Source organism: Salmo salar, chromosome ssa18, assembly GCF_905237065.1.
Source record: "Salmo salar chromosome ssa18, Ssal_v3.1, whole genome shotgun sequence".
NCBI lineage: Eukaryota > Metazoa > Chordata > Actinopteri > Salmoniformes > Salmonidae > Salmo > Salmo salar.
The window spans coordinates 25,531,097-25,819,009 of record NC_059459.1 but is presented as its reverse complement, the minus strand read 5'-3'; the positions used below and the strand labels follow the sequence as shown (position 1 = coordinate 25,819,009).

The 287,913-nt window shown below is 42.8% G+C and overlaps 6 protein-coding genes across 19 annotated transcripts in view; 3 read left to right on the top strand and 3 right to left on the bottom strand.

Annotated features, from left to right (window-relative positions):
- The window catches only part of LOC106577115 (girdin), a 105,327-nt gene extending 74,934 nt beyond the window's left edge, over positions 1–30,393 (bottom strand). For 3 of the 7 annotated variants that reach the window (XR_006760348.1, XM_045700961.1, XM_045700965.1), the window contains exons 1-3: positions 29,572–30,391; positions 29,341–29,441; positions 5,341–5,449 (exon numbers count right to left, since the gene is read on the bottom strand). Coding sequence is in view for 6 of the 7 variants with exons in the window: in XM_045700961.1 (XP_045556917.1) it covers positions 5,341–5,449; positions 29,341–29,441; positions 29,572–29,634 (273 nt within the window). In the remaining variant the exon portion in view is untranslated. Of the gene's footprint in view, positions 1–5,340; positions 5,450–29,340; positions 29,442–29,571 lie in introns of all 7 variants that reach the window. The other 4 variants (XM_045700963.1, XM_045700962.1, XM_045700967.1 and 1 more) reach the window with 4 other exon arrangements.
- A 23,382-nt stretch (positions 30,394–53,775) lies between these two features.
- LOC106577119 (polyribonucleotide nucleotidyltransferase 1, mitochondrial) lies at positions 53,776–67,875 on the top strand. Of its 2 annotated transcripts, none has more exons than XM_014154865.2 (28): positions 53,776–53,995; positions 54,263–54,323; positions 54,417–54,491; positions 54,703–54,808; positions 54,928–54,977; positions 55,090–55,153; positions 55,243–55,290; positions 55,379–55,492; positions 55,586–55,772; positions 55,856–55,907; positions 55,994–56,051; positions 56,358–56,454; positions 56,530–56,632; positions 56,794–56,864; positions 56,981–57,017; positions 57,124–57,190; positions 57,295–57,384; positions 57,512–57,565; positions 57,643–57,752; positions 57,885–57,956; positions 58,044–58,107; positions 58,207–58,290; positions 58,373–58,456; positions 66,532–66,638; positions 66,810–66,865; positions 67,021–67,099; positions 67,339–67,386; positions 67,469–67,875. In XM_014154865.2, the coding sequence occupies exons 1-28, from the start codon at positions 53,877–53,879 to the stop codon at positions 67,622–67,624; spliced, it is 2,313 nt and encodes a 770-aa protein (XP_014010340.2). In that variant the 5' UTR covers positions 53,776–53,876; the 3' UTR covers positions 67,625–67,875. The 2 variants fall into 2 exon arrangements, with proteins under 2 accessions (XP_014010340.2, XP_045556916.1); XM_045700960.1 differs by having other exon boundaries at positions 53,794–53,999.
- A 256-nt stretch (positions 67,876–68,131) lies between these two features.
- LOC106577120 (serine/threonine-protein phosphatase 4 regulatory subunit 3) lies at positions 68,132–83,614 on the top strand. Of its 4 annotated transcripts, XM_014154867.2 has the most exons (17): positions 68,132–68,221; positions 68,456–68,603; positions 69,526–69,581; positions 69,789–69,887; positions 70,336–70,959; positions 78,012–78,089; positions 78,192–78,308; positions 79,007–79,123; positions 79,387–79,518; positions 79,658–79,760; positions 80,089–80,130; positions 80,217–80,375; positions 80,652–80,821; positions 80,901–81,040; positions 81,288–81,436; positions 81,523–81,713; positions 81,885–83,614. In XM_014154867.2, exons 2-17 carry the CDS (start codon positions 68,462–68,464, stop codon positions 81,981–81,983), a joined length of 2,418 nt encoding a protein of 805 aa, XP_014010342.1. In that variant the 5' UTR covers positions 68,132–68,221; positions 68,456–68,461; the 3' UTR covers positions 81,984–83,614. The 4 variants fall into 4 exon arrangements, with proteins under 4 accessions (XP_014010342.1, XP_045556914.1, XP_014010343.1 ...); XM_045700958.1 differs by having other exon boundaries at positions 68,145–68,603; positions 81,288–81,435; positions 81,602–81,751; XM_014154868.2 differs by having other exon boundaries at positions 68,145–68,603; positions 81,523–81,751.
- A 289-nt stretch (positions 83,615–83,903) lies between these two features.
- On the bottom strand, positions 83,904–121,485 carry cfap36 (cilia and flagella associated protein 36). The gene is made up of 10 exons (XM_014154871.2): positions 121,138–121,485; positions 101,205–101,269; positions 100,855–100,956; positions 98,560–98,674; positions 98,168–98,255; positions 87,631–87,775; positions 86,857–86,962; positions 85,269–85,426; positions 84,837–84,992; positions 83,904–84,176 (listed from the first exon to the last, which is right to left on the bottom strand). Exons 1-10 carry the CDS (start codon positions 121,238–121,240, stop codon positions 84,093–84,095), a joined length of 1,122 nt encoding a protein of 373 aa, XP_014010346.1. The 5' UTR covers positions 121,241–121,485; the 3' UTR covers positions 83,904–84,092.
- Positions 121,486–125,039: 3,554 nt separating this feature from the next.
- On the bottom strand, positions 125,040–178,966 carry LOC106577123 (inactive phospholipase D5). 2 transcript variants are annotated; one of them, XM_014154873.2, is made up of 10 exons: positions 178,627–178,966; positions 156,176–156,312; positions 136,677–136,869; positions 134,339–134,447; positions 133,143–133,267; positions 131,632–131,829; positions 130,368–130,504; positions 129,855–130,020; positions 126,921–127,011; positions 125,040–126,714 (listed from the first exon to the last, which is right to left on the bottom strand). In XM_014154873.2, exons 1-10 carry the CDS (start codon positions 178,630–178,632, stop codon positions 126,440–126,442), a joined length of 1,437 nt encoding a protein of 478 aa, XP_014010348.1. In that variant the 5' UTR covers positions 178,633–178,966; the 3' UTR covers positions 125,040–126,439. The 2 variants fall into 2 exon arrangements, with proteins under 2 accessions (XP_014010348.1, XP_045556913.1); XM_045700957.1 differs by having other exon boundaries at positions 129,963–130,020.
- Positions 178,967–204,428: 25,462 nt separating this feature from the next.
- Positions 204,429–287,913, top strand: part of LOC106577124 (attractin-like protein 1) — a 355,235-nt gene continuing 271,750 nt past the window's right edge. For 2 of the 3 annotated variants that reach the window (XM_014154875.2, XM_014154874.2), the window contains exons 1-10: positions 204,429–205,649; positions 256,861–256,944; positions 257,181–257,294; positions 259,680–259,808; positions 262,239–262,447; positions 264,782–264,956; positions 267,018–267,105; positions 272,282–272,537; positions 273,982–274,165; positions 279,042–279,196. In XM_014154875.2, the coding sequence (XP_014010350.1) occupies positions 205,408–205,649; positions 256,861–256,944; positions 257,181–257,294; positions 259,680–259,808; positions 262,239–262,447; positions 264,782–264,956; positions 267,018–267,105; positions 272,282–272,537; positions 273,982–274,165; positions 279,042–279,196 (1,636 nt within the window). In that variant the 5' untranslated portion in view covers positions 204,429–205,407. The remainder of the gene's footprint in view (positions 205,650–256,860; positions 256,945–257,180; positions 257,295–259,679; positions 259,809–262,238; positions 262,448–264,781; positions 264,957–267,017; positions 267,106–272,281; positions 272,538–273,981; positions 274,166–279,041; positions 279,197–287,913) is intronic. The other variant, XM_014154877.2, reaches the window with a different exon arrangement.

The window sequence follows — 287,913 nt, the reverse complement described above, 5'->3', positions numbered from 1 at the left end:
TGAAATAGAGTTAACGAGATAGATCTCCAAAGCCCCTTCTGGCCCACCACAGACTTGATGAATCACCAGGCAGCACTCAGAGAACTGGTGAGGATCACAGCTTCACAGTGGAATTCAGTGGACTGGTGAGGATCACAGCTTCACAGTGGAATTCAGTGGACTGGTGAGGATCACAGCTTCACAGTGGAATTCAGTGAACTGGTGAGGATCACAGCTTCACAGTGGAATTCAGTGGACTGGTGAGGATCACAGCTTCACAGTGGAATTCAGTGAACTGGTGAGGATCACAGCTTCACAGTGGAATTCAGTGGACTGGTGAGGATCACAGCTTCACAGTGGAATTCAGTGGACTAGTGAGGATCACAGCTTCACAGTGGAATTCAGTGGACTAGTGAGGATCACAGCTTCACAGTGGAATTCAGTGGACTAGTGAGGATCACAGCTTCACAGTGAAATTCAGTGAACTGGTGAGGATCACAGCTTCACAGTCAAATTCAGTGGACTGGTGAGGATCACAGCTTCACAGTGAAATTCAGTGGACTGGTGAGGATCACAGCTTCACAGTGAAATTCAGTGGACTGGTGAGGATCACAGCTTCACAGTGAAATTCAGTGGACTGGTGAGGATCACAGCTTCACAGTGGAATTCAGTGAACTGGTGAGGATCACAGCTTCACAGTGGAATTCAGTGAACTGGTGAGGATCAAAGCTTCACAGTGGAATTCAGTGGACTGGTGAGGATCACAGCTTCACAGTGAAATTCAGTGAACTGGTGAGGATCACAGCTTCACAGTGAAATTCAGTGGACTGGTGAGGATCACAGCTTCACAGTGAAATTCAGTGGACTGATGAGGATCACAGCTTCACAGTGAAATTCAGTAGACTGGTGAGGATCACAGCTTCACAGTGAAATTCAGTGAACTGGTGAGGATCACAGCTTCATAGTGAAATTCAGTGGACTGGTGAGGATCACAGCTTCACAGTGGAATTCAGTAGACTGGTGAGGATCACAGCTTCACAGTGGAATTCAGTGGACTGTGAAGTACCTGTGAGCGATGCATCCACCAATGATTACCTCATGCCCTGAGCCCAATGACCAAAGCCTAGCTGAAGAAGGTATGATGTACAGCTGAGTGATGAAGATCCTGAAAGAACATGACAAAGAATGAATAGCCTACTTCATAAATAAAAAGTTATGCAATTTTAAAGTGAATATCTCATGCACTGTTAGCATAATACTACAAAGTCATACCTAGGAAAGCTCCGCCAACTTGGCTCTAATCAATCATTCCTTCAGACAGAAACAACTGGTGAGTATTGCTTCTTCCTACAAAACACCACCACAATACAGCATCGCACTGTAGTAACACCCTCTCCATGCCAACAACAGAACCCCCAATAGGCTATTACCTTCCTATTTCATCGAGTGACTAGCGCCTACACATATTTAAGCAGCAGTGTGTCTAGACAGTCTATAAGTGCAATAGCAGAAACCTTGGGACACATGGTATATACATGAGAGAGCTGACACTGTAAAAAATATATGAAGGGGAGAGGTAGTCCCAGAGGAGTGGAGGTCTCTAGCCTGACGCCAGAAGACTTTGAGATGAGTCAGCACGATCAGTAACTCAATAATGTTCCTCCTACCCTGATATTAAAGAGTGAAGCTACACTGCAGAAGCTTGACAGACAAAGCAATACCAAACTACACACACACACTAGTACATCACCACCATATCTGCTCTGCTTCCATGTGCTCACTATAGATGCTTGCGGTTAACTCCCTTAAATAGAAACTAGAGAATTGATAACATTTCTAACATGTCCATCTGGAATGTGTGAGATTCAAATGGATAAATGAAAAAGCAGGAACAGGAACTGGCACCACAGCAAAGAAAACCAAACCCATTTTTCAATGTGTCAATAACCAAGCGTCCTTTTCTAGACTTTGAACAGCCACAGAGGATGTGGGTGGTGAATAATTGGGACCTGGTATGTTAATATATAGTGTTCCCTTTATTTTTTTGAGCAGTATATATATATATATATATATATATATATATATATATATATATATATAATATGAAAATGTAAGCACTCACTATTGTAAGTCGCTCTGGATAAGAGTGTCTGCTAAATGTAAATAATTTGGTGGGTGCTTATTTTGGCCTAATATTATTTGCATATCCTAACTCCCCCTGAGACACCCTCGGAGAATGGGGTCATGGCCAGGGTCTGACATTATCAACGGCGACCCTGGAGCAATTAGGGATAAGTTCCTTGCTCAAGGGCACAGACAGATTTTTCACCTTGTCGGCTCTGGAATTCGATCTAGCAGCCTTTCAGTTACCGACCCAACGCTCTAACCGCTAGGCTACCTGCCACCCATCCACTAGCCTGGCTTAGAGTCAACCAGGCCCACCAGTCATACAGGTTGATAACTAGCAGCACTGAAGAACCAGGATGAACCTTAGCCAGGGCAGAGATAACAACTTAAGGCTGGATAGTAGGTCATCCAGAGCCTAGGAATAAGAAGTATGTGCTGAAGGTGGCTTCAAGTCAGGACCTCACTAAGATCTCAAGGGGTCTGTTGACCGGCAATTGACCTTTGATCTGAGAGAATGTCTTTGCACTCTGTTTCTAAAAACATTATCCAAGATCGTAAGACTGAGCTGTTCTTGTTTCAGTGGAGCAATTACTGGTGTTCCCTAATCAGCTAAAAAAGTGACAACAGAAAAAGAAAAGCAGAGTGTTTGCTGACAGCTGGATCACTCTGATCTACTAGTCAAGAACTGTTGTCATTCACACTAAAGGCCATCCATCCAATCTCAACCCGTGATGAGAGTGAATGAGGTAGTAATCAAGTGGATCTCAAACTGACAAGGCTCTGCTCATGTCTACTCCAACACCAAAACAACGCCACAAGAATCATTGTTGTCCACACAAAGGGAAAATGCCAAGGCGTTTCCAGTTAACTGGGTTGATTGTGGGTGCTAAAGCCTCTCAACTCCCATTGAGAGACTTGCTAGAAAAGGGCAGGAGGAACAGTGGGGGCTTCTAATGGACACTGGGCTGAATATATATATAATGATTCATGAGGTTAACACAAAGGCAGGGAGGGCCAGGAAAAGCCTGATGACACCCACCCTAGAAGCACAACACCTTCATTGTTTCGTTGTGCTTGAGGCTACTGCTTCCAGCCTGCCATGGCCACTCGGAGAGTTGATGTTCTTAACGTTTTAGTAATTTATCAGATACTCTTATCCAGAGTGACTTACAGTAGTGAGTGCATACATTTTTGTACTGGTCCCCCGTGGGAACCGAACCCACAACCCTGGCGTTGCAAGTGCTGTGCTCTACACAAGACCACAAGCAGCTACTAAGGGTCTTAAGGCTCTTGGCTCTGTGACAGATCATTTTGAAAGACATTTTGAGAGGGCCTAGCAGGGCTTTCTCAAGGCTAATGACCTGTCGATAAACAATGGCCCTGTTTCAATGAGATGTTCAAGGGATGTTTATATTGGACGTTCCAAGGTAATGGACATTCTTTCTACCCAAGTAGGACTGTTAACCAAGCTTTGACCAGAGCCTCGGCCATCATCCTACTCTTCAATATGGTATTTAGCAAATATTTGTCTTACCTTTTAACTCTGGACTGGTGGATGTGAGCTCGTAAGTAAGCATTTCACTGTAAAGTCTAAACCTGTTGTGTTTGGCGCCTGTGAGCAATAACATTTGATTTGATGATGAGCATTGGGCTTATTGAAGTGAGACTGCGTAGTAAGCGTTTCACTGTTAGTTCACACATGTCCTTTACGAAGCATGTGATGAATAAAATTAGATTGTATTTCAGTTGCTAGTATGAGACTTGCTGAGCTGTAGATGATTATAGGAAGACCAATGACGGAGACTTAGTCGTGGGAAATCCTCTCTTCACTGAGACTGTGATGCTTGATAACTCCCACACCTTCAACTCCAAGCATTCCAGCAGTTTATGTTGTGCATGCTGGATCTCGTACTACCTGATCATCATTCAGAGTGCCAAGACACACTGAGACGACCAATTATCTCTTCCAGCAGCAACGCCTTCAGCAGAAACACCAAATTATCATGGCTGAAATTCTTTGTTGCCCTCTATGTGAAGTACTAAGTGTGTTCCCTCTTTACTGCGAGGTTGGCAAAAAGTTGCGGGACAGATGTGCTGACTGCTAGATAAGCTTTCCATGCTAGAGGTATCACTACAGACCCTGGTTCGATTCCAGGCTGTATCACAACCGGCTGTGATTAGGAGACCCACAGGGCGGCGCACAATTGGCCCAACGTCGTCCGGGTTAGGGTTTGGCCGGGGTAGGCCATCATTGTAAATAAGAATTTGTTCTTAACTGACTTGCCTCTCACTCAACATCAACAAAACAAAGGAGATGATCGTGGACTTCAGGAAACAGCATAGGGTGCACCCTCCTATCCATATCAACGGGACAGCAGTGGAGAAGGTGGAAAGTTTGAAGTTTCTTGGCGTAAAAATGTTAAATAAAAAATACATGTAGGATATTAAGACCAAAGCCCCTCCCCTCTGCAATCATGGCGTATACCAGATCTTGTCAGCAGGAAGCCCCCCCTTCCTTCTGTCCATCAGATTAATTGGAAGTCTCTCATTACTTGAGCAGAATGGAAATGATTAACTCTGCTCTGAGATTACTCTCACATGCAAGAACATGATATGATCTAATGCAGCAAAAACCTCAGCTGAGCAGCAAAACAGATACACTACAGGTAGACAGCTTTTAAAGCTACTATAGTGGGGAAGTAACTCCTACTTTTGTGTCCATTTTAATACTGTTCGGAGCCTTCACAAAACTGAAGCCAAAATACATCCCGGCTCTTCATTAGTGAAAGCGCGAGACCCACATCAGTGTGTTTAGTTTCAGCTCTAAACCTTTGACTGTCTGCATGCAGCTCCCGCCCATTTATAGAATCCTCTGTGACATCTGGATGGAGGTCCCCGTCCCACATCACACCAACCACAGACATCTTCAAATATGTGTGTTTATACTTATTTTCCAATGTGTGTGTGTATGTGTTTATAGGGTAGTTTAAATTTAAGTGTGTGTGTGTGTGTGTGTGTGTGTGTGTGTGTGTGTGTGTGTGCGTACGTACGTACGTACAAGGCAGTCTCCACTGAAACTTGTCTTGCTGACAAACCTCAGAGACAAATACGTCATTGATCCCAAATAGCTAGGAGGCACATGGCTTAAAGAGCTCAGCACAACGAACCAGACCTCAGCACCAGATGCACTCTATCATTTTTCCATTAGGGCTTCAGGGTTCACTGTACACTCACCTGGTAATAGGACTTGATCTGTCGGATCAGGATGGAGAGGTTTTGTATGCGCAGTGTTGAGTCATTGTTCACTTTCTTGTTGGTTCTTTGAACAGTGGCTTTAGGATTTCTATGGAGAAGAAACAGATGAGAATAACAGCAGAGATTAGACAAATCCATTTGGAACTGTAAACTGTCTGTCTGTCAGTCAGTCAGTCAAATGCTGCATTAGCAATACCGTGATAAGTCAGTAACCAGGTTTCCATCCAACCTTTTTACGCAAGTATACTGAACAAAAATCGAAAATGCAACAAGCAACAATTTCAAAGATTCTACTGAGTTACAGTTAATATAAGGAAATCAGTCAATTAAAATAAATTCATTAGGTCCTAATCTATGGATTTCACATGACTGGGAATACAGATATCCATCTGTTGGTCACAAATACCTTATAAGGAAGGTAGGGGCGTGGATCAGAAAACCAGTTAGTATCTGGTGTGACCACCATTTGCCACATCTCCTTCATACACGTCAATCCAGAGCATCCCAAACATGCCCAATGGGTGACATGTACAGTGAGTATTCAGGCCATAGAAGAACTGGGACATTTTCAGTTTCCAGGAATTGTGTACAGATCCTTGCGACATGTGGCCATTCATTATCATGCTGAAATATGAGGTGATGGTCGTGGATGAATTGCACGGTAATGGGCCTCAGGATCTCGTCACGCTATCTCTGTGCATTCAAATTGCCATCGATAAAATGCAATTGTGTTTCTTGTCCGTAGCTTATGCCTGCCCATAACATAACCGCACTGCCACCATTGGGCACTCTGTTCACAACATTGACATCAGCAAACCGCTCGCCCACACAACGCCATACACGTGGTCTGCAGTTGTGAAGCCGGTTAGACGTACTGCCAAATTCTCTAAAATGACGTTGGAGGCGGCTTATGGTAGAGAAATGAACATTACACTCTCTGGCAACAGCTCTGGTGGAAATTTCTGCAGTCAGCATGCCAATTGCATGCTCCCTCAAAACTTGAGACATCTGTAGCATTGTGTTGTGTGACAAAACTGCACATTTTAGAGTATCCTTTTGTCCCCAGCACAAGGTGCACCTGTGTAATGATAATGCTGTTTAATCAGTTTCTTAATATGCCACACCTGTCAGGCGGATGGATTATCTTGGCAAAGGAGAAATGCTCACTAACAGGGATGTAAACAAATTTGTGTAGAACTTTACAGAGAAAAAGCTTTTTGTGCATATGGAACATTTCTGGGATTTTTTATTTCAGCTCATGAAATATGGGACCAACATTTACATGTTGCGTTTATATTTTTTGTTCAGTGTACATGTCGGATAAAAAAAATTTCATGACAGGCCTGATGGAAACGGAACATTTTTCGGTAAAATTTACAAATGTTGACAATGTGGGATCATTATGTGTCGGTAAAATTAATTGTGCAATTAACTTTTTTTTTATGGCTTTTATGAGTAAATATTGATATAATAACCATTTTATCGAAGTAAACTTGGAGTCACGCGATGATGTGTGGTCCTCCCACTACGACTCAGTTTATTGGGCTCCAGATTAAATACATTATGATGAACTTCACATGGTGGGAAAAGTGCAAGGTGATGAGCTTGATGCTCCTTTCCAATAACCATTGAGGGTCTTATTCTGGTTACATGATAAATCGATGCTTGGCTTCCGTTTAAACAAAAAAAATCTCACTCTTTTGTCCACAATAATTTCATCATGTAGGCCTTACATGCGCTTTAGCCAGCTAGACCGCACGTACAAATACCAGAGTGGGCACAGTTGCTATATAATGCAAACATTTTTTTACCACAAACTGTATTTTTATGTGCACTACGTCATCACACAAGTCAGTTTAATGGAAACATCTCTGTTGGGAAAATGTGCATATGGTTTATATGCAGATTTGAGAATGTTCGCATGACAATCTGTTGCCAATTGGATGGTGTTTGAACATATAGCGTATAGCCGGCACAGGTTGTACCGGAACGATGACACACCTCGCACGGCGAGTGCAAGGAGCTGGCACAGGACGTACTGGGCTGTGAAGGCGTACTGGAGACTTGGTGCGTAGAGCCGGCACAAATTGTAACGGAACGATGACACACTTTGCACGGCGAGTGCGGGGAGCTGGCACAGGACGCACTGGACTGGGGACACGCACTTCAGGGCGAGTGCGTGTTTGAACATTGACATTTCTCATGGTTAGGTTGAGGACCCCAGTACTGATAGAGCTAGGTCTTAACTATGTTGTTCGTCTGTGACAGTTTGCCACAAAAACAACTTAACTTATTACTTTGAGTCAAGTGCGAGACTGTAAGGGTCCTGTGTGTAGCTGGTGTAGAGAGTCAGGCGCAGGACAGCAGATATGAGTAGAACAACACCAGGTCTGTAAGGGTCCTGTGTGTAGCTGGTATAGAGAGTCAGGCGCAGGACAGCAGATATGAGTAGAACAACACCAGGTCTGTAAGGGTCCTGTGTGTAGCTGGTGTAGAGAGTCAGGCGCAGGACAGCAGATATGAGTAGAACAACACCAGGTCTGTAAGGGTCCTGTGTGTAGCTGGTGTAGAGAGTCAGGCGCAGGACAGCAGATATGAGTAGAACAACACCAGGTCTGTAAGGTTCCTGTGTGTAGCTGGTGTAGAGAGTCAGGTGCAGGACAGCAGATATGAGTAGAACAACACCAGGTCTGTAAGGGTCCTGTGTGTAGCTGGTGTAGAGAGTCAGGCGCAGGACAGCAGATATGAGTAGAACAACACCAGGTCTGTAAGGGTCCTGTGTGTAGCTGGTGTAGAGAGTCAGGCGCAGGACAGCAGATATGAGTAGAACAACACCAGGTCTGTAATGGTCCTGTGTGTAGCTGGTGTAGAGAGTCAGGCGCAGGACAGCAGAAATGAGTAGAACAACACCAGGTCTGTAAGGGTCCTGTGTGTAGCTGGTGTAGAGAGTCAGGCGCAGGACAGCAGATATGAGTAGAACAACACCAGGTCTGTAAGGGTCCTGTGTGTAGCTGGTGTAGAGAGTCAGGTGCAGGACAGCAGATATGAGTAGAACAACACCAGGTCTGTAAGGGTCCTGTGTGTAGCTGGTGTAGAGAGTCAGGCGCAGGACAGCAGAAATGAGTAGAACAACACCAGGTCTGTAAGGGTCCTGTGTGTAGCTGGTGTAGAGAGTCAGGCGCAGGACAGCAGATATGAGTAGAACAACACCAGGTCTGTAAGGGTCCTGTGTGTAGCTGGTGTAGAGAGTCAGGCGCAGGACAGCAGATATGAGTAGAACAACACCAGGTCGTAAGGGTCCTGTGTGTAGCTGGTGTAGAGAGTCAGGCGCAGGACAGCAGATATGAGTAGAACAACACCAGGTCGTAAGGGTCCTGTGTGTAGCCGGTGTAGAGAGTCAGGCGCAGGACAGCAGATATGAGTAATCAACGTACTTTACTCAAAAAGACAAATTTACAAAGTAACATCGCGAGCCCACAAAGACGGACCAAATTACAATAAACAATCACTCAAACACAACATGGGGAACAGAGGGTTAAATAATAAACAAGTAATTGGTTGAGTGAAGCCAGGTGTGTAAGACAAAGACAGAACAAATGGAAAATGAAAAGTGGATCGGCGGTGGCTAGAAAGCCGGCGACGTCGACCGCCCGAACAGGGAGAGGGACCGACTTCGGCGGAAGTCGTGACAGAGACTCAGAGGGAGACAGCGTTCTAGTTCAGTCAAGGAGCACTATTGGGATGTGTTACCCTAAGGGCTAGCAGTGTGACTGCTGATGTTATCAGGAGTGTCAACCTGTGTTAACAACAGACGTTCCAAACACACTGGCACGTTTCACACCCACAATAAGATACTGATCTTTCATAGTGAATAACTCAACTCAGCTTCATCATAATTAGGGTATCAAAATCCCTCGAGAGTGAAGTTAACAGTAACACCTTTACCTAGTTGGTTTCCAATTTACTAAGCTTTCACATGGGTATGGTTCTGATACTGTCCTCAATGCACATGGCCAAAAAAAACTAAAAAACACACACTTCAGGACAGTCGGTTTTTTCCTTGTGTGAGGAATGCATTACATTTCAACAATCTGCCTTAAAGGGTAGAAAGCATGAGTTCTTACTCACCAAAGTAAGTGTGGTCAAAGACTTAGTAATTTAGTTGTTGTCACAATCTGCTTAGCTATAGCTACAAACATAGTTATGTTTTAGCGTTTATACATATTTATTAACTTATTTCCGGATATCTTGTAAACTACCCACAATGCACTATTTCTCAATGTCATATGGAGAACCGGTGCTACCTAGCTAGTTCCAGCTGGCTAACGTTAGCTACTAGCCATGCTAGCATGCAATTACATTCCAAACCAAGGGTTGGCACTAGTGAGCTACTATGCACATCCACAAAGAAGAAACCACATAAATGAATGCGAAAAAATATATCTCCTCTTCTCCTGTACATTTGGTATTGGTAGTCAAGTGATCGTTGTAGTAGTTTTCCGTCATCATTCGTAGCTAGTGCAGTAATACCCACAAGGACAGGGTTATGACTCATTTGTGGCCAAAAAACGAGAAGCTAGCTTTGAAGTGGGACCGGTTGGTCTGGTTGGAGCAAGTAGACTGGTGTAAGGGAACCGTGTGCACGTCTACTGTATGCGTGCTTATTTCACCCCGGAGGACTTTGATGGCTTAGTATAACCAGTGGAAGGCAGGATTCGGAATGTGTCACGAACGTCGTTGGAAGCATACTCGGACCAAAGTGCAGCGTGATCTGGGTTCCACATGTTTATTAAATGAAACTCTCTAAAAAAACAATAAGAATAAACGAACACGTGAAGCTACGGAGTGCTCACAGGCAACTACACATAAACAAGATCCCACAAAACACAGTGGGGAAATGGCTGCCTAAATATGATCTCCAAATCAGAGACAACGCTAAACAGCTGCCTCTGATTGGGAACCATACCAGGCCAACAAAGAAATCCACACACAAGATTACCCACCCTAGTCACACCCCGACCTAACCAAAATAGAGAATAAAAAGGCTCTCTATGGTCAGCGCGTGACAGTACCCCCCCCCCCCCCAAAGGTGCGGACTCCGGCCGCAAAACCTGACTCAATAGGGGAGGGTCCGGATGGGCATCTAGCGTCGGTGGCGGCTCCGGTGTGGGGCGAAGTACCCACTCCGCTCGCGGATCCGCCAGCATCGGTGGCGCCTCTGGTGTGGGACTTTGCCCCTGCCCAGACCCCGGGTCCGGCCATGGAGCCGGGTAGAACGCCGTGCCCGGACTGGGCCTCGGCGCAGAGGGCCCCGGCCATGGAGCTGGGTTGAACGCTGCACCCGGACTGGGCACCGGCGCCGAGGAAGGCTCCAGCAATGGAGCTGAGTTGGCCGCTGTGCCTGGACTGGACATAGGCGCAGAGGAAGGCTCCTGCCATGGAGCAGGACTGGACGCCATGCCTGGACTGGGCACCTGCGCAGAGGAAGGCTCCGGCCTAGGAGCTGGACTGGACACCGTGCCTGTACTGGGCATCGGCGCAGAGGAAGGCTCTGGCCTTGGAGCTGGACTGGACGCCGTGCCTGGACTGGGCACCTGCGCAGAGGAAGGCTCCGGCCTAGGAGCTGGACTGGACACCGTGCCTGTACTGGGCATCGGCGCAGAGGAAGGCTCTGGCCTTGGAGCTGGACTGGACGCCGTGCCTGGACTGGGCACCGGCACAGAGGGAGGCTCCTGCCATGGTGCAGGACTGGGTTCCGGCCTGTGGACCGTCGTAGGAGGTTCCGGACTGTGGACCGTCATAGGAGGTTCCGGACTGGGGACCGTCGCCGGAAGCCTGGTGCGTGGAGCTGGCACAGGTGGCAACGGACTGGTGACACGCACTTCAGGGCGAGTGCGAGGAGCAGGCACAGGACGTACCGGACTGTGAAGGCGCACTGGAGGCCTAGTGCGTGGGGCCGGTACAGGTGGCACCGGACTGGTGACACGCACTTCAGGGCGAGTGCGAGGAGCTGGCACAGGAGGTACTGGGCTGTGGAGGCGCACTGGAGAACTGGTGCGTATAGCCGGCACAGGTTGTACCGGAACGATGACACACCTCGCACGGCGAGTGCGAGGAGCTGGCACAGGACGTACTGGGCTGTGAAGGCGTACTGGAGACTTGGTGCGTAGAGCCGGCACAAATTGTAACGGAACAATGACACACTTTGCACGGCGAGTGCGGGGAGCTGGCACAGGACGCACTGGACTGGGGACACGCACTTCAGGGCGAGTGCGAGGAGGACACACAGGACGTACCGGACTGGGGAGGAGCACTGGAGGCCTGATGCGTGGGACCGGCACAAGTTGCACCGGACTGGTGACACGCTCCTCCAAAGGCCTGCGTTGCCACATACTCCTAGCCAACTCCATTCTCCGGTATCCCACCTCGCACTGTTCCATCGACTCCCAGGTGGGCTCTGGTACTCTCCTTGGGTCGACCGACCACCTCTCTATCTCCTCCCAGGTTGTCACTGGCTCACTCCCCGGCTCACTCCCCGCCCCGACCACCCCGTGTGCCCCCCCCCCAAAAAAAAAATTGGGGCTGTCTTTTGGGTTTTCAATGTGGCCGCGAACCCCGGTGTCGTCGCTGTCCTCCCTTCTCTCCTTGCGTCTGCCGCCAAGGAAGGCTTTCGTCTCCTGCCAAGATTTCCTCCCAAGTCCAGGATGTCTTCTCCTCCTTGGTCTCCTCCCAAGCCCAGGATACCCTCTCCTCCTGGACACGCTGCTTGGTCCTGTAGTGGTGGGATCTTCTGTCACGAACGTCGTTGGAAGCATACTCGGACCAAAGCGCAGCGTGATCTGGGTTCCACATGTTTATTAAACGAAACTCTAAAAAAAAACAATAAAGAATAAACGAACACGTGAAGCTATGGAGTGCTCACAGGCAACTACACATAAACAAGATCCCACAAAACACAGTGGGGAAATGGCTGCCTAAATATGATCCCCAATCAGAGACAATGCTAAACAGCTGCCTCTGATTGGGAACCATACCAGGCCAACAAAGAAATACACACACTAGATTACCCACCCTAGTCACACCCCGACCCAACCAAAATAGAGAATAAAAAGGCTCTCTATGGTCAGGGCGTGACAGAATGAGACTAGGTGATATGCCAAGCGTGAATGTGAAGCCTTTCTATCGACCTACCGGCACATTGCATGTGTCAGCAGTGATGGATATAAACCGAGTAAATTCAATGTGGATTTACCTCACTATATCGCTACTGGATTAACCGACTCTCCCTCGGCCGGTGAAATGGCCTCTCCCTCTGAAGGCCTCTCCTTTGCTCTTCTTTGGTAGCTAACTCAGCCGTCAATCGGTAAGTCTCTGCTCTCTCTACTTGTTGTTGTGTTCTGTGGGTTCCTGCCTGTGCTAGACTAGTTGTTCTCTGGCTTACTACTTAGCTATGTTGAACGTGGTGGTGCGCTAGCTAGGCTAGTTAGCTGGCTAGGCTAGCTAAAATAACAAATTTTAGCTGGCTGGCTTACTGGTTAAGATAACTGCCTATACCGGTAACATTATCTGATAACTGGTTAGATGGCATTATGTATTTCCAAAACACTGGTTTACTATAATGTGCCTGTTCGCTAGGTGTTGATAGCAACTGGCTGACTCACGCAGTGCTAATGTAATGTTAGCAGGCTAGCAGGGCTAACGTTAGCAGGCTGGTTGGTTAGCAACCTTGAAAGCAGATTTGTAACAAATTCATAAAGTATTTGCTTGTAAATTGGCTGAAAATGACACTGAAACCAGTAGTCATGTTAAACGTTATATGTTTGATGTTATTTTTGTTGGGTTTAAATTCTAGGGAATAGGCTGGCTTGCCAGGTCTTCCATAAAACATTTTCTGACATGGCTTTGGTATTGTTCGGAATTCAGATTTTATGTAATAACTTGAAAAATAGCAGTGTAACTTCGCATTGGGACTTTTGATGCATATACTAATGCAAATCCATACGTTACATGTGGTAACATTTATGCTACCTACCCTTTAAATAAATCAACAGCTTAGTAATCAATCATGCATTCTAAATAATTTTGTGACATTGTTTTTAAAACTACTAGATAACACAATTTGAGGTATTCATTGTGTAGCTACACTATATATACACACAAAAGTATGTGGAAACTATTTCAAATGAGTGAATTTGGCCATTTCAGCCACAACTGTTGCTGACAGGTGTATAACATCGAGCACACAGCCATGCACTCTCCATAGACAAACATTAGCAGTAGAATGGCCTTACTGAAGAGCTCAGTGGCTTTCAACGTGGCACCGTCATAGGATGCCACCTTTCCAACAAGTCAGTTTGTGAAATTTCTGCCCTGCTAGAGCTGTCCCAGTCAACTCTCAAGTGCTGTTATTGTGAAGTAAAAACGTCTAGAAGCAACAACGGCTCAGCCACAAAGTGATAGGCAACATCAGCTCACAGAACAGAACCGCCGAGTGCTGAAGCTCGTAGCACGTAAAAATTGTCTGTCCTCAGTTGCAACACTCACTATCGAGTTCCAAACTGCCTCTGGAAGCAACGTCAGCACAATAACTGTTTGTCGGGAGCTCCATGAAATTGGTATCCATGGCTGAGCAGCCTCACACAAGCCTAAGATCATCATGTGCAATGCCAAGTGTTGGCTAGAGTGGTGTAAAGCTCGCCGCCATTGGACTCTATGACTGTGGAAACGCGTTCTCTGGAGTGATGAATCACGCTTCACCATCTGGCAGTCCAACGAACAAATCTGGGTTTGGCGGATGCCAGGAGTTCGCTACCTGCCCCAATGCATAGTGCCAACTGTAAAGTTTGGTGGAGGAGGAATAATGGTCTGGGGCTTTTTTTCATGGTTTCATGGTTCGGGCTAGGCCCCTTAGTTCCAGTGAAGAGAAATCTTAACGCTAGGGTTGCAAAGGGTCGTAAACTTTCTGGGAAATTTCTGGAAATTTTCCATGGGAAGTTAAGCCCGGGAATTTTGGGAATTCTGCTTAAATTCATCAAAAAAGTTAGCTTATAATAGTGAACCTTTTTGTGGGATACACATAAGGCAATTCTAGGTCTTGTGGCATATTTTGGTTAAACTATCCCCAATTCAATAGAATTTCAACCCTCTGCATGCATAGTGCATTCTTCCATCACATGTGCAGTGCACTCTTCCATCACATGTACAGCTGATTCTCAAGATCTTGCACACTATTGAGATGCTATTGAGCCCACACTACTACACTGTCTGAGCCAAGGACTACATGCTTTCTGGTCAGTTTTGATCACAATACAGGGTGGGGTGAATATATTTTATGACATAAATGGTTTGTTGTTAACTAGTAAATAGTAGCCTACAGCAAAGTGTGTTTAAATCATTTCTAACTTGTTAACAATTTCTGCTAGTAGGTTTTTGCTACCATGTGGGTTTTAGCTTGCTTGAGCCTGCTAACTGAAGAGTGTTAATTAATCTGTTTCCATACATGTTTCATTTTAAAACATTTGTCTTACAAAGGAGTTGTTTAATCTAACCGCTTAACTATTTATATGTAAATTTTTTAACTCATTTTTTTCTAATCTTTACAGGAAAATGCCACGGGCACTATCTGATGTGTGGAGACATTTCACTGCAGCTAATGTAGAAGGAAAAGCTGTGTACATTTGCAAATACTGTGCCAAATCATATGTGAAGAATGCAACAAAGATGCAGAATCATCTGGCCAAGTGCATAAAGTTCCCTCAGCGCTCACAACAAGCAACCTCTGACACCTTATCGATAGCAACAGCTCACGGTCCTCCTGGAATCAGAAGATTTTTTGACTCAATGGAGGAACGTTGACAGAGAAATGCTGATGAATGTCTTGCAAGAGTTGTGTATGCAACTGGTTCACCTCTGATGCTCACAGGCGACGTGTATTGGAAGTAGAGGTCGACCGATTAATCGGCATGGCTGATTAATTAGGGCCAATTTCAAGTTTTCATAACAATCGGTAATTGGCATTTTTGGATGCCGATTATGGCCAATTACATTGCAATACACGAGGAGACTGCGTGGCAGGCTGATCACCTGTTACGCGAGTGCAGCAAGGAGCCAAGATAAGCTAGCATTAAACTTATCTTATAAAAAACAATCAATCTTAACATAATCACTAGTTAACAACACATGGTTGATGATATTACTAGTTTAACTAGCTTGTCCTGCATTGCATATAATCAATGCGGTGCCTGTTAATTTATCATCGAATCACAGCCTACTTCGCCAAACGGGTGATGATTTAACAAGCGCATTTGCGAAAAAAGCACAATTGTTGCACCAATGTACCTAACCATAAACATCAATGCCTTTCTTAAAATCAATACACAAGTATATTTTTTTAAACCTGCATATTTAGTTAAAATAAATTAATGTTAGCAGGCAATATTAACTAGGGAAATTGTGTCACTTCTCTTGCATTCTAAGCAAGCAGAGTCAGGGTATATGCAGCAGTTTGGGCCGCCTGGCTCGTTGCAAACTGTGTGAAGACCATTTCTTCCTAACAAAGACCTTCATTAATTTTCCAGAATTTTACATAATTATGACATAACATTGAAGGTTGTGCAATGTAACAGCAATATTTAGACTTAGGGTTGCCACCCGTTCGATAAAATATGGAACGGTTCCATATTTCACTGAAAGAATAAACGTTTTGTTTTCAAAATGATCGTTTCCGGATTTGACCATATTAATGACCTAAGGCTCATATTTCTGTATGTTTCTTATATTATAATTAAGTCTATCATTTGATATTTGATAGAGCAGTCTGACTGAGTGGTGGTAGGCAGCAGCAAGCTTGTGCTGCCATCCTGTTAGAAGGTAACAGATAATTTTATTACAGTGGTTAAAATGGATTTTCATTGTGTTCCATGGCGTTATTCACCCCCTAGTGGAGCATTCTGGAATTTCTATTTATTTTATTTTTTTATTTCACCTTTATTTATCCAGGTAGGCTAGTTGAGAACAAGTTCTCATTTACAACTGCGACCTGGCCAAGATAAAGCAAAGCAGTGTGACACAGACAACAACACAGAGTTACACATGGGGTAAACAATAAACAAGCCAATAACACAATAAACAAGTCAATGACACAGTAGAAAAAAAAGAAAGTCTATATACAGTGTGTGCAAAAGGCCTGAGGAGGTAGACAACAAATAGGCCATAGGAGCGAATAATTACAATTTAGCAGATTAACACTGGAATGATAAATGAGCACATGATGATGTGGAAGTAGAAATATTGGTGTGCAAAAGAGCAGAAAAGCAAATAAAATAAAAACAGTATGGGGATGAGGTAGGTAGATTGGGTGGGCAATTTACAGATGGACTATGTACAGCTGCAGGAATCGGCCAGCAGCTCAGGTAGCTGATGTTTAAAGTTGGTGAGGGAAATAAAAGTCTCCAACTTCAGCGATTTTTTTGTTGCCAAATGAGGTGTTGGCTTTGGGGATGATCAGTGAGGTATACCTGCTGGAACGTGTGCTACGGGTGGGTGTTGTTATCGTGACCAGTGAACTGAGATAAGGTGGAGTTTTACCTAGCATAGACTTATAGATGACCTGGAGCCAGTGGGTCTGGCGACGAATATGTAGCGAGGGCCAGCCGACTAGAGCATACAGGTCGCAGTGGTGGGTGGTATAAGGTGATTTGCTGTAACGTGACACTTCCTACGGCTCCCATAGGCTCTCAGAGCCCGGGAAAAAGCTGAATGATATCGAGGCAGCCCCAGGCTGAAACACATTATCGCGTTTGGATAGTGGCTGGTCAGAGTACTCTGAGTCTCAGGCTCGTGCACGAGGGCACGAGATGTTTTTATTTTCTCTCTCTTTGTACGTATACACGCTTTCCCGGTCGGAATATTATCGCTTTTTTATGAGAAAAATGGCATAAAAATTGATTTTAAACAGCGGTTGACATGCTTCGAAGTACGGTAATGGAATATTTAGAATTTTTTCGCACGAAATGCGCCATGCTCGTCACCCTTATTTACCCTTTCGGATAGTGTCTTGAACGCACGAACAAAACGCCGCTATTTGGATATAACAATGGATTATTTGGGACCAAACCAACATTTGTTATTGAAGTAGGCTTCCCTGTAGCTCAGTTGGTAGAGCATTTTGTTTACAATGCCAGCATGGTGTGTGCAACGCCAGGGTTGTGGGTTCGATTCCCACAGGGGGCCAGTACAAAAAATAAATAAATAAATAAAATGAAATGTATGCATTCACTACTGTAAGTTGCTCTGGATAAGAGCGTCTACTAAATGACTAAAATGTAAATTTGGTAACAAAACGGATGGCACTGTGATAGACTGCATCCAGTTTGCTGAGTAGAGTAATGGAAGCTATTTTGTAGATGACATCGCCAAAGTCGAGGATCGGTAGGATAGTCAGTTTTACTAGGGTAAGTTTGGCGGCGTGAGTGAAGGAGGCTTTGTTGCGAAATAGAAAGCCGACTCTAGATTTGATTTTGGATTGGAGATGTTTAATATGAGTCTGGAAGGAGAGTTTACAATCTAACCAGAAAACTCGGTATTTATAGTTGTCCCCATATTCTAGGTCGGAACCGTCCAGGGTGGTGATGCTAGTCGGGCAGGCAGGTGCGGGCAGCGAACGGTTGAAAAGCATGCATTTGGTTTTACTAGCGTTTAAGAGCAGTTGGAGGCCACGGAAGGAGTGTTGTATGGCATTGAAGCTCGTTTGGAGGTTTGTTAGCACAGTGTCCAAGGAAGGGCCAGAAGTATACAGAATTATGTCGTCTGCGTAGAGGTGGATCAGGGAATCGCCCACAGCAAGAGCGACATCATTGATATATACAGAGAAAAGAGTCGGCCCGAGAATTGAACCCTGTGGTACCCCCATAGAGACTGCCAGATGTCCGGACAACATGCCCTCCGATTTGACACTCACACTTAGAAAGACTGTACGCAAACAGGAAGTAGAGAATTCGTTCTGCACACATAGCAGCAGCTAAAAACAACGCTACGGTGCAGGTCTTTCAGTGTAGCTATTTCATGTCACGCTTCAGCCTCGGAAAATATTTGTTTGTAAGTTCGATTCAAGCATTTAGCTAGTGATGATAATCTTGTTATTGATAGAATTGCTTACATATCAATGTTGGTTGGTTGTATTTACTCACACAAATTGCAATGCCTTTCATGTATGCCGTCAGCTGTATTACTTTGCTTGTGCGTCATGTAAACGAATTGTAAAACATACAATACTGAAATTCTGTTACTGTTTCTGGTGTAATATGCTTTGTTATTCTACAGAGATGGTTGTACATTGGAGTAATGAAAGGAGTTAGCCAATTACTATATGAGTAACAATTAGCTATATAGTTTGGCGTCGTGCCAGATGCATGGTACCTTGGCACGTGGTTTGTATTTTCATGCAACCTCAACTTGAAAGGTATAATGTACAGCTACAGTATGTCGATGTGAATTACATACTAAAATATATTCTTTTCTGTATTTTGCAGTTTCACAACATAAAGGTTTTCAATATATTCATTCAAGAAAAGTCACGCCTTGGGAGTTTTATTGAAGACTTTTTGAAGATTTTTTGAAGATAGTTGTTAGCTATCTGTCTAGTTTTGCATGGGAACGCAATTCAAGGGCAGAATAAAGCTCGTAAACATTCATTCAAACAGCACTTTCCAACGATTGCCAGCAGCTCTTTGCAATGCTTGAAGCACAGCGCTGTTTATGACTTCAAGCCTATCAACTCCCGAGATTAGGCTGGCAATACTATAGTGCCTATAAGAACATCCAATGGTCAAAGGTATATGAAATACAAATGGTACAGAGAGAAATAGTCCTATAATTCCTATAATAACTACAACCTAAAACTTCTTAACTGGGAATATTGAAGACTCATGTTAACCTGTTAGGGCTGGGGGGCAGTATTGACACGGCCGGATAAAAAACGTACCCGATTTAATCTGGTTACTACTCCTGCCCAGTAACTATAATATGCATATAATTATTGGCTTTGGATAGAAAACACCCTAAAGTTTCTAAAACTGTTTGAATGGTGTCTGTGAGTATAACAGAACTCATATGGCAGGCAAAAACCTGAGAAGATTCTGAACAGGAAGTGGCCTGTCTGACAAGTTGTTGTTCGTCTTGGCTCTTTTTATTGAAGACTGAGGATCTTTGCTGTAACGTGACACTTCCTACGGCTCCCATAGGCTCTCAGAGCCCGGGAAAAAGCTGAATGATATCGAGGCAGCCCCAGGCTGAAACACATTATCGCGTTTGGATAGTGGCTTGTCAGAGTACTCTGAGACTCAGGCTCATGCACGAGGGCACGAGATGTTTTTATTTTCTCTCTCTTTGTACGTATACACGCTTTCCCGGTCGGAATATTATCGCTTTTTTACGAGAAAAATGGCATAAAAATTGATTTTAAACAGCGGTTGACATGCTTCGAAGTACGGTAATGGAATATTTAGAATTTTTTTGTCACGAAATGCGCCATGCTCGTCACCCTTATTTACCCTTTCGGATAGTGTCTTGAACGCACTAACAAAACGCCGCTATTTGGATATAACAATGGATTATTTGGGACCAAACCAACATTTGTTACTGAAGTAGAAGTCCTGGGAGTGCATTCTGACGAAGAACAGCAAAGGTAATAACATTTTTCTTATAGTAAATCTGACTTTGGTGAGTGCTAAACTTGCTGGGTGTCTAAATAGCTAGCCCTGTGATGCCGGGCTATCTACTTAGAATATTGCAAAATGTGCTTTCACCGAAAAGCTATTTTAAAATTGGACATATCGAGTGCATAGAGGAGTTCTGTATCTATAATTCTTAAAATAATTGTTATGTTTTTTGTGAACGTTTATCGTGAGTAATTTAGTAAATTCACCGGCAGTCTTCGGTCGGAATGCTAGTCACATGCTAGTCACATGCTAATGTAAAAAGCTGGTTTTTGATATAAATATGAACTTGATTGAACAAAACATGCATGTATTGTATAACATAATGTCCTAGGGTTGTCATCTGATGAAGATCATCAATGGTTAGTGCTGCATTTAGCTGTGGTTTGGGTTTATGTGACATTATATGCTAGCTTGAAAAATGGGTGTCTGATTATTTCTGGCTGGGTACTCTGCTGACATAATCTAATGTTTTGCTTTCGTTGTAAAGCCTTTTTGAAATCGGACAGTGTGGTTAGATTAACGAGAGTCTTGTCTTTAAAATGGTGTAAAATAGTCATATGTTTGAAAAATTGAAGTTTTTGCATTTTTGAGGTATTTGAATATCGCGCCACGGGATTACACTGGCTGTTGAGTAGGTGGGACGCAAGCGTCCCACCTAGCCCATAGAGGTTAAAAGGAACCACCAGATTTCATATGTTCTCATGTTCTGAGCAAGGAACTTAAATGTTAGCTTTTTTACATGGCACATATTGCACTTTTACTTTCTTCTCCAACACTGTGTTTTTGCATTATTTAAACCAAATTGAACATGTTTCATTATTTATGAGACTAAATTGATTTTATTGCTTTATTATATTAAGTTAAAATAAAAGTGTTCATTCAGTATTGTTGTAATGGTCATTATTACAAATATATATATACAAATCGGCCAATTAATCAGTATCGTATTTTTTTGGTCCTCCAATAATCGGTATCGGCGGTGAAAAATCATCGGTCAACTTCTAATTGGAAGAGATTTCTGAATGTTCTTTGTCCAGCATACACCCCTCCAACCAGACATGCTTTATCTACTCTTTTTCTGGATGCAGAGTTCAACAGAGTTCAAGTGAAGGTCAAGCAAATCATAGAGAAAGCAGACTGTATTGCAATCATTTCTGATGGGTGGTCGAATGTTCGTGGGCAAGGAATAATTAACTACATCATCTCCACCCCTCAACCAGTATTCTACAAGAGCACAGACACAAGGGACAACAGACACACTGGTCTCTACATTGCAGATGAGCTGAAGGCAGTCATCAATGATCTTTGATCACAGGAGGTATTTGCACTGGTGACAGACAATGCTGTGAAGATGAAGGCTGCTTGGTCTGTGGAGGAGTCCTACCCTTACATCACACCCATTGGCTGTGCTGCTTATGCATTGAATCTGCTCCTCAAGGACATCATGGCACTGAAAACAATAGATACTCTACAAGAGAGCCAAGGAAATGGTTAGGTATGTGAAGGGTCATCAAGTTATAGCAGCAATCTACCTCACCAAGCAAAGTGAGAAGAATAAGAGCACCACATTGAAGCTGCCCAGCAACACCCGTTGGGGTGGTGTTGTCATCATGTTTGACAGTCTCCTGGAGGGGAAGGAGTCTCTCCAAGAAATGGCCATATCACAGTCTGCCGATATGGACAGCTTCATCAAGAGGGTCTTCCTGGATGATGTATTTTGGGAGAGAGTGGTAAGCAGCCTGAAACTACTGAAACCTATAGCAGTAGCCATTGCACAGATTGAGGGAGACAATGCCATCCTGTCTGATGTTCAGACTCTGCTTGCAGATGTAAGAGAAGAAATCCTTACTGCCCTGCCCACTTCACTGTTGCTCCAAGCAGAGAAAACTGCAGTTCTGAAATACATCAAAAAGCATGAAGACTTCTGCCTGAAGCCCATACACGCCACAGCGTACATGTTGGACCCCAAGTATGCTGGCAAGAGCATCCTGTCTGGTGCAGAGATCAACAAGGCCTATGGTCTCATCACTACTGTGTCTCGCCACCTTGGCCTGGATGAGGGCAAGGTTCTTGGCAGTCTGGTGAAGTACACCTCTAAGCAAGGGCTTTGGGATGTAGATGCAATATGGCAGTCATGCCAACATATCTCATCAGCCAGCTGGTGGAAAGGACTTTGTGGATCTGAGGCTCTTTCCCCTGTTGCCTCCATCATCCTCCAAATCCCACCAACATCAGCCGCCTCAGAGCGCAATTGGTCCTTGTTTGGGAACACACACACCAAAGCACACAACAGGCTGACCAATACAAGGGTTGAAAAATTGGTGGCCATCAAAGGCTTTTTGAGCCTGACAACGAGCCATCCTCAACAAGGTTGGAAAGTGACAGTGAAGATGAGGCCTCAGAGTCTGATGTTCAAGAGGTGGACATTGAGGATGTCCATGGAGAAGACATGGAGCCTGAGAGCAAGACAACCAAAGCTTTAGTTTCTAGACTATCATTTTACAGATGTATGCTGAAAATGTTTTCAGGAGATGCGATGGATCATTGGGGATCATTCAACATTCCCTTTCTTTTGTTGTTCAGGGAAAACATCCCATGTGAAGAGTCAACTAATTAAAGTTAAATTCGTAACTAAATTGTTTTTTTTTTACATTTCTATTGGAAGGATTTAATCATTTTTAATTGTCTACTTATGATAAGGTAAAATGTTTATGTTTCTGTCTCCATATGTTATGGTAAATATATCCAATGCAAAAAACATCTACATTTAAATGGTATTAATATTAATTTGCATATATTTCCGTAAATTCCCATATATTCCCGTTAATTCCGACAGAAAGTTTCCACCTCTGAATATTCCCCAAAATGTGCAACCCTACTTAACACTACAGCATACAATGACATTCTAGACGATTCTGTGCTTCCAACTTTGTGCCAACAGTTTAGGGAAGGCCCTTTCCTGTTTCAGCATGACAAAGCCCCCGTGCACAAAGCGAGGTCCATATAGAAATGGTTTGTCAAGTTTGGTGTGGAAGAACTTGACTGCCCTGAACAAAGCCCTGACCTCAACCCCATCAAACACCTATGGGAAGAATTGGAACACCGACTGCGAGCCAGGCCTAATCGCCCAACATCAGTGCCCGACCTCACTAACGCTCGTGTGGCTGAATGGAAGCAAGTCCCCGCAGCAATGTTCCAACATCTAGTGGAAAGCCTTCCCAGAAGAGTGGAGGCTGTTATAGCAGCAAAGGTGTGACCAACTCCATATTAATGCCCATGATTTGGGAATGAGATGTTCGACGAGCAGGTGTACCTGAAATTCAATAAAGTGGTATTGAATTGAACGATTGAACACTAACAAGACATAAGCATAGAAATATACTGTAACCTCATCTTTCTTCACAGACCATATGACCTAACAAACCATCACAGTTGACCCAATTTCTGAGTCTCTCCTTTACTGCCTGTCAGTTCAGACCTGTGCTTTGATGATCATCAACCAAAGGTTTTGGACCAACATGGTTTACGAGCTGAGAGATTCAGACATGCAGGCCTCCTTCACAGGTCAGATGTCTCTGGATACTCTCCTCTGACCTCCTTTCTCACTGAAGCCCATCTGATGGTGCGACCATGCAGCGCTGCACTGTTCTACTGGTCTGGAGATCTTAAAGCTTTGCTGATAAAGACTATGCATGTCCCAATGTTGGAGGACGGCAACATTACTCTTTATGACAAAATCTGTCATTAGTCGCATGGCCATTTAACCCTTAATGGCATGGTCATTAAATCTATAGTAAACAGGGTTGTGTGTATACATGCGTGTGTGTTTGTGTGCATGTATGCGATCCAAACTTTTTGCATTGATGTCTAACACAACCTCATGTGTATATGGTTGATTTCAAATGAAGCTTGACACAATTTCTTCCCTCACCATTAACTCTGTTCTAGATAATTCCACGAAAGACCACTCTACTCAGTATGGGATAAAACGGCCTTTAAATGAGTCTCAGTCATAATACCCATGATGGAAAAAAGAGGCCCATTGCCAAGCAACTGCAAAATGTAATAAACGAGTTTCCAGCGTCTTCCTAAAATCCCGTGTTGATAAGGATAAGCAGTAGGCCTAGACAAAAAATGAAAGGCCCAATTCATGAGACCAGGGAGCTATCATTGAACTATGAACTCAGCTAAATAAAAAATGACAACAATGATGATTTTTAATGAAAGCCACCATCCCTGAGAACTGACTTGTCTATACAGCGGATGTGTTGAGGCCTTTTGATCAGCTGTGCTCCCACACACACTGCCGCCTCAGACTTGCAAATCAGAAAGACAGGGTCCTCTTTAACAGTGCTCTGAATGGCACTGGCCACGTGACCCTGCCGCTCATTCAGAGCCCTCTAGAGGAACCCTGTGGGGGGTCGTCTTAACCCCTTAATTAAATAGCATGGCGGGAGCTGTAATCCTGTCAGGCCGAGCTCTGTCTGCACAGAGAGGAAGCTGGGGAATGAGGATGCTAATTTAGTAACTCACATCTCTCTACATCACAGGGCCAGAAACACACAGCCAATTCAATGTGCCATGAAAACACAATCCCAATCCTGCCACGGCTTAGTTTTTTTTGGCTGAGGCCCCCCCACCCCCTCATTGGACAACATCACCCCCAGTGTTACTGGCTGCAGGCGCCTGAATAGGGCCCTTTGTGAGGTCGACAAAATCCAAATACTGTACCACACTGATTAAATAGGCGTTGAAAAACGGAGAGTCAAAGCACAAGTCAATAGTCAATGCAGAGCACAATACGGCCCGGGGGGGTCCGGCGTGTGCTGCGCTGGGGAGTAACCTACTTCTGACATGCTGCATCAGAGGGTAGAGCAAGGAACGGCTGCCCAGTGGGCCTCTCAGTCCAAACTAGGGTTGGGCGGTAGCCAGATTTTCATACCGTTACTGTACCATACCGGGGTATACCTTATTACAAGAAGTTCACACAAGGGGCGCTATTTCAACAACAAAAAATACACACCATTTAGGGAGCAGGGATCTTGACACAGGGGGGATTGCATGTCTCTTTTGTAACCAATAAACTTGATCTTGACATCTAGCCAGCTAGCAGGTTAGGAAACCAAATGCTTGGCTGGAGCCCTGAGCTGGGTATCATTTATTTGACACATCTTAGATTTCTTATAGTTATACTTAACTTATAGTTAAGCAGTGGCTTAGCCCCCAACAACAGTATTGAAAATGACTGAAAGGTTGCAAGTTCAAATCCCCGAGCTGACAAGGTACAAATCTGTTGTTCTGAACAAGGCAGTTAACCCACTGTTCTGAGGCCGTCATTGAAACTAAGAATTTGTTCTTAACTGACTTGCCCAGTTAAATAAAGGTAAATAAAATAAAAAAGGAGGAGTGATGGCTAACTAGTGGAATTCCCAGAGACTAATGTGGATGATGACTTTAGAACGAAGTCTCACTGTGGTTAGTGTGGTGGGACTGTGTTCAGCACCGGTATCATGGCCACCTACTGAAATAGACTCTCTACAGGAGAGCACATACATGGTATATAATCCAGGGAGAGGGAACAGCAGCAGTAGGTACTGTAGCTTGGCCTTATTTTTAAACGCTCTAATGGATAGTTTGTTCTCTATGGAGCTTTGTGTCATTGCTGTACATTTCCATTGGGCCTTTCCTATTCCTGTGAGTCTCTGCATGGCCTGGTTAAAGCAAAAGCCTTTCAAGATCACAACAGCTGTTTCCTGCATGTATGACTCACATGGCTTTTTACAGCTCAACATCCTCAATAGTCTAGTGACATCAGACATGTCCACTGTTTTGGTGACCCTTCAAAGACAGAACAAACAGCTCTGTTGTGTTCACACCAACCATAGGTAAAGAGATAGGGAGATATGTCTCAGTTCAGGCACATAGATGGTAAGTAGTCTAGGAAGAGAGGGAGATCTGTGGCAAATAACAGCCAAGCAAAATGGTGGAGGATGCAGCATCTTCTGTCTGACTGGATGGCTGTCTGTCTATCTATCTATCTGGCTGGCTGTATATCTGGCTGGCTGTCAGTAACCTACGACTGAAGCATTTGATCTCGAAGGATAAAGAACCCAGCTGTGGGGAATTCAGCAAATACACACCAGCCATCCAGCAAGAATACAAATGATACCCCTTCTACCGATGCAGGGGAGAGAACAAAAGCAGGAGGCGTGCTGCTCAGTGAAAACACAGGGAGAGAGCGTGCAGAGAGGCGTGTTGTGTCTGGTTCAGCAGTGTGCAGAGAGGTGGTGGTGCTGACGCTGTTTCATCTTATAACCCGTTTTTCCAGGTGAAACAAACCCCGTCGGGGTGTGAATTGGGGGGCTGCTGGAGATTTTAATCCTATCTGGATTAAGATAATGAAACTGTTGTCGTTCAACAGATATCTTATCGATCTCATCTTCCTCGAAACTGTGTTAAGTGGCCATGTCGGCTTGGGAGTGGGCCGCGCCGGTCAGTGCTTAACACCTGACGGAGGTGTTAAGAGAGGGGCTCAGGAACACAGGTAGGGTGGTTTCCTTACAAATGCTGCATGGCTTCAGGTGGAATTCACGTGTGTGTGTATGTCACACATGCTCAATAGTCTCATTGATCTTAGCTTCATGGACTTTGAGGTGATTGCATATGAACACTGAAATGGGAGATATTAATGCTAACAATATCACTTCCAGAATGAGGGGGATGTAGTATGGCCTTGATACATAAATCTAGCTTCAATGCTTCTAGCTCGGAATTGGCCACAATTTGACCTTGAGGTCAACCTTTGCAGACACTATGAACATGCAGCCAGTCACCTTATTCCAAATGTTGACCTAAACCATTGTAATTTATTATGCATGTACAACCAGAATTATTTTTTACCACTGTAATGAGAAGAGGGAAATGACCGTTTTCTGTCCAGTCTGTGCTCCTCCCAAACAGGTCGCTGAAGGGTGGTCTAATTGGCTGGGCAGTAGTGACTGAGGGGCAGAACAGAGACACCAGGCCATCTGTGCCTCCAACTAGCCGTTAGATTATCCAGCCGGGCTTCCTGGACAACTGACGTCTGCCTGCCTCCCTGTCAACAGCTTGCAGAGAGAGCTATTACAAAATAACATACTACTACATACAGCTGCTTAAATCATTTGGAGACCCAATCTGTGTACAGTACGTGATGAATCACACACATACATTATTCAACATGCTTCAAATGGTAGTCAGGCAAACTCAGAATTTGGACAACAAGGTCTAGAACTTGTTTTATGTTAATTTCATGCAGTACATGATGCATCCTCTACTAGAAAGATGTGCAAAGCTAAAAGTCTTCACAGCCCTGTGATAGAAGGATGATTGCTATATGCCTTGTAGAAGTGTATTTTTAAATGGATAGTTTTAATCCTCTCTCGATAATGGCTGCTCATGGAAAAGACTGAGCCCCTTTACGAGGCTATATTGATCCCAGGCAGGACGATATCAAGTATGCCTACCATTACGCCCACAATAACAGCACTCTGCAGGAGTTTCAACACAGACACAGGCAGTGAGAGAGTTGGCTTGTTTGGCGAAGCCATTAGCTTTGCAAACTTCTGGGCGGTTAATAATGCTCCCTGCTCCACATGTGTTCCGAATCCGGCATCATTGCAGACAACATCACATTTGGTAGCTATGACCTGTTGAACAGGCTGAAGCCATATGAGCTGAACCAAATCAACCAGTAGCCTGGTTAACATTAACTTCATCTACTCTCACAACAACTCTATTGTTGGACCACTGTAAGCCCTGCATTTTGATATGAGCCAATCAAATAAATCACAGAACATGCGGGACTAAAATAAGTTAATCCAGCAAAAGGTAAATGTTTACCAGTAAAAGATGATATTTAAAAGAGCCAATGTAAGATGAAACTGCTGTAACTAAACATGTAGCCTTCATAAACTGAGACAAAGACCTGATTCACAACAGCTTCTGACAACGTGCCCTCTGTGTGAGAGTCTTGCTGGGCAGACTAGTGCCAACAGCTGCCCAAAAATGTACTACACACACACACACACAAAGCTAAGATGAAGTGACTGGCCTGCCCCAACATCCTGCCGACCAACAAGCACAGCTGAACTACAGTTCATTAAAAATGAAGTGTTCTTGAGCTGAGAATCAACAATTCCAAATATGAGGCTTCGACTTGTTATATTGGCAATTGTAAACTAGCCCTACTAGTATGACGACTGGGGTAATGGAAATGAATACAGCACCAAATTTGCTGAAACAGACCCGAGTAGGGTTTGCAAGGTCATTGGCAACCCAGTAAGACTAGAGAGCCTAGGACAGTGTTGCCAAGGCAGCATGAGGCCAGATAGTAGTAGGCCTACCTGGAAACTGTGAGATAATTGGCACAGTAGAGCTTAGATCTGTTAATAGAATGCATGATAAGTAACAAGTTTACAGTGAGCAAGGAGAGAGTGCTCGACAATAACACAAAGGAAATTCATGTGATGTTTGCCTTCTGATTTTGAAGTCAAAGGGTGATAATGTCCATAATAATAAATAACTGTCAGATGAGGCACTGGTTAATTGGATTAGGGGTGTCATTGTTATTCTACTGGTATAGGATTAATACGCCAAAATTGACACTGTATCATGCACACCTAGCCCAGACAAAAGCATGGGTGGAAACCGCCTTCTTATTTATCGTGTGTGTCTGTGATCATGGCAGAGATTGACGGATTCCTCATTTTGAATCCTCCTCAAGGGGTCGTGGGTGATTGAGGCAGAATAGACGCCCTCCGTACAGTTCTAGCAGGGAAGAAGAGCACGCACCAGGGAGTCTTCCAGTAGGCTGCAGATGACACTTCACGTTCTGACATTTTTTGTGACTGACCGCTCGAGTGGAAGATAAACTGCTGCCGACTCGAGCCATCGATACAGAACTCGAGGTGGTGGAACTGACTGCATAAAAATACCTACAATTCACACTGATTTCATTCTGATTACACCTCATCCTTGCATCGTTGGATGACATATTTCACTAATGAAATGTGTCATTCTAAGGAATTAATAAAAACATTGTTTGAATTTAAGTCCTGAATTTGTATCAATAATCATTTGTGTGTGCATGGGTGTTTGCGTCCACTGTAACCTACAGTGCAGGGCGAACGTTGACCAATGGATCAGAGAAGCATGCGTGGCCATTCATTCATTGATTCATGTGAAGAGAGTACCCATAAAAGACAAATACACTACTACTTACATCTCAAGCATGATCTCGTTTAAATAAATGCCATCCACTAATTCAATGTATTCCGATAGTTTGGTGCCATCGTTTCCAGATGAATGCCCAGCCGCCTTAACCTGAAAAATAGGACAATACGCCAAATCTGTCAGCAAAACCAAATCACTTTTTAACTTAGCATTTATTTTGGATACCCATCTTAATTAGGTGACTCAAATTCCCTGAGAATAGTTAATTAGGGTGCCTTACCCAGGCGACCAAAGGCGTGAGCAGAAATTGCTCCAGCAACGGCGTAAAAACCTCGCTTCCCATTTCCTTGTGGTGGACAGCGACAATTCCAGAGAATATGAATTAAATTGTGTTTCTCCTTGTCGGGGAATTTTCTCAACGTCGCCTTTCACCCCTCTGAACACGACCTTAATTTAGACGCCGTTCATGTGCTTGATTTAATTAAACATACACTCATTTCGCCGATGAAGAACACATGTCCATAGACGTCTGGTTTTGCTGAAAAATGTAATTAATCCACAATTCTCGGACCAGCAGCTACCTTAGATTGTCTTGCTACTTGCTTACTAAAGGACAAGGAATTCATCAAAAAAACATTAAACCATTGAATCCCATCTAGTCTGTGCCTGTAAAGGCAGCTGACCTATCTACAACTAAATAATGTGCTAAACTAAGACATTAGACCTGTACTGGTCGGCTAATAATATAGAAAATGGTCCATGAAACAAAAATCTAACGTTGAAGGATGACGAAGCACAGAGCTATAAACATTAACTGGTTTCCTCCAATGGACGTCGAGTTAGAATATTTTGTAAAAAAAAAATATTATATATATATGCTTTTCCCATCACGTTCCTTTTAGTCTTGAAGGTTGCATTTTTCCCCGCATAAAGCCAACGATTGTTCCAATTCTATATATGGCAGAGATGTCTTTCTCCTATCACTTAGTCACTTGGCTGGAAAAGGGGAATAACGGCTGTATAACCTACTCCTGGGTGATCTGAGTCTACTGATGGAGCTCCGCTCTAGACGAAGTATCGCCCCCCTTGACTCCGTTTCCATTCCAGCCTCCTCGTTCACCCGTAGAGGACGTGTCTTCTTCCGCCAAAATCAAATGCGCTCAAGAAAATAGGGCGCAAGCACATTGTCAGATAGAACAATGAGCTAGTTAGTTCTTTGACGTTGTCATGGACATTTCCCCATCCACATGAAATGCACTATGTTGTATGTAGACATAGAGACTAGGTTATCAGGGCATAACCTCAAATGTATTATGTTAGGTTGATTCACATTTTATGTGTCAGCTTTGTCAGTGATTATAGGGAAAGTGAGTGTGTCACTAGGCCTATGCATTGTGTGCAGCCTATGTAGGTTATGGGTTGTACTCATATAATAAATGATCTCAAACAAGACTAGAAAAAGAATTAGCGTTAACACATAAAGACCAATAAGAATGTCCAGACAAGGAATGAAAGTAAAAAGAAATAGCTGCCAAGCAGTGACTGATTATTCATTGAACTGACAATGGTTGAAGGCATTTCAGTGACACCTTGTGGATATCATTCAAAATGTGTACAATGAGGAGGATAAATCTAAGGTTTGTTCCCATACATAACCTGCAACATGTAAGACTACATGCAATTCCCGCTGCAACTTCAAAAACAAAATCTAGGGACAGCACAGCAGCACACCATATGCAACTTCATGAACATATTCAATCTCTCCCTATCCCAGTCTGCTGTCCCCACTTGCTTCAATATGTCCACCATTGTTCCTGTACCCAAGAAAGCAAAGATAACTGAACTAAATGACTATTGCCCCGTAGCACTCACTTCAGTCATCATGAAGTGCTTTGAGAGGCTAGTTAAGGATCATATCACTTCTACCTTACCTGACACCCTAGACCCAATTCAATTTGCTTACCGCCCCAATAGATCCATAGACGATGCAATCGCCATCGCACTGCTCTATCCCATCTGGACAAGAGGAATACCTATGTAAGAATGCTGTTCATTGACTATAGGTCAGCTTTCAACACCATAGTACCTTCCAAACTCATCATTAAGCTCGGGGCCCTGGGTCTGAATCCCGCCCTGTGCAACTGGGTCCTGGACTTCATGACGGGCCGCCCCCAGGTGGTGAAGGTAGGAACCAACACCTCCACTTCGCTGATCCTCAACACATGGGGCCCTACAAGGGTGCGTGCTCAGCCCCCTGCTGTACTCCCTGTTCACCCATGACTGCGTGGCCACGCACGCCTCCAACTCAATCATCAAGTTTACAGACGACACAACAGTAGTAGGCCTGATCACCAACAATGACGAGACAGCCTACAGGGAGGAGGTGAGCCCCCTGGCGGAGTGGTGCCAGGAAAATAACCTCTCTCTCAACATCAACAAAATGAAGGAGATGATCGTGGACTTCAGTAAAGAGCTGCAAAATCTGGATCCCTACAAATCAGCTGGGCTAGACAATCTGGACCCTATCTTTCTAAAATTATCAGCTGAAATTGTTGCAACCCCTATTACTAGCCTGTTCAACCTCTCATTCGTATCGTCTGAGCTCCCCAAAGATTGGAAAGCTGCCGCGGTCATCCCCCTCTTCAAAGGGGGAGACACTCTAGACCCAAACTGTTATAGACCTATATCCATCCTGCCCTCCCTTTCTAAAATTTTTGAAAGCCAAGATAACAAACAAATCACCAACCTTTTTGATTCCCACTGTACCTTCTCCACTATGCAATCAGGTTTCCAAGCTGGTCATGGGTGCACCTCAGCCACGCTCAAGGTCCTAAACGATATCATAACCGCCATCGATAAAAGACAGTACTGTGCAGCCGTCTTCATCGACCTGGCCAAGGCTTTCGACTCTGTCAATCACCGCATTCTTATCGGCAGACTCAATAGCCTTGGTTTCTCAAATGACTGCCTCGCCTGTTTCACCAACTACTTCTCAGAGTTCAGTGTGTCAAATCGGAGGGCCTGTTGTCCAGACCTCTGGCAGTCTCTATGGGGGTGCCAAAGGGTTCAATTCTCTGGCCGACTCGTTTCTCTGTATACATCAATGATGTCGCTCTACTGCTGGTGATTCTCTGATCCACCTCTACGCAGACCGCAGATGACACCATTCTGTATACATCTGGCCCTTCTTTGGACACTGTGTTAACAAACCTCCAAACGAGCTTCAATGCCATACAACACTCCTTCCGTGGCCTCCAACTGCTTTTAAATGCTAGTAAAACTAAATGCATGCTCTTCAACCGATTGCTGCCCGCACCTGCCCGCCCGCCTAGCATCACTACTCTGAATATGTGGACAACTACAAATACCTAGGTGTCTGGTTAGACTGTAAACTCTCCTTCCAGATTCACATTAAGCATCTCCAATCCAAAATTAAATCTTGAATCGGCTTCCTACTTCACAACAAAGCATCCTTCACTCATGGTGCCAAACATACCCTCGTAAAACTGACTATCCTACCGATCCTTGACTTCGGCAATGTCATTTACAAAATAGCCTCCAACACTCTACTCAGCAAACTGGATGCTGTTACAGTGCCATCCATTTTGTCACCAAAGCCCCATATACTACTCACCACTACGACCTGTATGCTCTCGTTAGCTGGCCCTCACTACATATTCGTCGCCAAACCCACTGACTCCATGTCATCTATAAGTCTTTGCTAGGTAAAGCCCCACCTTATGTCAGCTAACTGGTCACCATAGCAACACCCACCTGTAGCACGCGCTCCAGCAGGTATATTTCACTGGTCATCCCCAAAGCCAACACTTCCTTTGGCCACCTTTCCTTCCAGTTCTCTGCTGCCAATGACTGGAATGAATTGCAAAAATCACTGAAGCTGGAGTCTTATATCTCCCTCACTAACTTTAAGCATCAGCTGTCAGAGCAGCTTACCGATTACTGTACCTGTACACAGCCAATCTGTAAATAGCACACCTAACTACCTCATCCCCATATTGTTATTTATCCTTTTGCTCTTTTGCACCCCAGTATCTCTACTTGCACATCATCATCTGCACATCTATCACTCCAGTGTTAATGCTTGTCACGCCCTGACCTGAGAGAGCCTTTTTATGTCTCTATTTAGGTTTGGTCAGGGTGTGATTTGGGTGGGCATTCTATGTCCTTTTTTCTATGTTTTTGTATTTCTTTGTTTTGGCCTGGTATGGCTCTCAATCAGGGACAACTGTACATCGTTGTCATTGATTGGGAGTCATACTTAGGCAGCATGTTTTCCTTTGGGGTTTTGTGGGTAGTTGTTTTCTGTCTTGTGTGTGTTCACCTGGCAGAACTGTTGGCTTTCGTTTTCTTGTTTGTTTTAAAGTGTTTCATTAAATATAATTATGACCACTTACCACGCTGCATCTTGGTCCCCTCTTCCAGACGATCGTTACAATGCTAAATTGTAATTATTTCGCCTCTATGGCCTATTTATTGCCTTATCTCCCTACTCTTCTACATTTGCACACACTGTACATAGATTTTTCTATTGTGTTATTGACTGTACGTTTGTTCATGTGTAACTCTGTGTTGTTGTTCTTGTCGCACTGGTTTGCTTTATCTTGGCCAGGTCGCAGTTGTAAATGAGAACTTGTTCTCACCTGGCCTACCTGGTTAAATAAAGGTGAAATAAAAAAAACTACAAAAATAGGGACCGCAGTGGAGAAGGTGAAAAGCTATAAGTTCCTCAGTGTACACATCACTGACAATCTGAAATGGTCCACCCACACAGACAGTGTGGGGAAGAAAGCACAACAGCGCCTCTTCAACCTCAGGAGGCTGAGGAAATTCAGCTTGGCCCCTAAGACCCTCACAAACTTTTACAGATGTATAATTGAGAGAATCCTGTCGGGCTGTATCACTGCCTTGTATGGCAACTGCACCCCCATAACTGCAGGGCTCTCTAGAGGGTGGTGCGGTCTGCCCAACGCATCACTGGGGGTACACAGCCTGCCCTCCAGGACACCTACAGCACCCGATGTCACAGGAAGGCCAATAAGATCATCAAGGACATCAACCACCCGAGCCACAGCCTGTTCAAACCCGCTATCATCCAGAGGCGAGGTAAGTCCAGGTGCATCAAAGCTAGGACCGGGAGACTGAAAAACAGCTTCTATCTCAAGGCCATCAGACTGTTAAATAGCCATCATTAGCCGGTTACCACCCAGTTACTCAACCTTGCACTTTAGAGGCTACTGCATATGTAAAGGGTGTGTACTGGCGGCAGAGAAGTCAGGCGCAGGAGAGCAAAAACTGTGTTCCAACGGAGCAGTTTAATAATAAATACCACCGTAAAATAGAACAAACAAACAATGGGTAACAAAACCCGTCACACACCAGCATACATGCACAAGCACTTACAATAAACAATTCCGGACAAGGACATGGGGGGAACAGAGGGTTAAATACACAACATGTAATGATGGAATTGAAACCAGGTGTGTGGGAAGACAAAACAAATGGAAAATGAAAAGTAGATCGATGATGGCTAGAAGACCGGCGACGCCGACCGCCAAAACGCCGCCCGAACAAGGAGAGGCATCGACTTCGGCGGAAGTCTTGACAGTACCCCCCCCTTGACACTCGGCTCCAGCAGCGCGCCAACACCGGCCTCGGGGATGACCCGGAGGGCGAGGCGCAGGGCGATCCGGATGGAGACGGTGGAACTCCCGCAGCAGTGAAGGGTCCAACACATCCTCCACCGGAACCCAGCATCTCTCCTCCGGACCATACCCCTCCCAGTCCACGAGGTACTGAAGGCCCCTCGCATGATGCCTCGAATCCAGTATGAAACGAATGGAGCGGGCCAGCCACCACCGGCCTGAGGAGAAACATATGGAACGAGGGGTTAATACAGTAATCGGGGGGAAGCTGTAACCTGTAACTCACCTCGTTCAGTCTCCTCAGGACTTTAAATGGCCCCACAAACCGCGGACCCAGCTTCCGGCAGGGCAGGCGGAGGGGCAGGTTTCGGGTCGAGAGCCAGACCTGGTCCCCCGGTGCGAACACCGGGGCCTCACTGCAGTGACGGTCTGCGCCAATTTTCTGGCGCAGCACGGTGCGCTGAAGGTGAACATGGGCGGCGTCCCATGTTTCCTCCGCGTGCCGGAACCAGTCGTCCACCGCAGGAGCCTCAGTCTGACTCTGATGCCAAGGAGCCAGAACTGGCTGATACCCCAATACACACTGGAAGGGGGAAAGGTTAGTGGAGGAGTGGCGGAGCGAGTTCTGGGCCATCTCTGCCCAGGGCACGAACGCTGCCCACTCCCCCGGCCGGTCCTGGCAATAGGACCTCAGAAACCTACCCACATCCTGGTTAACTCTCTCCACATGCCCGTTACTCTCGGGGTGAAAACCCGAGGTAAGGCGGATCGAGACCCCCAGACGTTCCATGAACGCCCTCCAGACCCTCGAAGTGAACTGGGGACCCCGATCAGACACTATATCCTCAGGCACCCCATAGTGCCGGAAGACGTGCGTAAACAAGGCATCCGCAGTCTGTAGGGCCATAGGGAGACCGGGCAGAGGAAGGAGACGGCAGGACTTAGAGAAACGATCCACAACAACCAGGATCATAGCGTTTCCCTGTGATGGTGGAAGATCGGTCAGGAAATCGATCGCAATCATGGTTAGATTAAGACACTGTGAGATATGGGTCAGAGCTGGTATGAGATATCGCGCACCGGCTCTGCAGTGTCTTATAGCTGATTTATGGTTGATCAGGCAATGCTTGATCTGGCAATGCGGTCCGGAGGCTCAATACGGAGGGTGTGACACAATTTCGGAGCCTCCGGAGGCTTGCGGAGGCCAAATTGAGCCCCGCACGGCAATGCCGAGCACCTCCCAAATTTTGTAACAATGCTGAGGGCTCCGTATAACTTCCTTCACAACAGCTCTGCTCAACAGCTCTGCTCCGTGAAGCGCAAGATGTATGAATGCCCTGACTTCTGCAGAGGCCGTATTGCCTTAAATACTGTACGGCCAATGCAGACCCCGGATTGACCATTCAGAGTCTTTTAATCTAACCATGATTGTGTTCTGACCACAGTGCAGCTCAGTGTAAACAAGCGTAACGGTAGGGTAGGAATCTGCTGGCTACCCATCAACCATCATGACCAATTGACCAGATTTCAGTTGCACTTGGGGGAAACTACCATGCCAGTGTGCCTGAGATAGACATGGTCTGCCTTGAAACAATGAATAAAACTGATAGCAACACAGTCAAAATAAAATAGCTACATTCTAATCAGATAGTCTTTAATTATATATCTATATGTCATTGGCCAAAAACATAGAATACCATTTGTGCCTTGCCAGTGCACATATCATTCATTCTCAAACACACGCAACCCTTTCATTAACCTATTTGGAATGCACTGATTTGTAGGCCCCGGAAATTGATATTGGATTTTTATTTACATTGTTATCAACCTGTAATTACAAACCTAATAGTATGAACTGTGTCTGCAGTTAGGAGGCATACTTTGAGTCCAGCCCAAAGTCATTAGCCTCAAGAGATAAGCCTCAATCAACCTAACTGATTAATTAGTCTGTCTGAATAAATCAAGAGAGGGCAATGCCACCAAAAAGGCAATTTAAACACAATCAATGACATGGAAATGGTTACGTCTGATGGCTTAGCTAAAATAAATGTATAGAAGCACACCCCTTTCCCTGAAATAATTACTTGAGGTAATTCATCAGTCTGCTGGGATAACAAAGGAGAGCTTCTGAACTCATTTGAATAACTGTCACGGTGACTTCCTGTGAACACTATCTCGTTCCCCTGGATGTAGGCCTATGTTTATGCTTAAAAAGAGGACGTTGGGTAGATATTCTATGTGTTCTCTGGTTTGGGCAGGACTTTGGACTAAGACGGATGTTGTCATACCATTTTTGTAGGAGGGGATTCCGATTCAAATATGCAGCAGGCCAACCCACAGGCCAGACTGAACACATAGATTCTGAAACACTTACAGCTAATTCATACTCATTAAGTCCTCATGACTCATGTAATACACACCTACCACAATCTGAATACAATTAGGTTTTTATGTGGAATTAGTCATGGAGGTTCTTAGCGGAGCTCCATCTTTGTGTTTTTTAAAGGGAGAGCAATGTGTGTTTAGCATAGACATTTGTTTTGAAAATGGGATTGTTCTCATCTCTTTTATTCATCCGTTATTCATCATGTTTATGTGGTGTGTCACAGAGCAGACTAATTCATTATTGGTGTTGCAGCGGTGTTGGTGCAGTCATAGAGCGACAGAAGCATTCCTTATGCAGCTTAAACACAGGGAGGGAAAACAACTCAACAAATTCTTTCAACTTGGCTGGCAACTTTCTTAAAAACGCAGACCGCCCCTTTGGCTAAGAAAACTTAAACTCCAATGCCAGTGTACTCAAACAGAGCTGCAGCAGAGGTGCATGGAAAATATTCACATTCGAAATCTTGTTAATTTAGCCTAAAGCAAAGATTCCACTGACCAAGCAATGCCGCAATTCCAAAACGCCACGTTTTCTCTGAACACCATAGGCCTTTCAACAGCAGAGAGGGAGAGGCATTTATCCAGGACTCCCTGACCTTGTGTCTCCCTTACTGAAACTACAGGCCTCTCCCTCTCTTTTCTCAGTTTTTTCTTTTATTCTGTTTTTTCTCTTTCTCTCTCTCTCTTTTTCTCCAGAAGGAATGACTGTTGTTTCCTGTTAGTTATTTATGCTTCACCACAAACCTTTTAGACTCTTTAGCCAATATGGGAACGTGTACTGAAATGCATCACTATAAATGTTACTCTAACACAATGTCAAATGATTGACATATGCTTTCGGAATGACTGGCCTATTTAGAACATCCTGTGGGGCTAATATAGGAAATCAAACCTAATGCATCAAATCCCTCTTCTGGTGATATAAAGCCCCTGTGGCAAAGGTCAGCCTGATTACAACAAAAATACCAATACATTCCCTGCTGCTTTCCAACAAGACTACAGTATCAACAGCCCAATGTCAAAATAAATATGTCATGTTAGAGTTTCCTAAGAACTTTCAATGATACCTACTGCTCTGGTACACTGCCATGCACTTCAAGCCTCAGTAATCAAAATGACTGACTGTGCCCAGGAGCTAATGTCTTTTTGACAGGTGAGAAATGAGCAGGACCAAGGATAATCACCACCACACGTTGTCTGGTAAACTGGGGCAGGGATGAAATTATGTAGAAAATGAAATCTAATTCCATTATCGCTCAGCAAAATTGATATTGTACCCTTTGAATCTCAAGCTATTGTAGACAGGCTATGGCCAATGTAAAAGCATTTTTATACGTCATATTTTATTCTATCACCTCAATATATTCTAAATATTTGTGCCTCAGACTTCCTGTTGTAAACATATTTGCACAGTATTTTCACAGCCTGGTCTAATGTGTAATCCCTAAAACGCAGTAATGATTTCCTGTCAAACCCCCTTAAACCCAAATTTTCACTCCACTGGTGAAAATCTCATTGGAGTTACCAAAAATGAATCACTGTGGTATTATACAGCCTTTCGTCAATGCCTAGCTCCACCACAGTATGAGCACTAGCAATGGGTTCTCTCTCTTCAACCACCGGAGTCCTTGAGTGACCTACCCCCATGCAGATTTGGGGGAGTAGTCTAGGCTACAGAAGAGCATTCTACACTACACAAATGCTTTCCCAATGCTTGAGCATGCCTTTCCCAGCACAACTATGATTTGATTTCAGATATGAGGAAAGACACTTTCCAGTCCCTATAGACTGTTCATTGTGAGTTGTGATACAAAAGGTCATAGTAAAGAAGGTTCAATATCAAATAGATGTTAAATAGATTACCGGTCAATTAATAAAATATTTATTTACTTGTATTCTGGTCAAAGCACACACATAATTTAGAATTGCATTTCCAAGACTATCTGCTTTAAGAAACAAACCATGAAACAATTATTATCTAAGTGCAATCTGATGGCAACATTCAGTGATTGGTCCATAAGACACTAATGGTCCTTGCCTCTGGATACTGTAAGGACAGGAGATCTCAACCTGTCCAAATCCATAGCAACTGGATAAACCTAATAGAATCTCTGGGGGGAAAAAACTGCACTAATCTGTTGCCATACCAACCACAGCCTGCCACCCAATCCTCAGCATGGCTGCTCACACTAATCTCCTTTTTATTATACGCAGGATGCCCTCCTGAGGTACAGCAAGGGGATCTTTTTGACACATGAGGCATAGCGTGTTACAGTGTGAAATCTGAACCCCCCCCCAAAAATAAAACAAACTACACCAAATGTCCAGTAGCAAGCAGTAATAGTCTAGATAGAAGATATCCATATCTACTGAATTAGTCCCCCAAAGAAGGGAATAATTAAATTGTGTATAGTATATCAACAATTGTATATTTTTTCGTCAATTAGATTTTTTTCAACAATTATTAATTTTACCGATGTATACGTACTTCAAATTTCTAAATTGAAAGAAAAATCTGGGGCCCGTAGTTTTTCCTGATCTGGTAACCAAACCAGCTAAAAATCTGGACCTTAAATGTTATTAATCTGTTGTAAAAAGGTTTAATATGGGCTATGATGGGATCAGAATTTTTCTTATCAGGTCACATGGTTTAAAAAAACTCCTGGATGAAACCCCTGTCAAACTGCAACAACCTTGTACTTGTTCATATGAATTATATGTTAAAGAAGAACGATACACAGACACAGAGAAAGAAACACTCACAGGGCTGAGCTTGCTTCATGCAGGTTTGCATTGTGTAGGCTTGCCCTATGCAACTGTCGGCCGAATAAACCATTTACTCACAGTCTATGTCAGCTATTGTGTTTATTGACTAATTCCAGTTAATAATTTTGGATTTAAAAAGTCTAGCCTTGTCAACCCAAATTTGAATATAAATGAAATTTGATCCCATTCACATTTTATCACAAACAAATAGGCTATAAACACACAACATTACCGGTTAATTTACCCTTGCCAGTGGGACAGGGCACATAGTAGGTTCGACTATGCAGCTGCTGTAGTTAGTAGCCTACAGTCGATCAGACAGAAAAATAGTATTGTTTCCATGCAATACAGCATCCCAGCAAACAGACGTTCCCATTAGGTCCCTTAAGGGTTTTGGCACAACGTTATTGCACTGACGTTCTGAGAAAGTTGCGTGATGGTCCAAGAGAACGTTTTCTGGGGGATCTTTGTCAAGTTCCCTGTAAGTTCCCAGGACATCACTGAGAACCATGTCAGGACCTTTTTAGGAGGTTTTCTAGATTTTAACTTTACAAGTCCTTAGGACATTGCATGAGGGTCGCAAGGGAGCATTCTCTGGGGGACCTTTTTATAGTTCCCGGTTTGTCCCGTTTTTAGGACATTCTTGGAATGTTGTGTCACAGTCCCATGGAGGTTTTGTCTAGTTTCCAGTTCGTCCTGGGGACGTCCCTGAGGATGTTTTTAGGACATTCTTAGGACCTTGTGTCATGGTCCCCTGAAGGTCCCCTGAACGATCTAGGGACGTTGTGTCATGGTCTCCTGGAGTTTTTTTCTAGTTCCCGGTTTGTCCTGGGGATGTCCCAGAGGAAGTTTTTAGGACGTGTCATGGTCCCCTGGAGGATCAAATCAAATCAAATTGTATTTGTCACATTTGGGTAGAAGCTGCTAAGGATCATTTTGGTCCTAGACTTGGTGCTCCAGCACCACTGCCGTGCGGTAGCAGAGACATCAGTCTATGTCTGGGTGCCTAGAGTCTTTGACAATTGTTTGGACCTTCCTCTGACAGCACCTAGTAAATAGGTCCTGGATGTCAGGAAACTTGGCCCCAGTGATGTACTGGGCCGTACGCACTACCCTCTGTAGCGCCTTATGTTCAGTTGTCATAAGTTGTGATGCAACAGGTTAGGATGCTCTCGATGGTGCAACTGTAGAACTTTTTGAGGATCTGGGGACCCATGTCAAATAGTTTCAGTCTCCTGAGGGGGAAAAGGTGTTTTCGTGCCCTTTTCACAACTCTCTTGGTGTGTTTGGACCATGAAAACTTCAAACTCTCGGCCTGCTCCACTTCAGCCCCATCGATGTTAATGAAGGCCTGTTCAGACCTCGTTTTCCTAGAGTCCACGATCAGATCCTTTGTCTTGCCCACTTTGAGGGAGAGGTTGTTGTCCTGGCACCACACTGCCAGGTCTCTGACCTCCTCCCTATAGGCTGTCTCATCGTTGTCGGTGATCAGGCCTACCCCTTTTGTGTCGTCAGCAAACTTAATGATGGTGTTGGATTAGTGCTTGGCCACGCAGTCGTGGGTGAACAGGGAGTACAGGAGAGGACTAAGCACGCACCCCTGAGGAGCCCCAGTGTTGAGAATCAGCGTGGCAGATGTGTTGTTGCCTACCCTTACCACCTGGGGGCGGCCCGTCAGGAAGTCCAGATCCAGTTGCAGGGGGAGGTGTTTAGTCCCTCGGTCCTTAGCTTAGTCTTGAGCTTTGTGGGTACTATGGTTTTAAAAGCTGAGCTGTAGTGAATGAATAGCATTATCACATAGGTGTTCCTTTTGTCCATGTGGGGCAGTGTGGAGTGCGATTAATATTGCGTCATCTGTGGATCTGTTGGAGCGGTATGCGAATTGGAGTTTGGTTTCCGACATGATGGTGTTGATGTGAGCCATGACCAGCCTTCAAAGCACTTCATGGCTACCAACGTGAGTGCTACGGGGTGGTAATCATTTAGGCAGGTTGCCTTCGCTTTCTTGGGCACAGGGACTATGGTGGTTTGTTTGAAACATGTTGGTATTAGAGACTCGGTCAGGAAGAGGTTGAAAATGTCAGTGAAGACACTTGCCAGTTGCTTTGAGTACACATCCTGGTAATCCGTCTGGCCCCGCGGCTTTGTGAATGTTGACCTGTTTAAAGGTCTTGCTCACATTGGCTACAGAGAACGTGATCACACAGTCGTCCGGAACAGCTGGTGCTCTCATGCATGCTTCAGTGTTGCTTGCCTCAAAGCGAGCATAAAAGGCATTCAGCTCGTGTGGTAGGCTTGCGTCACTGAGCAGCTCGCAGCTGGGTTTCCCTTTGTAGTCCGGAATAGCTTTCAAGCCCTGCCACATCAGACAAGGGTCGGTGTAGTAGGATTCAATCTTAGTCCTGTATTGATGCTTTGCCTGTTTGATGGTTCGTCTGAGGACATAGCAGCATTTCTAATAAGAGTGTGGATTAGTGTCCCGCTCCTTGAAAGTGGCAGCTTTACGTTAACTCGGTATTGCCTGTAATCCATGGTTGCCGGTTGGGATACAGTTCAAGTCAGAAGTTTACATACACTTAGGTTGGAGTCATTAAAACTAATTTTTCAACCACTCCACAAATTTCTTGTTAACAAACTATAGTTTTGGCAAGTCGGTTAGGACATCTACTTTGTGAATGACACAAGTAATTCTTCCAAAAATTGTTCACAGACAGATTATTTCACTTATAACTCACTGTATCATAATTACAGCGGGTCAGAAGTTTAAATACATTAAATTGCCTGTGTCTTTAAACAGCTTGGAAAATTCCAGAAAACGATGCCATGGCTTTAGAAGCTTCTGATAGGCTAATTGACATAATTTGAGTCAATTGGAGGTGTACCTGTGGATGTATTTGAAGGCCTACCTTCAAACTCTGTGCCTCTTTGCTTGACATCATGGGAAAATCAAAGGAATCAGCCAAGACCTCAGAAAATAAATTGTAGACCTCCACAAGTCTGGTTAATCCCTGGGAGCAATTTCCAAACGCCTGAAGGTACCACGTTCATCTGTACAAACAATAGTATGCAAGTATAAACACCATGGGACCACGCAGCCGTCACATCGCTCAGGAAGGAGACGCGCTCTGTCTCCTAGAGATGAACGTACTTTGGTGTGAAAAGTGCAAATCAATCCCAGAACAACAGCAAAGGACCTTGTGAAGATGCTGGAGGAAACAGGTACAAAAGTATCTATATCCACAGTAAAAAGAGTCCTTTATCGACATAACCTGAAAGGCCGCTCAGCAGGGGTGTCACGCCCTGACCAGGTGAACTCGGGTATTTTGGTCAGGGTGTGTCATGTTGGGTATTTTTCCTTGGTTTGTTTTCTATGTTTGCGTTATAGCCTTTGTTAGCTCTATGTGGGTTATTTCTATGTTGGGTTCTGTCGATTCCCAATCAGAGACAGCTGTCGCTAGTTGTCTCTGATTGGGATCACATTTAAGTTCCTTTTTCCCCCACGCTGTTTGTGGGGTGTTGTCTCTTTGTTTTGAGCAGTTAACGTATCGGCATTTTTTTGGTTTTGTGTACGTGTTTATTTCAGTGTTAAGAATAAACATGTGTTCGCTCCCAGCTGCGCTTTGGTCCTCTTCCTCATCACCCGACGACGAACGTTACAGAACACCCCACCAAACAAGGACCAAGCAGCGGGAGGATAAGGAGCGCGAGAGATGGGCTCGCGAGGGGAAGGAGTTCTGGACCTGGGAGGAGATCATGTCGGGGAAAGGACCCTGGCGAAAGGATTCCCAGGTCGAGGAGGTAATGCCAGCCGGTGGACGGAGTCGCAGGCGGCGGTCGAGGAGGCCCGGAAGACACCCCCAAGAATTTTTTTGGGGGGGCTAATGGGGTGGTCCGGAAGGGCAGAGGAAGAGCCCAGACCACTGCTCTCGTGGGGGATGACGGCGGAGGAGGAGACGGAGATGAGGCGGTTGATTGAGGACCTGCTGAGGGAAGATCTGGAGGAGGAGCCATGGGATGAGGAGTTGCGCGCTGTGTTGCCAGTGCGCCCGCACAGCCCGGTGCGTCCGGTGGACATGCCCAGCACATGCCGTGCTAGGATGGGCATCCAGCAAGGACGAGTGGCTAAACCGGCTCCACGCTTCAGTTCACCAGTGCGTGTTCACAGTCCTGTCTGGCCCGTTCCTGTTCCCCGCACCAAGCCCACGGTGCGTGTCCACAGTCCTGTCCGGCCCGTCCCTGCTCCCCGCACCAAGCCCACGGTGCGTGTCCACAGTCCGGCCCGGCCCGTCCCTGCTCCCCGCACCAAGTCAGTGGTGCGTGTCCACAGTCCTGTCCGGCCTGTCCCTGCTCCCCGCACCAAGCCCACGGTGCATGTCCACAGTCCTGTCCGGCCCGTCCCTGCTCCCCGCACCAAGTCAGTGGTGCGTGTCCCCAGTCCGGCCCGGCCCGTCCCTGCTCCCCGCACCAGGTCAGTGGTGCGTGTCCACAGTCCTGTCCGGCCCGTTCCTGTTCCCCGCACCAAGCCCACGGTGCGTGTCCACAGTCCTGTCCGGCCCGTTCCTGTTCCCCGCACCAAGCCCACGGTGCATGTCCACAGTCCTGTCCGGCCCATTCCTGTTCCCCGCACCAAGCCCACGGTGCGTGTCCACAGTCCTGTCTGGCCCGTCCCTGCTCCCCGCACCAAGCCCACGGTGCGTGTCCACAGTCCTGTCTGGCCCGTCCCTGCTCCCCGCACCAAGTCAGTGGTGCGTGTCCCCAGTCCGGCCCGGCCCGTTCCTGCTCCCCGCACCAAGCCAGTGGTGCGTGTTCCCAGTCCGGCCCGGCCCGTTCCTGCTGCCCGCACCAAGCCAGTGGTGCGTGTTCCCAGTCCGGCACGGCCCGTGTCCGGTCCACCGGTGCCCAATCCTGTTCCGGTCGACGGCTCCGCTCCGGAGCCTGAGCATGCCGCTCCACAGTGGTCCAGTCCGGGCCAGAGGGGTAGGGCTAAGGTGGAGGCGGGGGAAAGAACACGCCCGGGGCCAGAGCCTCCACCGAGGGTGAGGCGCCCACCCGGGTCCCCCCCCTAATAGACTTAAGTTTGGTGCGCCGGGAGTACGCACCGTTGGGGGGGGACTGTCACGCCCTGACCAGGTGAACTCGGGTATTTTGGTCAGGGTGTGTCATGTTGGGTATTTTTCCTTGGTTTGTTTTCTATGTTTGCGTTATAGCCTTTGTTAGCTCTATGTGGGTTATTTCTATGTTGGGTTCTGTCGATTCCCAATCAGAGACAGCTGTCGCTAGTTGTCTCTGATTGGGATCACATTTAAGTTCCTTTTTCCCCCACGCTGTTTGTGGGGTGTTGTCTCTTTGTTTTGAGCAGTTAACGTATCGGCATTTTTTTGGTTTTGTGTACGTGTTTATTTCAGTGTTAAGAATAAACATGTGTTCGCTCCCAGCTGCGCTTTGGTCCTCTTCCTCATCACCCGACGACGAACGTTACAAGGGGAGAAGCCATTGCTACAAAACCGCAATAAAAAAGCCAGACTACAATTTGCAACTGCACATGGGGACAAAGATCGTTTTTGGAGAAATGTTCTCTGGTCTGATAGAACTGTTTGGCCATAATGACCATCATTATGTTTGGAGGAAAAAGGGGGAAGCTTGCAAGCCGAAGAACACCATCCCAACCATGAAGCACGGGGGTGGCAGCATCATGTTGTGGGGGTGCTTTGCTACAGGAGGGACTGGTGCACTTCACAAAATAGATGGCATCATGAGGTAGGACAATTATGTGGATATATTGAAGCAACATCAAGATATCAGTCAGGAAGTTAAAGCTTGGTCGCAAATGGGTCTTCCAAATTGACAATGACCCCAAGAATATTCCAAAGTTGTGGCAAAATGGCTTAAGGAAAACAAAGTCAAGGTGTTGGAATGGGCATCACAAAGCCCTGACCTCAATCCTATAGAAAATTTGTGGGCGGAACTGAAAAAGTGTGTGCGAGCAAGGAGGCCTACAAACCTAACTCAGTTACACCAGCTCTGTCAGGAGAAATGGGCCAAAATTCACCCAACTTATTGTGGGAAGGTTGTGGAAGGCTACCTGAAACGTTTGACCCAAGTTAAACAATTTAAAAGCAATGCTACCAAATACTAATTGAGTGTATGTAAACTTCTGACCCACTGGGAATGTGATGAAAGAAATAAAAGCTGAAATAAATAATTCTCTCTACTATTATTCTGACATTTCACATTCTTAAAATAAGGTGCTGATCCTAACTGACCTAAGACAGGGAATTTTTACTAGGATTAATTGTCAGGAATTGTGAAAAACTGAGTTTAAATGTATTTGGCTAAGGTGTATTTAAACTTCCGACTTCAACTGTATGTAATTACGGTCACTGTGGGGACGACGTTGTTAATGCACTTATTGATGAAGCCGGTGACTGAGGTCGTATACTCCTCAATACCATTGGATGAATCCCAGAACAATGAATCCCGGAACAAAGACAAAGAGCTGTGACTGGATAACTTGTTCACCAATCAGGGATTTGATGCCAAGGGGTGGTGTGTAATGAAACAAGTGTGCCTTTTGGGGGGGAGGGGGGGGACTGACGCTTCCTTGAGACCGTAAGGTGACGTCCCCGGGACAAACCGGGAACTAGAGAAAAAACTCCTGGGGACCATGACACAACGTTCCAAGAACGTTCAAGGGACCATCATAACGGAGGAAAGTGTAGCCTTCAGCTTAGAGTGTTGTACCCGGGCCCGCGCCATCTGCAATTACCTTGAATCGGATTGGTCAAGACATGCACAGAGCCTGCAGCAGCACTCCAATGTGAAGGACAGAGAAATTGTTTGCGAGTTGACAAATCATGAGGCAAATAACTTTTTTAATTATGCACTTTGCCCTTCTCTCTTTGCATCAATGTATTATATTAAACTAAATCAAAAGTGGTGTGGCGGTGTCACACCAGATTGAAAAGTGCTGGGGCAAATGCCGCCTCACCACACGTTTTCTGGCTGCCCTGCCATAGTTAATACTTGGTGGAAGCCACAGGAGGTTGGTGGCACCTTAATTGGGGAGAACGGGCTTGTGTTAATGACTGGAGCGGAATATGTGGAATTGTATAAAATACATGATTTCGAGGTGTTTGATGCCAGTACATTTGCGACGTTATTATGAGTCGTTCTCCCCTAAGCAGCCTCCTGTGGTGGAAGCACCATTGGCAGTCATTACAGGTGTGAATCATTTTTAATAAGATGATTATTGTGGTGGCAGCATCATGTTATGGGTATGCTTGTTAACGGCAGGGGCTGGGGAGTTTGTTAGGATCAAAATAAATATAAAAGGAGAAACAGTTAAAAAGTTAGAGGAAAACCTGCCACAATCTTCTGAAAACCTAACTCTGTGATAGCTTTATTTTTCAGCAGAACAATTACAAGAATTCTAATGCCTTTTTACAAGAGGTGTTGAGTGTTCCTGAATGGTCTAGTAGTCACAGTCCTGACCTAAATCTTCTTGAAAATCAGTGACAAGCATTGAATATTGTCATCCATCAATGATCCCCAAACAAATTTTGACCCCAAAAAACATGGATATGTTGCCCAAAGAGTAGAGGTTGACCGATTATGATTTTTCAACGCCGATACCGATTATTGGAGGACCAAAAAAAGCCGATACCAATTAATTGGCTGATTTTTTATTTATTTTATTTGTAATAATGACAATTACAACAATACTGAATTAACACTTATTTTAACTTAAAATAATACATCAATAAAATCAATTTAGCCTCAAATAAATAATGAAACATGTTCAATTTGGTTTAAATAATGCAAAAACAAAGTGTTGGAGAAGAAAGTAAAAGTGCAATATGTGCCATGTAAGAAAGCTAACGTTTAAGTTCCTTGCTCAGAACATAAGAAAGCTGGTGGTTCCTTTTAACATGAGTCTTCAATATTCCCAGGTAAGCTGTTTTAGGTTGTAGTTATTATAGGAATTATAGGACTATTTCTCTCTATACGATTTGTATTTCATATACCTTTGACTATTGGATGTTCTTATAGGCACTTTAGTATTGCCAGTGTAACAGTATAGCTTCCGTCTCTCTCCTCGCTCCTACCTGGGCTCGAACCAGGAACACATCGACAACAGCCACCCTCGAAGCAGCGTTACCCATGTAGAGCAAGGGAAAAAACTACTCCAAGTCTCAGAGCGAGTGACGTTTGAAACGCTATTAGCGCACACCCGCTAACTAGCTAGCCATTTCATATTGGTTACACCAGCCTATTCTTGGGAGTTGACAGGCTTGAAGTCATAAACAGCGCAATGCATTGCGAAGGGTTGCTGGCGAAGGGCTGTTTGAATGAACGCTTACGAGCCTGCTGCTGTCTACCACCGCTCAGTCAGACTGCTCTATCAAATCATAGACTTAATTATAACATAATAACACACAGAAATACGAGCCTTAGGTCATTAATATGGTCGAATCCGGAAAATATCATCTCGAAAACAAAGCGTTTTTCCTGTCAGTGAAATACGGAACCGTTACGTATTTTATCTAACGGGTGGCATCCCTAAGTCTAAATATTCCTGTTACATTGCACAACCTTCAATGTTATGTCATAATTACGTAAAATTCTGGCAAATTAGTTCGCAACGAGCCAGGCGGCCCAAACTGTTGCATATACCCTGACTCTGCGTGCAATGAACGCAAAATGACACAATTTCACCTGGTTAATATTGCCTGCTAACCTGGATATCTTTTAGCTAAATATGCAGGTTTAAAAATATATACTTCTGTGTATTGATTTTAAGAAAGGCATTGATGTTTATGGTTAGGTACAGTTGTGCAACGATTGTGCTTTTTTCGCAAATGCGCTTTTGTTAAATCATTCCCCGTTTGGCAAAGTCGGCTGTCTTTGTTAGGAAGAAATAGTCTTCACAGTTCGCAATGAGCCAGGCGGCCCAAACTGCTGCATATACCCTGACTCTGTTTGCAAGAGAAGTGACACATTTTCCCTAGTTAAAAGAAATTCATGTTAGCAGGCAATATTAACTAAATATGTAGGTTTAAAAATATATACTTGTGTATTGATTTTAAGAAAGACATTGATGTTTATGGTTGGAGCAACGTGTACCTAAGTGATTATATGCAACGCAGGACAGGCTAGATAAACTAGTAATATCATCAACCATGTGTAGTTAACTAGTGATTATGATTGATTGATTGTTTTTTATAAGATAAGTTTAATGCTAGCTAGCAACTTACCTTGGCTTCTTACTGCATTCGCGTAACAGGCAGGCTCCGCGTGGAGTGCAATGTAAAGCAGGTGGTTAGAGCGTTGGACTAGTTAACCGAAAGGTTGCAAAATTGAATCCCCGAGCTGACAAGGTAAAAATCTGTCGTTCTGCCAAAGAACAAGGCAGTTAACTCACCGTTCCTAGGCCGTCATTGAAAATAAGAATGTGTTCTTAACTGACTTGGCCTAGTTAAATAAAGGTAAAAAAATAAAATTAAAATTAAAATCGGCCAAATCGGCGTCCAAAAATACCAATTTCCGATTGTTATGAAAACTTGAAATCGGCCCTAATTAATCGGCCATTCCGATTAATCGGTCGACCTCTACCTAAGAGTTGTGCAAAGTTAGTAGAATCTTATTCAAAATTATTCACAACTGTAATGACCACCATGAAGGTCATTATCATATAATTTGTTTATATAAAAATAATATTATTGATATTAGAAATTTGAATTATTGATGGACCCTCACCACCATTCACCACTGACAGTAAATAAATAATAATGATCTGTTGAATACTGCAAAAAAGTGGTTGTCTAATTTTATTTTAAATCCAGGGAATTAAAATAGGTTTTCAAAGTGCAATAAAAAACAGACTGGTCACTCTACATAACCTTAGAACAAAATAGGGTATAGCCTAAATGCCTGGGTTGTATAACTGACTAATAACGGACTATAAAGCAGGTAAATATACAGTGTAAGGGACAACCATTATTTCCTGATGTAGAAGCTAATAGTACTGTGTTGACCAAAAAAACATACTCTTATCTTACAAGTCCTTCAACATATACTCACATTGTGATTTAGGCTACTACAGTACAATTACAGCATGGCTGGCAAGCCTAACATTGTACTACCACAGACTTCTGGTTTATCATACCTCATTATCCCTGTGTGCTTCCCAATGATATATAATTTCTTCTGCAGTGTGCACTCGTTTACTACTTCCCCAAAATGTAAAAGCATTGGATTGGTGGAGGCATGGGCTAGTGGGAGTTTCCACAATATTTCTTATACCAGTCATTTCCTTTCAAACCGGTGAAGGGAGTGCACACTTTGGGAGGAAGAAGAGATCATTGGGACATGACCCGGTGGGTATCGTGTTAATTGTGAGAACATGCGCCCTCTTGTGTTCACATTTTTAAACAGCACAGTACCAGAGATGGTTTATAATAATGTAGGCTATGTACCACTCAACAATCCACATTAAAGGGTACTATCTATCAATAGCTAGGTTTCCATCCAATTTGTGACAGATTTTCATGTGAATATGCTAAAATTATATGCGAATTTCCCCACCAGGAGATGTTTCCATCAAACTTATTTTTTTTGCGGATAAAGGCGCTGTGCGTGATGACGTTGTGCACATAACAATTACGTTTACTGTTAAATTCTCATGTACCGAATTACATTTGTGTTAAATGGGTTTCTATCGCATTTTCAACTCTACTGGTGGGTTTGTCACAAAAACTGTGCTATATAGTGCGGAGAAAAAAAATGTATTAAATGAAATGTATGCATTCACTAGTGTAAGTCGCTCTGGATAAGAGCGTCTGCTAAAATGGCTAAAATGTATATAGCCAATGAGCCCACATGCGCTCTAACAAACAGCTCGCAGATACAGTGCGTGTAGGATTTAGAACGTTATTAGTTGTATTGGTCAAATGGCAGCCAAGCATTAATCATCGTGTCACCAGAATAACACCTTCGATATTTATTGAAAAGGAGCATCCAGCTCATCACCTTGCACATTCACCAGCCTGTGAAGTTCATGCTATTTCATCTGTACCTAATAAACTGTATGCTTTCTCGAGTCTTAGTGTGACTCCAAGTTGACTTCAATATTTTATTTAACTAGGCAAATCAGTTAAGAACAAATTATTATTTACAATGACGGCCAACCAAGCGGCCTCCTGCGGGGACGGGGGCTGCGATTAAAAGTAAAAATATATAGGACAAAACACACATCATGACAAGAGAGACCTAAAGACAACAACACAGCATGGTTACAACAACATAGTAGCAGCACAAAACATGGTACAAACAATATTGGGCACAGACAACAGTACAAAGGCAATAAGGTAGAAACAACATTACATCATGCGAAGCTGCCACAAATGTCAGTAAGTGTCCATGATATGATAGTTATTCTATACATATTTGCGCATAAGGGCGTTTCCACCGCCATTTCTCACAATTTTACCGACACAAAAAGATCCTACCATGTCGAACGAACAAATTATCTGTCGGCATTTCATGCTTCAGATAATTAATGAGCATTGTTCACACTTGCAAGTTGAAGTGGCGGAAATCCTATTATTTTGCATATCCGATTCAATTATATTTTTATTGCATTCTGAACAACAAAGCACATTAAATCAGGTATTTCAAGCCACATTTCAAACCACATTCGTGGGTGGTTTTAAGTATACAAATCTGATTCGGGGCCATGTCCATACATTTGGGCACTTGTAACTTGCTGTTTGAACAGTCAGTATTCCAAAACGGATTTGATTATTAAGGCTTGCAGTGTGAACAAGGCTTAAATGGGTTGGAGCTGTAAAATGCTTGCGCCTCAACGCCTTCTTCGATGTTTAACGGCTGGCGGCATGCAATAAATGTTGCGTTACCGCCCCCTACTAGAATGGAGTATAACTCCCTTATACTTTGCTTTGAAAAGTTTTATTTTTTAAATACAACAAATACCCTCATATCTAACGCTACACTCACAAACATTTTTAAATAAATACCATACTCCACTATATAAATCTATTTAGTCCTACTTCAGGCCAACAGCCTCTTCTGATGTTAAGTCTCGCACACCCAAATACCTCTCTGAAGCTGCCACAACCTCTATTTTCTGCGACTTAAGTTCCATCCCTGCAGTACAGTTGATAACCATTGCTATAAATGGCAAAAATCCAATCTTGCTGAAACATATATCACTTGTTGGTTTATCCCTCTGTATTGGGTAATCACACCACCCTCAGGATCCCTCCCCCTTGACCCATCTTCCTCTACTTTCTTCACTGCCTCAGCATATCACAACTTCTGCTCTACTCTAACCCTGGAAACCTCAACCTGCCTCTCTCGCACGGGACATTTCTGATCCCCAGCCCCATGGGCACCTCTACAATTAACACATACCACTACTTTGCCCAATGCTACACATTCCTGTCTCTCATGCCCTTCTGCACACCTAGGAACCTCCCTCCTTCCTACTGCTGCCACATGCCCATTAGCTTCACACCTGTAACAACGTAATGTATTCGGCACAAAAGCCTGTACAGGATAACTTATATATCCTACCATCACTTTGTCAGGCAAAGACTCAACATCAAGACTCAAAAGAACAGACAATGACTCTTCTGTTTCACCACTCACTCCACCCTGTCCGCGTCACACCAAATGACGAGCATCGCAAACACCGGGAATCTTCCCCTTCAGTTGGTCAACTTTCACATTTACCGCTACCCTTGTAAATCACTCCTTTCAATGGCGCCCTTTTCTTGAGAGCAAAACAATTCACATCTCTTACCCCCATTCGTTTAACAAGGAGCACCTGCTCCCTCTGTCCAGCAGAAACGCAAACAATTATCACAAGACCACTTCTGGTTACCCTCAACGATTCCACAGCACCTGACTCTTTTCACCCACCCTGAAACCACAAATGGATCAGCCAAAAGACAAGGGTCCACTTTTTCCAAAAACTTCACTCCTACTGTCAGACTCATCTTTATCCTGACCCTCAGTGCAAGCCCCAGGGTCCGAGTTCACCATACCTACCACCGCCGATACTTCGCCCTCATTCACTTCCATTTCTCGTCCTGTCTTCAACTCACTGTGCTTGCACTTTCTACCATTCTTTAACAAACCATCTCACTTTTTTTCTGCCATTTTTAACCGACTCAAGCTCACCCTCCTCCCTCTCTTTCTTAGACCTCCTCTGCCTCTCTTTTTCCCCTCCATTCCTCCTTCATATTCCAAGTTTGGCTCTCCTTATGATAATACTGCACTTCTCCTGACATACATCTTGTTCTTGTCTTCTCAAGGGACGCCATTTAACCGGCTGTCACAATCTCCGTACAATCAGCACGAACCCCTCGGGATGTAGCGCTCAACAGTGCATCCCACTTGTAAATCAGCTGCTTCATCATGATGTTCTTCTTCATCAATAGCAACCGCGACGCTTTTCCATTTCAAACAAGCGCGCCCTTTCTCTCGGATTCGCTTGCTCAGACCCTATGACCCCCGGTCATGCGTTCTATCGGCAAATCACAGATTGTCCTCCCAGTTGCAACGCCTTGTTTTGGAGATGCACAAATAATGTCCAATCAGATATGGTGGAACGTCTTTTGTCCAATCACAGGACACTATTTATTTGTGACGTACTTCCGTGCATGTGATGAACTGTCATGGCAGTAAAATTGTGTAAAGGCTTCATGTTCAATTGAAAAATCTATCTCATGGTAGCTTGTACTTGAATATGAAACATTTACTGAGGCTTGGGCCCACGCTGGCCAGACTAAATGTGCGGTTGTGCCACCAAAGTGTCTGGAACAGCCATGGAACGATACAAAAAGTGGGTGTGAACTTGGGTGAGAAGTAAGTATACGTCTGACTTAGCTAGCTAGCTAGCTACTAACATAACGTTACACAGTCACAGCCGGTCAAGCCTGTGGGCCAAGGCTTCAAGTTCATTATTCAACGCAGTGGTGTGCATAGTCTGAGTCAGATATATTTGTAAGACGGAATATGCAAAGAATATTTGTCCGAGTCCTCCTAAATCTGCGTTGCAGTTATGAGTGGTTAATTGACTCCCATCAATTCACTCTAACTTAAGATGTGTTCTGATTTTCCCTCTTTTGGAAGAAAACTTGAGATCTCAACAGGGAAACTTGCCAGATTTGCAGATGGGTCGGTTGTTGTGCAGGTATAAATCGTAAACATTTTTTGAGAGTTTGTAAGTGAATATGCACAAGATGCTCAGACCAGTTACTCAGATGAATTCCACCTCTTTTTCCAGCTTGGGGATACAACAGTGATGGTGACAGCTGTCAGCAAAACGAAACCGTCCCCCTCCCAATTTATGCCACTAGTGGTAAGTAATACTTAATTTTTATTGTAAGTGGGGTCATATCATTTTTTTCAATGCACTTCAAACATAATTAAAAGCTGCTTTTTGTCTTCCTTGTGGGATGGTTCATTGTGTGTGATAATCTCTTTAGTGTAGTAAGCTATAACATAGTGGTTTTAGGTCCCTTAGAGTGATTCAGGTCCCTTGGCTAGAATGGTGTGTTTTTGATTGACAGGTGGACTACAGACAGAAAGCAGCTGCTGCTGGTAGAATCCCCACTAACCACTTGCGGCGGGAGTTGGGCACCACTGAAAATGAGATTCTGACTAGTAGGCTAATAGGTGAGAAGATGATTCTAACTCCTTTGCCTTAATAACTCTTACTCCAGTTCTATATTAGATTTAGTGCAATTACCTTTAGCAGACTTAACTGTATCTGTTTTTTTATTGTCTCACCTCAGACAGGGCAATCAGACCCCTTTTTCCTGCTGGTTATTTCTATGACACTCAGGTGAGTCAGTATTTGTAGTTATTGTTGTACTTATGTAGGTTCATTACGGATATGTTTACACTGTTATTACAAGCTATGCTCTTGATTTTAGTCCTGCGGTGTATATTTTCAGATCCTGTGTAACCTGTTGGCAGTTGATGGTGTTAATGATCCAGATGTACTGGCTATCAATGGAGGTGAGGAGAGATTGTTTCTACAAGGAAATCATTCACATGATCTTTGTTTGACATCCAGTGATAACATTAACTATTTAACTTCCCTACAGCCTCTGCTGCCCTTACCCTTTCTGACATTCCCTGGAATGGGCCCATTGGTTAGTATCTCATAGACCTTTGTCCTTTTGTTTTTCTTTGCCTGTATGTGGCTTTTACTATATGATCTGTGTTTCGTGGATGTTTTAGGTGCAGTGCGCATTGGCCTGGTGGATGGCGAGTTCCTGGTGAACCCAACACGAAAGCAAATGGCTTCCAGCACTATCAATCTGATAGTGGCTGGAGCACCTCTCAGCCAAGTGGGTTAGTACTGTAGTCCAGCTATATCACACATCCCTTTTTCCTACAGGATCCTCTCTACCACCCCGAAAAAATTTTACATATTTTTTGTCTTAGTGATGATCGAGGCATCTGCTGAGAATGTGTTGCAGCAGGACTTCTGTCATGCAGTCAAGGTTGGCGTGAAGCACACACAGCAGATCATATTGGCTATTCAGCAGATGGCCAGAGAAGCGAAAGTGACCAAGCGCACCCCTCCCAAAATATTTTCTGCGCCCGAGGAAATGATTGAGCACACACGACAGTAAGACATATTTCTTTCTGACTTGAAATTTCTAAAAAAAATAATAATTATGGTTACATGACAGCACACGGTTTTGCTTTCAGATTGGCCTCTGAAAAGGTCTATGCTGTTTTCACGGACTTCACTCATGACAAGGTAAGTATTTATGTCTGGGTGTTTTTGCTATTGTATTTTGGTGGTGCTTTTTCATTCAATAAAATCAGTAACTTATTGTGTTTCAGATTTCCAGAGATGACGCCATTAACAAAGTGCGACTAGAAACCGAGGAACAAATAAAAGGTATGTGTTATTGCTATATACAGATGTAGGATCTTAATTTGAGCCAGTTTGCTACAGCATGAAAATAATCCTGCAGAAACAGGAAATGTGAATTATAACTAATGGACATTTTTGTAGGGAAAGTGAGGTCCAATTTCAAAGTGGAAATTACAAACTTCAGAAGCATTTACTGAATTGCAGGAAAGTTGTCTTGCAACATGGTGACACAAATAAATGTTATGTTACGAGATGTTTGCAACATCCAAGGTCTTGTGTGTGTTCGTTTACTGTCTAACCGCCTACTTACAGTATGTCTGTTTTCTGTAGAGAAATATCCTCATGCAGAACCTTATGAGGTGATGGAATCCTTCAACATGGTGTCCAAAGAGGTCTTCCGTAATCTGGTTTTGAATGAATATAGGAGGTAAAAAATAATGCATGTCTCAGTAGTATTTAGAAAAGTGTCATTAATGTCATTAATAATGTCCTTGTTTTAAAGGTGTGATGGAAGAAACCTGACTTCATTAAGAAATATTTCCTGTGAGGCAGACATCTTTAAGCCCCTTCATGGGTCTGCACTTTTCCAGAGGGGACAGACACAGGTAGGGATCTGGCGTTATAAAGAAGTGCTCAGTGTAGGTGTGCTATTCATTTTGGGGACATTGGAAAGTTGAAGAGAGGAGAAATATATTTGCGGAGTCTGATTTGTTTTGGGTTGTTTTTCATTGTATCTAGCCTAGTTAGTAAAGCATTTTCTCTCTAGGTTCTGTGCTCTGTAACATTTGACTCCTTGGAGTCCAGTATTAAAACAGACATCATTACTACAGCATTAAGGTAAACTTATACATTATTAATTACAGTCCTCTTGAATGAAAGTTTCAAGCAAGTGTTAAATGTAATATGTGTGTATATATATAGGTTAGCTGAAACGAGTTGCTCTCTTTTAACAGTGGAGTCAAAGACAAGAATTTCATGCTTCACTATGAGGTGAGTATCACAATGTAAATAATAAGGATTCCAGTAGGATTTGCTTATTGGTTTGGTATTGAGGAACAAAATCTGCATGGGCTGAAATTAACTTTTTCTGTTTCAGTTTCCTCCTTACGCAACCAATGAGATTGGAAAGATGAGTGGAATGAACAGAAGAGAGCTTGGTCATGGTTAGTATATTGGTATGGATTAAAATATGCCCATGGGTAGTGTGTGGGTGGCATGCCTAAGTTCATGTGACTATTTCAATAATATTCTGTTTCCATGTTGACAGGGGCACTGGCGGAGAAGTCTTTGAGACCTGTCATCCCAAAAGACTTCCCTTTCACTATTAGAGTCACCTCTGAGGTTTTGGAGTCTAATGGTGAGTTCTGTGGATGACCTCCATTTTGCTTCTACATTTTTTTTTAGACCACTTCTTATTATAAGCTTAGTTGCCAAATCTTAGTCATTTCAATGATTGTATGATGAGCGCACTCTCGTTTTCTCAGGTTCCTCGTCGATGGCGTCAGCATGTGGAGGCAGTCTGGCTTTGATGGATGCTGGTACAATACTTAACGCTTTTACATTTTTGTTGATGATTCTTTCATTTACAGTGAAACATAGCACTTCTGTGTTCCAGGTGTGCCTATTACATCAGCTGTGGCAGGTGTAGCTATTGGACTCATCTCCAAGGCAAACCCAGAGAAGCCATCGGTAATCCAGGACTACCGAATACTGACTGATATTCTGGTACCCAATATTACTAGTATTTTTCTCACCATTCCTAAAGTGAACTACATTTTCTATGGAATACCACGTGTACTATAATCATAAGATCCCCTTTCTGTAGAACTGTTTTATTTGTGTTTTCTGTCACAACAGGGAATCGAGGATTACCTAGGAGACATGGACTTCAAACTGGCTGGAACAAATAAGGGTATCAATGCCTTACAGGTACTGTAGCTGAACATCCATTGGTTTCTCTCTGCTGTTGTATTTTGATGACTGTTTCTTTTTGCTATAAAGTATGCTTCTTCCTAGGCTGATGTGAAGATTCCAGGGTTACCTCTGAAACTTGTAATGGAGGCTATTCAACAAGCCACAGGTAACATGAAAGACATGCCCCATATCTAGCTATCTATTCATTCTCTAGAGAGATAAATATCGAAGTCACCACCCTCATTTCATTCTCATATCCTTACAGTTGCCAAGAGGGAGATTTTGGGCATCATGAACAATACCATTGCCAAGCCCAGGGCTAACAGAAAGGAGAATGGTCCGGTTGTCGGTAAGACTCTTGGTTGCTAGTCCTTTTTGATTCCCATTATTTATGTATTTTGCTTTCAAGGTATGTTTGGTGTCTGTTGTAGAAAATGTCAGAGTCCCAGTCTCCAGACGAGCACGCTTTGTTGGGCCAGGGGGCTATAACCTCCGCAGACTACAAGCTCAAACAGGTAACATTTACCCCCAACACATTAGCGCTCTTCATCGCTGCATAGTGTATGGCTGGGTTCCCTGTTCCAAAGTGGGTTTTTTAAATACATTTTTTTCTCCACCTTTTTATTTAACCATGTAGGCTAGTTGAGAACAAGTTCTCATTTACAACTGCGACCTGAACAAAATAAAGCAAAGCAGTGCGACACAAACAACAACACAGAGTTACACATGGAATAAACAAACATAGTCAATAACACAATAAAGTCTATATACAGTATGTGCAGATGAGGTAAGATAAGGGAGGTAAGGCAATAAATAGGCGAGCGAGCCTCCTCGCTCGCACACGCTTTTTCAGATCTGCCCACAAAGGATTGAGGTCAGGGCTTTGTGATGGCCACTCCAATACCTTGACTTTGTTGTCCTTAAGCCATTTGCTACAACTTTGGAAGTATGCTTGGGGTCATTGTCCATTTGGAAGACCCATTTGCGACCAAGCTTTAACTTCCTGACTCATGTACTGATGTTGCTTCAATATATCCACATAATTTTCCTTCCTTATGATGCCATCTATTTTGTGAAGTGCACCAGTCCCTCCTGCAGCAAAGCACCTCCACAACATGATGCTGCCACCCCTATGCTTCACGGTTGGGATGGTGTTCTTCGGCTTGCAAGCATCCCCCTTTTTCCTCCAAACATAACGATGGTCATTATGGCCAAGCAGTTCTATTTTTGTTTCATCAGACCAGAGGATATTTCTCCAAAAAGTATGATATTTGTCCCCATGTGCAGTTGCAATCCGTAGTCTGGCTTTTTTATGGCGGTTTTGGAGCAGTGGCTTCTTCCTTGCTGTGAGCGGCCTTTCAGGTTATGTCGATATAGGACTCACTTTACTGTGGATATAGATACTTTTGTACCTGTTTCCTCCAGCATCTTCACAAGGTCCTTTGCTGTTGTTCTGGGATTGATTTACACTTTTCGCGCCAAAGTACGTTCATCTCTAGGCGACAGAAAGCGTCTCCTTCTTGAGCGGTATGACAGCTGCGTGGTCCCATGGTGTTTATACTTGCGTACTATTGTTTGTACAGATGAACGTGGTACATTCAGATATTTGGAAATTGCTCCCAAGGATGAACCAGACTTGTGGTCTACAATTTTTTTTTCTGAGGTCTTGGCTGATTTCATTTGATTTTCCCATGATGTCAAGCAAAGAGGCACTGCGTTTGAAGGTAGGCCTTGAAATACATCCACAGGTACACTTCCAATTGACTCAAATGATGTCAATTAGCCTATCAGAAGCTTCTAAAGCCATGACATCATTTTCTGGAATTTTCCAAGCTGTTTAAAGGCACAGTCAACTTAGTGTATGTAAACTTCTGACCCACTGGAATTGTGATACAGTGAAATAATCTGTCTGTAAACAATTGTTGGAAAAATTACTTGTCATGCACAAAGTAGATGTCCTAACCGACTTGCCAAAACTACTATAGTTTAACAAGAAATTTGTGATGTGGTTGAAAAACGAGTTTTAATGACTCCAACCTGTGTATGTAAACTTCCGACTTCAACTGTGTGTGTATATATGCATGCATGCATGCATGCATACAATCTCACACACAGGGGTACCAGTCAAAAGTTGACATACCTACTCATTCAAGTGTGATTCTTTTATTTTTACTATTTTCTACATTGTAGAAGAATAGTGAAGACCTAAACTATGAAATAACACAAAAGTGTTAAACAAATCAAAATATATTTTAGATTCTTCAAAGTAGCAACCCTTTGCCTTGATGACAGCTTTGCACACTTTTGGCATTCTCTCAACCAGCTTCATGAGCTAGTCACCTGAAATGCATTTCAATTAACAGGTCTGCCTTTTTAAAAGTTAATTTGTGGAATTTCTTTCCTTAATGCGTTTGAGCCAATCAGTTGTGTTGGCGCCGAAGGAGATGGCTGCCATTTTACGATCCGTAACCCATTGTGTATGTTTTTTCGTGTTATTTGTAAGTTACTTTGTACGTAATGTTTCTTCCATCGTGTCTTATGACCGAAAAGAGCTTCTTGATATCTGGGCAGCGATTACTCACCCCGTACTGGAGGAATTCTTCAACGTGTCGAACAGGAAGGATTTACTTCGGACGACCGACAGGGCCCTCCTCCCCATCATTCGCCATCATTCGCAGGAAGAAAAGGAGATATCGTGGGCGACCGTCCGGGTGCCTTGTAAGGATCCGTCGCCGAGAGGGTAATCTACCTTTACCATCGGTCCTATTAGCCAATGTACAATCAATCAATAATAAAATGGATGAACTACGAGCACGTATATCCTACCAACGGGACATTAAAAACAGTAATAACTTATGTTTCACCGAGTCGTGGCTGAACAACGACATGATTAACATACAGCTGGCGGGTTTTAAGCTTTTTCGGCAGGATATGTATATTTGTAAACAACAGCTGGTGCGCAATCTAAGAAAGTATTGAGGTTTTGCTCGCCTGAGGTAGAGTTTCTCATGATAAGCTGTAGACCACACTATTTACCAAGAGATTTTACATCTATATTTTTCATAGCTGTCTATATACCACCGCAGACCGATGCTGGCACTAAGACCGCACTCAATGAGCTGTATACGGCCGTAAGCAAACGGGAAAACGCTCATCCAGGGGCAGCACTCCTTGTGGCCGGAGACTTTTTAATGCAGGGAAACTCATCTGTTCTACCTAATCTCTACCAGCATGTTAAATGTGTAACAAGAGGGAAAAAAACTCTAGACCACCTTTACTCCACACACAGACTCGTACAAAGCTCGCCCTCCATTTGGCATATCTGACCATAATTCTATCCTCCTGATTCCTGCTTACAAGCAAAGGTCAATAAGAAAGTGGTCAGATGAAGCAGATGCTAAGCTACAAGAACTGTTTTTCTAGCACAGACTGGAATATGTTCTGTGATTCTTCCGATGACATTGAGGAGTACACCACATTCAGTCACTGACTTCATCAATAAGTGCATCGACGACGTCGTCCCCACAGTGACTGTACGTACATACCCCAACCAGAATCCATGGATTACATGCAACATCTGCACTGAGCTAAAGGGTAGAGCTGCCGCTTTCAAGGAGCGGGACTCTAACCCAGAAGCTTATAAGAAATCCCGCTATGCCCTGAGACGAATCATCAAACAGGCAAAGCGTCAATACAGGGCTAAGATTGAATCGTACTACACCGGCTCTGACGCTCGTTGGATGTGGCAGGGCTTGCAAACTATTACAGACTACAAAGGGAAGCACAGCCGCGAGCTCCCTAATAACACAAACCTACCAGATGAGCTAAATTACTTCTATGCTCACTTTGAGGCAAGTAACACTGAAACATGCATGAGCGCACCAGATGTTCCGAATTACTGTGTGATGACGCTCTCCGTAGTAAGACCTTTAAACAGGTCAACATTCACAAAGCCGCAGGGCCAGATGGATTAGCAGGACGTGTACTCTGAGCATGCGCTGACCAACTGGCAAGTGTCTTCACTGACATTTTCAACCAGTCCCTGACTGAGTATGTAATACCAACATGTTTCAAGCAGACCACCATAGTCCATGTGCCCAAGAACACTAAGGTAACCTGCCTAAATGACTACCAACCCGTAGCCTTCACGTTTGTAGCCATGAAATGCCTTGAAAGGCTGGTCATGGCTCATATGAACACCATTATCCCAGAAACCCTAGACCCACTCCAATTTGCATACCGCCCTAACAGATCCAAAGATGACGCAATCTCTATTGCACTCAACATTGCCCTTTCCCACTCGGGCAAAAGGAACACCTATGTGAGAATGCTATTCATTCACTACAGCTCAGCGTTCAACACCAGGGTGCCCTCCAAGCTCATCACTAAGCTAAGGACCCTGGGACTAAACACCTCCCTCTGCAACTGGATCTTGGACTTCCTGACAGGCCGCCCCCAGGTGGTAAGGGTAGGGAACAACACATCTGCCACGCTGATCCTCAACACGGGGGCCCCTCAAGGGTGTTTCCTCAGTCCCCTCCTGTACTCCTTGTTCACTCATGACCGCATGGCCAGGCAAGACTCCAACACCATCATCAAGTTTGCAGATGACACAACAGTGGTAAGCCTGATCACCGACAACGGCGAGACAGCCTATAGGGAGGAGGTCAGAGACCTGGCCGTGTGGTGCCAGGACAACAACCTATCCCTCAACATGACCAAGACTAAGGAGATGATTGTGGACTACAGGAAAAAGAGGACCGAGCACGCCCCCATTCTCATCGACGGGGCTGTAGTGATACAGGTTGCGAGCTTCAAGTTCCTTGGTGTCCACATCACCAACAAACTATCATGGTCCAAACACACTAAGACAGTTGTGAAGAGGGCAAAACAAAGCCTATTCCAGGTCAGGAGACTGATCAGATTTGGCATGGGTCCTCAGATCCTCAAAAGGTTCTACAGCTGCACCATCGAGAGCATCACTTGTTGCATCACTGCTTGGTATGGCAACTGCTCAGCCTCTGACCACAAGGCACTACAGAGGGTAGTGCGTACAGCCCAGTACATCACTGAGGACAAGCTTCCTGCCATCCAGGACCTCTATACCAGGCGGTGTCAGAGGAAGGCCCTAAAAATTGTCTGACTCCAGCCACCCAGTCACTGTTATCTCTGCTACGGCAAGCGGTACGGGAGCGCCTAGTCTAGGTCCAAAAGGCTTCTTAACAGCTTCTACCCCCAAGCCGTAAGACTCCTGAACAGCTAATCAAAGGGCTACCCAGACCCCTCTTTTACGCTGCTGCTACTCTGTTTATAATCTATGCATGGTCACTTTAACTCTACCTACATGTACATATTACCTTGACTACCCGGTGCCCCCGCACATTGACTCTGTACCGATACCCCCTGTATATAGCCTCGTTTGTTAATTGACTGCTGCTGTTCACTTATTTGTTGCTTTTATTTTCAATTTTTCTTCCTAACTTGAGGCATTGTTGGTTAAGGGCTTTAAGTAAGCATTTCACTGTAAGGTCTACACCTGTTGTAATCGGCATATGTGACAAATAACATTTGATTTTGTTGTGACAAGGTAGGATTAGTATACAGAAGATAGCCCTATTTGGTAAAATACCAAGTCCATATTATGGCAAGAACAGCTCAAATTAGCAAAGAGAAACGACAGCCCATCATTACTTTAAGACATGAAGGTCAGTCAATCCGGAAAATGTCAAGAACTTTGAAAGTTTCTTCAAGTGCAGTCGCAAAAACCATCAAGCGCTATGATGTAACTGGCTATCATGCGGAACGCTACAGGAAAGGAAGACCCAGAGTTACCTCTGCTGGGGAGGATACATTCATTAGGCTTACCAGCCTCAAATTGCAGCCCAAATAAATGCTTCACAGAGTTCAAGTAACAGACACATCTCAACATCAACTGTTCAGAGGAGACTGTGTGAACCAGGTCTTCATGGTCGAATTGCTGCAAAGAAACCACTACTAAAGGACACATCTGTCCTTTGGTCTGATGAGTCCAAATTTGAGGTTTTTTGTTCCTACCGCCGTGTCTTTGTGACACAGAGTAGGTGAATGGATTATCTCTGCATGTGTGGTTACCACCGTGAAGCACAGAGGAGGAAGTGTTATAGTGTGGGGCTGCTTTGCTGGTGACACTGTCAGTGATTTATTTAAAATTCAAGCTACACTTAAACCAGCATGGGTAACACAGCATTCTGCAGTGATACGCCATCCCATCATCGTCCCACTAAGTGGAATCATTTGTTTTTCAACAGGACAATGACCCAACACACCTCCAGGCTGTGGTAGGGCTATTTGACCAAGGAGAGTGGTGGAGCGCTGCATCAGATGACCTGGCCTGCACAATCACCCGACGTCAAGCCCAATTAAGATGGTTTGGGATGAGTTGGACTGCAGAGTGAAGCAAAAACAGCCAAAAAGTGCTTAGCATATGTGGGAACTCCTTCAAGACAGTTGGAAAAGTATTCCAGGTGAAGCTGGTTGAGAGAATGTCAAGAGTGTGCAAAGCTGTCATTAAGGCAAAGGCTGGCAACTTTGAAGAGTCTCATTTTGATTTGTTTAACTTTTTTTTTTTTGGTTACTACATGATTCCATATGTGTTTTCATAGTTTTGATGTCTTCTCTATTATTCTACAATGTAGAAAATAGTCAACATAAAGAACCCGTGAATGTGTACGTGTTAACTTTTGACTGTTTGTGTGTTTTACATATATAAAAGAAACGTCCCCTTTTCAGGATCCTGTCTTTCAAAGATAATTCGTAAAAATCCCCAAAACTTCACAGATCTTAATTATAAAGGGTTTAAACACTGTTTCCCATGCTTGTTCAATGAACCATAAACAATTATTGCACCTGTGGAACGGTCGTTAAGACACTAACAGCTTACAGACGGTAGGCAATTAAAAATTTAGGACACTAAAGAGTCATTTCTACTGAATCTGAAAAACACCAAAAGAAAGATGCCCAGGGTCCCTGCTCATCTGCGAGACCGTGCCTTAAGCATGCTGCAAGGAGGCATGAGGACTGCCGATGTGGCCAGGGCAATAAGTTGCAATGTCCGTACTCTGAGACGCCTAAGACAGCGCTACAGGGAGACAGGATGGACAGCTGATCATCCTCGCAGTGGCAGACCACGTGTAACAACACCTGCACAGGATCAATACATCCGAACATCACACCTGTGGGATAGGTACAGGATGGCAACAACAACTGCCCGAGTTACACCAGGAACGCACAATCCCTCCATCAGTGCTCAGACTGTCTGCAATAGGCTGAGAGAGGCTGGACTGAGGGCTTGTAGGCCTGTTGTAAGTCAGGTCCTCACCAGACATGGGCACAAACCCACCGTTGCTGGACCAGACAGGACTGGCAAAAAGTGCTCTTCACTGATGAGTTGTGGTTTTGTCTCACCAGGCGTGATGGTCGGATTTGCGTTTATCGTCGAAGGAATGAGCGTTACACCGAGGCCTGTACTCTGGAGCGGGATCGATTTGGAGGTGGAGGGTCTGTCATGGTCTGGGGCAGTGTGTCACTGCATCATCGGACTGAGCTTGTTGTCATTGCAGGCAATCTCAACACTGTGCGTTACAGGGAAGACCTCCTCCTCCCTCATGTGGTACCCTTCCTGCAGGCTCATCCTGACGTGACCCTCCAGCATGACAATGCCACCAGCCATACTGCTCGTTCTGTGCGTGATTTCCTGCAAGGCAGGAATGTCAGTGTTCTGCCATGGCCAGCGACAAGCCTGGATCTCAATCCCATTGAGCACGTCTGGGAGCTGTTGGATTGGAGGGTGAGGGCTAGGGCCATTCCCCCCCAGAAATGTCCGGGAACCTGCAGGTGCCTTGGTGGAATAGTAGGGTGACATCTCACAGCAAGAACTGGCAAATCTGGTGTAGTCCATGAGGAGGAGATGCACTGCAGTACTTAATGCAGCTGGTGGCCACACCAGAAACTGACTGTTACTTTTGATTTTGACACCCCCTTTGTTCAGGGACACATTCCATGTCTGGAACTTGTTCAGTTTTTCTCAGTTGTTGAATCTTATGTTCATACAAATATTTGCACATGTTAAGTTTGCTGAAAATAAACGCAGTTGACAGTGAGAGGACGTTTCTTTTTTTTTGCTGAGATTGTTCAAAAGTTTGGGGTCACTTAGAAATGTCCTTGTTTTTGAAAGAAAAGCACATTTGTGTCCATTAAAATAACATAAAATTGATCATAAACAGTGTAGACATTGTTAATGTTGTAAATGAATGTGTGTATATATATATATATATATAATATATATATATATATATATATATATATATATATACACACACACACACAATTGTATACAAATGTAAGCAAGGTTTGAAATTATTGTTTTAGTCAAATGTTATGTCTGTTTGGACGACTTGTGGTCAATTTACTAATTATTTGCAATTATGTTCCGGCCCCCTGACCATCCACTCAAGAAAAAATCTGCCTGCTCCTGAATCTAGTTGATGATCCCTGGTGTATGGGGAAATGACAGGTTGTTGTGTGTGTGTGGTTGTTTTGTGTCATTGGATAGGTGTGACGATAAGCCAGGTGGATGAGGAGACCTTCTCTGTGTTTGCACCTACTCCTGGTGCCATGAATGAAGCCCAGGAGTTCATCACAGAAATCTGCAAAGATGACGTGAGTCCAACCTAGTCTAATTCTACTGTATTGCCTAATTTCTTACAATTCCTCATTTTTATTTACACCTCATTAAACATCATTGTACTATATCCTCCAAAAAGGCAGTACTTACCCACCTCATTACTGATATGTATCTGAGGATGTCTTTTTTTAAATATTTGTTTTCAGCAAGAGCAGCAGCTGGAGTTTGGTGCTGTTTACACTGCCACCATCATGGAAATAAGGTACACACTGCTGCGTTATTGGAGGCTGCCGTTTCATCTGTGATGCAGCTGCAGTCTAGTTTTTAAACATTTTGTTCCATTGATTTAAATATTGGATTGCTAAACAGGTAGCTAGCTTCATGACTTGCTGCACTTCTGTCTTCTTTCCTCCACAGGGACATTGGTGTCATGGTGAAGCTGTATCCCAATATGAGTGCTGTTCTGCTCCATAACTCTCAGCTGGACCACAAACGGGTAAGAGTCAAGTCCCAGAATACCATGCAGGGATTACAGGAACTTTAACATATATTATGTTTTACAGATGTTACCAGTTTGGAAAGGGCTGCATGTGTTGGCTTGTTTTCAGTTTTATTTACAATAAATTGTAATTTGTGTGATTTTTTATTTTTTTTTTTTTAAAGTAATCCATTAAACAATGTTTCAGCAAAAATTGTTGGCAGAGTGAAATAATTGTACACATTGAATTTGTCCAGATAAAACACCCAAGTGCTATTGGATTAGAGGTTGGACAACAGATTCAGGTATGTATTGCAGTCTTCTGACCTTCTTAATTTGCTTGACTTCTTGACTAATATTCTTTCTTTGATGGAACACTATCAACAGGTTAAATACTTTGGGCGAGACCCAACAGATGGAAGAATGAGGCTTTCAAGGAAGGTGTTACAATCTCCAGCAGCAACAGGTGTTAAGACACTGAGTGAGAAACAGAGCATCACCATGGGCACAGGGAATGGCCAAGCAACCAGCAACTCGTCTTGACTCCCCTTATCCTCCTAGACCCTGACCAACTGTCCAGTCTCCATCCACAGTCTCTACCCTGACTTCTCTGAACTACCATTTGTCATTTACTCACCAACATCCTCCAAGCACTGGTTGCTGTACTCTCATTCTCTGTTGGTTTCAGCAATGATATCAGCTTGGTGGCCATTGGATTTTGAGTTGTCAAATAACAATATGCTGTCAGTTTGTTTATCTATTTTATACAATGTGTAATAAATATGTAAACCAAACATTCCATTGTTTTACATTCACTTGACTTGAACCTGTGACTTGCTTATGCCATATTCCAATATTCTACATACTCATTGTTAGTGCTACAATATTTAGTTGGCTGTTTAAATTGAAATCAACAGCATTCTTTTTCCTATATTGAAAGCAAAGCAGAGAGTAACAGGTCTGTATCCCACCAATGCTGTAATAGTTTCGATATTAACGCCATAACACTGGTTTCCGTAGCCCCTCAGAGGAGACCCCGCGGCGGTAGCTGTTTGATTGACGTAAGGGAAGAAAAAGATCGGATTACAAGATGGCGGTCTGTGGACGATAGTGAAGAGGCCGTCGTAGTTGTTTTCAACGGTGAATTTTACAGTTCGATAGATATCCTGCTTTCTGCGGTTAAAAAAAAAATCAACCGCGTAATATGTTCATTAATTAGCACATTATTGTAAATCATACTCAGATGTATGTCTGGGACATGCGGGTAGAAACACGTTTGAAGCTCGGGGATAAGAACATAGCTAGGCAACTATTTTAAAGATAGTTCACCCTAACGTTAGTGTTGGCTTGCTAACGCGTTAGTTTTTCCTCAAGGTAACTATGTCGGATACTCGGCGGCGTGTGAAAGTATACACGCTGAATGAAGACCGACAGTGGGACGACAGGGGCACAGGACATGTCTCATCTACCTTTGTCGAACGACTGAAGGGAATATCATTATTAGTTCGGGCCGAATCCGACGGTGAGTTGCTAACTAGCATATCTTATTAGTAGACGATGGCTCGTCACGTTTGTTTTGTTAGTAGTTAGCCAGCTAGCTGGTAGCTAGCACAGGCCTCCCATTCAATAATTCCACATCGCTAGCTAGTTTGCGAACGATCACCTAACTAACCAACTAGTTAGCTAGATCAGTTGGCAATCTATTATTAGCTCACTAGCTACAAACGTAACTGCTGATGTCGACGTGTATGAGTTATTCTAGCCAACTACTGTAGCTAACTAAATCACTATATTGCTAATACTGTCTAATTAACGTTATGTAGCTTATGTTTTACGTTTACTTGTAACCGTATGGGCGATTGGACTTGAAGATAACTGATTTACGTTTAAATTACCGATGTAACGCTAGCATAACGTTAGCTAGCCAGTGCTTGCAATATAAATGTGGTTGAACTGACTTCCTTTGCAACTCTTTCCGTTTCAATACTTTTAAGGTTATATAATGAACATTGGTACATTAAAAGTAGTGTATCCAACTAGCTAGGTAACGAGATAGCCAGCCAACTAGCAACCAGGTCAAATAACTGTTGCACAGCTTGCTAGTTTAACGTTAGCTAGGTAACGTTACTAGTAAACTCACTTGGCTAACTCGGTAGTAAATAAAGGGATAGTTGTTGGCCAGCCCAAAACAAATTGTCAGCTAATTTATGGCATGTTGTCTTTGTTTACATGCAGTTTGTCAGTAAAAGTGTAGTGTTCATGTTTCAGCAGTATCGTCAGTTACAACAGCCATCTTGTTGTTGATATTGAAGGCTTATTTGACGAACATTCACACCATGTTAATGAATTATTCAGTTTATTATATAGTTGGGAGCATTTAGACAGCAAATAATTATTTCAGGTATGGTAGTGGTTAGCTAACTAAATGTCCTCATGTCTTTTAGGCTCACTTCTTCTGGAGTCTAAAATCAGCCCAAATACTGCATATCAAAAACAACAAGTAAGTATTCCGACTCTATCAGAGGCCTGCTGTGTATCTTCAGTGTACATTCAGTGTTTTATTTGTTCTGGGGAAGGTCCATTTATAAAGGTAGCCTATGTATCTAAATAATTGTGAATGTGTACAGTTGTGGTTAATTTGACAATGCAAATACTTGAAAATAGAATTGTCTGAACTTGATCATGAGAACTGTCTTTCCCCGCTCAGGATACCCTGATTGTGTGGTCTGAAGCAGAGAACTATGATCTGGCTCTGAGTTTTCAGGAAAAAGCTGGCTGTGATGAAATCTGGGAAAAGATTTGTCAGGTATTGTACGGTGTTTACTCTATATGGTTGTGTCAGTCCGTGTAAGGTTTATGAGTACTACTATGCTATTTATAGTCATTTTATGGCACCAGAAGCATACTTTTTAACTGCAGGAACAACATTTATAGAACATGTCACAACTGTTGGTGACACACACACAAGTAAAAACATGCCTTGTCTGGAGCAATTGATTGTACCATATTTGCTTGTTATTTGAAGCTCCAGCCCCCAATACTATGAATAACCATGTATGTGCATAGTAGGTCGCTGCTTCTTTAGAGGCCAGTAAACATACATTTCCTTTGTATGCCCATATAAGACTAAGCCAGTAGTATTTAATCATTTTAAATTATAGAATATCATGTTATAGAAGTTTGTCCTTTGCAATGGGGACTAGAGATCTTTTCTGTTGTTCTTACCTTTGGCCTGTGTCTAATTTCCACCCCAGGTGCAGGGGAAAGACCCTGCGCTGGAGATCACCCAGGACCCAATCGATGAGTCTGAGGAGGAGCGCTTCGAGGAGATGCCAGAGACCAGCCACCTGGTGGAGCTGCCTCCCTGCGAGCTGGCCCGGCTGGAGGAGATCGCTGACCTTGTGACTTCTGTTCTGTCCTCGCCCATCCGCCGGGAGAAACTGGCCCTGGCCCTTATGAGCGAAGGTTACATGAAGAAGCTGCTGCAGCTCTTCCAGGTGTGTGAAGACCTGGACAACCGGGAGGGCCTACATCATCTGTATGAGATTGTGCGCGGCGTGCTCTTTCTCAACAAGGCGGCTCTATTTGAGGTCATGTTCTCAGACGACTGCATCATGGACGTGGTGGGCTGCCTGGAGTACGACCCGGCGCTGGTGCAGCCCAAAAGGCACCGTGAGTTCCTCACCAAGACGGCCAAGTTCAAGGAGGTGATCCCCATCACGGACTCAGAGCTGCGGCAGAAGATCCACCAGACGTACCGTGTGCAGTATATCCAGGACATCATCCTTCCCACTCCTTCCGTCTTCGAGGAGAACTTCCTTTCCACCCTCACATCCTTCATTTTCTTCAACAAGGTGGAGATAGTCAGCATGCTGCAGGTGAGTCACTGCAAACCAACAGTGCCAAACAAGATTTTGCCATTCTTAACTACAAATGTAAGTATTTATTTATTTCACATTTTGCAGGATGAAATCTCGAGATGCACAACTCATTTGAGTGTCCAAAAAAAAACATACCTAGTAACAAGAATAAAATGGCAACTGTCTACTAATAAGTGAAATAATAATAATACAACATTTAAAAAAGTACACTAACAGCATAGGAACATTGTTGTACAACTACTACTGCTACAACTAATAAAAATACTGCAACAACTAATAAAATACTGCTACAACTACTAATACAACTAATAAACTAAGTACCTATAATATTTACAAATATCTTCACATGGTGATGTTTCTATTAGTGAAAAACACAAACGGTTTGTCCTTAACATTTGAAAAGGGGCTTTATATTCACTGATTTTAATGCCCTGTTTTCTATAGGTAAATTATTCCAATCAGTTGGGTCTTTGTATCTGAAAGATTTTACAACAACCATGATGTAGTGCGAGTCTTGTGAAGTTAGGTGTTCCTTATATACACAGTGCCAGTCAAAAGTTTGGACACACCTACTTATTCAAGGGTTTTTCTTTATTTTTACTATTTTCTACATTGTAGAATAAGTGAAGACATCAAAACTATGAAATAACACTTATGCAATCATGTAGTAACCAAAAAAAGTGTTAAACAAATCAAAACATTTTAGATTCTTCAAAGTAGCCACCCTTTGCCTTGATGACAGCTTTGCACACTCTTGGCATTTTCTCAACCAGCTTCATGAGGAATGCTTTTCCAACAGTCTTATAGGAGTTCCCACATGCTGACTACTTGTTGGTTGCTTTTCCTTCACTCTGCAGTCCAACTCATCCCAAACCATCTCAATTGGGTTGAGTTGGGTGATTGAGGAGGTAAGGTCATCTGAAGCAGCACTCCATCACCCTCCTCAGTCAAATAGCCCTACCACAGCCTGGATGTGTGTTAGGTCATTGTCCCGTTGAAAATAAGTTATAGTCCCACGAAGTGGAATCGTGATGGGATGGCATATCACTGCAGAATGCTGTGGTAGCCATGCTGGTTAAGTGTGCCTTGAATTCTCAATAAATCAGTGTCACTAGCAAAGCACCATCACACCACCACCTCCATGCTTCACGGTGGGAACCACACATGCAGAGATCATCCGTTCACCTACTCTGCGTCTCACAAAGACACGGCGTTTGGAACAAAATCTCAAATTTGGACTCATCAGACCAAGGACAGATTTCCACCGGTATAATGTCCATTGCTTGTGTTTGTTGGCCCAAGCAGGTCTCTTCTTCTTATTGGTGTCCTTTACTAGTGGTTTCTTTGCAGCAATTCGACAATGAAGGCCTGATTTCACGCAGTCTCCTCTGAACAGGGATGTTGATGTCTGTCTCTAGAACTCTGTGAAGCATCTATTTGGGCTGCCTTTTCTGAGGTTGGTAACTCCAATGAACTTATCCTCTGCAGCAGAGGTAACTCTGGGTCTTCCTTTTCTGTGGCGGTCCTCATGAGACCCAGTTTCATTATAGCGCTTGATTGTTTTTACGACTGCACTTGAAGAAACTTTTTTGCATTGACTGGCCTTCATGTCTTAAAGTAATGGACTTGGTATTTTACCAAATAGGCCTGTCTTCTGTATACCAGCCCTACCTTGTCACAACTGATAGGCTCAAACGCAGTAAGAAGGAAAGAAATTCCACAAATTTAACTTAACAAGGCACGTCTGTTAACCTCTCTGGGGTATGTGGGACGCTGCGGGACACACTTGCCAACAGCCAGTGAAATAGCAGGGCGCCAAATTCAAAACAAATCTCATAATTCAAATTTCTCAAACATACAACTATTATATCCCATTTTAAAGATACACTTCTCGTTAACCTCTTACATCTAGACATTCCGCTAGCGGAACACCTGCTCCAATATCCAATGATAGGCGTGGCGCGAATTACAAATTCCTCAAATACAAAAACTTCAATTTTTCAAGCATATGACTATTTTACAGCATTTTAAAGACAAGACTCTCCTTTATCTAACCACACTGTCCGATTTCAAAAAGGCTTTACAGCGAAAGCAAAACATTAGATTATGTCAGCAGAGTACCCAGCCAGAAATAATCAGACACCCATTTTTCAAGCTAGCATATAATGTCACAAAAAACAAAACCACAGCTAAATGCAGCACTAACCTTTTGATCTTCATCAGATGACAACCCTAGGACATTATGTTATACAATACATGCATGTTTTGTTCAATCAAGTTCATATTTATATCAAAAACCAGCTTTTTACATTAGCATGTGACGTTCAGAACTAGCATTCCCACCGAACACTTCCGGTGAATTTACTAAATTACTCACGATAAACGTTCACAAAAAAACATAATTATTTTAAGAATTATAGATACAGAACTCCTTTGTGCAATCGAGGTGTCCAATTTTAAAATAGCTTTTCGGTGAAAGCACATTTTGCAATATTCTGAGTACATAGCCCGGCATCACGGGCTAGCTATTTAGACACCCAGCAAGTTTAGCCTTCACCAAAGTCAGATTTACTATTAGAAAAGTTTGATTACCTTTGGTGTTCTTCGTCAGAATGCACTCCCAGGACTGCTACTTCAATAACAAATGTTGGTTTGGTTCAAAATAATCCATTGTTATATCCAAATAGCGGCGTTTTGTTCGTGCGTTCAAGACACTATCCGAAGTGTAAATAAGGGTCACGCGCATGACGCATTTCGTGACAAAAAATGTCTAAATATTCCATTACCGTACTTCGAAGCATGTCAACCGCTGTTTAAAATCAATTTTTATGCCATTTTTCTCGTAAAAAAGCGATAATATTCCGACCGGGAGCGGTGGTTTTCGTTCAAAGATAAAACATGGAGTCCACTCGTGCACGAGCCTGAGTCTCACAGTACTGTGACCACCCACTATCCAAACGCGCTACTTTTTTTCAGCCAGAGCCTGCAAAGCCACGATTCAGCTTTTTGCCGCCTTCTGAGAGCCGTAGGAAGTGTCACGTAACAGCAGAGATCCCCTGTAATGGATAGAGATAATCAAGAAGGCCAAGAAATTGTCACAGGGCACTTCCTGCATGGAATCTTCTCAGGTTTTGGCCTGCCAAATGAGTTCTGTTATACTCACAGACACCATTCAAACAGTTTTAGAAACTTTGGAGTGTTTTCTATCCAAAGCTAATAATTATATGCATATTCTAGTTTCTGGGCAGGAGTAATAATCAGATTAAATCGGGTACGTTTTTTATCCGGCCGTGAAAATACTGCCCCCTAGCCATAACAGGTTAATCCAACCACACTGTCCGATTTCAAAAAGGCTTTACGGCGAAAGCATAACATTAGATTATGTTAGGACAGCGCCTAGACAAGAAAAACCACCCAGCCATTTTCCAAGCAAGGAGAAGCGTCACAAAAACCAGAAATACAGCTAAAATTAAGCACTAATCTTTGATCTTCATCAGATGGCACTCATAGGACTTCATGTTACACAATACATGTATGTTTTGCTCGATACAGTTCATATTTATATCCAAAGATTTTACATTGGCGTGTAATGTTCAGAAATGTTTTGCCTCCCAAAACTTCCGGTGAATGAGCACATCAATTTACAGAAATACTCATCATAAACTTTGATTAAAGATAGAAGTGTTATGCACAGAATTATAGATACACTTCTCCTTAATGCAACCGCTGTCAGATTTCAAAAAAGGTTTACGGCGAAAGCAAATTTTGCAATAATCTGAGTACAGCGCTCAGATATCAAAACAAGCCATACAGATACCCGCCATTTTGGAGTCAACAGAAGTCACAAATAACATTAAATATTCACTTACCTTTGATCTTCATCGGAATGCCCTCCCCGGAATCCCAGTATAAATGTTCGTTTTGTACGATAAAGTTCCTCTATGTCCAAATACCTGCATTTAGTTTGCGCGTTCAGTCGAGTAATCCAAATCCACTGTGCTCGCGCAGTAAGTTCAGACGAAAAGTCAAAGTTATTACAGTTCGTAGAAACATGTCAAACGATGTATAGAATAAATCTTTAGGATGTTTTTATCATAAATCTTCCATAATATTCCAACCGGACGATTCCTCTGTCTTCAGAAATGAAAAGGAACACGCGTAACTCACGGGAGCGTGTGCGCGATTGAGCTCATGTAATTTTCTCAGTCATCTGACTCCATATACTCTTATTCTCTCCCCATTCACAGTAGAAGCATGAAACAACATTCTAAAGACTGTTGACATCTAGTGGAAGCCTTAGGAAGTGCAAAATGACCCCACAGACACTGTGTATTAGATAGGCAATCACTTAAAACTACAAACCTCAATTTCCACACTTCCTGGTTGGATTTTGTCTCGGGTTTTTGCCTGCCATATGAATTCTGTTATACTCACAGACATCATTCAAACAGTTTTAGAAACTTCAGTGTTTTCTATCCAGATCTACTAATACTATGCATATCCTACCTTCTGGGCCTGAGTAGCAGGCAGTTTACTATGGGCACGCTTTTCATCCGGACGTCAAAATACTGCCCCCTACCCAAGAGAGGTTAATTTAAATGCATTCCAGGTGATTAGCTCATGAAGCTGGTTGAGAGAATGCCAAGAGTGTGCAAAGGGTGGCTACTTTGAAGAATCTATTTTGATGTAACACTTTTTTTTGGTTAATACATGATTCCATGTGTGTGGTTTCATAGTTTTGATGTCTTCACTTATCCTACAATGTAGAAAATAGTACAAATAAAGACAGCATTGAAATGAGTAGGTGTGTCCAAACTTTTGACTGGTACTGTATATACGTTGAAATTTTAGTTGGTATATTTACAAGAAATTGGTACCTATGCAGTGTTATCTTAACTAATGCCTCTTCAGCTCTGATGATCTCAGTTTAACAGTTGTGACATTTTGGTGTATGAAATAAAGCACAAGCACTAAATTTAACTGGCTACATATACCAAACTTTCACACCATTGTCAATGTACATAATGTTGTGACTGAGTGTCTCTTGGTGCTTTTATTTTCTTGTGAAATTTGCCCCATCTGAAGAGAAATTGTAATCCGTACATGTGATATTCTGCTGTTGTAAACAACCTGGAATGGATCAACTATAGGGATGCACTGATATGACATTTTTGGCCAATATTTTCCTTGCCCCAAAAAATCGATGCAGATATTAATTTATTTGCGCCCTTTTAAGCATTCTAGTACAGTTAAATAGTTGAAACACACACACACACTGACATTTACGCATGTCCCCATTTACCAGTAAAACTTAAACCTATTTCTTTCACTTACTTGCTGTGCTGTTTCGTTGTTCATTTGTTCAGTCTCAACCATTTCATCATTACATGTCAACAGTGAAGTTTCACTTTCTTACTCGGTGCGCACTGTCACTGTGTCCGTTTCCGTCTTGTCCAGCTGTGTCTAACATTTCATGTAAACCCTGTTTCTTGTCTGCATCGAAGTAGCGGTCCTTGTACCTAGCATCGAGCATGGTGATGACACCGTAGAGGCTCAGAGAGAATGCCACCGACTTGATTGTTAACAGCCTCTACTACAGTACTTTTCCAAGTTAACCCAACGGTCTGTGTTGGCGTTTTTGTTGAGCAGGTGTTTCAATGCCATGACAGGGTATCACGTCTGCTGCAGATGCAGTTGAGCTTATTTCTCGAGTCAGTTGTTCGAATGGAGCTAAGAGTGTTCATGTTTAAAACATATTCTGAAATGCCATTGAAATGGCAGCAGCGGAATGAGAACCAGCACATTCTTGAGCATGCAATACGGCTTTCCTCAGTACGAAATCCTCGTCGACCCACTGTGCTGACTCAATGCTCATGGGGCTGACGTCGCTGGTCCAAATGTCAGTCGTGAAGCAAATAGCAGTGACGCCCATAACAAGTTGCTCATGGAAGTGAGTTTCAACAATACTGTGTAACTCCGGAAGGGCAAAATCGGAAAAATAGCGCGTACTTGGTAGTACCGGTGCTCGACCAGTCGGCGAAAGCCAACATCACCCACAGAGAACAGTTGATTGTCAAGGGCAATATGTGGCTCAGTTGGTAGAGCATGGTGTTTGCGACGCCAGGGTTGTGGGTTCGATTCCCACGGGGGGCCAGTACAATTTTATTTAATTTTTTTAAATGCATGAAATGAAATGTATGCATTCACTACTGTAAGTCACTCTGGATAAGAGCATCTGCTAAATAACTAAAATGTAAATGCAATGAATTCCTTTATCTTGGCTTTAATGGATTTCGCCTTAGTTGTCTCTCTGAAATTCTCTTACTCTTTCAAATGACTGCGCGATCCACATAGCAGACATTGTGGGCTAGGTTAGGAATGCTGTGTTGCATGTGTAGTGCAATATTTTTCATGGCGTCATAACGTCATCTACCTACGCTTATAGGTATGCAAGTCAGCTTTTACATCGGTTTTGCACGTTGGGCTGATGTTGGCATTTTTAGCTAATATCAACTGATTCCGATATGCTTACTGTTTCTATATATTTTTTAAAATATTGTGCATCCCTACTTATCAATGTATTTTATTTTACTTAAATAGAATGTCATGAAACGTTATAAAATACTCATGCCACTTTGTTGTCTTCAGTATTGTAAATCGATGCTTGTTACTTTAAGGATTAGTTCTCGATCAAACTGTTTGTCTTTGGCTCTGATGTTAGTGAACAGGTTTGTAGTTGATGGGTAATCTTCAATTTAAGAAGGGAATCTGTGAAGCCAACATACCAGTAAGCCCTGAAGTATGTCTTGGTTCTCACATTGGTAACAACGATAAGGTTGTGGCGTGATTATTTTTTACTTCCCTTGGCAGTATAATTATACATGTTTAGAAGCTCAAGAGGGACTTGGCCTTGTCTGTTGACCCCTGTAATACATTTGGGTTCAGGCCTAGTGCTTTTTAACATGACCTCACCACAAAACCTCTACAGACCACAGAGATCTGAGATGTAGTTGAGTATGTTAACTTTATATCCCTGCCTTACACTACAGGAGGATGAGAAGTTCCTCACTGAAGTCTTTGCACAGCTAACGGATGAAGCCACAGAGGATGGTAAAAGGAGGGAACTAGTAAGTTTAATGATTAACTCTATTTATTAAATGCTGAGTATTTGTATGCTTCTATGTCATGAATGTTTCAGTACTGTCCTGTGTTTTCCTTCCTCTTCACAGGTGAACTTCTTCAAAGAATTTTGTGCTTTTTCACAAACCTTGCAACCACAAAATAGAGATGCTTTCTTCAAGACTCTGGCGAATCTAGGCATTCTTCCTGCTCTTGAAATAGTCATGGTATGAATTTTTACATTTACATTTAAGTCATTTAGCAGTATGTACATTTTAAATGTCTTCTTTTTGCATATTTAACCTAGACATTTGTTTGTGTTTGATGTGGCAACATTCTCTCAATCGCTTGAATGTGAAATCTCATCTCAACTTTAAAGGCTGCATCTTGCCAGCATATGTCAAAATAAGTGGAATGAATTTAAATGTACCAGAGTGTCTCTTAAAGGGATGCTTCAGGATTTGGGTATAAAGCTCTTTATCTACTTCCCCAAAGACAGATTAATTTGTGGGTACCAATTTTGTCTCTCCGTACAGTTTGAAGGGAGTTGATAACTAGCGTTAGCGCTATGATTGGAAGTCTATGGTAATCGCTAGCATGCCATTAAATTCCATAGACTTTGAGTCATTGCGCTACAGCTAGTTAGCATTGGCTCGCAAAACTACCTCTAACATCATTCACACTGGATGCATACAAAAAAAATGTATCCGTGAGTTATCTGACTGGGGATGTAGATAAAGGGATTCATTGCCTAAATCCTGAAGAATCCCTTTAATCCTGAATTTAGGAAGGTCTAGAAAGTTAGTCCAGATTGCACCAAGACTCCTGAGCCCCTAAAGAAACACGTGGATGGAGCTGAATTCGCTATTAGTTTGAGCTCACTGTGTGTACCCAATGTGTGACTAGTGTGTCTCTGTCTCCACAGGGGATGGACGACCTGCAAGTGAGGGCTGCAGCCACAGACATATTCTCATACCTGGTGGAGTTCAGCCCCTCCATGGTCCGAGAGTTTGTTATGCAGGAGCCACAGCAGACTGATGATGTAAGTATATCATATAGCTAGCCCTACGTGATACTAGTGGGCCAATTTCTCAAATTTCTCAGACACATGTAGGTGCCATATGGAGCTGTGAAATGAAATGTTAATTTATAAAATGTACATTGAACTGTTTCTTATAGTAGGTGTTTACTGTTAACCCAAGCATAGCTTTTCTGAGCATTTAGATTGGATGAGTCTGAATTCTCTAGGGTGTTCTAGGTTTCCTGTACTTGACGCTACTCACAGTTCCCCTCTATGTTCATTAGGATGTGCTGCTGATCAATGTGGTGATAAAGCAGATGATCTGTGACTCGGACCCTGAGCTGGGGGGTGCTGTGCAGCTGATGGGGCTCCTACGCACACTGATTGACCCAGAGAACATGCTGACACCCACCAATGTAAGACCATGTCCAAATAGACACGCACTCTGTCACAACACTGGGAGTAATGATTATTATGCAAGAAAACAGAACAGCTAGCTATACCTCATGAGTTGTTGTAAAGATGAATGAAAGCCTTTACTTTGAATCCCGTCAGAAAACGGAGAAGACCGAGTTCCTCAGCTTCTTCTACAAGTACTGCATGCAGGTCCTAACAGCCCCTCTATTGGCCAACACTGTAGACGAGAAGAAGTCTAAAGGTGAGGAGGGGGATGCTTTTTTGTATTTTAACTTGTGATTATAGATCTAAATGGTCCGTGCTATCCGGAATCCTTGGGACGTCCCTACCTCATTAAAGTGGTAAGGCAAGGTTTAGCTTAGGGACGTCCCAAGGATCCCGGATAGCACTGATAATATATGCATTGTGTGTATGGACTCTGGTCTTTCGTAGAATTTGGTGTGTTTAGGTCCAGCTCTATGTGGATATGCATATCTTTTTGGTGGGCAGGCCAAGATGTCTTGGTTTGGATCTGTTTACATGCACCTTTTCCGTTTGTATGACTGATATTCATTGTTTTTGTCTCTCAGCTCTGCAAGAGGGGTCCACCAAGATCAACCCAGTGTGTCCTGGTATTTAACCATACATTATCACAATCGTAATTCTCATTTGACTAAGAGTGTCTCTCCCTATTGTAAATGCATGCCCTGTCTTCCAGATAATTTCCAGACAGCTCAACTCCTGGCTTTGATTCTGGAGCTGCTGACATTCTGTGTTGAGCACCACACGTACCACATAAAGACATACATCATGAACAAGGACCTGCTACGACGAATCCTGGTGCTAATGAACTCTAAACACACCTTCCTGGCGCTGTGTGAGTCACCGGGGAAACACTACAGAGGAACATGGGTTTTAGAATATGGGGAGCACCAAGCGTTGACATGACACACAGAATGTTTTCAGTAGAGTGAATTCGTGTTTTCATGATTTGATTAATGAAGCACGTCAAGCTGGAACCCAGACCTTTGGACCCTTGGCTCCTGGGTATAATCCATTGATAAATCCACAACCTAAAATGTACTGCAAGTAATTGCTGGAATGGAGTTTCCTCAGCCTCTTTTCAAAGTGGTGATTGTACTGATTTTAACAGGTGCTCTACGCTTCATGAGGAGGATAATCGGGCAGAAAGATGAGTACTACAACCGCTATATTATCAAAGGGAACCTGTTTGAGCCAGTCATCAACACTCTGCTGGACAATGGAACTAGATACAACCTCCTAAACTCGGCCATCATCGAACTCTTTGAGTTCATCAAAGTAGTAAGCCCACATTTACCCTTAACATGTCTGGTTACCATTTTACCACATGCACACACTCTCATGACATCTATCTCTACAGGAGGATGTCAAGTCCCTGATAGCACACATCATAGACAACTACTACAAAGCACTTGAATCCATTGAATACGTTCAGACGTTCAAGGGCCTGAAGGGCAGATATGAGCAGGAGAAGGACCGACAGACCCTGAGGCTCAACAGGTCAGTGTTTTGTCATCTCCCACAGACATGGACAACTGGAATGGCGTTAAAGTGGAACATTTGATTTGTTTGATTCAGCCAAAGAGGATAACTTGGAATATAATAGCAGTTGGTTTGTGTTGAGCAAAGTAACTTAAGCAGTGTTTTAAATGCAATGCTTTTAAAGCAATGTTTCATTGTCAAGTAACTTATATTTTTGTTATTTATATAAAGCCTGTTAAAATTAGTCTTGACTGTATCGAAGCAGATATCGTAGGGATGCCCGAACGCTGGACGAGGATGAGGAAATGTGGTTCCATGAAGATGAGGATGATGACGAAGGAGAGGCTGTTGAGAAAAGCAGGCCAGAAGAAGAGTTCCCGGAGAGCTACGGAAAGTATATGGAAGCAAAAAAAGGTAAGTGCCGCCACTCTGCTCAGTGTGTTCAACCCCACAACTTGTGGAATGGTATGTTCACAATATGTATTTCCATCTCTTTGCAGTTAAAGAGAGTGACGACAAAGAGAACTTCCCAAAGCAGACCCCAACTGGCAGCTTTAAGTTTACCTTCTCTCATTCTGCAGGGGCTGCCAACGGTGCCAACGGCAAGCCAGCTGCCTCGCACGCCGCCGCAGCCAGTCCCAACGGCTCCCCAGCAAAGTCGGACGCGCCACCCGGCACCCTGGTAGTCAAGGTGAGCTTTCCCTGTCAACTGCCATTCTAATTGCCAAGGTGAGCCATATCCTCTTTCTACCTGTCAATCTGTAGTAAAAAGCCCCATTTGCCTGCCACCCCAGTAGTAAAAATTATCAAACCCAGGGTTGAGTCACTTGAGTTCTAATGTGACCTGTGTTCTCGTTGACAGACTGCGATGGTCGGCCTTGTAGACTATCCTGACGACGAAGACGAGGAGGAAGAAGACGAAGAGCAGTCGCCACGGAAACGTCCCCGTCTGGGCTCCTAAGCCAGTGAAGTCGTCTGGTCTTGGTCAGCTGTGCCACAGTCACAGTCCACTGGACAGAGACCACTCCCACCTTCCTACCCTGCCCCCCTGCTCCTACGTCCCCATATCTGGCCTGTGGACCAGAGAGGTTGAACAGTGCCACGGTTTCCCTGTTGGTCCGGCAGGGACGCAGCACTTCACCCAAACCTCAGCCGCTCTACAGAAGGGGGAGCAGGTGCTAATGGGAGAGCCAGTCAGGCTAGCAGGACTAGCCGCTTAGTAATGGAAGCTTGATTGGCTGACCCTACAGAACTGTTCCTTTGGGTTGGGTGGAGGGAACTAGGCAAAAAGAGGGGGTAAGTAACAACAAAAAACGAACCTACAGAAAACAAAACTTTCTTAGTTCTGAGGAGCAGGACTCAACCGTCGAAGCTGGGGCTGCATTGCCGAGGCTCACACATAACTAGCCAGGAATCCTGTATTAATGAGTTTTAAAAGTACTGTACAGTTTTTTTTTTTTTTCATATGCCCCTTAAGTGATTTTAAGGGGAGAGCTATACCTGCCAGTGTATTTTATTTTTTTTGCTGCACAAATGGTGGGACCACTGTTCACCCTTAATTACATTCATTGTAGAAAGCAAGAGTTGCAATGCTGGTATTAAATTGCAGTAAAGTCATTTTTGCAGCCCACTGAGAATGTCTGAAGTTTGTGTATTCAGTGGCTGTGACTCCCTTTCAACGGAGGTACCAGATGTGTTTGTTCAGAGAAGTCTGTTTTCCAGCAGGTATGTATATCTTGTTTTAAAAGAACACAAACCCTTCTCAGTGGTACATACTACCGGTGATCCAGTTCAGTACTCCTGATGGGTTGAGTTGATAGCACACTTCCTTTGGGTCAGAACATATTTCAATTCTAAATTGCAGCAGTGGTGGCTAGACCAGCTACTGCCATTTATATAGACCAGGGATGCCCCCTCACCCCCATGTTTGTTGTTGTTGAACAGTGTGGGTCTCAATTTACTTTTGGGTTAGAATAGTAGAATACACTAGGTGCAATTTTGTTGCATCAGTAGTTTCTCTTCTGACAGTCACTCAATTAGCAAATTAGTCTAGGCCATCTATCTAAACTTGTGGTCATGGTTGAATTACCTACCGGGTGCCCCCATTAATATATCTGATGATCAACTGCAAACGCATCCACCCTTTTACAAAATGTGTAGAATAGCATGAAATTAAAACTTCATTCTCTGTCAAGATGGGGGCTGCTAAATTGTTTTGCTCGTAAGGTGGGTGGGGGGGGGTGCAACAATTTTGCTTCGGCACCCAAAGGGCTAGGGCCTACTCTGACTGCATCTGTGGGTATGGATGTGTGTAAGCAGATCTGTGAGCCGTTGCGGCCCCTACCCCCATCTATTGCCTATCCCTGATAGACATTCCTATTGACAGATATAGTTTGAGATGTCAGGAAGAGGTGGAAAGCATTTGTCGGAGTACGTACAGCAGCTGTGAATGCCCAAATGTAACCATTTCAAATGTCTGTTTGTTTTCTCCCTGAAAAATGTGTACAAAGTGCATTTACTACCACTATCTCCATTCTAAAGTTTTGTATACAGTTGATACGTTTTCAGATTAAATGTGACCCTGGCATTAAAGTTGTGGATCTAGCTTTATTTTACTCTGAAAACTAGTTGGATTTAACCTGCAATCTTTCTGAATTGTTAATGCTACAACCATTACATTTTGTTATATACAGTAAACTTTCTCATTTGGTTTGAGTGCTGAAAATTTCCAAATGCCTATTCACTCTTATCCAGTAGGTTTGCCTCTGAGGTACCCATGCTTGTAGATCTAAACAGGATGTACAAGTTAATTGCTTCTTTCCATGCTAACCATCTGTCGCAGATCAGTAGGTTTATCACACAAGATCTCTGGCAGAAAGTGTATAAAATAATAGGATTTATTAAACAGCATACATGATCTTACATAATATTAATGCACCACTGATTCTAACTATATCAAGATCCATTTTAATACACCTTTCCTTTCGCCCCTTCTCAAGCACAGTCCTGCTCAGTTTCCAGGTCCATTTTGACTACAATTAAACTCTGGGGGGATATATTGCAGTTGCGTTTACTTCTTGATGACTTCCTCTTTCAGTTTTTCTGCCAGATGTTTTCTTTTCTGTAACTTCTTTTTATCTTCGACAGAGATCTCCTTTGAAGGGAAAACCAAGAAAGTGTATCAAATGTTGAACAGTAGAACCACTAAAACTTAAGTCACAAATCTGCTACAGCAAGGGCTTTATTCACGCCGAAGTTCAGCCTGATTTAAAAGCGATGTTAGTGGAGACTGCATTCACGGTAAATGCTGCATATGCCAGCTCAATTGGAAATTACCTTTGCGCAATATGAAATCTCAAGCTTCAGCGATCTAGACTGAATAGAGCCCTAAGAGTAGAAGCACACGGGGCAGCAGCGCTACAAAGTGGAGACAGTCGTCACTCCAACCCAGATCACCTTGGGTTTATGTCCCCCAATGAGAGAGCTCGCAGGCTGTGAGGCCAATTGACCATCTCTTCCTGTACGCTACTAGCACCACCCCTGTTCATTTTGGGAACATAGTCCTTTGATTGGCAAGGCAGCAAAAGAAGAGGGGAATAAAGAGCAGGTACAAATCAACACTTAAAAAAGGGAATAATGTGAACAGACAAAATCAGGGGAAACCAAGAGAGAAGATTGCATTTGAAACTCACTAAAAACATGACACAGGCAGACTAGTTGACCCCAGGTTCTTTGCTAGCAGAGTTCTACTTGAATTTGCAGTCATCAGCCGAGGTGTGGTGCATTGTTATCTACCACTAATGAAAGCTGTTACCGGTGTGCTGGGAGTGGGTGCAGGGTGGGCTGAGGGTTCCTCTGGTGTGGCAGGTTTGGGTCTCTGCTCTCTCTTCATGGCCTGAAGTTTGTCCCTCTGCTGCCTCAGGTACAGCGCCCTCTGCTGGAGTTGCACCTGCTGCTCTGCTGACAACTCCTGAACACACAGAAACACAATCCATCAGTCTTCTCATGTTTCCTTTATGATCCGTTGCCTATTCAGAGTGCATGACTTATGGTTAATGTCACATGACCTGGATTTAAAGCTTTTTCATCAAACCCCTTTTCTTTTTATGTCTGATGCTTCAGCACCATCCTCAAAATGTAAATTGTCTAATTCTCATTTCTGAGAAAGCCTTAATGTTAAAATCTATGTCATGTGACATGATTAACCAAAACACAAAGCCCTATGTATGCAGTAGGAGAGTCTCACTGTGAACGGCTTGGAGATGCCAGCCTCCTTGCGTGCCTCCTCTATCCAGCCCTCTACTGCCTGGCTGCTGCCCTTCTCCCTGGAGACAGCCGGAAGCTCTGTGCCCTTCACTGGAACCCTCACAGCAGGAAGGACTCGTGGCTCTGCACTGCCCCGCTCTGCATCAACACATAACCCTCCATTAGTCACACAACCTCTGAAGTACACTACCTGACCAAAAGTATGTGGACACCTGCTCGTCGAACATCTCATTCCAAAATCGTGGGCGTTAATATGGAGTTGGTCCCCACTTTGCTGCTATAAGACTCCACTCTTCTGTGAAGGCTTTCCACTAGATGTTGGAATTTGCTTCCATTCAGCCACAAGAGCATTAGTGAGGTCGGGCACTGGTGTTGGGCGATTAAACCTGGCTCGCAGTCAGTGTTACAATTCATCCCAAAGGTGTCAGGGCTCTGTGCAGGCCAGTCAAGTTCTTCCACACCAATCTCAAACCATTTCTATATGGACCTCACTTTGTGCACGGGGGCATTGTCATGCTGAAACAGGAAAGGGCCTTCATCACAAAGTTGGAAGCACAGAATCGTCTAGAATGTCGGTGTATGCTGTAGCGTTAAGATTTCCCTTCACTGGAACTAAGGGGCCTAGCCCGAACCATGAAAAACGGCCCCAGACCATTTTTCCTCCACCAAAATGTACAGTTGGCACTATGCATTCTCCTGGCATCCGTCAACCCCAGATTTGTCCATCGGACTGCCAGATGGTGAAGCGTGATTCATCACTCCAGAGAACATGGGTCCAATGGCGGCGAGCTTTACGCCACTCCAGCCGACACTTGGCTTTGCGCATGGTGATCTTAGGCTTGTGTGCAGCTGCTCTGCCATGGAATCCCATTTCATGAAGCTCCTGACGAACATTTCTTGTGCTGATGTTGCTTCCAGAGGCAGTTTGGAACTCTGTAGTGAGTGTTGCAACCGAGGACAGAAGATTTTTTACACGCTACGCGGTCCCGTTCTGTGAGCTTGTGTGGCCTACCACTTTGCGGCTGAGCCGTTGTTGCTCCTAGACGTTTCCACTTCACAATAACAGCACTTACTGTTGACCGGGGCAGCTCTAACAGGGCAAAAACTTAATGAACTGACTTGTTGGAAAGGTGGCATCCTATGAAGGTGCCATGTTGAAAGTCACTGAGCTCTTCAGTAAGGCCATTCTACTGACAATGTTTGTCTATGGAGTTTGCATGGCTGTGTGCTCGATTTTTATATACCTGTCAGCAACGGATGTGGCTGAATCCACTAATTTGAAGGAACATGTAGTGTATATGAACCTTTTAGCATTCATGTGCTATATCTACACTACAGGAAATGCTTCAAGGGGAACAGACTAGTGTATACTATAAACTGAGGGCACAGAGTAAATCCAGTGAACTGTAGGGAGGGCAGGAGAAGGGATGGTACCGAGACATCACTACAGACTAGGAATAGAGCAGATGTACTGAGAACATGAAACAGAGAAGGCTGTTTCAAGCACCAAAGTATATGGAGGGGAAACAGTCAGTTAACAGTATTGGAGACAATGTAACAGTTATTACCTGATGCCAACTTAGAAGGGGCAGATGTGCTGGTATTGGCTGGACTCATCTGCCCACTACCTCCAGCAGCCTTCAGCTCCCCTCTCTGAGGAGATGTACTGTTCACCTATAGGAAAGGCATAGGGCAGCCATGTCATTGCATCTAGCGGTTCCAGTTATAATGCCACACTGATGTTCAAGTTGTACAGCTAACATTTATGGGCGACCACAACAGACTACAGGTCTAACATAGTACAGTGCACACAGTCTGCTATTGCACTACTAGGAGAGTTACCGTTGCGTTGCCATTGACCAGAGGGACAGAGGGCTGGTGGCTACCACTGTCCCACACCTTCGCCTCAGCCTTGGGCTGAGCATGTGCAACATACAAGAGGGTTGTCACACACCCCACTTTAGGTTAATATACAGGCTAAAAAAACATATTGTAATGATAATGCGGCAAAAACAGTGTTACAAGTCAAACCTTTGGTTAATAATGTGAGTCCATGTCCTAGAACAGGGCTGGATATCTGCCAGATCATGTACTGCTCTGCATTAGTTGATTGAAGACTGTCTAGTAACATGATATGTAGGGACTGTAAGCTGCTGCACTCATCACTTCCCCTTCTTTCGTGTTGCTGCTAAACTACATAGCTCAGAAGAATACTATGGCTCTGAATACATGAAATAGGAACCATTTATCACATTCTACAGACAGCCAGGCAGATAAAAAGCTATGTTCAGTATTTTTGTATTACAACACTCTGATGGGTCAGTATTAGGTTCATAACTCACCTTGGTCTGTTGAATGGAGGTGGGTCTCTGGATGCTGACTGCCTCTAGAACTGGCCTATCAGAGCAGCTTCTGTACGTGGAGCCTATCTCCTCCACTGCCTGCAGTCGCTGAGCCATCTCTAGGTCATAGTCCTCCTTTGACCTCCTGTACAAACACACATCGGGGAGATATGTTTACTAGCGGTAGATTCAGTAGATAGTCGTTTAACTCGGATGATAAGAGTGAGGTTACTTTACGTCAAACACCACCATGGTTTTATAGGGTTGTACTAGTGTGTTTCAACGTGTTACTTGTAGTTGAATACAAAGCGGTCTTAAATAACACAGCCATTATTGAGAGACTATAAAATAAATAAATACCGAGCTATATTTTATGCAAAATAAAATGTTATTGTACCAATACAATTTCTCAGAGAAAAGATTGTTTAAAAAGTACAACTTTTTTTCTCTCCCAAAAGATGGGGTTCAAAATTATTGGCACCCGTTTTCAATACTTCACCTTGTGAGGATAACGGCACTGAGCCTTTTTATTAAATGTTTTATGAGATTGGAGAACACTTAGACCATTCCTCCATAAAGATTTTCTTTCCCAGATTCTTGATATCCTTCGTATGCGCTTCAATTCAAACCACAGGTTTTTTGACGGGGTTCAAGTTATTGTCTTGCTGGAAGGTCTACTGCAACCAAGTTTCAGCCTCCTTGCAGAGGCAACCAGGTTTTTGGCAAAGATTTCCTGCTACTGGGTAAAGCAGGACGCACAGGATGTACTGCTAACACCCGACAAGGCCAACATCCCCGTTATTGGCAAGAGAAAGAGACGCGGGTACAGAGGACAGAGCGGGGTGCCTCGTAAGGATCCGCAGAAGGCGAGTGGGAAAGCTGCCGTTACCGTCAATATTACTCGCCAACTTCCCTGTGGCTCAGCTGGTAGAGCATCGTGTGTGCAACGCCAGGGTTGTGGGTTCGATTCCCACGGGGGGCCAGTACAATTTTTTATTTTATAATAATAATAAAATAAAAATGCATGAAATGAAATGTATGCATTCACTACTGTAAGTCGCTCTGGATAAGAGCGTCTGCTAAATGACTAAAATGTAAATGTAAACGTACAATTGGACATTAAATTAGACGAGGTACGATCACTAATATCCTACAACGGGACATCAAAAACCGTAACATCTTATGTTTCACGGACTCGTGGCTGAATGATGACATGGATATTCAGCTAGCAGGATATACGCTGCACCGGCTTGATAGCACACTCCGGTAAGACGAGGGGGGGGGGGCAGTCTGTGCATATTTGTAAACAACAGCTGATGCATGAAATCTAAGGAAGTCTCTAGATTTTGCTCGCCTGAAGTAGAGTATCTTCTGATAAACTGTGGACCACACTATTTGCCAAGAGAGTTTATCTATACTTTTTGTGGCTGTTTATTTACCACCACAGACAGATGCTGGCACTAAGACCGCACTCAGTCAGCTGTATAAGGAAATAAGCAAAACAGGAAACCCCTCACCCAGAGAAGGCACTCCTAGTGGCCAGAGACTTTAATGCAGGGAAACGTAAATCAGTTTAACCTAATATCTAGAAACATGTTAAATGTGTAACCAGAGGGAAAAAAATTCTAGATCACCTGTACTCCACACACAGAGACTCGTACAAAGCTCTCCCTCGCCCTCCATTTGGTAAATTTGACCACAATTCTATCCTTCTGATTCCTGCTTACAAGCAAAAATTAAAGCAGGAAGCACCAGTGACTCGGTCTATAAAAAAAACTGGTCAGATGAAGCAGATGCTAAACTATAGATGCTAAACTACGGGATTCTTCCGAATGCATTGAGGAGTACAAAACATCAGTCACTGGCTTTATCAATAAGTGCATCGAGGACGTTGTCCCCACAGTGACTGTACATACATATCCCAACCAGAAGCCATGGATTACAAACAACATTCGCACTGAGCAAAAGGGCAGAGCTGCCACTTTCAAGGTGCGGGACTCTAACCCGGAAGCTTAAGAAATCCTGCTATGCCCTCCGACGAACCATCAAACAGGCAAAGCGCCAATACAGGGCTAAGAATGAATCATACTACACCGTCTCCGACGCGTGTCTTATGTGGCGGGGCTTGCAAACTATTACAGACTACAAAGGGAAGCACAGCCGCGAGCTGCCCAGTGACACAAGCCTAACATGAGCTAAATCCCTTCTATGCTCGCTTCGAGGCAAGTAACACTGAAACATGCATGAGAGCATCAGCTGTTCCGGTCGAATGTGTGATCACGCTCTCCGAAGCCGACATGAGTAAGACCTTTAAACAGTTCAACATTCACAAGGCCGTGGGGCCAGACGGATCACCAGGACGTGTGCTGCGGGCATGTGCTGACCAACTGGCAGGTGTCTTCAATGACATTTCCAACATGTCCCTGATTGAGTCTGTAATACCAACATGTTTCAAGCAGACCACCATAGTCCCTGTGCCCAAAAACACTAAGGCAACCTGCCTAAATGAATACAGACCCGTAGCACTCACGTCCGTAGCCATGAGGTGCTTGGAAAGGCTGGTAATGGCTCACATCAACACCATTATTCCAGAAACCCTAGATCCACTACAATTTGCATACCGCCCAAACAGATCCACAGATGATGCAATCTCTATTGCACTCCACACTGCCCTTTCCCACCTGGACTAAAGGAACACCTACATGAGAATGCTATTCATTGACTACAGCTCAGCGTTCAACACCATAGTACCCTCAAAGCTCATCACTAAGCTAAGGATCCTGGGACTAAACACCTCCCTCTGCAACTGGATCCTGGACTTCCTGACGGGTCGCCCCCAGGTGGTGAGGGTAGGTAGCAACACATCTGCCACGCTGATCCTCAACACTGGAGCCCCTCAGGGGTGAGTGCTCAGTCCCCTCCTGTACTCCGTGTTCACCCACGACTGCGTGGCCAGGTATGACTCCAACACCATCATCAAGTTTGCAGATGACACAACAGTGGTAGGCCTGATCACCGACAATGATGAGACAGCCTATAGGGAGGAGGTCAGAGACCTGGCGGTGCCAGAATAACAACCTATCCCTCAACATGACCAAGACTAAGGAGATGATTGTGGACTACAGGAAAAGGAGGACCGAGCACTCCCCCATTCTCATTGACGGGGCAGCAGGGGAGCAGGTTGAGAGCTTCAAGTTCCTTGGTGTCCACATCCCCAACAAACTAGAATGGTCCAAACACACCAAGACAGTCGTGAAGAGGGCACGACAAAGCCTATTCCCCCTTAGGAAACTAAAAAGATTTGGTATGGGTCATCAGATCCTCAAAAGGTTCTACAGCTGCACGATCGAGAGCATCCTGACTGGTTGCATCCCTGCCTGGTACGGCAACTGATCGGCCTCCGACCGCAAGGCACTACAGAGGGTAGAGCGTACGGCCCAGTACATCACTGGGGCTAAGCTGCCTGCCATCCAGGACCTCTACACCAGGCGGTGTCAGAGGAAGGCCCTAAAAATTGTCAAAGACCCCAGTCAGACTGTTCTCTCTACTACCGCATGGCAAGCGGTACCAGAGTGCCAAGTCTAGGACCAAAAGGCTTCTCAACAGCTTTTACCCCCAAGCCATAAGACTCCTGAACAGGTAATCAAATGGCTACCCGGACTATTTGCATTGTGTCTACCCCCCAACCCCTCTTTTACGCTGCTGCTACTCTCTGTTTATCATCTATGCATAGTCACTTTAACCATACCTACATGTACATACTACCTCAATTAGTCCGACAAACCGGGGCCCACGCACATTGGCTAGCCGGACTATCTGAATTGTGTCCCGCCACCCACCACCCGCCAACCCCTCTTTACCTCTACTGCTACTATCTGTTTATCATATATGCATAGTCACTTTAACCATACCTACATGGACATATTACCTCAATTAGCCCGACTAACTGGTGCCTGTATGAAGACTCGCTACTATTATTTTTCTATGTCTTTTTACCGTTTTTTTATCTCTTTACTTATCTATTGTTCATCTAATACCTATTTTTTACTTAAAAGCACTGTTGGTTAGAGCCTGTAAGTAAGCATTTCACTGTAAGGTCTACACCTGTTGTATTCGGCGCACGTGACAAACTTTGATTTGATTTATTTTGACACCAAACCTAACACTGGTGATATTGAAAAAAGGTGTGGCAATCATTTTGACCTCTCTCTTTTTGAGAGAAAGAAATATGACTTGTTAAACAAAATCTATATCTGAGCAATTGTATTAGCATACAACATTGCCATTTGCACACACTATATAGACTTTCTTTTTTCTATTGTGTTATTGACTGTGCACTTGTTTATTCCACGTGTAACTCTGTGTTGTTGTTTGTGTCGCACTGCTTTGCTTTATCTTGCCCAGGTCGCAGTTGTAAATGAGAACTTGTTCTCAACTAGCCTACCTGGTTAAATAAAGGTGAAATAAAAAAATATATAGCTCAGTATTTGTATTATTTATTTTATACTGTCTTTTTTGCTCATATTTATCAAGGGTGTCAATAATTCTGGACCTGACAGTACATTAACCTACAGCGCATTTGGAAAGTATTCAGATCCCTTGACTTTTTCCACATTTTGTTACGTTACAGCCTTATTCCAAAATGTATTAAATAGTTTGTTCCCCCTTATCAATCTACACACACTACCCCATAATGACAAAGCAAAAACAGGTTTTTAGAAATGTTTGCAAATGTATTAAAATTTAAAAACGGAAAATGTCAATGGTCTTAATACTTTCCGAATTCACTTTACATAGTACTGTATTATGAGTGGTATAAAGACACTAGCAGGCCCAGAGCTGGCATGAGTCCAAGTAGAAATCAGCGTGGGACTGATTTATTCATCACGCTCCTGCCGCACCTTTTCATACTGCACCCGCTGGCTTCCTGTCCAACTCCCACCCGCAAGAACTGTTCCTGTTATTTTAGGCGTATGTGACTCAGGTCACTTGTTAAGGATGGGCCCAGCAATTTTACGCCCTATAAGCAATATCAAAATGTACAAAAATAACCTAAAAAATAGGTTAAATGACCAGAAATTCTCACGTGGCCCATTATATTAGAAAACATTTTTTGGGGGTCCGCGCTACAGACAGGCGGTTGTATTGGTCCTCTAATACAGGACTAGTAAAGGCCCAGTGCACTACTTTTGTGAATAAATAGCATTTCCCCCCCATTAATATACACTTATTTTTCAGGGGCTGCTGCAGAAACCTCAGCACCTCCACTTCCCACAACTTGCTGCCACTCACCATGAAAATCTCTTAATTTAATTGATTAGCAACTTAATTCAAATAGGATGACACTTTCCATCACACAGGATTTTAAGACCACACAAATAATGCAACATTTTCAATGATCATAGCTGAGAACGTTACATAACATGAGAGCATTGTGGGCTAAGTGGTCTCCATGCACTGTGCTATAAAATAGGCCTAACTCTGCATGAACTAGGGATCTTATATCTTATTCATCCCTTACATTTGTGTGTATAAGGTAGTTGTTGTGAATTTGTTAGATTACTTGTTAGATATAACTGCGTTATCGGAACTTTCGCGACACTCGCATTAACATCTGCATGTGACCAATAACATTTGATTTGATCTAATGCCCCGATTATACCAAAGCCTGAAGATGCATCACATAGATGTATAACAAGTCCCTCTGACACATCAAATAGACTTCAACTAGACAATCAAGACCAAAGAATGGTGGGTGTGGCCAGCCCTAAGACAAAAGGATAAAATTACATTTTCTCCATTGCCAAGGAGTGTAAACCCCTCAATATTAGTGTAACACTAAGGAGCTTAGTTCCCATGGACACACAGCTGTGCTGCACTTGGCTTAGCTTCAAATGCAGAAATCCCAATTAGAGGTTGACCAATTATGATTTTTCAACGCCGATACCGATTATTGGAGGACCAAAAAATGCCGATATCAATTAATCGGACGATTTTTTAATTTTTTATTTGTAATAATGACAATTACAACAATACTGAATTAACACTTATTTTAACTTAATATAATAGATAAATACTATCAATTTAGCCTCATAAATAATGAAATATGTTCAATTTGGTTTAAATAATGCAAAAACAAAGCGTTGGAGAAGAAAGTAAAAGTGCAATATGTGCCATGTAAAAAAGCTAACGTTTAAGTTCCTTGCTCAGAACATATGAAAGCTGGTGGTTCCTTTTAACATGAGTCTTCAATATTCCCAGGTAAGAAGTTTTAGGTTGTAGTTATTATGGGAATTATAGGACTATTTCTCTCTACACGATTTGTATTTCATATACCTTTGACTATTGGATGTTCTTATAGGCACTTCAGTATTGCCAGTGTAACAGTATAGCTTCCGTCCCTCTCCTCGCTCCTACCTGGGCTCGAACCAGGAACACATCGACAACAGCCACCCTCGAAGCAGCGTTACCCATGCAGAGCAAGGTGAACAACTACTCCAAGTCTCAGAGCGAGTGACGTTTGAAACGCTATTAGCGCGCACCCGGCTAACTAGCTAGCCATTTCACATCGGTTACACCAGCCTAATCTTGGGAGTTGATAGGCTTGAAGTCATAAACAGCGCAATGCTTGAAGAATTGCGAAGGGCTGCTGGCAAAACGCACGAAAGTACTGTTTGAATGAATGCTTACGAGCCTGCTGGTGCCTACCACCGCTCAGTCAGACTGCTCTATCAAATATCAAATCATAGACTTAATTATAATATAATAAACACACAGAAATACGAGCCTTAGGTCATTAATATGGTCGAATCCGGAAACTATCATCTCGAAAACAAAACGTTTATTTTTTCAGTGAAATACGGAACCGTTCCGTATTTTATCTAACGGGTGGCATCCCTAAGTCTAAATATTCCTGTTACATTGCAAAACCTTCAATGTTATGTCATAATTACGTAAAATTCTGGCAAATTAGTTCGCAACGAGCCAGGCGGCCCAAACTGTTGCATATACCCTGACTCTGCGTGCAATGAACGTAAGAGAACTGACACAATTTCACCTGGTTAATATTGCCTGCTAACCTGGATTTCTTTTAGCTAAATATGCAGGTTTAAAAATATATACTTCTGTGTATTGATTTTAAGAAAGGCATTGATGTTTATGGTTAGGTACTGTCGTGCAACGACTGCGATTTTTTCGCAAATGCGCTTTTGTTAAATCATCCCCCGTTTGGCGAAGTTGGCTGTCTTTGTTAGGAAGAAATAGTCTTCACAGTTCGCAACGAGCCAGGCGGCCCAAACTGCTGCATATACCCTGACTCTGTTGCAGAGGTGACACATTTTTCCTAGTTAAAAGAAATTAATGTTAGCAGGCAATATTAACTAAATATGCAGGTTTAAAAATATATACTTGTGTATTGATTTTAAGAAAGACATTGATGTTTATGGTTAGGTACACGTTGGAGCAACGGCAGTCCTTTTTCGCGAATGCGCACCGTCTTCCCTGTGGCTCAGTTGGTAGAGCATGGTGTTTGCAACGCCAGCATGGGGTGTGCAACGCCAGGGTTGTGGGTTCGATTCCCACGGGGGGCCAATGTATGCATTCACTACTGTAAGTTGCTCTGGATAAGAGCGTCTGCTAAATGACTAAAATGTAAAAAAATGTAAATATGCAATGCAGGACAGGCTAGATAAACTAGTAATATCATCAACCATGTGTAGTTAACTAGTGATTATGATTGATTGATTGTTTTTTATAAGATAAGTTTAATGCTAGCTAGCAACTTACCTTGGCTTCTTACTGCATTCGCGTAACAGGCAGGCTTCTTGTGGAATGCAATGTAAAGCAGGTGGTTAGAGCGTTGGACTAGTTAACCATAAGGTTGCAAGATTGAATCCCCGAGCTGACAAGGTAAAAATCTGTCGTTCTGCCCCTGAAGAAGGCAGTTAACCCACTGTTCCTAGGCCGTCATTGAAAATAAGAATGTTCTTAACTGATAAATAAATAAATACAAAAATAAATAGGCAAATCGGTGGCCAAAAATACCGATTACCAATTGTTATGAAAACTTGAAATCGGCCCTAATTAATCGGCCATTCCGATTAATCAGTCGACCTCTAATCCCAATAGAGCTAGAGCGGCTACAAGGAAGTTATAATCTTGATTCACTCACTGATTTACTACACAGCCATCTACCACCAAGCATGCCGACACAGACACAAAAATAGTGAGTGTACACTAACAGCTTCTACCCCCAAGCCATAAGACTGCTGAACAATTAATCAAACGGCACCCGAACTATTTGCATTGACACCGCCCCCACCTTTGTTTTTACACTGCTGCTACTCACTGTTTATCTATGCATAGTCACTTTACCCCTACCTACATGTAACAACTAACCTGTACCCCCGCACACTGATTTGATACCGGGGGTACCAGTACCGAGTCAAACTTTATTTGTCACATGCGCCAAATACAACAAGTGTAGACCTTACCGTTAAATGCTAACTTACAAGCCCTTAACCAACAGTGCAGTTCAAGAAGAGTTAAGAAAATAATGACAAAATAAACTAAAGTAAAAAATAATAAAAAGTAACACAATAACGAGGCTATATACAGGGGGTACCGGTACCGAGTCAGTGTGCGGGGGTTGAGGTTAGAAGTAATTTGTACATGTAGATAGGGGTGAAGTGACTATGCATACATAATAAACAGCGTCATAGCAGCAGTGTACAAAACAAATGGAGGGGGGGGGTCAATGTAATAGTCCGGTGGCCATTTGATGAATTGTTCAGCAGTCTGGATTGCAGGAATCTTGGCCCCAGTGATGTACTGGGCTGTACGCACTACCCTCTGTAGCACCTTGCGTTCAGTTGCCATACCAGGCGGTGATGCAACCGGTCAGGATGATCTCGATGGTGCAGCTGTAGAACTTTTTGAGGATCTGGGGACCCGTGCTAAATCTTTTCAGTCTCCTGAGGGGGAAAAGGTTTTGTCGTGCCCTCTTCATGTGTTTGGACCATGATAGATCGTTGGTGATGTGGACACCAAGGAACTTGAAACTCTCAACCCGATCACTACAGCCCCGTTGATGTTAATGGGGGCCTGTTCGTCCCACCTTTTCCTGTAGTCCACAATCATCTCCTTAGTCTTGGTTACGTTGAGGGATAGGTTGTTATTCTGGCACCACCCGGCCAGGTCTCTGACCTCCTCCCTATAGGCTGTCTCATCGTTGTCGGTGATCAGGCCTACCACTGTTGTGTCGTCTGTAAACTTAATGATGGTGTTGGAGTCGTGCCTGGCCATGCAGTCGTAGGTGAACAGGGAGTACAGGAGGGGACTGAGCATCCACCCCTGTGGAGCTCCAGTGTTGAGGATCAGCGTGGCAGATGTGTTGCTACCTACCCTCACCACCTGGGGGAGGCCCATCAGGAAGTCCAGGATCCAGTTGCAGAGGGAGGTGTTTAGTCCCAGGATCCTTAGCTTAGTGATGAGCTTTGAGGGTACTATGGTGTAGAACGCTGAGCTGTAGTCAATGAATAGCATTCTCACATAAGTGTTCCTTTTGTCCAGGTGGGAAAGGGCAGTGTGGAGTGCAATAGATTGCACCATCTGTGGATCTGTTTGGGCAGTATTCAAATTGGAGTGGGTCTAGGGTTTCTGGGATAATGGTGTTGATGTGAGCCATTACCAATCTTTCAAAGCACTTAGCCTTCAGCTCGATGTGGATGTTGCCTGTAATCCATGGCTTCTGGTTGGGATATGTACGTACGATCACTGTGGGGACGACGTCGTCAATGCACTTATTGATGAAGCCGATGACTGAGGTGGTATACTCCTCAATGCCATTGGATGAATCCCGGAACATATTCCAGTCGGTGCTAGCAAAACAGTACTGTAGCATAGCATCCGCGTCATCTGACCACTTCCGTATTGAGCGAGTCACTGGTACTTCCTGCTTTAGTTTTTGCTTGCAAGCAGGAATCAAGAGGATAGAATTATGGTCAGATTTGCCAAATGGAGGGCGTGGGAGAGTTTTGTATGCATCTCTGTGTGTGGAGAAAGGTGGTAGAGTTTTTTTCCCCTCTGGTTGCACATGTGACATGCTGGTAAAAATGTGGTAAAACTGATTTAAGTTTGCCTGCATTAAAGTCCCCGGCCACAAGGAGAGCCACTTCTGGGTGAGCATTTTCTTGTTTGCTTATGGCCTTATAGAGTTGGCGGAGTGCGGTCTTAGTGTCTGCATCGGTCTGTGGTGGTAAATAGACGGCTATGAATAATATACCATGTATATAGCCTCATTGTTATTTTATTGTTCCTTTTTTTGGGGTGGGGGGTGGGTTTATTAGGAGCTGGAGTTTTTCCTGGTCTAATAATGTGCTCAGGCAAAACTACGGGCCCTACGTGTGCGCCAATGACTAAAGGAAACGACACAACAAAGCCTACATCATTGATGAGAACCTGATGAAAACCCTATTCTTATAAAATGACAGTGCATGTATGAGGGCTGGTGTAATGGCCCCAGTTCTGAGTCTCTTACTTCAGAACCTCCTGTATAATCTTCATCTCCTGCTGCTCCAGTTCACTCATCACGTCTGCTCCATCTGTGAGACACTCAGGCAGGGCACCTATGCACAAAGGAGGGGAGCATTAGAACAAACGGTTTTGGACTGGTGTAGGCTCAGAGGTGCCATTGTGCCAAGTGTGTGTGTGTGTGGGCACACCTGCATGATGGAGTAGTGTGTAAGCTGGTACAGTAGGCAAGCATTAGGATTGCAAAAAAATCCAGTAACTTTCCCAAATCAGGAGGGAACACGCAAGAAATCCGGAACCCTACAATCAAGACTTCTGGAAAATCTGAATATGTTGGGAAAGTTACCAGATTTCTTCAACCCTAATTAGGAGTTGTGTGACAACAGTGAAAAGGTGTACCGTTTCTCTCTTTAATGACCTGCAGCGCCTGGAGTTGGAGCTCCATGTTCTTCTGCACCATGAGAGACCTGAACATCTGGAAGTCGTCTGTGGCCAGGACGGGCTGGAATACAGTCTGTACAAATGGTACAGTTAATAATAAGCATGAATACTGTTCTACATCTGCTAACCATCTTGCCAAGTCCAATGAATTATTCAAATTTGTACTTGTTTCTTTGGGTTCTCTGCCTCTGGGTTGTGCAACCTTGGCAGTTGGCACTGTAATTGAAACTAGGTCAGCTCTGAATTCTCTTCCTCTCTCTGTCTCTGTCCCGAGGCCTACATTATGTGCCTCCTGGTAACTTAAATCACAACCGAGGTCTTTTTCTGGCCCAGGTATGTCCCAGAGTGCACCGCTGGCTCTGAGACTAAGTAACACTCTCCATCAGAAATAGCTGTTCCTGTATCTTACTAACCCGATTTAGGCCTGGCCCACTAATCTGGTCATAGATCAGGTCTACCTGAGCTCCGGTATGTTTAACGGTCTCAGGTTCACAACACCAGCAGATGGAGGAGAAACAGAATGCATCATTGTGTACCTGAACTATTTCCTATTATGTATTTTTATGCAGGGCCATGCATTCTTTGACCATGGAGTTGAACATGATGGAGCATGCTCCTCAGTCCATGACGGAAGGACGCATTTCAAGAAGATCTAGGCTGCAAGTTATCTTGAATGTTTTTTCATGAGAGCACACCCAATCCTATCACATTTCCCCACTCTGACAGTTCATATTCCCTACCATTAGAAGGTAAAGGGTCGGGAAAGGTGTGGATTAGGCTCAATGGTGATAAGTCCTCAGATTCAGACCTCAGGGAAATGCTTCAGCAAGGTAATTAAGTAGTATCACAAAACAGTCGGCATGGAGACAGCAGGTAACAGCATGAGCAGAACTGAAAGGAGCTTGCCTTCAAGTCATTAATATGTAGCCTACCTTTCTTCAAAGGTAGTTCAATCTGTACCTTCCTTGTTCTTGATTGCTTGCCATGCAACCGAAGTGGCCTGGTCAAGCATACTGACCACTGTGGCCTGGTCAAGCAGACTGACTGCTGCGCTCAGCTTGTTCCACCAGGCTACAACCGAAGTGGCCTGGTCAAGCAGACTGATCGATGTGCTCAGCTTGTTCCACCAGGCTACAACCGAAGTGGCCTGGTCAAGCAGACTGATCGATGTGCTCAGCTTGTTCCACCAGGCTACAACCGAAGTGGCCTGGTCAAGCAGACTGATCGATGTGCTCTGCTTGTTCCACCAGGCTACAACCGAAGGCCCATTTCATAAAATCAGTAAACAGGTCTCCAGGATAAGTGAGTATTCTTGCACAAAAAGAAACACTGTAAACATTGTTTGTTTATCTACACACATCAAATGTGCATAACCTAGGCCTACTTGTAGTGCAAGAAAAATAGTTTGGGATTTACCCCAGAAACCTGGTAATTGAGTTTGATTGGATAGGGCCCAAAGTTAAATTGTAACAATATCACAGTCCCTGTAGAAACCCATCCCATAGTAAGCTACCTCATTGGAGTTGTTCAACTCTGGCACTGTCCACTCCTCCTTCCTCACCTGCACTGTGCAATAATTATTCCAAATGACTTGGTTAGCTTCCAGTTCAGTTCATCCCTGTGAGCAGACCTGAACCTTGTAGCCCTTGGCTTCATCAAAAGGCAACTAGGCCTTTGGGATGTCAAAGAGCTCATCTCTACTGTCAGAGACGTCAGGTAGCCTACTGTGTGTAACATTACATTACTTGATGAGTCATCACAAATTAACTCCATCACATACAGGAGTCATTACATTGATGGTGCATTAAATGAATTGTCCTGAGATGGAGGCCATTGAATTCTGCCCGGATACAACATATCATTCAGGATGGCCAGAGTCCAAAAAAAGAGACCAATAGCTGGCAAGTTTCCAGCAACCATTAGACGTCATCATCATAATACAAATCCCCTAGATATGTCATCACGGCAGGCATGATGAAGCAAGTGACAGATCAGAGTGGCATTGACATGCTGTTATTTTTAGGGACAGCCTTTAATGCTGTATCCAGAGAGAGCTCTTGGCCTGGCCCAAACATAGACCTAGGTATTTTCAGAGCAATGGTTTACATTTTCCTTCCACTGACTTGTGTAAAGCACTGAAGGATATGTAAGAAAAATATCTAGAGGTTCTGTTATCTCAACCCATTTGCATTGTAAAGGTCTACGTAGCTGGCATAATTTGTGGCAGCATATGGGAAAGATGATCGAGCTTACCTGTAAGGTTTTGGACTTAGCTAAAGGAGAGGAGCATGCCTCCAAAAACTGCTGCTCATCGATGCCAACCTCTTGCATGTAGGTTTCTAACAACTTCTCCACCTGGAAATAAATGTAGCTAGTTGCATCACTGTTTTCCAGAGACAAAACATTTGATGTTAAGACACTGACAAACTATTCATGACTAACTCAGCCATTCCACATCTTGATTCAGGTCTAATTCATGGAATTGTAGACCCTTCCAGAATATGTCTATCTAAGATACATGTGTAACGTTAAATCGTCATAATAAGAAACCCAATGCATAATAATGTTGCAGGCCATTCTAAAGACTGTAGCTAGCTACTCACCAAATGCTTGTACTCCTGATGGATTTCTGTATAAGTCAATTTATTTTCATCTTCGTCATCAAAAACTGAAAGAAAATGCAAAATTGGTCAACTATGTAAACTTGCATGCATAATATCTGAATTAAACAAGTAGGGTGACACTGCTTATTGACATACATTCCTAATTTACATTTTAGTCATTTAGCAGACGCTCTTACCCAAAGCGACTTACAAGAGCAAATAGGGGCACAGAGAGATGTTTCTCCTAGTCGGCTTGGGGATTTGAACCAGCGACCTTTTGGTTAGTGGCCCAACGCTCTTGACCACTAGGCTACCTGATTTGCAGCTGTGCATTTTTAATCCGGTATCATCAAGCAATAGCAACAAAAATCTTAACTACATTTTTCAAGTGTACCTAGCTAGCTAACAAATTACAATAGTTATAGTAGCCAGCTTCTGTCTTCCATAATATCCGGTGATCACCTGGCACTGGGAGGTTTGGCTACTCAGGTGATGATTATTTTGGTCAAGCACTGTTGCATGTACTAGTGGCCTAAATAAAGGAACGTAACAAGCGCGAGCCAGATCGATTAGCTACCAACTGGACACACTGGTTTAATCAACATTGTTTCAATTGTAATTTGTCGACTTATTGTGACGTGGAATCTGCATGGAAAATACATTGGATTTGAAAAAGTCAACCACCAGTACTGTTTTCATCTAAATTCAACCAGGGTTGTAAACGTTGAAATTATGGTATAACTTCAACTTAAATACATTGACTTAAAGATACAGTCCAGGATCTTAAGCACAACAAATTCATAACATATCATACAAAATTGCAACAATGTAAAATATCATATGGAATGGATAACGTAGTACACATAAAAACAGGGACCCATTTTGACTTGAGAGCACCACTTTCAAAACGACTGGCTGAAATTATACAAAAGTTCTGGAGCATCACTTTAACCTGACTAACCTGATGTTGTTACATCAATCTAATTTCAACACAGTACCAGTCAAATAGTAATTACAATAGTGAAGACATCAAAATTCTGAAATAACACGTAGTAGCCAAAAAAGTGTTGAACAAATCAAAATATATTTTATATTTGAGATTCTTCAAAGTAGCAACCATTTGCCTTTGACAGCTTTGCACACTCTTGGCATTCTCTCAACCAGCTTCACCTGGAATGCTTTTCCAACAGTCTTGAAGGAGTTCCCCCATATACTGAGCACTTGTTGGCTGCTTTTCCGTCACTCAATTCATCCCAAACCATCTCAATTGGGTTGAGGTCAGGTGATTGTGGAGGCCAGGTCATCTGATGCAGCACTCCATCACTCTCCTTCTTGATCAAATAGCCTGGAGGTGTGTTGGGTCATTGTGCTGTTAAAAAACAAATGATAGTCCCACTAAGCCCAAACCAGATGGGATTGCGTATCACTGCAGACTGCTGTGGTAGCCATGCTGGTTACGTGTGCCTTGAATTCTAAATAAATCACAGTGTCCCCAGCAAAACACCCCCTACACCATCACACCTCCTCCTCCATCCTTCACGGTGGGAACCACACATGCAGAGATCATCCGTTCACCTACTCTGTGTCTCACAAAGACACGGCGGTTGGAACCAAAAATCTAAAATTTGGACTCATCAGACCAAAGGACACATTTCCACCGGTCTAAATGTCCATTGCTTTTGTTTCTTGGCCCAAGCAAGTCTCTTATTATTATTGGTGTCCTTTAGTAGTGGTTTCTATTCGACCATGAAAGCCTGATGCACACAGTCTCCTCTGGACAGTTGGTGTTGAGATGTGTCTGTTACTTTAACTCTGAAGCATTTATTTGGGCTGCAATTTCTGAGGCCGGTAACTCGAATGAACTTATCCTCTGCAGCGGAGCTAACTCTGGGTCTTTCTTTCCTGTGGCGGTCCTCGTGAGAGCCAGTTTCATCATAGCACTTGATGATTTTTGCGACTGCACTTGAAAAAACGTTCAAAGTTCTTCACATTTTCCAGATTGATGGACCTTCATGTCTTAAAATAATGATGGATTGTCATTTCTCTTTGCTTATTTGAGCTGTTATTGACATAATATCTGGCTTGCAGTGAAAACACGCCCCCCTCAGAGAGAGAGACAGCTAAATGGGAGCTCTCACATCTTTCAACATGTTTTTTACAAAAGGATAGATTTGGATTTTACGGCAGGTACATATGCATGATGCTACTCTCCACAGCATGGCCTTCGCTCCAGATCAAAACTCCAAACCTACAACCTAATTTTGACCAAAATTAACCAGAGAGATTACTGCTTCCAAGGTTTTCTTTTTCCAAGCTATACAGAGGGTGCTCTTGCAAACAAACAGCAGAGACCTGAGGACACTATTCCAACCTGGAACTGAGCTCCCAGGCTTGAAAGGACAGACCAGATACAAATTCAACTAGCACTAAGGTGTGAAGTAAAAGGGCTTTTGGCCCAACAAGTGTCAGGAGTCTTTGAAGCATCCTCTGAAGCCCCCTCCTGCTGTTCAAAGACCATTAACTGGCATTTTCTTCAAGAAATCTGCCTCCAGAAATAAAAGCTTCTTCCAAGAGGGTGTGACACACACCTACTCCCATTGCCTGCTGCTTGGATTCCACCTGGCGATCTGTTCACCGTCTGCCCTGGCCTGTCTCCCCCTGTCTGGTACAGGTACCCCCGCCACACTCCCCCCTCTCTCCCAAGCTTTCGCTGGCCTCCAGCACACACGCACTGTTGGGGCGAGTGACTCTGAACTTACAATGGCTAGCCCCAAGTCGATATATACTTTATTTGTTTCTTGTGCATCTTGCTCTTTTTCTCATTGCCTCTGCATGCTTTGTTGACTACAAACTGTATTTACCTAACCGTGGGACAGACTGTTTGTTCCCACACTCGGGACTCTGACTCTATTGGTTACACGGACTTTTGGCCTCCCATCCTATTCTAACCACCTCTCGCCGGCTTTGTATTCATGTTACCTGATGAAATTGCTATACAATAAGATCTTGTTGCCATCTGATGCACATTGAGAAGTCATAAATCAGCACTGCAAAGCTCTCCCTGTACTATGCCGTGCCTTGATTGTATTACTGTTGACGATATCTGGAAATGTGCATGTACAGTCGTGGACAAAAGTTTTGAGAATGACACAAATATTAATTTCCACAACGTTTGCTGCTTCTGTGTCTTTAGATATTTGTGTTAGATGTTACTATGGAATACTGAAGTATAATTACAAGCATTTCATAAGTGTCAAAGGCTTTTATTGACAATTACATGAAGTTGATGCAAAGAGTCAATATTTGCAGTGTTGACCCTTCTTTTTCAAGACCTCTGCAATCCAACCTGGCATGCTGTCAATTAACTTCTGGGCCACATCCTGACTGATGGCAGCCCATTCTTGCATAATCAATGCTTGGAGTTTGTCAGAATTTGTGGATTTTTGTTTGTCCACCCGCCTCTTGAGGATTGACCACAAGTTCTCAATGGGATTAATGTCTGGGGAATATCCTGGCCATGGACCCAAAATATTGATGTTTTGTTTCCCGAGCCACTTAGTTATCACTTTTGCCTTATGGCAAGGTGCTCCATCATGCTGGAAAAGGCATTGTTCGTCACCAAACCCTACACAGCTGAATCAACTTTAGGAGATGGTCCTGGCGCTTGCTGGACTTTCTTTGGCACCCTGAAGCCTTCTTCACAACAATTGAACCGCTCTCCTGGAAGTTCTTGATGATCCGATAAATGGTTGATTTAGGTGCAATCTTACTCTCAGCAATATTCTTGCCTGTGAAGCCCTTTTTGTGCAAAGCAATGATGACGGCACGCGTTTCCTTGCAGGTAACCATGGTTGACAGAGGAAGAACAATGAATCCAAGCACCACCCTCCTTTTGAAGCTTCCAGTCTGTTATTCGAACTCAATCAGCATGACAGTGTGATCTCTAGCCTTGTCCTCGTCAACACTCACACCTGTGTTAATGAGAGAATCACTGACATGATGTCAGCGGGTCCTTTTGTGGCAGGGCTGAAATGTTTTTGGGGGATTCAGTTTATTTGCATGGCAAAGAGGGACTTTGCAATTAATTGCATTTCATCTGATCACTCTTCATAACATTCTGGAGTATATGCAAATTGCCATCATACAAACCGAGGCAGCAGACTTTGTGAAAATTAATATTTGTGTCATTCTCACAACTTTTGGCCACGACTGTACACCCTGGCCCAGCTACTGTTGCTAGCCCCAATTCTGACTTGTGCTCTGATATCTGCTTCACTGATTTCTGCTCTCGTAAAAGCCTGGGTTTTCTGCTCCTTAACAGTAGAAATGTATTACCCAAAATGGATCAATTGAAAGTGTGGGTTCACAGCTCCAATCCAGATTTGTTGGTCATTACTGAGACGTGGTTAAGGAACAGTGTTTTGAATACTGATGTTAACCTTTCTGATTATAACCTTTTTCGGCAAGACAAATCTTCCAAAGGTGGGGGAGTGGCAATCTTTACCAAGGATCACCTTCAGTGCTCGGTTGTCTCCACCAAGTCTGTCCCTGAACAATTTGATTTGCTGGATTTAAGTATTCAACTTTCAAATAGCTCTTTGTTGACTGTTGCTGGGTGCTATCGTCCTTCATCAGCACCGGCCTGTACCCTACCTGCCCTAAGCTATCCCCTGGCCCCTTACACTAAGTTAGGAATTGTCCTGCAAGGTCACCTAAACTGGGACATGCTTAAACCACCTGACCAAGTCCTAAAGCAATGAGACTCCCTAAATATTTCTCAGATTATCACCAATCCCACAAGGTATGACTCCAAACACCCAGAAAAGGCCACTCTCCTCGATGTTATCCTCACAAATAATCCTGATAGGTATCAGTCTGGTGTTTTCTGTAATGACCTTAGTGATCACTGTTTTACAGCCTGTGTTCGTAATGGCTGCTCAGTGAAACGACCTGTCCTGATTTGTCATAGAAGCTTGCTAAAAAACTTGAATGAGCAAGCCTTCCTTCATAAACTGGCCTCTGTAAAATGGGATAGAATCAGCTTGGTCCCCTCTGTCAAAGACGCTTGGATATTCTTTTTTGATATTTTCAGTGGTATTGTTAACAAACGCCCCCATGAAGAAAATGAGAATGAAAAAGAGGTTCAGCCCCTGGTTCGACCGTGATCTTGCAGAATTACTCCACCTCAAGAATTGCATTTGGCGCAAGGCTCGGCACACGCATACTTAGGCTGACTGGCTATCGTTCAGGCAAATGAGAAATAAGTGCACTCAGGCTATCCGGAAGGCCAAAGTTAGTTACTTTAAGGAGAAGTTATCTTTCTGTGGGTCTAACCCCAAGAAGTTCTGGAGAACAGTCAAAGACCTGGAGAATAAACCTCCTCCTCACAGCTACCCATGTTCCTTGATGTTGATGATGTGGTTGTTAGTGACAAGAAGCACATGGCTGAGCTCTTTAAATCACTACTTACATTACATTACATTACATTTAAGTCATTTAGCAGACGCTCTTATCCAGAGCGACTTACAAATTGGTGCATTCACCTTATGATATCCAGTGGAACAACCACTTTACAATAGTGCATCTAAATATTTTAAGGGGGGGGGTTAGAAGGATTACTTTATCCTATCCTAGGTATTCCTTAAAGAGGTGGGGTTTCAGGTGTCTCCGGAAGGTGGTGATTGACTCCGCTGTCCTGGCGTTGTGAGGGAGCTTGTTCCACCATTGGGGTGCCAGAGCAGCGAACAGTTTTGACTGGGCTGAGCGGGAACTGTGCTTCCTCAGAGGTAGGGGGGCCAGCAGGCCAGAGGTGGATGAACGCAGTGCCCTTGTTTGGGTGTAGGGCCTGATCAGAGCCTGAAGGTATGGAGGTGCCGTTCCCTTCACAGCTCCGTAGGCAATCACCATGGTCTTGTAGCGGATGCGAGCTTCAACTGGAAGCCAGTGGAGAGAGCAGAGGAGCGGGGTGACGTGAGAGAACTTGGGAAGGTTGAACACCAGACGGGCTGCGGCGTTCTGGATGAGTTGTAGGGGTTTAACCTCTCTGGGCTAGGCGGGACGAATTCGTCCCACCTACGTAACAGCCAGTTGAATCCTGTGGCGCGATTTTCAAAACCTTTGAAATGCTATTACTTCAATTTCTCAAACATGACTATTTTACAGCTATTTAAAGACAAGACTCTCGTTAATCTAACCACACTGTCCGATTTCAAAAAGGCTTTACAATGAAAGCAAAACATTAGATTATGTCAGCAGAGTACCAAGCCAGAAACAATCAGACACCCATTTTTCAAGCTAGCATATAATGTCACAAAAACCCAGAAGACAGCTAAATGCAGCACTAACCTTTGATGATCTTCATCAGATGACAACCCTAGGACATTATGTTATACAATACATGCATGTTTTGTTCAATCAAGTTCATATTTATATCAAAAAACAGCTTTTTACATTAGCATGTGACGTTCAGAACTAGCATACCCCCCGCAAACTTCCGGCGAATTCACTAACAATTTATTAAATTACTCACGATAAAAGTTCACAAAAAGCATAACAATTATTTTAAGAATTATAGATACAGAACTCCTCTATGCACTCGATATGTCCGATTTTAAAATAGCTTTTTGGTGAAAGCACATTTTGCAATATTCTAAGTACATAGCCCAGGCATCACGGGCTAGCTATTTAGACACCCGGCAAGTTTAGCACTCATCAATATCAGGTTTACTATTATAAAAGTTTGATTACCTTTTGTTGTCTTCGTCAGAATGCACTCCCAGGACTGCTACTTCAATAACAAATGTTGGTTTGGTCCAAAATAATCCATCGTTATATCCGAATAGCGGCGTTTTGTTCGTGCATCCCAGACACTATCTGAAATGGTAAATCAGGGTCGTGCGCATGGCGCAATTCGTGACAAAAAAAAAAAAAGAAATATTCCATTACCGTACTTCGAAGCATGTCAACCGCTGTTTAAAATCCATTTTTATGCAATTTTTCTCGTAAAAAAGCGATAATATTCCGACCGGGAATGTCCATTTAGCTAAACAGAGGAAAGTAAACAAAGCTTTCGGTCGACGCGGGCACGAGCCTGAGTCTCACAGTACTATAACCAGCCACTACCCAAACGCGCTACTTTTTTTCAGCCAGAGCCTGCAAAGCCACGATTCAGCTTTTTACCGCCTTCTGAGACCCTATGGCAGCCGTAGGAAGTGTCACGGGACAGCTAAGATCCTCACTCTTCAATAAACAGAGACAAGAAGAACGACACCTTGTCAGACAGGCCACTTCCTGCATGAAACCTTCTCAGTTTTTTGCCTGCCAAATGAGTTCTGTTATACTCACAGACACCATTCAAACAGTTTTAGAAACTTTAGGGTGTTTTCTATCCATATGTAATAAGTATATGCATATTCTAGTTACTGGGTAGGAGTGGTAACCAGATTAAATCGGGTACGTTTTTTATCCGGCGGTGTAAATACTGCCCCCTAGCCCTAACAGGTTAATGGCACAGGCAGGGAGCCCAGCCAACAGCGAGTTGCAGTAATCCAGACGGGAGATGACAAGTGCCTGTGTTAGGACCTGCGTCGCTTCCTGTGTGAGGCAGGGTCGTACTCTGCGAATGTTGTAGAGCATGAACCTACAGGATCGGGTCACCGCCTTGATGTTAGTGGAGAACAACAGGGTGTTGTCCAGGATCACGCCAAGGTTCTTAGCACTCTGGGAGGAGGACACAAGGGAGTTGTCAACCGTGATGGCGAGATCATGGAACGGGCAGTCCTTCCCCGGGAGGAAGAGCAGCTCCGTCTTGTCGAGGTTCAGCTTGAGGTGGTGATCCGTCATCCACACTGATATGTCTGACAGACATGCAGAGATGCGATTCGCCGCCTGATTATCAGAAGGGGGAAAGGAGAAGATTAATTGTGTGTCGTCTGCATAGCAATGATAGGAGAGACCATGTGAGGATATGACAGAGCCAAGTGACTTGGTGTATAGCGAGAATAGGAGAGGGCCTAGAACAGAGCCCTGGGGGACACCAGTGGTGAGAGCGCATGGTGCGGAGACAGATTCTCGCCACGCCACCTGGTAGGAGCGACCTGTCAGGTAGGACGCAATCCAAGCGTGGGCCGCGCCGGGAGATGCCCAACTCGGAGAGGGTGGAGAGGAGGATCTGATGGTTCACAGTATCAAAGGCAGCAGATAGGTCTAGAAGGATGAGAGCAGAGGAGAGAGAGTTAGCTTTAGCAGTGCGGAGAGCCTCCGTGACACAGAGAAGAGCAGTCTCAGTTGAATGCCCAGTCTTGAAACCTGACTGATTAGGATCAAGAAGGTCATTCTGAGAGAGATAGCAGGAGAGCTGGCCAAGGACGGCACGTTCAAGAGTTTTGGAGAGAAAAGAAAGAAGGGATACTGGTCTGTAGTTGTTGACATCGGAGGGATCGAGTGTAGGTTTTTTCAGAAGGGGTGCAACTCTCGCTCTCTTGAAGACGGAAGGGACGTAGCCAGCGGTCAAGGATGAGTTGATGAGCGAGGTGAGAAGGTCTCCGGAAATGGTCTGGAGAAGAGAGGAGGGGATAGGGTCAAGTGGGCAGGTTGTTGGGCGGCTGGCCGTCACAAGACGCGAGATTTCATCTGGAGAGAGAGGGGAGAAAGAGGTCAAAGCACAGGGTAGGGCAGTGTGAGCAGGACCAGCGGTGTCGTTTGACTTAGCAAACGAGGATCGGATATCGTCAACCTTCTTTTCAAAATGGTTGACGAAGTCATCCGCAGAGAGGGAGGAGGGGGGGGAGGGGGAGGAGGATTCAGGAGGGAGGAGAAGGTAGCAAAGAGCTTCCTAGGGTTAGAGGCAGATGCTTGGAATTTAGAGTGGTAGAAAGTGGCTTTAGCAGCAGAGACAGAAGAGGAGAATGTAGAGAGGAGGGAGTGAAAGGATGCCAGGTCCGCAGGGAGGCGAGTTTTCCTCCATTTCCGCTCGGCTGCCCGGAGCCCTGTTCTGTGAGCTCGTAGTGAGTCGTCGAGCCACGGAGCAGGAGGGGAGGACCGAGCCGGCCTGGAGGATAGGGGACAGAGAAAATCAAAGGCTGCAGAAAGGGAGGAGAGGAGGGTTGAGGAGGCAGAATCAGGAGATAGGTTGGAGAAGGTTTGAGCAGAGGGAAGAGATGATAGGATGGAAGAGGAGAGAGTAGCGGGAGAGAGAGAGCGAAGGTTGGGACGGCACAATACCATCCGATTAGGGGCAGAGTGAGAAGTGTTGGATGAGAGCAAGAGGGAAAAGGATACAAGGTAGTGGTCGGAGATTTGGAGGGGAGTTGCAATGAGATTAGTGGAAGAACAGCATCTAGTAAAGATGAGGTCAAGCGTATTGCCTGCCTTGTGAGTAGGGGGGAAGGTGAGAGGGTGAGGTCAAAAGAGGAGAGGAGTGGAAAGAAGGAGGCAGAGAGGAATGAGTCAAAGGTAGACGTGGGGAGGTTAAAGTCACCCAGAACTGTGAGAGGTGAGCCATCCTCAGGAAAGGAACTTATCAAGGCGTCAAGCTCATTGATGAACTCTCCAAGGGAACCTGGAAGGCGACAAATGATAAGGATGTTAAGCTTGAAAGGGCTGGTAACTGTGACTGCATGGAATTCAAATGAGGAGATAGACAGATGGGTCAGGGGAGAAAGAGAGAATGTCCACTTGGGAGAGATGAGGATTCCAGTGCCACCACCCCGCTGGCTCGATGCTCTAGGGGTATGCGAGAACACGTGGGCAGACGAAGAGAGAGCAGTAGGAGTAGCAGTGTTATCTGTGGTAATCCATGTTTCCGTCAGCGCCAGGAAGTCTAGGGACTGGAGGGTAGCATAGGCTGAGATGAACTCAGCCTTGTTGGCTGCACACCGGCAGTTCCAGAGGCTGCCGGAGACCTGGAACTCCACGTGGGTCGTGCGCACTGGGACCACCAGGTTAGAGTGGCAGCGGCCACGCGGTTTACTTCATTAGTAGTTTGCAGTGATACATCCATAACCTGAGCGGAAACCAGATTGCATACCAGAGAGAATACTATAGACATCAAGAAAGCCAGTCAGTTGATTATTGACAAGTTTTTCCAACACTTTTGATAAACAGGGCAAAATAGAAATAGGCCTGTAACAGTAGGATCAGCTTGATCTCCTCCTTTTAAGTAAAGGATGAACTGTGGCTGCCTTCCAAGCAATGGGAACCTCCCCAGAAAGGAGAGACAGGCTTTGCTATGATAGGGGCAGCAACCTTAAAGAAGAAATGGTTTAGACCCTCTGACCCAGATGTTTTACTGACAGCAGTAGATGAACCTCCTTCTTATTAATTCTTCCACTCCCAAAGACCCAGCTGAGCCAGCCTCCACTGTTATTGTGAACAGCAGGGGTCTCGGGCTCAGCCACCGGCCGGCTGCCAGTCTGGCTCTGAGGGTTGGCATCGGAGTGTTCCGGCTTGGTGATGGACATCATAGCAGGATGCTCAACATATTTAAGTCGAACATCTGTAATAAGTGGGAGAAGTCAGGCCACTCTGCTCATGTCACCACACAGAACAATTACTAGCTGACAGGTAGAACGTCTCGCTCTGATACTCTGTTACAACCCAATCTTAACCTACACGCAGTCACAGGGATTACTGGGAGGTTACTCCAGGACTCTGCGATCGCATCGTTTTGGTTGCAAAATCAACAATTCCCTGCATATTATGTGAGGGCTTACAAATTTGACCAATCATCAAACTATTTCTGCATAAAATAGTCACGTCATCACAATATTACCGCATAGAACTGACCCATTACCACAGTACAAAAAGAGGGCTCGCAATTTCAACCAATCACCGCACATTTACTGCATAATATGGTTCAATCAAGCCAGACGTCAACACAGTTTTTTCCCTTGTCAGCGCATTTTTGCAACAAATTGGACAAAACAATTGCATATTGCTATGTAAAATGTCATAATTGTCGCTGCAAAATCTAGCATATTTATCAGCTAATATAAAAAAAATCCATACGAAATCCTGGAGATATTCACCAGAGTATGTAAATGTATACACTCACTACTGTAAGTCACTCTGGATAAGAGCGTCTGCTAAATGACTAAAATGTAAATGTAATGTTTTTTTGGGGTCAAGTTTAAGGAGCTCCTTTAGCACCTCGGACTCAGTGACTGGCTGCAGGAAGAAACTTTGTAACGGGGCAAGGGAAAAAGAGGGAGAAGCATTGGGGATAGTCGCATTAGAAGGGATGGAAGATGAGGAAATGTTGGATGGGCAAGGAGGCATGGCTGAGTCAAATAGGAATCCTAACTAGGCAAGTCAGTTAAGAACACATTCTTATTTTCAATGACGGTCTAGGAACGGTGGGTTAACTGCCTTGTTCAGGGGCAGAACGACAGATTTTTACCTTGTCAGCTCGGGGATTCGATCTTGCAACCTTCCGGTTACTAGTCCAACGCTCTAACCACCTGCCTTACATTGCACTCCACGAGGACCCTGCGTGGCAGGCTGACTACCTGTTACGCGAGTGCAGCAAAAAGCCGAGGTAAGTTGCTAGCTAGCATTAAACTTACCTTATAAAAAACAATCAACCTTAACATAATCACTAGTTAACTACACATGGTTGACGATATTACTAGTTTATCTAGCGTGTCCTGCGTTGCATATAATCGATGCGGTGCCTGTTAATTTCTCATCGAATCACAGCCTACTTCTCCAAACGGGTGATGATTTAACAAGTGCATTCGCGAAAAAAGCACTGTCGTTGCACCAATGTGTACCTAACCATAAACATCAATGCCTTTCTTTAAAATCAATACACAAGTATATATTTTTAAACCTGCATATTTAGTTAATATTGCCTGCTAACATGACTTTGTTATAACTAGGGAAATTGTGTCACTTCTCTTGCGTTCCGTGCAAGCAGTCAGGGTATATGCAGCAGTTTGGGCCGCCTGGCTCATTGCGAACTGTGTGAACACCATTTATTCCTAACAAAGACCGTAATTAATTTGCCAGAATTGTACATAATTATGACATAACATTGAAGGTTGTACAATGTAACAGCAATATTTAGACTTAGGGATGCCACCCGTTAGATAAAATACGGAACGGTTCCGTATTTCACTGAAAGAATAAACGCTTTGTTTTCGAAATGATCGTTTCCGGATTTGACCATATTAATGACCTAAGGCTCGTATTTCTGTGTGTTATTATGTTATAATTAAGTCTATGATTTGATAATTGATAGAGCAGTCTGACTGAGCGGTGGTAGGCAGCAGCAGGCTTGTAAGCATTCATTCAAACAGCACTTTCGTGCGTTTGCCAGCAGCTCTTCGTTGTGCTTCAAGCATTGAGCTGTTTATGACTTCAAGCCTATCAACTCCCAAGATTATGCTGGTGTAACCGATGTGAAATGGCTAGCTAGTTAGCGGGGTGTACGCTAATAGCGTTTCAATCGGTGACGGCACTCGCTCTGAGACCTTGAAGTAGTTGTTCCCCTTGCTCTGCAAGGGCCGCGGCATTTGTGGAGCAATGGATAACGATGCTTCGAGGGTGGCTGTTTTCGATGACATGCTATCAACCTAAATAAAAAGGTATATTGAAATAAAATGTGAAGCCACAGTCCAACGACTTCTGCCTGAACAATAGGATGTCCACCCATTCTGCCCAGAGTAAAAACGCGCTTTGGTGCTGTAATTTCACATCCTCATTATGTGGTGGGCCGTAGCAAGCCATCTCCTTTAGTTACTGAGGTGATTGATCTCTGTCGAGGGAGGTGCTGGTTTTCACATATTGTGTAGACAGCTGGTGATGAGGGGTAATACACTTCAGTGAGAACAAGTCTACCATACAGATGCCTACCTTTATGTACCCTGCTTAGCTTTGGAAACAAGTTGTGTTCATTTCAACGGAGCTACACGATATATATAAAAGTATGTGGCCACCTCTTCAATTTAGTGGATTCAGCCACACCTGTTGCTGACAGGTGTTTAACCTCTATGGGCTAGGCGGGACGAATTCGTCCCACCTACGTAACAGCCACTTGAAGCCTGTGGCGCGATTTTCAAAACCTTAAAAATCCTATTACTTCAATTTCTCAAACATATGACTATTTTACAGCTATTTAAAGACAAGACTCTCGTTAATCTAACCACACTGTCCGATTTCAAAAAGGCTTTACAACGAAAGCAAAACATTAGATTATGTCAGCAGAGTACCAAGCCAGAAATAATCAGACACCCATTTTTCAAGCTAGCATATAATGTCACAAAAACCCAGAAGACAGCTAAATGCAGCACTCACCTTTGATGATCTTCATCAGATGACAACCCTAGGACATTATGTTATACAATACATGCATGTTTTGTTCAATCAAGTTCATATTTATATCAAAAACCAGCTTTTTACATTAGCATGTGACGTTCAGAACTAGCATACCCCCCGCAAACTTCCGGGGAATTCGCTAACATTTTACTAAATTAATCACGATAAACGTTCACAAAAAGCATAACAATTATTTTAAGAATTATAGATACAGACCTCCTCTATGCACTCGATATGTCCGATTTTAAAATAGCTTTTTGGTGAAAGCACATTTTGCAATATTCTAAGTACATAGCCCAGGCATCACGGGCTAGCTATTTAGACACCCGGCAAGTTTAGCACTCACCATAATCATATTTACTATTATAAAAGTTTGATTACCTTTTGTTGTCTTCGTCAGAATGCACTCCCAGGACTGCTACTTCAATAACAAATGTTGGTTTGGTCCAAAATAATCCATCGTTATATCCGAATAGCGGCGTTTTGTTCGTGCGTTCCAGACACTATCCGAAATGGTAAAGAAGGGTCACGCACATGGCGCAATTCGTGACAAAAAAATTATAAATATTCCATTACCGTACTTCGAAGCATGTCAACCGCTGTTTAAAATCAATTTTTACGACATTTTTCTCGTAGAAAAGCGATAATATTCCGACAGGGAATCTCCTTTTCGGCAAACAGAGGAAAAAAATCACAAAGGCGGGGGCGGTCGGGTCATGCGCCTAAGCCCAGAGTCCCTTGATCGGCCACTTGAGAAAGGCGATAATGTGTTTCAGCCTGGGGCTGGGATGACGACATTCAGGTTTTTCCCGGGCTCTGAGCGCCTATGGACGACGTAGGAAGTGTCACGTTAGAGCAGAGATCCTTAGTAAAAGATAGAGATGGAAAAGAAGTTCAAGAAATGGTCAGACAGGCCACTTCCTGTAAAGGAATCTCTCAGGTTTTGACCTGCCATTTGAGTTCTGTTATACTCACAGACACCATTCAAACAGTTTTAGAAACTTTAGGGTGTTTTCTATCCATATGTAATAAGTATATGCATATTCTAGTTACTGGGTAGGAGTGGTAACCAGATTAAATCGGGTATGTTTTTTATCCAGCCGTGTCAATACTGCCCCCTAGCCCTAACAGGATAACATCGCGCACACAGCCATGCGATCTCCAAAGACAAACATTGGCCTTACTGAAGAGCTCAGTGACTTTCAACGTGGCATTGTCATAGGATGCCAACAAGTCAGTTCGTCAAATTTCTGCCCTGCTAGAACTGCCCTGGTCAACTGTAAGTGCTGTTATTGTGAAGTGGAAACATCTAGGAGCAACATGGCTGGGCCGCGAAGTGGTAGGCCACACAAGCTCACAGAACGGGATCGGAGAGTGCTGAAGCGCGTAACGCGTAAAATCGTCTGTCCTCGGTTGCAACACTCACTACCGAGATCCAAACTGCCTCTGGAAGCTACTTCTGCACAACAACTGTTCGTCAGGAGCTTCATGAAATGGGTTTCCATGGCCAAGCAGCTGAAAACAAGTCTAAGATCACCATGCGCAATGCCAAGCGTCGGCTGGATTGGTGTAAAGATCGCTCCCATTGGACTCTGGAGCAGTGGAAACGCGTTCTCTGGAGTGATGAATCAAACTTCACCATCTGGCAGTCCAACGGACGAATCTGGGTTTGGCGGCTGCCAGGGGAACGCTACCTGCCCCAATGTATAGTGCGGTGGAGGAGGAGAAATGGTCTCGGGCTGTTTTTCATGGTTCCAGCTAGGCCCATTAGTTCCAGTGAAGGGAAATCTTAACGCTACAGCATACAATGACATTCTAGTTGATTCTGCGCTTCCAACGTTGTGGAAGGCCCTTTCCTGTTTCAGCATGACAATGCCCCCTCCCCCCCATGCACAAAGCAAGGTCGATACAGAAATGGTTTGTCGAGATCGGTGTGGTAGAACTTGACTGGCCTGCCCAAAGCCCTGATCTCAACTCCATCGAACACATTTGGGATGAATTGGAACGCCAACTGCGAGTCAGGCCTAATCACCCAACGTTAGTACCCGACCTCACTAATGCTCGTGGCTGAATGGAAGCAAGTCCCCGCAGCAATGTTCCAACAATTAGTGGAAAGCTTTCCCAGAATAGTGGAGTCTGTTATAGCAGAAAATGGGGGACCAACTTCATATTAATGCCCATGATTTTGGAATGAGATGTTCGACGAGCAGGTCTCCACATACTTTTGACCAAATAGTGTAGCTAACGCAGAGTAGATTCTCCATAGGACGTTGAGAATTAGTACATTGTGGGTAGTTTAAGATATCTGAAAATAAGTGAATAAATATGTGAAAAGGCTAAAACATAACTATGTTTGTAGTTATAAGTAACCCGATCGTGACTACAACTAAGTTACTAAGTCTTTGACCACACTGTGTTGTTACTTTGAGTAAAAACTAGGGATGCACGATATATCGTGGAAAATATCGGAATCGGCCGATGTCTAGTTTAATGCCCGATGTGCAAAACCGATGTCAAAGCTGTAAAATGTTGCGCTATACGTGCAACACAGCATTCCTAAACTAGCCCACAATGTCTGCTGTGTGGATTGAGCAGTCAAGTCAAACAGTTATTTATTTATTTTTTTTAACTTTTATTTAACTAGGCAAGTCAGTTGTGAGTAAATCATTATTTACAATGACGGCCTAGGAACAACTGCCTTGTTCAGGGGCAGAATGACAGATTTTTTACCTTGTCAGCTCGGGGATTCGGTCTAGCAACCTTTCAGTTACTGGCCCACTAGGCTACCTGCCACCCCCAAACAACCGTTCTCTGTCGTGGGTGATGTTGGCTTTTGCTGACTGGTCGAGCACCAGTTAACACTACCAAGTGCGCTATTTATCCGATGTTGCCCTACCGGAGTTACACAGTAATAGCCTCACTGCAATTAGCTTCACAACATACATACTATGGAACGCCTTTTGGGTCTATGCTTGTCAAAAATGATACAGTATCACTGCCAAAGCTGTACAAAAAAGTCAGCAAACAAGCAAACACCGGCCACGAACGATGTGTTTACAATACCACGTCGGTAATAAAGCATCATTTGTTCGACCGCAACATCTGGGGTAGCTAGCTTTAGCTTGGTACCTAGCTAGCACCAATACAACCAGCTTGAAAGCAATGACCAGTAGAAACTGCAGTCATTTTCATTATTCTTAGCAATGATTTAGGAATCCTTGTGAGTAAGTATTAGCAAGGTTGCCACTTGTTGTTCACCTATTGAAATTGAATTTCAGCTCATGAAAATAAACAGCTAGCCAGCTACTTAACCCTGTTGCCCAAAGCTAACGTTATAAGCAGCCAGCTAGCTTCATCTGGCTAGTGAGGCTCGACCTGACCGGGTTATGTGTTGTGAAGCTAGCCACAATAAGAATTAGGCACAATAGTGGAATTTGCGGTTTGCCTTCAAAATAAAATATGTCATTGGCAGTGATGCAAATGAATACAAATAGTATAATTCTGCAATAATTTTATTTTGAAGGCTAACCGCAAGTCCACTATTGTGGCTAGCTTCACATAGATGGGTACGACCACCATTAATCAAATAAGAACTGTCTTATGAATTAGGGTTATTTTAGATGTTGATACCTAGCTATATAGTTAGCTAGCTAACTATAGCTACTGAAACAGATGTTTTGCTATGTTTTTGGGGAAGAACATTGTTTGCATCCATGAGCTAGCAAGCTTTTTTTTTTAATGGCCAGCACTGTAGGTGCTCGAGACAACTTTAGCAGCATCATAGGATACATATCGATGAATCTTTGTGACATATGAAATACGAGTGATAGTGTAATCAATGTGTAATAACTACGTAAGAAATTAATTAACGCGTTAAATTATTATGTGACATACAGTCATATTCAGGTCCTGTTTGGTCAGCAAACTTATTTGACACATCAAATAGTGTTATTTGACACTCAAATAGCCTTACCTCCCTTATCCTACCTCATTTGCACACACTGTATATAGACTTTTTCTATTGTATTATTGACTATATTTGTTTATTCCATGTGTAACTCTGTGTTGTTGTTTGTATCGCACTGCTTTGCTTTATCTTGGCCAGGTCACAGTTGTAAATGAGAACTTGTTCTCAACTAGCCTACCTGGTTAAATAAAGGTGATAATTTTTTTTTTTATAGTATATTTTTTGACACGCAAAGACCCAAACGGCATTCCATAGAAATCCTGGTTGAGAACGAAACGACTGAACAACGAAACAGCACAGCAAGAAAGTGATAGAAATAGGTTTTGATTATGTTTTACTGGTAACGGGGACATACGTAAATGCCAACAAAATAACTTTTTGGTCAGTGTGGTGTGTGTAACCTTTATTTAACTAGGCAGGTCAGTTAAGAACAAATTCTTATTTACAATGACGGCCTACACCGGCCAAACCCGGACGACGCTGGGCCAATTGTGCGCCGCCCTATGGGACTCCCAATCACGGCCGGATGTGATACAGCCTGGATTCGAACCAGGGACTGTAGTGACGCCTCTTGCACTGAGACGCAGTGCCTTAGACCGCTGCGTCCATGTGTGTGTGTGTGTGTGTGTTAACTATTTAACTGTACTAGAATGCTTAAAAGGCCTCTAAAATGTTTTATATCTGTTATCGGTATCGGTTCGTTTGGCAAGGAAAATATCGGTATCGGCCAAAAATGTCACATCGGTGCATCACTAGTAAAAACTCACGCTTCCTACCCTTTAACGTGCCAATTAAAACACTTTGACATGTTAATGTGGTGTATCATGTCAAAACATTGAGACATTGAACAGCTTCCATACTCATTTGCGTAGACTACCTAAATAACATTAACAGTTGAATGTAACTCCTAACTTGAGGTTGGGTTTATGTAGTCTACACTTACATCTAATTTACCAAACAAAGAACACCATAATTTCAGCTTGTAGATAGGTATACCATCATTCATCCATGGTTGATTGGATCTTTGGAAGTAGTCAGCTACCATTACATTAGCTTTAAAAAAAAAAAAACTTTAGGCGGCATTCTGCCTTCTCCCTACAGTTTCCAGCCATTAACTTCCCCTACAGGCTACCTCATGTGAACTACAATCCCTATGCTGTGGTTTAACCTTAAGAAATGTCAATAGTACCGGTAGTTGCTTGCAATACGGCTTTTGAAACATATGGCCCTTATCTTTCATCAGCGAGAAACAATCTTTCAAATTTTAAATATACTTACTGTAGCAGTTTTGCACAGATCTATACTGCTATGGGAGCCTCCATCCGACAAAACTACACTGTAGCAGTTACAGATCCATACAGCTTATGCTAGACAGGTAAACTAGCACAGGTGGTGACCTCTTGTCTTCAGTAAACACGCGCTGTAACATGGATATGGCTGTGTGGGAACATTAACCCTAACAATGTGTGTATCAATGTAACCTTTTGTTTTTAGAAAATTATTTCTCGCTGTTATGAAATATGATCCTTATATTTACAAAACAGTACGGCAAGCGATGCGTGTTAGCTTTCAAAAAGCCCCCATAAAGAAGATACTATCATCAATAGGGCTAAAGCAGTTGGCGTCTATGAATGGGGTACCATTACATTAGCCCTATAAATAACATGCCAAATTCATGATATTAACAATACTTTTACCTCTAAGTCAATGTATTTAAGTTCAACCCTAATGTCAATGTTTACAACGCTTTTTGAAATTAGATGAAAACAGTACTGGTTTATGACTTTTTCTAATCCAATGAATTTTTCACGTTGATTCCATGTCACAACACGTTGACCAATTAAGTTGATTCAACCAGTGTGTGCGCCAGTATCTGTACGTTAACGTCCAGAAAGCCCCGATTCCCCACTGTAAGCGTTATAATGTAAATTCGTTGATCACCAAATATGGAGTTTCGCTGAGCAAGTATGTTAATTTACTCCCGGTATGTACTTCCAAAAAAGGTCAAAATTAAATTCACAAATTACTGTCACGATCAGGTCGGAAGAATACAACAGTTCAATCCTAGCTTGTACATTTTTATTTCGATTTTTTTTGGAAGTACATACCGGAAGTAAATGCAGATAGTTGATCTGCGAAACTCAATATTTGGTGATCAACAAACGTATTTTGACATTCTAATGCTGATCTGGTGAATTGTGCGTTTGAATCGGAACTTTCTGGGCGTTCGAGTGGTCTCTACGCACATATATACTGTTTCACCCAGTGGATAACTTAACCAGCTAGTTTATTTGCTTCAAGTATTAACTAAGCTATAATAAGACATGTTGGATGAATGTCGCTCAAACATGTGAAGCACTGACGCATGCCAAACAACGTAAACAACTGAGCTGGAAAATCACTGCTCCCTTTCGCCAACAAAAACATTACGCGCTTGAAGCTAGCTAATAGCTAGTTAGCTACAGTAAAAGTTTTAGCTAGCAAATTCCACCTAGAATTTAGCTAGCTGGCTGTTATTCAGCTTGCTAGCTAGCTCACTCGAGCCGGGGTGCCAAGGATGATTCCAGCATGTGTAATCCTGGTCCTGAAAACCGTTTATAATAATTTTCTTTATCGTAAAACGTATAAAAACAAAATGGCCATTCTTACCTGTACATTTGTTTTCCAAGAAGTCAGTGTATGGAATGACCCATTCAGGACTTCCCAAATATCCAGCGATGCTCTCCACAACCCACTCGCTGTCCTCAGCCATGTTGGCTAAAAACACACTATAGTGCTCTTCAGGCAAAGAAGGTTAGTCTTGAAATTTAACAAAATGCACAACTGAAGTGTAAGTATGTATACATTTGTTGAGATCTAGCTAACAAGCTAGTCCATTTATTGTTATTATCCCTCTCCGTAGCTGCAGAAAATCTGAAAATGCGCACTCATGAATTTCGAAGTGGTCGAATGGGTTGACACCTAATCGGTCCCTATGGTAACCGATTACATCAGTGTTTAGCGTTCTACAAATTGAACAGCCCATCGGGTGTGTGGCAGTGTGGTAACCTAGTAAGTGTTTTATTCTTTGTGATCCTTTGAATGCACAATACTAATAATCCCTGATATTTCTCTGTAAACTACCTACATTACCTGAATAGTGATGTAGTCTTGATTTAGGCTACAATGCCGGTATATTGGCGCTGTTGTGTAGGGCGAAGTTTCCGTGTGCTAGTTGAAGATACCCCTCTATGCCTGAATAGGGTGATAGTGTGCATAGCCAAGAGACTGGCAATCTAGTTTCATGATTGAGAGCCCCACACCCTTGTCACCCGGGCGCTGTGATAAATCAAACCCCACTCTTGAGATAGGATTAATTCGTTCACAGGTTAAACCACCACAGTTTAAATCCCACGTAATCTGAAATGGATAGTCACTAAAGCGCGTAGACCTACCTGAATTTGGATAGTTACCGGGGTTTGGACTGGATGTGTACAGTAGCCTCTGAATAAAACCACAATACATACATAGATTTTTTTTTATTAAGAGTAAACATTAAATGTATCAATTCGATATAGGCATCAATGTTATACAATAAATATACACTCCTTTTGTATTTTGAAATATATATTGTTAAAATAAGGCTGTCTATTGTACTTTAGTCCTACAGTTCATAAAGGCAGGGCATGCAACAGTGGGCATGCCAAAATTAAGCAAAAAAGTATGTTGTATTATGCATAAGAACATATTTGTAAGGCATAACTTACTCTGCTTATTTGTACATTTGGAAACAGAGATGGTGTAATGTACACTGAACAAAAATATAAACGCAACATAAAGTGTTGGTCCCATGTTTCATGAGCTGAAGTTTTCCATACGCACAAAAAGCTTATTTCTCAAATTTTGGGCACAAATTTGTTTGCATCCCTGTAAGTGACTATTTCTCATTTGTCAAGATAATCCATCCACCTGACAGGTGTGGCATATCAAGAAGCTGATTAAATATAATGATCATTATAGGTGCACCTTGTGCTGAGGACAATAAAAGGCCACTCTAAAATGTGCAGTTTTATCACACAACAATATGCCACAAATGTGTCAAGTTTTGAGGGAACATGCAGTTGGGATGGTGACTTCAGGAATGTTCACCAGAGCTGTTGCCAGAGAATTTAATGTTAATTTCTCTACCATAAGCAGCCCTCCAATGTCATTTTATAGAATTTGGCAGTACGTCCAACATGCCTCAAAACCGGAGACCACATGTATGGCATCATGTTGGGGCGGCAGGGTAGCCTAGTGGTTAGAGCGTTGGGCTAGTAACCGAAAGGTTGCGAGTTTGAATCCCCGAGCTGACAAGGTACAAATCTGTCGTTCTGCCCCTGAACAAGGCAGTTAACCCACTGTTCCTAGGCCGTCATTGAAAATAAGAATTTGTTCTTAACTGACTTCCTAGTTAAATAAAAGGTAAAAAATGTTGGTGAGCGGTTTTCTGATGTCAATGTTGTGAACAGAGTCCCCCATGTTGGGGTTATGGTATGAGCAGGCATAAGCTATGGACAACGAACACAATTGCATTTTATCGATGGCAATTTGAATGCACAGAGATACCGTGACGAGATCCTGAGGCCCATTGTCGTGCCGTTTATCTGCCGCCATTACCTCATATTTCAGCATGATAATGCATGTCACAAGAATCTCTACACAATTCCTGGAAGCTGAAAATGTCCCAGTTCTTCCATGGCCTGAATACTCGCCAGACATGTCACCCATTGAGCATGTTTGGGATGCTCTGGATCGACGTGTACGACAGCGTGTTCCAGTTCCCGACAATATCCAGGAACTTCGCACAGCCATTAGAGGGGTGGGACAACTTTCCACATGCCACAATCAACAGCCTGATCAACTCTATGTGAAGGAGATGTGTCTTACTGCATAAGCCAAATGGTGGTCACACTAGGTACTGACTGGTTTTCTGATCCTATCATCTTTTTTAAGGTATCTGTGACCAACAGATGCATATCTGTATTCCCAGTCATATGAAATCCATAGATTAGGGCCTAATGAATTTATTTAAATTGACTGATTTCTGTATATGAACTGTAACTCAGTAAAATTACATGTTGCGTTTTATATTTTTGTTCAGTATATAATTAACTGTTGGCACATATTGTCCTCCAGAGGGCAGTCATTGTACTGTAATAGTATCGAAATGAATGGTCATGTTTGAGAGCATCAAAACCGTAATGTATTATGGGTCAATTGTGACTGACTGATCTACAAATAATGAGCCGTTATTTACGATGCAAGGTGATTTGTAGAACAGTCAGTCGGCAGTCGCCTGCACTGTCGGCTGCAATGTCGAACCAGCCCAATCCATGTCTTCAACACAGGAGGTTGGTGACACCTTAATTGGGGAGGACGGGCTCGTGGTAATGGCTGGAATGGAATCAGTGGAATGGTATCAAATACATCAAACACATGGTTTCATGCCATTCCATTTACTCCGTTCCTGCCATTATTATGAGCCGTCTTCCCCTCAGCAGCCTCTACTGGTCTTCCGTGTGTTGTGATGCAATGTGCTTTTAAATGAACTGTAAATCACCTTGACCACAGTGGTATCCTTCAAGCTCTTATTACAATATTACAATCATGCCTTTTAAATGAATTAATTTACCATTCAGTAGTAGCGTATGACATGTTTGCCTACTGTGGATGTACAAATCTAATCTAACATTTTGAAAAACTACACAGGAGACTATTCTAATAAAATGTAGGCTGTCTGTCTAATGCGCAAGTGATGATGAGGACCAAGACTATTCATTCATCTTTACTTTGTATTCACACATCTTTTGTGCCTGTTTGCAGGTGAGAGAAATAGTCTTTCCTTAAACTAACTCTAGGTGGCAACAGTGAATCAGGGACAGTTTATACTGTAGGTTGTATCTGGGACACACCCCAAATTTGGTTTGCTCTGATCTGTTATGAATGGGTTCGATGTATAGGTTAGGAAATGTTAATCCCAGAATTGCTACATCAAGAGGAATACAGTGACTGAAGGTTTGCCAGCAATTGAATAAGAAAACATGTTTCTTGTACAGTGACAAAGTGCATTCCTAAACAGATCATTGACAGTCACCATTGATGCACTCGTAAAACAATATATGAAGTAGCCTACTCTGGACTGTTGCACCAACAGCAGTCCGATGCCTTTGACTACCTCTTTATGACATGAAGACATACAAGTAACTGCCAAAATAAAGGAAACACTTGAGTAAATGAGGGATGCAAAGTGTATATATATATATATATATATATATATATATATATATATATATATATAGAAAGCAGGTGCTTCCACACAGGTGTGGTTCATGGGTTAATTAAGCAATTAAAACATCCCATCATGCTTAAGGTCATGTATACAAATGCCCAGTTGCCCATTACTTTGGCTACCATGGCTAGAAGAGATATCTGTGCCTTTGAAAGAGGGGTCTCAAAGGAGCATAGGGGGTTTAAAGGGTGTGTGTGTGTCTCAGTCATCAGATCTCAACCCAATTGAACACTTATGGGAGATTCTGAAGCGGTGCCTGAGACGGCGTTTTCCACCACCATCAACAAAAAAAAAAAATTATGGAATTTCTCGTGGAAGAATGGTGTTGCATCCGTCCAATAGTTGCAGACACGTGTCGAATCGATGCCAAGGCTCATTGACGCTGTTCTGGCGGCTCGTGGTGGCCCAACACCCTATTAAGACACACTGATGATGTTTCCTTTATTTTGGCAGTTACCTGTAGTTAAATGGTAAGTTGTTGTACAGATATTTACTGTCACATTAAGAACATTGTCTGCCATAAGAGCAGTGTACATCATAGATGTGTTAATGCTACATTTATGTACTGGTTAACGCTGACAAACTTATTAATATTTTCAGGAAGTACGTGCATTGTTGTTATTTCAATTTACTATTAATATTTTTCTTGTATCAAAATACGATAACAGAACCCCAGTTACAAAATAATGTGTGAAGAGAACCACCTGTAAACATGGAGAAAGTATTCTCCCATTATATTACTGTAAAAAGACGATGAAAAGACAGATGAAACAGAATAAATACAAGTGTTATGCCAATCAAACACCACAGATAGGCCTATTACATACAGTATTTAGACATTGGAGTGACATGTTCATAAAAAGGTGTTGACAACTCCTGTAGTTGATCATCTTTGATGTTCAGGTGCAAAGTTTATCATGCGGGTGGTGTAAAGAGTTGCTGTGGTTACTTTCTCTGCCGGTCCAATGCATAAGGTCTTATTTCAAAACGTCCTTGGGGGAACTGGAAAGGTGTTTAGCAGTCTTTAAAAAGTCATGCTATTGATCTTACTGACTGAAATCGCTTCCAATTGTTTTTTACAATATCTGTTCAATAAGTCAACATCTGTTTTTAAAGAGAGCTACAGTTGTCCCACTGGTTAAACACCCTTTTCCAGTTATACCTAATAAACCTAATTATTCACGATGACCTTGGGAATCTATGACCAATATTCCATCAGGTAAAATCATTGTCATGCACTTTGTAAATTAATATTGAAGACACACCAGGTAAACACCTTTTGGAGTATAGATTTGTATAGGAAATCTCCACACTACTGTCCATGCAGCTCCAACCTGCTTTGGCCGAGGGTTTTAAAAGGGTTGTGATGAATGATGTCATTATTGGCAAAATGGATTTAACGATGAGCTATATTTACTGAGGTTCAGCATTCATTAGAAAATCAATTTATTTGATCATTTCCCCTCCCACGAATGTCTTCTGTAAGAAACAGTCAGGATGAAATAAGCAGAAGGTTCAATAGATGAACAAATGCCCTCCAATTCCTATATTACGTCTACAGTGTCCGATTTCAGCATTAAACTGTTATTTTTCTCTTAAAGCCTGCATAAATCAGTCTTGTAACGCACCACATCTTCGGATTCACAGGGAGCCATTGGGACCCTCCTTACTCCCATTGCTCTCTGTTGGTTGAGTGATTTTGAGATGTGCCAGTTGGTTGAGCTGGTGCTTGTTGCAGACTGGGATCTTGTTAGCCTGCAGGCTCTTGGTGTGGCGTGAATACCAGTCCCGCTCGAACGTAGCCCTCACCTGTTCCACCAACGTTGAGTTCTTCTCCTTCACCCCCTCCGCCTGACTGATCACCATGCCTGCTCCAGCGTTGAACATAAACTCATTCCCCACCCAGTCAAAGTTCCCTGTGGGACAACAGACACCCGTCAAAATCGTTAATCAAAAATATAGTTTCAAAGGTACTAGCCAAATAGTCAACCCACCTCACAAGCAAACTAATCAATCCACCAACCAGTAGCTAGAACAATAATTGAATAAAAAATAATAATTATAAAATAAACCATTCGCAAAATAGTTTCTACTCATCTGAAATGAATGCAAGTGAACTCACCTATGTACACAGCACTGTCTGTCACCATGAATCTGTTATGGTTGATTCCCTGTAGCGTGCCATCTCTCTGCTTCCTGGGGCTGAAGAACTTCTGCACAAAACACAAGGACTGGCTTAGCAGTGGTGATTAATGAATACATTTTACATGTACAGTAGGTTTGCAGGTACAGTAGAGATGAATACATTTTACATGACATACAGTAGAGATGACTATATACAGTGCACTGCAAAAGTATTGGGATAGTGACACATTTTTTGTTTTGGCTCTGTACTACAGCACGTTTTGATTATTTTCTGGCCGATAGAAAGGAATGTTAAATAATGTGTTGTATTTTTTTGGAGTCACTTTTATTGTAAATAAGAATAGAACATGTTTCTGAACACTTGTACATTAATGTGGATGCTACCATGATTACGGATAGTCCTGAATAACGATGAGTGAGAAAGTTAGACGTACAAATATCATACCCCCAAACATTTTTATCGTAATGGTGAGAGGTTAGCATGTCATGCTGGTATGATATTTGTGTGACTAACTTTCTCACTTATCATTATTCTTGATTAATTCAGGACTATCGGTATTCATGGTAGCATCCATATTAATGTAGACATTTTTAGAACAGGGGCGCAACTTTCACTGGGGACGGGGGGGAACATGTCCCCCCCCACATTCTGAAATTGCATTTTTTGTGCCCCCTAGTTTTATCATTGAAATGTGATACAAAGGAAAGGAAAGGGGGGATACCTAGTCAGTTGTACAACTAAATGCCTTCAACTGAAATGTCTTCCGCATTTAACCCAACCCCTCTGAATCTAATCAGGCAACGGTGTGCTTTAGGATCATGCGGACGCCTCTGAGCAGTCGGGTAGGCTGTTTGGAGTGTTATCCGACCCGATTAAAAAAAAATATACAGTACCAGTCAAAAGTTTGGACACCTACTCATTCAAGGGTTTTTCTTTTATATTGACTATTTTCTACATTGTAGAATAATAGTGAAGACATAAACACTATGAAATAACACATATGGAATCATGTAGTAACCAAAAAAGTGTTAAAACAAATCAAAATATATCTTAGATTCTTCAAAGTAGCCACCCTTTGCCTTGATGACAGCTTTGCATTCTCTCAACCAGCTTCACCTGGAATGCTTTTCCAACACTCTTGAAGGACTTCCCACATATGCTGAGCACTTGTTGGCTGCTTTTCCTTCCCTCTGCGGTCCAACTCATCCCAAACCATCTCAATTGGGTTGAGGTTGGGTGATTGTGGAGGCCAGGTCATCTGATGCAGCACTCCATCACTCTCCTTCTTGGTCAAATAGCCCTTACACAGCCTGGAGGTGTTTGTCCTTTTTAAAGCCAAATGATAGTCCCACTAAGTGGAATCATGATGGAATGGCGTATCGGTGCAGAATGCTGTGGTAGCCATGCTGGTTAAGTGTGCCTTGAATTCTAAAGTGCCACCAGCAAAGCACCATCACACCTCCTCTGCTTCACGGTGGGAACCACACATGCAGAGATCATCCGTTCACCTACTCTGCGTCTTACAAAGACACGGCGGTTGGACTCATCAGACCAAAGGACAGATTTCCACCGGTCTAATGTCCATTGCTCGTCTTTCTTGGTCCAAGCAAGTCTCTTCTTATTATTGGTGTCCTTTACTAGTGGTTTATTTGCAGCAATTCGACCATGAAGGCCTGATTCACACAGTCTCCTCTGAACAGTAGATGTTGAGATGTGTCTGTTACTTTGTCTGTTACTCTGAAGCATTTATTTGGGCTACAATTTCTGAGGCTGGTAACTCTAATGAACTTATCCTCTGCAGCAGAGGTATCTCTGGGTCTTCCTTTCCTGTGGCGGTCCGCATGAGAGCCAGTTTCATCATAGTGCTTGATGGATTTTGAGACTGCACTTGAAGAAACTTTCAAAGTTCTTGACATTTTCCGCCCTGACTGACCTTCATGTCTTAAAGTAATGATGGACTGTCATTTCTCTTTGCTTATTTGAGCTGTTCTTACCATAATATCAAATCACATTTTATTTCTCATATTTGCCGAATATAACAGATGTAGACCTTACAGTGAAATGCTTACTTACAAGCTCTTAACCAACAATGCAGTTAAGAAAAATACAACAACAAAAATAACTAAAAGTAACAAATAATTAAAGAGCAGAAATATTTACCAAATAGGGCTATCTTCTGTATACCACCCCTACCTTCCACAAATGATCTTTTAATAAGGCACACCTGTTAATTGAAATGCCTTCCAGGGTACTACCTCAAGAAGCTGGTTGAGAGAATGCCAAAAGCTGTCATCAAGGCAAAGGGTGGCTACTTTGAAGAATCTCAAATATCAAATATATTTTTATTTGTTTAACACTTTTTTTTGTCCCTCCCACTTCTAAAACCAAAGTTGCTCCCCTGGTTTAGAAACACATTATATTCTTATTTACAATTAAATTGACTCCAAAATGATACAATACATTACTTACCATTCATTTCTATTGGGCACAAAATAATCTTTAACACAACCAAAACAAACAGCAAATGCCTCCAAGTGTGTAGAGTCACAAGCTTGATGTAATCTTTGCAAGCTAGGAATATGGTACCAAATACTAAACTTTTGACTACTTTAATACACATAGGTGAATTTGGGGGGACTATGTACCAAAAGTGGTGTAATTTCTAAACGGTTCACCCGATATGGATGAAAATACCTTCTAACTAAAGCTGACAGTCTGCACTTTAACATCAGTCATTGTATCATTTCAAATCCAAAGTGGTGGAGTATAGAGCCAAAAAAACAACAAAATGTATAACTGTCCCAATTCTTTTGTAGCTCACTGTAGGTATAATGAGCCTGGTACTGATTCTGTATAACATCAGTTTGTATCCAGGTAATGAGGATGTAGGCGTGTGGTGTCCACACTCACAGCCTCCATTGAACAGTTGGCCAGCTCCATGCACAGGGTCTTCAGGGACCACACAAAGTTAAAGGTCAGGGGATGCGTCTGCTCCCAGCAGCTTACTAACATACGCACTTCGATGTTCCTCAGGATCAAGGCCTCCCGAAGCATCCCGTCTATACGTGACCAGTATCTGCCAAGGTAACAAAGAGTTACACACTAATCTGTTTGGTAATTACAGGTAATTATACACAGTTACATCCTGTCAGTGGTCATTTTATTGTATAAATGGGCAAACAATACAACACTAACAATAAGGTGATCAGGTGCTGTCAGTGTCAACAATAAGGTGATCAGATGCTGTCAGTGTCAACAATAAGGTGATCAGGTGCTGTCAGTGTCAACAATAAGGTGATCAGGTGTTGTCAGTGTCAACAATAAGGTGATCAGGTGCTGTCAGTGTCAACAATAAGGTGATCAGGTGTTGTCAGTGTCAACAATAAGGTGATCAGGTGTTGTCAGTGTCAACAAATTGCTCACCTGTGAGCATTCCTGTTAGTGAGAGGCAGGTAGTCTGTAATGGATATGTAGATGAACCTCTTGGCCTTTTGGATCACGTAGGCTATGGCATCAAGGTCTCTGGTCCTGTCTTTAGGGCAGAAGACATCTGGAGAGCTCTGCCACAAGATAAGACTTTTAAATCAGTGGAGAGTAGAGAACGGAGGCCCTCATGTCAATGCCAAGGCTATACAGATGCAATGAATCATTGTCATTGTTGTCGTCCTCATTATTGTTATCAAATCGTCGTCATCATCACCACCACTACCTCTTGGAACATATCTTTGTCCATTAGTATTCCAACAGCATCGTTACCTTCTCTCTACTTGTCTCTAACTGAACCCGTCTCTGTTCTTTATATATAATAATAATATTCATTTAATTGGTAAAGCTCTTTTCTCACACCCAAGGTGCAATAAAATAAAAACAATAAACCAAAAAACACAGACAACAATCAAAGCTATATACAGGTCTGGAGGACATGAACAGAATTAACAGAGGTCCTTGAAAGTTTTTCTGAACAGCATGGTCTTGAGCTGTGCCTTAAATGAGGCCAGAGACTCTGCAGCCCTAATAGTGTCTGGAAGTGTGTTCCTCAGCCACGGAGCTGCGCAACCGAAAGCCCTGTCACCCATAGGATGTGTGTGATGAGAAAAATTACAGATCACAGTTCCATCCCATCAATACTTCTGATGATTAACGTTCCCTCTGTTTTTCAGAAATGTTCATCGACTGGCCTAATTTACAACCAGCCAAACGTATGTTTTCTGTGGGAAGCAATGCAATTTTTCATCCCGTCAGCATACTTAAAACACTAGCTGATTAGTCACATCGAGCTGTATAAGAAATAGCTTTTTTCCCCCAACTGTCACCTCTCGTCAAAGTTCTTACTGTGGGAAGACATTGCAAATGTTTACATCATTTATATATCAGGACTAATGAAAAGGCTTTAACCAAGAAAAGTCTTCAAATAGTATTCAGAAATATTGCCAATTTTATTATTGCTAGCAAGAAAAATCCCAAAGAATTCATAATCTCTGTAAAGTATTCATTAATCCAGTATAAAAATGAGCCTGTCTCAGAATGATACAAATTACTACTGATACAGAATGATAAACAATACTTTTTCCAGGTCTGTAACCAAACCTGGAAAAACTCAAGGTCCTTGTTAAAAGGTCACATCGTCCGGACAAACTCCTGTCCTTATGCATGAAGCCATGTGAGAAAATGATTAGTTGTCACTCACAGAGACAAAGACTTCAGCCTTGGTGTTGTTGAAGAGAAGCGGTAGGTTCTCATCTTTGTTCCACAGGGCGCTCAGCCTCTTGGACCACATGGACGGTATAAAGTCCTTATACTGCAGCTGCCAGTAGAGGTTGAATACCCTGTGCAGGTCCAATGCCAGGCAACTACAGTTGTAGACGATGATGCCCAGTTCTTTCATCTGAGAGACAACAAAGCAACAGCACAGATGTTGTACGATGTTAGCATGTGCCCCCAGGGACTCTACCCATACCAAATCCTTACTCCACACATCTCTTCTCATCCTTCCTCCCCCCTTCTCCTCTCCTTCCATTCCCCCTTTTCCATTCCCTCTCCTCCCATCTCCTACTCCCCACACTTGAATCCTCCCCATGGTCTTCTGCCCTCCTCTGGCCCTGGACGAGGCAGGTAGTCCTCCAGGGACTTCCAATCACCAAGCCTCTCCCATCCCTTCTCACAGCAGCGTTTCAAGTGATGCACTTCTCAAGCAAATGTTTATTTCAGTGAAGTGATAAAGATAGACGGGCTAGGTACAGCAAATGGGGTCACACTTTAAATCAACCTTTTGTACTTTTTCAGCTTTGAGCAGCACCACGTTCCCTTTTTGTTCCCACTCAATTAATTCAGTATTGTCCTTTCTCGTACGCACGTTAAAACGGTGATGTTTTCTGCCAACTATAAAAAGTTGCATCTCTTTTATATTCAGGATGTTTGTGCAACCTAAGCCAATTAATGGATGCTGTTCTCCTAGTGTAACTAGCAGTGTTTGAATAAATATTGATTGCAGAGTCATGTGACAAATCCCCAGAGAAGATGGTTGTACACAGTACCCTCAAAATGCCTGCAATATCAGACCTCAAAATCAAAAACAGGTTTTGTGTACACAGTAGGTTGGTAAAAGTGTTTACGTAATCAAGGTATGGAACATATTAGTCAGTTTGAGGAGTACTCATAGGTGGACTGATCTCATTGAATAGAGAATAAATGTTACAGAAATATATACAGGTGGCCTCCCGAGTGGCGCAGTGGTCTGAGGCACTGCATCACAGTGCTAGCTGTGCCACTACAGATTCTGGGTTCGAGTCCAGGCTCTGTCGCAGCTGGATGCGACCGGGACACCCAAGGGGCGGCGCACAATTGGCCCAGCATCATCCGGGTTAGGGGAGGGTTTGGCCGGCAGGGATGTCCTTGTCCCGTCGCACACCATCAACTCCTGTGGCTGGCCGGGCGCAGTGCACGCTGACACGGCCGCCAGGTGTATGGTGTTGCCTCCAACACATTGGTGCGGCTGGCTTCCGGGTTAAGTAGGCAGTGTGGCTTGGCTGGGTTGTGTTTCAGAGGACGCACGGCTCTCGACTGCCGCCTCTCCCGAGTCTGTCCGGGAGTTGCAGCGATGAGACAAGACTGTAACTACCAATTGGATACCACGAAAAAGGGGTAAAAAAAGAAATATACACAGGTAGGTAATATAATAGAGTGAATATACTAAGATACCGTGGACAGTGATCGCCAGTCCATGGTGGCGCTGCCGATGTAGATGTGCTGCCTGTCCACCACCCAGAAAGAAGAGTGCAGAAAGCCTTTGGTCAGGGCTGTCATGTTAATGTAGTGTACCTCACCTACACAGGTAGGAAAAGACAGAATCGACAGAGATAGAAATCTCAACATTTCATTGTACAGTGCTGTGAAAAAGTATTTGCACCCTTTCTGATTCTCCATTTTTGCATATTGAAAATGTATTAACTCACTACTGTAAGAGCGTCTGCTAAATTACGTAAATGTAAATCAGATCTTCAACCTAATATTAGATAAAGGGAACCTGAGTTTACAAATAACCCCAAAAATGGATACTTATTTTATTTATTTAATTAACAATGTTATGCAACACCCAATTCCGCTGTGTGAAAAAGTAATTGCTCCCTTACACTCAACTGGTTGTGCCAACTTTATCTGCAATGACTGCAACCAAATGCTTCCTGTAGTTGTTGATCAGTCTCTAACATCGCTGTGGAGGAATTCTGGTCCACTCTTGCATGCAGAACTGCTTAAACTCAGCGACATTTGTGGGCTGCTCATTTCAAGTCCTGCCACAACATCTCAATTGGGATTAGGTCTTGACTTAGATCAGGCCATCCCAAGAACTGATAATATTTAGTATCAAAATATCCAAAAGTAGAGAATTTGAAAATGGGGCAAATACTTTTTCACAGCACTGTATGTTAATATTGCATGTAAGATTAGTCATGATGTAATATCCCTCATTGAGATAAAAGTGTCGAGATCATTTTGTAGATACTGTAGTGAACGGTGGGGCAGGGAAGCGAACCTGGGTCTCTAGTGTGAACGGGAAGGCAAGTTCCTGTGCTTTGACTACTCAGACCCCTGACACGTCCGGGCCGTGCGTCCCTCACAGCCGCCATCCCACTTCTGACACCATTGTAGCGAATGGCGACGGAGGGAAGCAAACCCGGGTCACTGGCGTGAAATGCAAGCACCCTACGCATCCTGTCAACAGGCATCACAGCAATGGGGTTAACCCTATTGGTGCATTGCGTAAGGGTGTTTGCCTTTTAAGTCGCTTCCCTGACACACCGTTCACTACCCAGTATTTTCTATAAAATGGCAATATACTGTATACGGAATGTAAATGTCGCTGTAGCTCTGGTCTTGTGGTTGACAACATGACTCACTGTGACGAGACAGGCTCTTCAGCTCTGAAGAGTTGATCCTTCCACTGGCTATCTTCAAATTGATTCCCTTCTTCTTCAGCCCCTGCAGTCTTTGCAGCAAAGCCTGACCCTGTAACCAAGAACACAATCAATTGGATCACAATAGGTCAGGGGTAGGCAACTAGATTCAGCCGTGGGCTGATTTGTCAAAGCGGGTGGTCGGGCCCGAAACGTAATTATAATAATTTGTACACTGCAAAATGACCACAAGTAAACCCATAAATATATTGCATTTGAAACTAACAATCATTTCATACCTAGATTACATTGAGACACAATCATACACTACCTGACCAAAAGTATGTGGACACCTGCTCGTCAAACATCTCATTCCAAAATCATGGGCATTAATATGGAGTTGGTCTCCCCTTTACTGCTATAACAGCCTCAACTCTTCTGGGATGGCTTTCCACTAGATGTTGGAACATTGCTGCAGGGACTTGCTTCCTTTTAGGCACAAGACCATTAGTGAGGTCGAGCACTGATGTTGGGCAATTAGGCCTGGCTCGCAGTCGGCGTTCCAATTCATCCCAAAGGTCTTCGATGGGGTCAGGGCTCTGTGCAGGCAAGTCAAGTTCTTCCACACCGATCTCGACAAACCATTTCTGTATGGACCTCGCTTTGTGCACGGGGGCATTTTCATGCTGAAACAGGAAAGGGCCTTGCCAAAACTATTGCCAAATTTGGAAGCACAGAATCGTCTAGAATGCCATTGTATGCTGTAGCGTTAAGATTTCACTTCACTGGAACTAAGGGGCCTAGCCTGAACCATGAACAACAGCCCCAGACCATTATTCCTCCTCCACCAAACTTGGCACTATGTATTGGGGCAGGTAGCGTTCTCCTGGCATCAGTGGAAATGCGTCCTGTCGGACTGCCAGATGGTGAAGCGCGATTCATCACTACAGAGAACACGTTTCCACTACTCCAGAGACCAATGGCGGTGAGCTTTATGCCACTCCAGCCGAGGCTTGCCATTGCGCATGGTGATCTTAGACTAGTATGTGGCTGCTCGGTTATGGAATCCCATTTCATGAAGCTCCCGACGAACAGTTATTGTACGGTTGTTGCTTCCAGAAGAGATTTGGAACTCGGTAGTGAGTGTTGCAACCGAGGACAGACGTTTTTTACGCGCTACGCACTTCAGCACTAGGCAGTCCCGTTCTGTGAGCTCGTGTGGCCTACCACTTCACGACTGAGCCGTTGTTGCTCCTAGACATTTCCACTTCACAGTTGACCGGGACAGCTCTAGCAGGGCAGAAATGTGACAAACTGACTTGTCATGTTGAAAGTCACTGAGCTCGAGTAAGGCCATTCTACTGCCAATGTTTGTCTATGGCGATTGCATGGCTGAGTGCTTGATTTTAAACACCTGTCAGCAATGGGTGTGGCTGAAATAGCCAAATCCACTCATTTGAAGGGGTGTCCACATACTTTTGTATCTATTTTTATTTCGTGGGAATACTTGGGAACAGATTTCCTAAATATTTTTTTTTGTTGTTGCTGAATTGTGATTTTAGTATATATTTTTTTTAACCAAAAACAAAAAAAGCATTTTATATTAATGTAATTTTTAACACTGGGCCAGGCTCCAGCAATTATAATTGTGTAGCCCAGAGGGATCCCAATTGCAATTTCTCTCCAGTTAAACTGCCAAGGGCTGCCATTAGGTCTAATGATCTAAACAGCAGTGGGTATAGCCATTATAGCCAAACCCCTCAGTGTAAGTAGGAGTGTTTTAGTGCTAATGGCCGGGGGGGGGGGGGGGGGGTGCCAACACAATAGATGGGCTTGGCTTTGGCTGCAACCTACTAATGGCACATTCTGGCAGAAAGTGTCCATACCCAGTCTGCATAAGTCTATAAAGACAATGTGTGAGAGATGGATAAGACTGGACTTAAGGCTGATATTTGAAGCAACAAGAAGTCACAGCAGCTGGAATAAGGTGAACAAGATATGTATACATACTCCCTGGATATAGCTGTCTCTTATTTCTTGTTTTCTTTAATATATACTTTAAAAAAATTATTATTTAGACTATTTTATTGATAAGTGTACTGTTGGGTAGAGCTCGCAGTTAAGCATTTCACTGTGCTTTTACAATAAAACTTGAATTTGAGCTATTTATATTCTTGGTGGAAGAACAGTAATGAGCATCTTATACAATAAAATTGGTTTTGTTGACAAGAAAAAGGCCATTAGTAAAACTGCCACGTAAAGTAAGCGTTATGGCTAGGTGTGATAAACAGTAATAGCTTATTTGGCCTGGGGGTGCTACCTGTTTGGTTGTTGTGCTTACCTGCCTAGAAGATTGTAGGAATCTGGATTCATAGTCGGAGGAGTTCAGGTTCCATTGAGGTGACACAATCTCCACAGAGTGACCAGCCACTGCCAGGTCCAACAGGCTGTGCAGCCCAGCAGAGAGCGGGAGGTGGGACGTACCATTCTCAGAGAAGGTGACATCTTCTGGAATATTCTCCACAAGCACTACCCTGAGATTGAAAATGAGTGAAAAACATCCTAATTTAATGATGACAAATGGCTGTTTTTCAGCCTTGTAATTGAAAAGACCTGGAAGCCAGAGAAGTTTAATTAAAAAAGTGATATTTTAATAGAGTAATTTACAGCACAGAGACAATTAAGTCTGCATTAGCCACAGAATCATCCGTAACTTGTGCAGCTGCCTTGGGATGTTGTAAAACGAGGTCATATGCATTGACATTCACCTATGATTACCTCCTACACTATATTTGAGAAATTTTCCATCTAGACATTATTATCACTGAGATCGGTTGTAGGGATGAATAGAAAAGTGGCTGGACTGCCTTCTAACAGGAGCACCGTGGCAGAACTCTAATGGAACTGTAGCACATTTTCCAGGGCATCATTATCTATGCATCCGGCTGCTTTCAAGTAGAGTGAATTATAGTATCATAAATGTAATGGAAATGAAAGATTACAAGTTTAAAAGGCTTCTAAACCCAGCCAGTAAAGTCTCAACACCAATAGTCAGTCAACAAGCCTGGGTTCAAATAGTACTTGTTTTCTTTGAAATACTTTGAGTAATAGATTGAGTCTGCTTGGATGGTCAGGGTTTGCATTTTTGGGGATTATTCCATTTGTTCCACTGCATCAGGCAGGCTCAATTACACACAGTTAAAGTATTTAAAATAATTTGAACCCAAGTTGTAGTTTTTTTCTTTACCCCACAAAATTGGCACTGCAGCAGGAAATCTCTACTTTGCCTCGCTCTCCGAGGCCAACATGAGTAAGGTCTTTAGATCAGGTTTAAACACTCGCAAGGCCGGACAGTATTCCAGGGCGCATTCTCAGAGCATGCGCAGATCATCTGGCACGTATATTCAATGTCATTTTCAACCTCTCCTTTGAAAGGCTAGTTACGGCACATATCAACGCCATCATCCCAGACACCTCAGACCCACTCCAATTTGCATATCGCCCCAACAGATCCATAGACGACGCAATCTCAATTGTACTCCACACTGCCCTCACCCACCTATACTGTATAAGAGGAATACCTACAGTTGAAGTCGGAAGTTTACATACACTTAGGTTGGAGTCATTAAAACTTTTGGGATGGGGGCAGTATTTTCACGGCTGGATAAAAAAATGTACCCGATTTAATCTGGTTACTACTCCTGCCCAGAAAATAGAATATGCATATAATTAGTAGATTTGGATAGAAAACACTCTACACTTTCTAAAACAGTTTGAATGGTGTCTGTGAGTATAACAGAACTCATATGGCAGTCCAAAACCTGAGAAGATTCCATGCAGGAAGTGCCCTGTCTGACAATTTGTTGTCCTTCTGTTGCATCTCTATCAAAATTACAGCATCTGAGCTGTTACGTGACACTTTCTAAGGCTTCCATTGGCTCGCTAAAGCCGCCAGAAAGTGGAATGGGGTGTCTGCTGTCTCTGGGCAAAGTATAGGAGCAGAGTTTGTAAGTGGTCAGCCTGGGGACAGTGAGACTGGAGATGCGTGGTCACGAGAACTCGCCATTTTTTTCTTTCTCTCTTTGAATGAATACAACGTTGCCCGGTTGGAATATTATCGCTATTTTATGAGAAAAATAGCATAAACATTTATTTTAAACAGCGTTTGACATGCTTCGAAGTACGGTAATGGAATATTTTGAATTTTTTTGTCACGAAATGCGCTCGCGCGTTACCCTTTGGATAGTTACCTGAACGCACGAACAAAACGGAGGTATTTGGATATAACTATGGATTATTTGGAACCAAAACAACATGTTGTTGTTGAAGTAGAAGTCCTGGGAGTGCATTCTGACGAAAAACAGCAAAGGTAATCCAATTTTTCTAATAGTAATTCTAAGTTTAGGCTGCCCGACGTTGGCGGGTCTGAATAGCTAGCCTTGATGGCCGAGCTCTGTACTCAGAATATTGCAAAATGTGCTTTCGCCGAAAAGCTATTTTAAAATCGGACATAGCGATTGCATAAAGGAGTTCTGTATCTATAATTCTTAAAATAATTGTTATGTATTTTGTCAACGTTTATCATGAGTAATTTAGTAAATTCATTGGACGTTTTCGGTGGATATGCTAGGTCTGAACATCACATGCTAATGTAAAAAGCTGTTTTTTGATATAAATATGAACTTGATTGAACAAAACATGCATGTATTGTATAACATAATGTCCCAGGAGTGTCATCTGATGAAGATCAAAGGTTAGTGCTGCATTTAGCTGTGGTTTGGGTTTTTGTGACATATATGCCTGCTTTGAAAATGGCTGTGTGATTATTTTTGGCTGGGTACTCTCCTAACATAATCTAATGTTTTGCTTTCGCTGTAAAGCCTTTTTGAAATCGGACAATGTGGTTAGATTAACGAGAGTCTTATCTTTAAAATGGTGTAAAATAGTTGATTGTTTGAGAAAATTGAATTGTGGTATTTTAGTTGGTTTTGTATTTTGCGCCGTGCGATGCCATTGGCTGTTGGCTAGGGGTTCCGCAGGCGGAACGGGGTTCCGCTAGCGGAACGTCTGTCCTCAACAGGTTAAAAAACGTGTTTTTCAACCACTCCAAAAATGTCTGGTTAACAAACTATAGTTTTGGCAAGTCGGTTAGGACATCTACTTTGTGCATGACACAAGTAATTTTTCCAACATTTGTTTACAGACAGATTATTTCTCTTATAATTCACTGTATCATAATTCCAGTGGGACAGAAGTTTACACACACTAAGTTGACTGTGCGTTTAAACAGCTTGGAATATTCCAGAAAATTGTCATGGCTTTAGAAGCTTCTGATAGGCTAATTGACATAATTTGAGTCAATTAGAGGTGTACCTGTGGATGTATTTCAAGGCCTACCTTCAAACTCAGTGCCTCTTTGCTTGACATCATTGGAAAATCTAAAGAAATCAGCAAAGACCTCAGAAGAAAAATTGTAGACCTCCACAAGTTTGGTTCATCTTTGGGAGCAATTTCCAAACACCTGAAGATACCACGTTCATCTGTACAAACAATAGTATGCAAGTATAAACACCATGGGACCACACAGCCGTCATACTGCTCCGGAAGGAGACGCGTTCTGTCTCCTAGAGATGAACGTACTTCGATGCGAAAAGTGCAAATCAATCCCAGAACAACAGCAAAGGACCTTTTTGAAGATGCTGGAGGAAACAGGTACAAAAGTATCTATATCCACAGTAAAACGGAGTCCTATATCGACATGAGCTGAAAGGCCACTCAGCAAGGAAGAAGCCACTGCTCCAAAACCGCCATTAAAAAAGCCAGACTATGGTTTGCAATTGCACATGGGGACAAAGATCGTACTTTTTGGAGAAATGTCCTCTGGTCTGATGAAACAAAAGTAGAACTGTTTGGCCATAATGACCATCGTTATGTTTGGTGGAAAAAGGGAGAGGATTGCAAGCTGAAGAACACCATCCCAACTGTGAAGCATGGGGGTGGCAGCATCATGTTGTGGGAGTGCTTTGCTGCAGGAGGGACTGGTGCACTTCACCAAATAGATGGCATCATGAGGAAAATGATGTGGATATATTGAAGCAACATCAAGATATCAGACAGGAAGTTAAAGCTTGGTCGCAAATGGGTCTTCCAAATGGACAATGACCCCAAGCATACTTCCAAAGTTGTGGCAAAATGGCTTAAGGGCAACAAAGTAAAGGTATTGGAGTGGCCATCACAAAGCCCTGACCTCAATCCTATAGAAAATTTGTGGGCGGAACTGAAAAAGTGTGTGTGAGCAAGGAGGCCTACAAACCTGACTCAGCTATACCAGCTCTGTCAGGAGGAATGGGCCAAAATTCACCCAACTTATTGTGGGAAGCTTGTGGAAGGCTACCTGAAACGTTTGACCCAAGTTAAACAATTTAAAGGCAATGCTACCAAATACTAATTGAGTGTATGCAAACTTCTGACCCACTGGGAATGTGACGAAAGAAATATAAGCTCAAATAAATAATTATCTCTACTATTATTCAGAAATGTCACATTCTTAAAATAAAGTGGTGATCCTAACTGACCTAAGACAGGGAATTTTAACTTGGGTTAAATGTCAGGAATTTTGAAACACCTTAGCCAAATACATTTAAACTCAGTTAATGTAAACTTCCAACTTCAACTGTATGTGAGAATGCTGTTCATTGACTACAGCTCAGCGTTCAATACCATTGTCCCCTCCAAGCTCTTCACCAAGCTTAGGACCCTGGGACTGAACACCTCCCTCTGCAACTGGATCCTGGACTTCCTGACGGGCTGACCCCAGGTGGTGAGGGTCGGCAACATCCCCTCCGCCACGATGACCCGCAACATGGGGGCCCCACAGGGGTGCATGCTTAGTCCCCTCCAGTACTCCCTGTTCATCTACAACTGTGTGGCTATGCACAACTCCAACACTATAAAGTTTGCTGACGACACGAGGGTGGTAGGCCTGATCACCGGCGACGATGACACAGCCTACGATGACACAGCCTGCGATGACACAGCCTACAGGGAGGGGGTCAGTGACCTGGCAGTGTGGTGCCGGGACAACTTCTCCCTCAACATCAGTAAGACCAAGGAGCTGATCGTGGATCTGGGTGGGATCAAGCACGCCCCCCCCCCCCCCTCCCTCCCCCCCCCCCCGCATCCACATCAACGGGGCTGCAGTGGAGCAGGTTGAGAGCTTCAAGTTCCTCAGTGTCCAAATGACTAAGGAATTAAAATGGTCCACTCACACATGCACAGTTGTGAAGAAGGCGCGACAGTGCCTCTTCCCCCTCAGGAGGTTGAAAAGGTTTGGCATGGACCCTCAAATCCTCAAAGTTCTACAGCTGCACCATTGAGAGCATCTTGACTGGCTGTATCACTGCTTAGTATGGCAACAGCACCAGGCTCGATCGCATGGCACTACAGAGGGTGGTGCGGACAGCCCAGTACATCACTAGGGCCGAGCTCCCTGCCAGCCAGGACCTCTACAATCAGGCGGTGTGAAAGGAAGGCCCGGAAAATCATTAAAGACTCCAGCCACCCAAGCCATAGACTGTTCTCTCTGCTTCCGCATGGCAAGCGGTACCGTTGCATCAAGTCTGACACGAACGGGGCTTCCCGAGTGGAGTAGTGGTCTAAGGCACTGCATTGCAGTGCTATCTGTGCCACTAGAGATCCTGGTTCGAGTCCAGGCTCTGTCGCAGCAAGCCGCGATCAGGCGACCCATGGTACGGCACACAATTGGCCCAGCGTTGTCTGGGTTTGGATGAGGGTTTGGCCGGCAGGAATGTTCCTGTCCCATCGCGCACTAGCAACTCCTGTGGATGGCCGGGCGCAATGCACGCTGACACGGTTGCCAGGTGTACGGTGTTTGCTCTGACACATTGGTGCGGCTGGCTTCCGGGTTAAGCGGGTGTTGTTTCAAGAAGCAGTGCGGCTTAGCTGGGTTGTGTTTCGGAGGATGCGTGGCTCTCGACCTTTGCCTCTCCTGAGTCCGTACGGGAGTTGCAGCGATGGGACAGGACTGTAACTACCAATTGGATACCACGAATTTGGGGAGAAAAAGGGATTAAAAAAAGGAAAATAAATCAAGGGATTTAAAAAAAGTCTGACACCAATAGGCTCCTGAACAGCTTCTATCCCCAAGCCATAAGACTGGTAAATAGCCAACAAAATGCCTACACGGACTATCTGAGTTGACACGCGTTTTATTTCTGTACCCTCTGTATGCACACTCACAGGACTCCAAAACACACACATGCGCGTGCGCATACAATAATTTACGCATCATATATCCTGCTGCAAAGTCACCTTAGCCTTATACATATCTACCTCTATCACTCCAGTATCCCTGCACATTGTTAATATGGTATTGGAACTGACCCTGTACAGTACATAGCTTCTTACTTTCTCATGTTCTTATTTGTTGTGCGTTTTTGTTCTACTGTATGTTATTTTTAGTGCTACATTGATATTGATGACTGCATTTGGGGGTTTGGAGCTTGCAAGAAAGGCATTTCACTGTGCACATGACATTAATACTTGAAATACATTTTAGAAACACATGATGTACCCGTCTCTAGTGTCTCTCCATTAATGTATCCAGGTCTAAGTGAAACATATAATCAGTGACTTAGGCTGTCATAGCAACCTGACAACAAACACAGATCCGACCTAACGAACACAGATGTACATCACACTGTGTGCTGGGCCATAAGGACATCATCAAAGCTAATTGATCATAGCTAATTGAATTAAATCTTCCAAAAAAATGTGCTACATCTGCCAAGAATGTGTTCTATTTCAATTTCATAGACACACCACGCAGTACATTTCTGTACATTGCAAATTCAGTCCAGGTTACCATGTCATTTGGGTGACAGAGAATAGTTCTTTGCTCTCCTTAATGTTTCAAACCCCATTCTAGCCCAGCAGGAGTGCTGAAAATAAGGTAAACATATTGGATTTAGTGTGTCAGCCTGAGTGCTTTAGACACACTGCATGCTTTACTCAAACCTGAATGGCTCTGAAGAATGCGTTTCTTCCTACATTTAGCTATTGGATAAAGGAAGTCATGCAACATCTCAAGCTAGAGAAAATGTGCTACTCCATAAGGGGATCTGCAATTACATTTTTATAATATCTGGCCTCCTTTCCTATCCTTTGTAGAAGACATGGACCCAGCTACTTTCACAACTCCATAAACAAACCCAAATTGGAATGTGTATCACTATTTTTACTCGTGTTTACTTTTTATATATCGCACACACACAGATGAAGTCGGAAGTTTACATACACCTTAGCCAAATACATTTAAACTCAGTTTTTCACAATTCCTGACATTTAATCCTCGTATAAATTCCCTGTCTTAGGTCAGTTAGGATCACCACTTTATTTTAAGAACGTGAAATGTCAGAATAATAGTAGAGAGAATGATTTATTTCAGCTTTTATTTCTTTCATCACATTCCCAGTGGGTCAGAAGTTTGCATACACTCAATTAGTATTTGGTAGCATTGCCTTTAAATTGTTTAACTTGGGTCAAACATTTCAGGTAGCCTTCCACAACATTCCCAAAATAAGTTGGGTGAATTTTGGCCCATTCCTCCTGACAGAGCTGGTGTAACTGAGTCAGGTTTGCAGGCCTCCTTGCTCGCACACACTTTTTCAGTTCTGCCCACAAATTTTCTATAGGCTTGAGGTCAGGGCTTTGTGATGGCCACTCCAATACCTTTACTTTGTTGTCCTTAACCATTTTGCAGCAACTTCGGAAGTATGCTTGGGGTCATTGTCCATTTGGAAGACCCATTTGTGACCAAGCTTTAACTTCCTGTCTGATATCTTGATGTTGCTTCAATATATCCACATAATTTTCCTCATGATGCCATCTATTTTGTGAAGTGCACTAGTCCCTCCTGCAGCAAAGCACCCCCACAACATGATGCTGCCACCCCCGTGCTTCACGGTTGGGATGGTGTTCTTCAGCTTGCAAGCCTCCCCCTTTTTTCTCCAAACATAACGATGGTCATTATGGCCAAACAGTTCTATTTTTGTTTCATCAGACCAGAGGACATTTCTCCAAAAAGTACAATCTTTGTCCGCATGTGCAGTTGCAAACCGTAGTCTGGCTTTTTTATGGTGGTTTTGGAGCAGTGGCTTCTTCCTTGCTGAGCGGCCTTTCAGGTTATGTCGATATAGGACTCGTTCTACTGTGGATATAGATACTTTTGTACCCGTTTCCTCCAGCATCTTCGCAAGGTCCTTTGCTGTTGTTCTGGGATTGATTTGCACTTTTCGCACCGAAGTACGTTCATCTCTAGGAGACAGAACGCGTCTCCTTCCTGAGCGTTATGACAGCTGTGTGGTCCCATGGTGTTTATACTTGCGTACTATTGTTTGTACAGATGAACGTGGCACCTTCAGGCGTTTGGAAATTGCTCCCAAAGATGAGCCAGATTTGTGGAGGTCTACAATTTTTCTTCTGAGGTCTTGGCTGATTTTCCCATGATGTCAAGCAAAGAGGCACTGAGTTTGAAGGTAGGCCTTGAAATACATCCACAGGTACACCTCCAATTGACTCAAATGATGTCAATTAGCCTATCAGAAGCTTCTAAAGCCATGATATAATTTTCTGCAATTTTCCAAGCTGTTTAAAGGCACAGTCAACTTTGTGTATGTAAACTTCTGACCCGCTGGAATTGTGATAGTGATAAGATAAGTGAAATAATCTGTCTGTAAATAATTGTTGGAAAAATTACTTGTGTCATGCACAAAGTAGATGTCCTAACCGACTTGCCGAAACCATAGTTTGTTAAGAAGAAATTTGTGGAGTGGTTGAAAAACGAGTTAATGACTCCAACCTAAGTGCATGTAAACTTCCGACTTCAACAGTGTGTGTGTGTATGTGTATATATATATATATATATATATATATATATATATATATATATATATATATATATATAGTATATCTGTGTATATATATATATGTATATCTGTGTATATATATATATGTATATCTGTGTATATATATATATATGTATATCTGTGTATATCTGTGTATATATATATATATGTATATCTGTGTATATCTGTGTATATATATATATATGTATATCTGTGTATATATATATATATATATGTATATCTGTGTATATATATATATATATATGTATATCTGTGTATATATATATATATATATATGTATATCTGTGTATATATATATATATATATATGTATATCTTGATATATATATATATATATGTATATCTGTGTATATATATATATATATATATATATATATATATATATATATATATATATATATACATACATACATACATACATACATACATACATACACACACACTACCAGATCAAACCTACCCCAATGCTCCAACAGGCCCCACCCCAAAACCAGACTTAAAGCAGGAATGATATAGAATGAGTTATTTATTTATATATACTTCAACAGTATACTTCAACTGTTGAAGTATATATAAATAAATAACTAATTCTATATAATACCTGCTTTAAGTCTGGTTTTGGGGTGGGGCTCTGTTGGAGCATTGGGGTAGGTTTGATCTGGTAGGGGATCAGTGTATGTTTTTCTCTCTACCTGTTCTGTCTTATCTGTAACTATAAAAAATGCAACAAAAAATTACAAAAAACTAAATTGCTCCTGCTTTATCTTGCCAGATCATTGATTCATACCGATCCAATACCGAGCACAGATTCTTCATGCTGGGAAATGGTTCAATATTGGAGGAAAACGCCTCCAGAGTGGCGCAGCGGTCTAAGGCACTGCAGCACTCTAGCGACTCCTGTGGCGGGCCGGGGGTATGCACGCTGACAAGGTCGCCAGGTGTATGGTGTTTCCTTCGACACATTGGTGAGGCTGACTTCCAGGTTAAGCGGGCAGTGTGTCAAGAATCAGTGCGGCTTGGCGGGGTCGTGTTTCGGTGGACGCACGGATCTCGACCTTCGCCTCTCCCGGGTCCGTACGGGAGTTGCAATGAGGGGACAATTGGACACCATGAAATTGGGGAGAAAACAAGGGGTAACCCCCCCAAAAATATTGAAAAAAACATTTGGAGGAAAACACAGTTAATCACATAAAACGGTAATAGGGTGAGTCAAGTGAGATGTTGAGCAGACATTCAGTTCCTGGCCCCGGTTGAGTCAGCAAGCAGACAAAATACCGTCAGTGCTGCAAAACCAAACTAACCGGTGGCGTATCAGAATCAGTGACTGTGTGACTAACCACTTGAAATCAGGTCATGACGTTGGAGAAAAATGAATATGGTAAAGGACACTAAGGTGTTCATATGTTCCATAAGGAAAGCACTACATATCCCAAAGAGAATGGTAGTCAAACACTACATATCCCAAAGAGAATGGTAGTCAAACACTACATATCCCAAAGAGAATGGTAGTCAAACAAATGTTTGTGAAATGAACTTGGATTGATTTAGGTTAGGATCAAGAAAGTATGGTAGATTATTCTGTAAACTTTAAATCTCTAAAACATGAATAGCCAAAATGCAATAACACACAAACAAGCAAACCCTGGAAATAGCATGCAAGATTCAGAGACTGATAAAATGAACAGTCAGTCCATGCATTATTTACCATTAGAATTAGAAACACAAAAGTGGCACCACACCAAATAGGACAGATAGATACTAACCATCTCATAATGAGAAAACCAGGGAAGAAGAACATGTCATCTTAATGAGAAAAAACAACCCATTTCACTCAATAAATAATGCATGGGGATTATGTATGCCTCTAACAGCAAGCAGGTATCTGTAAAGTGAGGAGAGCATTTGTTTCAGCACTAAGGATGTCCATAGATTTATTTACACTGCGTGCACATTAGGCCACACTCATTTGAAATCCCAATGTGCAGCCGTGTGTATTACTTGATACCCAAGTGGAGGAAACTTCAGTAATTTTCAAAGTGAAAGCTAAAGTTTTAAATCTCCGGAATGACAATGAAATCTCTCCCACCTATCTGAAAGGCTGATTTCAGTGTTGTTGATATCCTTCAGTGGTGCATCCATGACACGCACAGAGCTGCTAACGAAGAAGTCCAGTTAAACCCAACGGCTCTGCCAACGGGCAGGAAGCCTGTCCAGGCAGACACACTGGAGCAGACTGGCATGTTAAATGGTGGAAACTATTTTGATAGTAGCAGCCAAGGCTCTGTGAATGTGAATGAGACCCATGATGGATGACTAGCTAGATATGCCTGGAATTGATCACAGTGTTTTCATGTATTCTTTATGACATCCCAATAGGAATAGGCAAATTCATATATAGTACGATGACGTAAGTCATGAAAAAAATATTATTATGCATTATTGCAATGCCATTACAAATGTCTGATATATTGGTGTTGTCCGTCTTGTCTTACACTTTAAATCCCCACCCCCATTGCCCCACAGGAGGCCTTATGCCGCTTGCCAGGCCGAATTTGTTCTTAATTGACTTGCCTGGTAAAATAAAGGTAAAATAAAAAAAATACAATTGCTGGGAATACTCAAATACAGATACAGTACCAGTCAAAAGTTTGGACACCTACTCATTCAAGGGTTTTTCTTTAAGACATCAAAAATATGAAATAACACATATGGAATCATGTAGTAACCAAAAAAGGTGTAAAAATCAGAATGTATTTTAAAATATAAGTGTTAAACAAATCTTTGAGATTCTTCAAAGTAGCCACCCTTTGCCTTGATGACAGCTTTGCACACTCTTGGCATTCACTCAACCAGCTTCACCTGGAATGCTTTTCCAACAAATCTTGAAGCAGTTCCCACATATGCTGAGCACTTGTTGGCTGCTTTTCCTTCACTCTGCGGTCCAACTCATCCCAACCCATCTCAATTGGATTGAGGTCGGGAGATTGTGGAGGCCAGGTCATCTGATGCAGCCCTCCATCACTCTCCTTCTTGGTCAAATAGCCCTTACACAGCCTGGAGATGTGTTGGGTCATTGTCCTGTTGAAAAACAAATGATATTCCCACTAAGCCCAAACCAGATGGAATGGCATGTCGCTGCCGAATGCTGTGGTAGCCATGCTGGTTAAGTGTCACAGCAAAGCACCCCCACACCATCACACCTCCTCCTCTATGCTTCACAGTGGAAACTACACATGCAGAGATCATCCGTTCACCTACTCTGCGTTTCACAAAAACACAGCGGTTGTAAGCAAAAATCTAATTTGGACTCATCAGACCAAAAGGACAGATTTCCACTGGTCTAATGTCCATTGCTTGTGTTTCCTGGCCCAAGCAAATCTCTTCTTCTTATTGGTGTCCTTTAGTGGTTTCTTTGCAGCAATTCGACCATGAAGGCCTGATTCACGCAGTCTCCTCTGAACAGTTGATGTTGTGTCTGTTACTTGAACTCTAAAGCATTTATTTCGACTGCAATTTCTGAGGCTGGTAACTCTAATGAACTTATCCTCTGCAGCAGAACCATCTCTGGGTCTTCCTTAGCTGTGGCGGTCCTCATAGGAGCCAATTTCATCATGGCGCTTGATGGTTTTTGCAACTGCACTTGAAGATACTTTCAAAGTTCTTGACATTTTCTGAATTGACTGGCCTTCATGTCTTAAAGTAATGATGGATTGTAATTTTTCTTTGCTTATTTTTAGCTGTTCTTGCCATAATATGGACTTGGTCTTTTACCAAAGAGGGCTTTCTTCTGTATACCACCCCTACCTTGTCACAACACAACTGACTGGGTCAAACACATTAGGAAGGAAAGAAGTTCCACAAATTTAACTTTTAACAAGGCACACCTGTTAATTGAAATGCATTCCAGGTGACTACCTCATGAAGCTGGTTGAGAGAATGCCAATAGTGTGCAAAGCTGTCATCAAGGCAAAAGGTGGCTACTTTGAAGAATCTCAAAGATTTGTTTAACACTTTCTTGGTTACTACATGATTCCATATGTGTTATTTCATAGTTTTGATGTCTTCACACTATTATTCTGCAATGTAGAAAATAGTAAAAAAGAAAGAAAAAGACTTGAATGAGTAAGTAAGTGTGTCCAGACTTTTGACTGGTACTGTATATATCGGGATAAATTCCAGAAATAAAATGTAAGGATCTCACAGCCTGGGCCTGAGACTGGATTTAGTATGTTTCAGCCCTGGAGTTTCATTGAGTTATCATACTGCTGTCAGTGGCTTAGACAATCCATTAATTCAGACTCCAGATGCTGGCAGAACTTTGAGCCTGTGTCACGCTCGTTTGTAGAAACGGACCAAGGCGCAGCGTGAGTAGCGTTCCACATCTTTATTAGAAAGTGAAACTTAACAAAATACAAAAACAATAAAGAATAAATGAAACGTGACGACAATGCAACTACACATAAACAATATCCCATAACCCACAGGTGGAAAAATGCTACTTAAGTATGATCCCCAATTAGAGCCTACGATAACCAGCTGCCTCTAATTGGGAATCATACAAATCACCAAAACATGGAAAAACTAAACTAGAACCCCACATAGAAAATAATAACTAGAAAAAACCCCAGTCACGCCCTGACCTACTCTACCATAGAAAATAAGAGCTCTCTATGGTCAGGACGTGATAGCCTGTTTGGTTACTGTATAGAATATGACCCAGGTAGTCTTGGATGCTACTGATTGAAGGTCTGCCAGAAATAGTAAACAGTCATCATTCCTTTATAGGGCACTGGGTGAATACTGACTGCACTGGTAATTAGTAGCGAAAAATACATGTTTGACAAACTGTTCTTATGCCCCTTGATTCATTATACAGTTTAGGTGACATTAAAACAAACATTTGATGGGGACTTCCATGTATAAAGTCTTGTACGAAGTAAATAAACAGTCTAATTCTCCTACTGCATTATCAGGAGCAGTGGATTCCATAGATTGATTCAAATATAAGGTCTACCAGTAAATGAGACCAGTAACCCTTTTCTAGGTCCATCACCATCCGGAACCTACATTATTTAGTTTCAAGTCTGCCACTACACAGCCTTGGATCAATATGTACCTCGTCAACAGACATTCAATACCAGCTGTTAGACAAGTACAGCAATGCACAATATGATCACATCTAATTGGCTACAGGAATCTTTGGATTAACCTAAAGTTGTGAGGTAGAATATCATTGCGATAATGCATTAGTTGATGTTAGACACTAATAGCTTAATACACCTTGTATTGCAGTGTGCGCAGTTTGACAATCGGGTATAGGTTGACAATTTGACATTACTCATGCGAGACAGGAAATAGGAGCTCAAATAGTATACCAGAGTCTACAAGGTAAAACATATGCCGCTGTGCCCTTGAGCAAGCAAACCACACTGCATCCCACTGCTGGCTTGCCTCTGAAGCTAAGCAGGATTGGTCCTGGTCAGTCTCTGAATGGGAAACCAGATACTGCTGGAAGTGGTGTAGGAAGAACCGTGCTTCTACACCTGTATTGCTTACTGTTTTGGGTTTTAGGCTGGGTTTCTGTACAGCACTTTGAGATATCAGCTGATGTAAGAAGGGCTATATAAATAAATTTGATTTGATCTTTCCTCTGGTCTGAAAAAAATATTGGCCTGTGTACGGTGCCGTCTTCAGATGGGACGTTAAACAGGTGTCCTGACTGTCTGTGGTCACTAAAGATCCCATGGCACTTATTGTAAGAGTAGGGGCATTAACCCCAGTCTCCTGGCTATAGTCCCAATATGCCTTCCTATCATCATGGCTACCTAATCATCCCCAGCTTCCAATTAGCTCATTCATCACCCCCCCATCCCCTGTAACTATTCCCCAGGTTGTTGCTGTAAATGAGAATGTGTTCTCAGTCGACTTATCTGGTGGTAAAATAAATAAGAGCAAGACACTTAACCCTAATTGCTCCAGGGGCGCTGTACAATTGGTGACCCTGGACGTAACACCAACTCCCTCAGGGTGTCTCCGGGGGAGTTGGGATATGCAAGAAACATAGTTCCATTACATTTGTGTGTAAAATAACAAATATATGCACCCCTCAAATTATTAGTCTGAAAAGTACTTCAGCACTCTTGAAGTGAAAGAGCTGTAGAGAGATGCTATCAGCCCCCATCCTGCTCACAGAACATTACGTTCACTAAGCTCTGGCATGGCAACATTTCATCATGAACAGAACCCCAATCATTCTAAAACAGCATTACATACATAATCCCAGACAATTAATGCTAAGACAGCAAGAGCCAATGGGATCAGACATGGCAAGCTACAGTAGGTCCTGAAATAGACCAAGTTAACAGCAGTGACATGTAGCACTGGTCAACAGTGGCTCCAAATGCTGACAGCTTACAAAGTCAGAAGGAAGGAAGCAGCACCACCATGTCGATCATTATGAACTCCTCTCTGGCACGCTGTAGCCCTAATCTTGGAAAACATCTGACGCAGCACAGAAGTTTATCCTGCACACAGGATATTAATTTGATGAAATATTCTGTTTACAAGGCCTATGTGCCCTAATCCAGGTTTAAATTAATCAAATTTTCCCCCTGAAGCAGACTTCCTGAATACAAGCAATACAAGATCCCTGCCTCATAAAGGTCTTGGCTTATGATATATATATATATATATATATATATATATATATATATATATATATATATATATATATATATAAACTGCTCAAAAAATAAAGGGAACACTTAAACAACACAATGTAACTCCAAGTCAATCACACTTCTGTGAAATCAAACTGTCCACTTAGGAAGCAACATTGATTGACAATAAATTTCACATGCTGTTGTGCAAATGGAATAGACAACAGGTGGAAATTATAGGCAATTAGCAAGACACCCCCAATAAAGGAGTGGTTCTGCAGGTGGTAACCACAGACCACTTCTCAGTTCCTATGCTTCCTGGCTGATGTTTTGGTCACTTTTGAATGCTGGCGGTGCTCTCACTCTTGTGGTAGCATGAGACGGAGTCTACAACCCACACAAGTGGCTCAGGTAGTGCAGCTTATCCAGGATGGCACATCAATGCGAGCTGTGGCAGAAAGGTTTGCTGTGTCTGTCAGCGTAGTGTCCAGAGCATGGAGGCGCTACCAGGAGACAGGCCAGTACATCAGGGGACGTGGAGGAGGCCGTAGGAGGGCAACAACCCAGCAGCAGGACCGCTACCTCCGCCTTTGTGCAAGGAGGAGCAGGAGGAGCACTGCCAGAGCCCTGCAAAATGACCTCCAGCAGGCCACAAATGTGCATGTGTCTGCTCAAACGGTCAGAAACAGACTCCATGAGGGTGGTATGAGGGCCCGACATCCACAGGTGGGGGTTGTGCTTACAGCCCAACACCGTGCAGGACGTTTGGCATTTGCCAGAGAACACCAAGATTGTCAAATTCGCCACTGGCGCCCTGTGCTCTTCACAGATGAAAGCAGGTTCACACTGAGCACATGTGACAGACGTGACAGAGTCTGGAGACGCCGTGGAGAACGTTCTGCTGCCTGCAACATCCTCCAGCATGACCGGTTTGGCGGTGGGTCAGTCATGGTGTGGGGTGGCATTTCTTTGGGTGGCCGCACAGCCCTCCATGTGCTCGCCAGAGGTAGCCTGACGGCCATTAGGTACCGAGATGAGATCCTCAGACCCCTTGTGAGACCATATGCTGGTGCGGTTGGCCCTGGGTTCCTCCTAATGCATGACAATGCTAGACCTCATGTGGCTGGAGTGTGTCAGCAGTTCCTGCAAGAGGAAGGCATTGATGCTATGGACTGGCCCGCCCGTTCCCCAGACCTGAATCCAATTGAGCACATCTGGGACATCATGTCTCGCTCCATCCACCAACACCACGTTGCACCACAGACTGTCCAGGAGTTGGCGGATGCTTTAGTCCAGGTCTGGGAGGAGATCCCTCAGGAGACCATCTGCCACCTCATCAGGAGCTTGCCCAGGCGTTGTAGGGAGGTCATACAGGCACGTGGAGACCACACACACTACTGAGCCTCATTTTGACTTGTTTTAAGGACATTACATCAAAGTTGGATCAGCCTGTAGTGTGGTTTTCCACTTTAATTTTGAGTGTGACTCCAAATCCAGACCTCCATGGGTTGATAAATTGGATTTCCATTGATTATTTTTGTGTGATTTTGTTGTCAGCACATTCAACTATGTAAAGAAAAAAGTATTTAATAAGATTATTTCTTTCATTCAGATCTAGGATGTGTTGTTTAAGTGTTCCCTTTATTTTTTTGAGCAGTATATATGAGTATGTCACCCCAACACTGTTTACTAGCCTCTGGGACCCTTAGAAAGGAACTGTGCGTATACTGCAGGACAACATCAATAACAGTAAGTTTTGCTCTTGTTTTCCTCGTGTTTTGTGGACCCAGGAAGAATAGCTGCTGCTTCGGCAAAAGCTAATGGAGATCCGAATATACCAATAAACCAAAGTAGCCTAATGAAGGCAACTTACATTTTATGAAAGAAAATATTCTAGTTGAATCTGTGTTGACAATATTATGTAGGCGAACACTGTGCCCTTTGTTACTAATATAGACGGTATGTTCATTATCAATGTTACCCCTAGAGTGTATCAGCTCCTCTGTGCAACTGAACGATCTTATGTGCTCCCAGTACATTTACTGTGATACGGCTGACGGAGTCCGAGGTCATCTTTAATGTAACACTGATGACGTGAGACCTCTAAAGTATGTTCACTCCGCCAATTATGATCCTCAAAAAAGTGGCATCATTTGATCTACACCATGCGTCCATAGAAAGATACGCCGACTTTGAACTGGGGAAATGTGGATTTAGAATGAATACATTCAAAAGCGAATTATACATTGTTGCTCAGAATTTCAAATGTCCTTCTCTTTTGCTCTATCAAGCTAAATCATGTTTATCATATTGCCATGGGGGAACTTGAACTTATGATAAGACCAGGCATTCAGTTACTGATCCACCCAAACATAACAATCAAAGGAAAGCAGGAAACAAATGTGGTTGCTATAATTCATGTTACCATGGTATTACATAGTAATGACATAATAATTAGACACTAATCTAGTCCCATACTGAAGGGTGTTTATATTGTGTTCTGTCTGATTGCTTATCTCAGTGGGGTGCTTGCTCACTTGGTTATAATGAGAACGTATTGGATAATCATTATCCTCTAGTGACATCATCTTCAGATATACAGTGCCAAGCAAAAGTATTCATCCCCCTTGGTGTTTTTCCAATTTTGTTGCATTACAACTTGTAATTTAAATTGATTTTTATTTGGATTTCATGTAAGGGACATACACAAAATAGTCCAAATTGGTGAAGTGAAAAAAAAAAAAAAACCTGTTTCAAAAAATTCTACAAAATAAAAACAGAAAAGTGGTGTGTGCAGACGTATTCACCCCTTTGCTATGAAGCCCCTAAATAAGATCTGGTGCAACAAATTACCTTCAGAAGTCACATAATTTGTTTAATAAAGTCCACCTGTGTGCAATCTAAGTGTCACATGATCTGGGGGGGGGGGGGGGGGTGTACCTGTACCAGACAGGGGGAGACAACCAGGGCAGACGTTGAACAGATCGCCAGGTGGAATCCAAGCAGCAGTGCAGCAGGCAAATGGAGTATGTGTCACACCCACTTGGGAGAATCTTTTATTTCTGGAGGCAGATTTCTTGTAGAAAATGCCAGTGGATGGTCCTGAACATCAGGAGGGGGCTTCGAGGCCTCTGGATTTGGGTGGGGTAGCCGGCCATTTGTTGGGCTCAGAGGCATCGACACATCTCGCTTCACACGTCAGTGCTAATTGAAGTTGTAGCTCTTTGTCCTAGCAAGCTTTGTAGCCATAGCGTTCAGTCCTTATAAAGTTAAATATATCAATGTAGTTTATTTTTCTTCTTGGCTTTTGAAAGTAAAAAAATTGCTTCTGACTAAGCATTTCTCACTCAGTTCCAGGTTGGATGGTGTTTTGTTTATTTGTTTGCCAGAGCATTTGCTGTCATCACTCCAGAGAATGCATTTCCACTGCTCCAGAGTCCAATGGCGGTGAAGTTTACACCACTCCAGCCGATGCTTGGCATTGTGCATGGTGATCTTAGGCTTGTGTGCGGCTGCTCGGCCATGGAAACCCATTTCCTGAAGCTCCCAACGAACAGTTATTGTGCTTACGTTGCTGCCAGAGGTAGTTTGGAACTCGGTAGTTGGTATTGCAGCCGAGGACAGATGATTTTTCAGCACTCTGCGTTCCAGATCTGTGAACTTGTGTGGCCTATCACTTTGCGGCTGAGCCGTTGTTGCTCCAAAACGTTTCCACTTCCCAAAAACAGCGCTTACAGTTGACCAGGGCACCTTTAGCAGGGCAGAAATTTGACAAACTTGACTTGTTGGAAAGTTGGCATCCTATGACGTTGCCACTTTGAAAGTCACTGAGCTCTTCAGTAAGGCCATTCTACTGCCAATGTTTGTCAATGGAGATTGCATTGCTGTGTGCTCATTTTATACACCTGTCAGCAATGGGTGTGACTGAAATAGCCGAATCCACTATTTGAAGGGGTGTCTACATACTTTTGTATATATAGTGTACTTGATTGACAGTGTATAGAGGCAAGTGAATATCACCTGGGCCTAGTTTTTCAAACATTATCTGGATTTAGGATTAAATGCATAGAAATAGAATGAATAGAACGGACAGATCATTGATTTAAATGGGGATTACCATTCCATTCATTCATTCTCTCTCCATTTGATCCTATCCTAGGTGAAATTCATAAAGATAACTTTTGAAAAACTGGGCCCTGGGAATTGAGAGATTGTTATGGCTGGAGGATATCTCACCTGCAGTTCTTGTTACAGTTCTCCTCTGTTATACCGTCTTCATCCTCTCCCCAGACATCCACCGCTGAGAAGATCAAGGCCACCAGCACGGCGAAACAGCACACCAACGCAAAGATTACGATGCATTTCTGCTGAGACTGCAAGAGAAAGCAACACATTGATTGTTGGACATTTTTATTCACCTAGAGGGTCAGTGCCCCAACCTTGCCCTCACCCTGGCTGCTTTATTGCACTGCACAGCAAATCATAAATGATAGCAGTACGTTACCAAGGGAAGTCAACGCAAACATTTACATACTGTACATGGTCAGGATCAGCCATATGGGAGAGAGAAGCCAACAGGGAAACCAGTAAAGAAGCATTTTTTGCTGATAACTTGGCATATTTTGGTCTGGATCCAAATTGCTCCATATGGTGAAAAGATTACACTTATTTGCAAGGATAATAATTGGAAAAGGGAGAACAAAGTATTTACAGGAGAAGCCATGGCTGGTGTTACAGTGATCTACTGAAAACAGTTAGATTTGCCCCCAAATCAATCATTTATAAAAAAGTACTTCTGGAGGGCTTGTCCAAATCAAAGGAGCACTTGGACCTTGGCCAACCCTGTGAGATTGTAATGGTAATATACACTGCTCAAAAAAATAAAGGGAACACTAAAATAACACATCCTAGATCTGAATGAATGAAATATTCTTATTAAATACTTTTATCTTTACATAGTTGAATGTGCTGACAACAAAATCACACAAAAATAATCAATGGAAATCCAATTTATCAACCCATGGAGGTCTGGATTTGGAGTCACACTCAAAATTAAAGTGGAAAACCACACTACAGGCTGATCCAACTTTGATGTAATGTCCTTAAAACAAGTCAAAATGAGGCTCAGTAGTGTGTGTGGCCTCCACGTGCCTGTATGACCTCCCTACAACGCCTGGGCATGCTCCTGATGAGGTGGCGGATGGTCTCCTGAGGGATCTCCTCCCAGACCTGGACTAAAGCATCTGCCAACTCCTGGACAGTCTGTGGTGCAACGTGGCGTTGGTGGATGGAGCGAGACATGATGTCCCAGATGTGCTCAATTGGATTCAGGTCTGGGGAACGGGCGGGCCAATCCATAGCATCAATGCCTTCCTCTTGCAGGAACTGCTGACACACTCCAGCCACATGAGGTCTAGCATTGTCTTGCATTAGGAGGAACCCAGGGCCATCTGCACCAGCATATGGTCTCACAAGGGGTCTGAGGATCTCATCTCGGTACCTAATGGCAGTCAGGCTACCTCTGGCGAGCACATGGAGGGCTGTGCGGCCCCCCAAAGAAATGCCACCCCACACCATGACTGACCCACCGCCAAACCGGTCATGCTGGAGGATGTTGCAGGCAGCAGAATGTTCTCCACGGCGTCTCCAGACTGTCACGTCTGTCACATGTGCTCAGTGTGAACCTGCTTTCATCTGTGAAGAGCACAGGGCGCCAGTGGCGAATTTGCCAATCTTGGTGTTCTCTGGCAAATGCCAAACGTCCTGCACGGTGTTGGGCTGTAAGCACAACCCCCACCTGTGGACGTCGGGCCCTCATACCACCCTCATGGAGTCTGTTTCTGACCGTTTGAGCAGACACATGCACATTTGTGGCCTGCCGGAGGTCATTTTGCAGGGCTCTGGCAGTGCTCCTCCTTGCACAAAGGCAGAGGTAGCGGTCCTGCTGCTGGGTTGTTGCCCTCCTACGGCCTCCTCCACGTCTCCTGATGTACTGGCCTGTCTCCTGGTAGCGCCTCCATGCTCTGGACACTACGCTAACAGACACAGCAAACCTTCTTGCCACAGCTCGCATTGATGTGCCATCCTGGATGAGCTGCACTATCTGAGCCACTTGTGTGGGTTGTAGACTCCATCTCATGCTACCACTAGAGTGAAAGCACCGCCAGCATTCAAAAGTGACCAAAACATCAGCCAGGAAGCATAGGAACTGAGAAGTGGTCTGTGGTTACCACCTGCAGAACCACTCCTTTATTGGGGGTGTCTTGCTAATTGCCTATAATTTACACCTGTTGTCTATTCCATTTGCACAACAGCATGTGAAATGTATTGTCAATCAGTGTCGCTTCCTAAGTGGACAGTTTGATTTCACAGAAGTGTGATTGACTTGGAGTTACATTGTGTTGTTTAAGTGTTCCCTTTATTTTTTTTAGCAGTATATATATATGAGTATGTCACCCCAACACTGTTTACTAGCCTCTGGGACCCTTAGAAAGGAATTGTGCGTATACTGCAGGACAACATCAATAACAGTAAGTTTTGCTCTTGTTTTCCTCGTGTTTTATGGACCCCAGGAAGAATAGCTGCTGCTTCGGCAAAAGCTAATGGGGATCCGAATATACCAATAAACCAAAGTAGCCTAATGAAGGCAACTTACATTTTATGAAAGAAAATATTCTAGTTGAATCTGTGTTGACAATATTATGTAGGCGAACACTGTGCCCTTTGTTACTAATATAGACGGTATGTTCATTATCAATGTTACCCCAAGAGTGTATCAGCTCCTCTGTGCAACTGAACGATCTTATGTGCTCTCAGTACATTTACTGTGATACGGCTGATGGAGTCCGAGGTCATCTTTAATGTAACTCTGATGATGTGAGACCTCTAAAGTATGTTCACTCCGCCAATTATGATCCTCAAAAAAGTGGCACCATATCAAGCAAAATCATGTTTATCATATTGCCATGGGGGAACTTGAACTTATGATAAGACCAGGCATTCAGTTACTGATCCACCCAAACATAACAATCAAAGGAAAGCAGGAAACAAATGTGGTTGCTATAATTCATGTTACCATGGTATTACATAGTAATGACATAATAAGACACTAATCTAGTCCCATACTGAAGGGTGTTTATATTGTGTTCTGTCTGATTGCTTATCTCAGTGGGGTGCTTGCTCACTTGGTTATAATGAGAACGTATTGGATAATCATTATCCTCTAGTGACATCATCTTCAGATATACAGTGCCTTGCAAAAGTATTCATCCCCCTTGGTGTTTTTCCAATTTTGTTGCATTACAACTTGTAATTTAAATTGATTTTTATTTGGATTTCATGTAAGGGACATACACAAAATAGTCCAAATTGGTGAAGTGAAATAAAAAAAAATAACATGTTTAAAAAAAATCTACAAAATAAAAAACAGAAAAGTGGTGTGTGCATATGTATTCACCCCTTTGCTCTGAAGCCCCTAAATAAGATCTGGTGCAACCAATTACCTTCAGAAGTCACATAATTAGTTAAATAAAGTCCACCTGTGTGCAATCTAAGTGTCACATGATCTCAGTATATATCTCACACACACACACACACACACACACACACACACACACACACACACACACGTTCTGAAAGGCCCCAGAGTCTGCAGCACCACCAAGCAAGGGGCACCACCAAGCAAGGGGCACCATAAAGACCAAGGAGCTCTCCAAAAAGTTCAGGGGAAAAGTTGTGGAGAAGTACAGATCAGGGTTGGGTTATAAAAAAATACCTGAAACTTTGAACATCCCACAGAGCACCATTAAATCCATTATTAAAAAATGGAAAGAATATGGCACCACAACAAACCTGCCAAGAGAGGGCCGCCCACCAAAACTCACAGACCAGGCAAGGAGGGCATTAATCAGAGAGGCAATGAAGACACCAAAGATAACCCTGAAGGAGCTGCAAAGCTCCACAGCAGAGATTGGAGTATCTATCCATAGGACCACTTTAAGCTGTACACTCCACAGAGCTGGGCTTTACGGATGAGTGGCCAGAAAAAAGACATTGCTTAAGAAAAAAATTTGCAAACACGTTTGTTGTTCGCCAAACGGCATGTGGGAGACTCCCCACACATATGGAAGAAGGTACTCTGGTCAGATGAGACAAAAATTGAGCTTTTTGCCCATCAAGGAAAATGCTATGTCTGGCGCAAAACCAACAACTCTCATTACCCCGAGAACACCTTACCCACAGTAAAGCATGGTGGTGGCAGCATCATGCTGTGGGGATGTTTTTCGTCAGCAGGGACTGGGAAACTGGTCAGAATTCAAGGACTGATGGATGACGCGAAATACAGGGAAATTCTTGAGGGAAACCTGTTTCAGTCTTCAAAAGATTTGAGACTGAGACGGAGGTTCACCTTCCAGCAGGACAATGACCCTAAGCATACTGCTAAAGCAACACTCGAGTGGTTTAAGGGGAAACATTTCAATGTCTTGGAATGGCCTAGTCAAAGCACAGACCTCAATCAAATTGAGAATCTGTGGTATGACTTAAAGATTGCTGTACACCAGCGGAACCCATCCAACTTGAAGGAGCTTGAGCAGTTTTGCCTTGAAGAATGGGCAAAAATCCCAGTGGCTAGATGTGCCAAGCTTATAGAGATATACCCCAAGAGACTTGCAGCTGTAGCTGCTGCAAAAGGGGGCTCTACAAAGTATTGACTTTGGGGGGGAATGTTTAAAAAAATATATATATTTCACCTTTATTTAACAAAGTAGGCCAGTTGAGAACAAGTTCTCATTTACAACTACGACTTGGCCAAGATAAAGCAAAGCAGTGTGACAAAAACAGAGTTACACATGGGATAAACAATCGTACATTCAATAACACAATAGAAAAATCTGAATACAGTGTGTGCGAATGAAGTAAGGAGGTAAGGCAATAAATAGGCCAATAGTGGCGAAGTAATTACAATTTAGCAATTTACACAGGAGTGATATATGTGCAGATGAGGATGTGCAAGTAGAAATACTGGTGTGCAAAAGAGCAGAAAAACAAATATGTGGATGAGTATATGGTATATGGTTGGTTGGATGGACTATTTACAGATGGGCTGTGTACAGCTGCAGCGATCGGTAAGCTGCTCTGACAGCTGACGCTTAAAGTTAGTGAGGGAGATATGAGTCTCCAACTTCAGGGATTTTTGTAATTTGTTCCAGTCATTGGCAGCAGAGAACTGGAAGGAAAGGCGGCCAAAGTAGGTGTGGGCTTTGGGGATGACCAGTGAAATATACCTGCTGGAGCGCGTGCTACGGGTGGGTGCTGCTATGGTGACCAGTGAGCTGAGATAAGGTGGTGCTTTACCAAGCAAAGACTTATAGATGACCTGGAGCCAGTGGGTTTGGCGACGAATATGAAGCGAGGGCCAGCCAACGAGAGCATACAGGTCGCAGTGGTGGGTAGTATATGGTGCTTTGGTGACAAAACGGATGTCACTGTGATAGACAGCATCCAATTTGTTGAGTAGAGTGTTGGAGGCTATTTTATAGATGACATCGTCGAAGTCAAGTTATGCACGCTCAAGTTCTGTTTTTTTTGTCTTATTTCTTGTTTGTTTCACAATAAAAAATATTTTGCATCTTCAAAGGGGTAGGCATGTTGTGTAAATCAAATGATACAATAATTGCAGGTTGTAAGGCAAGAAAATAGTAAAAATGCCAAGGGGGGTGAATACTTTCTCAAACCACTGTACACAGAAAACACATGCTATAGTTTCCCCAGTGAGCTGGACACTTAATACAATATTTTATTGCTTGGATTCGGTTCTTACATACTTGGGTGCCCTGATGGTAAAAACAAAGTTCTCATCATATCATATAATATCTATTGAAATATTCCCTCATGTACAGTATACTCATTTTATCTGTGTACATTAAAAAGTATACCCAATACACTTTGTGTAGTGGTAAATCACAACTCCAACCGGAACATTGTATAATGTGCTATTGATATACAACCATGGCCTAATTACTCCGCAAGTAAAACAATAACAAATATGTCCTGATCTCTTTAACTGCTGCAGGAGCCATAAGATAATTACCCTTTAACACAAAAGGCCATTATATGGTCAGCTTCACGGAGCTCATTACTGAAAAGAAAATTTGAAAAACAATTATAGGTAAATAGACCTCTCACACACAAGGACATATGTTTGAATTATGTTTGTGTATTTGGGAGGGGTCATAGTGCTAGTGTGCACTTGAAATGTTGCCAGTTATCAGACTCCTGAATGGGGTCCAGAGTCAATAGTCCTTCAGTTACCAGAGATATTCTCCCTAGCTGAAAAACAGCCATGCCCTCTTCTGTGAACACGTCCTCTTCGGTAAGACTGAGCAAGAAAACAGTAATCACAATCTCAATGGCACTCCCCACTGCCCTTTCCCACCTGGACAAAAGGAATACCTATGTGAGAATGCTGTTCATTGACTACAGCTCAGCATTCAACACCATAGTGTCCACAAAGCTCATTACTAAGCTAAGGACCCTGGGACTAAACACCCCCCTCTGCAACTGGATCCTGGACTTCCTGACGGGCCGCCTGCAGGTGGTAAGGGTAGGCAACAACACATCTGCCACGCTGATCCTCAACACGGGGGCCCTTCAGCGGTGAGTGCTTAGTCCCCTCCTGTATTCCCTGTTCACCCACGACTGCGTGGCCAAGCACGACTCCAACACCATCCTTAAGTTTGCTGACAACACAACAGTGATAGGCCTGATCACCGACAACAATGGAACATCCTATAGGCAGGCGGTCAGAGACCTGGCAGTGTGGTGCCAGGATAATCTCCCTCAACGTGAGCAAGACAAAGGAGCTGATCGTGGACTACAGGAAAAGGAGGGCCGAACACACCCCCATTCACATCAACAGGGTTGTAGTGGAGCGGGTCGAGAGTTTCAAGTTCCTTGGTGTCCACATCACCAACAAACTATCATGGTCCAAACACACCAAGACAGTTGTGAAGAGGGCACGACAACACCTTTTCCCTCTCAGGAGACTGAAAAGATTTGGCATGGGTCCTCAGATCCTCAAAAAGTTCTACAGCTACACCATCGAGAGCATCCTGACAGGTTGCATCACTGCCTGGTATGGCAGCTGCTTGGCATCCGACCGTAAGGCGCTACAGAGAGTAGTGCGTACGGCCCAGTACATCACTGGGGCCAAGCTTCCTGCCATCCATGATCTATATACTAGGCGGTGTCAGAGGAAGGCCCAAAAAATTGTCAAAGACTCCAGCCACCCTAGTCATAAACTGTTCTCTCTACTACCGCATGGCAAGCGGTACCGCAGTGCCAAGTCTAGGTCCAAAAGGCTCCTTAACAGCTTCTACCCCCAAGCTATAAGACGGCTGAACAATTAATCAAAATGGCCACCCAGACTATTTACATTCACCCCCTTTGTTTCTACACTGCTGCTACTCGCTGTTTACTATCTATGCAGTCACTTTACACCTACAAATGACCAGTTCAGTAATATGAATATAAGTATAGAGGAATAGTGACTCCGATCTCTGAATACAATAGGCTACTCCCAAGGAAACAGGTACACAATAGGTTTCTTCCTTGGTATTTCTAGGCACTGGGGGTGAATGTAAATAGTCTGCATTGCTTGCTCTCTGGGGTTTTAAGATGGGTATCTGTAAAGCACTTTGAGACAACTGCTGATTTAAAAAGGGCTTTATAAAATATATTTGATTGCTTGACTGATTGAGGGAACAGACAACATCTTTGACTACTACATTAGACAACTCATTGTGTCCCACTACCTAGAGCCTGGACTGACTTTGCGGGAAGCCCCAAGCCTGCTCAAAATGGCTGCCGCTTTAAAAGCCCCATTGTTCTAGTCCCTGTGAAAAAGACTGACGACTGGTACATGGCAGCTGGCAGGGTGCCAGTCAGTCACACACCCACTTGATGGATGTATGTATGGATGGGCATTCAGATTCAGGGATATGAGGTAGAGATGTATGCTGAAAAGAGGGCATTTCTCCATCAGGGATTAAAACATTAGGCCAAAATGATAGATGTTGAGCATGCAGTGGAAAGTTGGCCTGTAATAGTAATTTGCCCAAAGTGAGTATATTCACTGCCATTACAGTCAACTCTCTCAGAACATAATGGAAGGTGATTTACAACTATTTTACCATGGTAATCATGGTACTTTGGTATTTTTTTTATTTTACTAGGCAGAACAAATTCTTATTTTCAATGACGGCCTAGGAACAGTGCCTTGTTCAGGGGCAGAACGACAGATTTGTACCTTGTCAGCTCTGGGATTTGAACTTGCAACCTTTCGATTGCTAGTCCAACGCTGTAACCACTAGGCTACCTTGCCGCCCCTGACTACCCTGCTGTATCAGTTAGAGTGTTTTAACTAATTCGATGACTGTAATATTGAAAATGGTAATGCAACTGTCGACAAATCACATATTTTCAGAGACCCATAGTGAAATTAGTTTATAACTGTATACAAGAAAAGACAGCCAAATGTCACGGGCCTAATTAAGTGGATGATGATTACTCCTATTTTAGAGCTGCAGATTACCATGCCCTCAAAGGAAAGGGTTGTACCGCAGCACAGGGAGAGGGATAACACTCAGAGCTCATGCAATGCTACACTCTTAGAAAAGATGGTTCCAAAAGGGTTCTTCGACTGTCCCCATAGGATAACCCTTTTTGGTTCTGGGTAGAACCCTTTTGGGTTCCATGTAGAACCCTCTGTAGAAAAGGGTTCTACATGGAACCCAAAAGAGTTATACCTGGAACCAAAAGGGTTTTCAACTTCCAACCAAAAAGGATTCATCAAAGGGTTCTCCTATGGGGAACAGCCAATAACCATTTAAGGTTCAAGATAGCACCTTTTTTTCTAAGAGTTTATTTTTACTACTTATCCTGGAATAATTTGACTAATGTTGTCTCTAACCATTGGAGAACCTATGCAGAGAAGAAAGCCTCATGTTTCATGAACAGACAGTCTTGTTTCGGGGCAAGCCAAGTATCTGTAAGCCACTGCTGTGGCCAGAGATGTCTGTGCTGATGATCAAATCATGCAACAAGATTTTTTCTATTCCCTTTGTAGTTGCTGAAAATTCAATTCCAGTATAGAGGAACAGCTGGAGCGTTTGTCTGTTGACTTCAGCCACGGACTTAACCTATATACAGCACAGGCGTTGGAAAAGCCTGTCCCCTGTACACTTTAGCACGTATAAAATGTGCCATCTTAATTTGGCCAGTTTCTCACAGCAGGAAAATTACTCTGCAGCAACAAGAAATGTTTTATCTGAATTATAATTAATGGTAATTTTTATAGGGGTTGATAGATTTTTCATGAGGGCAAATCACATCAGAAATGTTAAAGTGGAAATTACAAACTTTAGAAGCCTTTTTAAACTTTGAATACACCTATACATTTGAGATGACAGAGTGATCAAATTAAGATAGTTAATCTGTATACAGCTATCCCAGAAAGAAAGGTGTCTACAGTGTATGCCCGCAACAAACCAGATTTTTTTTTCTTTCAGCATAAAGCTTCAAGTGATGATCCAAACCGATAGGGCCTGACAGTCAGCGATTTCTTGATGTTTTCATGGAAGTTGTATAATTTAAATGAGCTTCTTGGGTCGGTCACATTTGTAACAAGCTAATTGCATTCACTAAAAACCAAAGCAGAAAGGCATGCTTTAATCTATATGTGGCTCCCAGAAGTGATTAACAGACAGCCTGCATATTGGTTCTGTACTAGAGGGTTCAGTAACCTACAATATTCCTTCATCAAGCCTCAGAGAGCACTCAACACAGAGTTCTATACCTACCACCCACAAGGCTGGTCTACCACAGTGCCTTTACCATAACCTTACATCATGGACATAACGCATGCCCGCACAAACATTGTTACCTATGAAATGATGCAGAGATCTGCAACAGAAACTGCTCATCCTTATGGAAATAGTGGAGAGAGAGAGTTAATATTCAGTGTGCCTCAAGAGACTCATTGTCTGTTATGAGCACAGCTGTTCTATGAAGAACTGCCATCGCTCACCAGCTTGTAATGGAAAATAATAGGGCAGGGGAAATTAGATTGTATAAATATTAAACCGTGTAAGAAAAAAGTTGAGTTATACACTGTTATACATAAGTGCTCAGAAAGGTGCCAGTACTGAGTTAGATTGGAAATATTACTCTGTTTCAATAGAAGCTTTGCTGACCACACCTTACTTTCCCATTCTTTCAGACACTAGTACAGTAGTAATGATGTATAACGAAGAGGAGGATTTCTTATCAAACTTGGCATATTGTGCAGACAAAAAAGAACCAGAGTATAACTATATACTATATCATTTCTCATCTGTACTTTAGTAAGAGGATCATTCCTTGTAGTTTAGTTGGGATAGTTGAGGAGTACAGGCGTTCCTGACATCTAACGGCTTGGTATTTGTTAAAGAGCAGGTCATGTCTCTGGTAGACTGATGTGGTTGCAGAGACTCATGCTGAACACTGACGAAGGCACCAGGGTGAAAGGATTGGATGGATTTCCCTAAACAACAGACTCTTGATGCATAGTGGTGTAAGAACTCTGTTTACCTTCTACATATAGACAGTTCACACACAGGGGACATACAGAAGTGTGGATAATGTGTAAAACACTGATAAGACACCAAAACTGTGTAAGATAGATTGATTTGAAAAGAAAACTTCACAACTTCAGGTTCTTCTGAGGACCAAAAATAAAAATGAGATAGATTGCACATACAGTGCAATCAAAGAGAAGCTTGGTCTTGAATTATAAATAGCCTGGAAATAAAAAACCTTTGAGTTTCATTAAATATCTGAAGGTTGGTGCTAAATCCGCTTCCTGAATAATGCTTTGAGGACGTCACATTTTTACAAATGGCCCCTCTACCCAAAAGTAACAGGCAAAGCTTCAGATCTTGCACCTCTTTGAGGGAGGTGTAACTATAAGAGAGCGAAGTGGAATAAATTAAACTGATGGTATAACTCACAACAACTAAGGAAAAGGAATTACCGTAGCTGTAGATCACCTAAGGTAGAGGGATAGTTACAGTAAGAAACAGTCAGGTGTACAGCTATCAAGCAATGGATAATGTAATATCTGGCTTTATTTTGTTACTACTGAAAAGCTATTATGTTAAGAAGAGTTATATTACATTATTCAGTGGATATTAAGTTATCCATTGCACCAAGGACAAAGGGAAGGACCTCTGTTGGGTGAACCCACAGGAAAGTCCTCATACATGTTGTTATATGCATGTTATGTATCAACATATATTCATGCTGTTTCAAAGGAACACAAAGAGAGATCATTTGAAAAGGTCAAAAACAACGTTACTATGTAAATAAACCATTTATATGCAGAGGTCTGTAACAGTTTTGCTAAGGTTGACTTTACCTAAATAATATAGCTCACCAAGGCAGTAACCGACCCAACTTAAATTAGCTTCATTTATGATACATTTAAAGCAGTGGAAACAATAAAACAGCCTCCCCACCCCCGGCTCAGTAAAACACTGAGGGATGGAGCTGGAGAAATGTAATCAGCCTCCCCACCCCCGGCTCAGTAAAACGCTGAGGGATGGAGCTGGAGAAATGTAATCAGCCTCCCCACCCCCGGCTCAGTAAAACGCTGAGGGACGGGGCTGGAGAAATGTAATCAGCCTCCCCACCCCCGGCTCAGTAAAACGCTGAGGGATGGAGCTGGAGAAATGTAATCAGCCTCCCCACCCCCGGCTCAGTAAAACGCTGAGGGACGGGGCTGGAGAAATGTAATCAGCCTCCCCACCCCCGGCTCAGTAAAACGCTGAGGGACGGGGCTGGAGAAATGTAATCAGCCTCCCCACCCCCGGCTCAGTAAAACGCTCAGGGGGTGGGGCTGGAGAAATGTAATCAGCCTCCCCACCCCCAGCTCAGTAAAACGCTGAGGGACGGGGCGGGAGAAATGTAATCAGCCTCCCCACCCCTGGCTCAGTAAAACGCTGAGGGATGGGGCTGGAGAAATGTAATCAGCCTCCCCACCCCTGGCTCAGTAAAACGCTGAGGGATGGGGGTATGTGAAATGTAATCAGCCTCCCCACCCCCGGCTCAGTAAAACGCTGAAATCTCTCTCTCTCTCTCTCTCTCTCTCTCTCTCTGAGATTGCATTTTTTTTGGTCCGTTCCACACTGACCTTCATTTGGCCCAAACAGCTCAGTACAGAAAAGTAGAGTATAGGTCAGTAAAGTACAGTACTCTACTGTGATGTCCAAACTTGTGGAACATAGACGTCTATGATTGGTTCAGATTTGGTCCAGACCAACCAAACGTTATCTGCTTTGGGGGCGGAGCTCATTAAAATAATAGCCAGTGTGTAGAATAATACCCAAATATGCAAAGGAGGATATTACATATTTATATCTTTGTGTACCTATTCAGGATACATCACCATGAAGAGAATGACACTCATATCCATAATTATGCATTTCTGTGTAGTACAGATCAGGGATGTTATTCTGTTATAAAAAATGACAATTTTAATGTAATTGTGTTACCAAAATTTGCATCTGCACAGTTCTTCCAGAAAATGTGTTTTTGTGAAATTTTCTGTAAATTGTTCAATGTAGTCCTTGTGCATAGAGTTGTTCAAGGACTTTAAAGATGATTCAATTGAAATCCATACAACTGCTGCAGCCAATGGAACAAGAAATAGCATACCTCAACTATTATTAACAACAATAAATTATTATACAGTGTATTCGGAAAATATTTCAACCCCTTGACATTTCGTTACGTTAGTCTTATTTCTAAAATGTATTAAATATTCCCCCCCCCCCTCAAGCTACACACAATACCCCATAATCAAAGAAAAAACAGTTAAGAAATTTGTGCAAATGTATAACTAAAAACTGAAATCTTCTTGGGTATGACACTACCAGCTTGACACCTGTATTTAGAGAGTTTTCCCAATCTGCAGATCCTCTCAAGCTCTGTCAGGTTGGATGGGGAGTGTCGCTACACGGCTATTTTCAGGTCTCTCCAGAGATGTTCGGTCTGGATAAGTCTGGGCTCTGGATGGGCCACTCAAGGACATTCAGAGACCTGTCCCGACGCCACTCCTGCGTTGTCTTGGCTGTGAGCTTAGGGTCGTTGTCCTGTTGGAAGTTGAACCTTTGCCCCAGTCTGAGGTCCTGAGAGCTCTGGAGCAGGTTCTCATCAAGGATCTCTGTACTTTGCTCCGTTCATCTTTCTCTCGATCCTGACTTGTCTCCCAGTCCCTGCCGTTAAAAAACATCCCCACAGCATGATGCTGCCACCACCACGCTTCACCATAGGGATGGTGCACTGTTTCCACCAGACGTGACGCTTGGCATTCAGGCCAAAGAGTTCAATCTTGGTTTCATCAGACCAGAGAATCTTCTTTCTCATGGTCTGAGAGTCCTTTAGGTGCCTTTTGGCAAACTCCAAGTGGGCTGTCATGTGCCTTTTACTGAAGAGTGGCTTCTGTCTGGCTACTCTACCATAAAGGCCTGATTGGTGGAGCGCTGCAGGTTGTCCTTCTGGAAGGTTCTCCCATCTCCACAGAGGAACTCTGTCAGAGTGACCATAGGGTTCTTGGTCACCTCCCTGACCAAGGCCCTTCTCCCCTGATTGCTAAGTTTGGCCAGGTTGCCAGCTCTATGAAGAGTCTTGGTGGTTCCAAGCGTCTTCCATTTAAGAATGATGGAGGCCACTGTCTTCTTGGGGACCTTCAATGCTGCAGACTTTTTTTGGTACCCTTCCCCAGATCTGTGCCTCGACACAATCCTGTCTTGGAGCTCTACGGACAATTCCTTCGACCTCATGGCTTGGTTTTTGCTCTGACATGCACTGTCAACTGTGGGACCTTATATAGACAGGTGGGTGCCTTTCCAAATCATGTCCAATCAATTAAATGTACCACAGGTGGACTCCAATCAAGTTGTAGAAACATCTCAAGGATGATCAATGGAAACAGGATGCACCTGAGCTCAATTTCGAGTCTCATAGCAAAGGTGCTGAATACTTATGTAAAACAAACTATTTCTGTTTTTTTATGTTTAATAAATGGGCAAACATTTCTAAAAACCTGTTTTTGCTTTGTCATTATGGTGTATTGTGTGTTTTATTTAATACATTTTAGAATAAGGTTGTAATGTAACAAAATGTGGAAAAAGTCAAGGGGTCTGAATACTTTCTGAATGCACTGTATAATCAACATACCTTTTTACTAGCGGGTGGATTCACAACATTAAGGCTGTTGAACTACTCCCTAGACTACTAACATAAAAAACAAAGTATTCTTCTGTGTGCGCATCTCTGACACCTGCAATAAAGTGCTGGCAAATGCACCACCTCGTCCAAACAGTGTCTGGTTCCTCAGTCTCCTGGCTCCTGTCTTCTTATTACCTGGCTTTCTACAGCCATTCCCATCACACAGTGCTGTTTCACTACAGTACTTTACCAACTCTGTACATGACAGTGTGAAGGTCCCCAGAGCCAGTGAGTTATGCCAGGACAGTGTGTCCTGTCAGCTGGATGTGTCTCTGCACATACTCAGCACATCAAGGCTAAGCACTCTGGGATGCATGGTCTTTCACTACTTTTCCATCTCCAGAATGAATGACAAACTGTATTCATGTGTGCTGATGGCCCAGAAAAGATACTTTCAGTGCAAAAGGTATACATTTTCCAAGCCCCTGAATATTTCCACCTAGAAGTACAGAGCTGCTCAAGTCATGTTGGTTAAGAATGAATCATTTTGTCCAAAAGCTGTTTAAAAGCCTCTCAGAGGACTGTGTAATACCTCAACACAACAGTGCGACTTCAGAAATGTTGCAGAGGACGAGACCAAGAACCGTTTCAAAAGGACCATGATTTACATGGCAATTCAAGCAAGCTTTATGATATCTGTATTGGTGTGGCTATTTGCCAGGTATGTCAGGTTCAATCTGAGGGCCAGTCACATAGCTGAACCAATCAATGAACCCTCAAGCTCATCTCATCAAGACAAGCAGAGGGGAGGGATCGGGATGGAATATCAAGGGGAATTTTGGATTCAAAGATAAGAAGCCTAACCAGAAGAACTGCTCTGATACACAAATTGTAGTTACAGCTTAGTTGAACAGGGCTCATTTGGAGGGGAAAACCCTTGAGAAAAAAAATCCTTATACTTGAAAGTCCTATATAAGCCTACACATCTTCTGATATTATCGGAAATCACTGTAACACCTTTGATCATAAACTGTTATGGTGAGATTGGCTATGATCAACCTGCTACACAACAGTTAGCATTGGCCACATGGCATGTTGCTTGTCACTCAACTTACTGTTTATCTTAAGCCTTTTTCACACTGCGAGCCTTAATGCTCAAATCAGTTTTGTTTTTGAAATCAATGTGCTTTTTGGCTGTCCAGACCGCAGGAAAAACAACTAATTTGAATCGGATATGCCAAAAAAAAAAAAAGGAATTTGAGTCACTTCAAACTGCCAATGTGAACAAGGCTTTAGAGACCTGACTCACTGTTCTTTTCCTAATGCATTATCCCCAATAAAACAAACAAGAGGAACGCCCAGTTTCAATCTGTTGGCAATTTGTGCAGAGGCATTACATAACGGCTGCAGCATTTATCAATCCCCAATCATCAGGGGATTGTGTTGCGATCTATTCACTCCATCGGGACTGGGCCTGAAGGTTAGCTCTGATTGTTTGAGTCCTGCCAATATTATCCATCATCCTCCTTGATCCAGTGTGTCATGTTTTCACTGGGTACTAGACTCCAGTCTACACTCTGAGAAGTAATTTAGGATTTCAATACTAACATGTAACAGGTAAAATGTACATTTGAAGCCAAGGAAGTCAGGTTAAGATGGCGTCTCATAGAAACATTACATGTGCAGTTGGAGCTAATCCAGGAAATGACGTTGCAGGCTAGCTCAGTGCTGCCCCCTCTCATTGAGTATCTCAAGTTGAAGGCAAACCGGGGTACTGCAGGCTGCCATTAGCAACTAAATTATACTTATAACTCCCTCTGTGTTCAATTTTTTTAATAATCAGGACATACACCTGGTGTAATAGAAGCAATAATTGATACCATGATTGTCTTTGATTTTATTTATTTTTTTTACATGAAGATTGACATTTCCTCATTCCCTTTAATAGGGGATCCTGTTTTCTGCAAACAATGCCGGCAGTACCGCGGTCAGCCTTGAACTTTGTGGCTACAATAAGAGTGGATTGTCCTTCTTCCCTGGCGTGAGCTAGCTATCTGCCAGTGACTGACAAATGTGCTGCATAGGTTCCAACATGAGGAGCTTTGCTGTCTGTGATTGGTTATTGGAACTCATGTGACCCAGTGATTAAAACAGCCAATTACACAATGGAGTAATGGGTGTTTAGAATGCATATTGTTTAGCTCTAATGGTTCTTTGACTATAGCATGTTCAATTGCACCAACCCAAGTTATCACCAGAGTGGATCTTTATGTGGAATCTCCTAAAGGAACATTAACATTGGAAATGTGAGGTGAGGACGCTAATAACAATTATCAACAATCAGTTGTAACTATTCAATATCCATGAGCCAGCCATCATATTTGTGATGCCTCTCCTTGTCAATGCCAGTCAAGCAGTCAAGTCGATAATTGCTATGGTTCTCTGGCTGAAATTTGAGTGAGACCTTTTCCCTGACCTTTCCAATACCGCCTTCACACAGAAAGGTCAGAAGACAAACGCTGGCGTTTCCCTTGGAACTCACTACATCTCCCCACAATGATTTACACTCCACAGGATGTTATGGGATAAAGAAGGAAGGTGGAAATATTTTAAATCAGGGAAAGATGACAAGGGAAAAAATGGCAGATATGCTTTTCTTTTTGTAGTATTCTTTCTATTATCATCTTCCTCTTTATTAATTGGAATGTATTCATTATATCGCCATATCAATACAGACCAGAAACCTGAGATGAAATTAGAAAACATTATTGGAAAGAGGGAAAACAGAGAGAGGGTAAAAGAGAAAAAGAAAAAAACAATTTGGCCAAAAAGGTGCAGGTAGCTAGAGAATGGCTCCAGTGGTAAAAATGCAATCAACAAGATAGAAAAAACAGTATCAATACCCTGAGAATTTGTCAGGAACATGTTCCCTCTCTCCACTATCTCTTGGAGTGGTAACTGGTAAAGATCGCATCTACTTTAATCTGAAGGGCTGGGACCTGCTCCCTGCCTTGCAGGCAGCCCAGCCCATTGATCGCATCCAGGCCCCTCCAGATCAATAAGTCAATTAAGCCTCCATTAGAGCAACATGAAATCTGAGGCTCCAGACACCTCTAATGCCAGATGGGAGCAGACTAGTTTTCCAGACACTGGGACCCTTCCCCTCATCCCTGGGAAGCCTCAGCCTGGGGCTTTCACGACCAGAGGACAGCTGGTGGAGCACGAACATGATGGGAACAACGCAACAGGAATTTCAGAACTGCTGCACTGACAGAAAGCAGGCCATTTCCCCTAGACAAGGGACCAATTAACCACCATCTTTGTCAGAGGACTCTGACAAAGATGTCAGAATAGAATATAATAAAAGCCTCGAACACTTCAAATAAATAAAAAATGACTGTATGATGGTGCAGAAACACCAGTTTTGTCGGCTACAGTAAGCTATCAGTGTTCTCCATTTACAGTAGAAGTAGTATATATCCTACAGTTCTTCTAATGCTTCTTCCTGCTTCTCTCTCTCTGCATATCTGTCGAGTATTATATTCAAATCATCAAGCTTTATTTATACAGCACATTTCAGACATGGCAAATGTGGCAACGCAATGTGTTTCACAGGAAAAAACAAATAAACAATGAAAATAAAACAACTTTACAACACAAACATAAGAGGATAGAAAATGAAAGAATAACAAAAACTGAATGATTAAAAATCACCCTAAGGAAAAGTGAAGCGAAAAAGGTCCACAGTTTCGGCCCCCCTCAGGTTCTCTGGCAGGCTTTTCCAGAGGCTGGGGGCATAATAACTAAAGGCTGCCTCTCCATGCCTCTTGGTCCTCAGCTTTGGGGTAGTTAAAAGGACAGTGCCAGAGGACCTGAGGGACCTACTGGGTACATACCTTAAAAGCATGGGGTGCACAATCGTGGATTGATTTAAAAACCAATAGAAGAATCTTAAAATTAATTCTAAAACTCACCGGCAGCCAGTGCAGAGACCTTAACACCGGTGTAATGTGTGCTCTCCGTCTGGTCTTGCTCAGTACCCGTGCTGCAGAATTCTGTATGTTTTGCCCAATGGCTTTCTTGGGTAGACCAGACAGGAGAGCATTACAGTAGTCAAGCCTGCTTGTAATAAAAGCATGGATGAGTCTCTCTGTATCAGCATGAGAGAGAAACGGTCACACCTTGGCAATGTTCCTCAAGTGGTTAAAAAGATATGTCACATTCCTAATGTGGGATTTGAAATTTACTATGTAAAGCTTTGCGTGGCATACTACGTAAAGCTTTGCGTGGCATACTATGTAAAGCTTTGCGTGGCATACTATGTAAAGCTTTGCATACTAGTGCTTCCATATTACACCAGTCCGCAGAATGAGTCTGAAATAAGATTCAGACAATAGGACAGAATTCTGCCAAGGGAACCATCTCACAGTTCAGAATCTAAAAAAAAACAGCTAGGTTTTTCACCTGGTGTTTTATTTTTATTGCCCGTGAATTAAAATGTCCAGACAGATTCTCTCTCTCTCTGTGCTTTGGCTCCAACAATAAGTACCCATATATTTAAATCACTAATAGTCTAATAATTTATCCATGAAGCTAAAATACTCTGGTGACACAGAAATGTTAAGTTATGTATGATCTACGTAACAATGGAAATCAATGCTGTGCTTTCTGATAATGTTGCCATGGGCATGTCACCATCCAACACTCTCCATAGGAGCCGTCTTTACCGTGGAATCGGCACCATTTACAATTGCACTGCCAGGACTGATCTGTGAATTGCTGTCTGATTTAGAGGGTGCGTAAACTCCCATCACTACTGCTCCAAGCCACATACTAAAAGAGACTCGGACACACTCTGCAAGCTAAATAACTTACACATTCTGCATTAGGGAAATGTGTTATGTTAGTGTCTATTTGTCTGTCTATATGGATGTGCTTAGACAAGCAAAAAAACTCTGATCTTCTTTTCAGATCCAAAGACCAATTAGTGGAAAGTGTGTGTGTGTGTGTCTTTGTCCTTGTGCGCGTGTTTGCATGTGTGACATGAAATTATTGCGGATAATGGCAAAATGTTTCCATGTTTTCCAGTAATTGAGAAAAAGATGGGTAAATGCCCTGCCAGATGATCAGAAATTCCATTTTGGTAGAAGAATGGAGAGAGAAGGTAGAATATCTGATCAAATAAATCACTTTCAAGCATCAACCAAGCTATCTCAAACACAATTCAAAACCATTTCCCTTTGCATATAATCTAATAAAGGGACATGCAGTAATTAATGTTTTTATAAATCCGACAGTGCACACTTATTAGATCTCATTATTTTTGTAGCGGCACCATTAGTTTAGTCCAGTTAAGGGACATTTTGGAGGGGGATGATCAATGATGCATCTCTCCATGCTGCAGTATCATTGGTCCAGCCAGGGATGGTAGCACTGTTGCCGTCCCAGTCCCTCCCTCGTGGAGCCCCTATAGGCTGCAGCCTGCAGCACCAGCTTGGCCATTACAGGCTCACAGAGACCTCCGAGCTCCTGACCATAACTGGTCCGTGGTCAGCCCATCCGCTCATTCAATCCTTGTGATATATGATCTCCAGAGCACTGTGTGACCTAATGCACTTGGGTAGAGGAGGGGGAGAGTCCGTCCCCTTGTGTTAGAAGTGACGTAAGCAATAAAGTAAGACATTGTTTAAGAGGCTCTTATGTTGCGGTCGTGATTTGAAAAGGTTATTTTGTGCAATCAAAGTTCCTTTAATAGTTGACATATGTAAAAACGTATTTTTGAGTGGCATACTATGTAAAGCTTTGAGTGGCATACTACGTAAAGCTTTGCGTGGCATACTACGTAAAGCTTTGCGTGGCATACTACGTAAAGCTTTGCGTGGCATACTACGTAAAGCTTTGCGTGGCATACTACGTAAAGCTTTGCGTGACATACTACGTAAAGCTTTGCGTGACATACTACGTAAAGCTTTGCGTGACATACTACGTAAAGCTTTGCGTGGCATACTACGTAAAGCTTTGCGTGGCATACTACGTAAAGCTTTGCGTGGCATACTATGTAAAGCTTTGCGTGGCATACTATGTAAAGCTTTGCGTGGCATACTATGTAAAGCTTTGCGTGGCATACTACGTAAAGCTTTGCATACTAGTGCTTCCATATTACACCAGTCCGCAGAATGAGTCTGAAATAAGATTCAGACAATAGGACAGAATTCTGCCAAGGGAACCATCTCACAGCATGAGGTCTGCGAAAACAATATTAGAATTTCAGTTTGCTTCCCAGACACACAAAAACAAACACTGTGACACTTGTGCCATAAACCAGGGTTTCCCAAACTCAGTGCTGAGGCCCAAGCACTACACAGCTGATTCAAATAACCAACTCATCATCAAGCATTGATTATTTGAATCAGCTGTGTAGTGCTGGGGCAAACAACAATACGTGCACCAAGGGACAGGATGGAGTTTGGAAAACCCTGCTAAACAAACAGTCTGCCAGTGTGTGGGACTAAGATATGTTACTCATATCCTCAGAGACTGTAAGCCGTAAGTAACAATGTAATCCTTAACTGACCCCGCCAACTGATCTCATAAACTGACCCCACCAACTGCATTGTTGTACAGATGCACAATTGAGAGCATCCTGTCGGGCTGTATCACCGCCTGGTACGGCAACTGCACCTCCAGAGGGTGGTGCGGTCTGCACAACACATCACCGGGGGCAAACTACCTGCCCTCCAGGACACTTACAGCACCCGATGTCACAGGAAGGCCAAAAAGATCATCAAGGACAACAACCACCCGAGCCACTGCCTGTTCACCCCGCTACCATCCAGAAGGCGAGGTCAGTACAGGTGCATCAAAGCTGGGACCGAGAGACTGAAAAAACAGCTTCGATCTCAAGGCCATCAGATTGTTAAATAGCCATCACTAACACAGAGAGGCTGCTGCCTACATACAGACTTGAAATCATTGGCCCCTTTAATAAATGGAACACTAGTCACTTTAATACTGTTTACATATCTTGCATTACTCATCTCGTATGTATATACTGTATTCTATCCTATCTATTGCATCTTGCCTATGCCACTCTGTCATTGCTCATCCATATATTTATATGTATATGTATATATTCTTACTCCATTCCTTGACTTAGATGTGTGTGTATTAGGTAGTTGTTGTGGAATTGTTAGATTACATGTTAGATATTGCTGCGCTGTCAGAACTGGAAGCGAAATAATTTCACTACACTCGCAGTAACATCTGCTGAACACATGTATGTGACCAATACAATTTGATATGGAACTACCTGAGGAGGCAGAGGTGAGCCAGTGGTGATGTTTCCATGGGTACCACTCCAAGTAATTCTGGCTTCCCTCTCCTATGGGCTTTTGCTGGATGAGTTCTGTTAGCTCAGTGTGTGTGTGCGCGCGTTGGCACGCTCTATGTCTGCGAGTGGAATTTAGAGAGAAACCCCTCCCCCTCCACTCATTTCCCCACAGGCAGAATAGCAGGTCAGCCCGTGTCATATTGGCTGCATGCTTCAGTTGTCAGTTTGTTTTGTGCAGCGGTGCTGAAAGAGTGACGGCTGATGCGAGGGAGAGTTGCTGCACTTTGCGCCTTCCCTTACTGCTAAGTGAGCTGTGACACCCCCCAAAGAGGTTGTAAAAAATACCTACACAAACCCTTCAACCCTGTATCCCCGGTCAAACATCCTCAGCATCTCAGAGTTGTCGTCCGCAATGTGACAACAATATGACAAAATGACTGGAACCACACCAAATTCCAAAAACATTTGACAAATATGGAAATCAACAGCATTCCCAAATCCTCATTAAAGTTTTCACCCACCAACCTTATACACATTTGAAATCTTGGAATGTTGTTTAGCATGAAACTGTGAGCTGTTTCATGTCATGACTGAATTATGTCAGTAATTTAGTGATATATGCCTTCACAGCAATCTTTAGTGTAACTTCATCCTCAAGCAAACAACCCAGCAGCACCTTCAGCAACACTGCCTTCCCCTCAACGTTATACTGTACATCCCAGCCCCCAACTACTGAAGAGCCCAAATCCCTCACCTATTTTCAATGTCTTCATCAAAAACTACAACCCAGTGGTGTTGTGAAGTACTTAAAAGGCAAGCAAATCATATGTACAGTTTGCACTAAGATCAATGAACTCTTAGCTAAGCATATCGTACGTACATACTGTAGCAACAAAAGCTCAGAGAACAACACTGTTCACAGCCAAAAACACATTCACCTGTTTTAAATTTCAAAGTCTCATTGCGAGCTACAACACAATCCCACGTAAGCTGACACATGAACGTGAGCTAAAAGATGAAACGTCCCAAGTGAAACAATAGCTGCTGACCTCTGAAATGATTTGGCTTTCTTTGAGTGAGTAGAACTCACCTTCATGATGCACCCCTGCGTCGACAGTCCTCTCCGCAGCACACGTGTGTGTGTGTGTGTGTGTGTGTGTGTGTGTGTGTGTGTGTAATTGTGTGTGTTTGTTTTCTGGGCAGGAGCCTGTTTCCGACAGGGCAGGGGAAGCTCTCCCCTCACACGCTGCTATTCCTGTTGGTTGGACAGGGTCCAAATGAAAGGTATAATGTAGAGTGTAGAAACAGGAAGCTACTGAGTCCTGACAAGCTATCAATCTCTCCCTCTCTTACACTCTCTCTATTTCTCACTCCATTTCCCCCTCTCCTTCCCTTTCCCTCACTTGCTCTCCCTCCCCTTCTGTATCTCTTCCTCACACTTCTCCACCCTTTAGTTGTAAACACAGATCGAGAGATTGGGAAAGATAGATGGTCCATTCTCCTCACCCCTCCTACCTTTCATGATCCTTCCCCCTCTTCTATTCCATCCAATACAAATCCAGTCCAGCCATCTTCCCCTCCCTCTGTTCAAGGCATACAGAGTGAGAACCTCAGCCAAAGGCAGACCGGTATATCTGGGCAAAATCACAACTCCTGTAGCTCCTCAGTTCTCACACAGTCAGACACAGACACACTATAGAAATTGATACACACACATATGCATGAATAATATTAGTTAGCTCACATGAATCCAAAGGAAATACTCAGTGGGTATTATGACTTATACACACACTGCACATGTGTAGATTACAAACAAGTTATCCACAGCAAAGGAAAGACATTGAACACTATAGGTGGTATGAAGTGGCGAACTGACAGCAATGTTTTCAAATTTCACATGATTACATCACATGATTACAATACTACCAATAGGATAAGTACCTACACAGAAATGTATTGCATAGATGAACATTTGAAGCCACCATGATGACAAAAGAATAACCTGTTTAAAACCAAGGTGCATTTGAACATTACAGGATTATGGAAACCAATCGATTACATTTATACCATTGTGACAGTGACGCTGCAGTGTGTTAGCAGTCAGAAAAGACTCCACTGGGAACAGACATCAATTCAACGTCTATTCCACATTGGCAACATAATCCTCCCATACTGTGTACTGAATAAACATTAAGCTACAATCACCAAGATATTGCAAAGAACACACACACACACACACACACACACACACACACACACACACACACACACACACACACACACACACACTTCTTTGGTATGACCCATGGTATTTCCACAGTGTGATTTAATTTTCACCTTAATTAAAATGATGAAGAGTCAACCTTCCCTGCAGCAGTGTTACAACACAGCCACCAATAGAGGGCAGTCTCCGCCCACTGATTTCCTACAACACAGGCATGATCTGCTGTACAGTGTACATGTATCCCATAAATATAAACATGTCAAAGCTGCCATCGACTTCAATCACCAAACAGAAGTAAATCATCTGTGAGGGTGTCATCTTGCGTGTCTGGTCAAATCCATAGGTGTCTAATCCATTTTCTGTCTAGCCACTGCTGTCTGTCTGTCTGTCTTCTAACAGCCCATCTTCTCTGACTCTGTTAGTGTTGATCCATCAGATGACCTGAGCTGAATGATCAGATACATCTGCCTCAGCTCTTTTGTCTGCTTTCTCTATCCAATCTAGCCAGCTGCTGATCTGCTCTGCCTTAGTGTGCTATACAGTATTTATTATTGACAGCAGTTCTATCCTATTGGTCAGTGCTATCTGATCTACAGAGTGTATCTGTGTTGTGTTGGACAGTGTACTGTGCATTTCTGGATAATGAAGCACTCAGCTGACTGCAGCAGAGGAGAGGAACAATATCCATTTTACAGGCCCAAGGCCAGGAAAGCCATAGCTCAGATCATTGGCTATGAGCAGAGTGGATAAAGGCACACTGTATACTACTACCTGGTAGAGGGAGGGGGGCTGGCAAGTATATCCCCCCACAGATGACAGCCAGCAGAAACAAAAGCAGATTACTGCACCATCGTGCCTTTGAACTACAATATTATATACAATGTCATATAGCTGTTTAGGAGTATGTGATGAAGCAAAACAAAGCCATGGATATTACGATGCGTGGTTCCAATCCCAGACATGACAGCTTGAAAAACAAAGAATTAAAACGAACATGATAGCAGCCGTTTGATCCGATTTTTTCCAGATCAAGCCACCTCACTACCTCAGAATGTGTTTACCTGGAAAAACTGAACCAGTAGTTCCTTAAAATGCATCCATCACTCAGTAAAGGTCTTCTTCAGGAGAAAAAAAGATAGTGTTGCAGAAGAAGATTAAGTTATTAGGTTTTGATCCTCTGTATTGAAAAGTTTCTCCCTTACTTATTTACAAACAGTACCTATCTGACTACAGTTATAAACTCCCAGTCAAAACATGGTGCTGACCATGAAAAGCCTACCAATTATCATATCAGGACAATTCAATCAAAAGTGCTGGTTCACATACATTTACATTTGTGAAATATCAAGTCCATCTACAAACGTTGAAGATATATATTTTTTTCTTCCCAATAACCATCACCATGACTGCTAACAGTATTTCCACTGAGGTCTAATTATCACACTTACATAAACATGCATTTGAAACAATATTTCAGGGGTGTGAAAATATATAAATGGGAATGGGAGGGGTGGAGGTGTGGTGGGATGTTGGAGAAAGAAATGTACTAGTGATATGTGTTGCAATTGCCTTTGCACAATTTCATTAGATTTGGATTTAATCAGATCTGAGACACTACACAATTGACAGCCCCAATTAATCTTATACCACTCCCCGTCCCTCAGTCTCTCCTAATGGTCCTAAAATGATCTCATATCAATCTCTGAAATATAAAAGTAAAAAGGACATACTTTTTTTTTTAGCAATGGTCCTGCAGTGAAGCGATGAGAATACTGTCACTGGTCAGGATTTAAATTGGTGTTATCCAGCAGCAGATCTTTACAGATACACTCTTAGAAAAAAAGAGTTCCAAACGGGTTCTTCGGCTGTCCCCATAGGATAATCCTTTTTGGTTCCAGGTAGAACTCTTGGGTTCTATGTAGAACACAGTGGAAAAGGTTCTACCTGGAACCGAAAGGGTTCTACCTGGAACCAAAAAGGGTTCTTCAAAAGTGTTTGCCTATGGGGAGAGGCGAAGAACACTTTTAGGTTCTAGATAGGAGCTGTTTTTCTAAGCGTGTACATCCAGTCGTTAAATTGCTTTATGAATGAGTAAGAGGGAGAATCAGTGATAAAATGTCCTTCCAAGTGCACTTTCTACTGTCAATACAGTATAGAAACAAAAACAACCCAACAAGATTTACATCTGATAAAGAAAACAATATCAACTTTTGTATCTATCCATTTAGACTTTGCCAAGCAGGAGATGACCAGGACGCTGTTGAGAACAATATTCTGGTCACTTCAACAATACTGATAATAGTAATGGTCCCCACTTCAACAATACTGATAAAAGTAATGGTCACCACGTCAACAATACTGATAATAGTAATGGTCCCCACTTCAACAATACTGATAATAGTAATGGTCCCCACTTCAACAATACTGATAATAGTAATGGTCCCCACTTCAACAATACTGATAATAGTAATGGTCCCCACTTCAACAATACTGATAATAGTAATGGTCCCCACGTCAACAATACTGATAATAGTAATGGTCCCCACGTCAACAATACTGATAATAGTAATGGTCCCCACGTCAACAATACTGATAATAGTAATGGTCCCCACGTCAACAATACTGATAATAGTAATGGTCCCCACTTCAACAATACTGATAATAGTAATGGTCCCCACTTCAACAATACTGATAATAGTAATGGTCCCCACTTCAACAATACTGATAATAGTAATGGTCCCCACTTCAACAATACTGATAATAGTAATGGTCCCCACTTCAACAATACTGATAATAGTAATGGTCCCCACTTCAACAATACTGATAATAGTAATGGTCCCCACTTCAACAATACTGATAATAGTAATGGTCCCCACTTCAACAATACTGATAATAGTAATGGTCCCCACTTCAACAATACTGATAATAGTAATGGTCCCCACTTCAACAATACTGATAATAGTAATGGTCCCCACTTCAACAATACTGATGGTCACTTAGCCGGCAGAACAAATGCAGATTTCAGAAAGCTATGATTAACAATGCTATTACGAAACAATGGGGAACTATCTACAGTTATGCATAATACACATGGAAGTTCAATGCCTTAAGTGCAGAGGGGTTTTTAGTAAACTGGGTATATTAGGCTAATGTGTCTGACATAGTCGTTAGATAAGTCTACAGGGTCAAGTACTTGTGTGTGTCTGCGATTTGGAAATGTCTGGTGCTTGAGCAGGTCTTGAGGGTTGGGGCTGAACCGTTACTGAAGCAAGGTACCCTATAATGGTTTACCGGGTCAGACCTGACGGTTGAGATGATGGTTAAAAAGTAATAGGAGTCGGATGCATGTGGAGAATATACAACAACCTTCTGTATCAACCTGACATACCATAGAAGTTGGCTATCAGGATAGTTTACTATTCCTACTGATTTAATTCAAAATAGCTGTTCAATAGATGTTGAAATCTATTGTAGTTTTACTTGTTGTTTTTCATGATAATAGTGATGCATCTTACAATTCCCAAAATACATACTGTATGTGCATAAAATGGAGAGCAAAAATTCCTCTTATCACAATGACTCAAGCCGTATAACAGAGAATCAACCAGCGGTGTGTCGGCCTGCTCTGAGTTAACAGGATTACACATGGCCCAGCTGCCCTCTCTAATGAGCACGTACACACATGCGCGCGAACGTAGAAAACCACAAGCGAACCCGTGTCATTATCTCAATGCAGATGCATGCCTCTCCCACTACTGGAACATGATTGTTTTGTTCAACAACTGGAAAGTATAAGTGTTTCTAAAGGGAAGTTATAATAGAATCACCTCTGGCATTCGAACCAATGACCGTTTGGTTACTGGCCGAACATTAACTGCTAAGCTGCCTGCCGCAACCGTCATGCCATTACAGAAAGTGTTTGTGTGCATGTCAAATAAAATTGTATTTGTCACATGCTTCATTACAAAACAGGTGTAGACTAACAGTGAAATGCTTACTTATGGATCATTTTTCAACATTGCAGGCTAAAATATGCAAAATTCAACCCCCCCCCCCAAAAGTAATACACGATGATAAATACACAGTGAAGAAAGAATAACAAGTAAAAATAGCATGGCTATATACAGGGAGTACCAGTACCGAGTCGATGTGCAGGGGTACAAGGTAATTGAGGTAGCTATGTATACAGTGCCTTTGGAAAGTATTCAGACCCTTTGGCTTTTTCCACATTTAGTTACTTTACAACCTTGTTCTAAAATGGTAAAAGAAAATCCTCAGCAATCTACAAACAATACCCCATAATGACAAAGTGAAAACAGGTTTAGGAATTTCTGCAAATGTATAAAAAATAAGAAACATAAATACCATTTAATTGATTAGATATGATTTGGAAAGGTACACACGTCTATATAAAGGTCCCACAGTTGACAACGCGTGTCAGAGTAAAAACCAAGCCATGAGGTTGAAGGAATTGTCCGTAGATCTCTGAGACAGGATTGTGTCAAGGCACAGATCTGGGGAAGGGTGCCAAAACATTTCTGCAGCATTGAAGGTCCCCAAGAACACAGTGGCCTCCATCATTCTTAAATGGGAGAAGTTTGGAACCACCAAGACTCTTCATAGAGCTGGCCGCCCAGGCCAAACTGAGCAATCGGGTGAGAAGGGCCTTGGTCAGGGAGGTGACCAAGAACCCGATGGTCACTCTGACAGAGCTCTTGAGTTCCTCTGTGGAGAACCTTCCAGAAGGGCAACCATAACTGCAGCACTCTACCAATCAGGCCTTTATGGTAGAGTGACCCGACGGAAGCCACTACTCAATAAAATGCACATGACAGCCCGCTTGTAGTTTGTCAAAAGGCACCTAAAGACTCTCAGACCATGAGAAACAAGATGCTCTGGTCTGACGAAACCAAGATTGAACTCTTTGGCCTGAATGCCAAGTGTTGCGTCTGGAAGAAATCTGGCACCATCCCTTCGGTGAAGCATGGTGGTGGCAGCATCATGCTTTGGGGAAGTTGTTTAGCGGCAGGGACTGGGAGACTAGTCAGGATCGAGGCATAGATGAATGGGGAAAAGTACAGAGAGATCCTTGATGAAAACTTGCTCCAGAACACTTAGGACCTCAGATTAGGGCAAAGGTTCACCTTCCAACAGGACAACGATCCTAAGCACACAGCCTAAACAATGCAGGAGCGGCTTCGGAACAAGTCTCTGAATGTCCTTGGGTTGAGTAAAAAGTAAAAAGAGCCAGTACTTGAACCCGATCGAACATCTCTGGAGAGACCTGAAAATAGCTGTGCAGCGACACTCCCCATCCAACCTGACAGAGCTTGAGAGGATCTGCAAAGAAGAATAGGAGAAACTCCCTAAATACAGGTGTGCCAAGCTTGTAGCGTCATACCTAAGAAGATTTGAGGCTGTAATCGCTGCCAAAGGTGCTTCAACAAAGTATTGACTAAAGGGTCTGAATACTTATGTAAATGTCATAGTTTTTTTATTTTTATACATTTGCAAAAAAACATTTAAACCAGTTTTTGCTTTGTCATTATGGGGTATTGTGTAGCTTGATGAGGGAAAACTATGTAATCCATTTTAAAATAAGTCTGTAACGTAACAAAATGTGGAACAAGTGAAGGGGTCTGAATACTTTGACTGCACTGTTTGTAGATTCTCACAAATTGTTATGGTGCCATGTAAATGAAAGCTCAAAGCCACCAGTATCACTTCCATTAGACCATAACGTTGAGGTCCTTAGCGCTTCTTTTAGGCTTGACGATAGCACCCTCTGCTGTATCTGTGGCTATAGTGGCCAATGTGCCACAAACAAATACGGGACAATAAGGCTCTGTCGTGTTGTCATGGTCTATTGTTGCTCTGTAATATCAAAACCAATGCTTGCCAAGCTAAACTAAAACTTGATCCTCATTTCTCTTTCATCTCCCTGATGTAGCTCCTGGCATGTTCCCCAGGCTGATGGTTTAATGTGTCTGTACAGTACATTGGGATTTTCTTGCTACTGTCAGCTCAGATGTAAGAAAAACTCAATCACAATGCATAAAACATCTAATAAACCCTACATTTATTGAAGACATTTTTAATGTTTGAATTAAACTATGATGACGAAACAACAGTTTCACTCATACCCTTGGTAGAGGAGAAATAATTGGCAAGTCTACAAGTTGAAGTAATGGTTCTTGTCATTTCAGGTCATAACTAACACTCAGATGGTTGGGGGATTGAACGTGGGGTGAGTGTGGTACCAGCAGAGACAAGGTTGTGCCTGAACTGTCCCTTATCTTTAACTCTTACAGACATTGAGGAAACGGGCGAGAAGGCAGACTTTCAGACCTGGCAGTTGATTCGATTAGTTTTACTGTCACAGCTAGGGGTTTTTCAATCTCTCCCTGAGAAGAAAACCGCTCCCGACACTCTGCACCCTGTTGGGAGGCTGGCTGCCATTTGCCATAGTAGAAAGGTTCTCTTACATCAGTACACTCAACCTGCAAAGTTCAAAGGCACTATAACTAAGGCAATGTGTCTTACATCTTTAGATCAAACACTGCTCACATACAGCTCTACTTCTTATTGAACTAGAGAATGCCTCTCCCATGATACCATTCACCTAGCTGCTAGTCTGTTTTCCAAGAAACAAAACAGGCTACTGCTTTATTTGTTTAGATCCCCAATTAGCCGTTACTAATGCAACAGCTAGGCTACTCTTTCTGTAACTCGACACATCAAACACGAGTTAAGAATGATTATTCCTGCCACCAGTCAAAGCTGTATAAACAAAGCAGCTCACAGCTACACACTTTAAAATACAATTTTCTCTGTTCAATTCAACTTTGAAGTAGACTTCTCTGATGCGATTCTGGAGACAAAAAAGTCCTAACTCACACAGAAAACTCCTCATCTCCATAGATAAGTGGAGTATACATCGTTCATCTCACATGGGAGTGAGAATTTGCCCAGCTGTGTTCTACTAGTGGAAACTTCCTGACAGGAGGGGGCAGATGGTACTGATGTTGAAGGATGTTTTATTTGAGACTTGGCATTCTCAAATTCCTTCATATGAACATTGACCAGGGGAGTTTAGCTAGATGTCATACCCAATGTAATTTGACATATAACACTAGATGAGTTATAAGAATGATTATTTATGCCTTTAGTCAAAGCTATATGGACGAAGCAGCACACTGCTATACACATTAGCATCTTTTAGAGTTCAACTTCAAAAGGAGACTTATCAGTCAAATGTATTTGATAAAGCCCTTTTTACATCAGCAGTTGTCACAAAGAGCTTAAACCAACACCCAGACGAAAAACCCCATAGAGCAAGCAATGCAGATTTGGAAGCACACTTGCTAGGAAAAACTCTCTGGAAAATGCAGGAACCTAGTAAGAGAGGAACCAGGCACCGAGGTGTGGCCAGTCCTCTTCTGGCTGTGCCGCGTGGAGATTGTAAGAGTACATGATTAAGACCAGATCGTTCTTCAAGACATTAAAATGTTCATAGATGACCAGCAGGGTCAAATAACCACAGCTGTTATAGAGGGTGCAACAGTTCAACACCTCAGGAGTAAATGTGAGTTGGCTTTTCATAGCTGAGCATTCAGAAGTCGAGACAGCAGGTGCGAGAGAGAGCGAGAGTCGAGAGATGTGATATTCTGATATGGGAGACAGCAGGGAACTATCCAGTAAAGGAAAAACAGAACCTGCTTCTCCTGGAAGTCCTAACCAATGAGATATATATATATATATAACACACACACACTAGATGACTGATAGGGGGTGCTGTGTTGAAGCCACCATACCTCCATCTTGGCACTCCCCCGCCGTTGTAAAAAACATTTGGGAAGCTATATAAATGCATTTCATTATTATCTACATTTGTTTTTTCCACATATATTTCTATTAGACTTTCACATGCATTGCTTGCTGTTTGGGGTTTTAGGCTGGGTTTCTGTACAGCACTTTGAGATATCAGCTGATGTACGAAGGGCTATATAAATACATTTGATTTGATTTAGACACCTTAATGCATACTTTTAAAATTATATTATGTGAACTAAACATAAAAAATAAAAATAAAATCTTTAAAATAAAATGTTTCTATTATTAATGTTACTCTCCACACAACAACAAAAATACATGTAATTTTGTCCTTGAAACATTTAATTGAAATACTGAGGGTGGCAGGTAGCCTAGTGGTTAGAGTGTTGGGCCAGTAACCAAAAGTTTGCTAGTTTGAATCCCTGAGCTGACAATCTGTCATCTGCCCTTGAGCAAGGCACTTGACCCTGAAGCAATTAGGTCAATCAATAATGGCTAATCCCATGCTGCGACCTCACTCTCAGAGGGTGTCTCAGGGTGTGCGGGATATGCAAAAAAATATCAATTTCACACCACACACTTGAACACTTACAAATACAAGCACTCCCTATTTGACTTTGAATTCCATTCATTCCTATGGAGGAGTGTCAACCTGTGGCTTTAAACCTAGCATGATAAATCCAGGGTTTATATACATCATTGGTCCTAACTCATACAGATAACGAGATGAAGTGCAAAATAAACTCTCACTATGTGGTGTGATATGATGGGTTCAGCAGGGGTTCACCCACACAGTCCATTGAGTCCAGGGGATACTGATGGAGAAGAACATCTGCATTAACACCATGCCATTAACAACCTTCACTGCTTTATGTCAACAGCAAGCATAGCACCTCTACTGCTTCATCCCACAGCATGACTCTCCCGAGCAATTTCCCCAAGCCTCTCGGCGCTCGCTGTTCATGAGTTTCCGAGTTCTCCAAGCAAAACAAAGATTACACCCCATTCCCACCTTTCACAGTTGATTTAAGGTTCATGACGGTTCATGACTACAGATCTGTTTACTTTATCCCACCAAAGCAAGGTGTTACAGAATACATCATCTCAAGTGTTGTTTTGTTGTCGGTAATTAGCTCTTCTATTGCCCTGTTTTGAATTCAGTAAAATTGCATACTTTATTGTCTCTACAACTTTCTCTGTAGAAACAGAGTGAAACTCAGAAAGGACTCAGCTTCATCAAACCATTCAATTGGTTTTGGAGGGAGGGGTAAGAGCTGGCTAATTGGGTGCTGTGACAAGCCAGGCAGCCAGGAGGAGTGCTGCAGGTTTTGAAGAGGCTGAAGATGCAGACGCTCTCCTCTCCTCCTCTTTTGGTAAGCAGTGAGAGCAGACAGCTGGGCTTGGAAAGCATCACATATAAACATGGCCCAATCCCTTTGAACCATCAAATATTCAACGCACCATTTCCAGTTCAAACTGCTGGCCGCAGGCTAGACACTAGAGTAAAAATTCACTGGACCATATCTACAGGCACATTTGCATTTTTATAGATGCCTTGATATAATATAAATAGAAACCTTTTAAGACACACTGACTGGAAGCAAGCCAAGAAACTAGCTTTTCTTTGTCGGACTCATATTGACCTCCTTTTATAAGAAGAGCACTTTGAAGCATTACTTACAGATAAATCAGTTTTGGTTCATAGTACGGCTACGAGGAGAACATCTTTCCTCTCTATCCTCACTAAACTCATCTACATTAGGCTCAATCCACTAAGAGCATCAACTGAGCACAGGGAGAATTTACATACAGTACAGTCTGACTTTAGCGTACCTTCCCTTGTCGCAAAACATTCAGTGGTTGCAGCAGCTTATCCAATAGACTTCTTGACCCTAACTTCTACACTGTAAAGGAGAGTAATTAATAATACAATACCAGTCTACAGCAATAACGTTCAACTGTATAATTTACTTCAGACAATGAAGTCGCTACTAGAGCAGATAAGATCATTCAGCAGGCAATATATAACAAATAACCACTGGAACTGCTAACACAAAACACTCAAGTATAGAAACAACCAGATAAAAACAACTTGCAAACAGAGATAGAACAGCCATGTGAAATCTATAGATTTCACAGTTACAGAAACTTATCAGACAACAATCTGAAGGCTTACATGTTCAAGTTTTTTCTCTTTCCTGCGGAGCCAGATGCCTGCAGAGTAATCCTGCTGCTGGACGGTTCTGTAGATGGTATTAGCGGGGACCACTGGGGGACCACCCCCTTTCAGCTGGAGCTCCATAAAGTCCCCTGACAGTAGCTTGGCTCATGGCAGGTTGGGCTGGAGAAGCCCTCTGCTCAGCCCCCTGGCGTGGGGCTCCACCCTAGCTGTATGACTCAGAGATCCCATGTGTTGTGTTGCTGATGCAGCGTGACGGAAGAAGAGACCCCCATCAGGATCAGACCCCAGTAGAGTCAGCAACACTGCCGTCGGTGCTGGCCAACCTGGTCTCAGAGCATTTAGTATCATTCTGTATGTAAATATGACACTCCATTTAGTATGTTTGAGATAGAGATATATATATATATATATATCTGTGTGAATGTCCATCACCTGTTTTGTATGATATTATATATTACAATTAGTATTATATGTTATGAATCTGCAAAACGTACAATATGTTACACATTTCCAAACGTACAATATGTTACAAATTCACAAAATGTATGATATGTTATGGATTCTAGCTAGGTGGCTACTGTTAGGTAGCTGGCTAACGTTAGCTAGGCTAGGGGTTAGGGTTAAGGTTAGGTTTAGGAGTTAGGTTAAAGGGTTAAGGTTAGGGGAAGGGTTACCTAACATGCTAAGTTGTTTCAAAGTAGCTAAAAAGTAGTAAGTATAGTTGAAAAACTGCCGATTAGCTAAAATGCTAAAGTTGTCCGTGATAAGATTTGAACTCTCAACCTTTGGGTTGCTAGACGTTTGGGTTATATGCCTCCTCATCCACCCTATTTTTGTTTTTGGCTTAAGTAATCATCTGGTTTATGTAACCATACTGTATCATACTAATTTGAGTGTCCTGGATTTACATTTACTATGCTACGCCTAGTCTATGAGACTAGGCTTTACTGGCAGAGGTAGGAGGCTCTCTCTCTCCATCTCACCCTCATGTCTGTTTCTCGGTCTTTCTATTTCTCCACCGCTCTCCTCTCGGTCTTTACCTCCACCACTCGGTCTTTACCTCCACCACTCGGTCTTTACCTCCACCACTCGGTCTTTACCTCCACCACTCGGTCTTTACCTCCACCACTCGGTCTTTACCTCCACCACTCTCCATCTCAAGCAGGGATATCCTTGGTCATCAGAGGGAGCCTTCACAGACACACAAAGATATACACACGCATACATAAATACCCGAATGCCCGCATACACACACGCGCGCACACACACACACACCAATATGTATGATCCGCAGTTACCTCTGCTCACCTCCGCCCATCACAAGTCACACAGGCAACAGAGCTTGAAGTCTAATTACCTCAACCTCCTTTTCCAGAGGAACAGTCAGAGCTCCTTAATTAGGACTCATTGTAGCATGAAAGTCTGCCTTCAAATAAAATCAAATTAAAGTTTATTGGTCGCACACAGATTTGCAGGTGCAGAGAAATGCTTATGTTACCAGCTCCAACAGGGCAGTAGAATGTCTCGCATATACAATACAAATAATCACAAATCAAAACAAGAAATAACAATCCAGAGTAGGTAGAGTGAGAATGTGTCATAATCCAGAATATAAATACGTGGTATGTACAGATAGTATCTACATGTACGTCACATAGGATCGATTGAGGTGTATCATTTTATTTAGGATCGATAGCAAATGCCTGATTCTTAATTACCCGATTATCTTAACCTTTCAGACAACCATTTACATTATGACTATGAAGTTTCCCACGTTACTCTATCAATATATGCACTGCATTCTTTTATTTAACTAGGCAAGTCCGTTAAGAACAAATTCTTATTTACAATGACGGCCTACTCCGGCCAACCCTCCCTTAACCCGGACAACGCTGGGACAATTGTGCGCCGCCCTATGGTACTCCCAATCACGGCCGGTTGTGATACAGCCCGGGATCAAACCCGGGTCTGTAGTCACAGCTCTAGCACCGCGATGCAGTGCCTTAGACCGCTGCGCCACTCGGTCTAAAATAACAACAAATGAAGCTGAGTCAAATTTGTATCTTTGCAAGGAGAGGCAGGTGTTGTGCCCTCCTGGTTCTTGTTAAAGGTTTCCGTTAATCCCATTATATTCCAATCACATTCTCTACCAGAAGAGCCTATCAGAGAAGCATCAGGAGTCCATCCAGCAAACTGAACTCTGGCCAACATTATAACTACCACTGGGCCCACCTTCTGGCTCTGGTTCAGAGACTAAAATACAATTGATCTTGATCTGACATTAGCCTAGATTAAGAAGATGGCTAAATTGTAAAACAAATCCTGTTGTTTTTACAGTAATTTACTGGCAGCCAGTAACCTGTAAATTACTATAAAAAAAAGGTACAGTATGTTACCATAAATACTGTTAAACTAAAGTTTCTTTGGAATATATGGTAACATACTGTACTTTTTTACAATAATTTACAGATAACTATCTGCCAGTAAATTGCCTGTATAAACAGCAGGATTGTCAAACTAATGTTGGCATATGACAAATGTTTCACTTGCTTCCAAAGTTATTTTCCCCCTGCACACATAAAGGAGAATGTGTGGGATATGACATTAAAAACTGTTTGCAAATTAGGACATTATGTGGATGGCGTTACCAGCGGCGGCAGATTAGGTTGCACCTTGTCCAATCTTACCCAGCGATATTTAAATGAGCCATGAAATGATTTAGTAAACACGTCAACGGGAGCTACGGTAAACAAATATAGCCTAGTATGGTTTACAAAAATACGTCTTTAAAACCCACCAATGAATAATGCAACTGGATTTAAATAAAGGTTAAATATATAAATACACTATATTTGTTTATTGGACAGAAACTGTGCCGCTTTAAATGACATTACAACTTCAAAGTCTTGAAATATAGATAAATATGCTGCGCTTCAATTGAATACTTTCTCAGCATCAAAGGATTAGGCACAAACTCTAACAAAAAGTATTATCAATTGACACCATGAAAAAAAGCCCAAAAGGCCCTTTGAGCCGTGTACTTGCAGAATGTAGCCAAATAGACAAGATATTAATTAAACCAGCCTTAACTAATGCAGTCCACCCTGATAGAATCAAGAAAATCAGCGACAGCAAGTATCTATCTAAAGCTGCTATCGGTGATAAGGTAAAAACAGTGATTCGTAGGTTGAATACAGTTCTGCTAAATCCAGAGGTTAGACTGCTTTCGTGTTGTTTTTCGTAGTGCGTGCACCATGTATTAATCCCCTACCATCATATTCTGCGAACATTCAGTACTTATTGCTTTTCATTCCCATTTAATATAAAACCTATGGCATTTTGTCCTCCAGGGACCGAAAATTAATTGCCTTTGTGACACTGTACAAACCGGATTCATTATTATTCACTGTGCATGAAATTGAGGATAAACTTTGGTGATTCGTTGAGTCTGTCGACTGCTTCAAATTGAATGTGTAGAACATACCATTATATTGTTCGGGCTAAGAAAACACTTGACCTGCAGTGATTTAATTAAGCAATGTCGTATGCATGGCTTCCAATGATTACTCAGCACATGCCTCAGCCAAAATCGATATCCCCAAAAAACATTCCAAAACATGATCAAATGGACCTTACCTCCATCTCTCCTCTGCGTCTTCTCTCTGCAGCCAAGGCATTGCAGCTTTTTATCAACTACCAGTCTTTTTGTTTTGGGATTAATTAGTCGTTTAATTAACATTGTGTCCCATATCTGGCTAACCCTGAATTAAACAAGGTGCATTGTCATTGTGCTTTGCAGGCTGGCAGAAATGTTTAACTGCCTCTTGTCCTCTAAGGATAATAGGGAGAGAGAGTTAAGTTTTATAATAAATTGGATTGACGTTAACGTTGTCTTTTCCATGGCATTGGAAGTGAATATACCTTTTTATTTGCAACCATTTTGGGGGATTTGTCTTCGAGGGATGGTCAGACATTTACTCATGCCCCTTTGAGGCTTCACATACTTTATTTTCCCATTCCATGCACTTAAGTGTCCTCTGTGGATTTGGCTCGAGTGTTGCAAGATGACAGTTTGGGTTTAGCACAATGAATAATGAATGTGATTCAGTGCTGGAGTGAGTTTTCTGTGCTTCTTCCTCCTATAGTCCACTGGGCCCTGGGATGTAGGCTACTGCATGCCTTTAATGTCCACTGGGGATATACTGTTCAGCTTTGACTATCTAGGAAATAAAACTAAAGCCTCTGATACTTAATTAACTGGGTTCCTCTTAGACACCCTGTGCCAAAAGAGTGAAATTATTATTGTACCTACCCTGTCTTGAAGTATGTCAATGTCCTACATTTTGGACATGGTCACCTTGGCAACACCACCCACACACCACATTTTCCTTTGAAGAGAAATACAATAGAAAATGGCTGTCAGTGTCAAAAGATACTCATAGCGTGTACTCGTGTTGCCTGCGATTTCTATATCTATGCAACGTTCCAAATTCTATCCTACAGTAGCCTATATGGTTCCATGGCAGTACTGTACTGGTGATTAAGATGGCCAATTACTGTATGTGTTTTAATAGGGCATGTCTCAGGTGCCAAGTAAAGTTCTCACAGAACCTCTAATGAGAGCTGCTGAGACCCAGGGGACAGCTTGAATCAGGCCATAATACAGACTGCATAGCTGTCACAGAGCACACCATGAAGTGTGTGTAGGAAGGCTCTCCCTTTCATGCTAGCAGCGTGGTTTAATCACTGCAAAAACTGTCCCTGGGATGAGTCAATTAGTTGATTGGGCTTTTTCTCTGCTTGTTGAGATAGGCTAATAAGCAAAAATGTGTATAAGTAGGGGAAGCAGGTTTGATACACAATAGGCTTCACACTGCGTTGTTCTTACCCCCAGGCTAACATTGTCCCTGGGCTAGCTTAGCCTGTGTTCACACAAGCAGGGCTAACTGAAACCAACTGTCACTTTTCTGGAGTAGAATGTTGAAATTAGGTAACATCTAAATGGCTAGCCCTGAAAAGTCGGTGCTAACCCTGCTCCAGAGCAGGCCAGGTAGCCCTGGACTAAGGTTGGTGCTAGCCCAGTTTAGAATGTGCAAGTGTGAACACCCTCTTAGTCCTCTTAGACTAAAAGCTCCCCTGGGCTAAATGCAGTGTGAACACAGCTTATGCTATACCTTTGCAATCAGGGTTTTGTGTTTTTCATGTTCAGGTCACATGGTCAGCAGCAATTCCTGGCTTTCAAAATAATCACTGTGTGTTGCGCATGGCTACCTATTGGATCCCCTGTCTTTTGTGGCCACCTAGTGGATGTTTGTGTTGCTCAAAAGCTCAGTACTTAAGAAGCTGGTTTTGAATTCTGTCAGTTGATCTTGAAATATATTCACAATACAATATTTTAGAAAAAAGTTTAATTTCAGAATAACTTGCAGTGGATTATAAATCCTAGACTGGTCATGCAAACATCCATGCTATATCAAAGGGCCACACCTAATATACATACAGTTTAATATATTATCTCAACTGATTCTATTCATCCAAATTAATTTGCCATCAAATGAGAAAGTCATCTCATTATTTATTACATAATGGCTTTACAAATATTAACTGTAATAAACAATTCTTTAATATGAAAAGTAGTGCATGTACAAGATGGTTATCAAACCGTTTATATTATTAAACAAACATGTTCAATAATATTACTCATTTGAAATAGAAGGCTTATCATAAAGGACACATTCTAACATTCATCAAACATTTCATTGAGCCCCAACCAGACATTTCCACATGGTAGTCTCCTCAAAATGGCTGATAGCAGTTTCCTTTTTAAAGGGACAGCAGGTACTTGATATAATCCATCAGTTACTTCTCTATAGTGATAGACATCTAAAAGGTCCCACATTCTAATGCTGCGTACATAACCAAGTGGGAATTACCAGTGAAGTAGTAAATATCATTGGAAAACACTAATGGCCAACAAGCTATAAACTAAAAGTATCATGCTTGTAAACAAGTTATATTGTTCAAAAACCATATTAGTATTTATAAATAATATAAATATACATTATAATGATACATTAATTATAAATACTGTTTTGTTGCATTTAACTGCAGAAAATGCTGTAGTCAGCTGGGTGGGGGATCCTATAGGTTAAGCAAAGATCACATAATTTCATCCAGGTCATCAGGATGGATAAGCCAATTAATTATACTCCTGAGCAAACATTCCATAACTGCAGATGGCAGTAAATTACCAACCTTGGCTTTATACCTGTTCTGACAACACACTCCAGGTTGCAGTATGCACCTTTTCAGTTGATTTACCAACTAATAGAAGTACAGTAGAAGAAGAAGAAATGTACTACTTTAAAATGGAGGAAGCCCTCAATGGCACTGCTCATGCTGTCATAGAAGGGCCCTCTATCCACCTCTATGGATTATACAATTACAAACAGGATGTCTCTAACCATTTAATATTGCATTAGTGTGTTTTGAAATGTTTATATTACCATCTTTATCTCTCTTGCTCTCTGTCTCTCTCTGTCTTTCTCTGTCTCGCATGCACTCATGCACATACGTACACACACACACTTCCCTCTCTTGTACGCTTGTGTGACTGGATAAATGGACAAATTCACAGAATCAGGATCCCCTACAATGAGAAGATTATACACTGGGCTACACTAGGTTAATCTCAAGGGCTTCTCTAATTTAATATAAATATTATATGCCATTTAGCAGATGCTTTTATCCATAGAGACTTTGTGGGGAGGTGCAGAGAATTTGTGTAGAACCAGCACTTAATGGTTATTATTTATCTGTTGTATAGAGTACGCTAACCACACTCAATTTCATAGAATTAAATGTTTTATAGTACAGTATGGTAGACATCTTCATCCAAGAATTTCAAACTTTTCCATAACGTGTCCCTATTGATGGATTCTGACGCAACAACTAAATATTAAATTGTGCTGTCACAAGAAAAATAATATGCTATTGGAAAAAATATCCATTCCATCATAATTTGACTCACCCAAAAGAAGAAAAAAAAGAACCTAGATATTATTAAAGCGTGCCATGTCTTTGGTGTGAGAAAATTGGATTTGGGCTTTGTCAAGGATCATTAGGCTCCAATCAGTGCCGAGGCTCCTATCTACAAGACTAAGTTATGTCCTTATTACACTGTCTCTCAAACACGCAAACACTGAAGCAAAAAACAACTGGCCCTGAAGCCGACCGTCTTATTACTCATACGGACAAGTCCTGCCCTCCGAGCTCCAGTTCTATTTAATCAAATGATCATCTGGTTGGCGATTGCAGTCTTTTGTGTTATTGCAACCATAACCAAGGTCATACTGGAATGGTCATTCATATCGTGACAACATTATAGAGACAGTATTAGGTCTAAGTCCTAATGGGGTATATGTAGCATAGTTTTTTTATGTACCATATATTTCATAGGGTGTGTGATCATATTTAATGCACAGTAGTACTGGTAGATATAATACATGAAAATGTGTACATTTCAGCTTTGTATAGTCATTCTACCATAAGAACTGTATCCATAGACAGGGCTTTCAACAAAGGTCCTAACAAATAAACTATGTGCACATTTTTCTATACCCTAATCTGTACTGACCTAAAACAACAATCACATAGAAATCAACCCCTTATAATGAAAAATAGAATATGGACATATTGTAAAAGCATTAACCTGACACGAAAACAATATGATGTTCGGGCTGTACAGACCAGTGGAAGCTGCAGAGGGGAGGACAGCCTCCACTGATACAGACCTAACACATCACAGAAAGAGGCTGAGAGAGTGAGAGTGGCAGAGAGACAAATGTATGACCATATTAGAGACACAGACCCACAAATCCAATTTTGATCAACTCTATTGGGTGAAATACTACAGTGTGCCATCACAGCAGCAAGATTTGTGACCGGTTGCCACAAGAAAAGGGCAACCAGTGAAGAACAAACACCATTGTAAATACAACCTATATTTATTTATTTTCCCTTTTGGGCTTTAACTATTTGCCTAATGTCTCTATTCCTTTGGAATGTTTGTGAGTGTAATGTTTTTTATTTCACTTGAGTTGATCTATTTTACTTGGTTTGGCAATGTAAACATATGTTTCCCATGCTAATAAAGCCCATTGGGGGGAGAGAAACAGAGAGAGAGATCTGATTTTTAAACCCAGACTGCAGGGAAAGTGTCTGATCCTGGTGGTCATACAGACGTGATTGAAGAGGGGGTCATTCTCATTCTGACGTAACAAGATGGATGATCCTGTCAGTGCTTTAGCCCAGCCCAGCCTCAGAGCTCCCTGTTTAGACGCACTGCAAATTGAAGACAGGACAGATGGCGGTGTTTCATAAACCCTGTCTGGCACAAGCCGCTCAGAGGATATGAAATCACATTTTCATCCTCACCGATGACCCTCATGGCTAGCTCACTGATACTGTATAACAGGATTTGTCTCAAATGGGCTTGGCAACGTGCAGTATCTTGTCAGAGTGTGACCTATAGATTTGGTTTTGCCCTCTGCCCTCAATCACTAGGGCTGAATCATTCTCTTTTGGATTGACAGTACAACGTGATTGGTAGGATGGATGACTTGCAGTGACTGTTTGTGGATGCATGAGGGAGCCAATGAGCATGCAAACAGACTGTCATAACACTGCTGATCTGGCTATGGTATGGTCAGATAGCAGAGCTGATGATCTTACTATAGTTGTTGTGTTCATCATATGGTGATCTTATCTAGGCCCACTGGTGATTTTTAGCATGTAAATCTTGGTGGGGCAAACTCCCCAAAACATTTTTAGATGCATGCCAGCAAAGCCATTCCACAACACAACACAACACTAAACAATACATGAATTGCACTATAACTGTGAGAAATGGTGTCCACAAACTGTTAGGGCCTACATAAAGCTGTCCCAACAGCAGAGCTTTCTTTTCAGCACAATGGAGTGAATCCTTAACACAGCTACACCTGGCTATCAGCGGAGCCTTGTCTGGCAGCGAAACAGTTCATTCAGCCTCATTTACTGCTTTTAAAAATAAAAAAATAGCTGATATGGCTGACTTGCTTAAACAAATGTGGTTTCTACGGACAATTGAGATGTACAAACTATGGCATAAGGGAATGATGAGCGGACAAGAGGCAGTCCGTAATTTTGATTAAGACATTAATGAGTGAGCTAAGACGGACGTAGTCAATAGAACTATTTGTTCAGCACTTTTGAAATGTACAGCGGCAGTATTCAGAACATGGGCCGTTTTTACAGTATTCTCCCCAAGTCAGAACCCTAGGATAAATAATGGGGGCATATAAGCAGACAATGAAATCTCTTATAATATCTTACAAGTCAGAACAGTATATTAAGTTAGGAGGGGGAAAGGGACCAAATTATTAGGGTGAGGCACATGGGCTACTAACAGCAGTATTACTACACAACATACACTTAGTATTACTTTCTTAGCTACAGTATACATATCTCCCTGGCATATTACATAATTTATGCAGCAGCATACAAGTCATTTTTGGACTCACCCTGTTGTGCTGTGCTCACTTGAACAGGAAGGTGGCACGTCGGTCCGTCTTGTGGGCAAATTTTGCCATTAAACTTTGTCTTCAAAGTCTGGCATTATCTGGATTTATGGTGCTTTCAAGACAACTGGGAACTCTTGGGGGGGAAAAACAAGGTAGAATCATGACGTCAGTGATCTTCAGGTCGTAGCTCTAGAAAGAAGCCCGTGTTCCCAACTTGGAATTCCGAGTTGGATGACCGTTCAAAACGTATTTTCCCAGTCACAGCTAGTTTTTTTCCCCAGAGTTCCCACTTGTCTTGAAGTTTCCAGTTGTTTTGAACGTGGCAGTCATACTGGATTGACAGTATGGTCAATGTATTCAACCTTTTCTGGCCCATGACATTGTGTGTGTGAAGGTTTCTCCTTTTAAGATTGGAAAAGAGACCCTTAAACTCAGACTTGGACCACACACCCTCTCCACCAAAGAGCAGGGGAAGCAAAATAGTGATTGCTTTGCAGTTAGCCACTAATTCCTTCCAAACCACTCATTGTTGAATTTTCGATTTTCCAACTTGTTGTGTAATGTTTATGTCTAATGAGCACGAATACATTTTATCTATAATTTCTCTTCATATGACAAGGATTGAAAAGGATTTGCCAGTAGATTGTCGGCATGATTCATGATGATAACTGCTTGTCTAGCTTGCTAGCTAAGATAATTTGAAAGTATGATGTTGACATGATCCGTCTAATCAAAGCTACGGTAGATATAACGTGATTTGACACGCTTTTATCTGTAGCCAATGACCTTGAGCCTTCTTGGATGGGCAATTCTAATGTAAATCTATGGCAGCACCTAAGGGGGCTTGAACTTTCTAGCTATCCCTGTAGATTTTGCAGTGACGTAGTGTCCCCATGAGTGAAAGAACACTGAGCCAATCACGGCGCAACTAGAGAAGATTACGAACCCCTACGCTCTGTTTTTTCCGCTGGCTGCCACTCCACCAAAGAAAGCACTGGGCTAGGCGGAAACACCTGCATTTTGGAGCTGCCTTACTCAAGAACGCCAAAAAGAGACCATGTTTGTATGCAGCGTTATTAACTCAATACATATATTTTTTACATTGTTTGCAAACTGATATGTGACACGTATTAAGGCCAAAATAACATGCAAAACAGCCAACAACAAAAAAACGGGTCGCCACTGTCTAGGCCCAACATCTAAAGAAAGGCTCAGTGGCCACAGTGTATTCTCATACAAAACCATTTTCTTGTTCTTACCATTTGGTAAAGAAAATCCCTGATCAGCAATTTATTTTATTAGCTATTTCAGGGAAGTCATGGAACAATGGGCTCAACCTATTTTTGGTGCATGCAGTAAAGAGGGCACAGCCAGAGGGCACAGCCAGGTAGCAATCAACTATACACAGTCCACCAGGAAACATCTGGCTCATGGCTTACCCAGGGACCCCGGGGATACCCACTTTGAGAACATAAACAGCATGTCATGATGAGGCATTAAAGAACATTTCCTGTTAGCTGGTGTGTGTGTGTGTGTGTGTGTGTGTGTGTGTGTGTGTGTGAGAGAGTGAGGTCTTTCCAGCTAGGATGGCTCTTTTCCCCGATTCTACTTCATAGTTGTTGGACAAAGAGGAACATTTATTTGGTTCAAAGATTTCTCTAATGTTTCTCTGGGCCTGCAGTAAACATGCAGGATTATGTGTGTTTTGCTTGGTTTCTAGCAACATAGATGCGTTCCCCTACTACAAAGTACATTCACTTAGTGTACGTTTTTTTTTAAATCCATGGAGTTTAATTGATTAAATAAAACATGACCTCTTCTAACTGTTTTCCAAGAGAAGCTGAATCTTTTTAACTAAAGCAGTAAGGGACTTAATATCATTGGCATGAATGTGTGAGTGACTTGATTCTATTACCCAGAATAGTAAATGGATGATAGGGTCTAATGATGATGACCATTATAACTGGTAATCCTACTGAAGGTGATGCTGAACAAGGTCAGACCTGAATTCATTACAACTCTGAAAAGGGTCTTTATAAGGAGTACCTGGGTAGAAAAAGTATTCCACAGTGAACCATTTAAGTTGGCTTTGTATTCTGGTTGCTTGGGTAAATTCCATTATGCAGCTAGGAATTTTGCTCACCCTGGAGTCAATGCAGAAATATTGATTGGGTCACATAGTACCATCGGGGGGGAAATTAAAAAGAAAAATGTATATTGATTCTTGACAATTCCATTAAAAGCAACAAATTGCATAGAAAATGATAAAACTCACTCAACACATCTAGGCCTAGGTTATTCTATGGCACACCATTTACATTGTTATAATTATAGCTTATTTTCTTGGTTGATTAGAAGAGGCTGAATCCATGGTAGGCTATTGTTTCTGTTCAACAGCATCCATAATCAATCATCTTCCTGGCCTCAAGTGTGTGCCATTTGAAACAAATTGAGATTAAATGCATTAGCAGAGACAAGGGCACTTGAGGTCAGTAACCAAGACAGGAAAGCATTTCTGCAACAATGGTTTGAAATTGCCCATGGGGATATTGTGTGATGTGATTGTGATAAGGTTCTGAGAAGTACAGGGACAACAGCAGGCAGCACAGTAGGTGGCAGTAATGCGCCATTACTGTTGGATTCCAACCACTGAAAAACCCCACAGAGGAAGAAGAAGCCAAGCGAGAAGGCGGAAGCGGAAGTGCTGTTTGAAGCTGAAAGTGCATGGAGTACAGTTAGTGAGAAGGATGAGTGGACAACAGTGAAGTCCAAGAATGGAACGAAAAGGGCTAGAATTGTTGTTGAAAAGGAGTCTGATGAAATGTTTCTTGTCAGAGTAAGTTTTTTTTTGTTGATAAGGATGTTAATTTGGGGAACCTCTTTGAAGTCATGAGGATGGTGAAGAAGGTGCTGGGAATAGTGGATGCATTTAAAGTAACCATGACTCAGGAGTGGTATGGTGTTGTGTATCTGTAAGAATGTTGTTCATTGACTATAGCTCAGCATTCAACACCATCATTAAGCTCGGGTCCCTGGGTCTGAACCCTGCCCTGTGCAACTGGGTCCTGGACTTCCTGATGGCCATGCACACCTTCAACTCAATCATCAAGTTTGCAGACGACACAACAGTAGTAGGCCTGATTATCAACAATGACGAGACAGCCTACAGGGAGGAGGTGAGGCCCTGGGAGTGTGGTGCCAGGAAAACAACCTCTTACTCAACGTTAACAAAACAAAGGAGCTGATCGTGGACTTCAGAAAACAGCAGAGGGAGCACCCCCCTATCCACATCGACGGGACCGCAATGGAGAACGTGGAAAGCTTCAAGTTCCTTGGCGTACACATCACGGACAAACTGAAATGGTCCACCCACACAGGCAGTGGAGTGAAGAAGGCGCAACAGCGCCTCTTCAACCTCAGGAGGCTGAAGAAATTTGTCTTGACACCTAAAACCATCACAAACATTTATAGATGCACAATTGAGAACATCCTGTCGGCTGTATCACCGCCTGGTACAGCAACTGCACCACCCGCAACCGCAGGGCTCTCCAGAGGGTGGTGCGGTCTGCCCAACGCATCACCGGGGGCAAACTACCTGCCCTCCAGGACACCTACAGCACCCGATGTCACAGGAAGGCCAAAAAGATCATCAAGGACAACAACCAACCTGTTCACCCCGCTATCATCCAGAAGGCGAGGTCAGTACAGGTGCATCAAAGAGACTGAAAAACAGCTTATATCAAGGCCATCAGACTGTTAAATAGCCATCACTAGCACCTTAGAGGCTAGACTTGAAATCACTGGCCAATTTAATAAGGGAACACTGGTCACTTTAATAATGTTGAATTATTCTTCATTACTCATGTATATACTGTATTCTACTATATCTAAGTCTATGCCGCTCTGACATTGCTCGTCCAAATATTTATTTATTCTTAATTCCATTCCTTTACTTTGGATTTGTGTGAATTGTTAGATATTACTGCACTGTTGGAGCTAGAAACGCAAGCATTTCGCTACACCTGCAATAACATCTGCTGAACACGTGTATGTGACCAATAAAATTTGATTTTGAAGAGCAAAAGGAGTGTGCATTGTGGCTCGCGAAATTATCGATGCATTAAGTGGACAGCTTTGATTTTCGTAACGGGGCACTGGTAAAAGGTGTTATCTCTGGCATCCCGTTGGACATTGATAATCAATATCTCAGCCTGAAAGTAGTAGTTAATGTATGTATGACCCGTATGGTGGAAAAAGGAGAAAAGTACATCTGTATTACTGATGTTTGATGAAGAGTATCTCCCAACCTATGCAAAGTTGGGATATATAAGGTACGCTATGAGTTTTTCTGCAAAACCTGCTGAAATACAAGAAGTGTAAAAAGTTTGGTCATGTGTCAAGTGTTTGCAGATGGGAGGAATATGTTATTGAAGAGTCTGTGAATGTAAAATGTTGCAACTGTGGTGGGGATCATTTTCCCTGAGTGCCCTGTTAACGTGAAAGTTAAGAGGTCGAGGTGTCAAGGATCAGGGCTGTCCAGCTGATCTCCTATGTGAAGGTGGTAAAGAGAGTCGAGGGGGCAAGTGGCGACGGCGCTGAAGAGATGGTGGTGATGCTCCACGGCCCATTATAAATGTTCCTTGTCAGTCAATAGACCTGGATACACTCATTGTGAAGATGGTGGATTTTGTAGCGTTTATTAACACTGTTATAAATGCTATTGCTCAAGTGTCCAAGAAATCCAAGAAGCTTGACATCATTGGGTCTGTGACTGAAAAAGTATTTGGGGTTTCAAGATTTCACAGCAGAAGCACTGCAAGGACTACTGTCTCTGGAAGATGGCACAATGCTCCTTGTGAGCCTGTGTAGGAACCTGATGATATGTTATTATATATATATTTTACAGAAAAGCAGGTTGATTTTGATTGGTTAAATTTGAATTTTCTTTATCGTTTTGTATGAATATTTTTCACACACATTTTTTCCTTTTTGTGGATCCTTATTATCCACCCGTACAGTAGGTGGCGGCATGCACATCCAATTGTTGCGAACGCCGTTATACCAGAGAAGAAGAAAAACAAGATTCTGAGAAGTACAGGGGGTTCTTGTTAAAAATGGTAAGGGTTAAGGTTAGTGTATGGTTAGGGTAGGGGTTAAGGTTAGAGTTTAGGGCACAGGCGTCCCAAGGATCTCGGATAGGGCTAACCAGTACAGGGACAACAGCGCGCATTCGTGTACTGTCTCTTTAAATGCGTAATTTTGCTCTGCTCATGCTCGGAGCTTTGTCCAGGAGTTTCCCTGTCGAAAACCAGCTGTGCGATTATCATCACGTGAGGAGGGGAGTCGTGTTGTTATTCATCGGTGAATATCGCTTTCTCTGACAAGGATTACAATAATTTTTATGCAAATAAGCGTCATTATCTTCAGTGAAGGGGTCTAAACTGAAAGTGGGAAAAAGCGGAACGGAGAACGGTCAACTTGATCTATTTGTCGGGGTTGCTGCATTCTCCACCGCAGCGAACAACATCCACAACCGACTCTTGCAATGGAAATTGGGATCCAGAACTAACATCCCAGGATCAATCCTGTGACCTTTTATTTTCTTCCAGTTTTTCGGGAAGCATTAGGATGGTGAACTTGAAAATTGCTTGGAAAATACTTAATTTAGAATACAACTTAGAAAATACACCGATTTTCTTTGGTTTTTAAAATGGCTTCTTAGCCTCTGGGAATAACGCTGTGAGCATTCATTAACGTTAGTTCAAGAAAGTTTAATAGGAGTGCATAAAGTCAGTGCACATTTGCAGGCTTTGTTGTCTGATGAGAGATGCTTTAGTTGCGGGACTCCAGCAATATGCTCAGACTCAGCTATGCTTCTATAGCCAATAAATAAGCCAATTTGAATGTTTGAGTGTATTTAGCTTCATGGCTAGGCTATCCCACGCCTACACCAAACCTTTGCTTACAAAGTATTTATTACCGATAAGTGACATTTTAATTGAATCACTCAATCTGTGAATAAGGGAGTCTTAACCAGAAAAGGAGACCTTTACCTGTTTCTAAAGTAAAATGGGAGGGGACTGCCGAGGAATGCATCTATGCACATGGACTAGATATCCAAATATGCGACTCCAGGACATCAAAATATATTTAGGGGCATTCCTTATGCTGTACTTGGTGTTTTACACCGAAGCCACAGTCTCCAAGTCCTGTGATAAAAATTGCTTTTCTGGGAAATGCATCAATGGAACTTGCGTCTGTGACCAAGGATGGGTTGGAGCCCAGTGTCAACACTGTCAGGGAAGATTCAAGTAAGTATCCGCAAATATACTGTTTCAAAGTAACATGCTAATAAGGTATTGAATTGTTTGATCCAGGCTACTTTCTAACCAGTGTTCAAAGACAAAGTCTACTTTCTCTTACGTTTGCTACGTTAAGTTAAAGTCCACAATACATGATTACAACCTCGCTCGGTCGGAAGTAGCCTATTATTGACTCGCAGCTAATCGAAGACAGTACGGTATGAAGATAGGCTAAAACTGCTTCTCCAATACATGTCATGGCGACGTTGGCAAGCTAAGCTGATGCGTAGAAAGACGTCATCGTGTCTATAAAGGTCGTCTCGCGCCCAATTGCGCATGTGTAGGCCATCAAATCACAGGTACTCCTTCGATATAAAGTTGTTTTTGACGAAAATTAAAACGTGTCCGTTTGTCACTTTCACGAGGTTGGAGTAATAACATGTTCAATTACTTAAGACATTGGCTCGAATCTAGGTTGTGCCTTTTAGATTTCGAGAAAATGAACAACTAAAGGAAGAATTTTTCACTTTTCTCATTGACTTTTCAAACCCTGGCCTGGTTCGTTTCGCAAGCGTTCCCGGAAGTCTCGCGATGTTGCTCCTCTGGGTTTAGAAACTATGCGCGGATGCTTATGAATCACCAAACAATATCAAGAACCGTGACACCTTAACCCGGCGCATTCCTTTGTTATTGCTCTCTGCCACGCTACAATATAACGCCTTTACATTCAATTCAAGGGTGGTAATTGTACAAATGATTATCTTTGTGTATTCATATCGATTTCCCAATCAAATATCCCTGGCAACAGTCACCTTAGACTCAACAGACAAATATACAGTATGTAATGGATAGTAGACTAAGCCGTGTTTTTTTTGTGGTGCTTGTCGTTGGGGCTTGCTATTGCTGGCAATTCATGGCTGACTACCTGTATAGATCAAGTGGAAAATGGTGAATTCCTACTCAATGTTAAGTGTTGTGATTGCCAGTGTTAGGGAAGCTACTCTTAACATATAGTTTACCAAGCTACCAGTTACTTCACACTGGAAGAAGTTAAGCTACTCTTTAAAAAAATATTAGTTTACTTAACAAAAGTTACTTTGAAAAAATAGTTCTACATCCAAACTACGTAATGATGAAATATCACATCTAAATCTGAAATTTCATTGATTGCAATTTGTAGTCTATCTAGCCGACTTAACACAAAAACGATGTTTCAAGTGAGATTGGTAGGTCTAATGCCGAAAGAGAAAGGACATTTTCTGTCATAAAATGTAGTGTGTAGTTCAAGTAGTTAGCTACACCGCTAAATGGTTAAAAAAAAAAAGTAATTAACTACTGAAAACACTACCAAGATTCGAATTTAGTTCAACAACCACCAAGCTACTGCAAAATGTAGTTACATTACCTGTTGAACTACATGTAGTTCACTACTCCCAAACACTGGTGATTTTGATAATGAACGCATTACTTATTGCTGGCAGATTGAGTTTGAGTGTGTAAACTATATTATAACTGGTCCACTATATTATAAACTGGTACACATGATTGGAAATAGTGAATATGTAGGCTTATTTGATTATGTTCAACCATCCCTGAGTCAGAGTTGCTTTAGGGGAGGGTCTACTGATTCTTTTCCTTTAGTACAGGCCTTGATTGATGGCCTGTATTGGCCTAATGTGAGGAGCTGAGGTCATCTCCCCTCTTGTCAGAAGGGAATCAGCACCTTAATGCCATCATGCAGCTACTTTCACACCTTGACCATCTGTCAACATCCTCTGGACTCGCAATTTAAAAGAAAAGGTAGACACTACTGGGTCACACTTGTCAAATCTGGGTTGAATTGTGTTAAAACCTGTATGTCCATCATCAGGATGCAAATAACAGCACATTTTAATCCCTTAGATTAAATCTATTCAGGAAATTGGTCACACTTAACATTAAATTGCCCAGGCAGATGTGGTTACATGGAATTTCTATTTATTTGATGCACTAAATTAGCAACAGGTGAAGTCCTTTCATACAAAGTTGTGGAACTATTTCAGTGCTGCAATATTACTTAGACCTATCTGCATTACTTTGTAATTACTTTGTAACTACTGTGAAATAAGTAATTACTGTCATATTTCTAAAATACCAATCATATATATATATATATGAGAACTAAAGACAACTTAATCTAGTCTAATATAAATGTAATCCATGTTCAGCAGAGGATATTCTTTACCTCAATCTTTTGGGATTTTAAGGGTCATGGATCCAGTTTTATGTGGGACTAGTAATGTTTTTTGGAGGGTAAATGGGGATGTGCAGGTAGGATGGTTAAAAATAGTGTATTGCCAGGTCATGTGAGAATGGGAACTAGATCTAACCTGAGTGTGGGGCACTGAAGAGGGATTTTAGGTAGCAATTTAGAAACAACTTCTCTGGTTTTAAACTGCCTATGTGGCATTGATATGAGTCAGAAACATTCATTCTAGTGTCAAAATGTACTACAAAGTGTAAATAGGAAAATGTTGGTGATAAAGTCAGTGTCATCTAAAACTGAGTTTTGTGAGTATGTCACAATTTACTGGAGGGTTGAGTATGGATTACCCATTGCTGACTAACACGAGAGAAGCAGCTGTGCTGATTGCGCTCTATCAGCTGCGCACGCTATATCCAATCATAGCAGCCAGAACCTCCAGATAGTGAGACAGACCTGCCCATTACGCGGCACCTCATGTCGCTGATGTCATGTTGAACTCTTGGTCCTAGGCCCTGTATTTTTTATTTTATTAATTTATTTCACCTTTATTTAACCAGGTAGGCAAGTTGAGAACAAGTTCTAATTTACAATTGCGACCTGGCCAAGATAAAGCAAAGCAGTTCGACACATACCACAACACAGAGTTACACATGGAGTAAAACAAACATACAGTCAATAATACAGTAGAAAAATAAGTCTATATACAATGTGAGCAAATGAGGTGCGATAAGGGAGGTAAAGGCAAAAAAGGCCATGGTGACAAAGTAAATACAATATAGCAAGTAAAACACTGGAATGGTAGATTTGTAGTGGAAGAAAGTGCAAAGTAGAAATAGAAATAATGGGGTGCAAAGGAGCAAAATAAATAAATACAGTAGGGGAAGAGGTAGTTGTTTGGGCTAAGTTATAGATGGGCTATGTACAGGTGCAGTGATCTGTGAGCTGCTCTGACAGCTGGTGCTTAAAGCTAGTGAGGGAGATTAGTGTTTCCAGTTTCAGAGATTTTTGTAGTTCGTTCCAGTCATTGGCAGCAGAGAACTGGAAGGAGAGACGGCCAAAGGAGGAATTGGCTTTAGGGGTGATCAGAGAGATATACCTACTGGAGCGCGTGCTACAGGTGGGTGCTGCTATGGTGACCAGTGAGCGGAGATAAGGGGGACTTTACGTAGAAGGGTCTTGTAGATGACCTGGAGCCAGTGGGTTTGGCGACGAGTATGAAGTGAGGGCCAGCCAACGAGAGCGTACAGGTCGCAGTGGTGGGTAGTATATGGGGCTTGGTGACAAAACGGATGGCACTGTGATAGACTGCATCCAGTTTATTGAGTAGGGTATTGGAGGCTATTTTGTAAATGACATCGCCGAAGTCGAGGATCAGTAGGATGGTCAGTTTTACGAGGGTATGTTTGGCAGCATGAGTGAAGGATGCTTTATTGCGAAATATGAAGCCAATTCTAGATTTAACTTTGGATTGGAGATGTTTGATGTTAGTCTGGAAGGAGAGTTTACATTCTGACCAGACACCTAGGTATTTGTAGTTGTCCACATATTCTAAGTCAGAACCTTCCAGAGTAGTGATGCTGGACGGGCGGGCAGGTGCAGGCAGCGATCGGTTGAAGAGCATGCATTTAGTTTCACTTGTATTTAACCTCTATGGGCTAGGTGGGACGCTTGCGTCCCACCTACTCAACAGCCAGTGTAATCCTGTGGCGCGATATTCAAATACCTTAGAAATGCTATTACTTCAATTTCTCAAACATATGACTATTTTACACCATTTTAAAGACAAGACTCTCGTTAATCTAACCACACTGTCCGATTTCAAAAAGGCTTTACAACTAAAGCAAAACATTAGATTATGTCAGCAGAGTACCCAGCCAGAAATAATCAGACACCCATTTTTCAAGCTAGCATATAATGTCACATAAACCCAAACCACAGCTAAATGCAGCACTAACCTTTGATGATCTTCATCAGATGACACACCTAGGACATTATGTTATACAATACATGCATGTTTTGTTCAATGAAGTTCATATTTATATCAAAAACCAGCTTTTTACATTAGCATGTGACGTTCAGAACTAGCATACTTCCGCTGAATTTACTAAATTACTCACGATAAACGTTCACAAAAAACATAATTTATTTTAAGAATTATAGATACAGAACTCCTCTATGCACTCGCTATGTCCGATTTTAAAATAGCTTTTCGGTGAAAGCACATTTTGCAATATTCTGAGTAGATAGCCCGGCATCACAGGGCTAGCTATTTAGACACCCACCAAGTTTAGCACTCGCCAAAATCAGATTTACTATAAGAAAAATGTTATTACCTTTGCTGTTCTTCGTCAGAATGCACTCCCAGGACTTCTACTTCAATAACAAATGTTGGTTTGGTTCAAAATAATCCATAGTTATATTCAAATAGCGGCGTTTTGTTCGTGCGTTCAAGACACTATCCGAAGTGTAAATAAGGGTCACGCGCACGACGCATTTCGTGACAAAAAAATGATAAATATTCCATTACCGTACTTTGAAGCATGTCAACCGCTGTTTAAAATCAATTTTTATGCCATTTTTCTCGTAAAAAAGTGATAATATTCCGACCGGGAGTGGTGGTTTTCGTTCAAAGAGAGAGAAAGTAAACATTGAGTCGACTCGGGCACGCGCCCCGTCCCATTGTTCTCAGATCGGCCACTTACAAAATGCGCTAATGTTTTTCAGCCATGGGCTGCAAAGCCACGATTCAGCTTTCTGGCGCCTTCTGAGAGCCTATGGGAGCGTTAGAAAATGTCACGTCATGCCAGAGATCCCCTGTTTTTGTTAGAGATGATCAATAAGGTGATGAAATGGTCAGAGCGCTTCCTGTTTGGAATCTTCTCAGGTTTTGGCCTGCCAAATTAGTTCTGTTATACTCACAGACACCATTCAAACAGTTTTAGAAACTTTAGGGTTATATGCATATTCTAGTTAGTGGGCAGGAGTAGTAACCAGATTAAATCGGGTATGTTTTTTATCCGGCCGTGCAAATACTGCCCCCTATGCCCAACAGGTTAAGAGCAGTTGGAGGCCACGGAAGGAGAGTTCTATGGCATTGAAGCTCGTCTGGAGGGTTGTTAACAGTGTCCAAAGAAGGGCCAGAAGTATACAGAATGGTGTCATCTGCGTAGAGGTGGATCAGAGTCTCACCAGCAGCAAGAGTGACATCATTGATGTATACAGAGAAAAGAGTTGGCCCAAGAATTGAACCCTGTGGCATCCCCATAGAGACTGCCAGAGGCCCGGACAACAGGCCGTCCGTATTTGACACATTGAACTCTATCAGAGAAGTAGTTGGTGAACCAGGCGAGGCAATCATTTGATAAACCAAGGCTATTGAGTCTACCGTTGAGGATGTGGTGATTGACAAAGTCGAAAGCCTTGGCCAGGTCAATGAATACGGCAGCACAGTATTGTTTCTTATCGATGGCTGTTACGATATCGTTTAGGACCATGAGCGTGGCTGAGGTGCACCCATGACCAGCTCTGAAACCAGATTGCATAGCGGAGAGGGTGCGGTGGGATTCGAAATGGTCGGTAATCTGTTTGTTGACTTGGCTTTCGAAGACCTTAGAAAGGCAGGGTAGGATAGATATAGGTCTGTATCAGTTTGGGTCAAGAGTGTGTCCCCCTTTTGAAGAGGGGGATGACCGCAGCTGCTTTCCAATCTTTGGGAATCTCAGACGACACAAAAGAGAGGTTGAACAGGCTAGTAATAGGGGTTGCAACAATCGGCAGATCATTTTAGAAAAAAAGGGTCCAGATTGTCTAGCCCGGCTGATTTGTAGGGGTCCAGATTTTGCAGCACTTTCAGAACATCAGCTGACTGGATTTGGGAGAAGGAGAAATGGAGAAGGCATGGGCGAGTAGCTTTGGGGGGTGCAGTGCTGTTGACCGCGCTAGCGGTAGCCAGGTGGAAAGCATGGCCAGCCATAGAAAAATGCTTATTGAAATTCTCAATTATAATGGATTTATCGGTGGTGACAGTTTCCTATCCTCAGTGCAGTGGGCAGCTGGGAGGAGGTGTTCCTATTCTCCATGGACTTTACAGTGTCCCAGAACTGTATATTGGTTTCTGACTTCCCTGAAAAGTTGCATATCACGGGGGCTGTTCGATGCTAATGCAGAACGCCACAGGATGTTTTTGTGTTGGTTAAGGGCAGTCAGGTCTGGAGAGAACCAAGAGCTATATCTGTTCCTGGTTCTACATTTCTTGAATGGGGCATGCTTATTTAAGATGGTGAGGAAGGCATTTAAAAAAAATAACCAGGCATCCTCTAATGACGGGATGAGGTCAATATCCTTCCAGGATACCCGGGCCAGGTCGATTTAGAAAGGCTTGCTCGCTGAAGTGTTTCAGGGAGCATTTGACAGTGATGAGTGGAGGTCGTTTGACCGCTAACCCATTACGGATGCATGCAATGAGGCAGTGACCGCTGAGATTTTGGTTGGAAACAGCAGAGGTGTATTTAGAGGGCAAGTTGGTTAGGATGATATCTATGAGGGTGCCTGTGTTTACGGCTTTGGGGTGGTACCTGGTAGGTTCATTGATCATTTGTGTGAGATTGAGGGCATCAAGCTTAGATTGTAGGATGGCCGGGGTGTTAAGCATGTCCCAGTTTAGGTCACCTAGCAGCATGAGCTCTGAAGATAGATGGGGGGCAATCAGTTCACATATGGTGTCCAGAGCACAGCTGGGGGCAGAGGGTGGTCTATAGCAGGCGGCAACTGTGAGACTTGTTTTTAGAGAGGTGGATTTTTAAAAGTAGAAGTTCAAATTGTTCGGGTACAGACCTGAATAATAGGACAGAACTCTGCAGGCTATCTCTGCAGTAGATTGCAACACCGCCCCCTTTGGCCATTCTATCTTGTCTGAAAATGTTGTAGTTAGGGATGAAGATTTCAGAGTTTTTGGTGGTCTTCCCAAGCCAGGATTCAGACACGGCTAGGACATCCGGGTTGGCAGAGTGTGCTAAAGCAGTGAATAAAACAAACTTAGGGAGGAGGCTTCTAATGTTAACATGCATGAAACCAAGGCTATTACGGTTACAGAAGTCGTCAAAAGAGAGCACCTGTGGAATAGGAGTGGAGCTAGGCACTGCAGGGCCTGGATTCACCTCTACATCACCAGAGGAACAGAGGAGGAGTAGGATAAGGGTACGGCTAAAAGCTATGAGAATTGGTCGTCTATGACGTCCGGAACAGAGAGTAAAAGGAGCAGGTTTCTGGGGGCGATAAAATAGCTTCAAGGTATAATGTACAGACAAAGGTGTGGTAGGATGTGAATACAGTGGAGGTAAACCTAGGCATTGAGTGATGATGAGAGAGATATTGTCTCTAGAAACATTATTGAAACCAGGTGATGCCATAGCATGTGTGGGTGGTGGAACTGAAAGGTTGGATAAGGTATAATGAGCAGGGCTAAAGGCTCTACAGTGAAATAAGCCAATAAACACTAACCAGAACAGCAATGGACAAGGCATATTGACATTAAGGAGGCATGCTTAGCCGAGTGATCATAAGGGTCGGTCCAGTGAGATTCAGACAGCCATAGGTAGCAAGCTGGCAGAAGATGGAGGGAGGTCTGTTTTTAGCCACCTTCCGTCTGTAGATTAGTGGGTTTATGTTTATGAAGTGGCCACTTGCTGATTGATGTGTTTTGAGAGTGTAAACCACTCAAGTTTGCCACTTTTTGGGGCAAAATTTGAATTGAGACGATCAGAGCGCACTTGTATCCAAACTGCATTCGGGAACATCTCATGTCCCCCCGCAACCTGTTTTGTAATATGATTCCCTATGAAACACTGCCAGACAGACGCGCACACACTGGTAATAGATAGTGTGAAAGTTGTAAGAAACAAAACGGCACTGAAGCGCACACATTTGCCAGTGACTTGATAAGCTGATTGTGGCCTGGATGCTCAATGTGCCTGCAAGCTACTAGTGATTTTGGGCACTGATTAACAGTGTGTAACTTGTGATTTATTTACAAAAGTTTGACAGCTTGCAGATGAGGTTGTAGATGTGATGTTCTCAGAAATCAGTCCTGAGCGCGCAGCCAGACTTTCCCGACTCCATAGACTGTCTGAAGTGCACTGATTAGTTTTTCATGCACATTTTTTTTTTTTTACCTGAGAAATACACCATACACCTATGTTGGCTATGCTGTTGCTACGGTGACTTAGTAGGGACACACAACAGTAATTGCCCGGGTACGATATGCGAACATAACACACTCACATCAAACTACACCCCCAAGACAACTCTTGTTTAGCATTTCTTAATGAGCAATCTTCAAAACGAGGCCAAATTAGGAAGTTCAGTCGCCTTTTTAATGAAGTGCCACCACCTGTGATTAAATTAAAGCTGGTCATCTCATCCCACTCAAACCCTTCAGTTTGTTCATGTTATCAACCAAAGTGTTTTGTCCTTACCTTGGCTGATTTTTAAAGGGGCAATCTGCACTTGCTCCATCCATTTTTGGATTTAAAAATTAATCATATACCCATTGACTCTTAAAGAATATAACTTATCAATGCCTTATTAACTTTGTTCAACTGTCACACCCCACCAGTACCCAAAATATATAAGCTTGTTTTACTTCTATGTTTGTAAACATTGTAAATGTAAAAAAACTAAAAACACTTTAGCCTCAACGTGGTTACAACTATAATTTTGATGTCATGCATGGTCAGACCTTTATCCATAGCTCTGTGAATTTGAGAGTTGTTTCATTTCTCCAGACCCATCACTCAGCGGTGACCGCTTTGTTATTGTTTCAACTTCGGATTGGTCCTTTAATGTCCATGCTGTCTGTATTAAGTTCTAAAATGGACCAGATTTGAATGCCATAAATGGCAAGTGTAGAGTTCCTGTCTGGAATCCAGTATAATTAATTGGACTATAACGGGTCCTTTATCAGTGTCAAATAGTGAAGTTGGAAGTGCTCCCGAGTGGCGCAGCGGTCTAAGGCACTGCATTTCAGTGCTAGAGGTGTCACTACAGATCCTGGTTAAATTCCAGGCTGTATCACAACCGGCTGTGAATTGGAGTACCATCAGGCGGTGCACAATAGGCCCAGCGTTGTCTGGGTTAGGGTTAGGCCGTCATTGTAAATAAGAATTTGTTCTTAACTGACTTGCCTAGATAATTAAAGGTGAAATAAATAAAAAGTGCACAGGTGCTGGGGGAGGTTCTAAGTGCCAATCAAAGAGTGAAAGAAAGATACATTAAAAAGAAATTGTTGTGCATCACATCAGCGGTTCGATTGTTTTCGGCGAATCATCTCACCTGTGGATGGCATACACAATGTCAGGGGGAAATCGGAGTTTAGCAGAGTGGAAACAGCTTGCTGTGTTGGTCTATTGATTTAGTTATCTGTGATTTTTATGGCACTGCGGCCCCTCTAGTCTGTTTCCCAGAGTGTGACTGTCTGACTCCCACAGGCTGGTGGGTGCAAATGGATTCAGACAGGCAGATTACATCTTGCAGTTCCACCCATACATTAATTATTCACACAAACAAACAGTTACAACCCAGATGCTGCCAAAACCAAAATGCAGACTATGAGCACTTGTAGGCATCCTAAATAAAAAAGATGCTTGCTCATAATCTTACTGCCTGGTAGAAGTCAAATTTAAGTTTGTTGTTTTCAATGCAGAACTGACAAAATGTCTTTCTCTGACAGTTTTACTGTCAATTAAGGACTTTTGTTATTTTATTCTCAGTCTCGTTATATGAAACAGTGAGGGTTACGAGTGGACATACAGTTGAGGAGATTGCATCCTGCTTGGCCCTTGCACAGTCCATTTGGGAAGTATTCAGACCCCTTGACTTTTTCCACATTTTGTTACGTTAGACTTATTCTACAATGGATGAAATAATTTCTCCCTTATCAATCGAGTCACAATACCCCATCATGACAAAGCAAAAATAGAGTTTTAGACATTTTTGCTAATCTATAAAAAAAAAATGAAATACCTTATGAGTATCGAAATTGAGCTCGGGTGCATCCTGTTTCCATTGATCATCCTTTAGATGTTTCTACAACTTGATTGGAGTCCACCTGTGGTACATTTAATTGATTGGACATGATTTGGAAAGGCACACACCTGTCTATATAAGGTCCCACAGTTGACAGTGCATGTCAGAGCAAAAACCAAGCCATGAGGTCGAAGGAATTGTCCGTAGAGCTCCGAGACAGGATTGTGTCGAGGCACAGATCTGGGGAAGGGTACCAAAACATTTCTGCAGCATTGAAGGTCCCAAGAACAGTGGCCTCATCATTCAAAAAATGGCCAAACTGAGCAATTGGGGAAGAAGGCCTAAATGCCAAGTGTCACGTCTGGAGGAAACCTGGCACCATCCCTACGGTGAAGCATGATGGTGGCAGTCAGGATCAAGGGAAAGATGTAGGGAGCAAAGTACAAAGATATCCTTGATGACAACCTGCTCCAGAGTGCTCAGGACCTCAGACTGGGGCGAAGGTTCACCTTCCAACAGGACAACAACCCTAAGCACACAGCCAAGACAGCTCAGGAATGTCTTCCGGACAAGTCTCTAAATGTACTTCAGAGGCCCAGCCAGAGCCCGGACTTGAACCCGATCGAACATCTCTGGAGAAACCTGAAAATAGCTGTGCAGTGACCCTCCCCATCCAACCTGACAGAGCTTGAGAGGATCTGCAGAGAAGAATGGGAGACACTCCACAAATACAGGTGTACCGAGCTTGTAGCGTCATACCCAAGAAGACTCGGGGCTATAATCGCTGCCAAAGGTGCTTCAAGAAAGTACTGAGTAAAGGGTCTGAATACTTATGTAAATGTGTTATTTAAGTTTTTTTCTTTTTTACAAATGTCAAAAATATCCTTAGGAAAAAAACAGGTTTTGTCATTATGGGGTATTTTTGAATAAGTCTATAATGTAACAAAATGTGGAAAAAGTCAAGGGGTCTGAATACTTTCTGAATGCGCTGTATACTCCCACACTTTACTTTCCTCTCCCTTTATCTCTTTCTCAATTTCTTTGTCTTTAATCAAGCTAGAGCTAGTTGCACCAACAACCTATTGCTCCTGTTTTTAAAGTGGTTGATGAGGGTGAATACAGCACTGGTATATTGTGCACTTAGCGAGGGATAATAATGTGCTTCTCTTTCAAAGGAAACTTGTTATATGGAGGATTCAAGGCCTCTGTTCTTTTAAACTTGCCTTTTTAAGACTTTCCTAATTGGAATTTTCCGGACTCTCATCCCATTACAAACATGCTGAGTGCATTCATTTAGTTCATATATTTCCCAAGCAGCACTTGCTGGTGTCATGTGCACTGAATTAATCAAACATTGTACAAGTCATTGAACTCTGAAGAGAAGATTCAAGTATTTGTAAATCTCTATAGAAGCTGTACTTGCCTACAGATAAAGTCATTCCCACCAGGAATAAAATCCCAGTTTGACAAAAATATGAGAATTCAAAAGTTATGGACACAATGTCAATCGGAGCATCCTGGGAAGGAAGAACATACAGTATCTAATTAAGGAGCTTAGATACTATCTCTATCCACTCATCCCCCTCTCTCCATCCCCTCATCCACCTCTCTCCATTTCGTATCTGTATTTCTAGAAGTTGTTGTAAGCTGACTAAGCTCTGAGGAGCATCATGGACACTGTGATGTAGAGACAAAATGAACACATATTACAATCTGTATTCTTTGCTGCATTTCCCCCTATCAAGTCTATTTTCATTTGCTGCTCCTCAGTCCATCAAGTCCTGATGTGCTTGTCTATAACTTAGCTTGGGGCGTGGAATTTGGAAACGGATCACAGCGTGCAAACTGAATCTAGTGAGCTCATACAAATGTAGACAAGAAGGGGAATGAAGTGTCCTAAACATGAAGGCCTTCTTTCCTGCACGGACAGACTGAACAGCTCTGAGAGGGGTAAATGGGTGACGGCTTTGAGAACGAAGTGATTGTACAGTTGCTTTGAGACCATGACACTGTATTTATAGAGCAGAGAACATCAAGTACTTCTTTTTACACGGCCTCACTTAGTTTCCTCTGCATCCAAACCCTCTGGGGGTGTCCTGAAAATGGTGTCACATATAGAGACGAGGTGGTGGGAAACAGCACTGCACAGAGCAGACTGAAAGAGAACTACTGTACATGTGTGCATGCAAAAAGTACAGTAACATTGTACTGGACCCTGCTCACCTTATATTGGGCAATACTCTTTGTTATCAGGATGTGATCTCTGAATATGGACACAATTAGGGCCTCTACATTTATACAGACATATGAGACCTTTTAAATGAGAATGGTCTCCTCACAAATCTCCCAGAGCTCCTCCCACTTGAACACATTATATAAATGCACTATATTGTATTGGGTTGCTGTGTGTCTTTTATTACTATACATAATGTAATGTACTGATATTATTTTTAAATACTCATGACATTAGAGTTCATTTGTGGTCCGTAAGAGACGGCTATGATGTGGTGGACTGAACCATTTGATGACTGGGATACGGGAGACTCAACATCTAAATATTCGGTCCTCCAATAGGATTAACTGTAAACAACATGATATTAACCTCTCTAGGGGGTGTGGGACGCCCGTGTCGTGTCAGATTTCAAAAAGGCTTTACGCCAAAAGCAAACCATGCGATTATCTGAGGACAGCGCTCAGCACACAAAACATTACGTACAGTTACCAGCCAAATAGATTAGTCACGAAAGTCAGAAATGGCAATAAAATGAATCACTTACTTCTGATGATCTTCGTATGGTTGCACTCACAAGACTCCATGTTACACAGTAAATGTTAGTTTTGTTCGATAAAGTCCCTCTATATCCAAAAACCTCAATTTTGTTGGCGCGTTTTGTTCAGTAATCCAATGGCTCAAATGCGATCACAAGAGCCAGATCACAAATTCCAAATAGTATCCATAAAGTTCGTAGAAACATGTTGTTTTTAGCCTAAATAATCGATAATACTTCAACCGGACAAAAGCTTCGTCAATATAAAAGAAAACAAGAAAGGCATGCTCTCGGTCACGCGCAGTAACCAGCTCTGAGGACATCCCAGGGTCCACTCACTCAATGTTGTCATTTTTCAGAGTAAAAGCCTGAAACAATGTCTAAAGACTGTTCACAACTAGTGGAAGCCATAGGGAACGGAATCTGGGTCCTATCCCTTTAAATGGTGGATAGGCTTTCATTGGAAAAACAGTCATTTCAAGGTAATGGCACTTCCTGGATGGACTTTCCTCAGGTCTTCGCCTGCCATTTCAGTTCTGTTATACTCACAGATATTATTTTAACAGTTTTAGAAACTGTGGAGTGTTTTCTATCCAAATCTACTAATTATATGCATATCCTAGCTTCTGGGCCTGAGTAGCAGGCAGTTTACTTTGGGCACGCTTTTCATCCAGAGGTGAAAATTGTGTCCCCTACCCTAGTGAGGATTTTTATTTATTTATTTTATTTCACCTTTATTTAACCAGGTAGGCAAGTTGAGAACAAGTTCTAATTTACAATTGCGACCTGGCCAAGATAAAGCAAGCAGTTTGACACATACAACAACACAGAGTTACACATGGAGTTAAACAAACATACAGTCAATAATATAGTAGAAAAATAAGTCTATATACAAAGTGAGAAAATGAGGTGCGATAAGGGAGGTAAAGGCAAAAAAGGCCATGGTGGTGAAGTAAATACAATATAGCAAGTAAAACACTGGAATGGTAGATTTGTAGTGGAAGAAAGTGCAAAGTAGAAATAGAAATAATGGGGTGCAAAGGAGCTAAATAAATAAATACAGTAGGGGAAGAGGTAGTTGTTTGGGCTAAATTATAGATGAGCTATATACAGGTGCAGTAATCTGTGAGCTGCTCTGACAGCTGGTGCTTAAAGCTAGTGAGGGGGAGAAGTGTTTCCAGTTTTAGAGATTTTTGTAGTTTGTTCCGGTCATTGGCAGCAGAGAACTGGAAGGAGAGGCGGCCGAAGGAGGAATTGGCTTTGGGGGTGACCAGAGAGATATACCTGCTGGAGCAGGTGCTACAGGTGGGTGCTGCTATGGTGACCAGTAAGCTGAGATAAGGGGGAACTTTACCTAGCAGGGTCTTGTAGATGACCTGGAGCCAGTGGGTTTGGCGACGAGTATGAAGCGAAGGCCAGCCAACGAGAGCGTACAGGTCGCAGTGGTGGGTAGTATATGGTTAAAGAGCATGTCCGATATAAATATAGCCATGTTGGTTTGTCATCCCTATGGATCAAGATAATCTGCTCTCCCAGCAGCATTGACAATGAAGAAAATTCAAATAGACCCAGGTTACTTTTAAGTTGAAACAAACGTTGATGTCTGACCAGTTTGTACTGTAGAAATGGCTTGCCTGTCCCAGGTTGACAGGTAGTGTCTGTTCCAGTGTTCATGTGTGTAGGGAGGGAAGGATTGAGGGAGGGAAGGAAGTGGTAGGAGTTTAGTTCTCACAGGCGTAGCCTACATATTTTGTTTGTCTGAGAACACGGGAGTGACCTCTTACATCACCAAACATGTGTTTGTCATACAGCACTGTGTGTGTGGTAATTTATGCATGTTTAAGCCTCAGGCGGGGTACAGCTGACGGCTGCTATGTTTTTGTGCACAGTGAACTGAAATTGCCTACGTGTGGAGCTGAGCTGTGTGTTTAAAGGGTAGGGTGGGGGAGGGCTGGATGGCCATCTGTCCAGTGAGCGCGTTAATCCTGCTATGATGAGAGCGAGGGCCTTGTCTCATGTAAGAACACACACACACACACACACACACACACACACACACACACACACACACACACACACACACACAGTTCCAAATGCATGTGTGTAACACATGACTCATGCCCTCCCTGTTTCCCCAGAGACTAGAAAGCCTTGAGGTACCAACAATGTCACTGTCTTTTCTGTGACCATCACCATGGGATTGTCATGGAAAATGAGAGAATGCTTGTTGTGATTTGGAAAGTGGAACAATGTGGTCTGCTTTCTTTCTAAGTTGTTTTAATCATTGCTTGTTTCCATCTCTGTTGAGTATACCCACTGCCTTTTGGTGGTTGTCATTCTACAAATGTAGATATAGAAATTCAATTGCAACACGTATATACAATGTCTTCAAGGAAGTATTCATACCCCTTGACATTTAGTTGTGTTACAGCCTGAATTCAAAGTGGATTAAATAGATTTGTTTTCTCTCACCCATCTACACACAATGCTCAATAATGACAAAGTGAACATGTTTTTTGAAATTTAAGAAAATTGTTTTGGGAAATGAAATGCAGAAATATCTCATTTACCTACAGTACCAGTCAAAAGCTTGGACACACCGACTCATTCCAGGGGTTTTCTTTATTTTTACTATTTTCTACATTGTAGAATAATAGTGAAGACATCAAAGCTATGAAATAACACATATGGAATCATGTAGTAACCAAAAAAGTGTTAAACAAATTAAAATGTATGTTATATTTCAAAGCCTATTGGATGACAATTTGTTCTTAGCTAAGACAAAATATTTCATAATTGACTTTTTCTGTACAACATGGGTACAGCAGATCCCCTTATTGTATGGGACACTTTCAAATGTACTTTTAGAGGCCATTCAATAAAATACTCATCATTAAAACAAAAGCAGTTTAGGTCAAAATAGATTAGACAAATAGAGGAAGAAACAGAGCAGGTAGATAGTAATGGAAACTGTACTATAGAGGCACAAAATAGGTTAGAGGAAAAACTAAAATAAATGGAGGTACTTATTCAAGAACGATGAAGTGTAATGTATCAAAAATAAAGCGAATTGGATGGAAAACGGTGAAAAATGCACAACATATTTCTTGAATCTTCAACATAGAAATTCTACCAAAAATAATTTACAGAAACTCCTTACAAATGGATATATCCATGATTCACCAAATTATATTTTGAAAGAGGAAGCAAAATGTTTTTAAGCATATGTTTTCTTTTCAGTCTCCTCCATTTCCACTGAATTATGTTAACTTGGATTTCTTTCATCATAATACTGTAAAATTAACAAATTTACAGAAGGACCTGTGTGAAGGCCAACTTACAGAAGAGGAACTTTGAGGCAATAAAATCTTTTCAGTCTGGAAAAACGCCAGTGCTTGACGGTATACCAGTAGAGGTATATCAGACGTTTTTTTGATGTACTCAAAGATCCATTATTAGCATGTTTTAATTACGCCTATACAAATGGTAGACTTTCAGGTACTCAACAAGAAGGTCTGATTTCATTACTACTAAAACAGGACCCAGGTGGTAAATATAAAGATCCAGTCCATTTAAAAAGACTGGAGGCCTTTAACACTTCAATGTTGTGATGTGAAAATCCTGGCGAAATGCATAGCACATAGAATAAAAAAGGTTTTACCAGATGTTGTTCATCCTGATCAGACAGGTTTTTTACATGGACGATATATTGGAGATAATATACAACAATTACTTCTTCATAGCAGATTTTGAAAAGGTGTTTGATAAAGTACAACTAGAATTTATATATAAAGTAATCCATGCCTGGATTACTTTAATTTTGGTGAATCTCTTATGCAATGGGTTAAAGTTATGTACAGCAATCCCAGATGTAAATAATGGTTACTTCTCAGAAAGTATTGAGCTTTTAAGAGTAGTTAAACAAGGCTGTCCATTGTCTCCATATCTATTTATTATGGCCATTTTGAAATGCTAGCTATTAAAATTGGATCCAACAAGAACATAAAGGGGTTAGAAATCCAGGGGACAAAAACAAAATTGTCAATGTATGCTGATGACTCTAGTTTTCTTAAATCCGCAATCTGGATCCCTGCACCGTCTCATTGAAGATCTGGATCACTTTTCCAGCCTCTCAGGATTAAAACCTAGTTTGACAAGTGTACCATATTACGTATTGGATCGTTAAAAAATTGTGTTTACACTACCTTGTAGTTTACCAATAAAATGGGTGAATGGTGAAGTAGACATATTTGATATTCACATCTCAAAAAATATATATGAACTTACCACAATTAATTTCAATAGAAAGTTAGCAAAAATAGACAAGAGTATGCAACCATCGAGAGGTAAATACTTGTCTATTTATGGAAAGTCACATTGATTAACTCTGGTCCTATCACAGTTTACTTACTTACTAATGGCACTGCCTACTCCAGATGACTCTTACATTTAATTTTTTTTTTTTTTTATCATATGAGCAAAAAATATTTCATTTTATTTTGGAGTGCTAAGCCAGACAATTAAACGTGCCTATTTATATAATGAATATCAGTTTGGGGGGCTAACATTATTAAATAATAAAGCTAGAAACCTCTCATTAAAAGCTTCACTCATACATAAGTTACACTTAAACTCAAATGGTTCTCCAGTAGATTATTAAGAAAGGCCTTTTTTGTTTGGCCTTTTTGCCTTCATACAGATTACAACTTTCCGACTAATTGAAGATGACATTTTGTTTGAAGTATCCCCCTTTCTTAAACAAACCATACAAAGCTGGTTACAATTTCAGTTTTATCCTCCAGAAAAGATACAACAAATGTTTTGGTTAAACTCAAATATACTGATTTAATAAAAAGAAACATTCTTTATGGATTTAAAAAAAAAATTGTATTATATTTATTAATGATATATTATGAATAGAGACGGAGGAGTTATGTCACATATGCAGTTATCAAAAATATATGGGAATATCTGCTCAATCCAAATTTACAACCAACTGATTGCAGCACTACCACAAAAATGGAGGAGGCAAGTGGAAAAGGGAGAAGATGGGCAACTTGTTTGCCTGCCATATATAAAAGATACAAATTGGCTGAAAGGAACTGGCATAAATAGAAAAATATACCAGTTTCATCTTAGGACAAAAATGTTGACAGCTGTGCCATACAGGTTGCAAAATAAATGGGAGGGGATTTTCAATATACCAATTTCATGGCACATGGTTTATGAACTGGTACAAAAAACGACACTTGATTCAAATCTTGGAGTTTTTCAATTTAAATTATGTAACATTCTTGCCACCAACAGAATATATATATATATTTGGGCCATAAACAATCTCAGCTCTGTAGAATCAATAGATCATTTATTCTGGTATTGCCCCTATGTAGCTTGTTTCTGATCACAGGTTCAGGAATGGTTAAAAAAATCACAACATGCACTTAAAATGAACCTTACAAATAGCAGTGTTGGGCGATTTGGAAAGCCATAGTCAGCCAACAAATAATTGAATAATACTCGTAGGAAAGATTTTCATCTTTAGCTCACAATCTGTGAATAATATATACGATTAGAAAGGTTCAAACGTTTTGTAAAACATCACAGCACAATTGAAAAACGTATGGCACATGGTAACCAAATGAGGGTGGTCTGTGGTGGTAGGTGGGATGGGCTGAGAGTGGCTGAGGGTTGGGATTAAAGAGTTTGTTTGGTAATGTATTATTGTTATGTGACTGCTTTATATAAAAGTACCATAGGTAAAATGTATCTATATGTAGCAAAAAAAAGCAGTAAAAAGCTGAGATTAATTGAAAAATATAAAAATGATATATTTTATATTCTTTAAAGTAGCCACCCTTTGTCTTGATGACAGCTTTCACACTCTTGGCATTCTCTCAACCAGCTTCATGGGTTAGTCACCTAGAATGCATTTCTATTAACAGGTGTGCCCTGTTAAAAGTTAATTTGTGGAATTTCTTTCCTTAATGCATTTCAGACAATCAATTGTGTTGTGTCAAGGTAAGGGTGGTATACAGAAGATAGCCCTATTTGGTAAAAGACCAAGTCCATATTATGTCAAGAACAGCTCAAATAAGCAAAGAGAAACAACACTCCATCATTACTTTAACCTGTTAGGGCTAGGGGCAGCATTTGCACGGCTGGATAAAAAAATGTACCCGATTTAATCTGGTTACTAATCCTACCCAGTAACTAGAATGTGCATATACTTATTATATATGGATAGAAAACACTCTAAAGTTTCTAAAACTGTTTGAATGGTGTCTGTGAGTATAACAGAACTCATTTGGCAGGCAAAACCCTGAGACATTTTCTGACAGGAAGTGGATACCTGATGTGTTGTATTACCTTTAAACCTATGCCATTGAAAAACACAGGGGCTGAGGAATATTTTGGCACTTCCTATTGCTTCCACTAGATGTCACCAGCCTTTACAAAGTGTTTTGAGTCTTCTGGAGGGAGATCTGACCGAACAAGAGCCATGGAACGATGATGGCCCATTAGACACCTGGCGCACGAGTTCATGTTGGGTACCCTCGTTCCAATACGTTATAAAAGAGAATGCATTCGTCCACCTTGAATATTATTCATGTTCTGGTTAAAAAAGGCCCTAATGATTTATGCTATACAACGTTTGACATGTTTGAACGAACGTAAATATATTTTTTCCCCCTCGTTCATGAAGTGAAGTCCGGCGGGCTTAGATCATGTGCTAACAAGACGGAGATTTTTGGACATAAATGATGAGCTTTTTTGAACAAAACTACATTCGTTATGGACCTGTGATACCTGGAAGTGACATCTGATGAAGAGAATCAAAGGTAATGGATTATTTACATAGTATTTTCGATTTTAGATCTCCCCAACATGACGTCTAGTCTGTATCACATCGCGTATTTTTCTGGGCGCAGTGCTCAGATTATTGCAAAGTGTGATTTCCCAGTAAGGTTATTTTTAAATCTGGCAAGTTGATTGCGTTCAAGAGATGTAAATCTATAATTCTTTAAATGACAATATAATATTTTACCAATGTTTTCTAATTTTAATTATTTAATTTGTGACGCTGACTTGACTGCCGGTTATTGGAGGGAAACGATTTCCTCAACATCAATGCCATAGTAAAACGCTGTTTTTGGATATAAATATAAACTTGATAGAACTAAAAATGCATGCATTGTCTAACATAATGTCCTAGGAGTGTCATCTGATGGAGATTGTAAAAGGTTAGTGCATCATTTTAGCTGGTTTTATGGTTTTGGTGACCCTGTCTTTGAATTGACAAAACATTACACACAACTCTTGTAAATGTACTGTCCTAACATACTCTAAATTTATGCTTTCGCCGTAAAACCTTTTTGAAATCGTAAAACGTGGTTAGATTAAGGAGATGTTTATCTTTCAAAGGGTGTAAAATAGTTGTATGTTTGAAAAATTTGAATTTTGACATTTATTTGGATTCAAATTTGCCGCTCTTGAAATGCACCTGCTGTTGATGGAGTGCACCACGGGTGGGACGCTTGCGTCCCACCTAGCCCATAGAGGTTAAGACATGAAGGTCAATAAATGTCAAGAACTTTGAAAGTTTCTTCAAGTGCTGTCACAAAAACCATCAAGCGCTATGATGAAACTAGCTCTCTTGAGGACCGCCCCAGGAAAGGAAGACCCAGAGTTACCTCTGCTGCAGAGGATATGTTTATTAGAGTTACCACCCTCAGAAATTGCAGCCCAAATAAATGCTTCACAGCATTCAAGGAACAGATGCATCTCAACATCAACTGTTCAGAGGAGACTGCGTGAATCAGGCCTTCGTGGTGGAATTTCTGCATAGAAACCACTACTGAAGGACACCAGTAAGAAGAAGAGACTTGCTTGGGCCAAGAAACACAAGCAATGAACATTAGACCGGTGGAAATCTTCTCCTTTTTCGAGATTTTTGTTTCCAACCGCCGTGTCTTTGTGAGATGTAGAGTAGGTGAACGTATGATCTCCGCATGTGTAGTTTCCACTGTGAAGCATGGAGGAAGAGGTGTGGGGGTGCTTTGCTGGTGAGACTGTTGGTGAGTTATTTAACCAACATGGCTACCACAGCATTCTGCAGCGACATGCCATCTCATCTGGTTCAGGCTTAGTGGGACTATCATTTGTTTTTCAACAGGACAATGACCCAACACACATCCAGGCTGTGTAAGGGCTCTTTGACTAAGAAGGAGAGTGATGTAGGGCTGCATCAGATGACCTGGCCTCCACAATCACCCAACCTCAATTCAATTGAGTTGGTTTGGGATGAGTTTGACCACAGAATGAAGGAAAAGCAGCCAACAAGTGCTCAGCATATGTGGGAAGTCCTTCAAGATTGTTGGAAAAGCATTCCAGGTGAAGCTGGTTGAGAGAATGCCAAGAGTGTGCAAAGGGTGGCTACTTTGAAGAGTCTAAAATATATTTAGATTTAATACTTTTTTAGTTATTACATGATTCCATATGTGTTATTTCATAGTTTTGATGTCTTCACTATTATTCTACAATGTAGAAAATAGTAAGAAAAAAGAAAAACCATTGAATGAGGGTTGTCTGGTGCTGTTAGTATTTTCACCCTTGAGTCAATACTTTGTAGAATCACCTTGGCAGCGATAAGCAGTGAATTTTTCTGGATAAGTCTCCAAGAGCTTTCCACACCTGGATTCTGCAACATTTGCCACTTTTTAAGCTCTGTCCAAATTAGATGTTGATCATTGTTAGACAACCATTTTCATGTAGATTTAAGTCAAAACTGTAACTCAGCCAGTCGGGAACATTCACTGTCTTTTTGGTAAGCAACTCCAGTGTAGCCGTGTGTTTTAGATTATTGTCCTGCTGAAAGGTGAATTCATCTCCCAGTGTCTGGTGGAAAGCAGACTGAACCAGGTTTTCCTCCAGGATTTTGCCCGTACTTAGCTCCCCTCTGTAAGAAAAATGTGTCCTGAAACTCACACGTCTTCAACAATTACAAGCATAACCATAACATGATGCAGCCACCATTATGCTTGAAAATACAAAGAGTGGTACTCAGTAATGTGTTGTATTGAATTTGCCCAAACAAAATGCTTTCTATTCAGGACAAAAAGTTAATTGCTTTGCCACATTTGTTTTCAGTATTACTTTAGTGCCTTATTGCAAACAGGATTAGGGCTGTGGCGGTCGTGAAATTTTGTTAGCCGGTGATTGTCATTTAAATAACTGCCGGTCTCACTGTAATTGACTGTTAATGAACATTAACATGTTTAACATCTCCAGCTTCCACTCATAGCCTACAAGCCACTGATGCAGACCTTTGGAGCATATACATTTTAATAAGTCTAATAAATCCACTTAATATAGCCTACACCAGTGGTTCCCAAACTTTTTATAGTCCCGTACCCCTTCAAACATTCAACCTCCAGCTGCGTACCCCCTCTAGCACAAGAGTCAGCGCACTCGCAAATGTTGTTTTTTGCTATCATTGTAAGCCTCCCACACACACACACAATACATTTATTAAACATAAGAATGGGTGAGTTTTTGTCACAACCCGACTCGTGGGAAGTTACAAAGCTCTTATAGGACCAGGGGGGGGGGAACTCACCCACATGTGTAGTCCCGCTGGAAAATATAAATGTACTGTTTTAAAAAATGTTAAAATATTTTGTTCTTCTTAAAAAAAATGTGAATCACATTTTTATTTGGAATACATGGCCTACACCATCACAATAAATCCATTATTTATTTTAGGCAGGTCTAAAGAAACATTATGACATGAAGAAAATGTAGCCTATTTCAGAAGAACAGAATAGCATATTCTGAGTCGTCCTTATGTAAGGCCCTGATGCTATATTGATGCTATATGGCTGTGGGCTACAATAGTTAATTTAGCAGGCAAGATATGCTTATAATTAATTTAGATTTTTATGGTAAAACGTTAGGCTATATATGATGTGACTAATGATGATTTGAAAAAAGTCGCATGAAAGGCCTGCTCTCAGCTCTGTTTTTGCGCAGGCGGCACACACTTCATCAGTCTCTCATTCACAATTTGACAAGCACTTGATAATATTCACACACAGTATTCTCAATGTAATCTGTACTTTACATATAGCCTACTAATGTGTAGAATTAATTTTGATTTAGAATGGTCTACAAAACAAACAAAAATCATCCATAGGCTGCACTCGAATAGCAAATGGAGGTTATGTGCAGTTACTTTTTAATATGCCAGGTAGGCTTCACCGTTTTGTAAAGCAGATTAATGTGCTTAATTAAAAAAAATTGCTCAATACATATAGCAGCACAGGAAAGATGGGATCCGCTTTTATTAAATCGTGGCCAGTCTAAACTCTGTTTTCACCCGCGATTATGCAATGACTGGTCTTATAAGAACACGTTTCACTTGGCTCTGTAGGTTATGGGCCATGTGCCAGGCGTCTTTGGCCCATAGGCTATGTTTTGGAGTTATTTGGCCACTTCAGCTGTGATACAAACCTTAGCAAAACATATAGGCCTACGGGCTAGGCTACATGACTATGATTTGAAAATCTCGCAAAAATAAAATGCACGTGCTGTGCATCATTCACAACTGACCATTCAGACTATTCTCAATTGAATCTTGTCTTTACATATACTAAATAATGTGTTAAATTAGTTTTGAATTAGAATGGGCCATTATCATGCACCTGGCGGAACAGGGACAAGGGGGGAAAAAAATGACATGTCACCCGTATATACTTGAATAGCATATGGATGACGCTTTTTCCACAGTTCATTTTCATGCCAGCCAGGTAGGCTATACTCCTGTTGTAAAGAGAAGCAATGTGCTTAATATTAGGAAAGTTTAGAAATAAATATAGTAGGCCTAGCCTATAGAAAACTGATGGGACCCTCTTTTTAATAGAGGCCATCCACTTCCTTCTTTTCACTCTGTCAATTAGGTTAGTATTGTTGAGTAACTACCATGTTGTTGATCCATCCTCAGTTTTCTCCTATCACAGCTATTAAACTCTGTAACTGTTTTAAAGTCACCATTGGCCTCATGGTAAAATCCCTAAGCGGTTTCCATCCTCTCTGGCAACTGAGTTAGGAAGGATGCCTGTATCTTTGTTGTCACTGGGTGTATCGATACACCATCCAAAGTGTAATTGATAACATGCTCAAAGGGATATTCAATGTCAGTATTTTTTTAGTTTTTTAACCCTTCTACCAATAGGTACCCTTCTTTGTGAGGCATTGGAAAAACTCATTCTTTGTGGTTGAATATGTGTTTGAAATTCGCTGCTTGACTGAGGGACCTTAATATAATTGTCTGTGTGGGGTACAGAGATGAGGTAGTCATAATCTGTGAAGATTTGGGAAAAGGCCTCTTCATACAAATGTTCTTCACAAATTAAACATTATTGCGCACAGAGTGAATCCATGCAATGTAATATGTGATTTGTTAAGCACATTTATACTCCTGAATTTTATTTTGGCTTGCCATAACAAAGGGGTTGCCATAACAAAGAGCTTTTCATTTTTAATTAATTTGTAAAAATGTCAAAAAACATAATTCCACTTTGACATTATGGGGTATTGTGTGTAGGCCAGTGATAAAATGTAATTGCAATTTAATCAATTTAAATTCAGGATGTAACACAACAAATGTGGAAAATGTCAAGGGGTGTGAATACTTTCTGAAGGCACTGTATATATTTCACCGTCTTGTGTGAGTATGGTTATGTATCTGTCTGATCGACACCTGCCATGTCTGAAGGAGGTATTAGTCTCATCTGAACCACAGCAGCAGAGCTTTCCTGTGGGGTTTAGGTGGCCTGTCTTGAGCTCACTAGTTGATATAATGTGGGGATTCAATGTAAAGGCATATATCACTGATTGAGAGACAGGCTCATCATGTAACTTTTGGATTTCCTTTCTCTTTCTAAATGGAAGTTTGACAGTGGTTCTGCCTGCCATTCTCTGGTCTGTCAGTCTTTGTTAGTCTGGGTCTGTGTGTGAATGAGTGTCTGCTTCAGTGTGGAGTCACTTCCATCAGCAGGAAGTTGGAACCATAGAACGCTGCACCTCACAATAGATTTCTCCCCAAGTTGATGATGTCTTGGCACTTCTGGCAAGCGCCACAAAAGCAGAGCGAACAATGATCATTTGGCCCCATCGTAGCAATCCCAGTCCCCCTGCTCTTTCTTCTATTCACCACAAAGAATAGGCTGAGCAGATCAATTAAATGCTAGGTGCAATTGTGGTGTGAGATTGTCCAGTAAGATGATTTTTATCCTTCTTTAATAAACCAGGCCAATTATTAAGGTGCAGAGGGGGAAAATAATCAATTTAAATAAATGTCAGCTACAACGTGGGTTCATTTGGCTTGCCCTTCCCTGTCTCCCCCCCACAAGTTTTTACTCTGAGCCATTGAGGTAACTGGGGAGGTGTTAAGAGGTTTCAGCAGCTTGCATTGAATCTATTTCTCCATCTCTGTGCTTATAAGTCTCATTGTCTATGTTTTTGTCAATGTCCTGTGTGTGTGTGTGGGAGCATTTGTTGAATCGGTGTGTGACTGTGTGGAGGAAGTGCGTTAATGTCCTGTGTGTGTGAGTGCATTTGGCGAGTTTACTGATTACATATAATGACTTAAAGGAACGATTCACCCATATTTTTTTTATTTTTATTTTTTATTTTAAGGGAAGGATCAGCTTTAATATTGCATATTGTTGCTTCCATCAATGTAATTGTCTGCATCATTTCCAATCCCCCATATATTTTTGGGGTACATATATACAAAAAATAAATAAATAAATTAACAGAAGGTACCGTTGCATATGTAACATTTCGATTGCAATAATAAATATATATGCCGATAGTGGACAACCTAGTTTTACTCCTCTTGATAGTTTAAAACTTTCTGCGATGTAGCCATTATTTACTATTTTACACCAAGGGTTACTATACATAACTTTAACACATTTTATATGAGATTCTCCAAAATTGAAATATTCTAGGCATTTATATATAAACTCCAGTCGTACTTTATCAAAAGCCTTTTCAAAATCAGCTATGAAAACCAGGCCTGGTTTCCCCGATATTTCATAGTATTCTATTATTGTTTCCAGTACTTGTCTTCTATTATCTCCAATGTATCGTCCATGTAAAAAAACCTGTCTGATTAGGATGAATAATATCTGACAATACCGTTTTAATTCTATGCGCTAAGCATTTAGCTATAATTTTTGCATCACAGCACTGAAGTGTGAGAGACCTACAATTTTTTAAATAGACTGGATCTTTATATATACACCACTTGGATCCTGTTTCAGTAATAATGAAATCAGACCTTCTTGTTGCGTGTCCGATAATCTACCGTTAATATAGGAGTTGTTAAAACATGCTAATAATGGTCCTCTGAGTATATCAAAAAAAGTTTGGTATACTTCCACTGGTATGCCATCCAGCCCTGGAGTTTTTCCGGACTTAAAGGCTTTAATTGCATCAAGAAATTCCTCTGTAATTTGGCCTTCACATGAGTCTTTCTGTATAGATGTTAACTTTACGTAAAAAAAACTCCAAACAATTAGCTTCGGTTAGTGGAGATGGAGGAGACTGAAACGAAAACATATTCTTAAAGTACTTTACTTCCGCTTTCAAAATAACATTCGGTGAATCATGCGTGACCCCATCATTTGTAACAAGTTTCAATACATTTTATTTGGTAGCATTTCAATGTTGAAGATTGAAAAAGAATTTGGTGCATTTTTCACCGATTTGTTTATTTTTTTTCTTATTTTTTTATATATATATTTTTTAATGTTATGTTGTATTTGTGCATCTCTGAGTGACGTTCTATCGATTCCTGGAGTCATTTCATGTATTTGAGCTACTCATCATACCGGCTGTATTTCTATACTAATCTACTTTTAGTCTATGCCGTTCTGACATTGCTCGTTCCATACATTTATATATTCTTAATTCCATTCCTTTACTTAGATTTGTGTGTATTGGGTTTTTTGATATTACTTGTTAGATTTTGCTGCTCTGTCGGAACTAGAAGCACAAGCATTTCGCTACACCCACAATAACGTATGCTAAATGTGTATGTGACCAATAAAATTTGATTTTGATTTCTGCCCGCTTGAACAGTGAATAGCTCAGATACATGAAATGTCCCCGGGAATCGATAGAACATCACTCCGAGATGCATAAATACGACATGACATCCAAAATGGGTAAATCGTTCCTTTTAAGTTTTAGTCAGTTGAAGTGTAGATATATCACATGTAAAATGTTTTTCCATGTAAGGTCTCCAAGGGAGGTGTTACGCACTTCACATCCTTAACCGTTGGTCAGGTCAAGCTGAGTCTCCACAGTGTCTAGGGTGGAATGTTCAGTGTAATGGATCCTGTGTCTCTCTGCTGGAGTTATGGTTTGCCTGGCCAGGGTGCATTTCTCTCTCCAGAAACACATGAGAACACCAGGCAGTGGAGTGACGGTTCATGTAGAGTTCACAACAAAACCTGTGATTGAACCGAGCGCCCTGGAATTACTACAGCTTTTATGGGTGTTCTTCCTTCACCCCCCCCATCTCTTTCTTACTCTCCCCTCTTCCTCTCCCACCCTCACCCTCTATCTCCATCTCTCTCTTCCTGCTGGATGTGTTTAGTTGTTCCTTTTCTCTCCAGCTGCACTGATGACCACTCTCATGAATGCACTGTGGAGTCCACACTCCCCCATTTCAAAATGGCTGCTTATGCAACTGATTTCATAACTCAAGTGTTTGCTGGGTGGTGGTGTGTGGGTGTGGTGCTTTAAAGTACACAGTGTGGTGTGATTATCTGACTTAATTTGGGTTCTTTACTTGTGTTCTTCCCTAGGTCTGCTGATGTGGTTTATTTTTCTTAGCTGCCTCTCGCTGTTCTGACGGCTTAGTTGTGCTGGGGGAAGCGTTAAGTCGCCAATGTTGTGTGAGAGAGGCTTCATAGCTGTAGAGTTTCGTAAGCGATGTCTAACAGCACTCAGAGCTCCCATGTTCCCATTAATGCGGAAATAAATGTGATGCGCGTGTGTGTGTGTGTGTGTGTGTGTGTGTAAGCAACTGTGTGCGTGCATGCACTAATGTATGTGTGTGTTTTACCAGACACCAGTGGGTGGCCCAGGGGGCCCCAGGTGGCATAGCTGCTCCTCTCTCTGCCATGGTCTGTCACTCTTTGGCAGTACCAGATGGGATGTGTTGAGGTTCCCTTTGCTGCTGCACCTGGGGCTGTACAACATGGAGCCATCAGTAGCACAAACAGGAACACAGCCTGTTGACTGCAGCATCAGAAAGGACATTTTCCATCAGTATTTCTGCCGACATCAGTGTAAAGGGAAAGACAATCAATGCTGACCTGTGAGGTGGTGGCTTTGCATTGTCAAATGCCGCAATCTCATGTTCACTCCATCTACATGACGAAGCATGAAAATGCTGCTAACATGAGGAGGAGAGTCTCATGCATAAGTCATGAATGGACATTTGTCTTGTAAATGGATTACTGTATGTCAACAGTGTGGTCAAACATGACCTTTGACACTACTTAAAACACCCCTCACCTCGGTTGACGGAGCACTAGTCTACTGTTTTATTTTTGGCAGCTCTCTGAATGCCAAACGATTCTGTATTTACATTTCTCAATGTCATGCTATTCCTTTTAGGTTTGATGTCTTGCAAACTCTTGCGTAGTTTCAGACCTTGAATGAGCTTAAAAGGGTAGGTAGCATAAACGTAAGCACATGTAACATATGAATTTTCGTAAGTATGCAAAGTTACACCTCACTTTTATATTTTTTGAGTTATTACATAAAACCGAAGAATGGCAATATCTTTTTTACGGGTTGTGACGTAATCTGGAGTACCCGGCAAACCAGCCTATTCCCAACAATGTAAACTCCCAACAGAAATAACTTAAAATGTATCACTTCAAAGTCAACCAAATCTTTTGCACTCATGAATCCAATAGCGATGTAGTGAGGTAAATCCAAAGTAGATAGATTCCAGAGACCGGAATTGGGCACAGGAGACGAGGGGAGGAGTCAACAGTAAGACAGAGATCGAAGGCTCCAGGCAGATGGAAAGTATCACAACAGCACAGTCAGTCCGCTACTGTAGCTCGCTAGTACTAAGCCAAGGTTGAAAAACTCTGGTATCCTTCTTCACAGAGAACAGGTCATGGTTGTTTACATCCCACCTCCTCGTGATTGTAGCTCACCACTGCAGCACTTGAGCTAGCTAACGCAGAGTAGATTCTCCATAGGACGTTGAGAAATAGTGCATTGTGGGTAGTTTTGAAGATATCCGGAAATAAGTTAAGAAACATGTAAAAATGCTAAAACCAGTAGAGGCTGCTGAGGGGAGGACGGCTCATAATAATGTCCGGAACAGAGTAAATGGAATGGAATCAAACGCATAGAAAACCATTTGATACCATTCCACTCCAGCTATTACCACCAGCCCATCTTCCCCAATTAATGTGCCACCAACCTCCTGTGGCTAAAACATAACTATGTTTGTTGTTATAGGTAACCATATCGTGACTACAACTAAGTTACTTAATCTTTAACCACGCTGTTACTTTGGTGAGTAAAAACTCCTGCTTCCTGCCCTTTAACGCACCAATTAAACCACTTTGACATGTTTGTCCAAGACTCAGCTTTTGTTTGCCTGGAATTGCTGACACCAGTGATCAACATCTCTCTTTTCACAGAAACAATGTGTTACACTTTCTTTCTTCCAGTGTCTTGTTTGCTCAGCTCAGGACTTGATTGAGATAGAATTTCTGTTTAAATATATTTTATAAATGAATATTGTATGAAGACTGTGTTGGAGCTGCCAGACTGAGTTTATTTTCTAAGGGGTCTGCAGTGTTCCAAGGAGTGTGTGGGGCGTACAGTACGGGGAACCCAGTCCTTTAATGAAATCAGGAGGAGGCTGACAACAGCAGAAAGGGATTTCTGTTGGCATGGAGTCCCCATGCAGCTAGCTCTAAGGCTGCGTTTACACAGGCAGCCCAATTCTGGTCTTTTTTCCCCTAATTGGTCTTTTGACCAATCACATCAGATCTTTTCACATCAGATATTATTCAAAGCTGATCTGATGGGTTCAAAAGACAAATTAGTGAAAAATCGGAATTGGGCTGCCTGTCTAAACACAGAGTAAAAGAGGCCAGAACACAATGGAGTCCTAATGAAGAGCAGATGTGATGGGGCCCACCACCAGGACTGAGTTAGCAGGAGGTGCCTATTAGTCTGGCATTGCTTTAACAGACCGACCCTCCAATCTCAGATCTCCTCTATGTCTAAACAGAGGTCTAACATTCGGATCCAGAGCCAGTCATTGTTTAGCTCATAATGGATTGGGTCAGGTTCCGGTTAGGGAGAACTGATCCTGAATCAGCTGTTCAGGATATAGAGTGACTTGCCTGCAGATGGAGATATCAGTGGTGTGGTCAGCTCTGGAGAAACTGGAAGCAGCTCTCCATCATAGTGCCAGGACACATTGATTTATCTGGCTCTGTGAATGAAACTATTGTCTGTCTGTCGCTCTCTATCGAAAGTAGATTTCCAGTGCCTTCAGAAAGTATTCATACCCCTTGACTTATTCCACATTTTGTTGGGTTACAGCCTGAATTGGGGCACCTTAAATTACATTTTGGGGAAAAAAAGCCAACTCGGCTCCTTCATTCATTGAATCAGATGGCTCATTCATCACAAAACCCACTGATATTGCAAACTACTTGAAGGACTTTTTCATTGGCAAGATAAGCAAACTTAGGGATGATATGCCAGCAACAAACGCTGACACTACACATCCAAATTATGAAAGACAAGAATTGTACTTTTGAATTCCGTAAAGTCAGTGTGGAAGAGGTGAAAAAATTATTGTTGTCTATCAACAATAACAAGCCACCAGGGTCTGACAATCTAGATGGAAAATTACTGAGGATATTAGCAGACGATATTGCCACTCCTATTTGCCACATCTTCAATTTAAGCCTACTAGAGAGCGTGTGCCCTCAGGCATAGAGGGAAGCTAAAGTCATTCCGCTACCCAAGAATAGTAAAGCCCCCTTTACTGGCTCAAATAGCCGACCAATCAGTTTGACCATATGCAATGCTATTTTACAGTAAACAAATTGACAACAGAATTTCAGCATGCTTATAGGGAAGGACACCCAACAAGCACAGCACTTACACAAATGACTGATGATTGGCTGAGAGACATTGATGATAAAATGATTGTGGGGGCTGTCTTGTTAGACTTCAGTGCAGCTTTTGACATTATTGATCATAGTCTGCTGCTAGAAAAACGTATGTGTTATGGCTTTACAATCCCTGCTATAATGTGGATAAAGAGTTACTTGTCTGACAGAACACAGAGGGTGTTCTTTAATGGAAGCCTATCAAATATAATCCAGTTAGAATCAGGAATTCCCCAGGGTAGCTGTTTAGGCCCCTTGCTTTTTAAAATGTTTACTAACGACATGCCACTGACTTTGAGTAAAGCCAGAGTTTCTATGTTTGCAGATGACTCAACACTATACACCTTAGCTACTACAGTGACTCAAATGACTGCAACACTCAACAAAGAGCTGCAGTTAGTTTCAGAGTGGGTGGCAAGGAATAAGTTAGCCCGAAATATTTCTATAACTAAAAGCATTATATTTGGAACAAACCACTCACTAAACCCTAAACCTCGACTAAATATTGTAATAAATAGTGTGGAAATTGATCAAGTTGAGATGACTAAACTGCTTGGAGTAACACTAGATTGTAAACTGTCATGGTCAAAACATATTGATGCAGTAGTAGCTAAGATGGGGCGAAGTCTATATTAAAGCGATGCTCTGCCTTCTTAACAACACTATCAACAAGGTAGGTCCTACAGGCTAGAGCTCGACCGATTAATCGGAATGGCTGATTAATTAGGGCCGATTTCAATTTATCTCAATCGGTATTTTTGGCCACCGATTTGCCGAATTAATTTTACATTTTATATATTTTTAATTTGTTATTTTTTCCTTATTTTATATATATATATAAAATAAGATAAAAAAATAAATATATATATATATATATATATATATATATCTTATTTTTTCAATTTTATATATATATTTTTTATTTTTGTAAAAATATTTTTTTATTTGTTATTTTGTTATTTTTATTTGTTATTTTTTTATATATATATTTTTTTTTTATTGATTTTTTATTTTTTTAAAATATATATTTTTATATATATATATTTTTAAAATTATTATTATTTATTTTTTTTAACATTTTTTTATTTATTTTATTTTATTTAACTAGGCTAGTCAGTTAACCTCTCTAGGGTCGGCGGGACGAAATCGTCCCACCTACTCAACAGCCAGTTGAATCCCGTGGCGCGTTATTCAAATACCTTAGAAATGCTATTACTTCAATTTCTCAAACATGACTATTTTACACCATTTTAAAGACAAGACTCGTTAATCTAACCACACTGTCCGATTTCAAAAAGGCTTTACAACGAAAGCAAAACATTAGATTATGTCAGCAGAGTACCCAGCCAGAAATAATCAGACACCCATTTTTCAAGCTAGCATGTAATGTCACATAAACCCAAACCACAGCTAAATGCAGCACTAACCTTTGATGATCTTCCTCAGATGACACACCTAGGACATTGTTATACAATACATGCATGTTTTGTTCAATCAAGTTCATATTTATATCAAAAACCAGCTTTTTACATTAGCATGTGACGTTCAGAACTAGCATACCCCCCGCAAACTTCCGGTGAATTTACTAAATTACTCACGATAAACGTTCACAAAAAACATAACAATTATTTTAAGAATTATAGATACAGAACTCCTCTATGCACTCGCTATGTCCGATTTTAAAATAGCTTTTCGGTGAAAGCACATTTTGCAATATTCTCAGTAGATAGCCCGGCATCACAGGGCTAGCTATTTAGACACCCACCAAGTTTAGCACTCACCAAAATCAGATTTACTATAAGAAAAATGTTATTACCTTTGCTGTCTTCATCAGAATGCACTCCCAGGACTTCTACTTCAATAACAAATGTTGGTTTGGTTCAAAATAATCCATAGTTGTATCCAAATATCCTCTGTTTTGTTCGTGCGTTCAAGACACTATCCGAATGGTAAAGAAGGGGGACGCGCATGACGCATTTCGTGACAAAACATTTCTAAATATTCCATTACCGTACTTCGAAGCATGTCAACCGCTGTTTAAAAGCAATTTTTATGCCATTTTTCTCGTAAAAAAGCGATAATATTCCGACCGGGAAAGCCTGTTTAGGTTCAAAGACGAAAGAAAATAAAACATGGGGTCGACTCGTGCACGCGCCTCAGCCCATTGTCCTCTGATAGAGCACTTGCCAAAAGCGCTAATGTTTTTCAGCCAGTGGCTGGAATTACATCATTCAGCTTTTTCCCGCCTTCTGAGAGCCTATGGGAGCCGTAGGAAGTGTCACGTTACAGCAAAGATCCTCAGTCTTCAATAAACAGAGTCAAGAAGCTCAAGGAATGGTCAGAGAGGGCACTTCCTGTACAGAATCTTCTCAGGTTTTTGCCTGCCATATGAGTTCTGTTATACTCACAGACACCATTCAAACAGTTTTAGAAACTTTAGGGTGTTTTCTATCCAAAGCCAATAATTATATGCATATTCTAGTTTCTGGGCAGTAGTAATAACCAGATTAAATCGGGTATGTTTTTTATCCGGCCGTGTAAATACTGCCCCCTACCCCCAACAGGTTAAGAACACATTCTTATTTTCAATGACAGCCTAGGAATGGTGGGTTAACTGCCTTGTTCAGGGGTAGAACGACAGATTTTTACCTTGTCAGCTCGGGGATTCGTTTTTGCAACCTTCCGGTTACTAGTCCAACGCTCTAACCACCCGCCTTACATTGTACTCCACGAGGAGCCTGCGTGGCAGGCTGACTACCTGTTACGCGAGGGCAGCAAGAAGCCAAGGTAAGTTGCTAGTTAGCATTAAACTTATCTTATAAAAAACAATCAACCTTAACATAATCACTAGTTAACTACACATGGTTGATGATATTACTAGTTTATCTAGCGTGTCCTGCGTTGCATATAATCGATGCGGTGCCTGTTAATTTCTCATTGAATCACAGCCTACTTTGACAAACGGGTGATGATTTAACAAGCGCATTTGCGAAAAAAGCACTGTCGTTGCACCAATGTACCTAACCATAAACATCAATGCCTTTCTTTAAAATCAATACACAAGTATAGGCTCGTAAGCATTCATTCAAACATCACTTTTGTGCGTTTGCCAGCAGCTCTTCACAATGCTTCAAGCATTGTGCTGTTTATGACTTCAAGCCTATCAACTCCCGAGATTAGGCTGGTGTAACCGATGTGAAATGGCGAGCTAGTTAGCGGGGTGCGCGCTAATAGCGTTTCAAACGTCACTCGCTCTGAGACTTGGAGTAGTTGTTCCCCTTGCTCTGCATGGGTAACGCTGCTTCGAGGGTGGCTGTTGTCGATGTGTTCCTGGTTCGAGCCCAGGTAGGAGCGAGGAGAGGGACGGAATCTATACTGTTACACTGGCAATTCTGAAGTGCCTATAAGATCATCTAATAGTCAAAGGTATATGAAATACAAATTGTATAGAGAGAAATAGTCCTTTAATTCCTATAATAACTACAACCTAAAACATCTTACCTGGGAATATTGAAGACTCATGTTAAAAGGAACCACCAGCTTTCATATGTTCTCATGTTCTGAGCAAGGAACTTAAATGTTAGCTTTTTACATGGCACATATTGCACTTTTACTTTCTTCTCCAACACTTTGTTTTTGCATTATTTAAACCAAATTGAACATATTTCATTATTTATGAGGCTAAATTGATTTTATTGATGTATTATATTAAGTTAAAATAAGTGTTCATTCAGTATTGTTGTAATTGTCATTATTACAAATGAATTAAAAAAAATTGTACGATTAATCGGTATCGGCTTTTTTGGGTCCTCCAATAATTGGTATCGGCGTTGAAAAATCGTAATCGGCCGACCTCTACTACAGGCCCTAGTTTTGTCGCACTTTGAGTACTGTACAGTTGTGTGGTCAGGTGCCACAAAAAAGGGCTCAGAATAGGGCAGCACGGCTGGCCCTTAGATGTACACAGAGAGCTAATATTAATAATATGCATGTCAATCTCTCCTGGCTGACAGTGGAGGAGAGATTGACTTCATCACTACTTTTATTTATGAGAGGTATTGACATGTTGAATGCACGGAGCTGTCTGTCTAAACTACTGGCACACAGCTCAGACACGCATGCATACCCCACAAGACATGCCACAAGAGGTCTCTTCACAGTCCCCAAGTCCAGAACAGACTATGGGAGGCACACAGTACTACATAGAGCCATGACTACATGGAACTCTATTCCATTTCAAATAACTGACGCAAGCAGTAAAATTCGATTAAAAAAAACGACTTATGGAGCAGCGGAGACTGTGAAGCAACACAAACATTGGCACAGACACGTGCACACGCACACACACACACACACACACACACACACACACACACACACACACACACGATAACATATGCACTATACATACACATGGATTTTGTACTGGAGATATGTGGTAGTGGTGAAGTAGGGGCCTGAGGGCACACAGTGTGCTGTGATATCTGTGAATGTATTGTAATGTTTTAAAATTGTATAAACTGCCTTAATTTTGCTGGACCCCAGGAAGAGTAGCTGCTGCTTTGGCATCCATAATACATGGGGATCCATAATACATGGGGATTCATTATAAATACAAATTCAAAATAGATTAAATAAAATAACAATCTCACCCATCCACACACAATACCCCATAATGACAAGTTGAAAACATGTTTTTAGCAAATTACAGAAATCTAATTTACATAAGTATTCACATCCCTGAGTCAATACTTTGTAGAAGCACCTTTTGGCAGCGATTATGGCTGTGAGTCTTTTTGTGTAGGTCTCTTAAGAGCTTTCCCCACCTGGATTGTGCAACATTGGCCAATAATTATTTAAAAAAATCTTCAAGCGTTGTCAAATTGGTTGTTGATCATTGCTAGACACCCCTTTCAGGTCTTGCCATAGATTTTCATGTAGAAAAGGTGAATTCACCTTCCAGTGTCTGGTGGAAAGCAGACTGAACCAGGTTTTTCTCTAGGATTCTGCCTGAGTTTACCTCCTTTCCGTTTCTTTTTTTATCCTGAAAACTGTTCAGTCCTTAAGGTTTACAAGCATACCCATCACATGATGCAGCCACCACTATGTTTGAAAATATGGAATGTCTGCTTTTTTTCTACCAATAGGTGCCCTTCTTTGCGAGGCATTGGAAAACCTCCCTGGTATTTGTAGTTGAATCTGTGTTTGAAATTCACTGCTTGACTGAGGGACCTTACAAATATTTGTAAGTATGGTACAGAGATGAGGTAGTCATTAAAGAATCATGTTAAACACTATTATTGCACACAGTGAGTCCATGCAACTTATTATGTGACTTGTTAAGCAGATTTTTACTCCTGAATTTATTTAGGCTTGCCATAACAAAAGGGTTGAATACTTCTTGACTGAAGACATTTCAGCTTTTCATTTTTCATTCATTTGTAAACATTTTGAACAACATAATTCCACTTTGACGTTATAGGGTATTGTGTGTGTGTGTGTGTGTGTGTGTGTGCGTGTAGGCCAGTGACAACAATTCTGGCTGTAACGCAACAAAATGTGGAAAAATTCAAGAGGTGTGAACTTTCGAAGGCACTGTAATATCTTTCCAGTACAGGGACCTCGTGGGCACGCACTTCAAAAAATAAATAACAATTCTATATGCCTAATCATAGCTTTACGTAGACCTATAGAATCCATATTCATTTAATAGGATCTCTATGGGCCTAATAGTAAAGATGTGTTGTATAACTTTAAATGTATTAGCCTACCCTTTGAATATAGCATAAACAGGCTATTTATTTGTCAACTTGACTATAATTAGTAGATACATGCAGCTTCTCTCCTGTCATTACTTGATGCCGCTTCTCTCCTGTCATTACTTGATGCAGCTTCTCTCCGGTCATTACTTGATGCCGCTTCTCTCCTGTCATTACTTGATGCAGCTTCTCTCCGGTCATTACTTGATGCCGCTTCTCTCCGGTCATTACTTGATGCCGCTTCTCTCCGGTCATTACTTGATGCCGCTTCTCTCCTGTCATTACTTGATGCAGCTTCTCTTCGGTCATTACTTGATGCTCGTCTAGAATATTAAATAAAGCCTTGCTCGCCAGAATGTCATAAATCCAATGCATCATTAACAATCTAGTTGACATTGGTAAAGTTCTCTTTCATTTCTGCTTCTCTCACGGAGCGAGGATGTTTAGGGACCAGGGAGATTTCCAAATGACATTTAAGGAAGGAAATTAAAAGCTGTGAAAAAGATCCAACATGTTTCTGATATTATTTCAGTTAATCTTGGATGCATATATTATGTGGTTGAAAATGAAATACTGTTAGCTTTTAATGTCACTGAAAGAAATGTCACTGTAGTCTACACAACAGGTCCCTAAACTCGCATTAGCATTCTCTCAAAATATATAATTTTGAAAAAAACGTTGATTTAACTAGGCAAGTCCGTAAAGAACAAATTCTTATTTACAATGACGGCCAAACCCGGACGACGCTGGGCCAATTGTGCGCTGCCCTATGGGCCTCCCAATCACGGTCGGTAGTGATACAGCCTGGATTCGAATGAGGGTGTCTGTAGTGACGCCTCCAGCACTGAGATGCAGTGCCTTAGACCGCTGCGCCACTCAGGAGCCCTGAGAATATGCTGAAAGAAAGAAATCATATTTCTCTACTCCTGTTCCTGAGACAAAATTCACATTTGGTCTATAATTTTACTGCGAGGAACACAATTTTTCAGGAGTTAATATTAGAATAGGCTATATGTGAGGCCTACATTCAGTGTCCATAGTTCAGTTACTATTCCAACTAATAGGCTACTCCACTCTAAAATAATTCCAACATCCATACAGTGCCATTTGATAAATGCAATGAGACATCACTTACAAAACACAAAACTAATATTCTGTGATTGTCCTTCAGTAGGCCTACACAAGACTTGTAACCTGAATTGATGTGTAGGCTGCACTGCTGTCCTCATTCCTCTCGGTCTCCGCCACTCATCTCGCCTTGTGGAACCACACTGCATTTGGGAGCATGTTCCTCAAGTTTGCAAGTCTATTTGCACATTTTTGGTAATGATACATAGAGTCCAAGAAACTATAGGTTATTACACTATGTTTAATTACTGTGATAGGCTCATGTTTTTTTATTTTGCTGTACCTGACCATTCCAACTTTCTATTTCTCTCTCTCTCTGGTGTCACACGTGGACCCAATTAACCACGTTGAAATGACGTGGTGTGCCCAGTGGTTAGTGTGTTTAGGATTTTACTATGATATCTGTGTAAAATATATGCCATTCGGGGAATATTTTTAGCCCAGGATACTGTTACACAAGGCTTTTAAGTTAAACCTTCCTATGTAATTGTTCCACTGTGGGCTGGGTGTAAACTGTGGGTAATAATAGTAATAGTACTATAATGAATGGTCTATTTCTGTTCTCACACAGACCATCCAACGTCATCACACACACACACACACAAACACACACCCTACCTGGGGCGGCAGGTAGCCTAGTGGTTAGAGCGTTGGGCCAGTAACCGAAAGGTTGCTGGATCGAATCCCCGAGCTGAGAAGGTAAAAATGTCCGTTCTGCCCCTGAACAAGGCAGTTAACCCACTGTTCCCCAGTAGGCCGTCATTGTAAATAAGAATTCGTTCTTAACTGACTTGCCTAGTTAAATAAAGGTAAAAAAATATAAATATACAATTATATATAACTTAATTTTTCTGGATTATGTGTGTATTGTTATTGTAGCACTAGATATTACTGCATTGTTGGAGCTCGAAACATCAGCATTTCACTGCACCTGTATAACACCTGCGAATGTGTGTACGTATGATTTGACACACACGTACTGCTGTAATGAGTATTTATGTCTTCACAATCACGCCTGCATCATCAGTGAATTGGTAGAGCAGCATTTAAAGTCTGGTGGGCTCTATCTCACTCACACTAATGCAAGCACTTGCACAGGCACCTACACACACACACACGTGCAAGCAGACACGCATTAGACTCTATATATTTTGGTTTTCAGTTCATTTAAGACCTATTTGCCGTGTTGTGACTATACAGTATATCACTCTAAACATATTTGTCCTCTTATGCACAGTCTGAACCACTCTGCCACTGAGGAATTTTACCCACTAATCACCACTGCAAAGCTTTCTCTGTTTTAGTTTTCTATTCTCAAGCTGTATTCTACTTCCACTTCTTCTGAATGTTTTTCACATTGTGGGTAATTGGATTCAGCGGCATCTCAGCCTTGTTCTTTTCTCTGGCAGTTGGACATATTGGTAATATTAATGAGGAAAGTGAGGCCTGTGGGATGAGACCTAAGGGAAAGCTGCAGGCCTCATCTCATCCCTGTCAGCCATGGATCCCACCGCTGACACCAACCCTTCACACACTGGATCAGATGGGATTAACGGGATCCTGGAAAGCCTGCGATTGTCTGGTGCTTAGTTTAGATTTCACTGTCCAGATAAGAGAGGGTTACTCTGATTTGGGTGGCGTTTCCCCACATGCCTTATTTTCACCTGAGCAGAGGCGATATAGGGTTGCTGTTTTTTTTTTTTTTTTTAAGTATTTTTTTTTAAAAGGGGTGGATCAGCTTAATATTGCAGAAAGAATATTGCTTCCATCAATGTAATTGTCTGCATCATTTCCAATCCCCCATATATTTTTTTGGTAAATATATATATCCATACACACATGCATACATACCTATATAGACATACATACTTTTTTAAAGAATATACCTTTATTATTATTATTATTCCCCACAAACCCTACCACCGATCCCCCAATTGGAGTAAATTAATAAACACTTCGGCTTTTACCTTCAATTTATTCATCTTATACACATTTTACAGACAGTCTATTTTACAATAGTTCTTTTTTGTTTGTTTTTAGTCCTTCCTCTATTTCTGATGTCCATCCAGTTTGATTTCTATTTGTAACTGTGCTATTTCACAAAATCTCTGAACCTATATACATTTTACAGACCCCGTATGTTTTTCATTGGTTATCTTGTTATTAGTCCCACCCTTCAGCTCCATTCAACCCCTCCCATCTATCTCTCAACATCATCCATTTCGGATTTCTATTTGCCATATATTTTTCAACTGTGCTGTGATACTTCACAAAACAATTGAACCTTTCTATACAATTGAACCTTTTTTATTCTATTCTATAGGGTTGCTGTTAGTTTTTATCCACTTTACACAGGTGAAGGTTTGAAGTTTGCTGTGGAAATCTGATGTCAGTTATCACTGAATCAGAGGCTTGTGGGTGTAGTGATGTTGCCAGAATGGAGGAGGATGTGAACTTGTTCAGCTGAACACTCATATGTTCATATAAGAGAGTGATGGATGTGTTTTCGGGAAAAGCACACTCTATCTAGGAACCCATAGATTCAGATAGCTATTTGATCATAAGATTTCTAAGAAAACCATGGTTTTAGTGTCATGTGTGACATTCTAGAAAGTCCCACAGGAAAACCTTTGGCGATGAGATAAGATTCACTAATAACATGTCTACATTAAGGTACCTGCTTTTACAAGGAACTTGTTTTCTCTGTCAGCAAATACAGTATTACACACTAGTGTCCAGGAATGGTATTCTTCAGAGGAAATGCAGGGAGGGCTATTTTTATATTGTGAATATATGAATAACACTGCAACTTCTTAGAGGCCGGAAGCTCAGAAGAGAATTCATTGTATTCTCATGTGTATCAAACACCTTTTTTCATGTTTGTGCGTGATGGCGACAGGCATGCCTGTGCGCATCACATTCCCGCTCATGTTCAAGCCCTGCTCCCTTGTGTGCTCCAAAATGAATTTGGCTAAGACTTGCCCCTGTTTTTCTAGAGATTTGAATGTTGTATAAACTCAGATCATTGCTATCCATATTGCTATGATGTTGCTGAGTTATCTGTGTAACTCCAGTCTATATTCCATCAGTATGTGGTGAATTTATTTTGAGTGCCAACTTTGATGTATTGGTTACCGCTTTTCAGAGCTCCGCTCGTTCTGTACGTGCACGTACACTCGTGGTTACTGGAGAAGCGCGTGCCCCCTTTTTCCCACGGTTTCTTTCGTTGTGTAAATTGATTATTTTGTTTATTGAGATCTCTGCGACTTCAAAATGTACCGCCGCAAATTAGAAAGGCCTTTGTAATGTTGTGATGATTATTAATCTGCTCTAGACATACTATATTTTCGTGCCGATCTGTAACCACTCAGCAGCCTGTCTTTTTTTTGCCATAAATTTGTTTTGAATATTCATAAGCTTTCATTTGACTAAATAGAGCCAAATGCAGTACCTCTGTTTGACTGCATCATGTGCTTCATGCTTTCCACAACACTCAATTGGGTTTCTCTGAGATTTCACACTGACATACAAGGGTATTGGTTCAGGCAGAGGGTGTATGGAGGGGCTGGTTAGATACGATTCTATTAACTTTAGCCTGACCTTATTTTAGAAAAGAATGTAAAAGCGATGTGATTTCTGTTCCCGGGGTCTGGCGATGAATGAATTGCTGGTGTGACGCTGCTGGACCGTGAAGAGGTGTTGGAGACGTACAAACATCAATCTCTTTTCTTACAGTCTCATTTACTCTATCCTTCATGATTTTTATTCCTAATAAAGGATGGTCAAGGTTATTTACACAACGGGTCATTCTTCTCCCCATTGTCTTCTCTCTGAGACACACACACACATGCTCACACACACAACACACATGCTCACACACACTCAAAACCATGCAGTGATTATGATAATATCCTCCCTCAATCTTCACCCTCTTACAATGCTGATGTATCATACAGTATGTACACACACATTGTCCCTGTCAGCGGGAGCGTGATAACAGATCTGTCCATCCCCCCACTAGCAGACAGCCAAAGGACCACTGCTCCTGTACCTGTGTGTATGAGGGAACAAGGCAGCAGTCACCCATTGGGTAAATGATTCATTTATCATTGTCTATTCGCAGGGCTGCAATAGCCTGGGGGAGATGGGTGTTTTGTGTGCGTCGTATGCAGCTACAGTACCACATCTCTTTAAAGGCTACGCTACAGTGAGGGAGTGGTCCTGCTCTGCCCCCAAAGAAAACAGTTGTCTTTAACAGTGTATTGAGGACATTGTATAACACTTGAGAGATGAGGTCACTGTCAGCTGACTGGGAACTGTCACTAAGCTCTTTGTCCACTATGCTAGAGCTGTGTGTGTGTGTGTGTGTGTGTGTGTGTGTGCATGCTTATACTTACCCTTGTGCTTTGTGTGAATGTTTTCACAATCTTGGGCCCTCTCTTTATGTTGAAGAATGCATTTTCTGTTATCCTGAGGTTGGAGTGTTTTTATTGGTCGAACAATAGAGGGGCACATGACTGTGTGCTTTATTGACACCTCATGATGACTGCAGAGTCACCAAATATGTAACTATGTGCATCTGCCTATCAGTTCTCTGTATTCATAGTTTACAGAGACATTTGAATAATTGTATGAATCTAAGGAATGGTTGTTCCTGTTTATCCATACAGTAAACCTCTCTAGTTACTGCTTGCAGAAATCAAAAGAACAAAAACCTCCCACATAGTCTCATTTGACACTTTATTCTCTGTATATTTTCCTCACGTGAACCTGAACTGTGGACCTGCTCTTCCTCCATCTGATCAGACTAGGTCTAGATTGTATCAGTATTCAGAGGTTTCTCTCTGATACCCTTACACTCTAGCACCTGGCTGTATGAATGAGGTTATCTGACTGGTCCTGTTCACCACTTCTCTCCTCTTCTCCCATGCAGTCTCTCTCGACTCATTGAATTTGATTGAGAGCCCTTGTGCACAGTATGAGCAAGGCTTTGATCTGCTCCTAGCAGACGGACAGGTCACTGAGAGCTCTTTGAGAGGGACAGGTGTGCTCAGAACCCTGAACACAGCCCAGGAGAGAAGAAACAGACCGCTCAGACTCCTTTATTTCCGGCTGTATGTGTTGGTCGTAGCAGAGGATGAGTACTGTAGATAAAGGGAAATCTGCTCATCATGAAAACGTTGCTAAGTTTGTTCAGTAAAGAGAGTAGGAGAGAAGGCAGTCTGACTCAGCCAGAGCAGAGAGTTGGGTGTGAAAGAACGGTGAGGATGTTGTAGGAGGAACCAGGATAGCTCTCTGCAGGATGACTGCTTTGTTCCAACGAACCAGTGCCTTTCATATTGGATTAGAGGTGTGTTGACTAGAGGTCAGATAGATCAGCACATATTCTTGCTGGGGTTTCACTACTTTAGAGGGCTAGGATAGGCTATGTCTTGTCCTTCCCTGTCCTCTTCTGCAATACATGCAGTATTTGGCACACTCTTTCTCTCCCACTCTGTCTGCGCGTCCTTGTGATTAGTGGAGAAAAGAGAGAGAGAGAGAGAGAGAGAGAGAGAGAGAGAGAGAGAGAAAAAAAAAAAAAAAAGAGAGAGAGAGAGAGAGAGAGAGGAGAGAGAAGAAGAGGAGAGAGAGAGAGAGGAGAGAGAGAGAGAGAGAGAGAGAGAGAGAGAGAGAGAGAGAGAGTTTTTTTGGGGACAGGCATTTCTAGTCTGACGTGTCAAGGGATTCACTCCTCCGGCCGCTGTACATCTGTCTGCTACACACGATCAATTATTCACTCACAGGAGATGAATATTTCAAAACAGTTTGCTCGCCTACCATACCTTCACTCCTGTCTACCTTTTACTGCGTCTGCTCTTGTGGAATTCCAAAAGAAGCGGGAGCACTTTGTTTAAAGCCTGCTCATCTCCCTGTGTTGGGTGGGAGAGCGAGAGTGCCGTCCCACTGGGCATAGACATCATTTCAATGTCTGATTTTGATTAAAATGTTGGATCAAATTTGATTTGTCACATATACACATGGTTAGCAGATGTTAATGCGAGTGTAGCGAAATGCTTGTGCTTCTAGTTCCGATCATGCAGTAATATCTAACAAGTAACCTAACAATTTCACAACAACTACCTTATACACACACAAGTGTAAAGGAATGAATAAGTACATCAAAATATATGAATGAGCGATGGCCGAACGGCGTAGGCAAGATGCAGTAGATGGTATAGAGTACAGTATATACATATGAGATGAGCAATGTAGGGTATGAGAACATTATATAAACTGGCATTGTTTAAAGTGGCTATAGATACATTTATTACATCAATTTTTCCATTATTAAAGTGGGTGGAGTTGAGTCAGTATGTTGGCAGCAGCCACTCAGTGTTAGTGATGGCTGTTTAACAGTCTGATGGTCTTGAGATAGAAGCTGTTTTTCAGTCTCGGTCCCAGCTTTAATGCACCTGTACTGACCTTGCCTTTTGGATGATAGCGGGGTGAACAGGCAGTGGCTCGGGTAGTTGTTGTCCTTGATGATCTTTTTGGCCTTCCTGTGACATCGGGTGGTGTAAGTGTCCTGGAGGGCAGGTAGTTTGCCCCCGGTGATGTGTTGTGCAGACCTCACTACCCTCTGGAGAGCCTTCCGGTTGTGGGCGGAGCAGTTGCCGTACCAGGGGGTGATACAGCCCGACAGGATGCTCTCGATTTGTGCATCTGTAAAAGTTTGTGTTTTTGGTGACAAGGAACGCGAGGCGGCCATGTCGGTCGGCGCCGGAAGTGTAGGTTGAATTGTCAACTAACCTGAATTCAACAAAACATGTCATGTCATTGGATTTGGATTGAACATTGGGTGAAAAAAATACGAAATTCTCATATGTTGACTTTCAAATTCGATCAGTTGTCCACGTTGATTCAATGTCATCACACTACATTTTTTGGTGAAAGAAAATGACGTTGATTTAACCAGTTTCTGCCCAGTGGGATGTTGTTGGTCATACTGGACCCTGCTAGACAGTCTGCTGCTGCCTAGTCTTCTAAAGCTACCTCACTGTGCATCTCGCTGTTCACGGTGTCATGCAGTTTTGCGTGTGCATTTTGAGTGGCTCTGGTTTTTTTAAGGGTTGGCAAAATAAAATGAATGGACCGGCACGCTCCGCCCACAGCTGAGGCCCGGGTCTAGGTCTAGTAGCGTTTGATGCTCACAGGGTTCAGACCACTCTTGGTGATAGGCCTGAATGTGGTCAGACTGGCGCATCGCTGAAGTCTAAAAAGACGGTCCTTCAAATGCTCTTTATGAAATGATGGATGAAACCGTCCATGTGCTTGTCCAGGTTTAACACTGAAGGAAAGAACACAGGCCTATTCATTTACTGTTAGATTTGTCATTCTACTCGTCAGTCTGTATCCTGCATGGAAGACGGGATGTATTGGACCTTTTGATGTCTCCGGCATGGCTGCAGGTGGCCAGTAATATATTCCTCCCAGGCTCCGAGTAGAAAACACACCTACACAATATCTCTCTCCCACAGACTGACATTAGACCAATCGGATAAGATTTTCATCTGGAAACATGAGCTTGTTGGTTGTAGTCCGCTTGGATGGGTAAGAGCTGTGTAGTATGGCAATATGAGCTCTGCCTTTCAGATTAATGTTTATATTCCAATCCCTGGGATTAATGAGAGAGAGAGAGAGAGAGAGAGAGAGAGAGAGAGAGAGAGAGAGAGAGAGAGAGAGAGAGAGAGAGAGAGAGAGAGAGAGAGAGAGAGAGAGAGAGAGAGAGAGAGAGAGAGAGAGAGAGAGAGAGAGAGAGAGAGAGAGAGAGAGAGAGAGAGAGAGAGAGAGAGAGAGAGAGAGAGAGAGAGAGAGAGAGAGAGAGAGAGAGAGAGAGAGAGAGAGAGAGAGAGAGAGAGATAACGAGAGAGCGATGCGAACATAACCTTGTGACTCACTCACATGGCCGTGTTCCTGTTTTCCTGCACCGGACATAGCCAACCCGCTTCCCCTTCTATATTGGTGGTATTTGGAAGCATGCCTCCTAGGAGTCAGGTTGGGCTGCAATCTGTCTGTTTTAATCACATGGAGACATCACGTTCGGCCCTCTAGGGCCCTGATCCAACTCCGGTCATGAGTGGTGTAATGTAGCGTTGTTTGTCTTGGCCTGGCTCAGACAGCCTGTGCATAGTGTCTTTGTGTCTGTCTGTATTTGTATCTGTCTGTCTCCCTCTTTCTCTGTGTGTGTGTGTGTGTGTGTGTTTCCCCTGCCTAACCCTGCCACAGGCCCTGACCTGGTTGTCCTGAATGCCAGATGGGTTATACTGTCTGTAATCAGCACTTAGCTCCCAGCTCAGACACGCAAAGCAACTCAATGCAGCTTAGTTTGGGTTTTTGCTAGTGTAGACTGTCTGACTGTCTCTCTGTCTGACTGTCTCTCTGTCTGACTGTCTCTCTGTCTGACTGTCTCTCTGTCTGACTGTCTCTCTGTCTCTCTGACTCGCTCTCTGACTCGCTCTCTGTCTCTCTGACTCGCTCTCTGTCTGACTGTCTCTGATTCTGTCTGTCTCGGTCTGTCTGACTGTCTGACTCTCCCTCCTTTGAATTCCCTGGAGATGCCTCTAAAAATGATGTATTATTAATAATAATAAGTCAATTCCGTGTTATATTCCCATCTGTCACTTCGTTCCACTTGGTAGTGGGTTGGTTGACTTGGTTCCATGCTGAATGTACTCTCTGCATCAGGGATGGGCAACTCCTCGTGGGCCGGAGTGGTGTCATACCTTTCCCCCATCCGTAGCAAACACAGCTGATTTAAACTAATTGCATTCTAAAAGGAAGATCATGATTAGTTGATTATTGGAGTAAGGTGTGTTCGCTGGTGCCCTGGGCATAAGAGTGACACCAATCAGGCCCCAGAGGACTGGAGTTGCCTATCCATGCCCTGCATGATTCCAGAGCGCTTCTCTTAATGCATTTTCCTCTGTGCATTAAGGTTGTTGAAAGGTCATTGTTGTCATCTACATGACATGTTGTGGCATAAGGTCATTTGTCAGAAGGTCACTGCTGATGTGTGAATAAGATAGAGTCGCTGCCCCCCCATCACACACGCACACACATATGTTTGTTTTACTCTCCTTGAAGCGACCAAACAATTGATTCTCATTCAAAATCCTATTTACCCTAACCCTTAACCTAGCCCTAAACTTCACCTTAATCCCAAAACCCTAATTCTAACCCTAACCCCTAAACTTAAAATAGCCTTTTTCCTTGTGGGGACCAGCGAAATGTTCCTTGTTTTACTTCTGGTGCCCGCAAGGATAGTAAAACCAAAACAAACACACACACACACACACACACACAGTGTTGTTGGAGGGTTTGTTGTCAAGGCTGATACCAGGAAGTGTTGTGGCTGGGTGCCAGTGTGACCACAGTGTCCCAGGCTCCCAGCAGTGACAATAATATATCAGATAATGGCGACTTGCACTTTGTTTACCCCATGTCAATATCCTGAAGACATCAGCTCCTGGCTCTCCTTCAATAGTCTTCCATTTTGTCCCATTACGTCAGCATGACCAGAGAATAGCATTGTCTAACAGTGTCTGTGTGGCTGTAGATGGAGGTGTTGTCCAGTAAACAAGACAGATGCTTTCTGAATGGGAGAGCTAATGATTTCCTATAACACTTGTGGTTTCAGTGTAATTGGTTGAGATGGACGTTGGGATTCTTTTTCAGTTAAGGACCCCTTAAAGCAGACACATCTGTCCCTCAATTCCCCATTTGAGATGAAGAAGGCTGTCAATGTGACCACATTTAGAGAACGCCAATGCACACACAAACAGACGCTCTCGCACGCACACACACTCCCCCCCACACATTTACGTAATTTATCAGACGCTCTTATCCAGATCAACTACAGGAGCAATTAAGGTTGAATGCTCAAGGGCACAGCGATAGGTTTTTCACCTAGTCGGCTCAGGATTCGAACCAGCGACCATTCGGTTATTGACCCAACTCTCTAACTGCTACACTTCCTGCCACACCTCAGACGATACTCATTGACAGGAAATGTACAGTAGCTGAATCACAGTGATGTGCTCATATGCAAGCCATTGCTAACATTGTGGTGTAGTAGAGAAATAACAACGTTTAGGCCACTGACTGTCAGTGTAACTAGCTAGCATGATAACTTTCATTAGCTAGCTAAGGTTATGTGAGCACCATTTCAGTTTTGACTACCATAATAATTAAGACGGTCATAATAATAATTTCAGAAAAAGACTAGCAGCCTACCTGTCAAGAAATGAGTCTCAGCTAAGCTATACCAGTTGTTGACATGTCGAGGGTTGACGTTGTCTGACCCTTGCCATTTGACAGTGGTGGAAAAAGTACTCAATTGTCATACTTGAGTAAAAGTAAAGATAACTTAATAGAAAATGACTCAAGTGAAAGTCACCCAGTAAAATACTACTTCAGTAAAAGTCTAAAGGTATTTGGTTTTAAATGTACTTAAGTATCAAAAGTAAAAGTATAAACCATTTCAAATTCCGTATGTTAAGCAAACCAGACGGGACAATTTTTTTGGACGGATAGCAAGGGGCAGGCTCCGACACTCAGACATAATTTACAAACGAAGCATTTGTGTTTTGTGACTCCACCAGATCAGAGGCAGTAGGGATGACCAGGGATGTTCTCTTGATAAGTGTGTGATTTTGACCATTTTCATGTCAAAATGTAACGAGTACTTTTGGGTGTCAGGGAAAATGTATGGAGTAAAAAGTACATTATTTTCTTTAGGAATGTAATAAAGTAAAAGTTGGCAAAAATATAAGTAGTAAAGTACAGATACCCCAAAAAACTACTTAAGTAAAAATACTTTAAAGTACTACTTACCGTAAATTCCGGACTATAAGCCACAACTTTTTTCCCGCTTTTTTTCTCTCCAAAAAAACACATTCTGTGACGTGCTCAGTTTTTTGGTGACATGAAGCTTTCATTAGACCAATGAAATTGCCGAACGGGTTAAGGTCAAACAACTTTTTCTGTTTACTGTTTAGATTAAATCGAGCGCTCTCAAACTTCCCATCATTCTGATTACGGTAGTCATTTTGTCACCCTCATCATGGCAAAGACACGGAGAAATGCATATGATGCAGCTTTCAAGTTGAAGGCGATTGATCTGGCTGTTGGAAAAGGAAATAGAGCTGCTGCACGGGAGCTTGGTCTTAATGAGTCGATGATAAGACGTTGGAAACAGCAGCGTGAGGAATTGACTCAGTGCAAAAAGACAACTAAAGCTTACTGCTAAATATTATATTTTTGTTACAAGCCGTGTTTCGTTAAAGCCTATTTATTTTTGTTACAAGCCGTGTTTCGTTAAAGCCTGTGTAAAGTTAATTTGTTTCACTGTACCGGTAGGCACCTGCGGCTTATAGACATGTGCGGCTTATTTATGTTCAAAATAATACTTTTTTTTTTTTATTCATTGACTTATATTCAGGTGCGCTTAATAGTCCGGAAATTATGGTAAGTACTTTACACCACTGCCGTTTTGATAATTACAGTGAAATCGTGTCGGATTCCAGACGTCATTAATATTTGGACATGGACATGATCAAAATAGCTATATTCTTTGTTCTCTCTTAATTTCTGCAAGCTAGCTAGCTTTGTCTAAATTCTGCAGCTATATATCAATGCATTGTCTAAATTGCAGCCGCGAATCCGCCATAGAAAAAGAAAGAATATAACCTCTGGTAGTATGGATAGCCTAACTAGTGAACGGGTTGCAGTGTTTTATTGAATTAATGTGCAAGTTTTTGTTTGCTTGGCCTGGTGCCCTGTGAGGGTGGAGATTTCTATTTAGGATCAATGGAATGCTTGAAAATGAGCAAACCCTGCATTTGGCCATGCAAAACTAATTTGCCTAAAACCTTAGTGGTCAAAACCATTCATCTTGGTGTGACGGGGGGAGTGGGGTTCTAAAATGCAATCATACCACGCAATTTTAATTTTTTTAATAAAATTGTCATATTTAATTTTTATGCAGACTAGCTCAAAAATAAGTGAAAATTGACAAATTATACAATAGATTGGGATATTTTGCTGGTAAAAAAGGGGAGGTGCAAAAACATCAGTTTGCCTGCCCTATTTTAATTTACTCCATGGTAAGGCGCCCACGTGTAGGGTGGTCACTAATTAACACAGCCACAAAGTTATAAACCCTGTCTATTTCTACTTTATTTTCTTAAAATCTGATTTTCCACCTGACTCTTACCTTTACCCTAACCAGACTGCTAACCTTAGCCTAACCCAGTGTTTCCCAAACTCTGTCAATGGGACCCCAAGGAGTGCACGTTTTTGTTTTTGCCCTAGCACTACACAGCTGATTGAAATAATCAACTAATCATCAAGCTTTGAGGACCGAGTTTGGGAAATGCTGGCCTAACCCTAACCTTTAAAGTAAGATCAAAGCTCATTTTTGTTTTCAGGAATTTGTACGATATAGCCAATTTTGACAATATCTGGCTGTTTTATCTAGTGGAATCCCAAGTGTAGGCTACAGAGAAAAGCTATTTGGCTCTGACGACTCGCAAATAGGAAGAACTTTCCAGCAGGTGTTTCTGCTTGATAACATTGCCATGCTGGTGGGTGTTAACATTGAAATAAAACCCAGCCCTGAAACAAAATGTAGGCCGAAAATAATTGGCACGTCATCTCATAGGAAAAGACACGTAAGACTCACGGAAACACCCAAAGTCACACATTCGGATTTGTAACTTGAAGCACAAATACTTCATACTTTGACTAAAACAATAACTTATTGACTTATATTGTTGTGCAAAATCGTTAGTAAGCTGTGGCCATCGTCTTTTAGCGTGAAAAAGTGGATTTATAATGGTGTGGGCATTTAAAAGCACATCAGCATACTAACATTTTTTGGAGTGATTGCAAATATTTAGCAGTGGTGGGCCACCGCTGCTAAAAGAATATAGGGGAAACACTGCTATACCCTCCCCCTCTGTGAGCTATATGTCCGTCCATCTTTCTCCATGTTTTAATTGTTGCTTTTCACTCTGCCAGGTTAACAGAGCCATCAGGTTCCCTCACAGATGGACCAATCAACTACAAGTACAAGACTAAGTGCACCTGGCTGATCGAGGGCTAGTAAGTAGCTCTTTCTCTCTTTCCTCTCCTCCCTCCTATCTCTGTTCATACCCTCGTCTACCTATATTCTGTACAGTATGCATTCATTCTTAGACTGATTTGTTATTGTTCAGTGGTCTTCGTGTTAAACTCGTTGTCTAATGTAAAGACTCCTGATCATCGTGGGCAGTGTTCTAGTTACTACTGCAGCCCAATAGCTACCCATTTTAAACCATGCTCTATGTTCTGTCGTCCAGCCCAAACGCTGTGCTCAGGTTGCGCTTCAACCATTTTGCCACGGAATGTAGCTGGGACCACGTGTACGTCTACGATGGAGACTCCATCTATGCACCTCTGGTTGCAGTATTCAGGTGAGGCCATCATGCTGTATGCATGTACATACGTGTGTACTCTCTAGTATGCAGTCAACTGTGCATGCATGAACACCAAATACTCTACCTCAAACCTAGTTGGGCGGATCACATGCCGCTAAATAGAATCCACACAGTGATGATTCAGAATACTGGCTAGCTGAAGAGGAATTGTTCTCTCTCTTTCCATTATAGGTAACGAGTGGGTGTTATCCATGAATCAATGGATTCATATTCTGCGTTTACACTGAGTAAAAATATGAACGCAACATGTAAAGTGTTGATCCAATGTTTCATGAGCTGAAATGAAAGATTCCAGACATTTTCCATATGGACAAAAAGCTTATAACTTTCAAATGTTGTGCACAAATTTGTGAGCATTTCATCTTTGCCAAGATAATCCATCCACCTGACAGGTGTGGCATATCAAGAAGCTGATTAAACAGCATGATCATTACACAGGTGCACCTTGTGCTGGGGACAATAAAATGTGCAGTTTTGTCACACAACACAATTCCACAGATGTCTCAAGTTTTTAGGGAGTGTGCAATTGGCATGCTGACTGGATGAATGTCCACCAGAGCTGTTGCCAGAGAATTGAATGTTCATTTCTCTACCAACGTCGTTTTAGAGAAGTTGGCAGTACGTCCAACCGGCCTCAACCTCAGACCACATGTAACCATGCCAGCCCAGGATCTTCACATCCGGCTTATTCACCTGCGCGATTGTCTGAGACCAGCCACCCGGACAGCTGATGAAACTGTGGGTTTGCACAACCAAAGAATTTCTGCATAAACTGTCAGAAACCAGGGAAGCTCATCTGAATGTTCGTCGTCCTCACCAGGGTTTTGACCTGACTGCAGTTCGGCGTCGTAACCAACTTCAGTGGTCAAATGCTCACCTTCGATGGCCACTGGGACGCTGGAGAAATCTGATGATCACAGATGAATCCTGGTATCAACTGTACTGGGCAGATAGCAGACAGTGTCTATGGCGTAGTGTGGGCGAGCGGTTTTCTGATGTCAACGTTGTGAACAGAGTGCCCCACGGTGGCGGTGGGGTTACTGTATAGGCAGGCATCAGCTACGGGCGAGCGCAATTGCATTTTATCGACTGCAATTTGAATGCACATAGATACCGTGACGAGATCCTGAGGCCCATTGTTGTGCCATTCATCCGCTGCCATCTCATGTTACAGCATGATAATAGGACTATTTCTCTCTATACGATTTGTATTTCATATACCTTTGACTATTGGATGTTTTTATAGGCACTTTAGCATGTCGCAAGGATCTACACAATTAGTGGAAGCTGAAAATATCTGTTCTTCCATGGCCTGAATACTCACCAGACATGTCACCCATTGAGCATGTTTGGGATGCTCTGGATCGACCTGTACGACAGTGTGTTCCCGCCAATATCCATCAACTTCGCATAGCCATTGAAGAGGAGTGGGACAACATCACAGGTTCCTATAAACAACAGCCTGATCAACTATGCGAAGGAGATGTCGCGCTGCATGAGGGAAATGGTGGTCACACCAGATACTGACTGGTTTTCTGTTCCACACCCTTACCTTTTTTTAAAGGTATCCGTGACCAACAGATGCATATCTATATTCCCGACGTGAAATCCATAGATTAGGGCCTAATGAATTTATTTCATTTCACAGATTTCCTTATATGAACTGTAACTCAGTAAAACCTTTGAAATTGTTGCGTTTATATTTTAGTTCAGTGTAGCTCTTAGGCCTGTCTTAGGTGTTCCTCCTCTCCAGTCTTTAGAAGTAGTATTCTCCACCCACCCACCCATCCAGCCACCTTCCCTCCCTCCCTCCCTCCCTCCCTCCCTCCCTCCCTCCCTCCCTCCCTCCCTCCCTCCCTCCCTCCCTCCCTCCCTCCCTCCCTCCCTCCCTCCCTCCCCCCTTTGAAGAATAGGTCCCTAATGTAATTCCTTCCACTGGGGGTCCTTCCATATGGACTCTCCCCTGGTCCATCAGTATTGGCTGTGTGGTCTTTGTGTTGAGCCTGGCTGTAGTCTTCCCGGTGGGGAGCGGATATCTCCTCCCTCTTTGATGACCTTGATTGAGCTGTGCTGTACAGGCCTGTGTTTGATCCTCCATGCAATGGAGGGATCGATCCCGAGGAGAGGAAGGAGTCACTTTCTCCCAATGATGTAAGGAGGGAGGACGGGAGGGGGGTTTTCATGGTGACAGCAAACCAGCTCAGCAGTCAAGCAAAGGGCGATCATTTATCCAGCAAGCTTTGGAGCTTAATGAGCGTGTGTGTGTGTGTGTGTGTGTGTGTGTGTGTGTGTGTGTGTGTGTGTGTGTGTGTGTGCGCGTGCGTTGCGTGCGCGTAATGCATTTTTCTTTTTCTCCCACAGCGGTCTTGTTGTCCCGGAAACGAGAGGGAATGAGACTGTTCCGGAAGTGGTAGCCACCTCTGGATATGCACTGTTGCACTTTTTCAGTGACGCTGCCTACAACCTGACTGGATTCCACATCTCTTACTCGTGAGTAGCCCCAGCCCATACACACTAAAGCCGATACCGATTAATCGGCCAATTTAATATATATATTTTTTTATATATACACTTCTACTTCAACAACAAATGTTGTTTTGGTTCCAAATAATCCATAGTTATATCCAAATACCTCCGTTTTGTTCGTGCGTTCAGGTCACTATCCGAAGGGTAACATGCGAGTGCACGTCAAAATATTCCATTACCGTACTTAGAAGCATGTCAAACGCTGTTTAAAATCAATTTTTATGCTATTTTTGTCGTAAAATAACGATAATATTCCAACCGGGCAACGTTGTATTCATTCAAAGGCTGAAAGAAAAAAAATTGGAGAAGTCTCGTGACCGCGCATCTCAGTCTCACTGTCCCCAGGCTGACCACTCACAAACAGAGCTGCTGTACTTTGCCCAGAGACAGCCCATTCCACTTTCTGGCGGCTTTAGAGAGCCAATGGAAGCCTTAGAAAGTGTCACGTTACAGCACAGATGCTGTATTTTCGATAGAGATGCAACAGAAGGACAACAAATTGTCAGACAGGGCACTTCCTGTATGGAATCTTCTCAGGTTTTTGCCTGCCATATGAGTTCTGTTATACTCACAGACACCATTCAAACAGTTTTAGAAACTGTAGAGTGTTTTCTATCCAAATCTACTAATTATATGCATATTCCTGTTTCTGGGCAAGAGTAGTAACCAGTTTAAATCGGGTACGTTTTTTTATCCGGCCGTGAAAATACTGCCCCCTAGCCCCAACAGGTTAACTGACTTGCCTAGTTAAATAAAACATATATTTTTTTTAATATTGGCAAATCGGTGTCCAAAAATACCGATTTACCGATTTATGAAAACTTGAAATCGGCCCTAATTAATCGGCCATTCCGATTAATCGGTCGACCTCTACTACATTTACAGTCAAAATCCTTACCTATACAATATATTACCAATAGGGAAGTCTCTGGCTCAGTAGCAGACAAGTCTTAACTGACTTGCTTAGTTAAATTAAGGTAAAGTTTTTAAAATTTAAAATAAGAGTTCCATGATGGTAGTGACTGCCAATACTGCTTATCACTTATTAACCATCATTTATTTCACTTTAATAAAATATTACATTTGTTTTATTTGATGACTTTATTATTTCATTCCTAGTCATAATCTCATCTCTATAGAGCTGCTGCCTATGTTGTCTGACAAAATCACAATTTTGTAGTTCTTCAAGGTAAATAAGCCACACTTTTATGACTGCTAAATACCAACTCTTAATCACTTGGCTCATGTGTTTCCAGGTAGAGATATATTGAGAGCAGTTTCTTTTGCGAGGTATCTTCTCTTGATCGTGCATTCTGCTGTCTCTTATGTAGTAAGCTTAAAAGAAACAGACAGACAAGTAGCCGTGCAATGGATTATAGTCATTGTAGTTAATTATCATGTTTTCTCTTCTAAACTATGTAGAACATTGGCTTGTTGGAAACTACAACTCCCTACTACATCGCACAGTTCAGGCATGACCAGGTTTATCTCTAGAAAAACTGCAATTTGCACATTGAGCTCACAGGAAAAAAAAATTATGAAATGGAATTGAAATAATTGAAATTGTTTTTCAATTAGTTGTTTAGAAAACTGAAAATAAATAACCAACATTTCGGTTAATCGCTCAGCACTACTGCACACATACAACTTCAGACTCTCTCGGACATGCTGTAGACCCTGTAGTCTAGGCTCTACAATGTCTGTCACAAGAGTAGCTGGGAATTGGCATTACAGCTGAGAAGATGGCACCCCTTAACATAGGAGATACGTGTGTGTGTGTGTGTGTGTGTGTGTGTGTGTGTGTGTGTGTGTGTGTGTGTGTGTGTGTGTGTGTGTGTGTGATTCTGAAAATGAATTCATTGGGTTGTCTCAGAAAGCAGCAGCCAAAGAGAAAGATGGGCTTTCAAATAAGTCAAGCTCAGCCTCGAGGCCTCCAGCACAGACACACACCATGTGGCCATAAAGGTGTTGCCATAGCAACGCTCTTGTCACAGCGGTAAACATTATAGTCCCCCTGTTGCTGAAAAGCCCATGTATTATCTTGGATCCTTGACCTCATTCTGTTTCTGTCTACCTTCCCTGTTTCTCTATTCTTTTGTCTGCACATCTCTTTAATTCTCTCTCCGTTTCTCTGTATCTCGCCCTGTATCTGTTCTGCTCCCTGAAAACACATACCCCAAGAAATGTCAATCACCTCTGTCAATCAATCATTCTTTCAGCGATTTGTTTTTCCTCAATTATTTATTTATTTTTATTCAACATTTATTGATACAAGTGAATTAAGAGCAAATTCTTATTTCACATGATAACCTTTCCAAATGTACTTACACATCCCTGCCATGGTCTCATGCTTTCACTCACCTAATTCACCATATCTCCATTCTGGGTGTGCAGGGTCAACTCGTGCCCCAATAATTGCTCCAGTCATGGGAAGTGCAGCACGGGAAACTCCATCGCCAGCCGGGTGTACTGCGAGTGTGAGAAGTACTGGAAGGGCGAGGCCTGTGACATCCCCTACTGCAGGAACAACTGTGGCAGCCCCGACCAGGGCTACTGTGACCTTACTGGGGAGAAGAGCTGTGTCTGCAACGACAGCTGGCAAGGTCTGGCTATGGTTATATCGTGTCAAAGTTGTCACAATGTTGTGGTGTGGTATCCTCATGTTGGTTCATAGGGTTCATTCATTCTTCAATGACAAAGGTAAGTTGTTTTTGTTCTTGTAGATTGAGTCCCACTGCCATCTTCTGGCTGAAATGAGAACTGTGAAGAGAAAGGCACAGAGACTATGTTTCGTATGTTACAGTAATACAAGCTGACATCTGAAGTGCTCAGCAGATATGACAGTCTTAGTTTAGATGAAGGGAATGAGGTCATGTTGTAGGATGCATGTAACCTGTTAGATAATGGCGAACACTATTTTGACAGCTTGATAGTTGGAGCCTTTTTCATGTTGAGTGTCCCATGCTCTTAACAATTTAATCTTGAGATGAGGGTGGAAGCCCATCGGTTTCTGCATGATCTTATTTAAAATGACCCATCCTCCTCCAGTTTCATACAGGCTACACTAAATACAACACTTGCTTGTCTGTTGACCAAGAGGAGCTCTTATGTTCCATGTCTACCATCTAGTAATGCTGCAGGTTTTGTTCTTACACCCCTGGGTCGCTGGTCTAGGTATCCTCTTTAGTATAACCATGCTTTGCCTTGATCTCTACTGTTACTGAATACTGTATGGTGATGTATTAACATGTCTTATTTACAGTAGAACCACCCAAACACCTCTCAATGAGACGGAACTGTCCAGCAGGGTAGAACCACCCAAGCACCTCTCAATGAGACGGAACTGTACAGCAGGGTAGAACCACCCAAGCACCTCTCAATGAGAAAGGACTGTCCAGCAGGGTAGAACCACCCAAGCACCTCTCAATGAGAAAGGACTGTCCAGCAGGGTAGAACCACCCAAGCACCTCTCAATGAGACGGAACTGTACAGCAGGGTAGAACCACCCAAGCACCTCTCAATGAGAAAGGACTGTCCAGCAGGGTAGAACCACCCAAGCACCTCTCAATGAGACAGAACTGTCCAGCAGGGTAGCACCACCCAAGCACCTCTCAATGAGACGGGACTGTCCAGCAGGGTAGAACCACCCAAACACCTCTCAATGAGACGGAACTGTCCAGCAGGGTAGAACCACCCAAGCACCTCTCAATAAGACGGAACTGTCCAGCAGGGTAGAACCACCCAAGCACCTCTCAATGAGAAAGGACTGTCCAGCAGGGTAGAACCACCCAAGCACCTCTCAATGAGACAGAACTGTCCAGCAGGGTAGCACCACCCAAGCACCTCTCAATGAGACGGGACTGTCCAGCAGGGTAGAACCACCCAAACACCTCTCAATGAGACGGAACTGTCCAGCAGGGTAGAACCACCCAAGCACCTCTCAATAAGACGGGACTGTCCAGGGTAGAGGCAACCAAGCACCTCTCATTGAGACGGGACTGTCCAGGGTAGAGGCAACCAAGCACCTCTCAATGAGACGGAACTGTCCAGGGTAGAGGCAACCAAGCACCTCTCAATGAGACGGGACCGTCCAGGGTAGAGGCAACCAAGCACCTCTCAATGAGACGGAACTGTCCAGGGTAGAGGCAACCAAGCACCTCTCAATGAGACGGGACCGTCCAGGGTAGAGGCAACCAAGCACCTCTCATTGAGACGGGACCGTCCAGGGTAGGGGCAACCAAGCACCTCTCATTGAGACGGGACTGTCCAGGGTAGAGGCAACCAAGCACCTCTCATTGAGACGGGACTGTCCAGGGTAGAGGCAACCAAGCACCTCTCATTGAGACGGGACTGTCCAGGGTAGAGGCAACCAAGCACCTCTCAATGAGACGGGACTGTCCAGGGTAGAGGCAACCAAGCACCTCTCAATGAGAAAGGACTGTCTAGCATGGTGCCACTCCTATGCTCTGACACTGAGTTGCTGGTCACTGGTCATTTCCCTAATGAGGTTTTCTCCACTGATGTATTGTGCTAGACAGGGTCCTGGCCCCCTAGACCTTATCACAGCCCCCCCATTCCCCTTGTCCACTGGCTTTCCTCCACTCTAATAGGGGCCAAAAGGGGCCAGTATCATGGGATCTTTCTCATAATGGGGTTTGATGAATCAGAGTGAGACCCTCTTTATTAAACCCCCTAATGTTTCTGCCACCAGTCGGCCACTGGGTGGTGGGGTCCTGGTAGCCATGTGAGTTCATCATCGTCATGGCTGTCCCCATCATCATGACATAAGCTGCGTTGTCACGCACTTCACCAGCAGATGGTGATGTGGGACCATGTTTGTTCAGATGTATTAAAGTGTTGTTGAAGAGAGTATTTTGCTACAAACGCACCTCACATACTCTCATGCGTTTGTAAGTATGTTGTGTGGTCCTCTCCAGGTCCAGACTGTGCTCTGTCAGTGCCATCCACCGAGTCTTACTGGGTGATGTCTAACGTAAAGCCCTTCAGCCAGTCCCTGGGCAGGGCCTCCCACAAGGCTGTGGTCCATGGGAAACTCATGTGGGTCATCGGAGGATACAGCTTCAACTTCAGCTCCTTCCACATGGTGCTCAAGTAAGGCACTGACTGACGAGAGATCTGGAATACCTGTCTGTCTGTCTCTTCACCTCTCTCTGTAGCTAGGTTTCCATCCAGTTGGCGACAGATTGTCATGCAAGTATTCTCACATCTGCATAAAGAAAATAAACGCATTTTCTCACCAATGGTGAGTTTCCACCAAACTGACTTGTTGCAGATAAAAATCAGTGTGTGATGGCGTAGTGCACACAAAATGTACTTTTTCACTTAAGTTTTCATGTACTGAATACAAATCTAATGTTCATTGTGTTTCCATCGCATTTTCAATTATACTGAATTCTGCAAAAATTGTTGTTAAATAGCAAATGTGCCGACTCTGGTCTTGGCACATGGGCTCTAGCCAACAGCTCGCCGATATAGTGCAGGTTAGTCTACATGATGAGATTATTATGGATTAGAGCAAGAGTATTTTTATTTGTCAAAAGGCAGTCAAGCATCGACCATCGTGTCACCAGAATAAGACCCTGGATATTTATTGGAAAGGAGCATCAAGCTCATTATGCACTTTCACCACCCTGTGAAGTTCATAATTTACTTCATCTGTAGCCTAATAAACATGCTTTCCCGAGTCGTAGTGGGAGGACCACAACATGTCATCACGTGACTCCAACTTTACTTCCATATGATGGTTTTTATATTCATATTTGCGCATAAAGTCGTTTCCACCACCATTTCTCGCATAATTAATTTTACCAACACAAAAAGATCCCACCCGGTGGAACGAGGAAGTGATCTGTCGGCATTTATAAAATTGTACAGTAATTTCCTGTTACCATCACAGCTGTCGTGATTTGTTTTGTACAGTATGACTTCATTCGCATAAAAACGGTTGATGGAAACGTAGTTAATGTCTACTTACCACTTCTATATTTGTCTCCTTGTCTTTCTCTCTCTGTCTCGAATTTCTCTCTCTCGATTTATTTCATTCAAGTTCTCTCTCTCAATTCAAAGGGCTTTATTGGCATGGGAACATATGTTTACATTGCCAAAGCCACATTTCAAATGTCATATTTATGGCTATGTTGTAACGATGTACAAAATAGAAAATTAACAAACATAAATATGGCTTGTATTTGCAGTGGTGTTTGTTCTTAACTGGCTTCCCTTTTCTTGTGGCAACAGGTCACAAATCTTTCTGTTGTGATGGCATACTGGTATTTCACCTAATCGATATGGGAGTTTATCAAAATAGGATTTGTTTTCAAATACCGTAAATTCCGGACTATAAGCCGCAACTTTTTTTCCACGCTTTGAACATCGCGGCTTAAACAATGACGCGGCTAATATATGGATTTTTCCCGCTTTAAATTTAAAAAAAAAAAAACACATTCTGTGACGTGCTCAGTTTTTTGGCGGCATGAAGCTTTCATTAGACCAATGAAATTGCCGAACGGGTTAAGTTCAAACAACTTTTTTGTTTACTGTTTAGATTAAATCGAGCGCTCTCAAACTTCCCATCATTCTGATTACGGTAGTCGTTTTGTCACCCTCATCATGGCAAAGACACGGAGAAATGCATATGATGCAGCTTTCAAGTTGAAGGCGATTGATCTGGCTGTTGGAAAAGGAAATAGAGCTGCTGCACGGGAGCTTGGTCTTAATGAGTCGATGATAAGACGTTGGAAACAGCAGCGTGAGGAATTGACTCAGTGCAAAAAGACAACTAAAGCTTACTGCTAATTTAATTTTTTGTTACAAGCCGTGTTTCGTTAAAGCCTATTTTTGTTACACGCCGTGTTTCGTTAAAGCCTGTGTAAAGTTCATTTGTTTCAATGTACCGGTAGGCACCTGCGGCTTATAGACATGTGCGGCTTATTTATGTTCAAAATAATACTTTTAAAAAAATTCAGTGGGTGCGGCTTATATTCAGGTGCGCTTAATAGTCCGGAAATTACGGTAATTTCTCTTTTTGTCTCTCATTTTCTCTCTTTCCCTCCACTCTGTCCATCTTTCTTTTCCCTCCACTCTCTCCATCCATTTCTTTGTTGTATATTCTGTATAGCTCAGGCCTGACTGTCTCTCTTCCCCCCCCTGCAGTTATAATCTGGAAAGCAGCACTTGGGACGTGGTGCCGATCAATAGTGGTCCTCTGCAGAGATACGGCCATTCTCTGGCTCTCTACCAGGTAAGGTTTTTGTCATCGACTGGTAGTAGACAGGGCTCTGTACATGTAGACAGGGCTCTGTACATGTAGACAGGGCTCTGTACATGTAGACAGGGCTCTGTACATGTAGACAGGGCTCTGTACATGTAGACAGGGCTCTGTACATGTAGACAGGGCTCTGTACATGTAGACAGGGCTCTGTACATGTAGACAGGGCTCTGTCTTATCTGTCTCTTTCTGTTTCTCTGGGGGTTTCTCTCTACTTCACATATATTTTCTCTTTCCTCTCTCTCTGTCTGTTGGGTGAGGGAGTTAAGAGGATTGCCTCTCTGGGTCTGAGTAGAGATAACATGGCAGTAAGATGGATGTGGGGCCCACAGGGTTGGTCAGAGAGCAGCAGGGCTACAGGCTTTGCTCTGGCTAACTGACTCTTCAGCTCACCAGGGGAAACGAGCATGACGACTACATCTGATCTGTTTGCGCTTTCTCTTCTTCCCTTGAAACTATAGAAGTCTGTCTGAATAACCCTGTTAAATAGAAAGTCTGCCTCTGGCGCGTGTGCGTGTGCGTGTGTGTGTGTGTTTGTGTGTGTGACTTAAAACTCTTTCTTTACTGCTAAGCTCTTAAATGTTTGGGTCGCTTTCATGAAGAGGGACAAATGGATTTTCTATTAGATGTCTTACTATGGTTAGTGACCTAAGGGGATCCGGCTTTGTTTACGTGAGTTAAATGGAAGTAGTATTTTATGGCTCAGAGTTTATAGCTTGAAAGGCTGAGAAGTTTATTTTGAAACGACTCTCACTTCATTACTTGCAGTTTACAATACTTTAAAATGGTACCCCATGGAAGACCTCACTAATTGTTTTGTCTGGTAAGGAATACTGCAAACATTAAAGGTTCTACGTACTAACATACCTTTAGAACTAGGCGAAGCTGCAGTCTGTGTTTGGGACATGCCAGGGGTTTATATTTGTATTGTAGAGTAACACAGTCATGACTTCAGATGGATTTGGGTGATGAGCAAGCATCTTGACCCTGACCTGACCGCTAACCCCTCATCTCTGACCTGACCGCTAACCCCTCATCTCTGACCTGACCGCTAACCCCTCATCTCTGACCTGACCGCTAACCCCTCATCTCTGACCTGACCGCTAACCCCTCATCTCTGACCTGACTGCTAACCCCTCATCTCTGACCTGACTGCTAACCTCTCATCTCTGACCTGACTGCTAACCCCTCATCTCTGACCTCCCACTGACTCAAGCTGTGACGTTTTCATTTTATCAGTTCACTACAGAACCGTTCTCTTTTTGAAGGGGAACGTGAAAGGACTTATTGTCTAAAGGTTTTATGATAAGGTTTTATTCTCTAATGCAGCGTTGTTGATCAGAAATTAAATAGTAGATGAAATGATACACCAAGGTCTTTTCTGATTGAGATGCCTGTCTGTAGTTTATCCTATGATTACATTCAGAAATCCCTTTTACAAATTACATCCTCTCTCAAAGGGACCTACATTTAAATGGGAATCTTTAATTTTGTCCGTGTTGTGAGTATTACCTTAGCTACTATACAGTGAACATGTTGAACTTCCAGACAGCTGCATTCACTCTTCCTGCTGTGTGTGTGTGTGTGTCGGTGCATACATGTATTATGTGTGTGTGTGGACAGCCATGGCTGTGTGCCCACCTTTTCCCTATACCCTATCTTTCACATGTTCTATGCTTGCTTTGATTAACGTGAACACACTTAGCCCATCAAGTGTTTCTTTACTGTTCACAGTGGTGTACCACTGGTGTCTCCAGATGTCAGTTCATCAGAAACTGAAACTTTTCAGGAAATGGAGGAAACGTCCCTACTGTATCAAATTCTATTAGTCACATGCGCCGAATACAACAGGTATTTGTATACAGTGAAATGGTTACTTACAAGCCCTTAACCAACAATGCAGTTTAAAGAAAATACCCCCATAAAAGTAAGGGTTTCCGTTAGCCGGTAATAGCCGGCTTTTGGCCAATATAAAAATAGAAAGCTAAAAAAAAGCTTTTAGCCTCTTCTGTTAGGGAAGTGTGGCACTGGACATTTCACAGGCAGAATTCATTGATGTAAAAATCAGTCGATGTCAATATATTTGACTGGTCATGCCTATCGGTCTACAGGTGAAATTAGCGCTTGTGCACAGTATATTGGTTATGTAGCTAATTTATCACACTTTATCGTACAGAGCCTGAACATCTGTCAGAAAGCGCGAGAGCTGTTGCTACAGCTTCTCAAACAGCAAATGCAAAGTGAACGGAAGGCAGGCTTCATCAGCGCATCACACACCCCTTTGCAATGAGCAGGAGGCAGTATGCATTTAGATAACATATACTTCATTGTTGGAAACCTGAACGTTTTACTACATATTATGAGGCATGTATTTGTTTTGCTACAAGGTAGCCTAGCAAAATCATATCTGTGGTGGTAATTATTTTATATAAACTTTATTTCATTGCATATTAGATCTCCCCACTTTTAATTTTTTTTTTTTGACAACAGTGTTTTCCTGCTAATTGCATTATGGAACAAACATTTGTGTGTAGCCGTACTACCTTGTGCACATTGCTGTACTTATGTGAAAAAATAATAGTTTTAAGCTAAACATTCTGATCTGTTGCATCAGACTCATTGCTTTTTAAAGTTTCTTTCTCGGCAAGCTGACCAATAAAATAGGTCAACTTTTCTACTTTGGGGGATAGTAGATTGACAAAGGCTAGTGATTTTGCTGTTAGTTTCTCGTCTTGTTGGCTGAGGAAAAGTTCATGTGGCCAGTTATTCTAACATCTTCAAAGTGGGCATCATTTCCTCCTCCACTTGCATCTTCTGTTAATATGAATTACCATCTAATTGGGATTCCTGTCATTCTGAGCACCGTGGGTGAACGGCCTAACCAGGTTACACACCCAATGCATATGGGTACAGTAAATTTCTCAAATGTGCGGTAAATTAAAATGCTGCCGGGTCAAATGTCCGGTGCCACATTTTCCTGACGGAAACCCTGGTCAGTACAGATATATTATAGTTGTACCTGTGTAACTCCCCCCTCTGTTATAAAACCCAGCTCCTTCACTCTGTTCAGTTTCTCTGTAAGTGGGAAGCGCCTCGTTTGGCCGCCGTTCCTCAGCCACCAGCCCCACATACGTAAAGGAGGAATCCACAATTAGCATATAAATGAACACCTACTTTGAGGTTTTTAATGTAAGGCTTATGCTGAGCTAGTGCAGCACACACATCAAGCCAACAAACCTGGAACCTGGAGACGGGAACATGAGAGAATAGACTTCCAGGGTCAGGGATGGGACCACACACACACGCCCCACACCACACACACACACCGCACATCACACCACCACACACATATACCACACACACACTCCCCTACTCTCTCCTTCACACACATTATTCCCCTGAAGTCTGTAACCCAACCCTGGAATATGTTATTATTCTCTCTCTCCTCTAAGGATTGAGAGATTACCGTGTGTGCTGCTGCTAGGAATACAGCCCATTGGCCGCCCATTTCTGATTTTAATATACCGACAGAAGCAATAGCTCGTCTTTACGCATGCATTCAGATCATAGCGTTTATATAATATCCCCTGCTTGGTATTCACAAATCTGAAAAATCCACCTTCAATAAAAGCTCCCTCTTAGTCGGAAGTGGAGCATCTGAGGGACACGTGGTGGAAACTGAAGCGTGGGGGTTGCTGCTTAGCTGGTGGTGTGGTGGTTAAACCCTCCTGCAGCCGGATGTGGTGTGGTGGTTAAACCCTCCTGCAGCCGGATGGGGTGTGGTGGTTAAACCCTCCTGCAGCCGGATGGGGTGTGGTGGTTAAACCCTCCTGCAGCCGGATGGGGTGTGGTGGTTAAACCCTCCTGTAGCCGGATATGGTGTGGTGGTTAAACCCTCCTGTGTTGGGCTGTGTGTTGGGCTGTGTGTTGGGCACTCCTCTCCCGCCCCACTGCTACTACAGGACTCAGACAGTGTATGTGTGAGAGTAATCTGTCATGGACAGAGGCAGGTTAAAAAATGGTATCATAGCGTGTGTCAACAGACTGGGGATGCGATGACTAACGAGGAACCTTGTTCCGGTACGCCGTTTTTGTGTTGTCACTAATCATTTGGACAAATCCTGATTTCACAGGTGCTCTCGTCTTCCTGATTTTCGGAAGGGGAGGGGACATTTGGCCCATAGACTAGCCTGAAACTAACATCTCCCCCCAGAACTGTATTGAGCAACTGACGCAATTACGCAATATTTTAGTTCTGGGTTTCCGAGATAAGTGTGAGAGATTCCGTTGGGGTTGGCAGTGCGTGCTGAGGTAATGTAGGAGGGAACCAGATTTCCTTGACAGAAAATACATTGAGGCTGTTAAGGCTGTTGGGTCCCTTGTGGATGTGTTCGTGGCCAGGGATGCGGTATAATTGGCCCCCTGTGGCGTAGCAACACTGTTACCTGTGCTAGGATGTTCCAGTTGTTCCTGTGTGGGCAGAGCTTCTCTAGGTACTTTACGGTATGTTGCTCTATGTTCATGAAATGGAGCGTTGCAGTACAGTAGTAGTCTGCACTCTAAAAACAGGATGCCGTAGCAATTATGACTGTATTCTATAGCTGCATTAGAGCCCTACAGCTGAAGTACCAAGATGCCTGAAAACGTTTTAGTAGCATATTAAAGTTACTGTCAGGTTAAAGTAGTTGATTGTTATCTGTAGTATCATGTGATTCAGTGTATGGGGAGGAGCCAGTAGTTGACCTCGGTTTGAGAGGGCTATAACAGCAGTCTTTCTTAATGATTGTTGGTGTTCACAGCTATACCCTGTCTGTCTCTCTGTCTCTGTCTGTCTCTGTCTCTGTCTCTGTCTCTCTGTCGTGATTGGGGTCCAGAGATGATACACTCTCTGGAGAAGCTCATGGCCGTACAGCTCAATAACGCCAACACACACACGCACGCACGCACGCACGCACACGCACGCGCAAGCATGGCATGCACACTGGGGAATGCAGTTTGTCACCTTCTTTTCATACTGAACACACAGAGAGCAGACATTCTGTCGAGGGCAGTCGCGGATAGAAACCCCTTTAATGTTGTGTGTTTTTATACAACCACAATCCCTAACCCTCTGTCATCTCATGCCTCTGATATTTCCCCCCCTCCTCAGGACGACATCTACATGTATGGGGGGAAGCTGGAGGCTGGTTCAGGCAACGTGACAGACGAGCTGTGGGTCTTCAACATCCCTAGTCGTACTTGGTCCCTGAAGAACCCCAGCAGCCTGGTCCAGGGACAGCCCTACGCCGTGGAGGGTCACTCCGCCCACCTGGCTGAACTGACCAATGGGGATGTGGTGATGGTGGTTCTCTTCGGCTACTCCCCCGTGTACAGCTACATCAGCAAAGTGCAGGAGTACAACATCAGTAGGTCCAACAGGCTAGATGGATGGGTCAGCCATGATGAGTAATCCACATGAATGAATTCAGATTTTACATTCCAACAACCCAGTGGCAGATTTCGAGTCTTCCAAAATAGGCAAAGTGACAGCAACAACCATAGATGACCGCAGCAACGTTATATTCATTTCATGGTGCTTAGCGGCGAAAACATTGTTGCTGGGGTCATCATTGGGTGTCGCTGTCACTCATCTCTTAATGGAAGGCCCGTGATCTATCATGTTTAGCCACAGCACTCCTATTTCCATTAAAAGCCCTCTGGGTGTGCCCACACCTGCATAATACTCTGTTATAATCTTATTGTTTTGATGGTAAACACACCTACCGTCTATTCACAGAGCCTTTAATGTTGTCCTCTTGAATGCTGTTGGCCAAGGTTCTTTGACCAGAGCTTGTGACCACTGTGGAACCCCTAGGTTTTTCATACCAGCAGATGGCGCTGCAGTACAGTGTTTTGAGGCGTTACGATCAGGTGAATGCCTGCATTACAAGGCATTTTAGCCTATAGGAGACTCTACAGCAGGACAGCTCACTGCAGCCCAGTTCAGCCACATTAAAGCCTGTGGAGAGAGTTGGAACATTACAGTCTTGGGTACTCTAGGGTACACTTAGTGCTCAGGGTAAAATAAGTGGGTACTAGACTGAATGTAATTGATTTGGGTAAAAGACATATACAATAAAATGTGTAATGTGGACCCAGAGGATAGCACTTACAAGTATTAATAAAAAAATGTGTTTCCAACGTGGTCCTCATGCACGCACGCTCTCTCGCTGTCTCGCCCTCTCTGTCTTTTCTCTTCTCACCTCTCTCTCTCATCATTAAGAGTAGGTGGCACCTAGGCCGGACCGTCTGGGAGAATACATGATTAATGAGTTCTACTCATTCATCTCCCCTCATCCCCCTCCCTCATATCGCTCCGTCTGTCTCTGTCTCTGTGTGTGTGATCAAACAATATTTATCCTGTAATTAGTTTTATTTAGAGCACTCTGGATATTGTGATATTTCATCACATTCGGATGGACTTGAGTCTCTTCATTCGGACGGACTTGAGTCTCTTCATTCGGACGGACTTGAGTCTCTTCATTCGGACGGACTTGAGTCTCTTCATTCGGACGGACTTGAGTCTGCCAGTTGTGGATACATCTGTGTATCCACATGTTCCGTGGCCTCCCCCTCTCTCCATCCCTCCCTTCATCTCTCACAAGGGGACTTTAAGTACATGGTGGGCCATCCCAGTGCTCTCTCTCGCTGGCTCGGTCTGTCTCCCAGAGGCAGCCTTTTATACACACACTCGTTTGACACACTCACAAGCATGAACACTTATTCTCCTTACTGTATGTCTCAAAGCTGATCCATTCATGTTGGCCTACTCACACTAAGATGCACTTCTCTTCTGCCTCGGTCACACAGGGACAAACTCCTGGCAGGTCCCTGAGACCAACGGGGCCATCGTCCAGGGTGGCTATGGCCACAGCAGTGTTTATGACAGCTCCAGCAGGTGCGTGTACGTCCACGGGGGCTACAAGGCCCTGCCTGCCAACAAGTATGGCCTGGTGGACGAGCTGTATCGCTATGAGGTCCAGACACAGACCTGGTGAGTAATATTAGCTTGGCATATTAGTGTCTGTCTGCCTGGTTCTCTGTGACTCTGTCTCTGCCGGTCTCTCTGTCTGTCTCTGCCGGTCTCTCTGTCTGTCTCTGCCGGTCTCTCTGTCTGTCTCTGCCGGTCTCTCTGTCTGTGTCTCTCTGTCTGTGTCTCTCTGTCTGTGTCTCTGCCGGTCTCTCTGTCTGTGTCTCTCTGTCTGTGTCTCTCTGTCTGTGTCTCTGCCGGTCTCTCTGTCTGTCTCTGCCGATCTCTCTGTCTGTGTCTCTGCCGGTCTCTCTGTCTGTGTCTCTGCCGGTCTCTCTGTCTGTGTCTCTGCCGGTCTCTCTGTCTGTGTCTCTGCCGGTCTCTCTGTCTGTGTCTCTGCCGATCTCTCTGTCTGTGTCTCTGCCGGTCTCTCTGTCTGTGTCTCTCTGTCTGTGTCTCTCTGTCTGTGTCTCTCTGTCTGTGTCTCTGCCGGTCTCTCTGTCTGTGTCTCTGCCGGTCTCTCTGTCTGTCTCTGCCGATCTCTCTGTCTGTGTCTCTGCCGGTCTCTCTGTCTGTGTCTCTGCCGGTCTCTCTGTCTGTGTCTCTGCCGGTCTCTCTGTCTGTGTCTCTGCCGGTCTCTCTGTCTGTGTCTCTGCCGGTCTCTCTGTCTGTGTCTCTGCCGGTCTCTCTGTCTGTGTCTCTGCTAGTCTCTCTGTCTGTGTCTCTGCCGGTCTCTCTGTCTGTGTCTCTCTGTCTGTGTCTCTCTGTCTGTGTCTCTGCCGGTCTCTCTGTCTGTGTCTCTGCCGGTCTCTCTGTCTGTGTCTCTGCCGGTCTCTCTGTCTGTGTCTCTGCCGGTCTCTCTGTCTGTCTCTCTGCCGGTCTCTCTGTCTGTCTCTCTGCCGGTCTCTCTGCCGGTCTCTCTGCCTGTCTCTCTGCCTGTCTCTCTGCCTGTCTCTCTGCCTGTCTCTCTGTCTGTTTGCCTGTCTCTCTGTCTGCCTGTCTCACTGTTTGTGCTTGTATCAGCGGATGCAGATTCACTTGAGAGTTCACAAGCTGTATCAATTTGCCAGCCCTGAGAAAAAGGTGTGTAAAGTAAGCATATTTTCCCCAGTGCCCCAGTAGCATAATGCATTTATTTGCTAAACTCCCCAGTTACGAGGCAATGCTTTTCCTGTATTTCTTTGCTCCCTCTGTGTTGGAGTTTAGACTTGCTATAAGTCTACTTGTTGTCAGGATGAGTTTAAAACAACACTGTTCAATGGTGAAACCCCCAGTGATCTATGTAGAGAATTACTCTTGAGGGGCCTACAGAAAGTGAAGAAAAGCGTAGTGACAGGCAGTGAGCACACTAGTCTCCCCCCTGGCCCAAACAGGTCAAGAGTGGTTTGGAGCTACAGATGTTCTATTGGACCTGGCACGGTCTAATAACAGGTGGGTAGACTGGGTGGGCTGTGTGTGAGACACACTCAGGACATTCCTGTGTGTGTTTTGGTTGATCCTGTCTGTCAAGACATTCTCTCGAGTGGATGGCCATCGTCCACGGCAACATGTTTTCGGCTGTCGTTTCCATTGGAAGTGAAAACATTGCCCTGCGGTTTGTTTAGTGATGTTCAGTGTACAGATGTTTTGTGGAAAAGCAAATTGCTTTGGACACTTTTCACATCCCTTATATTAGGTAGATGTCAGCCGCCATGTTTAACAGGAAGATGTTTGTCTTGCCTATGTTCAGACACGGTGCCTCGACGCTCACTGCTGGGTAGTTGAAAGGCCCGAATTGAAAAAGCACACTAATGCAGTACTCAGTATTATATTATTGGGAGGTACACATACGGCGTTATATTGTTGTGAGGTACACATACGGCGTTATATTGTTGGGAGGTACACATACGGCGTTATATTGTTGGGAGGTACACATACGGCGTTATATTGTTGGGAGGTACACATACGGCGTTATATTGTTGGGAGGTACACATACGGCGCTATATTGTTGGGAGGTACACATACGGCGCTATATTGTTGGGAGGTACACATACGGCGCTATATTGTTGGGAGGTACACATACGGCGCTATATTGTTGGGAGGTACACATATTTAGACACACAGCGCTAAACTGGCCGTGACCCCACTCTCCAAGGGTGTCTCATTAATACACACTTGTACATGTGAGAAATATAATAAATATAAGCACAACATTATTATTATTATTATTATTATTACTACTACTACTACATGAACATACAGCACGTGCTGGAAAGTTAAGGAAGGATTAGAGAGAGATTTACAGTGAAACAGAGATTGTATGACAAGGGTGACATGAGAGAAGGGGAGTGGCCTCCACTGAACCTTGACAGACAGATGGGTGACAGAGGGTACACCCTTTCATTATCCCCCCCCCCCACTCCCTCACTTTCTGTTTCATCTGAGCAGTTGTTTCATAGCTGTAGAAGTGAGGGAATAGTCCCACACACACTGCTAGGCTTGTGATAGTATAGCTGGTCCTGGCAAGGCTAGTGATAGTATAGCTGGTCCTGGCTAGGCTAGTGATAGTATAGCTGGTCCTGGCAAGGCTAGTGATAGTATAGCTGGTCCTGGCTAGGCTAGTGATAGTGCAGCTGGTCCTGGCTAGGCTAGTGATACTATAGCTGGTCCTGGCAAGGCTAGTGATAGTATAGCTGGTCCTGGCTAGGCTAGTGATAGTGCAGCTGGTCCTGGCATGGCAAGTGATAGTGCAGCTGTCCTGGCTGTGATAGTATAGCTGGTCCTGGCTAGGCTAGTGATAGTATAGCTGGTCTTGGCTAGGCTAGTGATAGTACAGCTGGTCCTGGCTAGGCTAGGGGTAGTGCAGCTGGTCCTGGCTAGGCTAGTGATGGTGCAGCTGGTCCTGGCTAGGCTAGTGATGGTGCAGCTGGTCCTGGCTAGGCTAGTGATGATGCAGCTGGTCCTCGCTAGTCTATGGATAGTACATCTGGTCCCGGCTAGTCTAGGGATAGTACAGCTGGTCCTGGCTAGGCTTATGGTCCTGGCTAGGCTGTGGATAGTGCAGTTGGGGTAGTATAGCTGGTCCTGGCTAGGCTAGGGATCGTACAGCTGGTCCTGGCTAGACTGGGGATCGTACAGCTGGTCCTGGCTAGGCTCGGGATAGTACAGCTGGTCCTGGCTATGCTCGGGATAGTACAGCTGGTCCTGGCTAGGCTGCTGATCCTGGCTTGGCTATTGGTCTTGGCTAGGCTGTGAATAGTGCAGCTGGTCCTGGCTAGGTTAGTGATAGTACAGCGGGTCCTGGCTAGGTTAGTGATAGTACAGCTGGTCCTGGCTAGGCTCGGGATAGTACAGCTGGTCCTGGCTAGGCTCGGGATAGTACAGCTGGTCCTGGCTAGGCTCTGGATAGTACAGCTGGTCCTGGCTAGGCTGCTGATCCTGGCTTGGCTATTGGTCCTGGCTAGTACAGCTGGTCCTGGCTAGGCTAGGGATAGTGCAGCTGGTCCTGGCTAGGGATAGTGCAGCTGGTCCTGGCTAGGCTAGGGATAGTATAGCTGGTCCTGGCTAGGCTATTGGTCCTGGCTAGCCTGTGGATAGTACAGCTGGTCCTGGCTAGGCTAGTGATAGCACAGCTGGTCCTGGCTAGGCTATTGGTCCTGGCTAGGTTAGGGACAGTACAGCTGGTCCTGGCTAGGCTAGGGGTAGTACAGCTGGTCAGCTGGCCTAGGGGTCCATGCCTTCCCCGTAGCTCAGTTGGTAGAGCATGGTGTTTGCAACGCCAGGGTTGTGGGTTCGATTCCCACGGGGGGCCAAGTACAAAAAGAAGAAAAAAAAAAATGTATGAAATGAAAATGAAATGTATGCATTCACTACTGTAAGTCGCTCTGGATAAGAGCGTCTGCTAAATGACTAAAATGTAAAAAAAAAATGTAAAATGGGTAGTACAGCTGGTCCTGGCTAGGCTAAGGGTAGTACAGCTGGTCCTGGCTAGGCTAGGGGTAGTACAGTGGTTCCTGGCTTGGTTAGTCATAGTACAGCGGGTCCTGGCTAGGCTCGGGATAGTACATCTGGTCCTGGCTAGGCTGCTGATCCTAGCTTGGCTATTGGTCCTGGCTAGGCTGTGGATAGTACAGCTGGTCCTGGCTAGGCTAGGGATAGTGCAGCTGGTCCTGGCTAGGGATAGTGCAGCTGGTCCTGGCTAGGCTAGGGATAATATAGCTGGTCCTGGCTAGGCTAGGGATAGTATAGCTGGTCCTGGCTAGGCTAGGGATAGTGCAGCTGGTCCTAGCTAGGCAAGGAATAGTATAGCTGGTCCTGGCCAGGCCAGGGATGGTGCAGCTGGTCCTGGCTAGGCTAGGGATATTGCAGCTGATCCTGGGTAGGCCAGGGATAGTAAAGCTGGTCCTGGCAAGGCTAGGGATAGTACAAGCTGGTCCTGGGTAGGCTCGGGATAGTACAGCTGGTCCTGGCTAGGCTCGGGATAGTACAGCTGGTCCTGGCTAGGCTGCTGGTCCTGGCTAGGCGGTGGATAGTACAGCTGGTCCTCGCTAGGCTAGTGATATTACAGCTGTTCTTAAGCAGAATGTGGGGACTGTGCACCTTGACCCTAGCAGAGGAGAGGAAGGGAGGTGGTAGATTGGGCTCAGACATATACCTGTACAGTTTCCCTAGTGTGTGTGTGTGTGTGTGTGTCCACGGTGCCACATTATTGATGGCGTCTGTCTGGGTATTTGACCTAGCCTATGGAGAGTGACCTTCAGACCAACTGTTCCCTTACATAAGCCATGTGACCCAGACTGGCCCACACACTGCTGTAATCCACACCCAGGGATGGACACGCACACACTCTCATAATTGACACATTAAAACATTAGCATGGTGACTGAGTACAGTGCTGATGTGTGTGTGTGTGTGTTGACAGGATGATCCTGAGAGAGAGTGGTCTGGCGCGGTACCTCCACACAGCAGTGCTGAGCAGTGGGACTCTGCTGGTGTTTGGAGGAAACACCCACAACGACACGTCCCTCAGTAACGGAGCCAAGTGCTTCTCTGCTGACTTCCTGGCCTACGACATGGGTAAGTACCAATCATATGCATGCACACCTCATGGGTAAGAACCACATCCTCCTCATGTGTTGTTGGTATAGTTGGTCCTGGCTAGGCTGGTGATAGTATAGCTGGTCCTGGCTAGGCTGGTGATGGTGCAGCTGGTTCTGGCTAGGCTGGTGATAGTATAGCTGGTTCTGGCTAGGCTAGTGATGGTGCAGCTGGTCCTGGCTAGGCTATGCATAGTACATCTGGTCCTCGCTAGGCTGTGGATAGTACATCTGTTGATGGTTTGATGCAATCCTTATGTTTTGAGCTGACTATATTTGAACCCTGTTTATTTTGCTTTGAAATATGACTTAGGAGCTTCAACCTCCGGGCATATGGTACAGGAATAGAAGTTACCTACTTTACCTGTACTTAAATAAGTATAAGCAACCCCCCACCATACAATACCACATATTCCTCCCTGCAAACATCATACATGTGATGTTCATTGCTACAAGCGTGTGCCCACCCACCGACTCAATCCCATCAGGGTTGAACCCTGACCCCTAAAGCCATAGTTGTCATTTGTCATTTTCCACTGTTAGTTGCCTCCCAGGCCTGGGCCCACACAGACACACAATGTGCGAAACCAAAGAAGAACTGACAGGTGACATTCTGCAGCCCTAGGGAAAGTGTGTTCACTGACCTTTGACCTCAACATATAGCAGCACTAGGCTTTATGAAAGTCAAGTTGAAGTGCAAAGCTAAGATACACTACATGACCAAAAGTATGCTCGTCGAACATCTCATTTCAAAATCATTGGCATTCATATGGAGTTGGTCCCCCCTTTGCTGGTATAACAGCCTCCTCTCTCCTGGGAGGGTTTTCCACTAGATGTTGGAACATTGCTGCGGGTACTTGCTTCCATTCAGCCACGAGCATTAGTGAGGTCGGGCACTGATGCTGGGCAATTAGGCCTGGCTCGCAGTCGGCGTTCCAATTCATCCCAAAGATGTTCAATGGGGTTGAGGTCGGTGCTCTGTGCAGGCCAGTCAAGTTCTGACACAAACCTTTTCTTTATGGATCTCGCTTTGTGCACAGGGGCATTGTCATGCTGAAACAGGAAAGGGCCTTCCCCAAATTTGGAAGCACAGAATTGTCTAGAATGTCATTCTATGCTGTAGTGTTAAGATTTCCCTTCAATGGAACTAAGGGGCCTAGTCTGAACCATGAAAAACAGCACAACCATTATTCCTCCTCCACCAAATTTTACAGTTGGCACTATGCATTCGGGCAGGTAGCGTTCTTTTGGTATCCGCCAAACCCAGATTCGTCTGTTGGACTGCCAGATGGCAAAGTGTGATACATCACTCCAGAGAACGAGTTTCCACTGCTCCAGAGTCCAATGGTGGCTTTACACCACTCCAGCCGAAGCTTGGCATTGCGCATGGTGATCTTAAGCTTGTGTGTGGCTGCTCGGCCATGGAAACCCATTTCATGAAGCTCCCGACAAAGAGTTATTGTGCTGACGTTGCTTCCAGAGGTAGTTTGGATCTCGGTAGTGAGTGTTGCATCTGAGGACAGGCGATTTTTATGCGTTACGCGCTTCAGCACTCAGCGATCCCGTTCTGTGAGCTTGTGTGGCCTACCACTTTGTGGCTGAGCCGTTGTTGCTCCTTGACGTTTATATTTCACAGTAACAGCACTTAACCGGGACAGCTCTAGCAGGGCAGAAATTTGACAAACTGACTTGTTGGAAAGGTAACATCCTATTACGGTGCCACATTGAATGTCACTGAGCACTTCAGTAAGGCCATTCTACTGCCAATGTTTGTCTATGGAGATTGCATGGCTGTGTGCTCGATTTTATACATCTGTCAGCAACTGGTGTGGTTGAAATAGCAAAATCCACTCATTTGAAGGGTTGTCCACATTTTTTGTATATATAGTGTATCTTTTCCCTAGGGGTGAATACCCAGCCTCGGAGACCTGAGATGGAGGATCACGTTCTGTTGTAACAGTTACGGTAGACATTCTTTACATTTGAAAAATGGAACTAGTCATAAACCAAAGGTAGTCGTAACTCATAATAGACTTCATTACTCCGGGAAAGTTTTTTTGCTCTTGTATTTGGAGTTAGTACTAAAGGTTTAGAGCTATGTGTGTTCCTTCCTGTGTGTGTTTTTGGACCCCCTGGGTTTTTTACATGAGATCTGATGTGAGTAACAGATCACCTTTCAGTAATACAGTGGGGATCATTAACGCCCCATAGAGCGCTATAGAATGGGAGCTGGCCAGATGGCGTCTGATCTTATTTGAATTTTTGTTTTGAATACAGTGACTCTGCAGGGGCATTACAGGACATGCTGAGGACAGAGAGGGAAGGAAGGAAGGCAGGGGGTGATGCAGGCAGGGAGTGATGAAGGGAGGGAGGGTGTGATGCCGGAAGGGCGGCAGGCAGGCAGGGAGGGTGGGATGCAGGGAGGGAGGCAGGCAAGGAGGGAGGGTGTGATGCAAGGAGGGAGGGTGGGAGGCAGGCAGGCAGGCAAGGATGGAGGGTGTGATGCAGGAAGGGAGGGAGGTAAGGAGGGAGGGTGGGATACAGGGAGGGGGGGAGGGATGCAGGAAGTCTGGGGAACAAAAGGGAGGGAGGTAGAGACTACGGAAAAAGAAGGAACAGCACGTCAGAAATCAGCTCAATGTAATTGAAGAATCCATAGACTTTATCCACTTCTGGGGAAAATTGTTAACTCTTCGCGTTGTTTGTTTAGTGTTTATCTATCCAATCTTTTTGGCCCTATAACAAAGAACAAACAGCAAAAAACATATAAACTCAGCAAAAAAATAAACATCCTCTCACTGTCAACTGTGTTTATTTTCAGCAAACTTAGCGTGTGTAAATATTTGTATGAACTGAACAAGTTCCACAGACATGTGACTAACAGAAATGGAATAATGTGTCCCTGAACAAAGGGGGGGTCAAAATCAAAAGTAACAGTCAGTATCTGGTGTGGCCACCAAGCTGCATTAAGTACTGCAGTGCATCTCCTCCTCATGGACTGCACCAGATTGGCCAGTTCTTGCTGTGAGATGTTACCCCACTCTTCCACCAAGGCACCTGCAAGATCCCGGACATTTCTGGGAGGAATGGCCCTAGCCCTCACCCTCCGATCCAACAGGTCCCAGACGTGCTCAATGGGATTGAGATCCAGGCTCTTCGCTGGCCATGGCAGAACACTGACATTCCTGTCTTGCAAGAAATCACACACAGATCGAGCAGTATGGCTGGTGGCATTGTCATGCTGGAGGGTCATGTCAAGATGAGCCTACAGGAAGGGTACCACATAAGGGAGGAGGATGTCTTCCCTGTAAAGCACAGCGTTGAGATTGCCTGCAATGACAACAATCTCAGTCCGATGATGCTGTGACACACCGCCCCCAGACCATGATGGACCCTCCACCTCCAAATCGATCCCGCTTCAGAGTACAGGCCTCGGTGTAACGCTCATTCCTTCGACGATAAACACGAATCCAACCATCACCCTGGGGAGACAAAACCGTGACTCGTCAGTGAAGAGCACTTTTCACCAGTCATGTCTGGTCCAGCGACGATGGGTTTGTGCCCATAGGCGACGTTGTTGCCGGTGATGTCTGTTTAGAACATGTCTTACAACAGAACTACAAGCCCTCAGTCCAGCCTCTCTCAGCCTATTGCGGACAGTCTGAGCACTGATGGAGGGATTGCGCATTCCTGGTGTAAATCGGGCAGTTGTTGTTGCCATGCTGTACCTGTCCCACAGGTGTGATGTTCGGATGTACCGATCTGGTGCAGGTGTTACACGTGGTCTGCCACGGCGAGGACGGTCAGCTGTCTGCCCTGTTTCCCTGTAGCGCTGTTTTAGGTGTCTCACAGTACGGACATTGCAATTTATTGCCCTTTTGTGTCCTACGTTTTCATAACTGTGACCTTAATTGCCTACCGTCTGTAAGCTGTTAGTGTCTTAACGACCGTTCCACAAGTGCATGTTCATTAATTGTTTATGGTTCATTGAACAAGCATGGGAACAGTGTTTAAACCCTTTAGAATGAAGATCTGTGAAGTTATTTGGATTTTTTACGAATTATCTTTGAAAGATAGGGTCCTGGAAAAAGGGACGTTTCTTTTTTTGCTGAGTTTACATGATCAAATACAAATCTTAGTATCAACTATTAAAGACTACCAGAACCCACTGGATTTTCCAATTACATTGAATGAAACTACAGGACAAAATACAAACCCTCCAACCCCAAAAGACCTGTGGTGTTGATGGTATCCTCAATGAAATGATGATAAAATATACAGATTACAAATGGCTATACTTAAACTGTTTAACATCATCCTTAGCTCTGGCATCTTCCAATCCACAAAAGTGTAGACAAATTTGACCCCAATAACTAGCGTGGGATATGCGTCAACAGCAACCTTGGGAAAATCCTCTGCATTATCATTAACAGCAGACTCATATTTCCTCAGTGAAAACAATGTACTGAGCAAATGTCAGATCGGCTTTTTACCAAATTACCGAACGACAGACCACGTATTCATCCTGCACACTCTAATTGACAAACAAATAAACCAAAACAAAGCTAGTCTTCTCATGCTTTGTTGATTTCAAAAAAGCATTTGACTCCATTTGGCATGAGGGTTTGCTATACAAATTGATAGAAAATGGTGTTGGGGGAAAAACATACAACATTCTAAAATCCATGTACACGAACAAGTGTGCTGTTAAAATACACACACATTTCTTTCCACAGGGTCATGGGTTGAGACAGGGATGCAGCTTGAGCCCTACCCTCTTCAACATGTATATCAACGAATTGGCGAGGGCACTAGAACAGTCTGCAGCACCTGGCCTCACCCTACTAGATTATGAAGTCAAATATCTACTGTTTGCTGATGATCTGGTGCTTCTTTCCCCAACCAAGGAGGGCCTACAGCAGCAACTAGATCTTCTGCTCAGATTCTGTCAGACCTGTCAGACCTGGGCCGTGACAGACCTAGGACCACAAATACAAATTCAGTCTAGACACCGTTGCCCTAGAGCACACAAACTATACTTACCTCAGCCTAAACATCAGCGCCACAGGTAACTTCCACAAAGCTGTGAACGATCTGAGCGACAAGGCAAGAAGGGTCTTCTATGCCATCAAAAGGAACATAAATTTCGACATACCAATTAGGATCTGGCTAAAAATACTTGAATCAGTTATAGAACCCATTGCCCTTTATGGTTGTGAGGTCTGGGGTCTGCTCACCAAGCAAGAATTCATGAAATGGGACAAACACCAAATTGAGACTGCATGCAGAATTCTGCAAAAATATCCTCTGTGTACAACGTAAAACACCAAATAATGCATACAGAGCAGAATTAGGCCGATACCCGATAATAATCAAAATCCAGAAAAGAGCCGTTCAATTCTGCAATCTCCTAAAGGAAGCGATTCCCAAACCTTCCATAACAAAGCAATCCTCTACAGAGCGATGGAGAAGAGTCCCCTAAGCAAGCTGGTCGAGGGGCTCTGTTCACAAACGCACCCCACAGAGCCCCAGGACAGCAACACAATTAAACACAACCAAATCATGAGAAAACAAAAAGATAATTTCTTGACACATTGGAAAGAATTAACAAAAAAACTGAGCAAACTAGAATGCTGTTTGGCTCTAAACAGAGAGTACACAGTGGCAGAATACCTGACCACTGTGACTGACCCAAACTTCAGGAAAGCTTTGACTATGTACAGACTCAGTGAGCATAGCCTAACCATTGGAAAAAGGCCGCTGTAGGCAGACCTGGCTCTCAAGAGAAGACAGGCTATGTGCACACTGTCCACAAAAATGAGGTGGAAACTGAGCTGCACTTCCTAACCTCCTGCCAAATGTATGACCATATTAGAGACACATGTTTCCCTCAGATTACACAGACCCACAAAGAATTCAAAAACACATCCAATTTTGATAAACTCCAATATCTATTGGGTGAAATACCACAGTGCGCCATCACAGCAGCAAGATTTGTGACCTGTTGCCACAAGTTAAGGTCAACCAGTGAAGAACAAACACCATTGTAAATACACCCCATATTTATGTTTGTTTATTTTTTACATTTTGTACTTTGCACATAATTTACATTTGAAAATGTCTTTTATTGTTTTGGAACTTTTGAGTGTAATGTTTACTGTTCATTTTTATTATTTATTTCACTTTTGTTTATTATCTACTTCACCTGCTTTGGCAATGTTAATATATGTTTCCCATGCCAATAATGCCTTTAAATTGAATTGAGAGTCAGATGGAGATGGACAGAGACTCAATGTTTAGTTTCAAAGAAAGAAAATCCATTAAAGGGGAACGTTTATTTTCTAGTTAGGATCCAGATTAGATTTTTGAAGAAAGTTGAAAAACTTGACTCTATAGCTTCCAAGCCTTCTCATGCAGTCATGGAAGGTCACTGCTTCACTCTCATTGTTATTCAGCTAAATAGCCAGTCCAATCACCCTGAGTAGGCCACTCCAAGGGATAAAATGTCCAATGTCACTTCTATAATCTGGAAGCGATAGATTGTTTTATGTTCAAGGTGGTAGCTAGACTGATGCTTGGCTTGGGGAGTGTGATGTAGACTCTACACTGAAGCCCAGGCAAGACCACTCGCTGTGATTGGTGCTCTGGTATACAAGCCAGTGTTTGGCCAGATATGTCTGCTTGGCATGTCTAAAGGGCCAGCCTCACAGAAACCTGTCATTCATTATAGGCCCTAGAGTACTGGGTTGTCACTGGACATTGTTGACTCTGTTCATTTTGCTTTATAATGAAACATCTCCATCATCAGCTTCTTCTAAACTCAGCAAAAAAATAAACGTCCTCTCACTGTCAACTGCATTTATTTTCAAAAACTTAACGTGTAAATATTTGTATGAACAAGATTCAACAACTGAGACATAAACTGAACAAGTTCCACAGACCACAGACTTCTGACTAACAGAAATTGAATAATGTGTCCCTGAACAAAGGGGGGGTCAAAATCAAACGTAACAGTCAGTATCTGGTGTGGCCACCAGCTGCATTAAGTACTGCAGTGCATCTCCTCCTCATGGACTGCACCAGATTTGCCAGTTCTTGCTGTGAGATGTTACCCCACTCTTCCACCGAGGCACCTGCAAGTTCCCGGACATTTCTGTGGGGAAATGGCCCTAGCCCTCACCCTCCGATCCAACAGGTCCCAGACGTACTCAATGGGATTGAGATCCAGGCTCTTCGCTGGCCATGGCAGAACACTGACATTCCTGTCTTGCAGGAAATCTTGCACAGAATGAGCAGTATGGCTGGTGGCATTGTCATGCTGGAGGGTCATGTCAGGATGAGCCTGCAGGAAGGGTACCACATAAGGGAGGAGAATGTCTTCCCTGTAACGCACAGCGTTGAGATTGCCTGCAATGACAACAAGCTCAGTCCGATGATGCTGTGACACACTGCCCCAGACCATGACGGACCCTCCACCTCCAAATCGATCCCGCTTGAGAGTACAGGCCTCGGTGTAACGCTCATTCCTTCAACGATAACGCGAGTCCGACCATCACCCCTGGTGAGACAAAACCACGACTCGTCAGTGAAGGGCACTTTTCGCCAGTCCTGTCTGGTCCAGCGACGGTGGGTTTCTGCCCATAGGCGACGTTGTTGCCAGTGATGTCTGGTGAGGACCTGCCTTACAACAGGCCTACAAGCCCTCAGTCCAGCCTCTCTCAGCCTATTGCGGACAGTTTGAGCACTGATGGAGGGATTGTGCGTTCCTGGTGTAACTCGGACTGTTTTTGTTGCCATCCTGTACCTGTCCCGCAGGTATGATGTTCGGATGTACCGATCCTGTGCAGGTGTTGTTACACGTGGTCTGCCACTGCGAGGAAGATCAGCTGTCCGTCCTGTGTCCCTGAAGCGCTGTCTTAGGCGTCTCACAGTACAGACATTGCAATTTATTGCCCTGGCCACATCTGCAGTCCTCATGCCTCCTTGCAGCATTCCTTAGGCACTTTCACGTAGATGAGCAGGGACCCTGGGCATCTTTCTTTTGGTGTTTTTCAGAGTCAGTAGACAGGCCTCTTTAGTGTCCTTAGTTTTCATAACTGTGACCTTAATTGCCTACCGTCTGTAAGCTGTTAGTGTCTTAACGACGGTGAACAAGCATGGGAAACAGTGTTTAAACCCTTTACAATGAAGATCTGTGAAGTTATTTGGATTTTTACGAATTATCTTTGATAGACAGGGTCCTGAAAAAGAGCCGCTTCTTTTTTTTCCTGAGTTTGGCGTGAACAGGTTCGTGGAAAGCATTTTCGCGAACCTGTTCACGCCAAACATTACAGTAATGTTTGGCATTTTGTTTAGAAAACATGCCTGAACCCAGATCATAACCCATCACTGGTGAGTGATGCTTTTTACTCGAGTGCTGATGAAAGACGTTGTAGCCTACTAGTACATGAGATGTTTCAGCACTGCAAGTGTCAACAGGTTTCACCAGTTTCAAGGAAGTCTCATTCAGTAGTTAATGGACTGATAGGACTTCCTCTCCTCTCTGCTCCTCTCTCTGTGAGCTAATTAATTAGTTCCACCTGTGGAAGAGGCATTACTCTGCTGCTCTCTCTCTGGCGGCTCCGCCACTCATGCTGAGACGCTTTTAAGCGCTAATTTGTTTTTGTTTCTCTCTGCTAACCTTGGAGGGGGAGAGCG

What these genes read in the sequence shown, in the direction of transcription:
- LOC106577119 (XM_014154865.2), top strand. Translation starts at nt 53,877, where the DNA reads ATGAAACATTTACTGAGGCTTGGGCCCACGCTGGCCAGACTAAATGTG. An exon ending in AGGGTATCAATGCCTTACAG is followed by an intron (nt 57,957 to 58,043) that starts GTACTGTAGCTG and finishes GCTTCTTCCTAG; the next exon opens with GCTGATGTGAAGATTCCAGG. An exon ending in GCCACCATCATGGAAATAAG is followed by an intron (nt 66,866 to 67,020) that starts GTACACACTGCT and finishes TTTCCTCCACAG; the next exon opens with GGACATTGGTGTCATGGTGA.
- LOC106577120 (XM_014154867.2), top strand. Translation starts at nt 68,462, where the DNA reads ATGTCGGATACTCGGCGGCGTGTGAAAGTATACACGCTGAATGAAGAC. An exon ending in CTGCATATCAAAAACAACAA is followed by an intron (nt 69,582 to 69,788) that starts GTAAGTATTCCG and finishes TTCCCCGCTCAG; the next exon opens with GATACCCTGATTGTGTGGTC. An exon ending in CAGACCCTGAGGCTCAACAG is followed by an intron (nt 81,041 to 81,287) that starts GTCAGTGTTTTG and finishes GTATCGAAGCAG; the next exon opens with ATATCGTAGGGATGCCCGAA.
- cfap36 (XM_014154871.2), bottom strand. Translation starts at nt 121,240, where the DNA reads ATGGCTGAGGACAGCGAGTGGGTTGTGGAGAGCATCGCTGGATATTTG. An exon ending in CTTGGAAAACAAATGTACAG is followed by an intron (nt 101,270 to 121,137) that starts GTAAGAATGGCC and finishes ATTTTCTTTCAG; the next exon opens with TTTTTGATGACGAAGATGAA. An exon ending in CCTCCATTCAACAGACCAAG is followed by an intron (nt 86,963 to 87,630) that starts GTGAGTTATGAA and finishes CCTTTCCTATAG; the next exon opens with GTGAACAGTACATCTCCTCA.
- LOC106577123 (XM_014154873.2), bottom strand. An exon ending in TCCTACAATCTTCTAGGCAG is followed by an intron (nt 134,448 to 136,676) that starts GTAAGCACAACA and finishes TCTTGGTTACAG; the next exon opens with GGTCAGGCTTTGCTGCAAAG. An exon ending in GAAGAGCCTGTCTCGTCACA is followed by an intron (nt 133,268 to 134,338) that starts GTGAGTCATGTT and finishes CTACCTGTGTAG; the next exon opens with GTGAGGTACACTACATTAAC.